General features: G+C 42.1%; 4 protein-coding genes across 5 annotated transcripts; 3 read left to right on the top strand and 1 right to left on the bottom strand.

Moving 5' to 3' along the window:
* The first annotated feature begins 9,428 nt into the window (after positions 1-9,428).
* On the top strand, positions 9,429-10,427 carry LOC105707965 (olfactory receptor 13D1). The gene has a single exon (XM_012439026.3). The coding sequence runs from the start codon at positions 9,483-9,485 to the stop codon at positions 10,425-10,427; it is 945 nt and encodes a 314-aa protein (XP_012294449.2). The 5' UTR covers positions 9,429-9,482.
* Positions 10,428-35,322: 24,895 nt separating this feature from the next.
* NIPSNAP3A (nipsnap homolog 3A) lies at positions 35,323-46,816 on the top strand. Its single transcript, XM_064379413.1, has 6 exons — positions 35,323-35,496; positions 37,790-38,000; positions 39,500-39,658; positions 41,124-41,273; positions 45,800-45,886; positions 45,977-46,816. Exons 1-6 carry the CDS (start codon positions 35,437-35,439, stop codon positions 46,051-46,053), a joined length of 744 nt encoding a protein of 247 aa, XP_064235483.1. The 5' UTR covers positions 35,323-35,436; the 3' UTR covers positions 46,054-46,816.
* A 27,915-nt stretch (positions 46,817-74,731) lies between these two features.
* On the bottom strand, positions 74,732-230,580 carry ABCA1 (ATP binding cassette subfamily A member 1). Of its 2 annotated transcripts, none has more exons than XM_064379401.1 (50): positions 230,462-230,580; positions 205,737-205,894; positions 191,548-191,641; positions 186,880-187,021; positions 184,980-185,098; positions 165,347-165,468; positions 162,283-162,459; positions 148,088-148,180; positions 142,912-143,152; positions 140,014-140,153; positions 139,556-139,672; positions 126,265-126,462; positions 125,326-125,531; positions 124,231-124,407; positions 122,210-122,432; positions 120,000-120,221; positions 118,718-118,922; positions 117,507-117,620; positions 115,288-115,459; positions 114,187-114,318; positions 113,126-113,268; positions 112,809-112,946; positions 111,956-112,176; positions 110,642-110,714; positions 109,393-109,595; positions 107,415-107,463; positions 107,113-107,226; positions 105,599-105,747; positions 103,900-104,024; positions 102,552-102,650; positions 99,082-99,271; positions 97,762-97,856; positions 96,414-96,446; positions 95,194-95,299; positions 93,942-94,016; positions 93,251-93,420; positions 91,864-92,041; positions 89,447-89,562; positions 89,191-89,335; positions 87,532-87,655; positions 86,311-86,440; positions 85,919-86,039; positions 85,068-85,130; positions 84,359-84,465; positions 81,876-82,017; positions 81,373-81,507; positions 80,316-80,419; positions 79,652-79,744; positions 78,758-79,001; positions 74,732-78,144 (listed from the first exon to the last, which is right to left on the bottom strand). In XM_064379401.1, exons 2-50 carry the CDS (start codon positions 205,800-205,802, stop codon positions 78,004-78,006), a joined length of 6,786 nt encoding a protein of 2,261 aa, XP_064235471.1. In that variant the 5' UTR covers positions 205,803-205,894; positions 230,462-230,580; the 3' UTR covers positions 74,732-78,003. The 2 variants fall into 2 exon arrangements, with proteins under 2 accessions (XP_064235471.1, XP_064235461.1); XM_064379391.1 differs by lacking the exon at positions 110,642-110,714 and adding an exon at positions 110,536-110,614.
* Positions 132,900-134,052, top strand: LOC105707993 (ribosomal protein S6 kinase beta-2-like). Its single transcript, XM_064375914.1, has one exon. It carries the CDS (start codon positions 132,900-132,902, stop codon positions 133,974-133,976), a length of 1,077 nt encoding a protein of 358 aa, XP_064231984.1. The 3' UTR covers positions 133,977-134,052.
* Positions 230,581-288,358: the final 57,778 nt, after the last annotated feature.

The following is a 288,358-nucleotide window of genomic DNA, read 5'->3' as shown; positions in this document are numbered from 1 at the left end:
GTCTGAGCCACGAGACTGCTGAGCACTGGCCCTCCACACCTGAACGTCCTTTACATTAACTTATTGGTCCTGTATAACACCTGGTGCCGTTGCCAAGTGGCTGTGTCCTCGGCTACAGGGCTGGAACTGTGTGGGGTTTAGTGCCCAATACTTCAATAAAGTTGTTTTTTTTGTGGAAAAAAAAAAAATAGATGGTTAGAAAATGTGGTAAAATTCTCCAAGGGGAGAAGAGACAAACTGTCCCCGCCAAGTATGGCACAAATGCAAGGTTTAACAAAATAAATGTTGTCCTTGTTTTAATCCACTAAATTTTATGGGGCTTTTTACATAATAACAAATACCCAAAACAACATCCTTCAGAGAAAAATAACAGAATTCAGAATTTCTAGAATGTATGATTCATAATTTTCTAGCTAAAACACAAAATTATAGATATACTCAAGCAAAAAGCAATAAATTGATAGATTGACCATTTTGTTATTTCAAGAAATAACAAAGAATATTTCAAGTAGCTATGCTCAATAATTTTTTAAATATTCATATGAATAAACAAATAGGAAATCTTAACAAAGAAAAACTAAACTACAAAAAAGGACCAACTGAAAATTCTAGAACTAAAAAGAATAATATCTACTATTTTAAAAAATACTGGAGAGTTTAACAACAGAATAAAGATGGCATAAGAAAAAAAATCAGTAAAAGTAAAGAAAGATCAACAGTAGTTACCCAATTTAAATACAGAGGAATGAAAAGACTTTATTATCTATTTCCTGCCAGAATTGCCTACACAACAGTAATCTCCTTTCTGCCTTAAAAACCTGGATTTTTTTTTTTAACTATCAGGCAGCAGCATGTTCAGGAATGGTGTAACCAGATAAGCATGACTATTTTGGGCTAATATGGTAACATAATCTCCTTTGTAACTGATGTTTTAGAGGTAGGCATATGACCTAGTTCTGGAAAACAAGAATGAATGAGCTGGGGCTTCTAGGAATGTTTCTCGCCCTGAAAAAGAGCAATAAAAGGGACATGACCTATGTTCCTGCCTCTTGAAGTGAAAGGATTTGATTTCTGGAGCTGTAGGCATACCAACAAGAGCCAGGAAAAATGAGAAAAATAAAAACAGCAAAAGCCTTGTGTCCTCGATGACTTTTCTGAACCTTGAAACCTCCAAACTATGGACTTCTTCTTATGTGAGATAATAAATACTTCACTATACAATACACTTTAAGGTTGCATTTTCTCTAAATTGTATCCAAAGGAATCCTTGCTGACAGCAAAAGTTACTCAAGGCCTACTTCTTCCCTAAGAGTTCACTGGTCCCATGATCAGATAAGGTAACATCTTCTTCCTTTGAGCCAGGACTTACTTTTTCTTTTGAACACATGTCCTACTTTGTCTTGAATAGTCATGGTTTGCTCTTTTCCAGCATGATTATTAATAGCATTCCCATTTACTCTCAAAAAAACCGCATTTGGAGGAAACTTTTAAAATCGCCATATCTATTTTATTTTGACCCTTCTAATAGTTTCATTTTAGATTATCTTCTGCTTATTTATGTTCACGCATTGTTGTGGGGCTATACAACAATAAAAAATAAACCTATATTTAATTTTAAAAAAACTTATATTTTGTGCTGTTGTGCATCCCCACAACGAGTGAACATATTTGGCATCAAAATTTAGCAAAAGGTCTGTTACATAGGTGAATATTAAAGGATAAATAGAATTGAAACAGAAATGATACATATTCCATATAATTCTTGAACTCCCGACCTTAGGTGATCCGCCCGCCTTGGCCTCCAAAGTACTTGGATTACAGGCGTAAACCACCACGCCCGGCCCATATTCCATATAATTCAACCGCAATTGTTACTCTTTCAAATTATAGGTTCCATCCCCTTATTTCAGTGTATTTACTATAGATGCGCTGACATTATCACAAAAGTGAATGTTCTCCTAACTAAAATTGAGAACTTCCTAAAATTGCAGAAGTACCGGAAAAACATAAATGGGATGGAATTAAAACACTAAAACCTGGAGTTGGCACAGCAGGATCAGGGGCCAGAAGATGACAGAAGATAAGTGGAGTTAGAAGAGCCGACTGGGAAACCATGGCAGGAGTGCTTTGTCCATTGCCTTGAGGCTGGGCAGCCACAGCTTTTGTTATTACACCCTATGTCCGCTTCATCCCACTAAGAAAAAAATGTACATCACACTCATTTTCCATTCTCTAAAAAGGGCATTATGAGAATTTCTGACAATGAGAATTGGCTTTTATTCATAGAGAATTAGAATAAATGAAATCTCTGATTCTAGTCTTCACATAGTGTCATTATCTTCGAAAAACCAAAGAAAAGTATAAAAGAATTCTCAAATTCTGATAATGCAATAGAAAACTGTTTCACTTCCACTTGTTAGGTGCTTTTACTCTATTTTCCATTTTTAAATATTATAACATTTATTAAAATTTCTTCATAAAATAACATGAGAAAACACACACAACATACTGTTAATTTTAGCAGCAGGTTATAAAACAGAAAATGCGGATGCTTTTTTTTTTTTTTTGAGACAAAGAGTCTTGCTCTGTTGCCAGGCTGGAGTGTGCAGTAGCGTGATCTCAGATCACTGCAACCTTCAGCTCCTTGGTTCAAGCAATTCTCCTGCCTCAGCCTTCCAAGCAACTGGAACTACAGGCATGCACCACCACCCCCAGCTAATTTTTATATTTTTAGTAGAGACAGGGTTTCACCACGCTGGCCAGGATGGTCTCGATTGCCTGACCTCTTGATCCACCCGCCTTGGCATCCCAACGTGCTGGGATTACAGGCGTTTGAGCCACTGCGCCTGGCCTAAGTTTTTATTGTAGGTAATGTACGCATAAAAATATGTCAAAATATCAATAGTTATATCTGAAATTATGGGCGACTTTCATTTCCTCCTTTGGGCTTTTCTGGATGTCCCAAATTTTCTGCAATGAATATGTTATTTCTATAATCAGGAAAAAAATGAATTCAAAGTTAAAGAAAAATTGCTATTTAATAAGTAAGATGCCCTTAGGTCTTTGAGACATTATTCCTAATATATCTAAAAGTTGCCACCTTCATCATGACTTAATGATTCAACTTTAAATCACCTGTGGGATTACACAGTCTCTTAGTAGAAAACAAAGGAGGACTTAAATTGGCTACCAGAGCCACTGGCAGGTCCTCTGGAAAAGCTTAGGGCCCAGAGGTTGGAGAGTTCTTAGGTTGATGCAGATTGATTTACTATTGATTCAAACTTACAACATGAATTTCTACTGCAGATGAAAGCTCTATGTTCAGTCTGCCCCCTCACTGCTACTAACAGTCATCTGGAACTGAGGGATACTTGCCTACGGTTTCTACTGCAAGACTAGTACAAAGAGAAGGTCGCTATGATTCAAACAAACCTGAAGAGGAACAACCACAGTGACTTCTGTATATAGACAGAAAGAGACACACAAGAGAAAAGGAATACTGAGGAGAAATATCTGTGCTCATGTCTACAATGGCTTTGTTGTTTTGAAGACTGAAGTTGCAATAAGCCATCTTATTTATTGTATGTGGCAAATTTGAGGATTCTACACTGATGCTTTTAAAAGAGGATAATTAAAGCAGAGTTTATTTTCAGAAAGGAGAGGGAATATGTGAACTAGGAATTAGAAATGATTGTTGTATTTGAAAAGTTTGGAATACAACAGTGAAAAAAGCATGGGAAATAAGGTATTACTGGTTGAAGAAAATACTTGGATACTTAGGCAGGTCACTTTAAATTAGTAGTTTTTCCTCACCATGGAAAATGAAAGAATAGCAGCCTTAGGAGTTCGGATTAAACTAACATTACATATTTGCACTCCCTCTGTGCCGAGACCTTTCTGGTATGTTATGTTAATCCTCACAACAACTCTACAAAGTAGACACCATTACCTCATTGAACATCATTCTCACTTCCAAGAAGACTGCTCTTTCCATTAAAACATAGTACTTCTCCATAAAGATGCTTTACTAGCAGGAAGAACAAAGGGGTAAGAGAACTGGATCACAGCAGGCTTCCGTGGTGCAGCCCTAGAAATGATTAGAACAAAATATCCTGTATACGCTAATAAATCTCAGAGGCATTGCCACTGCTCAGATAGAGACTCCTACAACATAAGAGCTTAAAGCTTTGGCTGTATTCCTAGTAACGTTAGTGAAAAAACACGGAATAGTTTTAAGGCTGTACAGAGAAAGGAAAAGAAGACTCTAACTCACCCAGTATTGCTTATTATCAACTCCTTTTAGGGCTCCTAGAGGGTCATTTATTTGGAGAAGCATTGGGGATCTCCTTGTTCTTCTCATATTGTGATGAGCAAAGGTGTTTTATAAATGGTAGGAAAAATCTGGATGAAGCAGGATATAGGATGTAATATTTAGTGCTGAAATTCCCTCCTAAAGAAACCTTTCCTGGTGGGTATAACATATCCTGCTTCAAAAGGTTCCTTGGGTTGAAATCAGGCAAACTGGGTGAGTGCTCATGTGTTACAATTATTCTCTCCTGCTAGTAAACATGGAGAGAAGGGTGAATGATTCAGAATCCATAGTTATCAACTGAATTTTGCTTTCTTCCCATAGGCGATGCCCAATACTGAGGACAGATCTATGATGGAGCCTTTGGGGAGAGATGAATGAAACCTAGAGAATCAAGGAACTGAAATTCTACATTTTTATAACAAAGAAAAAAGCAGAGGTAACAGAAGCCCCTGCTGTTTCCCTGGGCTCCCTCCCACCCACCAGGCATCACTTCTGTCTTTCTTTTTCTTGTGTGATATTGCCAGATGCTCTGCAGTGCTTCCTATCTGCACTGCTAAGCTTGATCACATTCTAAATGGTGCGTTCTAGAATCCTTTTGCAATAACTGAGGCTGTGTCAGTATGTCTACTAATAATGGATATAAGTGTGAGATTGATTGGTGGACATAAGAACACTAAATGGCATTTAATTAATCTACGTAATATAATGTAACATAAAGCCCCTCTCAATTTCCTGTCCATTGTCTGTTTTATTCCCTACTTGGTTTTTAGAGAAAACTGTCCATTCTACACATTCTTGCCACTATTACCTTCCAAGAAAAATGTGAAAATACTATTTCTAATATATATAATAATAAAATGTAGGTTAATTAAGGATTATTTGGAAAATATGGAGAAGATAAAATTATTGGTGCCCTAAGTCTCACATTCCAGAGAAAACCATAGTTAACATTTTGGTGTCATTTCTTCAGACACATAAGTACAAAATTGTAATCATTTATATTATTAGAAACTTCCTTTTTAAAAATATTATATATGTGAATTGTCCCTTGTCCTTACTCTTCTCCAAGACTACAATTTGCAATGGTGGTAGTCCCTGACAGATTAAATAGTCTCACATGTATATCATGCCCATCACATACCAGAATGTCAGCATTCTAGAAAAAAAACTTATAGCAACTGTTAAAGCATGATTGAACTTGAAATATGATAGTACATGAAATGATATTTTTTCAATTGTTGAATCATTTAGGGGCAGATGTTAAATAATAATGCGTTTTTGAATGACTTTTAGGAAAATGTCTCCAGTGTCTCACCATTTGGAGTTATGCTGACCAATTGTTAGACAGAAATAATCTTCATTATCTTAGCGAATTATCCTCCGAAGCTTAGATTACTGAGACATTTTACTAAGAGTGAATATTGTAGTCTATCAAACGGCTTTTGGCATCTAGTTAGATGACAATGTATTTTACATTTGTTACCTATTTGCTTCATATATTGATAGATTTCTAATTTAGAATTCCATGTGTTAATAAAAACAAATAACATTATTTTCGTATACAGTTTGGATATACTCTGTATTTCTGTACATATATTAATTGGATTGATCATAGTTTTATTCTTTTGAGAGTTTTCAGTAAAAGGCTATTTTAGGTTGATAAAATAATTTGCAAAGTAAGCAATAACTTTTTTACATGAGAATAAGTTACATAGCACATAAATTGTTTCTTAAAAGTATAAAATAATTATCAAAAACATTCTTCGCCCAGTGTCCATTTTAGAAGCCTAGTACTCACAATGGGATCCCTACTGGGTATCACAGTATATATGGCATAGTATGTGTTCAATAAACGAGTAAGTAAAGGTTGCTGTGGGGGCAAAAGCACATAGTAGGGGCATCCTACTCAGACCAAGAGGTGAGAAAGTCTTCCAAGAAAATATCTAAGTTGAGAGGAGTCCTTCCGACTTACAAAAATAGCATGTAGAAATGAATGGAGGAAAAGGCAGTATTTGTGTGAGGTAATAAGAAACTCAGCATGTTCATTGCAGAGCATCGCAGGTATCAATAGGAGCTTTGGAATTTCTACATTGGAGGGAACTTGGGATGACAATGTGGTCGGAGGATGGGCTGGAGGGCTTTTCTTGAAGTTGTGTTGCACAGCAGGCACATTGTTTTTCCTCAGACTGTATTTCTCTACTTATGTGTCTTTTTTGGGGAGGCTGGTGAATATTGTTGAGAAGCAAACCCATTCAATAACACCTTCCTTGGCATTATCATGGGAGAAGAAATGGCTGAAGTGGGAAGAAAAAAGAGAACTGAGGGAGTTAAGATAGGTTTTGTGATAGGTTAATGTTTTTGTGTGAAGCTATTTTTGTTTCCTCTTATTTACCCTTAATTCTGGAAAAAAATATTCCCCCCTTACCTGGGACCTTTTTTGAACAGAGAAAATGACAGTCATTTCTTCTTCACCCCTTTCTCCTCACCAGTCTCACTCCAGGATAGAAATATTAAGTTTAGTATACTTTATTTAACAGTAAAAATTGACTCCTTTTCCTTCTTTTCTCCTTTTCTCCCTTCACAACAACTATCTTCCAACAAATTAAAACTGCTGCCTTAACTGATTTCTTTGTGGAAATAAGTCCATGTGCCAATGTGACTAGAAACAGGAACGGACATGTGGAAGAAGGAAATATTTTCTAATATACTAAGACTGTGGTACCATTATCTCTGTTTTCAACCTTACAAAATCACTGTTCAGATGATATTCTTTAAGAGGAAGATAAATGATATGGAAAAGGAATGAAAAGGAAATAACTTTCATGTCTTGTCCTTATAGGAAGACAGGAATGCTGTTGTCTATTACCAGGCAAGAAATAAGCCTCTCATCAATGTCTTCAAGCTCTTTGGATACAGAAAGGCCAGAGAAAATGTGTGGTTTGGGGGCAAGGATATGATCAGCAAGAAATATTTTCATTCACCACCAAAACCCAGGGAACTCTAGCTATGACAGAAATAGTATAACAAAGTTACACACATAGTATACAAAGTACCTTTATACAGTAAATCAGTACTTATGTTGGGCACTTAACAGAATATGAAGCAACTGCAGGATAGCTGAGTTTTTAATGACATGGGCTAAAGTTATAAGTAGGCAGAACTAGCAAAAGATGAGTGGGGATGGAAAAGGTAGAAAAGCCAGGTATTAGGAAAATTAAAGTTCCTGAAATGCATATTGATTTACAGAGTAAAAACAAAAGCTAGAGAATTCCAGGTATGTGGTTGGTAGAAGCAAATGTGACAGAATTCTCATGTCATTATTCTTGATTATGCAAATTCTCATGATTGTGAAATTGCCTGCTATGTGTAGACAACCAAAAAGACCACATTCCAAAGGTTACAAGAAATAAAAGGCTGTGATCCAACCTTCAGAGTTTACTAGCATATCATGTATAAGCAGAAATAAAACAGGCAAGATGTTAGCTCTATCAGTTTAACACAGCAGGAAACATTTTTGTAGTTGTCTCTCGCTTAGAATCAGTGTAAGAATCTGTGAGAAGTAGTGTGGTCTAGTGGGTAAAAGGGTTGACTCTGGAGCCAGGCAACTGAATATTGAATTTTGGCATTGGGATATATTATCTCTGTGACCTTGTAAAAGTTACTTAAACTTTTCTTTGTCTCTGTTTCCTCTCTGAAAAATGGGAGTTAAATATGTTATCTAGGTCACTGAGTTGCACTAAAGATAAAGTGATTAATACATTCAATGAGCTTATAGCAGTGAAATGTGCTTACAAAAATGTGCTCAGTAAAAAGTAGCCATTGTCAGTTCTGTTACACATGGAAGCTTCCTGGCCAAAATTTAAAATAGTATGGAAGACCTGGGGATGTGTTCCAATGCATTAAATACAGAAATTGAAAGAAAAGTATATATTCATAAGTACTTGTAAATGATACAAACTTGCCTGCAAAAGTATAAAATGTGCATCTAAAAGGTAGAGAAAAAGGAATAGGGAATTTAGACCAATTGGAAAATTAGAAAAGTGAAGAAGAAAGATAACACTTGGTGACTAATATTAAAGGGTGAATTCTAGGCCCCAAAGAAAACTGTGCATAATAGCAGTCCAATAACTTTAGTTCCTGGGAACTACATACCAGTGACTCCCAGACTCTTAACTGGTTATATGTTCCCTTTGGATCAGAAAATTGTTCTTGTTCCATCAATTATGCTCTCAGATTTCAATTCCCTTGCCCCAAAATTTAAAAAACAACAATTTTTTCCTTCTGACCCAGTCAAATAGACTTAAAGGCTACAATTTATAATATATATGAACATATAAACATATACTTACTGCTATTTTGATTCTATCATGATCTCTTACATATAATTTTAGATGACATGTTGGAACTACTTACTATACCTGTAACCTAATAGATGTTATCTAAGTTAATTTTCACAATAAACTACCAAACAGTTATAGCTTTCCCCCAATTTTCCTGGCTGAAACCAGTAGCTTAGCTAGCTTAGATTCAAAAATGTTAAGTAACTTGAGAGTCATAGTGAGGATGACTGGCATAGTTCTGAATCTCCATGATATTTTAAATTAGATATGTCTTTATAAAAATAAAAATTTCAAAGTATTCATCAATAGAGATTCATATGTACCCACCTTTGAAAGTACTTTGTCCCTAGATATATAATTTGAGGACTGGCGCTTCCCGGCATAGCCTCTGCTACTGTGTGATACTAGAAAGTATTGATCTCAGTGCCCCTTTTATCATTAGCAAAGTGAATATAATAGCCCTGCTCTTACTGATTCCAGAGGCTGTTCTAAGGATAAAACAAAATCATGGACATGAAAGTTATTTGATAACTCCACATCAAAATTTCAAAATTTCCTGAATCATATTCTTTTCTAAACTCTGCAGATGACATGAACACATAGAGACAAGAAATTACTCTGCCGTGACTGAATTCTTTCTGGCGGGGCTTTCCCATAGCTCCAGCTTTTTCTGTTCGTGCTCTGCATCATCAAGGACATGATAATCCTCCTGGGAAATAGCTTCCTCATTATCATCAGCATCCTGGATTCTCGCCTCCATACCCTTATGTATTTCACTTTACCTGAATCATGTCCTTTTCTATACCCAGCAGACAGGTGACCTAGAACATATGGAGACAAGAAATTACTCTGCCGTTACTGAATTCTTTCTGGTGGGGCTTTCCCAATATCCAGAGCTCCAGTTTTTTCTGTTCCTGCTCTGCCTCATCATGTATGTGATAATCCTCTTGGGAAATAGCCTCCTCATTATCATCAGCATCCTGGATTCTTGCCTCCATACCCCTATGTATTTCTTTCTTGGAAACCTCTCATTCTTGGACATCTGTTACACATCATCATCCATTCCTCCAATGCTTATTATATTTATGTCTGAGACAAAATCTATCTCCTTCATTGGCTGTGCTCTGCAGATGGTTGTGTCCCTTGGCTTGGGCTCCACTGAGTGTGTCCTCCTGGCTGTGATGGCCTATGACCGGTATGTGGCCATCTGCAACCCACTGAGGTACTCCGTCATCATGAACAAAGTGCTGTATGTGCAAATGGCTGCATGGTCCTGGATCATAGGCTGTCTGAACTCCTTAGTGCAGACAGTCCTGACAATGGTGTTGCCTTTCTGTGGAAATAATATCATTGATCATCTTACCTGTGAGATCTTGGCTCTTCTTAAAGTCATATGCTCAGATATCTCCATGAATGTGTTTATAATGACAGTGGCAAGTATTGTTTTATTGGTGATTCCTCTTCTGTTAATTTTTGTCTCCTATGTGTTTATTCTCTCTTCCATCTTGAGAATTAACTCTGCTGAGGGAAGAAAGAAAGCCTTTTCTACCTGTTCAGCGCACTTGACTGTGGTCATCTTATTCTATGGTTCAGCCCTTTTCATGTACATGAAGCCCAAATCAAAGTACACAAAAGCATCTGATGAAATCATTGGATTGTCTTATGGAGTGATCACCCCAATGTTGAACCCCATCATCTACAGCCTGAGGAATAAAGAGGTAAAAGAAGCTGTGAAGAAAATCCTTAGCAGACACTTGCATCTATGGAGTATATGAAAGGCCTTGAGGCATGTGATGTTCTAAACAAGGGATCAGATCAGGTGTTTTGTATTCACAGATAAAGTCACAGAATCTGATGCCAAGAGAGTGTGTATGTTTGTAAAGACAACTTGGGGATTCCCATTCTTTTCATCACAGAATGCTCATGTATGCCTTCTGAATAATATCTTGTCTGCAGAGTTTTAAGCTGTAGGTATCTATGTTCATTGATCCCATATAGGGATATGATTTTTCATCAAGATAAATCTTACTCTTCCCTACTCTTTTCTCTTTCTTACTCATTTTTCTTTCCCTCTTCTCCATCTCCTCCTCTTTCTTGGCCTTCCTCCCCTTCCCTTCTTCTTCTACTTCCTTTCTCTTTCTTCCTTCTGTCTTCTTGGTCTCCTTTATCTGTCATTTTGAATAGAACATCTATTGCTTTGTTGTACAGCATCCCCTCTTCTGGTAAAATAATATCTTTTATGTATATCAACATTCCCTTCCTCTGAGTCCATGTGGTCTGCATATGGCTAACTCAACTGTCTAAATATAGTGGTAGATGCTGGACAAAGGCCTAGCTAATAAAAAAGCAAATCCCTCTAGCTAAGTGATTCATTCAGAATAGCAAGTGAGCCAAGTCAGGCCAATCAAACTCAATAGTGCTGTTTGCTTAACTGGAGAAATGTGAGCCTGCAGCCAATCTTTGACAGTATGAGGAGAGAGCCTAACTGAGATGCAAAGGGGAGTTCAGAAGGAGAGAGAGGGTGTCTGATGCTGTTAATGCCTCGATTCAGCTCTGTCTAAAGTCATTTTCATATTATTTTTAGTTCATGAGTCAATAAATTATCTTTGAATGAAAAGCTAATTTTAACATGAGGGGGATCATGGCAGACGGGAGGCAAGACTAGATTGCAGCTCTAGACAGAGCAGTGTGCAGAGGCTTGCACTGTGAATTTTAGCTCCCGATGGACTGCAAGAACAAACCAGCAATTCCGAGAGGACCCACAGACCCTCTGAAGGAAGCAGACTCCTCCTGTAGGACCCGGGAGATGCCCCAAATACCGTGAGTGCCCCAACTGCAGAAATGGGGAGACTCTCCTCTCTCAAACACACACCCCTCACTGGAGAAGCTGAAGGTCTGTTAGCAGGAGAAGTTTCTGACTTTACCTAGAACTGACCCAAGTTAGAGAGCTGAGTGAAATACAGGGGTAGAGGAAGCAGCAGAAAGGTCCTAAGAGCTCACTGGGTCCCCAAGCAGCCCATTCTTGCCGGGTACCACAGGAATCCATCGGGAGGGTGGCCAGAGGAGCAGGAGGTAAAACTCCACAGGGAGAAGGAACTCTCTCTAACTGCAAGTATTCAAGCTCCTCTCACCCTCTGTCTGGACACAGATTCAAGGCTGTTGGTGGGGGCACTGTGGGAGTGGGACAAGACCTTCAATTTTCATGGGAGTTGGGTGAGGCCTGTGACTGCCAGCCTTACTCACTTACCTGACAACCTGCATGACTCAGCAGAGGCAGCCATAATCCTCACAGGTACACAACTCCAGTGACCTGGAAATCTCACCCATATCCCCGATAGCAGCTGCAGCAAGACCCACCCAAGGATAGTCTGAGCTCAGATACTCCTTACCCGACCCCCACCTGATGGTCCTTCCCTATTCACCCTGGTAGTGGAAGACAAAGGGCATATAGTCTTGGGAGTTCTAAAGCCCCACCCACCACTGGTCCCTCTCCACACTACTACAGCTGATGCTTTCTGGAAAATGCCAACTCCTGGCAGGAGGCTAACCAGCACAAAAATAGAGCATTAAACCACCAAAGCTAAGGACCATCGCGGAGTCCATTGCACCCTCTGCCACCTCCACTGGAACAGGCGCTGGCATCCATGGCTGAGAGACCCATAGACAGTTCACATCAGGACTCTGTGAAGACAACCCCCAGTATCAGCCCTGATCCCAGTAGACTCACTGGGTGGCTAGACCCAGAAGAGAGACAACAATCACTGCAGGTCGGCTCACAGGAAGCCACATCCATAGGCAAAGGGAGAGAGTACTACCTCAAGGCAACACCCTATGGGACAAAAAAATGTGAACAACAGCCTTCAGCCCTACACTTTCCCTCTGACAGAGCCTACCCAAATGAGAAGGAACCAAAAACCAACCCTGGTAATATGACAAAACAAGGCTCCTCAACACAACCCAAAAAATCACTAGTTCACCAGCAATGGACCTAAAACAGGAATAAATCCCTGATTTACCTGAAAAAGAATTCAGGAGGTTAGTTATTAAGCTAATCAGGGAGGCACGAGAGAACAGTGACACCTAATGCAAGGAAATCCAAAAAAAAATGACACAAGAGGTGAAGGGAAATATATTCATGGAAATAGACAGCTTAAAGAAAAAACAATAAAAAATTCGGGAACCTTTGGACATACTTTTAGAAATGTGAAATGCTCCAGAAAGTCTCAGCAACAGAACTGAACAAGTAGAAGACAGAAATTCAGAGCTCGAAGACAAGGTCTTCAAATTAACTCAATCCAACAAAGACAAAGAAAAAGGTGTAAGAAATATGAACAAAGCTTCCAAGAAGTCTGAGATTATGTTTAATGACCAAACCTAGGAAAAATTGTTGTACCCGAGGCAGAAGAGAATTCTAAAAGCCTGGAAAACATATTTGGGGGAATAATCAAGGAAAACTTCCCCAGCCTTGCGAGAAACCTAGACATCCAAATACAAGAAGTACAAAGAACACCTGGGAAATTCATTGCACAAAGATCTGCCTAAGCACAATGTCATCAGGTTATCCAAAGTTAAGATGAAGGAAAGAATCTTAAGAGCTGTGAGACAGAAATGCCAGGTAACCTATAAAAGAAAATCTACCACATTATCAGCAGATTTCTCAGCAGAAACCCTACAAAGTAGAAAAGATTGGGGACCTATCTTCAGCCTCCTCAAACCAAACCATTATCAGCCTAGAATTTTGTATCCAGCAAAACTAAGCATCATACATGAAGGAAAGATAAAGTCATTTTCAGATAAACAAATGCTGAGAGAATTTACCATTACCAAACCACCACTACAAGAACTGCTAAAAGGAGCTCTAAATCTTGAAACAAATCCTGGAAACACATCAAAACAGAACCTTTTTAAAGCATAAACCACATTAGACCTATAAAACAAAAATACAAGTTGGAAAGCAAAAACAAAACCAAAGTACACAGGCAACAAAGTACACAGGCGAAAAAAAAAATGCAGTGGTACCTCACATTTCAATACTAACATTGAATATAAATAGCCTAAATGCTACACCAACCATCTGCTGCCTTCAGGAGACTCACCTAACACATAAGGGCTAACATAAACTTAAAAAGGGTAGAAAAAGGAATTTCATGCAAATGGACACCAAAAGCAAGCAGAGGTAGTATTCTTACATCAGACAAAACAAACTTTCAAGCAACAGTGGTTAAAAGAGACAGAAAAGGAAAGTATATGATGGTAAAAGGCCTCATCCAAAAGGAAAATGTCACAATCCTAAACATATATGCACCTAACACTGGAGCTCTGAAATTTAAAAATTACTAGGCCAGGTGCGGTGGCTCACGCCTGTAATCCCACCACTTTGGGAGGCCGAGGTGGGTGGATCATGAGGTCAGGAGATTGAGACCATCCTGGCCAACATGGTGAAACCCCATCTCTACTAAAATACAAAAAATTAGCCGGGCATGGTGGCACATGCCTTTAATCCTAGCTACTTGATAGGCTGAGGCAGGGGAATAGCTTGAACCCAGGAGGCAGAGGTTTCAGTGAGCTGAGATCATGCCACTGCACTCCAGCCTGGCAACAGAATGAGACTCCATCTAAAGAACAAAAAAATAATTACTAATAGACCTAAGAAATGAGATAGCAACACAATAATAGTGGAGTACTTCAATACTCCACTGACAGCACTAGACAGGTTGTCAGGACAGAAAGTCTACAAAGAAACAGTGGATTTAAACTATACCTTGGAACAAATGAACCTAACAGATATATACAGAACATTTCATCCAACAAGAAATTTCTTTCTTCTACTTGTTCAGTTCTATTGCTGAGACTCTCCAGAGCATTTCACATTTCTAAAAGTATGTCCAAAGTTTCCTGAATTTTTTATTGTTTTTTCTTTAAGCTATCTATTTCCATGAATATTTCTCCCTTCATCTCTCGTATCATTTTTTTTTATTTCCTTGCATACACATTCTATTCAGCAGCATACGGAACTTTCTCCAAGATGGACCATATGATAGGCCATAAATCAAGCCTCAATAAATTTAAGAAAATCGAAATTATATCAAGCACTCTCTCAGACCACTGTGGAATAAAACTGAAAATCAACTACAAAATGAACCTTCAAAACCATGCAACTACATGGAAATTAAATAACCTGCTCCTGAATGAGCATTGGGTCAAAAATGAAATCAAAATGGAATTTAAAAAATTCTTCTAACTGAATGACAACAATGACAAAACCTATAAAAACCTCTGGGATACAGCAAAGGTGGTGTTAAGAGGAAAGTTCATAGCCCTAAACACCTACATCAGAAAGTCTGAAAGAGCACGAACAGACAATCTAAGGTCACACCTTAAGCAACTAGAGAAACTAGAACAAACCAAACCCAAACCCAGCAGAAGAAAGGAAATAACCAAGATCAGAGCAGAACTAAATGACCTTGAAACAAATAAAAATAAATACAAAAGATAAATGAAACAAAAACCTGCTTCTTCGAAAAGATAAATAAAATTAATGGATCATTAGCAAGATTACCCAAAAAAAGAAGAGAGAAAAACCAGGTAACCTCACTGAGAAACAAAATAGTAGATACTACAACTGACACCAATGAAATTCAAAAAAATCATTCAAGGCTACTATGAACACCTTTATGCACATAAACTAGAAAACCGACAAGAAATGGATAAATTCCTGGAAAAATACAACCCTCCTAGCTTAAATCAAGAAGAATTATATACCCTGAACAGACCAATAACAAGCAATGAGATTGAAATCATAATTTTAAAATTACCAATAAAAAAAGAAGTCCAGGACCAGACAGATTCACAGCAGAATTCTGTCAGACATTTAGAGGAATGCCACAAGATAGAGAAAGAAGAAACCCTCCCTAATTCATCCTTGAGGAACACAATGCTAAAATCCTTAATAACATACTAGCTAACCAAATCCAACAACATATCAAAAAGATAATCCACCATAATCAAGTGGGTTTCATACCAGGGATGCAGGGATGGTTTAACATACTTAAGTCAACACAACATAAACAGAATTTAAAACAAAAATCACATGATCACCTCAATAGATGCAGAATATGCATTCAACAAAATCCAACATCCTTTATGATTAAAACTCTCAGCAAAATTGGCATACAAGGGATATACCTCAATGTAATAAAAGCCACCTATGACAAACCCACAGCTAACATAATACTGAATGGGGAAAAGTTGAAAGCACTCCCTCTGAGACCTGGAACAAGACAAGGATTCCCACTCTAACCACTCCTCTTCAAAATAGTACTGGAAGTTCTAACAAGAGCAATCAGACAAGAAAAAGAAATAAAGGGCATCTAAATTGGTAAAGAGGAAGTCAAACTCTCACTTGTTCACTTATGATATCATTTTTTACCTTGAAAACCCTAAGAACTCCTCTAGAAATCTCCTAGAACTGATAAAATAATTCAGCAAAATTTCTGAATACAAAATTAATGTACACAAATCAGTAGCTCTTCTATACATCAAAAGCAAGCAAGCAGAGAATCAAATCAAGAACTCAATCCCTTTTACAATAGCTGCAAAACAAAATAAAATGCTTAGGAATATACCTAACAAAGGAGTCGAAAGACCTCTACAAGGAAAACTGCAAAACACTGCTGAAAGAAATCACGGGTGACACAAACAAATGGAAACACATCCCATGCTCATGGATGGGTAGAATCAACATTGTGAAAATGACCATACTGCCAAAAGCAATCTACAAATTCAGTGCAGTCCCCATCAGAATACCATCATTATTCTGTACAGTTAGAAAAAACAATTCTAAAATTCATATGGAACCAAAAAAGAACCCACATAGCCAAAGCAAGACTAAGCAAAAACAACATTTTACAATGTGACTTTATTAAATGTTTTGTTATATGGTATTGTATTTATTCAACGTGGCATAATTTTTTAAAAGTAAGAGATGGGTACAAATAACACCGTAGTTTACTAGGATTATAAGCTTTAACTTTTGAGTCTCCATTTCCATAAAATGTGGCATTTAGTCCCTAGCTTAGGGGGTCTTATGGGAATTGAATAAGAAAAAAAAAATGCAAAATGCCTTGTTCAGTGCTTGACTAAATGTCAGGCAACAAAAAAATACATTCCCTTTACATCTCTCCATATATAACTATCTTGCCTAATAGACTGAGGGGGTTCCCTGAGCGAAAGATATGAAAGTATTATGTACTTAGGCTGGGCGTGGTGGCTCAAGCCTGTAATTCTAGGACTTTGGGAGGCTGAGGCGGGTGGATCACGAGGTCAGGAGTTCAAGACCAGGCTGACCAACATGGTGAAACCTCGTCTCTACCAAAAATACAAAAATTAGCTGCGAGTGGTGGAACACGCCTATAATCTCAGCTACTCAGGAGGTTGAGGAAAGAGAATCGCTTGAACCTGGGAGGCAGAGGTTGCAGTGAGCTGAGTACCACTGCACTCCAGCCTACTCGAAGAGTGAGACTCTGTCTCAGAAAAAAAAAAGAAAGTAGTATGTACTTAAGAGTCCTTGGTACCCAGAACAAAGTTAAGCATTTACTGTAAATGTGTGTTGAATGAGTGAATGGGTGACTGTCTTTCTTATGCTGAAGTTAAATCATTTTATTTAACATTGCCTGAATAATCCTTATGATTGATGCATCTGCATTTTTGCTAGTACCATTCTCTCCACCTAAAATTGCCATCCCATAACCTATTATAAAAAATCAAGGTTCTCCTCAAAAAATCTCCTCTGGCTTTAAAGCCTTTTTTAATCATCCTAACAAGACTCTACCTTGTCTTCTTGTAAGTTTATACAATCTACGTAGGCTTTGGTGTGTTTATTATATTTTAACTATATTTATTATGTGTTTTTTATTATCCTCTTCAATTATATATATACGATATGTCTGTTATTTTATTCAAAGGTCATCAGACACAGAGGCTGTGAGTTATCTGTTCTTCTAATACCACAAATGTTAACAGTGGGCTTCAATGAATAGATTCTTTGGATCATTGCATTTTGCTTTATTGTATAAAGTCTATTTGTTTATTAAGATAATTTTCTTTTCATAGAATATGAGCAATGTGACTGTGATGTATGTAATACATACAGCTAGCAATAATCCTGCTTAAAATAATATTTCCTTTGTTGTATATATGGTTTTGTCTATTCTGGGCATCAGAGGTTTGACTGTAACAAAGTCCATCTAACCTAGTTATACATAGATATAATCTGTGAACTACTTTATTATGCTTATAACTAGACAATGACCAAAATAAAATATTAACTTATAGAACACTGACTCCCATATATGCATCTCTAGCCCTGAGATATACTCTAGTAGGCATTTTAAATATGACATATCCAAAATAGAAACCTTGATTTTCCCATACCCAAACTACTTCTCTTCAAGTCTTCCCCATCGCAGGTAGTGGGATCAACATACACTCACATCCAGCCTCCCCAGGGATACTATCAATTCTATATTCAAAATTTTACTCTAAGTCTGACCACTTCGTCTGCTACCACCCCAGTCCAAGCCATCATCATCTCACATAGGCTACTGCCATGGCTTCCCAAATCACGGCCCTGACCCCCTTTCGTTCTCCTACAATTCCTTCTCAGCACAGCAGCCAACATGTTTTTAGAAGAGTATATACTGAAGTTATAAAACAGGTAAAAATGAATTAATGGTACTTTTAAAATCAGAACACTGGCTGCCCATGTGGAGAAAGTATTACAGCAGGTATCAATTGGAATGGAGAATGAAGACACTTTTCTGAGGTCCTGTTAATGTTCTATATCTCACCAGGAATTTGTCAAAACTGAATAAGTAAGATTGATGAATTTAATGTATATAAATTTTAAAAGACAAAACTGTAAATAAATATTAAACTCAAGTTGATACACATGCTAAAGTACATAGGAAAAAATGTACAATATTGGCAGTGTGCTTTAAAAGCATGCAAAAATGGCATGGATTTAACAGGAGGATAGAGAGATGAATAGAAACATAGATATGAGGCCGGGTGCAGTGGCTCACACCTATAATCCCAGCACTTTGGGAGGCCTGAGGCAAGCAGATCACCTGAGGTCATTCCTGGCCAACATGGTGAAACCTCATCTCTACTAAAAACACAAAATCAGCTGGGTGTGGTGGTGCACACCTGTAATCCTAGCTACTCCAGAGGCTGAGGCAGGAGAATTGCTTGAACCTGGAAGGTAGAGGTTGCAGTGAGCCGGGATTGTGCCATTGCACTCCGGCCTGGGTGACAAGATGGGAAAAAATGAAAGAGCGAGGGAGAGAAGGAGGGAAAGAAGGATGGAGGGAGGGAGGGAGGAATAAAAGAAGGAAGGAAGGAAGGAAGAAAGGATGGAAGGAGACAAGCAAATCCTCTAAAATGTTAGTGGTAAAAGTAGTTGGTTGGTATATGATGTTCAATGCAAAATTCTTTCCGTTTTGCTTTGTGTTTGAAATCTTTCATAATACAGTGTTGAAAAAACTGCATAAAACCTGTCAGGAATACAGCTCTTGAATGAATGTTGTATGAGTGAATGAGGCAAGGGTAGAAATTGGATTAAAAACTGTATAACAAATTATCTTAAACATACATCAGGAAAAAGTTCTTTTTTAAAAGAGCAAAACTTTTTAATAGGTTATTTACAACTCAGAAATCAAAAATAAATTTTAATGGTCCCTGTGAAACTTAATTTCCTATACTGAATGATTTTCAGGGTTTTCATTGCTATTCCTGGGGGATGGGTGCAAGGGAGGAGGAGGAAAGGGGAAAAACTGAAATACATCAGAAGATTTACTAGAATCAGGTTGTAATGTAATAAGAAAAAAAGAAAACAGCAATTTTTGGCATAATGTTCTGTTTGTGATATTCCTTCATAGAAGGCTATTTCTGAGGGAATTACTGATTCCTCAGGCGTATCAGATTGTACAGACCTTAGCAAAAAGAAATGTATTTTCTCCTAAACATTTATTCTGCAATTTCACCTTTTCAATGCAATGAAAACAATGAAGTTTTTGATAATGCCATTTCTATATATCCACATGATAATCTCTTATAAATCTTGTAACATTGCGGCAAGACTGGTATACAATAACAAAGGATAAATGAGAGGATGGATACCCCATCTTCTATGACGTGATTATTAAACAACGCATGCCTGTATCAAAACATCTTATGCACCCCATTAATATATACTATGGTACTAACAAAAATTAAAAATTAAAAACAAATTTAGACACAGGTATACAATCATTCACATTTCCCAGGGCCTCTTCTAATCTGGAAACTTAATTAAAAAGTTGAAGTTCAATTCAAGTAATCCCTAAATTGGCTGAACTGTTTCCTATGCTACTCATATTCTCATACCAGATACGGGACAAAAAATTATTTAAGATGTGAGGCAATACTGGTTAAGGACAATGTAAGTAAACAGTATTTGTATTATAATAATGATGCAGGTAGTTACAGAATGCAAATGTTAATATGCATGTTGTAATGCATAAGGTTATTTTAAAATGGGAAGTGAGACTTTACTCAATATAGTGAGCACCTCTGGTATTAGTGATGAAAGGACTACTAAGAATGAAATTTGCACTTCTGATCAAATACTTTAAATTTCAAAGCATTTTTATAGCAAAAATGCATAATTCAGTTACTGAGTAATGAACAAGAAAAATTATTGAAGTAGATCAATCAAGATAATTAGATGGCAAAGACTATAAATCATATTTATCTTGGTTCAGAAGGAAAATACGTCTTCATGAGAAAAACATGCAGATTTAGATATCTCTGTGTTTAAAGTCTTTAATTTTCTCACATGGTAAACTGAAATTCTGGAAAATAAGCCAACTTTAAAAAAATAGTGCAAGTAGAGACAAATAAAATAATTTCATATAAAAGGCAAAAGGCAAACTCTGTATTTCTTAGCTTTGGTCTAGGCTGGAAATTTTTACTACATTTTGAAACCAGTTGTCTTATCGTAACAGTGAAATCATTAAAAGTCCTAAGAATGATTGAGTAGACACATACAATGTATGCAAAACTGCATTATGTTTCAACATGTGTGTATATTATAACATTAGTATTTGCTTTAAATCTCTTCTCTAAGATACTGAATTATGAAAGACAGAATTTATTTTTACTTTTATTTATTTATTTATTTATTTGAAGATAGAGTTTCGTTCTTGTTGCCCAGGCTGGAGTGCAATGGCACAATCTCAGCTCATCACAACCTCTGCCTCCCAGATTCAAGCAATTCTTCTGCCTCAACCTCCCGAGTAGCCGAGATCATAGGCATGCACCACCACACCTGGCTAATTTTGTATTTTTAGTAGGGATGGGGTTTCTTCATGTTGGTCAGGCTGGTCTTGAACTCCCAACCTCAGGTGATCCACCCGCCTAGGTCTCCCAAAGTGCTGGGATTACAGGCATGAGTCACCACGCCCGGGCTCTTTTTATTTTTATAATATAAAAAGAAAAATGATAATCTTCAGTATAAACTTCTCTATATAGATTATTGTAGAAGATAACTTCATTTTTGTTCATGTCTGTCATTCAGTCTAGATTTGGCAGGCATACTTAAATTTCAAAATCTAAAACTTATAAAAAGTGGTTTTCAATAAATATTTTAAAATATTTTAAAATGTTTACAATATATCACCTTTTAAAATTAGTATATAAGTATATATGCATATTTATAAATAAGCCAAATATAATGGTAAAATCAGTACCTAAAAGGAAATATGGAAGTTGGTCTAAGAATGTCATAATGCTTCCCACACAGAATATTGATTACAGTTTTTAAAAAATGAAGCGCAGTCTGCTCTTCATAATGAATAATCTTATCACATTTTAATATCACATAATAGCATATAGTGTTTATTTTCTAAAATGCTTTTCACAGAGTAAAAATGCCATCAACTAAAACAGAGGGCAAAAGTCAGTGGAATACTTTCTTAGATTGTTTAAGCAAAAGCAATGAAAACTAGAATTCTATATAAAACCAAATTATCTTTCAAGAAAGAAAGCAAAAGAAAGACATTTTTGGAAAAAAAATTTTTTTTAACACTCAGAAAACCCTCAAAAGAAAGAAACTGTCCCTTAATAAAATAAATGGAATAGAAATCACTTTTCATAGAAAATAAAGAAAAATTGGTAAATATAAGGGTAAATCCAAACTGTTACTGACTTTGAAAAAAGAGAGAGAGCAATTAGGGGACTTAAAAACAAGATAAAAATGAAATCTAAGCTATAAATAACATGGAATATGACGAGAGGGGTTAGAAATCAGAGATAAACATTTTGAAGTCCTTCTACTATTCAGGAGAATTACAAATATATTAAGCAGAGAGGGCATTAAGTTAAACACCCAACTTAAAAATTGCAGCACTCTGTGTGTGTGTGTGTGTGTGTGTGTGTGTGTGTGTGTGTAACTTTGTGCTCAAATAGCTGAAACTGTTTTAAAATCCAATGAAATGTTTATAAAACTGAGGATCCATTGGGTCTCATTGAACACCAAAGAATCAATATCATTCAAATCACAACCTATGTCCAAAATAAACATATTAGAAATTCATATTGAAAAGAGAAACTTCAAAAATGTCTTTTTTTTTTTTTTTTTTGAGATGGAGTCTTGCTCTGTCTCCAGGCTGGAGTGCAGTGGCGCAATCTTGGCTTACTGCAACCTCCGCCTCCTGGGTTCAAGCAATTCTCCTGCCTCCTGAGTAGCTGAGACTACAGGCGTATACCACCATGCCCAGCTAATTTTTGTATTTTTAGTAGAGATTGGGTTTCACCATGTTGGCCAGGATGGTCTCAATCTCTTGATCTTGTTATCTGCCCACCTTGGCCTCCCAAAGTGCTGGGATTACAGGCATGAGCCACTGTGCCCAGTCCAAAAATATCTTTTAAATGTGGAAATTAAAGACATACTTTTAAATAATTTACAAGTAAAAAAGATCATGATAGACATTTCAAAATATGTGTAACTTGATGATAATATAATTACCATAAAATATGTGAGATAAATATTACAGTCAAACACATACGTTAGAAAATGTATAAGAGAGATTAAATAAGAGAGATTAAAAGTTAATACACTAAGAATCTGACTCAGAAAAAGAAGAAATGGCCTACATTCACAACATCTATTCAACATGGTACTGGAAGTCCTAGCCAGAACAATCAGATGAGAGAAATCAGAAAGGAATCCAAATCAGTAAAGAGAAGGTCAAACTGCTGCTGTTCACTAATGTGACTGTATACCTAGAAAACCCTAAAGACTCATCCAAAAAGCTCACAGATCTGATAAATGAATTCAGAAAAGTTTCAGGATACAAAATAAATGTATACAAAACAGTAGCACTGCTATACACCAATAGCAACCAAGCCGAGAAACAAATCAAGAACTCCATACATTTTATAACAGTTGCAAAAAAAATGAAATAAAATACTTAGGAATATACCTAACCAAGGAGGTGAAAGAGCTCTACAAGGAAAACTATAAAACACTGCTAAAAGAAATCAACAATGTAAACAAATTGAAACACATCCCATGCTCATGGATAGGTAGAATCAATATTGTGAAAATGACCATACTACCAAAAGCAATCTACAGGTTCAACACAATTCCCATCAAATTACCATCGTCATTCTTCATAGACCTAGAAAAAGCAATCCTCAAATTCATACAGAACCAAAAAAAAACTAAACCCCATAGAGCCAAAGCAAGAGTAAACAAAAAGAACAAACCTGGAGGCATCACATTATCCAATTTCAAACTATGCTATTATACAAGGCTATAGTTACCAAAACAGCATGGTACTGGTATCAAAATGGGCATGTAGGCCAATGGAACATAACAGAGAACCCAGAAATAAAGCCAATTATTTATAGTTAACTGATATTTAACAAAGCAAACAAAAACATAAAGTGGGGAAAGGACACCCTATTCAACAAATGGCACTGGGATAATTGGCAAACCACATGTAGAAGAATAAAATGGGATCCTCATCTCTCACCTTCTATAAAAACCAACTCAAGCTGGATCAAAGACTTAAATCTAAGACCTGAAACGATAGAAATTCTAGAAGATAACATTGGTAAAACTCTTCTAGACACTGGCTTAGGCAAAGAGCTCATGACCAAGAACCCAAAAGCAATTGCAACAAAAACAAAAATAAATAGATGGGACCTAATTAAACTAAAAAGCTTCTGCACAGCAAAAGAAATAATCAGCAGAGTAAACAGACAACCTACAGAATGGGAGAAAATATTCATGAACAATGCATCCAACAAAGGACTAATATCCAGAATCTACAAAGAACTCAAATCTGCAAGATAAAAACAAATAATTCCATCAAAAAGTGGGCAAAGGACATGAATAGACAATTCTCAGAAGAAGATATACAAGTGGAGTTGCAATTCTCATCTCTGATAAAATAGACTTTAAATCAACAAAGATCAAAAGAGTCAAAGAAGGACATTACATAATGGTAAAAGGATCAATGCAACAAGAAGAGCTAACGATCCTAAATATATACGCACCCAATACAGGAGCACCCAGATACATAAGGCAAGTTCTTAATGACTTACAAAGAGACTTAGAATCCCACACAACAATAGTGGGAGACTTTAACACCCCATTGTCAATATTAGACAGATCAACAAGACAGAAAATTAACAAGGATATCCAGGACTTGAACTTAGACCTGGAACAAGCAAACCTAATAGACATTTACAGAACTCTCCACCTCAAATCCACAGAATATACATTCTCCTCAGTGCCACATTGCACCTACTCTAAAATTGACCACATAATTGGAAGTAAATCACTCCTCAGCAAATGCAAAAGAACGTAAATCATAACAGTCTTCAGACCACAGTGCAATCAAGTTAGAACTCAGAATTCAGAAACTAACTCAGAACTGCAATTCAGAAACTAACTCAGAACCACACAGCTTCATGGAAACTGAGCAACTGGCTCTTGAATGTTGACTGGATAAACAATAAAATGAAGATGTTCTTCGAAACCAACGAGAATGAAGACACAACATACCAGAATCTCTGGGACACATTTAAAGCAGTGTCTAGAAGAAAATATATAGCAATAAAGGCCCACATGAGAAGTAAGGAGAGATCTAAAATTGACACTCTATCATCAAAATTGAAAGAGCTAGAGGAGCAAGATCAAAAAAACTCAAAACCTAGCAGAAGACAAGAAATAACTAAGATCAGAGCAGAACAGAAGGAGATAGAGACACAAAAAACCCTTCAAAAAATCAATAAATCCAGGAGCTGGTTTTTCGAAAAGATCAACAAAATAGACAGACCACTAGCCAGATTAATAAAAAAGAAAAGAGAGAATAATCAAATAGATGCAATAAAAAACGATAAAGGAGATATCAGCACAGATTCCACAGAAATCCAATCTATCATCAGAGATTATTACAAACAACTCTATGCACATAAACTAGTAAACCCGGAAGAAATGGATACATTCCTGGACACTTGCATCCTCCCAAGCCTAAACCAGGAAGAAGTCAAAACCCTGAATAGACCAATAACAAGGTCTGAAGTCGAGGCAGCAATTAAGAGCCTACCACCCAAAAAAAGCCCAGGTCCAGATGGGTTCACAGCCGAATTCTACCAGACATACAAAGAGGAACTGGTATCATTCCTTCTGAAACTATTCCAAATAATCCAAAAAGAGGGAATCCTTCCCAAATCATTTTATGAGATCAACATCATCCTGATACCAAAACCTGGCAGAGACTCAGCAAGAAAAGAAAACTTCAGGCCAATATCCATGATGAACATAGATGCAAAAATCTTCAATAAATTACTGGCAAGCCGATTGCAACAGCACATCAAAAAGCTTATCCATCATGATCAAGTAGGATTCATCCCGGGGATGCAAGGCTGGTTCAACATACGCAAGTCTATAAATGTAATTCATCACATAAACAGAACCAAAGACAAAAACCACATGATTATCTCAACTGATGCAGAGAAGGCCTTTGACAAAATTCAACAGCCCTTTATGCTAAAAACCCTCAATAAACTAGGTATTGACGGAATGTATCTCAAAATAATAAAAGCTATTTACGACAAACCAACAGCCAATATCATACTGAATGGGCAAAAACTGGAAGCATTCCCTTTGAAATCTGGCACTAGACAAGGATGCCCTCTCTCACCACTTCTATTCAATATAGTACTGGAAGTTCTAGCCACAATCAGGCAAGAAAAAGAAATAAAGGGTATTCAAATAAGAAAGGAGGAAGTCAAATTGTCTCTATTTGCTGACGACATGATTGTGTATCTAGAAGACCCCATCATCTCAGCCCAAAATCTCCTGAAACTGATAAGCAACTTCAGCAAAGTCTCAGGATACAAAATCAATGTGCAAAAATCACAAGCATTCCTATACACCTATAACAGATTTAAAGAGACCCAAATCAAGAATGAACTGCCATTCACGATTGCTACAAAGAGAATAAAATACCTAGAAATAGAACTAACAAGGAACGTAAAGGACCTCTTCAAGGAGAACTACAAACCACTGCTCAACCAAATAAGAGAGGACACAAACAGATGGAGAAACATTCCATGTTCATGGTTAGGAAGAATCAATATCGTGAAAATGGCCATACTGCCCAAAGTAATTTACAGATTCAACACTATCCCCATCAAGCTACCAATGACCTTCTTCACAGAACTGGAAAAAAACACCTTAAACTTCATATGGAACCAAAAGAGAGCCTGCATAGCCAAGTCAATTCTAAGCAAAAAGAACAAAGCAGGAGGCATCACACTACCGGACTTCAAACTCTACTACAAGGCTACAGTAATCAAAACAGCATGCAATTGGTACCAAAACAGAGATATAGACCAATGGAACAGAATAGAGGCCTCAGAGGTAACATAACATATCTACAACCATCCGATCTTCGACAAACCTTACAAAAACAAGCAATGGGGAAAGGATTCCCTGTTTAATAAATGGTGTTGGGAAAACTCCCTAGCCATGTGCAGAAAGCAGAAACTGGACCCCTTCCTGACACCTTACACCAAAATTAGCTCCAGATGGATTAAAGACTTAAACATAAGACCTAACACCATAAAAACCCTAGAAGAAAATCTAGGCAAAACCATTCAGGACATAGGTGTAGGCAAGGACTTCATGACCAAAACACCAAAAGCATTGGCAACAAAAGCCAAAATAGACAAATGGGACCTAATCAAACTCCACAGCTTCTGCACAGCAAAAGAAACAGTCATTAGAGTGAATCGGCAACCAACAGAATGGGGAAAAAATTTTTGCAGTCTACCCATCTGACAAAGGGCTGATATCCAGAATTTACAAACAACTAAAACAGATTTACAAGAAAAAAACAAACAAGCCCATTCAAAAGTGGGCAAAGGATATGAACAGACACTTTACAAACGAAGACATACATGAGGCCAACAAACATATGAAAAAATGCTCATCATCACTGGTCATTAGAGAAATGCAAATCAAAACTACACTGAGATACCATCTCACGCCAGTTAGAATAGCAATCATTAAAAAATCGAGAGACAACAGATGCTGGAGAGGATGTGGAGAAATAGGAACACTTTTACACTGTTGGTGGGAGTGTAAATTAGTTCAACCATTGTGGAAGACAGTGTGGCGATTCCTCAAGGACATAGAAATAGAAATTCCATTTGTAAATAGTAATAGTAATTGTAATTGTAATAATAAATTCCATATTACTGGGTATATATCCAAAGGATTATAAATCGTTCTACTATAAGGACACATGCACACGAATGTTCACTGCAGTACAGTTTACAATAGCAAAGACCTGGAACCAACCCAAATGCCCATTGATGATAGACTGGACAGGGAAAATGTGGCACATACACACCATGGAATATTATGCAGCCATCAAAAACAATGAGTTCATGTCCTTTGTGGGGACATGGATGAACCTGGAAACCAGCATTCTCAGCAAACTCACACAAGAACAGAAAATCAAACACCGCATGTTCTCACTCATAGGTAGGTGTTGAACAATGAGAACACATGGACACAGGGAGGGAAGCATCACACACTGGGGTCTGTTGAGGGGAAATAGGGGAGGGGACAGTGGGGGGTGGGGAGTTGGGGAGAGATAGCATGGGGAGAAATGCCAGATATAGGTGAAGAGGAGGAAGGCAGCAAATCAAACTGCCATGTATGTACCTATGCAACAATCTTGCATGTTTTTCACATGTACCCCAAAACCTAAAATGCAATTAAAAAAAAAGAAGATATACAAGTGGCCAATAAGCAACAGCTAAAACATGGAGCTACTCAAGTGTCTGTTGATGAATGAATAGATATGCAAAATGTGGTATATACATAAATATTACTTAGCCTTAAAAAGGAAGGAAATTCTAACACATGCTACAATATGGTAAAGCACTGAGGACATCATGTTGAGTAAGCCAGTCACAAAAAGATAAATATCTTACGATTCTGCTAATATGAGGTAAGTAGAGTTATCAAAATCATAGAGACAGGAAATAGAAGGGTGGTTTCCAGGGGCATTGGGAAGGGGAGAATGGGGAGTTATTTAATGGGCACAGAGTTTCAGTTTTGCCAGATGAAAAGAGTTATGGAGGCCGGGCACAATGGCTCACGCCTCTAATCCCAGCACTTTGGGAGGCCAAGGTGGGTGGATCACCTGAGGTCAGGAGTTTAAGAACAGCCTGGCCAATATGGTGAAACCCTGTCTATATAAAAATACAAAAATTAGCCAGAAATGATGATGGGTGCCTGTAATCCCAGCTACTCAGGAGGCTGAGGTGGGAGAATAGCTTGAACTTGGGAGGTAGTGGTTGCAGTGAGCCAAGATTGCACCATTGCACTCCAGTCTGGGTGACAGCTCAAAACAAAAGAGTTATGGAGATGGATGGTGGTGATGCTTGCACAACAGTATGAATACATTTAATACCACTGAACTGTACACTTAAAAATGGTTAAGATGGTAAATTGTATGTTATCTGTATTTTACCATAATTTTAAAAATATTAATTTTTTTAAATTTACCAGGCACAAATAATTTCCCTGGATAATTCTAACACATTTTCTAAGAACAGTTAACCCCTCTGATATATGAACTGGTTCATAAAATACTTAAAAAGGGAATGGAAAGCTCCCCCAACTCTTTTGGTAAGGCTGGTATAGCCCTGAAACAAAAACTGAACAGGGGTAATATGAGCAAGGAAAACTTATGAGCCAATCTCACTTTTAAACACGGACAGGAAAATATAACATAAAATACTAGCAAACAGAATCTAGCAAAGTACGAAATAATAACAACAACAACAAAAAAGACACGAAACAAAACGAAGAGGCAAAGGACCAACTGTAGTTCTGTTTGTTTTTGAGACTTTGTCACCCAGGCTAAAGTGCAGTGGTGCAATCTTGGGTCACTGCAACCTTCCACCTCCTGGGTTCAAGCAATTCTCCTGCCTCAGCCTCCCAAGTAGCTGGGATTACAGGTGCCCACCACCATGCCTGGCTAAGTTTTGTATTTTTAGTGGAGATGGCGTTTTACCATGTTGGCCAGCCTGGTCTTGCACTCCTGGCCTCAAGTGATCTACCTGTCTCTGCCTCCCAAAGTGCTGAGATAATAGGTGTGAGCCATTGCACCTGGCCAGACCAACTGATTTTTAATAAATAATACTATGAAACAGGACTTATACTCAGGTACCCTCTAAAGTTATGACTTTTATTAACTTTCTTCTCAGTTTTTATTATGTGCTAAGTGGAATCTTCAGATGACTCCAAAGGAGTAAGAAAATTGGGAAATATATTTTTTAAATAGTCTCTTCATATGAGAAAAAAATAATTTTGGATATGAAGGCAACTTCTAATAGCACTATTAAGCTATCTTGAAAAGACAACTTAGAATGTTTTTCAGAATGAATTTTAATCTGAGAAGTTCTAATTTCCCATAAACTATACCTGTCAACCTTCAAAAGAGATAGCGAGGCATTTGAACTTAGAGCATAAAGAATGTGTGGGAAAATCCTAGGCAGTATCCCGAAACACCTAACAAGGAGCAAAAGAGACAATAGCCCCTTTTTGGTTGGACATAGCCTGCTTGCCCCTTGCATTAAAGTTCTAGTTCTCAATATAACATTCAGAATAAATAAAATACAACAAACTTAAAGATGCTATAAAAACAATCAATGAGAGCCAAGTAAATCTAAATCGGATTAGAAAGTGAATCCATTACCCAGCTAGTAGGTACCTGGGACAACTTGTGGAGGTAAAGAATACACTGGAGAGCATTGAATAATGAGTGTTCATTTGGAAGAAGAACTTAGTGAAAAAAATATGTATAAACAAGGTGTATAAGTGCTTAAAGCTAGAAGATGTCTCGACTTACACCTAGAAAAAAAAAGCCATATTTAATAAGAAAAATCTCAAACAAATAGCAAAACGTTCAGAAACATTTGTCCAATAAAATTTCTCCTCAACTCCAATTGTGAGGCACAGAGATTATTCAAAGCAAAAGATGTGCAAAGTCTATTTTAGGAAATAATTCTATTCACTGATGTCAGGTTTTAAAATGTCATTGGCACCAAAATTCATTTTCCAATGGAAAATGTAAAGTCAATTTTTATATCTAAAAAGATGTAATGGATATATATTAAACATGTTTATGTGTTTTAGAAATAAAAATATTTTATTAATAGCAAAATTTTAAATATCTACTGTATTTAAATATTTAGCTATTCACAAGTCTTTACTTCTATTTACTCTAAGAACTCTATCTGAAAAGAGACTAATACAAAAATATCAAGACATCCTGACCACCTCAGAAAGAAACATGCAGTGGTGTTTTTTTCTTTTTCCTTCATTAAGGCATTTAATTCAATGTTAAACATACAACAAATGCTTAAAAAATATTCGGTGAGCCAGGCGCGGTGGCTCACGCCTGTAATCCCAGCACTTTGGGAGGCCGAGGCGGGTGGATCACGAGGTCAAGAGATCGAGACCATCCCGGTCAACATGGTGAAACCCCGTCTTTACTAAAAACACAAAAAATTAGCTGGGCATGGTGGCGCGTGTCTGTAATCCCAGCTACTCAGGAGGCTGAGGCAGGAGAATTGCCTGAACCCAGGAGGCGGAGGTTGCGGTGAGCCGAGATCGCACCATTGCACTCCAGCCTGGGTAACAAGAGCGAAACTCCGTCTCACACACACACACACACAAAAAAAAAAAAAAAAAAAAAAAAAAAAATCGGTGATATGAGTAGATCTCTTTTTAAAGAAAATTGAATAAAAATTGATTTTTTATTACCATTTTTAAAATTATTAACCTGCCTTATTATTAGTAGTAACCTGCCTTTACAGTTTTTCTTCCATACATAATCCAGAATCACAAACAATAAACTGTAAGTTAACTCCACTCTATAAATATGTATAACTTACATTTACAGGAACTCAAAAATAACAACAGAAATAGACATATGCATACAGACACCTAATGAAGAAAAAGTGAGTCTATGCCACCATCTAGTGGCTGCAGAAAAACAAAGCACCAAAACAAGTACCCAGGGATGTAGTACCAAAATATAAGCATCTAGCGTTTACATGCAGAGGTACTGCCCTCCTATTCAGTTGGGCCAGCAGTGGCACTACCTGGCCTATTCTGTTGGACAAGAATTGGGTCTACCTGCTTGCTTCTGCATGAGTCTGACCTTTGAAAAAAAAAAAAAACAAGCAGGAGCACCATCAAGTAGATTGTTTCTTTTGCTCATTTCATACAATTTCTACCGCCGTTCAGTGGATACCTATTTGTTATTAAAGGTATAAAAATGCATCTTCACACTCATCAGACCAGATGGGCAATAATAAAAAAATGGTCAGGAAAACCTCATACACTGCTATGAAACAGTCTGGCACTATTTAGTAAAGATGAATATGTATATAACTTATGACCTAGAAATTCCACTCCTGGGTATGTAATCCAGAGTAGTGGTTTGTAACCTCCAGTAAACAGATTTTGAATGAATCTATGGATAGAATTCAGAGGGTCTGAGGAGTTGGGTGAATAACAGTTGCATCTTTATTGGCACCAACATCTAACTGAAATTAATCATTTTGTTTGTTTATGAAGGTAGGCAACAAACCACAGTATTAGCAGGACCTGTGACTTTGTAACCAATAAATATTATAGATAATGTCAAATTCTATTTATGGTTGTTGCAAATACATAAAAATTTCTTCCACACTTATCACTGCTTCAAAATTACATCTTTTGCACCCATCATTAGATACTGTTATTTAGGGCCCTAATAAAGAAGCACGTCTATTTCTTTTTTAAAAAGTTTTTTTATATTTCATTATTCTAGTTCAATTTTTTCATAGTTGTTTTTTGTATTTTGATGATTCTAGTTCAATTTTTTCTCTGTATTTGTTTTCTTTGCAACCCTATGTATTTGTTATACATTTTAAAAGGATTTTAAGACACACAAAAAAGGTTAGTAATACCTGCCCTAGAGAAATTCTTCTAGCAGAACCAGGAGACATCTACAAATAAATTCAAACAGCTTTGTTGATAATAGTCAGATGGACCAAAAAAATCAAAGTGTTTTCATGTAATAAAATAGCATACAAAAGGGAATTAACATGCAGTTCTCACACAACTGCATTAATGTGGGTGATTTTCAAAAGCCTAAAGTAATAACTAACAATTATGTAACAAAATAATGAAATTAGTGAACAAACAATCTAAGACAAATCAAAGCAATATACTGTTTAGAGTTATATACAAATGTAGTTGAATTTTTTCTGAAAAAATAATGTAATAACACAAAATTTGGGATCATGGTTACTTAAGGGAACTGGGGGAGAGGATGGTAAGAATAATGTGACCAGGAATGAACATGTATTAGGCTTGTGAACTGCTGGCAATACCCTTTTTCTTAAGCCTGGTGGCAAGAGCACAGACATTCACTTCATTCTTCTTCTTTAAAGTGTACACTTCCGTATCTATGATAAATGTTTGATGTTACCTTCTTTCATAGGTCATCTCCATCTATCCAATCCAAAATAACTACCCAGTTACTCTATATCATACAAGCCTATTTTGATAATCTAGGGGTTTTTTTGGTATGATTTTTCTAGCTTTGATCTATCTATCCTTTGGACTATTTGTCAGAATTTCAAGATATGCAACATTAATTTTCAAGATGTTTATCCTATACATTTTCCAGGCAGTTTAGGGATATGTTTTTAAAAACAGCCACAGAAATATATTACATTTTAAATTCTGTCTAAAAGCTATTTTCCACTACAAATCTAAAATTATCTTAATAATCGCCTTTTAAAAATAAATGGTAAACTGAACTGGTTTTAAATCGGTCTTCAAAGTCTGTGCCACTTTGTAGCAATGAACTTGAGAAAACTCTCTCTCCAGACTTCACCTTTCCCACTTACAAACTGGAGATAAAGCTTAACTCACAGCATTTTGAGGATATTTAAAACCTGTGAGAAAGCAAATAGGAGAATATTTTAGCTACTTAGTAGCACTTAACAATGTTTAGCCATCTCTAAATTGCAGCCATGAATTTTGCCCCATCCGTATTTTCCTCTTGGAAATTCCTCTTGGAAGTTCCCTGTTATCTTTCTGTTGGATGAATGCAGTTAATGATGAGACTGGGAATGGCAAAGCCACAGGGTATAAGTGTGGGTCCCTAATTCACTATGTATAGAAGAGCTACCTCCCAACTAGAAAAACCCACTTTGGATTCTTATAAAAAATAAAATCCTATAGTGTTTGAGTAATAATACGCTTTTTTGTGTGATTTGTAAGAGCTATTTAATCTACCCTAATTAATATATTATTGAAAGATACTACCAAATGCTGAGTGTTCTGGCCTTCTTCCCTCCTTAGCCTCAGGAAATTGACAGTAAGGCTTTTCCCACACAGATAGAATACTTGTAAGTTTCCCCTCCCTAACACTGATACACAGAGAAATAACTTGCAGATAAGAGTTTGGGGGAGGGGATATAGTCTTCAATGAAATATCCAGGTCAGATCACCTTACAGTGAGGCCTGCTACTTGAAGAGATCCACCCATACTTACAGTGATTTTAACATTTTTTTCTTACTCCAAAACATATTTTTAATGTAAACATCAATAGATGCAGGAAGGAAAGTGTATTTTGAGAGAGTGGTATGAAGAAACCTAAGTCCTAAATATCTAAGTCAATAGCTAGAATCCTGAGCACTTTTAGAATTCCACTAGCACTTTTATTCTTTGCATCTTACTGTATTTTTCTTTATATTATTGGGCAATCCTGATATATTTACTCTTCATTTGCTTATCTGTTTCCTCCAATCTGTATGTCCCGAGAGAACAGGATCTTTGACTTTTGCTCAGTTCTGTACCCTACTTTCTGGAAAAGTGCCTGGAACACGGAAGGAATTCAGTAAATATCTGTTGAATAAGTAAATGGATTGGCAATTACAGGCTTAAAAAAAGGTCTAAGAAAATAATTTACTCATATAGGTCCAGTCCTGATGCAAAGAATTTCTTTAGTCTTGCACAGTTACAAATGGACTTCTCTCTTCGAGAAAAACTGAGGCAACTCTTCCAAAATAATTTTTAAAAGCTTTCCTTCCTGTGAACAGACAATTCCAAAGCCCTTCCACAAGGCACAACCAATACAACCACAGTTCATAGTCTTGTAATAACTCCCTAGTCCTCATGTTGTAAGCAATATTACATTCATGTGTATAATAATATAATTATTAGCAAGAATAATGCAAAGATTAATATGTAGATTACTGTAAATAATGTAATAAATTACTGTAAATTAATTAACATAAGCATTAATAGATGCAGGAAGACAAGTGAATTTGGGGACAGTGGCATCTATGAGACATAAATCTTCATCTGCCACAGAAGGGAGTCAGCACATACTATCCAAAACTGAAAATGCAAGAAACAGCAGAAAATACTTCTTACTTTAAAACCTGGAAACAAGCATTAGAAAAAACAGCTTAAAATGTTGAAGGTGGTTACTCTGGGAACCAATACTCCCGGACTGGGAGGACTAGACTAGGGTATGTTTAACTTAGACTTTTTCTTTTCAGGCTCGGTGCTGCCATTTCTCTGAGCTCGTGGAAAATTTAACCAGGAGCCTTCTAAGATCACACTGGGGTGGCCATAGGAATGGAGAACACATTCGTTGCAGAGAGGTCAGGCTCAAATACACGTCTATCACATCTAAAACTTAAAAGCTCCACGATTTTAAATGCAAAGCTCTGCACATGCACGCACTCGACACCTCTCCTTCCTTCGCCATGGACAACACACGCACAACCCCTGCACATTTACGAATGTACACAACCGCGCACTGGAGCGAGAGAATTGAGTGAGGGCTCAGAAAGGTGAAGCAGGAATGATCCCAGCGTTCAGTTAATTCTAACGTCATCTCTAATGTTTGAGTAAAGAACTTTCCAGGAAACCACAGGGACCAAGCTTAAGAGAAAGACACCAAGCTACGCGACCCGCCGCGCCTCCAGCGCCGGGGTGGAGCTGACCCCGCCGAGCCCCGCCCCAGCCTGCGTCCGCGAATGGTCCAGGAGCTGCTACTTTCCACTCGAAAAATCTTCAGAGGAGTCTCAGAAAGGACACGGCTGGCTGCTTCTCTCAACGCCGAAGCCGCGCCATGCTGGTCCTCAGAAGCGGCCTGACTAGGGCGCTGGCCTCACGGACGCTCACGCCTCAGGTACCGGCCGCGAGGGGGCCCAAGCCCTCGCCCGAGGGAAGGGGAGGGGCGGGGAGTGTTCCGGTAACGTACGAGCCGCGCGCATGCGCTCTCCGCCATGCGCACCCACAGTGGGCCAGGCGCCGCGCCGCCGCCGAGGTTTTAGCCTGAACCCCGGAACCCCAAGATTGGGGTCCCGGGACGCGAGTAAAAAGGCCACTGCTAAGATAATACCCCCAGCCGGGGTCGTCTTGCGGGCAGTCGCCGTCAGAGTTTTATAGCCTGGATGCTACACCCGCCAGGACACACCCGAGGCCCTAGCTATTGTGTTTTTACCGCCCGGCTACATCGCGGCTGCGGCCCGGGGAACTCTCCCGCGTTATCACCTGGCGCTGTCGGGCCGCCTGTGGGTTTGGGGCTTTCCAAGCCACCGCCCTCTCTAGACATCAGGTTGAAGGAGGAAATGGCCAACCAGCCGCTCGCAACGGAACCGGCCTCCCGCTTTTAAATGAAACACACAACTTCGAGCATTTCGGGGAGATCCTTCAAGAGGAGGCCCAGGGTTCCGGTGGGGCTGGACCCTGCCCGCCACCCGCGCTTCGGTGGTCGCTCCCCCAGCCAGGCGGGGACCGGAGTCTCCTAGCAAACAGGACGACGACAGAGTCTTCTAACCTTAGATGAGAAATGGACAAAAATGGAGCTTGTGATTCTGCCCTAACTTTCGGGAGTGGCCTATCCTGTGCATCAAACCCAGACATTTCTTTTCTTTTTTATGTTAGGACTTTACTCCTTTCTTAAGGGGCAGGATAGGAAGGGGATTCACCTATCCTAGAGACAGGCTGAAAAACACCAAAGAAGAGCAGCTAATGTCCGTTCACCCCAGATTAACAATCCAGCCTTTACCCTAATGATTCTCCTTTGAATTTTTAAAAATGTCCATCAATTCTTCTAAGTGGAGTGGAGGTCGTTGCTGGTGGGAATGAGCCCTATCTTGGAGATAAGGGAGCATGGACGACTTGTGATTTCTACCCCTGCAGTTAAAAGTCATCCCTGCAGCAAAATTCCCCTCACCTCCCATCCGCCTCCCCCACAAACCCTGCTCCCCTGCGGTCTTCCTTCTCTAGTACCACCTGTCCACACCTCTGCCTCCCTGTAGGTTCCCTACTATATTTTAATACTGCAAAAAATTGTAAAAATGTGTACCTTTGATCAACTATTTTATCCCCCAAATACAAATTCCCCGAATCAACCTGAAATCCAGTTGTTAAAATGCCCCATTGACCTATCTCCTGATATATTTTATTATAATAATTTTGAAATTATGGATCCTAGGCACTTGCTTATTATGTTAACATTCTGTTTACTAGAGTTTTGTTTAAAAGCACAAAAATAGTGTCCACGAAATACAGGGGCAGCTGTTGTTTTTGTTGGTAGGCTTAGTCATTTGAGCAGTAAGCATATAACTCAGACATCAATAGAATTAACTCTAGATAATTATCATTAAGCCTTATACATAATTTTGTATTTTGTATACGCATAACTATAACACATATGCTCTTGACTAAAGATGCAATATTGACTAATAGGAAAACTTCTGTAAGTTTGTTAGAATCCTAACTGTAGTTCTTGGATAAAGGTGTATCATTAATATCTCAGTGCCTTCTTATGAGCAATTTCTGAAAAAGTGGCTAAAGGTGACAGTAAACCCCCGCTAGGATACAGTAACTGGATACTAGGCATATTTAATAGTTGTCTTTATAGACGTGTCTATGTAAACCAATGTATATGTGAGGCAGAACAGAGCCTGGAGGCAGGGAACCTAAGGACTTCCTAGAACTAAATCAAACACCTCAGCTCTGACAAGAAATATCCTCTTCATTTACATAGGGCGTGCACAGAGTAAATGATTTTGTAACTTTACTTCATCCTCTTCATTTGCATAGGGCTTACCAAGTAACCAATGGGAAGCCTCTAGGGGGTATTGAAATCCCAGAAAATGCTGTAACCAGGACCCTTGAGCCGCTGGCTTAGGCCCTTTCCTACCCTATGGAGTGTGCTTTCATTTTCAGTAAATCTCTGCTTTTGTTACTTCCATTATTTCCTTGCTTTGTTTGTGCATTTGGTCCAACTCTTTGTTCGAAACACCAAGAACCTGGACACCGTCCACCACTAACATACTGAGAATTGACAACAGAAGTACAAACATGAGTAATGAGTCTACGAATGTTCCTTGTACCAGACTCAGATTTGGTTGTAACATAGTATAATGAATCCTGTCTTACCAAGATATTTACATTTGTCTTATCTTCTTCAGGTGTGCTCATCTTTTGCTACAGGACCCAGACAATATGATGGAACATTCTATGAATTTCGTACTTATTACCTTAAACCCTCAAAGATGAATGAGTTCCTGGAAAATTTTAAGAAAAATGTTCATCTTCGGACAGCTCACTCTGAATTGGTTGGATACTGGAGTGCAGAATTTGGAGGCAGAATGAATAAAGTGTTTCATATTTGGAAGTATGGTAAAGAGTCATCCAGTTTTAGCATTCAGTATAGATTTTCATTCTGTTAAATGTAACATAAGACCTAGTTCTTGGCTCTATATTACTATATATACCCACAGGTTAACTAAGACTTTTGAAAAGCAATACCAAAAAAACAAATTCAGTTCTTATTCTTCCCAGTGGTATACCTCTAACCCCTTGCTGAAACTCTTACATTATAAATTGGAAAACATGGTGTCTCATATATCAAGACATAAAATTGGGAACTACACTTTAATCCTCAGAAAAATGTTAAAATGGTTTGCTATAAAGATAGTTTATGAAAAATTTAAAGCAGCAATTGTAAAAGTCCAAGTGGGTTAACAAAAGGAAAGGAGAAATATCTCTTTTTTTGAAGCTAGGAGGCTGGATATCAGTATTTTAGCAGAAAGAATTCAACCATTTAAGGGACTTCATGAATATGGAGTTTCACAGGGGATGATGGTTAACTTTTTATCCTCACTGAAATCTAGGATTTAATAATTGTTATGTTTAGAGACAACGTTTGTTTAGTATCTGTACCCCAGAGTTTCAAGGAATTCACTGTCATACTACTTGAGGGAGGTATAAGAATAAAAGAGAGTTCGTCCCATGTTGAAACTAACCTACACCTGGTTGAGTAGAGGAAGGAGAACAAGTTACAAGAATCCCCAGAATGCTTGTTATTCCAGTGCCTCTCTACATCAGACTTGATGATACCTAAAGAATTTTTAATAATTTAGTGTTTGGTTTAGGGTTTTTCCCTGTTATAATAGAAAAAGCCCCATTAAAATACAATTTATGCTTTAGATGTGGTACAAGTTTTATCACAGCCCATTTTTAAAAACTAAGTTCTAATACACCTCACTTAAGTTGTAAGATAGGTATTCTTCCTTATCCCAATGTAAACCATATGAAACTCTCTTACCATTAGTCTTATGAAGTCCTAACAGTAAATATAGTACTAGGCCTGTATGTTGGCAAATGTATATAACTGTTTGGGTAACTTTAATAGAAGAGAAATTAAGTGCTGGGGAGAAAGAATGGGTGCCAATAAGTAGGAGAATCAGCAATATTTCTTTGAAATCTTTTTTTGTTCAAAGAAAAAGCTTAAAAAGTCCAAAGACTATTCTAAACTCTTTTCATGTGTTAATCCTCATACAACCCTGGAGGTAGATGTCTTATTATCTCAATTTCACAGAAACTGAGGCACAGAAAGATTCAATAACTTACCTAATTCACAGAACTGCCTACTACATGGTAGAACCTATAAAGCCTGTTACACGACATTACAATTAGTTGCATTTCTACTGCCTTTTTTGTCCTTGAGCAACTTCAGGACAGATGGTCACATCTGTCTATGTTGGGGTCTCCAAAGGCCTAACACAGGGTTCTTATATGGCATCAATGAACTTTTGCTGATTTGAATGAAACCCAGAAAAGTACAGGTGATTTAAAATTAAAACTTTTTATTTATCGTAATTCTTTTCTTCCCACAGATAATTTTGCTCATCGAACTGAAGTTCGGAAAGCCTTGGCCAAAGATGAGGAATGGCAAGAACAATTCCTCATTCCAAATTTGGCTCTCATTGATAAACAAGAGAGTGAGATTACTTACTTGGTACCATGGTGCAAATTAGAAAAACCTTCAAAAGAAGGCAAGTCCTTCCTTAGTCACTTTGAGTTTTGATGAATAAAATACTAAAGAACTGAAGTGATAAAAACTGAAGTTCCTTTGGAAAAAAATTAATCCTTTGTTTTATATAGGAATATACAGTGATTGTGGAGGTAAAAATAAATGAGGGCTCTTACCCTGTCCTTTAAAAAAATGAGCATAAAATCATGAGTTTTTTTTCAAATTGAGATCTTACAGATTTGTAAAGCTTAACTGTGTTATAGAAAAAGTTGACATGGTCAGTAGAAGTTGAGAATTTGTGTACTCGGAGCAGGGAACGTGTTGATACGTAAGCGATAGCATAAGAAGTTTTGCCATAATTTTAAAATAATATAATCTTTAAAATGTAAAAGCATTTCCATACATTATAACTAATCTTGAATCATTAAATACAGCTTTGCTTATAAAATTAACTATTTGGGGGAAACAGATTAACTGAAACTGACAAGCTATATTACTTTAGTCTAACTTTTGTGTCTTCTTTCTTGTTTCTCAGTTTGAAAGTAATGCTTAAGATTTGTCTTCTTGCTGATTTCACTTCTTCCTGACTTAAAGAAACTATTACCTCAATCCAGTTTTAAACAAAGGTCAGATTAGAAAACATAAACTAATTTAAATGTTATTTTACTTCCCCCATTATTCCCAACTTTGTAGTGTATTTAGGTTACAAAAAATTAGCAGTGTTCTTTGGATCTTTACCTACTTAGGTGTCCTCTCAGCTCTCAGCACTATGTAAATAAAACAGTTCACTTCTCTGACAGTGACAAATCTTGGTTCTCCTCCTCTGTGTTCATCATTGCTTAGAAACTTTTGCATGCCTTTCCTACTAGTCCTGTAGTTTCTTTCTCTCCACCAGCCCTATACTTCTGTCCAAAGTATACAATACTTTTCAAGTATTTACTTGGATATTTAGGAAAAATAAAACCATCTCTTTAGGGTTTTTTCCCCCCAAAATTCAGAGACATCACTTCAGGTCCACTCTTTGCTTTGCTGTTCCTATTAAAAATGGAAACTTATAGGGAGAAATTATATGAAGAAAAACATAGTGGAAATTGGAAAGAATGAAAATATAGATTGGAAAATTCTTCTTTTATTCTCTAAAAGTATAGCCTCATGCAGCTCAAAATTCTATTTCATCATAAATTCTCAAGTTTTTTGACAAATTTTATAGATTAAAAATATTTCAGATAATAGTTGATAATAGCTTCCAGTTATTTTTCTTTGTCGTCTGTATGATTAAGCATAACAACTCATTTTCTTAAACATAGGCAAGGACTTTCTAAACATAAAAGCAAAGAAAGAGAATGCAAATATAATAACCATGTCTACATAATATGTATGCGTGTCTGATCCTCCCAATCTGTGTGTATAGATAGTGAAAGGACTGAGAAACGTGATTAGATATTGCTTGAATATCTTCTAAAAAATTCTTTTTCTCCCTATTTCAGGAGTCTATGAACTGGCCACTTTTCAGATGAAACCTGGTGGGCCAGCTCTGTGGGGTGATGCATTTAAAAGGGCAGTTCATGCTCACGTCAATCTAGGCTACACAAAACTAGTTGGAGTGTTCCACACAGAATACGGAGCACTCAACAGAGGTACAATTGTCCATTTCTTCTTATATGAAACTGTAATATATATTGTGACTTAAGTTCCTTGGGTTACTAGGTTCCTTGGGCCTCTCTTTCTCATTATAGAGTATATTTTATTATTTATTGCCAAATGTTTAGTTTTTTAAAATTTAAAAATTGAGAAAATCTGTTTTACATCTTATTTATTTAGAATGTTAACAACTTATGAAACCTTTTTCAAATGCTGAATAGCTGTTTTCCCTGACACATCAAAATGATTAAATTTATTTTTATTTATTTAAGTTTTTTATTATACTTTCAGTTCTGGGGAAGCTCGGCCGGGCACAGTGGCTCATGCTGTAATCCCAGCACTTTGGGAGGCCAAGGGGGGCAGATCACCTGAGGTCAGGAGTTTGAGACCAGCCTGGCAAACATGGTGAAACCCATCTCTACTAAAAGTAGAAAAAGTTAGCCAGGCCTGTAATTTGTGGTGGGTACCTGTAACCCAGCTACTCTGGAGGCTGAGGCAGGAGAACCACTTGAACCAGGGAAGTAGCAATTGCAATGAGCCAAAAACGCACCATTGCACTTCAGCCTGGGCGACAAGAGCAAAATTCCACCTCAAAACAAACAAACAAACAAACTGAAGGAACCTCAAGAAATAATCTGTTACGTTCATCATTTCTTTTCCTCTGAATGTACTTTTATTGATTTTTTAAAAAAAATATTTCTTGGGGTAGGAAGATTATCTCTAAGTAAAAAAGTAATATATATTTTGTATAAATATTAAAGCCCTCCCCATAAAAATGTACCCATTTTCCACCATAGTTTTATATATATCTATATAGACAATAAATATACATATATATTAAGGCAAATTTATATATGGATATAAATTTATTTAAGAAAACACATATTTGGGATATTTAACTTTTAAAGTTGAAAAACATTTAATCAGAATTTCAAGGTATTTTGTGGCAAATTAAAAACATTTGTAAATTTTATCTGAAAGGATAAAGGAGCCAATGAGGTAACTAACACCTGTAATTCCAGCGCTTTTAGGAGGCTGAGGTGGGAGGATTGCTTGAGCCCAGGAGTTCGAGATTAGCCTGGACAACACAGCTTGTCTCTACAAAAAAATATTTTAACAATTAGTTGGGGATGGTGGTGAACACTTGTAGTCCTACCTACTTGGGAGGCTGAGGTGGGAGGATCACTTGAGCCAGGAGTTCAAGGCTGCAGTGAGCTATGATTGCACCACTTCACTTTAGCCCCTGAATGACATAGTAAGACCTGTCTCTTAAAAAAAAAAAAAAAAAAAAGGAACAAAGGATAAATGTCTAAGAATAGCTAACAGATATTTGAAAGACTCATCATAATATCCAGTTGCCTTCCTATTATCTCTTTATGTTCAATGGACATCTCAAACCTAATATACCCATCTTTATGCAGAAATTCAACTTCTTGTAATAATCTATCATAAGAAAATAGAATATATAAAAATAAAGGTATAGTCAGGTTGGAAAGTACATGGGGGAGAAACTGTTATGAAAATTTTTAGATGCCTATCTCACACCATATGCTAAAATAAAGTCAAGATGGATTATACATTTAATGAAAAAAATTTAATTCATAAAATTGGTAAAACAAAATGTAGATGAATTTATTTAGTAATGTGGATTGGGACCATATTTGTAAGCCAAAAGCAAATGAAGAAATGATGAAGAAAAAAAAATCAACTGGTGATTTTATTATACAAAGGCTCAAACTTTCTGGATGCCTGAAAATCACCACAAATGAAATTCAAAAGCAAAAATAAAAATTTATGCAAAAGTAGACATGCACATAGCTACCAAATATATACTAAATAAAATGCAGATTAAAACAATAATGAGATGCCATTTTGTTACCTAATTAAAGGCATACTTATATGGATATCCTATTAGGTCAGGAAAAAAATAAGTATTCAAATACTGTGTAGTGTTCATAAAGCCTTATTTTTATTGTCTTTGCCAGTATTACTTCTAGAAAATATGCATGGGTGTGTATGTGTATAGGTGTGCTAAATTATACAGAAAAGAAATTTGAAAGTATATAACATACGTAGTGATCATATTTCAATAGGAGAAATGGTTATTTTAAGTCTCTGTCTTTTTTTTTTTTTTGAGATGGAGTCATACTCTGGAGTGCAGTGGCATGATCTCAGCTCCCTGCAACCTTCACCTCACTAGTTTACGCGATTCTTCTGCCTCAGCCTCCAGAGTAGCTGGGATTACAGACATGCGCCACCACGCCCAGCTAAGTTTTGTATTTTTAGTAGAGACAGGGTTTCTCCATGTTGGCCGGGTTTCACCATGTTGGCCAGGCTGGTCTCAAAACTCCTGACCTCGGGTGATTCGCCCGCCTCGGCCTCCCAAAGTGTTGGGATTAGAGGCGTGAGCCACCACACCCAGCCTCTATCTTAACTTTCTATACTGCACATACATAACTTTTACTTTTTTAAAAAAACTACTGAAAATTTGTGTTCATACACTTTTTCATTTAAATTCATTCTCAGTGTTAGAATTGGTCATCAGGGCTGGGCGCTGTGGCTCACGCCTGTAATCCTAGCACTTTGGGAGGCCGAGGCAGGCGGATCACGAGGTCAGGATATGGAGACCATCCTGGCCATGGTGAAACCTGTCTCTACTAAAATACAAAAAATTAGCCGGGCGTGATGGTGCGCGCCTGTAGTCCCAGCTACTCAGGATGCTGAGGCAGGAGAATCGCTTGAATCCAGGAGACAGAGGTTGCAGTGAGCTGAGATTGTGCCACTGCACTCCAGCCTGGCGAAAGAGCAAGACTCTGTCTTAAAAAAAAAAAGGTAATCAATACAGACATCATTTCTGGAGGACGGTGTATACTATATACGCTATATGTAAGTGTATATATATAAGACATGCTCTAGTTCTCTCAAATTCTACTTTATATTAAGGAAGTAATCAGAATCAGACTGCCTGGGTTTGAATCCCAGGTACACTACTTACCTTTTGACTTTGGGTAAGTAAACCTCACCATACCTTAGTTTTTTCATCCGTAAAATGATAGACCATTATGAGGACCTAGATTATATGAGGATTAAATGAGTTAGTTAATACATTAAAATGCTTAAAACAAGGCGTGACACATAGTTATCGTTCAATAAATATCAGTAGTCTTCGAAATTATTATAAACATATAGCTGTGCTCAAGTGAAGTTTGTTAATATTGTTTACATTAAAGAAACATTGGAAATGTATGACCTTTATGTAATACATATGAAATACAGAAATCAATACACATGTACATCATATCATGTATTTATGTAAGCATAGGCAAATATGCGGTAAATGTTTATTTGTATAAATATACAACTGCATATAAAAATGCAGGCCAGGCATGGTGGCTCATACCTGGAATCTCAACACTTTGGGATGCCGAGGTAGTAGGATTGCTTGAGGCCAGGAGTTCAAGACCAGCCTAGGCCATGAAGTGGGACCCTGTCTCTACAAAAATAAAATTAAAAAATCAAAATACATATATACACAAATATGGAAAGAGATGCACCAAATATAAAAGTGGTTATTTCTAGGTAATATAGAAATAATTACAATTTGTTTTTTTAATTTATCTGCATTTTCCTATACGTCTAAAATTTATATATTACAACTATATAAAAACTTCATAATTTTGTATAAGAAGAACATTTATTCCAGTATTTTATAGAATACTGAACTACTGGAAATAGTCTAATCAATAACAATAGGGGGTTGGCATAATAAGTTGCTGTATCTGTAAGGAGGAATTTATATAGCCATTAAAAATTAATATTGCCATAGAAAATACTGTTGATTTTTAAAAATCTGTTACTAAGCTAAATCTGTTATTATAACATATAAGACCCTGATTTGGTTTTACTCATTTTCTAAAGGAAATACAATACATTTCCATAGAGATTTTCTCTATACTGTTAACATTATACCACTTTTAATTTTCTTTTTTATATAATATATTTTTAATAGTAAACACAATTTGCTCATAATTTTGCTTTTTTTTTTTGAGACGGAGTTTCGCTCTTGTTACCCAGGCTGGAGTGCAATGGCACGATCTCGGCTCACCGCAACCTCCGCCTCCTGGGTTCAGGCAATTCTCCTGCCTCAGCCTCCTGAGTAGCTGGGAGTACAGGCAAGCGCCACCATGCCCAGCTAATTTTTTGTATTTTTAGTAGAGATGGGTGCTTTTTAAAAAAATAAAGTAAAATGTAGTAGGAAATCTTAAATTTTGGGTCTTGTCTTATGCCTCTAGCTGTTTTACTTTAGTACTTCCATTTTCCAGCCTTCTATTTCATCTATAAAACCAACTTAATTAGTTTATCAATTTCTCTAGTAAGTCTCTGACCCCTCTGAAATCTTACACTAACATATTTAGTTTTACCTTTTTGATATCACTATTTTGATTTAAAGAATAGGATGGTTTTGATTCATTATTTCTTATGAAGGCCATATTTTTTAGATATTTGTCATTTATTTCTGCAGTTCACGTTCTTTGGTGGAATGAGAGTGCAGATAGTCGTGCAGCTGGGAGACATAAGGCCCATGAGGACCCCAGAGTTGTGGCGGCTGGTAAGCTGTCTGACTAGGCATGAATTATTTTTAGAACAAATGTGATTCAGTCAGTAACTCTATATGCCTTTTTATGAAATGTTTTTCCAGTTCGGGAAAGTGTCAACTACCTAGTGTCTCAGCAGAATATGCTTCTGATTCCTACATCATTTTCACCATTGAAATAGTTTTCTACTGAAATACAAAACATTTCATTAACCGCTATGAGATCTGTCTGCTAATGGTGCTTAAATTCTCCCAAGAGGTTCTCACTTTTATTTGAAGGAGGTGGTAAGTTAATCTGCTATGTTTCTTGCATTTTGAAGGCTATATGTGGTACTACCACTTCAAAAATTAGTTCTGTTTACTTTCTTCATGATATTTCAGTATCTGTCATACATTAAAAAATACTTGTCATTGTTTTAAGATCTTGACTTCATTTGCTTCAGAATATCTCTTCTACTGTATTTTGACAACTCTTTGTTTTATAGCATTTTCTTATGTTCAAATGATAATGGTAACATTTCCATGCTTGTAACAGCATTTTAAAATTATTAATATATTTTTTCAACCTTTCCATGTCTGTTTTCCTGGGGTTTTTTGGGTTTTGTCTAGTGAATTTTATTTTGTAATACCAAATAGGATTCATGAAAATTAACGTATTTCTTTACTATAAAAAACCACATTGTCATTTGTGACATCTATATTAACTACAGTTTTCACATTAGTTATTTGACACTTACTTGGAAAATGATGGTGTTAGGTCCTGGTATTAAAAATCTAGAAAAAACTTTTGGTGTATGTGCTGAAATGTCTTTATTTATAATTAATTTTAACTACTACTTACTTCATTTTTTATCTTTGTTTAACAAAGATACTTGAGACATCCGTTTGTTTTAATGTAATCTTTATGGATATGGAAATGTTTTCCCTAATAAAAGCCTACATATACATTCTGGTCCTTTTTATTGAGTTTTATGTATTTATCATCTCTGAAGCTATTGGTGTGTTGCTGTAAGGTAATGAGACAGTACCAATTTACTATCTTTACTGTAAGTATTAAGTTACCTCAAGAAAATTACATGCTACTAACCCCAGAATCAGAGTTTTCTTTAGTACTGTCACAGATGTGGTAGGGTTTTCCTACAAACAACTTTAATTTTTGTTTTAATTGAGTGCTTCTTATTAAAGTAGATTTGGTACTTCCAAGACTATGAAATCTATATTTATAGCTATGTTATTTTTACATTTTTATGTTATTTTATATTATTTCTGTTTTACACTGCTCTTACATATGGCAAAGATAGTAAATTATGAATTAGCTATTTGAGGGAAATAGAAAAACAGAAAGTATAGTCACCCCTCATTTATGTAGCTCCCAGAGATTCAAAGGACAGATGAGTTTCCTACTAAGGCAAAGAATACCCACGACTAGAGGTAAGAACCTATCACAGAAGTTAGAGGCATTTGCTCTGAGTTTTGTCTAAGAGTCTTCCATCTCATATTTATTTGGAAAGTTTTCAGTCAGGAAATTTCAGCATCTAGAGTTTACATGTACAACTGCTGTCTTCCTATCCAGTTAAGCCAGCATTGGATCCACCTCTCCTGCTTTTGCATGAGCAAAAAAACTAAGCAAGAACACCATCAAGTACATTGTTCCCTTTGCCCACTTCCTATAATTCCCACCATCCTTTAACACCTATTTGTTATGAGAGGTGTAAAAATGCATCTTCACACTCATCATATCAGATGGGCAATAATAATAAATTGGTCAGGAAAACCTTATACACTGCTATTAAGAATATATATTTATAGAACAGTTTGGCACTATTTAGAAAAGATGACTATGAACATAACTTATGATCCAGCAATTCCATTCCTAGTTATATACTCTAGAATAGTGGTTTGTAACCTCTAGTCTACACAGATCCTGAAGGAGTTCTATGTATAGAATTTAGAGTCTGATAACTTGGATGGGTAAAAGTCCGCATGTTCTCACTCATAAGTGGGTGTTGAACAGTGAGAACACATGGACACAGGGAGAAGAACATCACACACTGGGATCTGTTGGGAGGTGGGGGGTTAGGGGAGGGATAGCAGGGGGTGGGGAGATTGGGGAGATATAACATTGGGAAAAATACCTAATGTAGGTGACAGGGGTATAGAGGCATCAAACCATCATGGCATGTGTATACCTATATAACAATCCTGCAAAATCTGTACATGTACCCCAGAACTTAAATTATAATTTTAAAAAAGTTCCATCTTTATTGGCACCAACTTCGAAGCATTTCCTTTGTCTGTGAAGGTAGGTAACAAACCACAATATTATTAGCAGGACCTGCGACTCTTTAGTCAGGAAAAATCACATATTGTCAAATTCTACTTATAATTGTTACAAATACAGAAAATTTCTTTTACCTTCATCGCTACTTCAAAATTATAATACCTCTTACACCTACCATTAGATATTGTTATTTAATATCTTACAAAGAATAAGTATTTCTTTATCAAGAATTTGCTTTTAGCAATCCTAAGCAAAAAGAACAAAGCTGGAGGCATCACACTACCAGACTTCAAAATACAGTACAAGCTATAGTAACCAAAACAACATGGTACTGGCACAGAAACATAAACAGACCAATGGAACAGAATATAGAACCCAGAAATTAATCCATACATCTACAGCCAACTGGTTTTTGACAAAGGTGCCAAGAACATACATTGGGGAAAAGACAGTCTTTTCAATAACAAGTGCTAGGAAAACAGTATATCCACATGCAGAAGAGTGAAACCAGACCCCCACCTCTCAGTCTATACAAAAATTCAGCTCAGTGGGTCAAAGACTTAAGTGTAAGACCTGAAACTATAAAAGTAATAGAAGAAAATGTAAGAGAAATGCTTCTGGACATTGTCTGGGAAAAGATTTTACAAATAAGACCTCAAAACCACAGACAACAAAAGAAAAATAAACAAATGAGATTATGTCAAACTAAAAAACTTCTCCACAGCAAATCAAACAATCAACAGAGTGAAAAAAACAACCTATAGAATGGGAAAAAATACTTTCAAACTATTCATCTGACAGGGATTCATATCCAGAATATACAAGGAACTCAAACATTTCATCAACAATAAAAACCAAATGATCCAATTTAAGAATGGGCAAATGATCTGAACTAACATTTCTCTAAAGGAGACATACAAATACCTAACAAATATATATTTAAAAAAATTCAACATAAGTCTTCATCAGGGAAGTGGATTATCTCACCCCAGTTAGACTGCTATTACCAAAAAGTCAAAAAACAAAGCTGGTGAGGAAGCAGAGAAAAGGAAAATCTTATACATTGTTGGGAATTTAAACTCTTAGAACTACTATGGAGAACACTAAGGAGTTTCCTCAAGGTACTACAAATAGAATAACCCACTACTGAGCATTTATCCAAAGGAAAAGAAATCAGTGTATCAAAAAGACATCTGCCCTCCCCCATGTTTACTGCAGCAATATTCACAACAGCCAAGATACAGAATAAGCCGAGGTGTCCATCAAGATTAATGGCTAAAGAAAATATGATATATATACACAATGGACTACTATTCAGCAGTAAAAAAGAATGAAATCCCGTCATTTACAGCAACATGGCTGGAATCGGTGGATATTATGTTAAGTCAAATATGCCAACAAGAGAAAGTTGCACACCACATGTTCTCACTAATGTGTAAGCTTTAAAAAAAAAAAAAAAAGTTGATTTCAGAAATACAAAGTAGGACAGAGGATACTATAGAATGGGAAGGATTAGGAAGAAGAGAAGCATAGGAGAGATTTGTTAAACAAAATTATAGCTAGATAGGAGGAATAAGTTCTAGTGCTCTATACCACTTTAGGATAACTATAGTTAACAATAATATATAGTTTTTCAAATTGCTAGGAGGATACTGAATGTTCTCAACACAAATGATAAATGTTTGAGATGATGTATATTTTAATTGCCCTGATCTGATTACTATACTATGTATTACAACATCACCACATACCCCATAAATATGTACAATTATTATGTCAATTAAATAATCTCATCCCAGTTCTAAAACAGGCAAGCCAAAACAATATACAGTTGGCTCTCTGTGTCTGTGGATTCTGCATTCCTGGGTTCAATCAACCACTAATGGAAGATATTGAGGGAAAAAAAATGGATGGTTGTATGAGGACTGAACATATACAGACTTTTTTTCTTGTCACGATTCCCTTAACAATGCACATGCTGTTGGAAAATGGTACCAACAGACTTTATTGGCAAGGGTTATCATCAGAAACTTTCTGAAAACTTATTATTTTGTAAAATTGCAATAAAGCAAAGCACAATAAAACAAGGTGTGCCTGTATACACTTTTGTACCTATGATAAATGCTTCACGTTACCTAAGATGTTACCTCTTAGTCTGTCTAATCTAAAACAACTACCCAGTTACTCTATATCATGTTAGCCTATGTTAATAATCCAATTTTTGTGTATGATTTATTTAGTTTTGGATTATTTGTCCTTTGGACTTCTTGTCAGAGGTTCAGTATATGCAATAATAATTTTCAAAATACTTAATTCTGTATATCTATGAGATTTTTAGGGATTTATGCCAAAAAAAAGTCAGAGAAAAACATTATTCTTCAATGCTGTTTAAAAGCTTTCTTCCACCACAAATCTAATACTGCCTTAAATATCACATATCTTTTAAAAATAAGTGGTAAACTGTTTTTACAATCTTGCTTCAAACCCTGACTGTGCCACTTAGCAGACATGAACCTGAGAAAATTATTTCTCTCTCAGAACTTCAATTTTCTCTTTTATAAAATGGAGACAAAGCTTAATTCAGAGAGCCCTGAGGATAATTAAAACCTTTGAGGAAATGAATAGAAGATTGGCTTAGGCACCTAGCAACACTTAGCAATATTTCCCATCTCTGTTTACCCATGAATTTTATTCTTACTACTTACAAGCATTTTTCTCTTGGATTGTCCCTCTACCTTTATATATGTGTGTGTGTGTGTGTGTGTGTGTGTGTATATATATATGTAGAACTATATGTAGACAATATATACTTCTACAGTCATCCCTTGGTATCCATGAGTGATTGGTTCTAGGACCTTACAGATACCAAAATCCATGAATGTTAAAGTGCCTTACATAAATGATGTGGTATTTTCATATAACCTAAGCATATCTTCCCATCAACTAAATTATAATAATAGATTACTTATAATACGATGAAAGTGCCATGAAAGTAACTGTTATACTGTATTTTTATTTGTATTAGTTTTTATTTTTTTTCCAATTCTTTTCTATTGCAGTTGATTTAATCTATGGATGCAAAACCTATGGATACAGAGTGTCAACTATATGTTACAGCAATTTAGTTTATTCTAATTAATAGGATATGGAGAGTCAACTATATATGTTACAGCAGTTTAGCCTATCCTAATTAATAGGATATGGAGTGTCAACTGTATATGTTACAACAGTTTAGCCTACCCTAATTAAGAGAGTCTTGAAAAGCTGAACCACAAGGAAGAATACCACAGGAAACTGAAACAAGGCTTATACCCCACACACGGGACACTGGAAGCTTCCACAAAGGATAACAGACTAGACTAGGAGAAATGACAGATAATAATGGAGTGGGAGAGTCACCTCAAAAAGAGATCACTCAGGAAACTCTACAGTGGAGCCCTAACAGGTGCCACTAATGCACAAAGAACTTTCAAATTTTATTATTGTCTCACTCCAAAAAAAGCTGATTCCCAATGATAACAAATACAAAAATATCTTAAGAAAAACTTTAGTACCAAAGGCAGAACATAAATAGAAAACATGACACAACCTGAACAAAACAGAAACAAAGCTGGAAGAAGACCTAAAACAAAAACTATTTTAGAAATAAAACACCTGTAATTCATTTCCTCAGAGATAGAAATACTGATTCCACAAAGCAAAAAGAGGAATACTGTTTAAGAAAACAGGGAGGAAAATACATGATCTTCTGGGAAAGAAGTACAAAAGAAGCTCTTGGAAATGAATACAGTGAAGGCAGAAGTTTAAATTTTCAATAGTTAGAAGATAAAACTGGTATTTTCCTCCAAAAAACTAGACAGGAAATACAGAGGAAAAAAAAGTAGAAAAAAGAAAATTAAGAGAATCAAGTGGAGGCACAACATTTGAACAACTTAAGTTGAGCTCAACAATGAAAGAAAAAAATCCAATAAATACAATATATTTTCCAGTACTAAGGAGTGTCCAGATGTCATCAATGAGGCATGATAGAAGAAACACCTTCTCCAAGGCACATCATTGTGAAATTTCAGGATACCAGGACAAGGACAAAAACACAAAGGCTTCCAATGAGAGTAAAACACAAGTCACATTACAAAGAATCAGCACTCAGAATGGTATGAATTTTTCACTAGAAACTGTAATATAATGGAGCATTGCCTTAAAAAAATGAGAAAAAAAAAATTCCAACACAGAATTTTATACCCAACCAAACTGGGAATCAAGAGGAAATGGGATCCAACAAGAGGTGAATGAGATTCCCAGCGTATCAGTGAAAGGAGATCCCAGAATTACTGCCATGACATCTTAGAGAACTAGTCCATTCTGAAGAGAACTAAGACTTTGGAAAGGTTAACTCCAGAAGAAGAAACTGAAACTGATTAACAGGTTTAATCACAGAGAAAATTTACACTTTTGGCAAATAATTTGGTAATTAGCAAGTGATAGCTATAAGGAAAACAATATAAACAATTGAGAGTGAGAGAGAGAGAAGAAATTCACCCTTGTATTGACTAAAATTTTAGGTTTAAGCCATATAACAATGGGTTAAACTAGAAGGTGATTTCACATGTAAAAGAAGTCCAGAGAAAAGCAGCCCAGTGTTCCCAGTGTGGTGTTCCACGGTGTCAAAAACCAAGCCTGCTTCTCTCTTTGTTCCACCATCTTCAACATATACCTTCTATCTCATAGTCCAAGAACTCAAGGCATTACATCCATATTCCAGCAAGCAGAAATTAGAAACAAACAAGGTAACAACCCCTCCAGCACCCCTTTAAGATCACTTACAGGTCATTAATGTGCCGCCATTTTTTCACTGTTCAGGATTTATTACCGGGTCACACCAAACTGCAAAGATTCTACTATTAATTTTTAAAAAGGGCAGGGGTTGGGCTAGGGGAGAGTAGATACTGAGAAACAGCCAGGGGTCTGTGCTACTTCCCTCCACCACTTTCTATTCTCCATATCTTACTGTATTTTACTTCATACTATTTGTTAATCACTGATATATTTTCTCTCCATTTATTCATCTCTTTCCCCCAACCTGTACATTCCAAGAGAACAGGAACTTTGTCACTTATTCATTTCTGTACCCCAGCTTCAGGAAAAGAGCATAGAGGGAATTTAGTAAATGCTAGTTAAATGACTGAATGTATTAATTCCAGGGATTTAAAAAGTCCAAGAAAATAGGTCAGGCACCGTGGCTCACGCCTGTAAATCTTAGCACTTTGGGAGGCAGGCAGATCACTTGAGGTCAGGAGTTCACGACCAGCTTAGCCAACATGGTGAAACTCCTTCTCTACTAAAAATACAAAAAATTAGCCGGCATGATGGCACGTGCCTGTAATCCCAGCTACTCAGGAGGCTAAGGCAGGAGAATCACTTGAACCCGGGAGGTGGAGGCCGCAGTGAGCCAAAAGCACACTATTGCACTCCAGCCTGGGTAACAGAGTGAGACTTCACCTCAAAGAAAAAACAAAAAGAGTCCAGCAAAATAAATGATATAGAGCTAATGCTGACACAAATGACATTTTGTTTAGTCTTACTTGGTTAGAAATGGGTATCACTCAGCTAGAAAAATTAAGGCATCTCCTCTGGAATTACTAATTTAAAAAACCCTTCCTTCCTTCGAACTGATTATTCCAAAGTCCTTCCACAAAGCACAACCAGTATAACCACAGGTCATAGACCTCTAACAATTCCCTAGTCCTCATGATGGAAGCATTACGTTACATTAATGTATGAAATAATGGAATTATTAGAAAAAATAATGCAAACATTAACATAATGGAGATTACTGTGAAATTAATAATATAATCAATTACTGCAAATTAACTAATTCAAGTATTATTAGAAGAGGATTCATATCTCATAGAAGCCACTGCCCCCAAATTAACCCCGCCAAGCCCCGCCCCAGCCTGCGTCTGCCAGTGGTCCAAAGTCACTTTGGGGGGGCAGTGGTTTCTATAAGACAAAAATCCTCATCTGCCACAGAAGGAAGTCAACACATACTATCCATAAGTGAAAATGCAAGAAATAGCAGAAAATGCCTATCTTTTAAAAATACAGGCTGCGCACGGTGGCTCACACCTGTAATCCCAGCACTTTGGAAGCCCGAGGCAGGTGGATCACTTGAGGTCAGGAGTTTGAGACCAGCCTGACCAACATGGTGAAACCCCATCTCACTAAAAATACAAAAACTGACCAGGCTTGGTGGCTAGCGCCTGTAAGCCCAGCTACTCCGGAGGCTGAGGCAAAAGAATCGCTTGAACCCGGAAGGCAGAGATTGCAGTGAGCCGAGATCGCGCCACTGCACTCCAACCTGGGCCAAAGAGCGAGACTCCGTCTCTAGAAAAAAAAAAAAACAAAAAAAAAAAACCAGAAACAGGTATTAGAAGAAACAGCTTTAAATGTTGAAGGTGGTTAGTCTGGGGACCAGTAGGGACCAGGAGGACTAGACCAGAGGTCGGCTGTTTTGCCATTAAGGCTTACAGAACAATCTAGTTTCAAAGTATCTATGTTTAACTTGGACTTTTTGGTAATCAGGCTCGGTGCTGCCATTCCTCTGAGCTCATGGAAAATCAAATCTTTATTAAGAGCCTTCCAAGATCACGCTGGGGTGTCAATGGGGACAGAGAACACAATGCAGAAAAGCGAAGCCTCACTGGTGTACAAATACACGTCTGTCACAACGTATAAAAGTTAACCCTGTCAACACCTCGACTTTAAATGCAGAGCACTGCACATGCACGCGGCTCAACAGCTCTCCTTCCTTCTCGCACATTTACGAATCTACACAACAGCACATGAGGTCAGGGCCCAGAAAGGTGGAGCAGGAACGATCCCAGCCTTCAGCTAATTCTAATGTCACCTCTAATGTGTGGGGCAAGAACGCTTTAGGAAACCAAGGGGGACCAAGGCTAAGCGCCGAAGAGAAAGACGCCAAGCTACGAGACTGGTCGCGCCTCCCGCGCCGGAGTGGAGCTGACCCCACCGAGCCCCCACCGAGCCCCGACCCAGCCTGCGTCTGCCAGTGGTCCAGGAGTCGCTTTTTTCCACTCGGGAAGCCTTCAGAGAAGTCTCACAAAGTACGCAGCTGGCTGCCTTTCTCAGCGCCGAAGCCGCGCCATGCTAGTCTTCAGAAGCGGCCTGACCAAGGCGGGGGCCTCTCGGACTTTCGCGCCTCGGGTTCTGGCCGCCGGAGCTCGCCCGAGCCCTGGCCCGAGGAGAGGGGAGGAGCGGGCGCGTGGGGGCGTGGTTTCAGGAGCGTGCAAGCCATGCGCATGCGCTCCCAGACTTGGGGCCTCGCGCCGCCGTCAAAATTCCGGCGGGTCTTCGTATCCCTCTGGCGCGTGAGGAGGAGGCTGCTGGGAGAATACTCGCTAGCCGGGGTCGTCTCGCTGGCAGTCGTGGTCAGAGGGCTTTTCTAGCCTGGACGCCACAGCCACTGGGACACCCCCGTGGCGCCGGCTGTTGGGTTTTTGTCGCCCAGCTACAACGCGGCTGCGGTCCGGGGAGCGCTCCCGCGTTGTCACCTGGCGCTGTCGGGCCGCCTGTGGGTTTGGGGCTTTCCAAGCCACCGCCCTCTCTAGACATCAGGTTGAAGGAGGAAATGGCCAACCAGCCGCTCGCAACGGAACCGGCCTCCCGCTTTTAAATGAAACACACAACTTCGAGCATTTCGGGGAGATCCTTCAAGAGGAGGCCCAGGGTTCCGGTGGGGCTGGACCCTGCCCGCCACCCGCGCTTCGGTGGTCGCTCCCCCAGCCAGGCGGGGACCGGAGTCTCCTAGCAAACAGGACGACGACAGAATCTTCTAACCTTAGATGAGAAATGGACAAAATGGAGCTTGTGATTCTGCCCTAACTTGCGGGAGCGGCCTATCCTGTGGCTCCAACCCAGAAATTTCTTTTCCTTTTCATATTTAGGACTTTACTCTTTTCTGAAGGGGCAGGCTAGGAAGGGGATTCACTATCCTAGAGACAGACTTTCTGAGGAACACTAAAGAAGAGCAGCTAATGTCCATTCACCCCAGATTATCAATCCAGCCTTTACCCTAAATATTCTTTCTTTAGTGGCGCAGAGCCAAGAATTATTTCTTTATGGGGCTTTATTCTGAACTTTGTTGAGTTTTTAAAAATGTCTACCAGTTGTTCTCTTATCAGTGAAGTGGAGATCGTTGCTGGTGGGAATGAACCCTAACTTGGAGATAAGGGAGCATGGAGGACTTCTCTGCCTCCAGTAGGTAGTTTGCTCTGCAAGAAAAGTCTCACCACCTCCACACATATCCCTCTCTCCCTGCAGTTAGCCTTTCCTGAGCTTCTCTATTGTATATTTCTCCTGAGAAAGATAATTAAAATGTGTCTATTTGACTACCTATTTGCTTTCTGTGAAAGTTGCAGATACCCAGATGAAATCACTTTTGTCAGATCCAGCCAGAATAAAGCTGGGAAGGCAGGAGGAGAAGAGGCTCCTGCTTAGATAACTGAGTTAAGAGCTGTTTCCAAGGACTTTAATTTTTATATTTTGAGACAGAGGCTTGCTCTGTCGCCCAGGCTGGAGTAAAGTGGTGCGATCTCGGCTCACTGCAACCTCTGCTTCCCAGGTTCAAGCGATTCTCCTGCCTCAGCTTCTGGAGTAGCTGGGATTACAGGAGCCTGCCAACATACCTGGCAAATTTTCATATTTTTAGTAGGGTTAGGGTTTCACCATGTTGGCCAGGATGGTCTCGAACTTCTGACCTCAGGGGATCTGCTCCCTTCGGCCTCCCAAAGTGCTGGGATTACAGGCGTGAGCACAGCTCCCAGCCCAAGGACTTTAAAACCCCCACAGGAAACCCTTTCACATCCTACAGACATCTCCTGCTTTGACAAAGTTTATCATTAAACAATCTTTAGAACTGTAGTAATTCAGATAAGATGTTCTTGAAAGACGGCTCGCCCAGTAAAAGCATCTCTACCACTGAACTGACAACTCTGGTTTTAAGTCTCTGGAACCAATCAACTCTGCAGGGAGCCTACTTGAATCTCCCACTTCATACTGATAAAAGTTTCCCTTTACCTTCCCTGATGGGATGCACTGATGGCTTGCCATTCCATACATTTGTAGCTATAATCCTCATTTTTCATTCCCAAGTAAACACAACAGGTTTGTAGATAATTTTTTCTAATTATCTTTTCTTACGTTAACGTCTCCAGATACAAATCTCCAAAAATCAACCTTAAAAGCAGTTGTTACAAGTACCTCATTGGCCCATTTTTTGAGTTACTTATATTTTACATTTTTAAACTTATAGATACTAAGCAGATTTTTATTTTCAGAATTTGGTTAAATTGACTCAAAAAGAATAGCCATCAAAAGGAGGGATAGCTGCAGTTATTTTTGATAGGAAGAAGGGTTTTCCAAGGAAACTAAGACATGGGCAATAAGGGCATAACTCATACTGTTGGGGTTCAGGGGAGCCCTCAGTTCCCCTGAGAGGACGTTTCTCCAGGTTCTTGGTCTATCACTCCCCAAGAATGGGAGAGGAGACCACGGTGCAGTGCGCTCGTAAAAGTACATGCCGGACTCAGAAGTGTTTGTAGAAAGTGATTTATTTAGGCAGAGAGAGAAAAAGGAGAAGAAGAGAGAAAACTTCCATGAAGCGCGTGTGGAAGCGGGACCCCAGAGGGGACATCCGGTAGGGGAAAGAGAGCTCCCACTATGTGGAAGGGGATTCCAGAGAGCTGGAAATCAGGTGTGGGTGAAGGAGCAGGGGAATTTATCCTGGGAGAAATTCCCACCTCCCCAAGTTCCTCTGGCCTATGGAAAGAGTTCCTTTAAACTTCTGCTAGGGTGATAGACTCTTAGTTTCTTCCCGTGCCTGCGAAATTTAAACAAACCATTTAACTTCCCAGATGGAGAGAGATCAGAGTGGGGCATGGTGCTGGAAAGTTCTTGTCCTTAATACTACGCCCCCTTGTGGACCTGGAAAGAGAACACATTCCCTCAATACTGGAGATGAATGAACTCAAGATAGACAATTATAATTAAGACGTGGTCACAAATAAACTACATAAGCATTTGTATGCTGTAACCAAAAATATGTCAGTGTAAGACGCCCACTGAAACTGTTGTGATAGATTATTCTGGCTAGTGAGCCTCAGGAAGTTGTCACATGCTAACATACCTAAATGAATGGATTTGTAAACTGGAATGCCACAGGAGTGGTCTGTGTATACATGTGTATTTTTACATAAATATTTTCATGTACATACACACAGACTCAGTGGATAATTTCTGACAGGGCATTTGCTACTGAACGTTAAGTTCACTTAGGCTCAGCGGGCCAAATTAGGACAGAAAGTTTACCTATTGGGCATATGAATATTACAAAGGGTGGTGGTTCTTAAAAGATAGTTTCCTAAACTTGGTATACTTGGATGCATTAAACATACATACTTCTTGATGTTGCATCTGTAATTAGAAACAATGATGCAGACAATTCTGCTTTGAGTTTTCCTTTTCAGCCTTTATGCAGTATACACCCATATTACAATACAATTGGAGAAGTCATAGCTTCCTTTTGTATTAATTACATTCCAGTCCTGTTTTTGACCAGTAGTCTTCATCAGTGGATTCAGGAAATACTTTGACCTGAATAACCCTTCCCTTTATTTTAGGAACCTAAAAAAGGGGTTTTTTTTTTTGTTTGTTTTTTGTTTGTTTGCTTTTTTGCTAGTAAACATATTATTGGGCCTGCCAAAAGACATGTGTACTTAATAAAATGTTTTTCAATATGTAACTAACACATATGGTATTGAGTAAGATGGAATATTGGCTAAACAGAAGCAAACCCTTTGTAAATTAATGAGACTAAGTTTTCAATGTAGTTCTTGGGTAAAGGAGTGTCACTACAATCCCACAGCTTTCTTATAAGCAAATTCCCATGAAAAAATGGCTAGAAGTAGACCCTTGCTAGGAAACAGTCGCTATATGTTCATCAGAATTAAGAGTAGCTATCTTTATTGACATTTCTATGTCAATATGGATATGGAGAATTCACAATAAGAGTAAACAATGGATAATGAGTCTACAAGTGTCCCTGGTACCAGACTCAGATTTGGTTGTAACCAAATCTGTAATTCTACTTTCCCAAGATATTTACATTTGTCTTATCCTCTTCAGGTGTGCTCATCTTTTGCTACAGGCCCCAGACAATACAACGGAACATTCTATGAATTTTGCACTTACTACTTTAAACCTTCAAAAATGAATACATTCATGGAAAATCTTAAGGAAAACATTCATATTTGGACAGCTCACTCTGAATTGGTTGGATTCTGGTGTGTAGAATTTGGAGGCGGAATTAATAAAGTGTTTCATATTTGAAAATATAGTAAAGAGTTCTCCACTTAGTGTTCAGTATAGGTTTTCATTCTGTTAAATGTAACACAAGGTTTAGTTCTTGGATCTATATACAGGTTAAGTAAGTACCTTTTAAAAGCAGTACCAAAAAAATAAATTTAGCGGGTATTCTTCCCAGTGGTACACCTCTAACCACTTCTTGCATAAACTCTTATGTTACCATAAATGAGAAAACATGGAGTCTCAAATATCAAATCATAAATTGTGAACTAGACTTTAATCCTCAGAAAAATATTAAAATGGTTTGCTATAAAGATAGTTCATGATGGCCAGGCGCAGTGGCTTTCACCTGCAATCCTAACACTTTGGGAGGCCAAGGTGGGCAGATCACCTGAGGTCATGAGTTCGAGACCAGCCTGACCAACATGAAGAAACCCCATCTCTACTAAAAATACAAAATTAGCCAAGCGTGGCGGTGCATGCTTGTAATCCCAGCTACTCAGGAGGCTGAGGCAGGAGAATTACTTGAACTCGAGAGGCGCAAGTTGTGGTGAGCGGTGAGCTGAGATCACGCCATTGCACTCCAGCCTGGGCAACAAGAGTACAACTCTGTCTCAAAAAAAAAAAAAAAAAGTTCATGAAAAATTTAAAGTAGTAATTGTAAATGTTCAAGTGAGTAAAGATCACAGTTGGGCCTTCCAGCACACACACACACACACACACACACACACATATATATTTAATAAAAATTTTTAAATGTGTAACTAATAATATATATGGTATTGACTAAGATGGAATGTTGGCTAAATAAGGGAGAATCCTTTGTAAATTTATGAGACTTCTAATTCCAGTTCTTGGTTAAAGGAATATCATTAGGATAAGAGAAGTTTTTTTTCTTATTATTACAGCTAGGGCTGGATATTAGCACTTTTGCAGAAATAATTCACCCATTTGGGAGCTTTATAAAAATGGAGGTTTTTAAAGGATGATAGTTAACTTTTAAGCCTCACCCAACTCCGAGATTTAATAATTCTATTATATTTGGAGACCACTTTTTTTCATTTCTATACCCCAGAGTTTCAAGGAATTTACTTTCATACTACCCTAGGGAGGTAAGGAAAAAAAATGAGAGAGAGTTCTTCCCACGTGGAAGCTGACCTACCCCTGGTTTAGTAGAAGAAGGAGAACAAGTAACAAGAATCCGCAGAATGTTTGTTACTCCCATGTCTGTTCTTAACAGTCCACATCAGGACTTGATGGTACCTAGAGAACTTTTAATAATTTCATTCAGTGACCAAAGTTTAGATCAGTGTCCAAAGTTAATAGACATAAAGTAATTCAATATGAAAAATATGTAGTTTTTCTGTTATAACAAAACAGACCCTATTAAAACATAATTTACCCATTAGATAAACCACAAGGTGAAACATGTTCCATTAAAAAAACTGCTAATTAAGTCTTTATAATTCATTTATATGCTTTAGATAAACCACATATATAATTCACTAATATGCTTTAGATAAGCCACATGTTTAATCGTGTCTGATTAAACTGCTCATAAAGTCTTTATAATTCACTTAAGGTGTTAGATAGGTGTTATTACTTGTCCTCAGCACAAATCATATAACTCATTTACTATCAGTCTTAGGAAGCCCTAAACATAAATATACTATAGTTGTCCCTCTGTATTTGCAAGAAGTTGGTACCAGGACCCCCTGTAGATACTAAAACCAGCTCAAATCCCTTATATGAAACAGCATATTATTTCCATCAAACCCACACACATCCTCCCATATACTTTAAGTTATCTCTAGATTACTTTTAATACCTAACGCAATGTATATGCTATGTAAATAATTGTTATACTAAATTCTTTCTTTCTTTTTTTTTTTTTAGAGACAGGGTTTCACCATGTTGGCCAGGCTGATCTCGAACTCCTGACCTCAAGTGATCCACCTGCCTCGGCCTCCCAAAGTGCTGGGATTACAGGTGTGAGCCACCGCGCCTGACCCTATTCTTTCACTTGTAGTTTTTTAAATACTTTTAATCTGAGTTGGCTGAATCCACAGATGTAGAACCTGGGGAGAGGGAGAGCTGACTATACCAGGGCCATATCGTGGTAAATGTATATACCTGTTTGGGCAACTTAGAAAGAAGAGAAATATGTTGTACAGAAAAAGAATTACTGACAATAAATAAAAGAATCAGTACCATTTCATTGGCAGCTGTTGTTCAAAGAAGAGGCTTAAAAAGTGCATCTTAATTTCATTAATGTTAAATTTGATTCAAAGTATACATTGACCTAATCACCAACCACCAAGGAACAACAGTCTTTCTCTATAAATCAAATGCTTATATTAATGAATAAGAATCGTTAACATATCTACTGAGTACTAAGGCGCCAAACACCATTCTAAGCTCTTTTCAAGTATTAATTCATTTAATCCTCACAACAACCCTGGAGGTAGATGTTATACTATTTTCTTCACTTCATAGAATAAGAAACTGAGGCACAGAAAGATTGAATAACCTAATTCACACAACTTCCTATGAAAGTCTTAGAGCCTATAAAGCCCATTCTGTGTCATTAAAATTAGGTCTTCACATTTCAACTCCCCTTTCAGACCATGAGTAACTTGAGAGCAGTTGTCACATATATTTATGTTGGCATCTGCAGTGACATAATAACATGGGGTTCCCATATGGCCTTCAACATTTGCTGAACTGAGTAAAATCCAAGTAAAAATATAGGTGATTTTAAGTCAAAAATTTTTCTTACTTATTTTCCTCCCACAGATAATTTTGCTCATCGAGCTGAAGTTCGGAAAGCCTTGGCCAACTGTAAGGAATGGCAAGAACAAGCTCTCATTCCAAATTTGGCTCATGTTGATAAACAGGAGTCTGAAATTACTTACCTGACACCATGGTCCAAATTAGAAAAGCCTCCAAAAGAAGGTGAGTTCTTCCCTCTTAGACTCTGAGTTTTAATGAGTAAAATACTAAAGATCTAAAGTTATGAATAGTAAAGTTCTAAAGGAAAAAAAATACATAATCCTTTGTTTTATATAATAATATATGGTGAGTCTGGAGATAAAAGTGAATTAGAGGCAGGGCGTGGTGGCTCAGGCCTGTAATCCCACCACTTTTGGAGGCTGAGGCGGGCAGATCACCTGAGGTCAGGAATTGAAGATCAACCTGGTCAACATAGTGAAATGCCATCTCTACTCAAAATACAAACATTAGCTGGGTGTAGTGGTGCACACCTGTAGTCCCAGCTACTAAGGAGGCTGAGACAGGAGAATTGCTTGAACCTGGGAGGTGGAGGTTGCAGTGAGCCAAGATCATGCCACTGTACTTCAGCCTGGGTGACAGAGACAGACTCACTCTCAAAAAGAAAAAAAAAAGAATTAGAGCTCTAGCGCTCTTTGCTTATCCTTAAAACACTGAGCACCAAATAATGAAGTATTTTTCCAACTTGGCATCTAATTGATGCCTAACAAAAGTTGACATGGTCAATACAGGTGGAAAAGTGGGGCTTATGAGCTAGGAAAACAGGTGTAGGTAGATGAGTGGTAGTTTATGAAATTTTGTCACTGTTTTAAAATGTATAAACTTTTAAATATAAAAGTATTTTTTCCACAAATTCAGCTAATCTTAAATTATTAAGTACATCTTTGCTTGTAAACTGTTTTGGGGGAATGAATTAAACTGTTAAGCTACATTATTGTACTTAACTTGTGTGTCTTCCTCTTTCTTCTCAGTTTGAAAAGATTTGTCTTCCTCCAGATTTCACTTCTTATTCACTAAAGGGAATAATTACCTCAATCTAATTTTAAACAGAGGTCAAATTCAAAAAGCATAAACTAATTTAAATTTTATGTCTCCCATAAACTCAACTTTGCATTTTATTTTAGATTATAAGAGATTTGAAAATCCTTGTTTGGATCCTAACGTACTTAAAACTCTTTTAGCTTTCAGCACTAAGTAAAACAGTTGGCTTCTCAGTGTCAGGTCTTATTAATAGTTCCCTTCCTCTATGTTGTTCATAAATTTTTCTTTAGTAACTTTGTATTTCTTTTCTTTTTCTTGTCTAATCTACCTTGTCCTCTATTTTTTTTTCTCTCCACCCATCTTATATTTCTGGCCAGAAGGTAGAATGCTTTCTAGGTCTTTACCTGGATATTTAGGAAGAATAAAACCGTCTCCTTGAGGGTTTACTTTTTTTCCTTAAAAGCTCAGACATGACTTCAGGTCAACTATAAATAGAATCCTATAGGAGGAAATTATACAAAGGAAAAAGTTATTTCCTCTCAAAATTGAAAAGGAGAAGGAAATGTAGGATATCAGGAAGTACTTCTCTTATTCATTTCTTTTTTAAAAGTGTAGACTTGGGCAGCTTGAAAATTCTGCTTCATTATAAATTCTCAATATCTGTTTTTTTGACAATTTTTATAGATTAAAAATATTTCAGATAGTATTTTATATATAGCTTTCAGTCCTTTTTCTTTATTTTCTTTATGATTAATTAAGGTCACTTTATGACCCTTAAATATGGACAAAGATTTTCTAAACATAAAAGCAAAGAAATAATGCAGAGAATTAATAATATGACTACGTATATATATATATATACACATACATACATGGATTATCCTTTAAATTCATTGGTTAGCCTTCTAATGGAATCAAGAAAACCTGGTTAGAAATTGAATGTCTTCTGTAATATAACTATTTTTCTTCCCTATTCTAGGAGTCTGTGAACTAGCTGTTTTTCAAATGAAACCTGGTGGGCCAGCTCTGTGGGGTGATGCATTTAAAAGAGCAATTAATGCCCATATCAATCTAGGCTACACAAAAGTAGTTGGTGTTTTCTGCACAGAATACAGAGAACTCAACAGAGGTACAGTTGTCCATTTGTTTTATGAAGTTGCCATGTATATTAGATTAGTTTGTCTTTTTCATTATGGCGCCTATTTTAATTTTTATGACCAAATTTTTAGAGTTTGTTGTCTATAGGATTGAAAAAACCTGGTTTACATCTTATTTTTTTATAATGTTAATACTTTCGGGGCCTTTTTCAAATGCTGACCTTTTTTTTTTTTTAAACTTTTTAAACTTTTATTTTAGGTTCACGGGGTACATGTAAAGGTTTGTTATGTAGGTAAATTCATGTCATGGGGGTTTGTTGTACAGATTATTTCATCTCTCAGGTATTAAGCCCCGTACCCAGTTGCTATCTTTTCTAATCCTCTCCCTCCTCCCATCTTCCATTCTCAAGTAGACCTCAGTGTCTGTTGTTTCCTTCTGCGTTCATGAATTCTCATCATTTAGCTCCCACTTATAAGTGAGAACATGTGGTATCTGGTTTTCTTTTTCTCTGTTATTTTGCTAAGGATAATAGCCTCTAGCTCCATCCATGTTTTCACAAAAGATATAATCTGGTTCTTTTTTATGGCTGCATAGCATTCCCTGGTGTGTATGTACCACATTTTCTTTATCCACTCTGTTGTTCATGGGCATGTAGGTTTTCATGAAAAGATTCTACGTCTTTGCTATTGTGAATAGTGCTGCAGTCAACATTCACATGCATGTGTCTTATGGTAGAATGATTTATATTCCTCTGGGTATATATCCAGTAATGGGATTGCTGGGTCAAATGGCAGTTCTGCTTTTAGCTCTTTCAGGAATTGCCATACTGCTTTCCACAATGGTTGAACTAACTTACACTCCCACCAACAGGGTATAGTGTTCTCTTTTTTTTACAACCTCATCAGCATCTGTTATTTTTTGACTTTTTGATAATAGCCATTCTGACTGGTGTGAGATGGTATCTAATTGTGGTTTATATTTGCATTTCTCTAATGATCAGTGATATTGAGCATTTTTTTATAAGTTTGTTAGCCACATGTATGTATTCTTTTGAAAAGTGACTGTTCATGCCCTTTAGCCACTTTTTAATGGGGTTCTTTGTTTTTCTCTTGTAAATTTGTTTAAGTTCCTCATAGATGCTGGATATTAGACCTTGGTGAGATGCATAGTTTGCAAAAATATTCTCCCATTCTGTAGGTTGTCTGTTTATTCTGTTTTAGTTTCTTTTACTGTGCAGAAGCTCTTACATTTAATTAGATACCATTTGTCGATTTTTGTTCTTGTTGAGATTGGTTTTGGTGTCTTTGTCATTAAAAATTACTGCCATTCATATAGAAAATTCTCATATTATTGCAACATTAAAAATATCTGTTAATAAGTATAACATACAGTAAGACCCTAATTTGGTTTGCTTATTTTTTAAAAGGAAACACACCATATATTAATAAAGGTTTATCTGGGCAGTTAAGATTATGCTAATTTTTATTTTTTCTTTGTATCACCTAAATTTTCTACAGTGAACAATTTTTTTATAATCTGCTTTTTTAAGAAAATAAAACATAGTACAAAGTCATGAGACTCCGGTCAAGTCTTAATGTGCCTTAAGCTGGGTTACTTTGCTTTCTCTCATCTGCTTATATTTCCAGTTTGATTAACTTATAAATTTATTTCCCAAATTTCTGACCCCTCTGAAATCTTATCACTAACATATTTAGTTTTACCTTTTTGATATCACTGTTTTGATTTAAAGAATAAGACAACATTTCTGATTCATTTTTTCAATATTTCTTATTTGTTACTGCCATATATTTCAGAAACTATTTGTGATTTATTTCTGCAGTTCATGTTCTTTGGTGGAATGAGAGTGCAGATAGTCATGCAGCTGGGAGACATAAGTCCCATGAGGACCCCAGAGTTGTGGCAGCTGGTAAGCTGTTTCACTAAGCATGAATTATTTTTAGAACAAATTCGATTCAGTCAATAACTGTATGCCTTCTTATGAAATGTTTTTCCAGTTCAGGAAAGTGTCAACTACCTAGTGTCTCAGCAGAATATGCTTCTGATTCCTACAGCATTTTCACCTTTGAAATAGTTTTCTACTGAAATACAAAACATTTCATTAACTGCTATGAGATCTGTCTGCTAATGGTGCTTAAATTCTCCCAAGAGGTTCTCATTTTTATTTGAAGGAGGTGGTAAGTTAATTAGATAATTTGCTATGCTGTTTGCATTTCTGAAAGTTACATCTTCTCCACTACTTTAGGAAATAGTTCAGTTCACTTTCACCTTGGCATTTCAGTGTCTGTTACACATTATAAAAAGCTGTCACTCTTTCATGATCTTGGTTTTTTATTTGTTTTAGAATATCTCTTCTGTATTTTAATAACTCTTTGCTTTGTAGCATTTTCTTATATTCAAATAAGGATTTTACATTCCCTTGCCTGACAGCATTTTTGAATTGTTTATATAAAATATCTATCTTTTCATTGTATTTTTTCTGAGATTTTTTAAAAAAATTGCTTAGTAAAGTTTATTTTGTGATATCAAATGGGATGATAAAAATGTTAGATCAAGTATATTTCTTTTGTGGAAAAGCACAATGTCCTCTATTAATTATTGCTTTTACATTAATTATTAGTCATTCTAACTTGGAAAATAATGTAATTGGGTCACAGTGTCAAAATCTAGAAAAGACTTGTTGGTTTATATGCTGAAATAGTTCATTTGTAATTAATTTTACTAATTTCTACTTTGGATCACTATTTAACTGAGATCTTGGGACGTTTATTTGTTTTATAGAAATATTTATGGTTATGGAAATGCTTGCACTAATAAAAATCCAACATATTCATTCTGTTTTTTTAAATTCACATTTTATACTTAGATTATCTCTAGAGCTCTTACTATGTTGCTATAAGATAGAAATATAGTGATAATTTACCAACTTTATTGAAAATGTTAAGTTACATCAGTAAAATGACATGCTGGGAACCTGAGAAGGGTTTCTTTAGTACTGCCACAGATGTCCTGGAGTTTTCCTTGAAACATCTTTCATTTCCACTTTACTTGATGCCTCTATGTTCTAAAACTAGGTTTGGTACTCCTGATAGTGTATATTTACAGCTGTATTATTTTTACATTTTTACAGACTATCTCTTGATAGTCTATATTTACAGATATATTATTTTTATATTTTTAAAATCTTATAGCTATAAAATAGTAAATGGTGAATTAGCTGTTCAAGGGAAATTTGGAAAACAGAATGTACAGTTTCCTTTCATTTATTAGGCTCTAAGCAGTCTGCAGTTTATCTGACTATTAGGCAATGTAAGATATTATTTATGACAGGCAGGCAGTGGCAGCTTAAACAGACATGCCTCCTCAGCATTCTTCTCCATGCAGAGTTCAAAGAGGCATTCTTCCCCATGCAGGGTTCAAAGAGGCCTAAGACATCTCACATTTATGTCAAAGCTCAGTATGTGCTTAGTTACACATAAATTACCAATTAAAATTTAATTAAAATTTAAAAGTTAACTAAAATACTATGGAAGACATTTAATATTTTGCTTCAGAATGTTATAGTACCTTAGGGTTATGAGCATCAATTACCTTTGATCCATACTATATTTAAAGGGAGGGGAAAGCTGACATTTTTATCTTTTTTAATGGATACACTCTAAGTTATCTTACTGGCTTTCCTGGCTTAAGCAAAAATAGGATTATTTGGTTTAAATCATATACCTTATTCTTCATACTTAGCTCCAAGTGGATTTTGACTTTTTCTAAAACTTAACATGACAGAGATTTGCCTTCCAGGAGGACTAATTTGAAGAAGAAAGTAATTTACATGTACAGGTGTATATCATAGCATTATATTTTTCTCTAGTCTATTCATTTTTATTCTCTTCAATGACTCCCAGCACCTGCTCTTCTATCTTCATTCTTAGCCGATGACCTTTCGTTTTACTTCATAGCGAAAATAACAATCAGAAGTCTGCATAAGTTCCCACCGCAACGTCTTCCTGCTTTCTACTGCCAAGCCAACATGCCCTGCCTTCTCTCCTCTTACTGTGAATGAATGGCCCGTGCCCCAAGCAAAGACAAACCCTCTACTTGGACACTCACTTGCTGAAGGATGTAGCTCAGGCAGTTTCTCTCTTTTGTCTCCTGAAGCTACAGTTTCACCCCTCAACTGGATTCTGCTCCTCAGCATACAAATATACTATTATTTTTCTCATCTTTAAAAAAAAACTCACCCCATTTTTTTTCTTTGCAACGTGACTCAGAAGAGTAGTTCATACTTCCTGCCTCCATTTTCTTCCCTCACATTATCTCTTAAACATTCTCTGATCACACCAGCCAAATTGTTCTTGTCAGCTTATTTCCCAGTTCTCATTTTACTTGACTTGTTAGCAGTTGACCTCTCCCTTCTTCTGGAAACAGTTTCTTCATTTCTCCGAAACACTCACTGCACAAGCCTTCACATCTCCTAGTCTCCACCTTGTCACCTTGACCTCTGATGTAAGGACTGAGTCCTTGGACCACTTCTCTTTTTTATTTATGCTCCCTCCCTCTGTCATCACCCCCAGTTTTGTGGCTTCAAATGTTATCTGTATGGGGATAGCTCCTCCAGTCCACACCTCCTTTCTAAGACTTTTTTCAAACTCACACATGTGAATTTAAATTCCAGGCTCATCACATCCAGGTGTGTTTCCCTGGATGTCTATTAGAAATCTCACACCCCCATTGTCCAAAACTTAGCTCTTGCTCTTTGCCCAGAAACCTTATCGCAGTTAGTGGCAACTCCAGCTTTCTATTTTGCTCAGGCCACAGACCTCAGAGTCACACTGCCTTTCCTTTTCTCTCACATACCATTATGTACCTGTCAGCAGATCCCAAATATCTAGAATTTGATTGCTTTACATCCCTATTGCAACTACCCTGGTTCAAGCCAATCATCATTTGGATTTTTGGGAAGTGCTTAACTGGTCTCCTGCCCTCCCGCTCTGCCCTCAACCCTGTTTTCAACATAGTAGCCAGAATAATCTAAAATATAAGCCAGATTGTGTCACTCCTCTGCTCAATACCCTCTCCCAATACCTTCTTCTCTTCCTCAGAGTAATTGTCCAAGCCCCTAACTGGCATACAAGTCTTCACATGATCTCTCCTATTATCTTTGACCACCCTCAGCTCCAGACCTGGCCTAAGAGGCTTTTCTTTGAACCTGCTAAACACACTGTTACCTGAGGATCTATTCCCTCTGCCTCTGCCTGGAATGGTCTTCGCTAGACATGTATTTGCATGGATTTCCATGCCTCCTTCAGGTCCTTACCATCATAAAGCCTTCTCTGACAACCCTATTTAAGATTGTAATCCCCTCCCATAGTGGCTGCTATCTGCTAGAGACTGAATATTTTTGTCCCCACCACCCCGCACCCTGCAAATTCATATGTTGAAGACTTGATCTCTACATAGGAGACTGGGCCTTTGGGAATTAGTTTTAGATGAGGTTATGTGAGTACTAGAATTGGTGCATTAATAAGGGCATGAAGAGTCCTTATTGTGAGGAAACCAGAATGTAGGCCTTCACCAGAACTTAATCATCCTGGCACCCTGGTCTCAGCCTTCCCAGCCACTAGATCCGTGAGAAGTAAATGTTTGTTGTTTAAGCCACCCAGTCTATGGTACTCTTGTTACAGCAACCTGAACTAAGACACTACGCTCTCCCCAGCTTTATTTTTCTGTTATCACCATAATTAATATTTTATATATATATGATTTGTTAATGTTTGTCTCTTCCCACTAGAAACCAAATTCTATGACAGCAAGGGTGCCTGTTTTCATTATTGTCATATTACCCATGCCTGGCATGTGGTAAGCCCTCACTAGATACTTGTTGACTGAATTCACATATGAGATGTGTGAGTTTGAAAAAAGACATACATCATTTCTCCACATCTCATTTTGAGCCACCATTAACAATAGATTACACAGCTGATATTGGAGGTGCCTCACTACTCCACTTGGAAAGTACTCCTGGAAGACACAGTGAATGACTCAGTAGAAGTTCTGGCTAGGGGTGCCATCAATAAATAAAAATAATACCATTGCCTGTTGGTTGTTGTCACAGACTATGAAAGTACTTGAATTGTATTTCCAGGTAGAGAAACAGATATGTAACCAATCTGATTCAATTCCACCCCCTGCCCCAGAATTCCCAAAGGATAAGCAAATGCCACTTGTGGACTCAAACTCTGGACTTCGTCCTCTGCAACAGCTCTTAACTTGCTGCGTAAATCCTATGAACCTGCCTAGTGTGGCAACTGAAGTTGCACACTAGTTCTGTCATTGAAGGAGTGTGAATCTGGAGTATGTTGGAAGAAGTGTTAGGTTCATTAGAGAGACCTCTTTCATAACTGCTGTCACCTACAACGTCTGTTCTCTAAGCATCTTCTTGAAAGAACATTTCCTCCCCCAGGAGGAGGAAATGGTTTTCCTTAGTGATAGATAGTTGGCCCAGAACCCTAAGGTAAAGGAGTATGGGCATTAGACAAAATGAGTTTTATCATAGTTGACTGGAAGAAAAAGAAGTTTTTGATTCTACCTGGAAAGGGCAAATCCGCAGTGGTCTTGAACCAGCCAGAGTGTGTACAAGGCTCCTGCCAGAAGAAATGCCTATAGGATTAAAAGCAGAACAACAAAATCAAAAAGGGAAGGCAAGATGATGCCCAGGTGCAGCCTATATTATTAACAGACAAGGAAAGAATCCCAACACAAGTTCTATAAACCAGCTGTTGTCCTGTTTTCTGCTTCCCTTCAAAGAAAAAATATTGATTTGTGTATATTTGCAGTCTCCCCTTTTTTGCCTCTCATTCTTCCCTGAAAATCTATTCCAGTTAGGTCTGCATCCTTGTCATGCTGAAATGACTCTGATGAAGGTCATCAAGGACCTCTGTCTTATCAAATTCAATAGCCATTCCTGCCTTTACTCATTTACATTCCTTACTCATCTTCTCAGCAATGTTGGATATAATTGACAACTTCAGCCTTCCTGAAACAATAATTCTCTGAGCTTCAGCGTATGGCGTTATACTCTTCAGATTTTCTTCATCACTGGCCAGTCCCTCTCAGTTTCCCTTGCTGGCTTTTCTTCTGAACGTTACAAGATCTCAGGCTCAAGAATGTTCCCTATCTTCATTCTTTCTAGGTAAGCTCATTCCGTCCCAAGGCTTAAATATATACATACCAATAATTTGCACATTTTTTTTAGATGGAGTTTCATTCTCGTTGCCCAGGCTGGAGTGCAATGGTGTGATCTGAGCTCACTGCAACCTCTGCCTCCCAGGTACAAGTAATTCTCCTGCCTCAGCCTCCCAAGTAGCTAGGATTACAGGCATGCACCACTGTGCCCAGCTAATTTTTTTGTATTTAGTAGATATGGGGTTTCACCATGTTAGGCTGGTCGCAACTCCTGACCTCAGGTGATCCACCTGCCTCGGCCTCCCAAAGTGCTGGGATTATAGGCATGCACCACCATGCCCGGCCAACTTTCACATTTTTATCTTATTTTCCATCATTGCCTCTGAGCTTCAGACTGAAATACCAACTGTATTTTTAACACAACTATCTACCTAGTTCAGGTCACAAACTAGAAGTCATTTTCCTACCTCTCTTTCCCTCAGCCCCCACATGCAGTCTGTCAGCTAGTCCTGCTGGCTCTATCTCCAAAGTAGATACTGAACATTACCATAGCTCTCTATTTGTTCCTACCATCCTAGTCCAATTCATCATTATCTCTTACTCTTCCTCCTGTCCTTTCCTCCCATAGTAGCCAGTGTTCTTTCTGAAACACAGTAGGTCACACCACTACTGTTTAAAACTCTCCAGTGGCCCTTGTTGCACTAACAATAAAATCCAAATACCTTAAAAATGCTGGCAAGACCCTGTGTGATGTGATCCCTGCTGTCTCTCCAATTCCACCCCTGCCACTCTCTTCCTTGCTAACTCAGTGCAAGAGACATTAGTACAGATCTCTCTTTTACCCTCTAAGTTCGCCAAGCTTTTTCCCACTGGGGCTTTTGCAACAGTTATTCTTTCTTCCAGGAATATTATTCACACGCACCTTGAAAGGCTGCTCCTGCTTGTGTTATTTGGTTCTGAGCGTATCACTCTTCCGAAAAGCCCGTCTCTGACTTCTCTCCATTGTTACCCAATTACCACGTCTTATTTTCTTCTTAGCACCTATTTCTGTCAAAATATATTAGATGTGTTTGTCCACACATCATTTTCACCACTGAAATAGAAATTCGTTAGAGCAGGAATTCTATTTTCTTCAACATTGTAGCCCCAATACCTAGAGAAGTATCTGATACACAATAAAGTTCAGTAAATATTTGTTAATGTATATTGATGCTGAGGTGATTTTACGAGGTCTATTTTAACTGATACCTAACTTCAATAAAAAGAACACTTTGCCGCTGGACTGTCCCTGCACCTTTGGACGAGTTTCTTATCCAATGAGCTGCAATTTACTCATATGCAAAATGATACTTTTTACCTTATAGGGCAAGTATTGAGGATTAAATGAAGTGCGCCTGACAACACAGTAAACGCTTGAAAACATTAGCTAATATTTTTTCATACTTAATGTAGACATTACCATTACAAGGGGACGAGTTTTTGAATCTGGAAAAGTTCTTTTAGGCTTTTCTCCAGATAGGAGAATGTTTTGGTCAAGACTCATGGGTAGGGCCAGGGGAGGTAGCGCACGCCTGTAATCCCAGCACTTTGGGAGGCCAAGGAGGGTGGATCACCTGAGGTCAGGAGTTCGAGACCAGCCTGGCCAACATATAGTGAAACCCCATTCTCTACTAAAAGTACAAAAATTAGCTGGGTGTGGTGGTGCACCCCTGTAGTCCCAGCTACTTGGGAAGCTGAGGCAGGAAAATCGCTTGAACCCAGAAGGCAGAGGTTGCAGTGAGCTGAGATTGTGCCACTGTACTCCAGCCTGAGCAACAGAGCGAGATTGTTTCTAAAAAAAAAAGACTCATGGGTAACATATTTTCATCTAAATTACTGCCTTTTAATTTTTTAATAAAGTTTTTTTCTCTCCCTTGTCATTTTTCACAAAGAAACAGTGATCTATGATTTCATTAAAGTCACTAATAATGTGAACTTCAAGTAGGAGGATGAAGTTGTGATACTGATGTTCAGGGGGCATCTTGGCTCACTTGAAGCCAAGATTTTTCTGTACACAACATTCAGATCTGTGCCACAGAAAAAGGACTGCTCACAACACTTTGTCATAGCCGTTCTCAAGAGGTCATAAATAGAGCCTGACTCAAAAGGACTGTTTGACAGGGATTCTTCAAGTAGCAAAATAGACATCTTTTGAAATCTTTTTCTGAAACTCTAATTTTTCCCTTTTTTCTTTTTTTTTTTTTTTGAGACAGTCTCGCTTCTTCACCCAGGCTGGAGTCCAATGGCACAATCTTGGCTCACTGCAACCTCCACCTCCCAGGTTCAAGCGATTCCCCTGCCTCAGCCTCCCCAGTAGCTGGGATTACAGGCATGTGCCACCACACCTGGCTAATTTTTGTATTTTTAGTAGAGACGAGGTTTCACCATGTTAGCCAGGCTGGTCTTGAATTCCTGACCTCAAGACCTCAAGTGATCCGCCCACCTTGGCCTTCCAAAGTGCTGGGATTACAGACATGAGGCATCACTCCCGGCCTAAACTCTGATTCTTAATGAGCTATGAAAAATATATCCACATCGTCTCAGCATTACACATATATTGTCTGCATAGCACTCATTACAGGAGAAAAGGAAGGAATCACCAATATTAGTATCATTTCTGTTCCCACATCTACTTTTCCTTCCTGCTCACCCTTGCCACCACCTCTAGCACCTTGCCAGTATAATTGCCACATTGTGTCCTTATATTTTTGGTTGCATAAAGAAAAGGGCACTGAAGTCTGCCTTTGTAGCTTCCCCTGTACCAGGTGAACTTTTATTAAATAAGCTCGGCTACAGAGCATTTTCAGAGATCACAGTGCAGCTTCATAATCATTAAGGAGAATATTTATCTGAAAACCTCTAACAATACCAGTTACTCAGCATCTTAACCAACGTGAAAATACAAAACACCCTTTTATTTCCAAGTAGTCCCCTCAGTTCTCTTTTATGATTAAGGGAACATTTGAATCTTTTCTCAAGTTTTTCCTTTTGATCCAAATCACTTCCCCTCTACTTTTCTAATGGCTTTATAACACTTCAACAGTAGGTGGTGCCACAAATGCATGAAAGTAAATTTCTACACACCAACAGAACTGTCACAGCTTTATTTTGTGACTCATATTACAACATAGAAATATGCATTTTAATACTTCATATAAAGTTATTGACATACAAATATTTTTTTCTTTTTTCCTTTTAATGAAAATGATTTAACTTAGAAATCTGTTGTGAAACTTCTGTCTAGTTTTGCAAGTCTCAGATATTCCAGTGCAAAAATAGATCCCATTACAGACAATGTAAAGTGCTTGGAATGAGGGCCAATGATGAACAAAGAGCACAAAAACAGCTTCATCTGAGGGTATAAGAAAGGATAATAGCATACCTAAACCTTATAGAAATAGAAACGTTCTATAAAAAGGGATGCAACAATTTGAAAAAGAATTAGAGCAAAATTTCTATAGTATTACATTATTACTAGTAGATAATAACAAGGGTACAAATTAATGTCTCAATATCAAAGTGGTTCGGTATTACATGACACATGGCTCTTTGGAAAACATTTTACCTGATATATACAACCACAAGAAGAAAACACAGACAAATCCCTTTAGTCAATGATTACTATACAGTGAATGAATGATGTGCAACATTTAATAGTCACAAAGCATTTGCTTTCAGTACAGATAATGAAATATAGTAGTGTGAGGTTTGGTTGTTTTTTAACAATGAATTGTGCTGGGCATTTATGTATAGAGGGCTTATTATTTTCTTCTGTTTTTTTTTTTCATATTCACAGTTGTTACTAAGTTTTCTGAGGTGTCCAAAAGATGCAAAAGCAGAAATCTTTGAACACGTATTTCGAGAATTTCTGAAACTCACATAGTTACATTCCACAGGGAATATATAGAAATTTTACTTGATTGAGTATAGAGTTGGTAAAAATTTCTACCACAATTAGGTTTTACACAGAAAATGTAAAAGATTACTATCTTAAAAGGTAACACAATATTAATGAAGATGTATAATTGTAGATTGCTTCTAGTTCAGAAGAGATCTTTTTCAATCTGTATTAAAATGTTGTATTTTCTTCAAAATAGTTCACAGTGCCTTTTGATTTTCAAAATATGGCCTTGAAGTCAGAGAAATTGAAGCAAGGAGTTGCTCATGGATTTACTATAATGAAGAATTAGAATACTTTTTTAGTAAAATGAGAAAACCAACAGAAGTTTGATTTTGAAAAATATTAAATGAGGAGAAATTATTTTATGAATTCTATATTTTTGAAGGTACTATAAAATGCAACAATCCCGTATCATTAGCTATTGGAAATATGCCTTCATTATTTATGTTTAAAATCAATATTGACTTTAACTTCTGCTTAGTCATTTATTCCTTTTTAGCAGTGGGTTATGTAACATTCTGTAAATTTTAAAATTATAAGTAATTTGAAATCTGAAGTCTTACACCTTAAGAGTTAATACTTAAATTTTGGAAAAAGTGGAAGAAATTACTAATGATATTGAAAGAGCACTTGAATTTCACCAAACAATAGTTCTCGTATTTTTCTTTTGTCTCAAGACAGATAACATTAAGCATTCGTGAAACAGTATTTTTTAAAAATGTTTACTGACTAGAAAAATAAGACTGGGTTAGAAAATTCTGGAAAATACTCCACATGGAAGTATTTATTGTTTTTATTTTTTTCTTGATTAGTGACTGAGAAACGAAAAGTTTGAGACTGTCGGATTTAATGAGGGGTCCAACATCTGCAAAGCCAGTTATTTGAAGGTACTAAATGCCATAAACACGAGTGGTATTTTTCAGCAAGTTTTCAAGCTAGCTGTTTCCTCTGTTGAAGAATTCATTGTTTAGAATTGTGACCCTTATACTTTCTTGGCTTTTGCATTGTTGCAATTAAAAAAAAAGAAAGGCTGCCCAATATTGTCACAGTGGGCTCCTACAAGCACAAGACAACCTGTATCTGTAAACCAGTGAGCTGGATAAATGGCATACCCTTATACACAGGGAACATACTCTTTCAGCTACAGCACACACTCAAAAAATACTTGATTGATGAATTAAGAGTATCCTAAACGATCTGAAAGAAACTCAAATATAATGTCATGAGATCTTGACCATAGATCTTGACCATTGCTTTCTAGGCATCAGCCATAACTGATATGCAAATTTATATAAGAAAATAAAAATAGTGAGGCAGTGGCCATACTCCTTCATACCACAGGGTTCTACAAAGAGGCCATTCTAAGGATTCAGAAGTCACTGTTAGAACTTACAATTCCAAACAACATTTAAAAGTACAGAGATTTTTGTCAAAATACAACTCCATCTTTTCATTTTCTAGATTAATTCAAAAGGCCAGAAATAATAATATACTTGTGTCAAATAAACATCTTGAGATGCAGTGTACCATGTTTGTTAGTAAACAGTCAGGACAAATGGGCACTGACTTCCCTAGGTTTGAATGCGCAATCTCTTTAATCCCAAGCCCTGGCCTTAGCAGCTTGGAGCCCCAGCAGTCTGGCTGTTGATTCTTCGCCTCTTACCAGGATCTAAGTATATTTAAGAGTCTCAGAAGGACGACCCTATAGACCCATGGCTCAAAGCACAGGACAGTATAACAATGGAACCAAGTTCCCTGTGTCTAGAAACACCCACATTTTTGTTGTGTGTTACTGCCACCAGAATAGCTCATCAAAGTGGGGATCAAAGCAGGATGTTAGCCACACATGGCATCATTTTGTCAACTGATATTTAATGATGTTGATAGACTCTGAGCAGAGCAGCTTTCACAAAAGCATGTAGGACACACCATGGTGCTTCAAACTTTCTGAAAAACTTGGCACTAATAATTCTGGCACACTCATTGCCAGCAATGGATGTGTCACCAGGAAACCAGTCTCCTGGCATGGCATGGCTTAATGAATGAGGATGTGCATGCCTTTTGATTTTGATAAATAATCACTGACCATGATTACTTGATGAATTATTGTTGCAACCCTAGTGAGAATACACAGGAACAAACAAACAAAAAAAAGTAGGATTTCAAACCCCTATGTCCCTTGGGTTCCATAATAGAGTTTCACGTAGGTATAGGTAAAAAAACTAAATTCAAGTCTTTCACTTGAGAGCCATATAAGATATAGGCGACAAAGGCACTGCCCCTGTAATGGAATTTTGTTTTCATTGCATTGAATTGCATTGCATTGAATAGTATCAGTACAGTATCCAGTTTGCTTCTTCCCACAGTAACTTCTGGCTCTTTTCTCTGGAACACTTCACATGGTGCAAAGGAAAGTCTAGTTCCTCTTTACTTTCAGCGACCCCATATGAACAAGATTCTTCATACATAACTTTCTTTCACTTTCTCATCCTGTAGAAAAGATGTGAGAACTGCAACATCTACTACTGTCTGGTTTTTGTGTAATGAGAGGTCCTTTAAGTGGTCATCATCACTTTGGTCCTTGGCAAAGTTCACAAATACCTGTTAAAAGATTAAGATGGACCTTTATACATACCACTCAACTTGCTCATTCTTTATTCTGGTTCTGTTTTTCCAGATGTTGAAATTAAGTCAAGTAGGAGCATATAGAATTGCATAGATAGATTAACTAGAAAACTATGTGTAAAGGAGGGAAGAATACTTGAAAAAAGCAATAACAACTTAAAAATGGACTCTCTCTGTTGCCCCCCACATCACCAACTGCTCAGTCATCCGTTTACTTTGGCACATAGAGTCTTGATTACAGGGAAGAGGGAAGAAAATTTTACTGAATACCTATTAAGTGTCAGGAGCCGTTTGGTACTTTTTAATCTAATTTAAATAGGATAAGGCACCAAGTAAAATACCTGGCCCATGGTAGGTACTCACTAAACAGTAGTTATTATGGTTATTATTACAATAAATTCTCACAATAATCCTGTAGAGTACATAGCATCATCTCCCTTTTCAGGTTCAGAGAGGTTTAGTAAAAAGCATTAGCTAGTAATAGATCAGGAACTCAAGCACACAAACTGCTCTTGGGCCCATGGACACGGGTAGGTGGGCAGGAATCCACACCCTGAGAAGTAAATCTGTTTTGACACTCAAAGCTTACTTGGTCAAGTGTTGTCTGAGAAACAGAGTAGTCTTCTATGTGGAGTCGCTTTTTGCTCTGGGAGAGGATGCTGAATATCCTGGCCAGAGAAGATAACGAAGATGGAAGCTGGTATTGTAGCATGTTCCGGTGTTTCTCTTTTAGAACACTTCCAGGAAAGGCAAGTCCAAAGAAATCCTGGACAGGCTTCAGGTCAGGGTTGGACCCTGCTATTCGTACAACTATTGTATAACCATCTCCAAACCTGAAAGCAAGAAAAAAGTATCCAAATGGAGGCTCTCCAGAAAACTATTCAAAAGAATATTTAACCCTGAGAACCCAATTTGTGCCATGAAAACAGGTGCCCCCTGACAGGCCCAGAAATAAGTTCTGAGAGAAGGAACCAGTTATCATTTACTAAACGTGAAGCGCCGTGCCACGTGCTGTAAATACATGATCTACTTGAATCCTCACCTGGACCCATGAAGTCTGACAGACATTTACAGAGAAACTCCCTGAGGCCCAGGGAGTTAGTCACTTGCCCATGGCTCAGAGCTCATAATTGGTAGGGCCAGGATGAAAACCCATTTGTGTTTGACTCTAAAGCCTGTACTCTCACCAGTACTGGCACATATAAATTTTTTTCATTTCGTCTATGGAACAAAGCTAGGAGGTAGATCTTCCAGAGAAACTGACTCTCAGAGAAGTTACATAACATGCCCAAGAGTCACAGAACTAGTAAATGGTAGACAGAATTTGAATGTAGCTCTGACTTCAAAGCCCTCCTTCTTTCCACTATACCATTTTGCTCAGTTTTATTTCCCTTTATTTTAGAGCCATCAAGTATATACTCAAAAAGAATGAAATCTCAAGCCTTTTCACTAGGCACTATCCCTAAGAAATTATCTTTGTTACCTATTTTTCAGATGTTGGACACTGCCAAGGCACCTGAACCTTCCATTGACCATAATTGCCATCCTAGTGCAAAGAGCTTCACATTCTTCCATACTGCAGTGAAACAGAAAGAGGTTTTAGTTTTCGAGATTCTCTATAACCATCAGAACATCACCACAGCTTCCAGCATTCCCACTTCCCAGGGAATCGTATCCTGTTACTAGTACATGTGGATATAGGGATGATGCTGTTCACTGTAGTGCTGTTTATAATCGTGAACAAGTTGGAAATAATCCAAATGTCTACAAAAAGGGAAATAGCTAAATAAATGAGAGCATATCCTAATAGAATGCTATCCAGCTATAAGAAATGACATCTAAATATAATGACTTGGAATAATGTTTACAGTATATTAAGTGAAAAACAGCAGTATTTATACTGGGCTTGCACATTTGTAAGAATACACATGTACACACATACACACATACACAGATTTGCCTAGGAAAATTCTGCAAACATAGACAGCCCAGTGAAGACAGTAGTTGTCTCTAAGTCGTATGATTTCAGGTAATAATCGTTTTACTCTTTGCTTTTCTGTATTTTCTGATTTTTACAAAATGAACGCGTATACTACTTGGAAAGTTAAAACATCCCACAGTGTAGAAGCCAAGACTTTGCTACGGACCTATGAGATGTAAGCACTACTGATCTCCCCTCCTTGACAACACTTAGGGCGCAATTCCACAAGAATCGCCGGGCTTTGGGATCCATGCCTGTGGTGGGTTCATCCTGTAATTAGAATAAAGTAAGTCTTACTTTCTGGGGGGAAAAAAATCAAAGATAGATTTGTTTTTACATGCAGAAGCATCTCTGAAACAGCTTAAATTTTAACTTACCATTCTAGTTATTTCTTGATGGACCAAAGAATTAAAATAAGTTTCAAATTCATTTGTAAACAAGGTCACTACTATAAATGTCTTATTGATGCAAGAAACTCAAATATTCTGTACTTTTTTTATAGAATTAAACGAATTCCTCCGAATAAATAGGGAAGGAAAAAGGCCATTTAGTTTAAATTATCTTTTCATGACTGATAAGAATATACTAAAACTACCTTTTGTCTGAAACCTCTATTTAAGTCAGTATAAGATTTGGGTAGAATTCCTTTTCTTTTTTATTCCAGCTGACTCCAGATTACCCTAGTATACTACAATTGTTAGCCTTATAGAAGCAAATTCCAGACCCATATGGTCAGGAATACATAAAAGCCTCAACCCAAGGCTTCTTCCTGTAATAACATCAATGCTCTTGTCTACCGAAGAAACAGGGTCAAGGGCCGCTGCCCAGTCTCATCTATTTTCCATCTATCCATGTGTAAAGAACTATGACCTAGTTGCTACCTTGGGGATTTTAAAGCTGTGTCCACACTCTCCATTTTCAGGGAATGAACACAAAGATGATTAGAAAGAATGTTCCAGAGAAAGATCAAATCACATATCCAGCCTCAATCATACTCAGAAACAAGATGCTTGTAGTGTCTCTATCTGGGAGCATCTGCAGGCATGGTACAGCCACCCCAGTATGTGCCAAGGGAGAAGCTTCCCTCTGCTTCTTTAGGGTGGCTCTGGTATCCCTGGTGGGAGACAAGCCAATCATACGACAGCCCTGGACATACAGGACTTTTGAAAAGTCCTGTTTTCCACTCAGGCCAGAACAACAGTTCCATCCACAGTTACACTCACCAGAAACACCACAGGAGGCCCGCCAATCAAAGCCATGGCTGTAGAGAGCTTGCGCTTGTTGCCTCCGCTATAGTTTCCAGCGTATTTTTCTCCATACTTCACGAGGCCCAGTTTCCGGATTGCCCACTCACCAACCTACAGTGATGAAAAGCACCTTGACTTTTGTCTGGATTGGGAATTGTATCATGCTCTCCTACCCATATATGTATGAAAGTTCTTTCACTGAGTAGGACTAGATTCTAGAATCATAACCTGACAACTGGTGAGGAGCCAAAGCAGGGAGAAGGGACTCACGTGGTGGAAGCAGCACTCCCCTTCTGCCCACCCAGCCCCGCCCCACGACTACAGGTTCCCACCCTGAACACAGATGCAAAGAACCAGCATTTGATGCTGCTGCATTCATGAGCAAAAACAGGCTGAAGTCAATGTGTGTGGAAAAGCCATAAGGTATATATTGTCAGGATGCCAAAGGAGACAGGCTGGCTTTCAGGTGCCCACAGTACCTTGCCAACTTCTTTCTCTGGTACTCCTCTCAAAAGGGCAAAGAACTCCACGTGCTCTCTCCCAGTCAGCAGCTCTGTGATGGCATCAAACTGAGGGCAGTAGCCCATGTTCTGATGTACTTCGTGGATGTCTGATAAGATACTGCAAAGGACAGGAAAACTAGTTAGATTTTAAGCAAGTAGAGATACTCTGGTCAGACAGTCTGGCCTCAAGTTCCTGTAAAGTATGCTTCTCCATTACAAAGATACCAATACATCTGCTGCTACTTGAAAGGACAGCCTTCCTGCCCCCAGGATGCCAGCTGTTCCTGGCAGGCAGGGTCCCTGCCTCTACCCTGCGCAGTCCTTGCACCTACCTGGCTCTCTCAACACTTCAGTCTGCAGGTGTAGTCCCATTTCAGAATTCCTGAGGCCATGCCAACCACTGCACATTCTTTACCAACAATCTCCATCACACTACCCTGGGGCTTTCATGCTAAGGCCCCATCCTACACTTCACTCTGTTACCCATTCATGTGCACCAATTGAGAAGGCCCAGAAACTTTGGGTGTGAGCAACACAGAACCTAGTGACACAATTTATGTTGGTGGGGTGGCTTTTGGGTTCTATGAAGCCAATAAAGTGAATATATCAGATATGAGAGAAGTTCAGCATCCACATTCCAGACTGATGACTGCACCTCGGCCACAGAATAGCCATGACCTTGGCCTTTCAGCAGCACTCATTCCTCTCTGTATATCTAATTAGAGTCCCCAGGGTCAGCCTTTTTCTGAATTAGGATTGAGGCACACGTGGACACTGTGCCAGGCCCTCACAGCTATACCAACCAAATCAGTTATTATAACCAGTCCCTGTGACAAACCTTACTATGGGCCGGTTACTGCTGCCATTGCTATATGCGTCAGGAGCTTGGTACTAGGAACAAGCCCAGGAAAGCAGTGGTGCAGTGCTAGGCCTGCTATTCCCAGAATGCCTGTTCTCTTAGGACTCCTTTACGTTGCTACTGCAAAAATGTAAGAGACACAAGAGGAGATCATGAATACATTAAGTCCCTTGCTGTTTTCAATTTTATTGGCTATCCCCCATCCAGTGTGTTCAAATTCTGAGTCATTGTTCATTAGTGGTTTGGGAAATATGTTCAGTGGGTCATGACCAGCACATTTTTAATGACATGGTATACAGCAGAATAAGAAATAGCAAAGTGTGTTACAATTAGTAACAGTAGGTACTGTTTTATGAAACCTTAGGTTATACACGTGAGTGTCTATGTGTCTGTGTGTACATACTGCGTTGAGAAATAAAATTTATTTCCCACAAGGGTCTTGGTCAGAAAAATGTGAAAGCCACTGCCTTGTACTATCTCTCCATATAATAAGCCCAGAGAAGCCCCACAGATTTAAAGTACTTAGAGTAACATTATCTAAGAGGCCTGTAAAATGTAGCTGTATTCCCAAGATCAGATTGCTTTGTGACCTGTGCAGTCTCAGAATGTGGCCTAATGGTGGCTCTGTCAATTCGTACACTCTTTAGAGAGGGCAATTTACTTTGTAAAGGAATTGTTCCTGAGGAAATAATAAAAGATTTTTTTTTCGAGACAAAGTCTCGCTCTGTCGCCAGACTGGACTGCAGTGGCGCAATCTCAGCTCACTGCAACCTCTGCCTCTTGGGTTCAAATGATTCTCCTGCCTCAGCCTCCTGAGTAGTTGGGACTATAGGCACATGCCACCACACCCAGCTAATTTTTTGTATTTTTAGTAGAGACAGGGTTTCACCATGTTGGCCAGGATGGTCTCAATCTCTTGACCTTGTGATACGCCCGCCTCAGCCTCCCAAAGTGCTGGGATTACAGGTGTGAGCCACCATGCCTGGCCAATGAAAGATGTATACATGGACATATTTACATAGTGAAAATGGAAATTAATATGTGTCCGACATTTATAAGGTATTAAATAAATTATAAGTACATGTACATAGGGGAATTTTATGTAGCAATGTAAAATTCCGCATCTTAGGAAATGCAACCCACTAGGAAATATTCATAATACACTCATTAACAGTAAAAACTAATTTTATCTCTATATACAATGTGATCTCAATTTTATGGCACATTTGTATGTGTATATAAGATAGATTTGGGGTGAAGGAAAAGGTCTAAAACTGGATTGTGATGATGGTTGCAAAGCTCTCAATTTACCAAAAATCACTGAATTATACTCTTAAAACAAGTAAATTATATACTTTGTAAATTATACCTGAATAAAGCTGTTAAAAGAAAAGAATGAGACTGAAAGGAAATATAAGTTGTGGTTATCTCTAGATATTGAAATCACTGATGATTTTTATGAGTTTCTTTACCTTTTACTATATTTCAATATTTTTATGAACTCTAAAAGTACCACTGTAATCAAAAACAGCAATATGTTTCTTTAAATAAACTAAAAACAAAGACTTCGCAGCAAAATACAGGCCACTTCATTTCTCACCTATTTTTGTTGAGGAAAGCATCTCCTTTGGTAACAGTGGTATCTCCTGTTAACATCTTGAAAGTTGTTGATTTTCCAGCCCCATTAACTCCCAGGAGTCCAAAGCACTGAAAAAGAAAGATTAACCTGTATAAGCAAACTCTAAAAACGTGAATATAAATGATCCAACAGGTAGCCACCTCAAACCATTATTCTTAGATATCAGCGAAGAATCAAATATTTTCTTGGTTTTAAGACATTGTATAGGTATTTAAACATGTATTTCATAATGGGACTATTTTAAGTGTGGCTGTATTTGTAAGTATTATTTGAATTGTCAGGTTGAGGCCAAAGTTAATGTGTGAAAAACAGTAATGAAAACCAGCTAGCCAAATTGCATCAGCTACTCTGGCAAAGGGCATACGAGAACACAAACAGAAACCAGAAAGGACAAAATCTATTTTTAAAAATCTATTTGAATTTCATCACCATCCCAAATAGATCACAAAAGCATGTTTTAGATGTTCGTGCTTTTTTTTAAACTGCCTTTTATTATTTAAAATCATTCTCTTGATATACCCCATCTTCTCGATGACTGATTGCTCCATACTAGTGTAAATAGAGAAGCCTCTAAAATCCACTTTTACCCCTTAACAAGCATTATTGTTTGATTGGGTAGAGATAGTCTGACTTAATAGGGACAAACACAATACAGACAAAGTGTCTTTACCTCACCAGGAGGAATGCCCACGCAAATCCTGTCAACAGCAGGCTTCCGCTTCCTTCTGTATATCTGCAGAAAAACAAAATGCAACCATTCATGAGCCTCAGTGACTCATAGCTCTCCCAAGCAACTGTGGAAGGCAGGACTGTAAACTATATAAACCACAACATAAGACATGTCAATCGGTCTAAGCCAGAGGCATATTTGATGTGCTAAGGGCCTTGGTGTGCGTTTGTGACAATTGGCTTCTGAATGAATCTGAAGCTCAAAATAAAAGTGAATTTACTTTTTAACCTGTCTTTTTAGAACCATATTGTTCATCAATATCTACATAATTTTTCACTTATTCTATATATATATATATGTATTGTAGATATTTTAAAAATTAAATTCCACAGAGCATAAATTTGTAATAAAAATATTGCAAATACTGCACAGATTACAAAAAAAGTAAAACTTGGGGATGCTGGCGTCTAGAGGGCTAATATAGACCCTCCTAAGCACTGGAAATTTATCTGCTTTTTGGACGAGGAAACTAAAAATCAACCATTTATTCTCCCTACCTCAGTTTTGACTAGATATACAATACTAGTATGTTTTAATAACTTAAACATAAATGTAAGCATACAAAGCCAATACATTCCAGAATGGGAATTCATATTACAAAAGTATTCTCAGTAGGAATTCTTTAATTAAGAAGTCTCCATGGTGTTTTCAAAATAAAATTGACAGAACCTTGGTATAGATGTACATTTTTGGAACACATGCCATTTTATTAAGCAAGTCAGCAAAGTGGTTTACAGCACATAAAACTGAAAAAAACTGAAAATAAGCTCTTGCAACCTGTACTCTCTCACCTTCGTCAGCTCCTTGATTTCTAAGATGTCATTCTGGCCTCCACCATCAAGAATTCTCTGTCTTTCCCGCCTCACATCTTCATCTTCATCATTCAGGGGAGGAAGCTTTGCATTTACAGGTCTTAGGGGAAAAAAAATAAGGAAAATAAACCTTTCAAACTATTTTTTAGGACAAAGATTCAGTCTCTAATGGAGTATTATAAAACCTGCTCGCCACAGTTTCCAGGATGAGCAGGGAGGGGGCTGTGGGATGCCCGCATCAGGAGAATCAGTTTTATCATATCATATATTTTGAGTTCAGTTCAATTCAACCACCACTGGTGAGTGTTTCCCTGTGCGCCTCCTCTGTGACCCTCAACCAGGTGCGGCATGGGTCCTAAGAAAAAGCTCACCTGGGCCTGATGAAGAATCTGTACTGGATCAGAACAGTAATGAGGAAGAACACCACCCCTTCCACGGCCATGGCAAAGAGGTTTCGTCCCACCAAGTCCCAAGATAATGGTGACACAAAGCGATTCTCTCCTAGTAGACACAAGGCAGAGACCTGGTCAGAATAGAGGGACCAAAAACCATGGCCCTTCCTCAAAGTTGGGCCTATGTTCCTAGGAATTCATTGATCTTCCAACAAACACCAGTCGCTATCACCCATGGCAAGGAGAAAAAAGTAACAAGTGAGTGATCAATTTGCAAGTCTGATTTGAGAAAACTTTTTATGACTCAGTATCAGTTGGAATTTCAGAGCCAATGTGTATTAGATTTGTAAAATCACTGAAGATATCTTGTATTTCTTTTTTTAACGGGACATGCCAAAAATCCTTTTAAAAAGGCAGACAACCCAAGTAATTTTTATAGTCAGTATTTTTAATAAATTCTTAGTTTTAGTAGTAAGATATATTAGAAAGCACTGTAACCAGATGCCTCTTTCAGTAGCATATAATATAACCTAGTGAATCAATTAAATCACGAGATTCAATTAAATATAGCTCCGTGTAAATATTCTCGAAATTCCTTATATATCTCCTTTGTACCCCAAGTTGGGAAAAAAGCCCTTCTTTTATGCCCACTAAATAACATGGCCCATTTGACTATACTAGCTAGTGGATGAATAATAATCATATGGCTATAGGAGAAATATTTTTAACCATTCTAAAGGTAGAAAAAGATGTAATACATTATCATTTATAGACTGTGTAAAAGATAATATATGACCTCATTTGCAAGCACATGATTCGCCTAATAGAGCCAAAGTCTCCATCTTTCCTTCCAATTCTCTGCCTTCTGATTCTCAAAGTGGTGGTTTGACTTTTCTAGTGCCTCTGACAAACCCAGTCAGTGGCATGAGCCAATGGAGCCAAGCAAATGCAAGTATTTTCCTTACCTACAAAACTGCCCCTTCACTTTTCTCAATGGTATCAGAGGCACAGACAAATGGCTGCGTCACAAAACCCATGCCACAACCAGCTGTGCTGGCACAAGCCCTGTCAGTGGGCACGGGGGTGGGGGGATATCCTGTGCTTAGTCATCAGCTTCTTTCCAAAGCAAAGGTCAGGGTTCCAAGGCCTATGCAAAGTGCCGTCTCCATTAAAGCAACCTACAGCCACTGCTTCACTCACCAAACCTTTCCAGGGCATCAGCCATTGCCTGGTTTTTCACCATGTCAATGAGCCCTCGTCCCAGGCAAAAATGTGGGAAGATCAAGAACACGGACTTCAGGATATCATTGATATTATTCAGCTTCTGAAAAAAAGATGGGAGGGGAGGGAGGGAGAAGGACTGGATGTCATTCATGGTTTATCCTAAAAATGTATCAAATTCTGAAATATGGGAATAAAGAATAAATTTGATTCTCTAGGGACAAATTGGGCCTTTTAATTCAGATACCAATTCAATAGCAGCAGGCACAGGTGATGATATGTAGCAATAAAATTCTATTCTTTAGAAAATGTGGAGAAATGCTATGAGTATGGAGAAATAATGAATAAAGCTTAGAGACAAGGCTGCATCTCATCAGAAGCAAATCCATTAAAAAATTCCTTAGCAGTTTAAAAGCAAATTCCTCATGTCTGGGTCAATATTTGAGTTTCAGGATTTTGTTAGAATTTTAGAAATTCTTCTCAAATACGTCAGAACTTATGACCCCACAAGGCAACAGTAACCAAATATCTAGCAACTGAGTAAGGTGCTATAAGCTGGATGCACTGTGCTATGGGAGAGGCAAAAGTTAGTAAGAAACAGACTCGACGCCAAGGAAGAAAAGCATGTAAATGGGAAATCACCATGTAAGTGGATGTGTGTTGTACTAGAGGCATGGACTGAGGACTCTGAGAACACAGAGAGAAAAGAGAGAACATCTCCCAGCAGGTAAGGAAAGCTTCACATTTGAGCTAAATCTTGAAGGGCAAGGGAGATACTACCAGACCCTGTGATAGAAGAAGTGCATTTCAAGCCAGGCCTACAGGAGCATGGTGGTTGGGGAGAACTCATCTGAAGCTTACAGCTGGGAAAGGGTGTGACGGTTATGGACAGGAAGAGCTGTGCAACTGTAAAAGGCCTTGTGTGCTGTGTTTGGACAAAGGCAATGGCAACCGGAATGGAGAGGAAGTCTTATTTTAGAGGCCTATACCTGGAAGAACTGACAACATAACCAGTTGAATGGGGGAAATATACAGCAGCAAAGCAAGCATCTAGGATGACTCTAAGAGCCAGCTTGGGCAACCAAACGGATGGTAACGCCACTGATGTCTTGACGGGGATGGCAAGAAAAGCATTAAGTTCTGAGGGGAAGGAAAATCAGGGCATGTCCACTTTGGCGTATCTATGTACTGTCTAAATGAAGCAATCCACTAGGCAAGTGAGAGTGTGAGATTAGAGTTCAAGGTTATGGTCAAAGCTAAATGCACAAGATCTTAGATATAACAATAAAAGACACCAAGAGAGGTGATGGTAAAAGCCTTGGGATTGAATGGCATCGCCCAGCTCTACTGCGGAAAGTGGAGGGCAGAGGAGCTAGTCTTGGTAAGAGCAACATTGAAAAAGAAAGAAATAAAAAAGAACCTATCAAAAGAAACGGCAAGGCTTGACCAGCAAAATGTAAGGCACAGCAAGAAAGAAAGATGCTTTGCTTTCTCGGGGAAGACAGACTCTGAAGAAAGGACAGAGCAGTCAGCAGTGTCAATGCCACTGACGAGTGGACTAAGATCACAATGAAACACTGTCCTCTGGCTCCCAGAGATGCTCATCCCAGCAGGAGGTGTTCCCTCTGCACAACTCACATTGTCGGTGAAGAGCTCCAGCACAAAGGTGGCCACACTGCCATTGATGCCGATGAAGAGGTTCACGCTGGTGAGCACCACATAGGCTGTGCTGGGGATCTTGAACACGAAGGAGGCTGGGTACATGAGAGGTGTGATCGACCACCTGGTGAGACACAAAAAGGTAAGTGTCCACTGAGAGTCCCCTGCCCTCCTTTTGACACTGGGCACCAAATGCCTTATCCATCATGCAGTTCCCTCACTAGAGGTGACTTACCCATACAGCAAAAGTAGAAGGGCTAACACAGGCAGATTGGTGGAGGACACATAGGACTTCTGCTGGAAGCAGATGAAGATGATAATGACCAGTGTGGCAGGGACAACGTAATTGCACTAGAAGTGAAAACAAAGACATACAGTTTACCCCTCAATCAAATATACAACACATCACACAAGGCTTCACCATCATCAGACAAGAAAGGGCAGATAAACATATTGGAGAGTAACTCTGAATTAATGAAGCCACATAAACTATTAATCAAAATACTGAACAATACATTTTGACAAGCATTTTACCCTTGGCTGATTTTATAAACTACATGCCCTTTCTGTCTTTCCAACAGCCAAGCCAAGGTGTCATGCTCAGTAAACTTACTGAACAATGGATTCCCAGTCAGGGTAATTTCAATTTCACAGGCAGCAAATAAGCTTCCATTCTTCTTCCCAAAGATGATTGTGTCTGTTTCATCATTAATGCTATATTATAGTCTCCCCAAGTTCAATCTCACATGTAATCTATTTATGAGGTAACTGCTCATAATATGAATGTCAGAATTGTTTCATCGCACTGAGAATAATTTTAAAGTCTGTCCTGACAGTGTATCAAGCCGTAAAATGCAGAAATAAAGACTTGATGATAGGACAATTATGAGAATTCATAGCCGGCAGAGCAAAGCACAGGCAGGGAAGTGATAGTGGGTTTGTCAGCTGCTAAAAGAATTGCAGCTTCAGACTACAGGGCTCTGCCTCAGTCTAATCCTACTTGATGTGTTTATCAACAACTTAGATGAAGACAGGCTTCTAGCAAATTTCAGGGGCTCTAAAGCAGGGAGGGACAGACAATACCCAGGAAGATAAGTGATGGGTTTAAGGACTTGATCTTTCATCTCTGAATCACCTGTGCCTGGCATAAGTCAGATACATAGTGAGCACTCAGTCTGTGTTGACTGACTGGAGAAATTACTGAATCAAGATAATACAAAAATGGGCCGGGTGCGGTGGCTCACGCCTGTAATCCCAGCACTTTGGGAGGCTGAGGCGGGTGGATCACGAGGTCAAGAGATCGAGACCATCCCGGTCAACATGGTGAAACCCCGTCTCTACTAAAAATACAAAAAATTAGCTGGGCATGGTGGTGCGTGCCTGTAATCCCAGCTACTCAGGAGGCTGAGGCAGGAGAATTGCCTGAACCCAGGAGGCGGAGGTTGAGGTGAGCCAAGATCGCGCCATTGCACTCCAGCCTGGGTAACAAGAGCAAAACTCCGTCTCAAAAAAAAAAAAAGATAATACAAAAACAAGACATATGTAATTTAATATGGATAAATATCAAGTTTAGGTTCAAAAAAAATCAAATGAATTGGTATAGAATGAAGGAGACCTGAATTTCACAATCATTTGTGTGAAATGGAGGTTTTGGTTTACCACGAGTTGCCAATAAGATAGTGCTCCTTCCAAAATGCACAATCTTTGTGCTGCAGTAACAGAAGTATGGGCTAAAGATTAACTCCCTCTAGACTCATAACCATTCAGACCACAGCCTGAACACAAGGTTAATTCTTGGCTTTGCTTTTGAAAAGGGACATTAACAGTATAGAGCATGGCCATACAAGGACAATCGGATCAGAAGAGTGACAAAGTCTAAGAGACTTGGTATAAAGAGCAAAGATCTCGTCATCACTTCCACCATCAGTGCTCACATTTGTACAGTGTTTTAGAGGTTACAAGCTGTGTTCTCATGTATCATCTTATCTGGGGAATACTCAGGTTAAATGAGAGTATAAGAGTTGTCTTTAAATATCCAGAGACTGGTTCAGCAGGAGAAGAATCACATTTGCTCCATGTAGCTTACAATTAATGGAAGTTACAGGGAGATACATTTCAACTGTACTTAACAATAATTAGAACTTCAGAATTCCTTGAGTCCTCCATATTGGTCCAAATAGAAGCAATATATTGCAGCTGGCACAAAAACAGATTTGCAATGGATGGATGAGCTGCTGATAAAACGTATAGAATTTTCAAATGACAGATGGCTTTCCTAGTAAGGCAAAGAATATTCTGACTCTGGAGGTTAAAATCCATCAGAGAAGTTAGAGGCACTGACTTGGAGTTTTGACTAAGGTCCTTGCATCTCTCTGATTCTTGGGAAAGTTCTCACTTAGGAACTTCAGTGGTAGTAGTATTAATTTTCATCATTGTATACAGATTTCTTCCTCTGATATGACATGAACTCTGGTACCCAGCGCTGTGTTTGGTGTCATGAAAGTGATCAACTGCCTCTGCCTTTTCCTTTTTTATACATCTTTAGAGTAGCTGGAATGTTTCCCAACAATAGCCAGGGCTCTTTCTTTCTTATCCCCATCAATCCATGGCCCTGACAGACATTACAAAGAGACAGCAGGCCTGTGTCCTTACCATATCCCAGACAAAATTAGACAGCCAGTAAATGACAGGCTTCACTCCACTGATGAACTGCAGGTGTTTTGCTTTGCTGACCCGCTCCTGGATCAGGAATACGACAAAGCTAGCTGGGACGAAGGACATCGCAAAGATGACGCAGATGGACACAAGGACATCCACTGATGTGGTCATCCTGGAAAGAAAAAGGCTGTGACAATCTGAGGGGTCTTTGATGCAGTTGGGGCTCAATCAGCAAGGCCATGGACACTCAGACGCATATATGCACACAGATATTTGAGGCACACCCAAGGAAAAACATCTGTTCACCAGACATTTTATTCAGGGTTAAGATGATCATTTTTAAGTCAAAAAATATGACCATGTAAATGCCAAACTGATTTTACTGAGGTCAGAAAGAGTCCACTGCCACAATAAAACTAATGAAGGAAGCCAGAGTGGCTAATAGTATTCACTTTGGTCCACTGTTCATGACCTTGTAAGAGCAGTAAGCTGTAAATTTTCACACATGAAGGACTAGTGTGGCTTGAAAACTAAATAAGAGCAGAAATATTACTGTGCAACTACTCAAATAAGTTAATTTTTTTTCTGGCTATAAATCAGCTTGAAAATAATAGTATGTAGCCTATTAATGTAACACATACAAAAATTCTATCAGATTCTTATAAGAAAAATGGTCTTACGAGCCCATTACACGGGGTCTTGGTATAAAGATCCTCGTGTCCTATATTAATATTCTGTAGGAGTTAAGCAGAAACAGTAATTGCCATGCTCTATATACACGAAAGGTATCTAATGTGTGCTAAATATCAACTCTGTGCTGGGTGCTGGGCTTGGCAATTTACATGAATTGTCTCATTTAATATCATACAACTAGAAAGTTGTGAGACCAGATTCAAACCCAGATCTGTATGACTCCAAAGGCTGCATACTTTAAACTAGCTCATGTGGCTTTAAATTTTACACACACACACACACATACACACACACACACACACAGAGCTTAACAATTAAAGATACAAGCCAATAAAAACATATTTCACCAAATTTAAAACAGTGGTTTTTAAACAAATCAAACTAGTTTATTTTATAATTATTTATAAATATTTTATAATTTAATTAACAATTTTTGAACTCGCTTTATATGAATTCACTAAATGTTGTCATTTTTATGTATCAGCGTCATTTCCCTTCTGCAGTTCAAGAAGCTCAACCAGCCTCTTCGTAAACTTATCACTTCTTCCCAGAGCCTGGATCAACCCAGCTTTATCATCATGTAACGGTCTCTGCAGCTGCTCCCCTACAATGAGCTTCATCTTTTTCTCCCCTCCTCCATGACCCTCTCCTTGCCCCACTCCATCCATTCGGACACAGCTGCACTTACAGAGCCACCTCTGAGAGCTGCTGCTTGGTGAGATTCAGGGGATGATTGAAAGCAGTAATCCCATAATGGCTAGGATTCTCTCCCTTTTGCAGGTTGGCCCGGAGAATAGCATTGTTGATGACATTCAGGAAAGAGCTGATTGCATGCCAGCCCTTGTTATTGAACCACACCTGAAAGAAAGCATACACAGTACAAGGTAATGCTCTCAAACCCTGTTCCTGCAGGCAGATGCACACACACAAACCATGCACATAAACCTCAGAAAGAAATTCTAGTCATGTACCAAGGCAAAACACTATTATCAAAGAACATGAAGTAATAATAGCATACAGGACATAGTGAACACTGACTCTGTGAGCAGGCACTGTGGTGAGGACCTTATACCTTTAACTTGTTGAATTCTCACAACAGTTTGGAGACAGCCATGATTATTGTCTCCATTTCACAGATGAAGGAACTGAGGCTTAGACAGGTTAAGTAACTTAGTCAAGGTTACCTGGTATGTCTGGACAAAGCAAATTCTCTGAATCATTTCATTATACTATACGGCCTCGCTGGTAAAGTTAACAGTGGGTAAAGCTCTTTTCTGTTATGAATGCCCCTGCCAACTTTACTATGAGTCGAAAGTACTCCAGGAAACATAAAGATCATTGTTCATCAAAAAGCTACTAGAACAAAGACAGTGATTTACCTTGACATTATTTTTGGTGTCCAGTCCTGTCATAAACCTTCCCAAGCTGTTGAGAAATCGATCTGCAGAACTGTCCTGTAAACAACAGAAACCTGCCTCAGTTGTGACTGTTCACATAGATAAGGGGCAACAGTCAACCTGGAATCTGTGGACAACAGGATGGCCCTGTGAAGAGCAATTCCACTAGTACCTTGTTCACCAAAATGAAACGTAAAGCCATTAAGTAAATGGCTCCTGAGAACCATGTGACCAGAAAGCTACAGCAGTGATGCTGCCATAATGCCACAAGTCTAAAGGAATCACAGAGAAATCCTGGGACGCAAAGTCCCAGGATTTTCATGGCTGGTTATCACGGTGGGGTGAGGATTCCTCAAAGTGCTCCACTGCCCTCAACTGAAGAGCCAGAACACGCTCAGCCTGCAATGCGCCAGATACATGGGCCCATCACTCAAAAGCAGAGCTGCGGATTCTAGGGCTATCACTGCTATCCGCAATCCTTGGGTCTATGTTATCACAGCCCCTAGATTCTCACTTAAAAATGGGAAATTTGAGACACAGAGAAATGAAGTGAGTACTTATCAGGTTCTGCAGACCAGCCTGGCAGCTTCAAAAAGAAAATGATTCTTTTCCTATTTAGTCAGTGATTGTTTCAGCAAAGTATGTTTGAAACCCAGTTTGTTTACTAACTGGCCAAATTTGTAAACTTAGTTGTTCTGAGAGCTTTTAAATCTCTGGATTTGCGGGTTTTTTTTTTTGGAGTCAGAGTTTCGCTCTTGTTGCCCAGGCTGAAGTGCAATAGTGCGATCTCAGCTCACTGCAATCTCTGCCTCCCAGGTTCAAGCGATTCTCCAGCCTCGGCCCCCAAGTAGCTGGGATTACAGGTATGTGCCACCAAGCCTGGCTAATGTTTTTGTATTTTTAGTAGAGTCAAGGTTTCACCATGTTGGTCAGGCTGGTCTCTAACTCCTGACCTCAAGTGATCCACTTACTTTGGCCTCCCAAAGTGCTGGGATTACAGGCATGAACCACCACGGACCTGGCCTCTGGATTTGTTTTTGACCTACACTTTTAAATATACAACTAAGTAGTTCAGCTTTGTCTGGCTCAAATCACTAAATGCCAACGAAGGCTCTGTATTCCAACATATTCAGAACAATGAGCTGCCAGGTGATCAGTTTAACCTGCCGACTACTCCTACATCCCAGCAGCTACACACACACTTTTCTGATATGTCTCATGACAGATACTGTACCTTGGTCAGCTTTAGGTGTTTCTTCATTTGTTTGATGGCATCATTAACTTCTCCACTCGGAGGAAGTGCATGAGAATTACTGACACCCAGGGAAAACCCGCCATACCTAAAAGAACAGCTTGGCATTAAAACCCAGACAGTGGGGTGCGCAGTACCACTAAGCAGCAGACTCAGTGCAGGTGTGTACAAGGTTCACTGAGGCAAATTTCTATTGAAAGGAGGGCTGAATTTTGCCTCGGAGTGGTTATACGTCAGCCTCCCCCAATGAATTTGGCAATCTCTTAACTCCCATGGTTTCTGCCCCGGAGGGAGGACCTGGCCTGATTACACACACAGTTAGATAGTTGAGACATCGAGGAAAGAATGGTGATTCATCTCATAGATGCTGCTCTGACCCAGGGGCTTGGGCGTGAACGTGGGTCTGGAGGCAAGCAGATGGGGAGTGGAAACCCTGCGCTGTCCAGAATAGGTCACAGTGGACTTATACACAGGCCTTGGCTCCTTTCTAGCATGAGGGCTATTATGCGGGGCCTGTGTCTGCTCTGCCCAGAGATCCAGGGGTTCTGGCCCTTGGGGAAAAGGCAGAGAGGAAAGGTGGAAATCAGTAACAAGGAACCTTTGGGGCCCCCGAGGCAGCCACATCAGCTATCTCATTTTCCACGATGTACAAACTGGCTTCAAGAATTCTTCCATCCCCAGTCCTACCTGTTCCTTCAAAACCCAGATGGACAAATGGGTTGAAATACACTGCAAATAGATGGTTTTGGCACTTCTTATTTCCTCCAAGACCTACTTAGTCCCCTACTAAATGGCTACAAATTGTCTCTGAGTCCTTAAGAGGCCCTGGGATTCTGGTTTGGGGGAAAAGTGCAAGTAGGCATTTCCCTCACGACACTGCTTACTTGAAATCCCGAGAGACCTGCAGGAGATGTCTGATTCTCCTCAAGGAAATCAGTACATTGAATATTTCAGAGGCCTCTAGAGGGGCCGCTAGGCACTGAGCCACGATGCTCTAGTCAGAAACTCTATAAAGCAAGCCTAATCTAAATCTGTCTGTGCCCCTGTGTGCACCATGTGTTCACAGGGCTTTTGTCCTCCTCGAGGTGGATGGCACCACAAGTGTGTGAGTGATAAACAATCTCCAAGGCTGTCTTCAATCCAAGACACCTACAGCACCATCCTCCTCCTGAGCTAAAGGTGCCAGAGAGAGAGCAACTTACCTAAACTCATTCACCCAGATCTTGTTCTTTAAGCTGCAGACAGAGACAAAGAAAACAAAAATCAGTTCAAAGAAAGCATTGATCCTGTTCCTGATGCTGCAAAAGGAGTAAGTATCTACCTGGGGATACATGGGAGGGACAGAAATAACCTTAGAATCAGGCTGGCCTTGCAGGGTTGTGCCAGAGAAAAGAAGCCCGTGCTCAGGCCTCTTGCAGTCTTCTCTCTATCTTAAAAACCCCATTACTTCCATCAGAATCATGCCTTGGGTTAAAGCAATTTACAAACCCCCTTATAGACCGAGATGTGACCGAACTAGAAGATTTTTCTTTTCCTTATTTTTCTGGAGGGAGACAAAGTTTCCTTCTTGTTATCCAGCCTGGAGTGCAATGGTGCAACCTCAGCTCACTGCAACCTCTGCCTCCCAGGTTCAAGCAATTCTCCTGCCTCAGCCTCCCAAGTAGCTGGTATTACAGACACATGCCACCATGCCCGACTTATTTTGTATTTTTAGTAGAGACGGAGTTTCACCATGTTGGCCAGGCTGGTCTCGAACTCCTGGCCTCAAGTGATCTACCCACCTCAGCCTCCCAAAGTGCTGGGGTTACAGGCATGAGCCACTGTGCCTGACCTAGCAGCTTTTTCAATTAACAGTAATATTTCAATTGTGGATGACATCTGGAGAAGTTATACTTCTTTCTTGGAAACTCATGGTCACTATCATAACAGCATGTCTGTGCTGTTTAAAGTCACTGAGAAACTCCTAAGTGAAAGACCCCAACTGACCAAGTAGATGGGAAGGACACCAGAACAAACATTTGCTGAGCTAAGCATTCAACACTAGGTTGCCATGTCCTGGGAAGCTAGAAGGCTCTCCCACGGCTCCACAGCCAAGGCAGGCTGCTAAACCTTCCCAGGGCTTCCTCCATGAGACCACACGTTATCACGGAGTCCCCCATCAGAGAGTAACCAAGGCGTTCTACATACATCATTTAATTCGGTCCTCATGACAAACTTATAAGAGCAACATTAATATCACAATTTAGATAAACTAAGGTTTTAAAAGGATAACCAGTTACCTGGTCAAGTAGCTACTAAGTGGCAGAATTTGACTTTGAATCCGTATCTGTTTTCACTCTCGACCTGGCTGCCTCAGCCTTGAAGCTGACAACTGAATGTTCACAGTCCGCTTGTCACCTTTTCTAGCTTGGAATAATATCCTAAACTTCCAATGGACAGAATCAGGCCATAATCTGGCATCTCCCCCACTGTCCCAGTATGTTATTTGTAGGTCTTTAATTCCTCTAATTAGTCATAATAAGGCAGGGGCCAAGTTTAGTAGAAAGTCACCTTTTGGCTATGATCTGCACATACGTCTTCACCAGATAATCCGAAATGTTTCTTCCCGTCAGGTCCTGAAGGATGTCTGCGGTGTTTTGTTTTCTCTGTCATCACATGAAAACCAAGCATATGGGTCTTTATAGACAAGAATTGAAACAGAAAGCAAATCAAGGACAACGGTGACCATGTCCACAGTGTGACCGGAACCCTGACTACAGGCCCCAGACACTGCCCTCAGCCAACCAGCAACGCGACCTGGTCCATCCCGCCCTTGGCACTGGTGATTCACTTACATCAAGCCAAGGTCTTTCTCAAAAATGTATTTTGAACAGCTCAACAATAAACATTGAAATGAGATTCTTTGTAGTCAAGAGATTTTTAAGGAGCACCATCATTAACTATACCTAATGAATCTTTTGCTCACTTTTATACTGATGACTATTTTATTATATTGTATTATATTATACTATCTTTATTATTATTATTTTATTTTTTTGAGACAGAGTCTCACTGTGTTGCCCAGGTTGGAGTACAGTGGTGCAATTTTAGCTCACTGCCACCTCCACCTCACAGATTCAAGCGATTTCTCCTGCCTCAGCCTCCCAAGTAACTGGGATTATAGGTACGTGCCACTGTGCCTGGCTAATCTTTGTATGTTTAGTACAGAGTTTTGCCACATTGACCACACTGGTTTCGAACTCCTGATCTCAGATGATTCATCTGCCTCAGCCTCCCCAAATACTGGGATTACAGGAGGGAGCCACCTTGCACCTGGCCTAGCTGTTATTTTAAAGAGTGGTAACCAAGACTTCTTTTAGTTCTTGTACTTATTTAGAACTGCTTGCCCTTACCCTGCAATTTGGATGCTGATAAAACGGCAGAGAGTTATCAAAGCACTCCTCTTCCTGAAATTCTCAGAAAAAAAAAAAGGCTCAAGACTCCTTCCCAAATAGAGTCTCCAAGAATGCCAGAGTTGACAAGGTCCACAGGAGTTTTCTGGTCCAGCCTCCCTAACTCAGGTGAAGAAACAGGCCCAGGGAGTGAAAGAGGCCCGTCAAAGGCTACCAGCTCATTTGTTACAGAGCCAAGATTGGAAGCCAGGCCTGTCACAGTCCATCCTGTGACTTTTCTGCTGTGGGACAAGCATGGGCACAATGTGGTCCCAACCCCCTCCACTCAAAATTCACATGCTTTTTCCTATGACCAGAAGCAAGTTAAAGACTGAAGTGGACCCTCACGACATCATATCTCACTCCTTCCTGCTTCCAAGTGGAAGCTACCAGCCTACCCTGCACCCCATCTGCTCAGTCGCACCCTGAAAGCACTCACCTGTGGAGGAGGCAGCCCCCCTGCCCCTGGGGGACACACAGGCAGCATCTTCTTGATTTTGTCGCTGCTACACTGGCACGTAGGTGAAGGGTTCTGCATCGTCCAGTTCCCGTTCTGGAAGAGGTCCGTGATGGTCTGGGGAACCGGTGCAGTGGTCCACTCTTCCTCCCCTACCAGGCAGGGCATGTCTCTGCAAAAGGAAGACAGCAAGGTAGGATTACCCGAGAGGGCCTGGCCTTTCTGTTGCCTCAGGAGCACAGGATCATTTCATAACAACCACAAACATGCATCTATTCGCTCACCATCTGGAAAAGACAAGCATGATCTCATTTGATTGCTTGATCCCACAACAGCCTTGTACACAGTGACATCATTTTATACATAAGTAAAATAGAACACAAAGAGGCCCTAAATGTTTATATACTGAGCTCAGTTCAATCCAATCAGTCAACCATTTTCTTATACAACAAATCTTCACTGAGCATCTACTACGTGCCAGATGCTGTCTGGTCTATTTGAGGATCTAAAGTGAAAATACCTGCCTTCCTAGAGGTGTATGCCCATGGAGGAATGGAACAACAAGTAAACTATTAAGACAATCTTAGATGGCCAAAAATAAAGCAAAATAAAAGGAGAGCGACTGGAGAGAATGGACCTACTGCAGAGAAGACATTTCAGCCAAAACATAAACATTATGATGGTGAACGAGCTGGGCAAAGATTTGGCAAAAAGAACATTCTGAGCAAAAGCAATGGCAAGGGCAGGTACAAAGGCCCTGGGAAGAAATGCGTTTCTATTTTTGAGGAGTAACAGGAAGACAGCATGGCTATAATAGGATACGCTATGAAGAAGAGTAATGATAAATGAGGAGGGGAGGAGCAGATGACAGAGGCCTCGGGAAGAGTCTGGATCTTACGCTCAATGTGCTGACAAATGGAGAGTTGTAACATCCAATTTATGTTCTCAAATGAGTAGAGAATGGGTGGGGGGGTGGTGACTGGGGTGAGAGTGCTCGGTACATAAAGACGTAGGTTTCTGCAAATATTCCCTGGAGGAAAGACACAAAGCCTTTAACCTTGTCTCCAGCTTTGAATTACTGTGGGACATCAGCAGGTGTCTTTTGGGGGCTTATTTTTCCCACTGGTAAAATAAAAGTTTCAAATGAGTTGATTCAACAAGTCACTTCCAGTTCCCTCCCAGTTTCAAAATTCCACAATTTAAAGTAAAGCTACCATCATTATTTCCTTACTATTAAATATTAAATATAATTGCCAGGCATGGTGGATCACGCCTGTAATCCCAGAACTTTGGGGGTCTGAGGTGGGTGGATCACTTGAGGTCAGGAGTTCAAGACCATCCTGGCCAACATGGTGAAATCCCGCCCCTGACCCTGGGGGACACACAGAGGACTACTAAGAATACAAAAATTAGCTGGTGTGGTGGCACCTGCTTGTAATCTGAGCTACTTGGGAGGCTGAGGCAGGAGAATCGCTTGAACCCAGGAGGCAGAGGTGGCAGTGAGTGAGCCAAGATTGCACCACTGCACTCCAGCCTGGGCGACAGAGCGAGAATAAACCTCAAAAAAAAAAAAAATCATATATATATTTAACTATTTCTTATTGTTTTCTTATGTCCTAAACATTCAAATGAACAGTTTTTCAGATTGATCTCTAATTGTCTCCTTAAACCACCTGAGCTAACTGGAAAAGACAGACTAAGACACATTGCCCTCCTGAAGCTCACACCCTGAACATTCAAAAGAGGACTGGCTGAGACAAATTTAAATACTGCTGAGACAGGCTCCTGTCAAATTTCCTTCAGTTCTACCATTTTTTGCAAAACCTAAAATTTGAATTTCAGTAAGAGTTGCCAGGGTAAAGGCTCTTCCTTCAGGCCACCTCCGACAGACTGTAGGTGGGTCTCAGACATAATGTCTGAACCCTCTGATGTCAGGCCATGCCTCTTTTGTCTCTATGGGCTCTCAGCCCAGTTCTCACTCCTACAGAGCCTTCCTAGGCTGGCATCAATCCATGAGTTCATATGGTTCCGGGGCCAGTGATGAATCCAGATGACTATATTATCATCTCATCTCACGCTCTATCTTCCCTACACAACCTTCATGTGGGAAATCAAAGGTACCATGAAATCCACATAAGCCATATCTGTGTCCTTCTCCATCTTTGTCATCTGGTTCTAAAATATTGGCTGCTAAGATTTACCACCCATTACGTACTAAGTATTAACAAATATTTAGTAACTATCCAGTACTAATTAAGAACAAACAAGCTCGCAGCAGCTATCCATTTAGAAATCTGGTCTAGAACCTAGTATAAACAGGTATCATAAACACTGCTCTGTGGTGTGCAGAGACAGCCATCTTCCCATGAACACTTGAATTTGCCCCTCTCTCCAATTCTCCAGGACCTTCCCAACTTGCCATAATTCCTCAGAGATCACTGTTGTTTCATGACCTCAGCTGAGATTCTGCCTAAGTTTGGAAACACTAACCCACCTCTACCAGCCTTGAGCTCAACCTCGTAAGATCCTCACCTTTCCACCATCTTTACTCACAGTGATCTGGTGACCTCCCAACCCCTGCACACACTTAAGAGTCATATGGATGCTTTGCTGGATTTATTCATCCACTGCCTACTTTTTAAAAGGGGGTTTTGAAGGAAAGTACAATACAAATACACAATTTAAAAAGAAGAGGCCAGGTGCAGTGGCTCACGCCTGTAATCCCAGTACTTTAAGAGGCCGAGGTGGGCGGATCACAAGGTCAGGAGTTCGAGGTCAGCCTGGCCAACATGGTGAAACCCTGTCTCTACTAAAGACACAAAAAATTAGCCAGGCGTAGTGGCACATGCCTATAATCCCAGCTACTTGGGAGGCTAAGGCAGGAGAATCACTTGAACCTGGGAGGTGGAAGTTGCAGAGAGCCGAGATTGTGCCCCATTTCACTCCAGCCTGGGTGACAGGGTGAGACTCTGACTCAAAAAAAAAAAGAAAAGAAAAGAAAAGGAGAAAGTGTCCATTTTTATAAAAATTCATCATATGCCATCTTGTCAGATTATGAAAGTGAAGAAGCTGATAAACAAAAGCTGAAAATCATATACAATGTCAGCCTATTAAAGCACTTAAGTACAGTGACTGGGAGAGAAAGGAAGGAAAAGCATTTGATCAGTAAGTGTAAAGTGCTATTTAAATTAAATATTAATGTTCTAAATCAGTAAACAAATGTCTGTAATGATGTGCTCTGCATGGTGTTAGAAGACTACAAACGTTTGTTCCTAGATAATTTGGTTAGCTTACTACATTGGCTTTTTGTAATTAAAACATAATAATGATAATGATTCAAAGGGCAAATGCTGGTGGTCACAATGTGACATGCAGCTGATAAATGCAGCATAGTCGAAATTAAGTCAGGTGACCAGCACAAGAAGCCAGCTTATGGCTACAGTGACACTCACGGGATTGGGTTTCCTTCCATACAGCGGGTCCCGAAGCCAGGGTCTTTTGTGAGGGCATTTAAGAGTTCCAGGGTGCCCATGTCCTCAGGAGCATCGTTACTGTGGGTACGTGAGAGGCAGCCAGCTTAGCAATTCATTAAAACCAGTAATCAGGAGTTTAAAATGATTTTATAAATTAAACATTTTAGGAAGCATTTCTACAAGATAGGCTCTAAAAACAGAAATGAGCAAAACACAGAAACCACCCAGGAGGATCTCGGACCCTGGCCCTATATTCGGCATCAAGGTGACATAGAGCACTCCAAGGTAGAGCTTGTATAAATAGGCTATATGTATAAAGGTGCCTATGCGTACACACATGTACATATACATACGCATTTATATATATTTTTTTAATTTGAAGTAAAGCAACTCATTAAGTATTTCAAAAGTGCTTTTACTGTTATCCCGTTGGCACAGACAAGCAGGATTTTCCAAGAAAGGGCAAGACAACTGTACTCTTTGCAAGCACAACTAAAAAGCACAAAAATAACAGACACAGGTCACAAACACATGCTATGTTCTACAACTATGGGCAATACAGGGTCAGCCGCTGGGAAGGAAAGAATAAAGTAAACCTGAACTACATAAGAAGAAAACATGGCTTAGAGAAAAACAGGCCAATTCTCACACACACACACACACACACACACACACACACACACATACATTTGTAATGCTTCCCTTTTGTATCACTGATACACTTCCCCCATCTACAGGTCTACAAATCCTTCAGGACTGAAGAAAGCTCCTGCTAATTAAGACCCAGAAAAACCCTTTGTCCTTTTCTTTGATGTAATGTTATGGAGTAGAGGATATTTTTGCCTAAAGAACAAGCACTGTTATATTTGGGATATTCTGTTATATCCCAAATATAACTGAATAGATAATTACATAAATTATACTTCGCAGAAAACAAGTCTTTGGAGGTTCTGTGCTTTGACAGTGTGCCCTGTGACTCAATTACAGAATCAAAACACAGCTCCCCAAATCCAAATATTTTATAACTTAATCATGGATTTTGGCAAGGGTAGATTATTTTACCTAAAACATATGTGGCTGTTCCTGACAACAGAAGGATAAAGAGGAGAGAGGCTGAAAGGCTCAACAGAAGACCGGCCTATTTATTACTTCAGGGTTAGTTCATTGCTGTTCTATGCATGCAATATTAGCTTATACAGAGGCCTGATTCACAGCAATAAAATCCATTCCACCGTGTAATTCTTAAGTCCGTTCCCTTGGCCCTTGTAAACATCTTTGGTCTGCTTGAATCTTCCCCACTGCTGGGGCACAGAAGACAAACACATACCTGACAAATGTGTACTGTTCATTGTACATCCAGGGCTGAAGTTCCAGGCTGGGGTACTTGCCAAAGGGTGGCACGATCAGGCTGAACACAAGGGCAATGCAGACAAACACAGCTGGCAAGACAATCTTTACCCAGGCAGTGGAGGGGGCAGGGAGATGGCAGGAAAATGGTGAGTGTTAGAAACAAGGCCAACGGGCAAATCCCCACGAGTCCAGCCAGCCTCCCCGACCAACCAGCATGAGGAGTACACGGCCCATGACTGCGCTGCACCAAGGCATTCTTGACAGCTGGGAAGCAATGGAGCCTGAAAACTAACCTTTTCCCTGGTAGCACGAGGCCAGCGGCTATGGCCACCTGGCAGAGGCACTAAGCTGAGAAGTTCACAAGTAAACAGTGATCACGTTCAGGGTGACTCAGAACACTGGGTCCTGCCCTTCTTCCTCCTGAAGACTGAGAAAGACCACACTGGGCCATGAACCCGGGACCAGGAACCAGAAGTCCTGAGTCCTGGTTCTGTCTCTAATACAAGTGCACCCATGTGAAGTCCTCTCCTCTCTGGCCTCAGTCTTCTCATTTTAATCTGAGGTCTGAGAACACATGCCCTATTCAAATCCTCCACTGTAATAAAACCAACTCTACAGCAATGGCTCCAATCACGGACAACCATAATCACTAAGAATAAATATCCAAATCCTTCTTCAGTCTCCTAAGACTTTCTACCATATCTTCTCTGAAAAAAAAAAAAAAAAATGACTTGGGCATACTTTCCATTTATTGCTGAGAAATGTATCCCTTATAACCTTAATGATTCAAATAATGCCCCTGATTCTAATGTTCTGGGATTTCAATGTACAAAATTAACACAGTGAATAATTCTGTACTACCAGTACTATAGTGAGAATTATCTCTATGTTGTCATTATTTATGGTTGTGTAACTGAGGATCAGAGAGACTAAGCATCTTGCCCAAGGTCATACAGCCAAAAAGTAGCAAAGTCAGGATCCAACTCCAGCTTTGTATGCTCCAAACTCCTGCTCTTAACAGTACCCACATCATCAGCACGGAAGACTCTCTGCAGACCTTTTCTGTACATTTCTTGATTTTATAGAGTGAAAAAATTTAACCCTTCTAACTAGGCAAGTTAGCAGGAAAATACTGACATGTAGATAATAGCATAATGAGTCTTCTCTGTTGGCCAACTATATTCTGACCTCTCTTTTCTTTCAGTTTGAGTTAAACATCAACTTAGAGAACAATCATGTTTCTAATAATTTCACAGGTCAAGTGCATCTGGGCATAACATGCCTCATGTTATGACAGCTGAATACACTCAACCAGTTTTTCTACACTTTGCCCTCTTTATGTTCTCCTCCAAAATAAAAATAACATATACACACACAAACCTAAGCACTTACTCACGTCAGACTCCATTCTAAGTACTTATTCATTTTTATTTTTGTAACAACCCTGTATCGCAGGTAATATTATTATCCCCATTTGACAGAGGAGGAGACTGAGGCATAGAGAAGTACTTGCCAGCAGATACACAACTGGCAAGGAATAGAACTATGATTAAAATACAAATAAATCTAGCTCCGGCATCCATATCTTGACCAGGATGTTATCCTGCCTTCACTGGTCACAGAGCCTGCAGCCCACCCATGAAGCCAGAGTCTCTGGCCAAAACAGCACATCTCACCTGAGCAAAAAATCCTTTCCGACTCCGTCTGGCAATTAGCAGTCTCTTCCACAAAAGGGCTACAAACTGTTGCTGTGTGAGTTTCCAGCCCTTCACCTGGTAGGAGCCTTTGCCATCCATCCCACTGAGCAAGTCTGTCTCTCTGGATTCTGCAAGAAGCCAACACTGAAGGTCACCTACTATCTTAGATATTTTTGACATTGCCATGCTCCTTCTTCTGGTGTCTTCAACAACTATCTTGGAGGCGTGTGTTTGAAGCTAAAAGTTTCTCAGAAGTAAAGGGCTTTCATGACAAAGCTATGTCCAAGGAAAAGTTATGACTCAAAATGTCTAACAGTGGCGGTCTCTGCTTTTCTGTCCTTGTCTGATAAGTGCAGAAAACAAAGGTGTCGAGACAACAGAAAAAATGTGTTCACGCATAATCAGGTGTTAAAGCTGACCATTTGGACATATCAAGTCATCAATTTCTTATAGAATATTCTGTGAAACAGGCCATGTACGTAGCTTGACATATTTGAGAACACAGTGGTAGTCAGCTTCTCACCTGTTATATTTTGGTAAAATGTGAACACATTTGAAATGCACTGATACTATGAAGTTAGGCAGTTACACATAATGTAAGAGCCACACACTCTTGTGAGCAGAGGTGAGAGAACTGGAAAGTTTTCTGTTCCTAAAACTTTTCTAGAAATTCTTGTCCTAAACTAATGATATCTAACTGATGTGCTTTTACATCTTAACAATATTTGTTTGATGTCCTCTCCTCTCCATCTCAGTTAAACACACAAGGACACACTCATCCAAAATAGCTAAGTCTTTTTTTTTTTGAGATGGAATTTTCACTCTTGTTGCCCAGGCTAGTGTGTAATGGGGCAATCTTGGCTCACTGTAACCTCCGCCTCCCAAATTCAAGTAATTCTCCTGCCTCGGCCTCCCGAGTAGGTGGGATTTACAGGCCTGTGCCACCATACCGGGCTAATTTTTTGTATTTAGTAGAGACAGGGTTTCACTATGTTGGTCAAGCTGGTCTCAAACTACTGACCTCAGGTGATTCACCCGCCTTGGCCTCCCAAAGTGCTGGGATTACACGCATGAGCCACTGTGCCCGGCCTCAAAATATCTAAGTCAGGGTACAATTAACTCTAACGGCAAATTCCCCTTTCTGACTCTTTCAAAATCATTCATCTACTTGATTGAATATTTGTTCAACAATTAAGCACCTAATATATACAAGAAATTGGGACCCTGCAGATAAGATAAGAAACACATAAGTTCAGAGGATTGAGGCACCATCTTTATGTCTTTAAAGGAAGTGATATGGATGGGCTTTTTCAGGTTTGACCACAGCATGATGCTGCAAAGAGTAAGTGGCTTTTTATCATTTTCTCACATCCCTTTGGACTCTGTAGGGATCTATCACCTTGGCTAAAGGTCATCCAAAGAAAACAGCTGACAGCATGAAAGAGAAATTCACATTCCAACAGTGGAACATGGTGGATCTTTCCCAAACCGACCTGGGTCTATGTCAGAATCATTTGGATCAACAGCATCGTCTTCAGTGAATGGGCGAAGACAGCTCTGCTTGTCCCCAAAGGCCCGCCTGTTTCGTCTTGCTGGCAAGGTACCATCTGAAGGCACAAGGAAAGAATCCCATTGTTTATTTTATTTACAACAAAGCAAACCTTCCCCCTCTGTAACAAATCTACACTCTACAAATGAGAATGCAATAGAACAACTCAAAGGGAAAGGTACAATACTGGCGTGCGGAGAAAGCCTGCAGGAGGCACTATCTTAAGGGTGCCATCAAGGCAGTTACCTGAGGTCTCAGCATCCACCCCACTCTCTTCGGCCACCTTGAGGAATATCTGAAAAATGAGAGCAGGTGAGAACATTATAAGCGCCAACATTTCAAGAGTAGTCAGCATAGCCATGATTATTACATTATTGAGTGGCATGTTAGCCCCTTAAGACATTTCTTAATAACACTTTGTCAGATTCACTTGGGAGAGAAGCCATTTTTGCCAGAAAACATTTCCTCAGTGGTGAGAGCTATCAATCTAGACAATCATTTTCAAATTAAAGCTACGGCCGGGTACAGTGGCTCATGCCTGTAATCACAGCACTTTGGGAGGCCAAGGTAGGGGGATCATCTGAGGTCAAGAGTTCAAGATCAGCCTGACCAACATGGAGAAAACCCCGTCTCTACTGAAAATACAAGATTAGCCAGGCGTGGTGGCACATGCCTATAATCCCAGCTACTGAGGAGGCTGAGACAGGAGAATCACCCGAACTCGGGAGGTGGAGGTTGCAGTGAGCCGAGATCATGCCACTGCACTCCCTGGGCGACAAGAGTGAAACTCCATTTCAAAGAAAAAAAAAGCTATGACAGTAGGACACTGCAAAGAAATTTGTTCTGAGCCTACAGGGAATGAGGGAATGAGTCAAGTGGCTTCTTTCATTTACTGTGGCTCTAAATCTTTGAGTAGACTAGCACTATGATAAGTTATCCAAGATAGAATGAGCAGGAGGAAATAGATCACTATAAATATAATGGCAGAGATTCAACATTAGAGGAGAATCTGAATGAGAGCAGTCATTTCCAAACTCTAGTCTATAGACCACTGCGGCCAAAGCATGCAATAGAATACAGACTTCAAGGCCTTACCTTCAGAAATTCTGATTCACAGGCCCTGAAGCCAAGCCTCAGAATGTTTATCTTTAGTAATATCCCCAGGTGATTGTGCTGCACTGTCAAGCTTGGGGACACTGGGCCAGACAGCTTTTATATCCCCTTCAGCCCTCAAGGTCTCTGGTGTTGTATCTCTAAGGGGAGGCATTACACGGATAAAGAGCATGGGCTTTGAAGCCCCAAACCCCTGATTCTGAATCCCACATCAGCATTCCTGAGTGTTCATTTTTGCATCTTTTTATGAAAATTAAATGAAAGAAAAAAAACAAAACAAGCTCAGCAACTGACACAAGTAGACTATCCATCCATAAATGTTGGTCATTTCCTATGTATGAGAATCCAGTTGATACCTGGCTGTGACACAGTCACACCAGGGAATTGCTTCTGATTCTGACTCAGTAGGTCTGAGCTGGGCTCAAGTTGCTGCATTTCTAACAAGTTCCCAAGTGATCCTGATGCCGCTGGTCCTCACATTGCACTTGAGTGAAGAGGCTCATTAAAAGGTAAATAAGTGGACAAGGAGTTTAAGGTTTGGATGTAAATGCATTAGGTACCACCAGTTTCAATACACAAATAAATCTCAGGCATGTACTGTGGTAAAGAGAAAAACACTTCTTTCCTGCTATCTTCCACTACCATCTTTTTTTTTTTTTTAAGATGGAGTTTCGCTCTTGTTACCCAGGCTGGAGCGCAATGGCGCGATCTCGGCTCACCGCAACCTCCACCTCCTGGTTTCAGGCAATTCTCCTGCCTCAGCCTCCGAGTAGCTGGGATTACAGGCACGCGCCACCATGCCCAGCTAATTTTTTGTATTTTTAGTAGAGACGGGCTTTCACCATGTTGACCAGGATGGTCTCGATCTCTTGACCTCGTGATCCACCCGCCTCAGCCTCCCAAAGTGCTGGGATTACAGGCGTGAGCCACCGTGCCCGGCCCTCCCACTACCATCTTAAATGGCTAACTGGGGCCAACATTACTCAGATGTCAATGACCTAAAAACTCAATGACTAACTCCATGATAATCCCGCTCCCAATGCAGGCTACTTGTCTGGCTTTAGAACATTTGGCCTAGCTATATATTCCGACACTCAGCCACTTAACTTACTTCTTCCAGGGTCGTCTCTGAGATGCCATAACTAGAAATGCCCAGGTCTGAGAGCCGGTCATCAATCTCATGGAAGAGTTCCACAAAAGCCCCCTCCTTAGCAGCTTCATACGGCAGCACGTAGGTCAGCTCATGCCCTATGTCTTCCACCAGCCGGGCTTCAGACACATGCTTCCTGATGAGGTTGGAGATAGCAGAGACATCTGTGGGGACCAGAATGCAAAGACGGCTCAGTCAACTTGAAGGGGCTCCAGAGGGAGGGCTGGCCATCCCCCACCCTCTCCTCAGATGTCTACTGGTCATACACCACACCTGATCGAGGTGTTTTAGTCATTCCACATGTTCATCTCTGGTCTAAGGGTTGGGGGCAAAGGAAAGGACTGTCTTATTCACCGTTGTATCACCAAAGCCAGGCACATTGTAGGTATTCAGTGTAGGATGGATGGATGGATGGATGGATGGATGGATGGATGGATAAATGGATGGATGGATAGATGGACAGATGGACGGATGGATGAATGGATGGATGGATGGATGGATGAATGGATGGATGGATGGATGGGAGGATGGGAGGATGAGTGAATGGATAACTGAGGCTCAAAGTCTGGTGTCTATTACCTACTCTCTGGAATTCCTCAATAGAAAACTCAAGTAAAGGAATCTTAAAAGATTCTTCACCCTTCCCTACACTTGTAAAGGAGGCTCCCTCATTTACCTCAATAGAGGGTTAATCTAACAGTTCATGGAAGCAGAAGTCTTCCTGGGAAAGGCTAGCCATTAAGACTGGGCAGAGATGGCAAGGGTCAAGACTTCCATACTACATAAGCTGCTGGTAACACTGGCTTCCTATACACACACTACCCAAGAAAAACCTGGAAGGCTGTTCCTGGTCTCCTGGGTTCTCACTCTTCTTATCTGCTAGGCTCAAATCCCACCCCACTGGCTTGGCCCTCAGCTCCTTATCCCTGGTGTTCAATGTTCACTCCCCTAAGGGATTCTCCAAACCCCAATCATCTCAGCTCTCTGGGACACTGCCCTGACAGCTCCCAGATCAAGCCCCAGGCACCCCTGCAAGCATTAGGCCAACCCGCCGCCAAGCTGCACCCACCCCCGCAGCCACCCAGCCCCAGCCCAGCAGCAAACCTTGAGTCAGCGCCACCAGCCTCTGCACCTCTCCTCCTCTGCCTCCACTCTGCCCAGCTGGGGGAAGCTCAGGCACCACCTGAATAAGAAACCCCAGAGTCCTTACCGATGGTCAGCGTGTCACTCTCATGGTCACTGCCCAGGCCAGCATCAGAACTGCTCTGAGAAACACTGTCCTCCTGATGGCAAAGAAGGAGGTGAGAACGGGTCAGGGACCGAGCAAGGCAGAGCCACTATCGCTTTCGCCAGGGTGGGCTTCCAAGAAGCTCTGTTGCGTGAGAACTAAAGCAAAAAGCTTTCCCTGGGACACATGCAACTGGCAGCCGTGGCTTCAGAGGACACTGCCTGGCATGTGTGTGCCGTGTGAACAGCCTCACTTCCTGGGGGCGAGAGGTCGGGAAGCAGAGTGGCCAAAAGAACTGTGGGCTGCCAATGAATGCTACCATGAGGCCTTTACCAACTTGCTCAGGCAAGGCCTTCACCTGGCTACTTGTCTAGTTCAGTGCTTCTCAAGCTTTAATGTGTGTTCAACCATTCGAAGACCTTGTTCAAATGCGCAGATTCTGACTCAGTAGGTCTGAGCTGGGCTCAAGATGCTGCATTTCTAACAAGTTCCCAAGTGATCCTGATGCTGCTGGTCCTCACACTGAACTTGAGTCAAAAGGCTCATTAAAAGGTAAGTAAGTGGATAGGAGTTTAAGGTTGGGATGTAAATGCATTAGGTACCACTAGCTTCAACATACAAATAAATCTCAGGCATGTGCTGCGGTACAGAGGAAAACATACCTAGTTACTGGGTCTGGTCCCACCTCTGTTATTTACCTGCTGGGTGACCTTGAATAAGCTACCAAATCCCTACAAGCCTCACTTCCCTCATCTGGGATAATAAATAGAGTTATCTTCTTCCAGGGTTTCTCTGCACTTTAATTGAGATGATAGAGGTTTTAAAATAAAGGTTGTAAATGGTAACAGTGCTATATAAAAATAACTATTATCATTATTTTCTTTTATGCCCAGAATCTCTCAGGCATGAAATCAGTGCCTAATAAAGTGGCTGTTTTGTAGTTTAAAAGTTAAAGTCAATGAGACTGAAAAGTAATGAGCAGGAACAGCAGGTCATTTGCAGCCAAGGCTCTTACCTCTTGACAAGTCTCTTTTCTTTGACACAATAATGTCCTCTAAGGACCTTCCCCATCACTCACCGTGCCTCACAGGAAAAGGAAAATGGGATTCAACAGAACCAGCACAATGGGAACAGAGGGCTCCTTAGCTCTCCATGCCTGAGGTATGATATGATTCCAAAGAGGCAGCAGAGCGGGGCCATGGTGGCTTCAACATGGCAAAAGTGGTGGAGGCGGGGAAGCCATTCACAGCCAGCAAGGCCTGACCGCCCAGACCCAGCACCAAGACTGCAGCTCACCTTTTTCAGGTATGACACCGTGCTACTACTGTTTCTGCAGGAACTGAGGGAGGATTCCACGTCTTTCTTGACCAGGGTCAGGTAGTAGCCTGTTCCCAGCTGGTTCTTCAGAAACAGGGAGGAGCCCACACAGCACAGCTTCCCATGGGAGATGATGGCAATCCTGTCCCCCAGGATGTCTGCTTCATCCATGTGGTGTGTGGAGAGAATAATGGTGCGGCCTGCCAGGTACAAACACAAGGAAGTGGGACAGGTGAGGCCTCTCAGGTCTCACTGGTCACAGTGGCAGAGACAAGCAGGGCAGAGAGACCCAGAAGCCACCTTTAACCCTGTATGGCTGTGACCCCTAAAATGTCAAAGCTTTGGATATATAGGTACCACATCCTCACAGAAGTAAGAACAATAGCATTTATTTGAGAACTTGCTATAAGCCAGGCATTGTGCTAGGTGGTTTGTGTACATTCTCATTTAATTTAATCCTCTATGAGGTAAGCACCACCAGTATTATAGGCAAGGAAAGTGAGGCAAGTTGTGACTTTCCCAATGTCTCAGGGCCAACCAGGGTTGGCTCCAAGACTGCCTATGCTCCTCACACTGTACCACATCAGATCTCTAACCAGAGAGCCCAATCGCCTTCCTGCCCCTCTCCCATCCCAGTCATTTATGCATCCATTCTTCCAACAGACACAGCATCTCCTCTCAGGAATCTCAGTCTAAATGCCCTTTATCTCTTCTGTGATAACAGAAGAGTATCCCTTGGTAAACAGACGAGTAGCCATGGGATCCAGCCATACTTCTCAAAAGCTCCTCCCGTCCCCCGTCCATTTACTCTGTATAAATATACATCAGTCACCTTGTCGGTATTTCAGCAGCAGCTCCCATATTCCCCTGCGGGAGTAAGGGTCCACACCAGCTGTGGGTTCATCCAGAATGACAACTTTGGATCCCCCAACAAAGGCCAAGGCCACAGACAGTTTTCTCTGCATTCCACCTACAAAAACCAGAGCGAGACAAACTCTAGGACCAGCTTGACAGTGAGTGAAGGCAGAGGACCTGGGAACACAGCCAGAGAGAAGTTTCTGTTACCCACTGGCAGTGCTGATTTTTGTCTGCGTGTGTGTAGCTGGAGGAGGAGGGGAGGGAGGTAGAGAAGGTAGCTCTGGGCCGCACCTGACAGCTGGCTTGTTTTGCTTTTCAGCTTGCTTGATGGCAAACCAACATCCAGGGCCATCTGCTCCATCTCCGCCTTCACGTGCTTCTCTGAGAGCCCTTTCAGGCGGGCATAGAACCAGATGTGTTCTTCTACAGTCAACCTGGGGACAGAGAGGCAGGTCAGCTCTGGGCCCTACCGGATGCCCCAGAATAGTGTCTCCTGGCCCAGAACAGAAGAGAACGGGCTTATTTTTCTCTCCTTTTTTAAAATCAATTTTTGAAAAATAATCTTCAAGATTCAAGGTAGAACAACAGTGAGCAACTACATGAGCTGCTCAGGAAATCAAAGTGAAAGGTGATAGATCACTTCCAACCTATTTCCAGCAGGCCTGGCCGCCATGCATGAGGAAGTTACAACTTTCAATTTCAGGGCCCCAGGATGTGCCTTAAATGGGCTGTTCCCACAGCACATCCACCAAGAAGTCAGCTCAGCTCTAACCTGGAGCAGCCCTCCTGAACCTCAAAGGACCTCAGGCTCAGAAAGCAGGGAGGACCCTGGGGAGCACATGAGCCCCAGTTGTTCACTTTGGATAGGAGGAAACATAAGGGAAAAGCCTTGCCTGAGGTTGCAGAGCTTAGGTCTTTCTTTGCTCCATCACACGGGCTCCCTGGGAGGCTTTGTGCTGATGGGACAACCTGAGTGGCAGCAAATGTCTTGAGCAGCAAAGACAGGCGCATCATACCAGGGCCCTGAAGCACTACCAGGTCTGTGAAGTCTGCTCCAGGCCTCAGGAAGGAGTGTGGCCGGGGAGAGGATGGGTCAAAGGGCCCTCCAGTTTGACAGTAATGGAAAGCAATGTTTCCCAAGCCTCCATCCACTGACTGGGCTGATGTCACCTCTCCCACTCAACAATTCACCTCCTATTTCTCCTAAAATCAAAGAACAACTAGGTCCGAAGGTGTTCAGGGAGGTGAGCCTGCCACATTCAAGAGTAAAATGCTTAAGTCCCACTCCTCCCCTGATGGCAAGACACACACATCCAGAAAGGGCCTATTCCTAATGCGCTGCTGGTACTCACATGTCAAACAGCACGTTATGCTGGGGACAGACCCCCAGGTTCTGCCGGATGGTGCTCATCTCAGAGCGAATGTCTTGTCCCAGGATGTAGGCAGTGCCGGAGGTCGGGGGGAACAACCCAGTCAGGATTGACCTGAGGACAAAAATTTGGAAGTACAGGAGTCAGTGCTGACCTACCCTTAACTCTAGATGCTCCACTGAGGCTGCAGAGAGAACAGAGAGAACACCAACCCTCCCACTGCCCCCATTCCTTTCTAATGAACCCTACCAGACACGCACAAAGCAAAGCAGTCTTTTGCTTTAGTAAATAACTACAAGTGGGCCTATGTGTCCGAAATGCCAATTTTAGTATGAGCATTTTTTAAATGAAGTTTCCAATGTGTAATGAAGGTATACTTTAAAACACAGATTTTGTATGCCTAACATCACATACATGGAAAATGGACAAACAAGAACGTATTATTCAAAGATAAAAATAATTTCTATGTTAGTAGGATTTCTGATTGCCTTTTAAACATCTTCTGAAAAGCTCAAAATATTCATGATATATTAATTTTATGTTTTAAAAAAAGATTAAAAGAAAACAGGAAAAGAATGTCACCCCCCCACAAAATAACCCTTTGGAATGGTTGAGGAATCATGCTGGAAGCAACTGAGGCTAACGCTGGTGCTTTACGGCCCTGCTGCCTCCTGACACTACCCACTGTAAGGTCCTAGAGGTCCCAGGGAAGGCAATCAAGCCAGCTGCCCAGCTGCTTCTCATATCTTCTTGGAGACAGAGTTCCTGGGAATTACCAACTCCCTCCAACATATGTAATCTATCTTTCCGTGGCTGCAGGTTCCAAGACCACTGCAAAATTCTGTGAACTACATGGGAAAGGTCAACTGAGGCCCCAGCCTGTTTTAGGCTGAAGAAATAACACCTAGCAAACTAGCTTGTGGAAAGACACTCATGATTACGAAACATTTTCATACTCGGCAACTCCTCATGTGCTCCTGCCCTTGTCCCAAGGACCAGCATGGTTTCCTAAGGTGTAAATTTCGAACTCTACTGCAGAACCCTCCTGTGGCTGACTCTGCAGGAGTCACACCCTCTTCTTACATGGTGGTGGTCTTCCCCGCTCCATTGTGACCCAGGAAGGAGGTGATCTGGCCCTCATAAAAATTCAGCGCCAGGCCATCGACAGCCACCTTCATGCCATCTCGGTAGACTTTTACCAGGTTCTGAATGGACACGCCCAGCTTCAGGTGAGTGGGTTCCTCCTCCATGCAGACTGTGACAGGAGAGAAGACAGGAATGAACCCACAGAAAGCACTGAAGAGTGTAAGAACACAGGGCACTGTGATTGTGCTTTCAGAAATGCCTTCTCTCCAAGGCCACCCTGGTTTCAGAGGCAGGCAGGAGGCTATTAACGTTTATTTGGGCACTGATATTGGTGATGGGAATACAATGATAAACCAGTATTCACAGTCTATTGGGGAAAAGGATTTGATAAACAATTAAAAACAGGTTGCTGAAAGCTGTTTAAATAAATACATCTGGTCAGGCACGGTGGCTCACGCCTGTAATCCCAACATTTTGGGAGGCAGAGGTAGGCAGATCACGAGGTCAGGAGATGTAGACCATGCTGGCTAACATGGTGATACCCCATCTCTACTAAATATACAAAAAAATTAGCCAGGCATGGTGGAACATGCCTGTAGTCCCAGCTACTTGGGGGGCTGAGGCAGGAGAATCACTTGAACCCAGGAGGCAGAAGTTGTAGTGAGCCGAGATTGCACCACTGCACTCCAGCCTAGGAAACAGAGCAAGACTCCATCTCAGAAAAAAACAATAACAAAAACAAAAACAAAAACAAAAAATGAAAAAAACACACATCTAAAAATGCCATGGAACTGTGATATATCCCTACCAGGGAATACTACTTAGCAATGAAGAGGAATGAACTGTTGACACACACAACTAGGATAGATCTCAAGGGAATTCTGCTGAGTGAAAAAAGCCAAGATCACAAGGATTCCTACTGTATGGTTCCATTTACGTAAAGTTCTGGAAATAATAAAACTGTAAAAATGAGGAATGCATTAGTGGTTGACAGGTGTTAGCAACTGAGGAAGAAGGGAGGTGGCTGTGGATATTAAGGGGTAGCCTGAAGGAGCTTTGTGACAATGAGACATTTCTGCAGCTTGATTGAGCTAGTAATTACATGAATTCACACATGATAAAACTGCACAGAACTAAATACGCACACATACAAATGAGTGCACATAAAGCTAGTGAAATCTGAAGAAGCTTTGTGAATTGTACCAATGTCAATTTCATGGTTTTGATATTATTCTGCAGTTACACATGGTGCTACCATTGGGGGAAACTGGGTGAAGGGTTTAAGAAAATCCCCTCATGCAATTTTTATTACTTCTTATGGTTCTATGATCGTTTTAAAATAAAAAGATTTTCTTTCACGTGCCATGGAAGTTCAGGGCAGAGAGTGACTGACTACCTGAGAACCGAGGAGGCCTGCTCAGGGGAGGGGATCCTGAGCCAGATCTTGAAGAGAAAGGAGGAGGTGAGAAGACAGACAAGTTAGAGAGAAGGTTCTCCTGTGAGAACAAACAGAACATACAAAGCAAACAGTACACACAAAGGCCTGTGTGGAAGAACAGGACATATTCTAGCAACTGTGAGCATTTCTAAGGTGACTGAAACCAGAGCTAGGTATAGAGAGGAGGTAGAAGAAGAAGATGCACTAGGGAGCATCATACTTTTACCACAGGCAATCAGGGGATGGGCACAGAAGAGACTGGCAGAAAAGGGACCCATTAAATACTTAGGAAGCCACTTGAAGCATAAAGAACCCGGATGGCAGAGCCTTTGATGAGCTGTGGCTGTATCTGCCTGCAGCCAAGCACCAAGAGAGGATTAGGGGTCTGGGTAATGAAGGGTGATGACATTACAGAGTATACGCTGAGCTCTGCGGTAGCCACTTGGTCTCAGCCCACACAGGCTCATATACAGGTCACCGTGACAAGGCATGCAGCGAGGCTACGGTTCCACAATCACACTCGTCTTTACCTCTTTCTCCTAGCTTGTTAGGAAAGCATGAAATGTGTGTTTGGGAGGGGATCCCTGAACTCCCGATAGGTCAACAGCACTGGACACAAACGGCACGGGAGGATTTGGCAGGGACAGCGCGTGTGTTTTCTCTGTCCCTACAGTGGTTTCAGGGTCTTTTAGAAAGGCGGGAGACACTGCTTGCCCCAACAGTCAGCAGGGGCAGCAGCACTAGGTTTAAGAAAGAACAGGCGGTCAGCAGCACTTACTTTCTGACATTCTCTTCGGGCTAGAACCAGGGTGGCTCTTCTCATCACTATCTTCGCCAAACCAGTAGGACTTGGTGCAAGGAAAATACCAGGGCCTGGGAATTCCATACTGGCCTAAAAGCAAAGCACAGGTATGAGCCAAGCTCAGCACCATCCCAGTATTCTGAGGGTTTCCCAACCAGGTCCATTTCCTCCCTGCCACATGTTTTGGGGAAGGAACAGAGTGGAATGGATGTGGGGAAAGAGGAGGCTAACATCTGCTGAAAGCTACTACGTACAACGTACATTCTGCACCTCTATAAGTCCCTCCAACAACCCATGAGGCAGGTGCCACCCCCATTTTAGAGACGAGGAAACTGAGGGATAAGGAGCCTGTCCAAGGTCCTTCAGCCAGTAAATTAAGGCCTTAAGAATCTGAATCCAGAATCTGTATGCTGCAAAATCGCATATTCAATGAATGAAGTTCAGGCAGAAGTAACAAATATTTCATGTATACCTCCTTAGGGGAGGATCAGAAGGTGACTCAAAAAGGGTTAATCTTGCTCTCTCAGAATTTGATCTCATATGAAAGTTTGTCCCAAGTCAGGTTCATCTTGGACTTGGTCAAGAAGATGTATTAAGAAAGAAGTATTAAAGAAAAATTCAACATGAATTTTTATTGAATGCTAAAATTAAATCGTGGGCAGGTCTTAGAGCTAGTATTTAATTATTAGCAACCTGTACTCAGGAAACAGAACGTCTTTTAGCTGTACCCCCTCTGGGGACATAGAAATACAGAACTGGGTGAGCACTGGGAGGATTCTCCTGGGCTTAGTGACCCAGTGTGACCGAACTGGATTCACCTCCATGTACCAACACTTAACACTTGTGTGACCACAGCTGGTTACTTCACATCTTTGAGTCACAGTTCTGTCATTTGAAAAATGCTGGTTATTACAATAACAACCTCAGAGTAGCATTGTGAGAATTAAACGAAGGAATGTGTATAAAACAGTTTGCATGCTGCCTGGCACACAGTTTTCAAGAAACAAGTGCTATACAAGTAGTGACAATTGTACTTTAAGCATCAGCTGCCTGTCCCTGGATATCTGTTTGCCATCGATCTAAAGGCCAAGCCACTTCCCAGGGAGCCCCATGCTCTGTAGAGATTCTAGCTCTTGGGAAATCAGCTAGAAGTCCTACTTTCCTAACAGATGCCCAAAGCAGTGTACCTGGAAAGACAGCCTCGATGTACCAAGTCATCACCCCATAGAGGAAGGTGTCAAACAGCATCATGGAGACCGAAGTGGTGAGATTGAAGCCATCTCCCTCCACAGGACTCTCAAACAGGTTGTCCCACTGCACTCCAATGCCCTGCTCCTCAAAAAGGGCAAAGTACTCACAGCCGAACCCAAAAGCCACGGGAGACAGCAGGCTCTGTGAGAAACAGGCAAAGTCACTTATCCATTTCCTGGTCTCTCTCATCTTTCTATCTCTTCTAGTGTAAATTACACCTGGAGGAATTTGAATTTGCAAAATGGATCAATCACAAGGTGCAGAAGTAGCATTTACCTACAGAGTCCCTTTAGGGGAGTCATAGGCTACCACGTAACATACAAAATGATTCCATTTGTAACCATCCAATATGAACAAACATTTCGGAAATGTATATAACAATAAAGTATAAAACTTTTAAAACTTTATGTTTCCAAAGATGCCCCAGGGCTCAGCAACCCTGTTTCCCCCACACATGTGCGCACACCCACAGTCCTCTCAGGCTCCCTGCTCAGCCAAGGATGGCTCAGGATCAGAGGAGCCCGTCTGGGACTGCTGATACCTATGGAGCCCAGACTGAGGCATCAGGAACATCCTATGCGTGACTCTTAGCTTTCTTTCTAAGTGACCTGGGGACATCTGACAACTCGCACTTGTAGGGGCTCACACACTATCCAAGATTTCCCCCTGCTCTGTACAAGGGAAGGAAGTGTCCAAGTCAGGAATTTATGGGAAGATGAGGCACCCGCTCTTCAGTCGTGCTCAGTTCAGAAAATATTACTCAAGCAAAACGCCATACTAGACACAAGGAAGACAAGAGGGGCCATCTCTGACCTCAAGAGTTTTCGGTTCTATTTGTGGCCTTGACTTTGTCACGAGCTTGACATGGCCAACAGAGCTGGAGCTGGGAGATAAAGGGCAGAGATGGCACCCGTTGCCTGAAGCCATTCCTCAGTGCCATTTATCCCCAGCCCAGTTCAAGATGCAGTCTGATCTCTGAAAAAATCCATTCAATTCAATTCAACCAGGATTCACTGAGAATACTAAAGGCAAACAATTAAATAAAACACAATCCTTGCCCTTAACCCTTAAAGAGCTTAGAATCTAGAGCTAAAGTTCATGTCCCATTGGAAACAGACTATCATCTTCTGTTCTCGACTTGCTGCTTTTATTCAGGGACTCCAAAGGGGAGGTCAAAGGTGGCTGTAGAGCCACTGAAGAAGGGCCAGAGGCACTCACAGCGAAGATCTTGAGTGTGAAGCCCACGTAGTCTTGCCACGCCACGCAGAGGACGTAGGGCAGGTACAGTGTGAAGTAGATGATGCCCCCACAGGCTGCCGCCAGGTTGGCTCTGGAGAAGAGTGTGCTAATCAGGAAGCACTGCAGGATGGTCACCACGGCAAACACAGACAGGAAGACAAACACCACGCTGGGGTCACTGTAGGGCAGCAGGTTTCCTAACTGGGAAGGAAGAGACACATTAAATGTGCTGCCTCAACAATCCCAAGCACTCACTTGTATGATCTACAGAAAAAAGGCAGGGTTTATTCCTACTCCTCTTAGAGATAATGCAGAAGGGTAATGCTGTTCATCTTTCTGGTGAGGAAACTGATCATTATCATCCTAAAGAAGATAAGTGAGGCCTGTAATCCCACCACTTTGGGAGGCCAAGGCGGGCGGATCACTTGAGGTTGGGAGTTCGAGACCAGACCAGCCTGACTAACATGGAGAAATCCCGTCTCTACTATAAAGTACAAAATTAGCCAGGAGTGGTGGCGCATGCCTGTAATCCCAGCTACTTGGGAGGCTGAGGCAGGAGAATCGCTTGAACCCAGGAAGCGGAGGCTGCAGTGAGCTGAGATCATGCCATTGCACTCCAACCTGGGCAACAAGAGCAAAACTTCATCTCAAAAAAAAAAGAAGAAGAAGATAGTGATTTACCCAAGACTACACAGAAAAATAATGGCAGACTTATGAAGAGAAGAGAAGCCAAGGCTTTCTATGCCATCTCAGTGGGTGAGTTTGCTCTTTGTTTCTTCAATAGGTAATTTAACTGGTTTCTCCTTATATAAGGACTATGACTGGTGGCACCACGGAAGAGCTGTGGAAGATAATGTCCCAAGAAAAACGGCCAGGCAACTTGTCTTTCCCCCTTGATCACCATGGATTCTGCATTCCCAGAATCATCCAAACTCCTGTGGATATTTTGAGCTTGTCTCAGGTGATGGATACATGGCTGCAGGACCCACCAGCATGCAGTTGTCTCAGACCATGGGACCACCACCCCTGCCACTGACCTTGCCCTTGCAGTTAGATGTCAGAACATGAGGACAGGGTTGCTTTTAGCAAGTACTGTATCCTACTGCGGAACCTCAATAGAGTCCTTGACCTTCCTGAGCCTCATTTCCTTGTCTGTTAAAAGGGTTAGTGAGGATAGAGTAATACAGCCCATGTGATGCGTTTAAACAGTGCTTGGCAATCAGTAGGAACTATTTGTAACAGATGGTAGCTAGTATTAAATGTTAGTTCTTACCTCTTTGCACTCCTTCGGCTTCAAAAAAACATTTATTTTTACCTGATGCATCTTTATATGAAACACTTGCAGAGAAAGGAAATTAGGATATAAATATATTAATGTATGGTGCAGACACAAAACTGCACTGCCCAGAGTTCCCATCCAGAGAAGGCTTGTTACCCCGCTGTCAGTAGACAGCCTCCAGGTGTCAGCAACTCTGGGTTTGTCACAGCAGCAGAGAGCAACATGGCCCTGGGGCATGACCTTCCCAGGGCAGACCACATCCAACGATTGATTGAGAGGGCTGAGGTAGGTGGTGTCAGGAGGGAGTCTTTGGGGGAGCACAAAGGGCTGACGTTTCAGCTCGATGAAGAACAACTCCAACAAGCAGCATAGATTGTCTACAGTGACCCACGGGGTTGGCCCTGCATCAGGTTCAACTCCTCCCTCTGACCTTCCATATCCCTTCCACAGGTATTGAGCCCTCATAAATACCCATACATCAAACTCTATTTCAGCCTCTGCTTCCAGACAGTCTAACCTACCACAATATACACCCTTCTGATTATTGTTCTTAGAAACTTGGGAAGAATCGCCACCCAATATATCTAAGAAAATAAATAGTTCTAAGATGCTGCCATGAACCACTGCCAACTAGACAGCATGGCACAATGGAGTGTGTGCTTATCTGGAATGCATGAACCCTGCACTCTAGTCCTGTTTAGCGGCTAACCAGCTGGGTTGACCCTGGGCAAGTCACTGCCCCTCTCTGGGCCTCTCTTTCTCCAAATATAAATTGACTAAATTGCAAGAAATGACAGGTAAGACCCATTCTCTACCAGAGGCTTGGATGTCTTTCTTCTTCTCCTCCCTTACCCCGTGTCGAGCTATTTCGGAGTTCCCTGGCAGGGAAGAGCGGGTGAGGCTGCCTTACCTTCAGGATGACCACCAGCAGGCCAGCGCTCACAAGAAGAGGAACGAGGCTACTGATGAACCAGCTAAACCAGAGGATGCCATTGTCCAGGCCCATGATCCGCATGGTCTCTTTCAGCCGCGCCTCCTTCTCGTACACAATGCCCTTGATGATCACGGCCACTGAGTAAATCCAGGCCAGAGTCATGAAGAGGGGCATTGAGCGGCTCATCACCCGCAGAAAGCTGGAGGCCCCAAGGAAGGACATGGGGAGAAAGAAAGACACACATGAGACAGGTGATGGGCCAAGGCCGCTAGGCCTGCATGCTAGAGAGAGCACCACATCTGGGCCACAGAAGGAAAGGCCCTCCGGACTCTGAAATGTAAGTATGACCCAATGCTTCATGAGCAATGCAATGTAGAGACAAAAACCAGGCTAACAAAATATTGCCAAACAAAATTTCTTTGGGGGTTTGCTTCAGTAACCCTAGTTAGGTAACTATGAGCCATACTTAAACTAAAGGTAGATTAGTTTAAAGTACTAAAAACCAAAACCAAAAAACCAACTCATTATCTCACAAAAGCTCAACATCTCCAAGGCCATCTCACTATTGACTTGCTTATCGTAACTCTAATCACAGCACAGACATACACTTCAGGCAGCTCTTATCAGGAATGTTTCAGATTCCAAACTAGAAAAGAAAACGCAGATCTGTAAAGTAAAAGGGACACAGATTTTGAACCCTGAACTTGAGGTTCAGATCAAAGCTTTAGCATGCAGGCACACACTCACTACATGACAACAGGCAGTGGCTCTTAATGCCCCTGAACTCCCCTGCTTCCATCTTAAGACATCCTTTCTAGAGTAAACCTTGGCTTAGGGGTCTTTGTAAAAGTCTTCCTTTGAAAAATTCCAGCTAATTGTTTAGAAGGTAAAAAACAGGATAATTTCTGGTGACCTGGAAAAGCTATAGATAGCCATACATGGAAACAGGCTATTCAATGCACAACAGAGAGCAAATACAAGGAGAAGAACGCTCCTCCTTCTGCATCCAGGTCCCCACACACCCACACACACACGCGCACAAGCACACACACACACACACCACCACCACCACCAAGAGAGAATAAGAGAATTTCCAGAATCTGGAAGAGACATTACATAGTTTAGATGTTTGCAATAACTACACCTCTGCCCATTGTCTTAGAAGAAATCATTATATCCAAAGGCATAGTTCCCACAATGAGAACTTGGCAGCTGAGTGACTCAGCACTGAAAGATTTTCTAAAAAGTCTAAGATGAAGAGGCTTTGTTTAGTTTTATTTGGATTGTTTTGAAATGTGGTTTACCACCTAGGGAGAAGTGCACACATTTAGATAAAGTGTGCTTTTACAAGTTGAGATGCTGTTTCTGTGGCTGGGGTTATACGTGAGTATGTGCTTGCATGTGTTTGTCATGACATATGTTAAACTTGCAGATTGAGCAAAGTTTGACCAAAAGGGTAGAGTGTAAAAAATTAAAGTGACAGGCTCATGCCTGTAATCCCAGCACTTTGGGAGGCTGAGGCGGGCGGATTTCCTGAGCTCAGAAGTTCAAGACCAGCATGGGCAACAAGGTGAAACCCCATCTCTACTAAAATACAAAAACTTAGCCAGGCGTGGCAGCATGCACCTGTAGTTCCAGCTACTCTGGAGGCTGAGGCAGGAGAATTGCTTGAACCCGGGGGGCGGAGGTTGCAGTGAGCTGAGATTGCGCTGCTGCACTCCAGCCTGGGTCACAGGGAGAGACTCTGTCTCCAAAAATTTTTAAAAAGTGACAACCATGGATAAGAAAGAGGTTTACCAGTGTGTACACATGTATGTATGTCTGTCATGTGGCTGAAACTGTTGACAACTTACATCTGGCAACTTATTTCCAGATCATTCACACACACACACACACACATACACACACGCACACACACACACGCACATACACATACAAACACACACCATCTGGCACAATATAAATGGGTTAAATACAGTGGCTTGCAGGTAACTTACATGTCATCGACGTAACAGGGATAGGGCATCTGTTGCACATAGACACCAGTTTTCTTCTCAGTGCCTGTCAGTACCCTGATGATTCCTTGCTCCACCACATCCTGCAAGTAGGCGAAGCCTCCCCAGATGTATCGCATATCCTCAAAGGGGTCAGCTCGAGGACCAGGGTCCCAGTACCTAAAACCAAACCACAGATAATCAAGCATTCCTTTAGAACCATATAATGAAAATAATCCAATCACCCAAAACCCCACTACCCTTACCAAGCCCCTGTTTCTATTTTTGATTCTCTCTCTCTTTTTTTTTTTTGAGATGGAGTTTCGCTCTTGTTGCTCAGGCTGGAGTGCAATGACACCATCTCGGCTCACTGCAACCTCCGCCTCCTGGGTTCAAGTGATTCTCCTGCCTCAGCCTCCCGAGTAGCTGGGATTACAGGCTCCCACCACCATGCCCAGCTAATTTTCTTACTTTTAGTAGAGACAGGGTTTCAACACGTTGGCCAAGCTAGCCTCGAACTCCTGATCTCAAGTAATCCATCCACCCGCCTCAGCCTCCCAAAGTACTGGGATTACAGGCATGAGCCACCGCACCCGGCTATTTTTGTATTTTACTTTTAGTGTCAGTTGATATGTACACATATTCTTAAATAAATATAATCAGAATGAACACATTGCTTGTTGATTTCCTTTTTTCCCCCTCTACTGGCTGCCAAACATTGCATCAATTTGATCATACCAAAATTTACCTAACCATTCCCTTTTTATTGGTCGTTTGCCCTTTTACACAGAAATAATTAACATCAGCACAGAGAACCAAAAGTCTATTTTTTTCTTTGTTTTTCCTTGTTGATTTAATTCCCTGGAATTAATTCCTTTGAGAGGAAGTGCCAAATCAAAAGATACTGATATTTTATAACTTTTGAAAAACCTTCTAGCAAGGCATGTACCAATTTCACCAAAATCATGCCACCAAGTGGAGTTTTGTTGTTGCCGTTGAAATTTCTACCAAATTCTTAGTTAAAATAAAGTACCTCTTGTCCTAATGGGCACTCTTGACCTCCCGAAGACCAGGCTGGTGTGATGGGATTTCACTTACCCATCCTTGATTTTATTTGTCCTCTCCACATTGTCAATGTCCATTCGAATCTTGTACTTGACATGATGGGGCAGCTCAATGCTGCCTGGAGTAATTCCAGTGAACACAATGCCAGCCCAGAACTTCCTCTCATCCAGCAGCTCCATGGACTTGTTGATGAGCCGGACCTCTGTTGCTATGGGTTCCAGCTTGTTCAGGTTGACACACTGATAGAAGAACAGGCTATGTGACAACATTTGGCAGCCAGGACAAAAGGCAGTGACTGCGACAAATCCTAGCCTCATCCTCGCTCTACACAATTGCTCATCCTCACTCTCTAATCCTCTCTAATGCCGTTTTCCAATCTTCAACCAAGAATGGAGGATTTGGGTTTTTCACTGTAATTTAAGAGAAATTCTGAGAGTAATTTAGGGATATGTTATTTATTGATTTTGTGGCAGAAAAGAGGTTAAACGAACAATGATCTTATTGTACTTTTCTGTTTCCTTAGTAATTCTGGGTCACAACAACTAACCAACCAATCAAACAGACCAAAAAACCTTTTACTCATTCCTACTGATATATTTTTAATATTAAATTTTAAAAATGTAATTGGTCCTGAATTATATTTCAGATAAGTTTCACAAGTAATGCCTGTTTAAGGAAATGATTTGCTGCCATTAGTCACTAAGATAGGAAAACCTTGAAGAAAATGGGTAGAAATATTCTCTTGAGCCTATATAGAATAACTAAAGCTAGAGTTTATTTACTCATTCAACCATTCAACTAATGTTTATTGAGTGCCTTTTGTTACCAAATCGTTTGTTAGGCCTGAGGGATACTTTTGTAAATGAGACTATACATTATTTCTAAACTTGCCTCCTGCCTGAACTTTATTGTAACGTCTTAGTGAAAGAAGCCATAAGTTTTTTCTAAACGATCCAAGCAACAGAGTCTTACCTCCATGAAGCGAGATATGGTCCGGATTGCCTGGTTAGTCTCATTGAAAGCTTCTCTCCAGGTGTACACAGAACCATTACTGGACTGGACATCCTCTGGGTGCTTGGCCAAAAATGCCACAATGTCTTGGGCCGTCCAGTCTAAGCCATGCAACTGCTGTTCCCAAAAGTGGTCATTGCCCCTGCTGTCCAACAGCATCTGCCATTCCAAAGAGAAAGTATTAATAGTAAACACCAACTAAATCTTTTTTTTTTCTTTTTGCTAATTTGCTCTGTGCTCCCAGTTGTGTTATCTAAATGACTTTCTTCTAAACCAAATCCCAAATATCTGTGTTATGGGAAGTAGACTTGTGAGAGTCAATAGCATGCATTTATATTATTGAGGCTATTTGGTGATGTGTGACAATATGACTTAAATCTTGATGTGCATTACGTAATTTATCTAAATCTTGATGTGCATTATGTAATTTACAAAACCCTTGTATATACACTGCCATTGTTTTATCCTCACAGACAACTGTGAGGTTGATGACAGTGTCCCTATTTTATAGGTGAGAAGACTGAGGCTGAAGAAAAAAGAATATGATTTTAACCAGGGCTTTGTTGTACTATTACTAGACGTGGAGCTGGGACTCAAAGTCAGACCAGTCTGAATTCAGAGTCCACCTGCTTTTCACTGTACCACACCTCTCATTTAACAGTATTAACTACAGTAACAACCACAATAATATGTCCTCTATCTAGTTCCTATGTTGAGAAACACATACGATTTACCTCACACAAGTCCATGAAGAGGGTACTTTTATTTTTTTGCCTTATGTTGTCGTTGTTTTGAGACAGCGTCTCACTCCGTTGCCCAGGCTGGAGTGCAGTGGTGGAATCACAGCTCACTGCAGCCTCGACCTCCCAACTGCAAGCGATCCTCCCATCTCAGCCTACCAAGTAGCTAAGACTACAGGTGTGCACCACCATACCTGGCTAATTTCTAAATTTTTCATACAGACATAGTCTTGCCCTGTTGCCTGGGCTGGTCTTGAATACCTGGGGTCAAGTGATCCTCCCACCTCAGCCTCCCAAACTGCTGGGATTAGAGACACAAGTCACCAACCTGATGAGTAACCTTTTAATATTCCCCATTTTACAGATGAGAAAATTGAAGTTCAGAGAGGTTAAGTCGCTAAGATTAGGACACACAGCTATTAAGTAGCAAAGCCAGAATGAAAGCAGAGGCCCTCTGTTTCTAGTGCACCTCTCCACTGCGTTCTATCACCTTCCTCTTTTGAGACATAGTCTGTTGATCCCACATAAAAACCCTAACCCTAGACTGAATTCCTTCTTACTGCTTAGTGGGGAAAAACAATGCTGCTAGTTAAACCAACTAAAGTACAATGTTTTCCAATTGCAGGACGTAGAGGTCATGGTGCAAAGGAGGCCTGTTTCCATTTCTCGTTCCGTTGCTGGTTAGTTCCTCACATGGGTCAACGTGAAAGGGAAGGACAGATCAATCTGCTGCTCAATCAGCAGATCCAGACGGACTGAGGCAGAGGCCTGCACAGATGTGCTGCCAGAAAAGTGGCAGCTGCAAACTCAGCAAAAAGGAGACACGTTTGCAACTCCTGTCATAGCCTCGAGAGAGAAGATGAAACCCTGGCTCTGCCCAACTGGAGTCTCCAAGGGTTTGAAAACTGCCGCTTTTTTAAAAAATCGGTCTTATTCTCACTAACATTATAAGCTTTTTCCCCCTTGTGGCTTGGTATTTATTATTTTAATGGGAGCATAATGATTTTATAGAGTATATGTAATTTCATTAATTATTCCTATAATGTTGAACATCTAGTCTATTTCCAGTTTTTCACAATAACAATTAATATAGCAATAACATTTTCTCTCATCTGGTGACTTCTTTAAAATTATTTCAGTAGGCAACATCCCTGGGGGTGGGTGGAATGGAGGTACACAGGATCGCACATTTTTAAATGGTTCCTGAAATTTTCATTCCAAATTGCTTTCCAATGGACAATAGCAATTTATACCATCAACAGGAAGGTATGTATTTTTGTTGACCTAACAGACATAAAATTATACCTCATTAAAGTTCACAGAGGCCAGGGTTAGCGATTCTGAAGCCAATTTATTTGGAACAAGCAAAAGTAGAGTGAAGAGACGCAGCCTCTGGGGTAAAGTCGGCCCTTCCCAATATGGCTTCTGAACAACATGGCCAAAAGGAACAACAAGACGAGAAAAACGTGCCAGTTGAGACTGCCGAGCACGTGGCCCCTCTGGGGTGCTTGCGAGGGGCAGGAGACCTAAGACCGCCCTTGGGAGTGGAGGCAGAGAGGAACCAGAGCCCTAGGATGAGGAGTTAAAGCAGCTCAGAAAACAGACCAAATCAGTGTCAGAGGATTCCATGACTCGCCCGCGAGAGGTGCCCTGGAACAGATGGGGTGAGACAACAGGTGTAGACAGTTCCAGAGACAGCAGAAGCCTCAGCCACCACCTCGTGTAGGAGATGCCAGGCCGTAGGAGGTGACATGCTTATCTTTGTGGAATTAAATAAATACTCTTTAAGAGAGGAAAGAAAGGCCAGGAGTGGTAGCTCATGCCTGTAATCCCAACACTTTGGGAGCCCAAGGAGGGCAGATCACCTGAGGTCAGGAGTTCAAGACCAGCCCAGCCAACATGGAGAAACCACATCTCCATTAAAAATACAAAAATTAGCTGGGCACAGTGACACGCGCCTATAATCCCAGCTTACTCTGGAGGCTGAGACAGAAGAATCACTTGAACCCGGGAGGCAGAGGCTGTGGTGAGCCAAGATCACACCACTGCATTTCAGCCTGGGCAACAGAGCAAGATTCTTAAAAAAAAAAAAAAAAAAAAGAGAGAGAGAGAGAAAGAGAAAAGAAAGCAGTTGGAGGAGGTTCCCTTTTCTTCCACCCACAGGCTGACGACTCCCTCATCTATCTCCAGCCCAACCACCCTTCTCCACTGCAGACCCCAGTAGCCACTGGCCTACTGGACATCCCGCCAGAAGGCAAGACTCGCTTTGATGCCCCTCTCTTGCACTGTTCCACAACTAAGTAGTCACCAGGCCTCACTTCTTGCTTTATGCCTTGGCCACTGGGATAACCTCCTCCCTGGTCTCTGCCTTCATTCTTCCCTCGTTCCTCTTTGATTCATCCACCCCATCAGAGTAATGCATCTATATCTCCCCTTGCCTGGTCCCCTAGAACTTAAATTAAAGGTCCTCAGCTTGACACACAAGTCCCTCCAAGGCATGCCCATGTCTTTCTCTCTAGCCACAGCTCCCTCCTTTCCAAGCGTGCACACTGGATCTTCCCTACTAGATTCCTCATGAATGCCACTGCCATGTTAACAAGGGTCTTGTTCCTCTGAGAACTGGGAGCTTATGAACAGTTGGAGCATCAAGACAAACTTTCAATTTCAGACTACAGAAGCATCAATTTGTTCACAAATAAAAACTCACTGAGTCACTTTACAGGGCCTCCTATCCTCCTCTGAGAGCCAGACAAAGAGAAAAAGTCCAATTAGTAGAAATACGGATTCCAAGGAGAAGACCAGGAAGAAAAGGCCTGAAACCACACTTAGGTCTATAAAACTCTCTTTTAGAGGAGAGACCCACACTTGAATGGCATGAGCTATTATTATTAGTCAGTTTGAATCCATACAAATCACTGTTTATGCTTTACTCAGTATAAAGTCCTTTGTTTTTAAAGGGACTTCCTCAGTAACCTGCCTCCCAGGGGACCAGGGAATAGTCCTAAACTTTGGAAGTGTTCCCTCCACGTAGGCACAGCCTCTAAAACCCAGTCACCCTTAAAGTCAGTAAGGTTCAAAACTAGAAACCTGGAAAAGTCCTCCCCTGCTTCTTAAGAGGAACAGAGACAAAAGGAAGAGGCCTCCCTCACCATGGAAATAGGAAACAGTCTAATGATTCTCTGACTCAGCCCAAGGCGGGGAAGATGTGATTAAATAGCACTCAGGCTCAGGCAAAGGAGACATTCTGTTCTTGCTCAGCCTGCTCCACATTTGAATCCAATTGTCTCTAGAGCACTTACCCCTTCAAGTGGCTCAGAAGCATTAAGTGCATTTCCCCTTCACACAGTAACAGCAGCTCATCACTCACACAGTGCCCTGAGAATGAGTATCTCACGTATACATGGAACATGATGCTTTTGCTCCCACACCTCTTTCTGGAACCTACTAAGACATAGGGAGGCTAAAGAAGATGCTGTGGCTGGCTGAGAGGCAGCAGCCAAAAATGAAAATAGGTCCTGGAGTTACCCAACTCTACTTCCAAACAGCAGCTCTCACTAAGTTTTGCACAAAACTGCTATTTAACCATCAGAGGCGTGGATGCTGATATGCACAGTGTTATCTCTGCACCATGGCCTGTACTTCTGGAGAGCTGATGTCCTGTGGCTTTAGCTATGCTCACTACATCCCAACTAGATAAACTGAAAGACTTCTCACCTCAGTCACATGTGGGAAAGTGACCAGAAACTTACCTCTCCAGTATGAAGCAGGTACTGAGGAAGGAGACCCAGGCATCTGGGATCACCTCCCCCTTGACCTCCACACTGCATTTCAATAGAAGAAAAGGCTGGCCGACTGGCAGCACCTCATCAATCACCTTCCTATAAGATAGCACGCGTGGTATGGGGGAATCTCTCCAGATGACATTGTTTTTACTTAAAGAAGATCAAATCCCCACCCCACTCCTCCATCTGGAGACCAGAACCCTTTCATATGTGATTTCGAAAGCTGTAAACCCAAGACCCTTTCACATGTAATTCCTAAAACTATAAACCTAAGACCTTTTCCTATGTGATTTTAAAGCTGTAAACCCAAGACCCTTTCACTTGTAATTCTAAGGCTGTAAACCTGAGATCCTTTCACGTGTAATATCTAGAGTGTAAGCCTATATAAAGGCAGAGCTTCTCTTTGTTAGGGGAGCTTGGCCGTTTGGACAAAACATAAAGCCTTGCTCCCAGGCCGTAATAATAAAACCCCTTCCTTTCTAGTTCAGTGTCCGAGAGGTCTGTTTCTCACAGCCGCTCCTGCTTCATTTGGTTCCCTGACCAGGAAATGAGTTCTGGTTGGCAGACGGCAGCAGAAGACTCTCAGGCGGTTTGCCTAGCCCTTCGGAGAATCCCTGTGGGGGGCTCCCGCCACTGGGGTGACACAGTTCCTGAGAGTGCTCCCGGGCAGGTATTTGCCCAGTGGAAAGCCTCGCCAGAGCAGAGCAGGAAAGGCCCCGCAGTGTGGATCCACCCAGTGGCTGAACACCGAGAAGGAACGGGTACTTGGAACGTCCTGACAACAGAAACATGGTAGGATTGGTACCGGGAAACTTGCCCACATCCTTTAGGTGGAAGTGTGGCCTGATCACCCACGGGTGTCAGAGTTGGCACTTTTGAACGTGTCTCTCTCTCTCTCTCTCCTTTTTGTAACTAATCTTGGAAGCTTTTGCTTATGGTATCAATTTGGGTGGAGGGAGGAGAGTGATTTTGTGTGTGTGTGTATGTGTGTGTAGGGGTCCAACTGGACTCATCAGCTGTGAAATGTGGAAGTATCAGGCCCATTAGAAAGGGCCTCATACTTCGAGCAATTTGTAGGGCTAGTTGGTATTAGAGACGGCCACATAAGACTGAGTGGAGGAGCCTTTGCCATCTAGGCGTTGTAAAAGGATTGAAGAGGATGTAAATCGGAGAGTGTGTACTGCGTCTCACTGGGCGGGAACTGCTGTGAGTAGAGTAACACGCTCTTAACAGTGGGAATTGTTTTTTTGGCACGTAGGCATGGGTCACATGCATAGCAAAATCGCTCCTTTAGAGACCATGCTGAAAAATTTCAAGAAGGGATTTAGTGGAAATTATACAGTAGCTATGACACCAGAGAAATTAAGGACTTTATGTGAGGTAGATTGGCCAGCATTTGGGGTAGGTTGGCCCCCAGAGGGAACCCTCGACAGGTCTCTTGTCTCCAAAGTAAGGCATGAGGTTATATGCGGTGAGCTAGAACATCTTGATCAATTTCCGTACATAGACTCGTGGTTGCAGTTAGTTTTGAACCCTCCGAAGTGGTTAAGAGGACAGGCAGTGACTGTTTTAGTGGCCAAGGGACAGAATGCTAGAAAAAGTCTCCCCCCACCGAAAGACGCAGACTCCCAACGTCTGGCGCCTGGGTGGGGCAGAGTCAGTGGCAGAGACACGGACCCCAAGTTTCAGGCAGACCCAGCGGCAGAAGAGTTTTTTATACCAAGAAGCCACAGGCTCTCATTGACCTACTGCAAATGATTATTCAGACTCATAACCCCACTCCTGCTGACTCCCACCAGCTGCTTATGTATCTTTTTAACACACACAAGAGACTCGGTGAAGTGCTTCACATGTATACTCCTTTTGATCCTGAAAGCCCTGAAAACCAACGCATGATATTAGTCAGTCAGTCAGCGGGCAGAAGACGTTAGATGAAAATTGCAGAAATAGGCAGGATTTGCGGTCATGAATACCTCACAGTTACTGGAGATAGCTAACCAGGTGTTTGTGAACCGAGAAGCAGTGAGCTGTAAAGAAAGTCATAGAGATGGGGGCCTGTGGGGCCAGCGCCGCCATGGCGGCCGTGTTTGATCTGGATTTGGAGACCGAGGAAGGCAGCAACTGGGAGGGAGAGCCAGAGCTCAGCCCCGCGGACGTGTGTCCCCTGGCCGAGTTGAGGGCAGCTGGCCTGGAGCCTGTGGGGCACTATGAAGAGGTGGAGCTGACTGAGAGCAGCGTGAACCTTGGCCCGGAGTGCATCAGGCCCCACTGTTTTGAGCTGCTGCGTGTGCTAGGCAAGGGAGGCTATGGCAAGGTGTTCCAGGTTCGAAAGGTGCAAGGCACCAACTTGGGCAAAATATACGCCATGAAAGTCCTAAGGAAGGCCAAAATTGTGCGCAACGCCAAGGACACAGCACACACTCGGGCTGAGCGGAACATTCTGGAGTCAGTGAAGCACCCCTTTATTGTGGAACTGGCCTATGCCTTCCAGACTTGTGGCAAACTCTACCTCATCCTCGAGTGTCTCAGTGGTGGCGAGCTCTTCACGCATCTGGAGCGAGGGGGCATCTTCCTGGAAGATACGGCCTGCTTCTACCTGGCCGAGATCACTCTGGCCCTGGGCCATCTCCACTCCCTGGGCATCATCTACCGGGACCTCAAACCCGAGAACATCATGCTCAGCAGCCAGGGCTACATCAAACTGACTGACTTTGGACTCGGCAAGGAGTCGATCTATGAGGGCACTGTCACTCACACCTTCTGCGGCACCATTGAGTACATGGCCCCTGAGATTCTGGCGCGCAGTGGCCACAACCGGGCTGTGGACCGGTGGAGCCTGGGGACCCTGATGTACGACATGCTCACTGGATCGCTACCCTTCACCGCAGAGAACCAGAAGAAAACCATGGATAAGATCATCAAGGGCAAGCTGGCGCTGCCCCCCTACCTCACCCCAGATGCCTGGGACCTTGTCAAAAAGTTTCTGAAACAGAATCCCAGCCAGCGGATTGGGGGTGGGCCAGGGGATGCCGCTGATGTGCAGAAGCACCCCTTTTTCCGGCACATGAATTGGGACGACCTTCTGGCCCGCCGCGTGGACCGCCCCTTTCAGGCCCTGTCTGCAGTCAGAGGAGGATGTGAGCCAGTTTGACACCCGCTTCACGCGACAGACACCAGTGGACAGTCCCGATGACACAGCCCTCAGCGAGTGCCAACCAGGCCTTCCTGGGCTTCACGTACGTGGCGCCGTCTGTCCTGGACAGCATCAAGGAGGGCTTCTCCTTCCAGCCCAAGCTGCGCTCACCCAGGCACTTCAACAGCAGCCCCCGGGCCCCCATCAGCCCCCTCAAGTTCTCCCCCTTTGAGGGGTTTCGGCCTAGCCCCAGCCTGCCAGAGCCCATGGAGCCACCTCTACCTCCACTCCTGCCACCGCCGCCGCCACCCTCCATCACTGCCCCTCACCCCATCCGTCCCCCCTCAGGGACCAAGAAGTCCAAGAGGGGCCTTGGGTGTCCAGGGCACTAAGAGGCTGGGCGGGGGAGGGCCACCCTTGAGCCCTGTCCCTGCAGCTGTGAGGGCAGCAGGATCCTGGGCCAGTTCCAGAGATCTGGGGGTGGGTGTGAGTGCCTGTGAGAGTGTGTGTTTGCTGGGGCGGCTGGGCCCCTGAAACGTGAGCACGGAGGGCTCCAGGCTATGACTGCTGGGGCCAGGGCCCTGCCGCCCACTGCCCCCGCACTCAGCTGTTCCTGTGGAAGATTAAAGGGCTGAATCGTGGAAAAAAAAAAAAAAAGAAAGTCGCAGAGATAACCAGCGTCAGGCTCGAAGAAATGCCGACTTGATAGCTGCCGCTATTAGAGGAGCATCCCCAAGAGTGTGGGAAAAGGGGCGTTCCTGGAAAGCCCTACAGTCTGCCCACCCACGCCTGCAACGTGATCAGTGCGCATACTGTAGAGAAGTGAGGCACTGGAAGGACAGGTGTCCCCAGCTAACAGGAAAACAGAAGACCCTAAGTGCAAGGCTTCAGACAAAAGTGAAGGAACTCTGTTCAGTCTAATGGAAGGGCCACTGGACTAAAGGAGGAGGGGCTGGGTTCATACGCCCCCAAAGAGCCCATGGTCTAGACGACAGCCCTGTAACCCCCCCATCGAAGAAAACAAAACCAATATTATTAGAGCTACTAAGGTGTTAGAAAAACAGACTTTCTTGTACTTGCTGGACTGCCCCTACCCCCTTTCTCCAGCAAAACTTGTTGTGCAAATTAAGGGCTACAACTATCCCATTCAATAATGAGGACTCCCTGCAGCTAAGATTGCCTCAGGCATTGGTTATCCAGGCTCTCACTGTCCCTCGGGAAGGAGGGTGGAGACCTTCCCTAACCAGGGACTGAAGACTGGTATTTCCACCCAGGCCAGGCAGGGCTTGCATTTGGTTAATCAGACTACAGTGACTTTGCACCCAACTTGTGCACACAGTTGGAATTATTGCCAGCAGAGGACAGTTGGTCAACTTGATTGGATTTAAAGAATACTTCTTTAGCATTGGACTGGCCTCCGAGGGTCAAAAACTATTTGTGTTTCAATGGGAAAAATCCAGAAACAGGTGTAACCACCTGGTACACCTGGACCCGGCTTCCCAAGGCTCAGAAACACTCTCACCATCCTTGGGGAGGCACTAGCCCATGACCGCCCCCCACAAGTTTCTTGCTAAGGACTTAGGCTGCATGCTGCCCCTATATGCTGATGACCTTTTATTGGGACACCCCACGGCAGTTGGGTGTGCAAAAGGAACAGATGCCTTACTTTGGCACCTGGAGGACCGTGGGTATAAAGTGTTTAAAAAGAAAGCCCAGATTTGACGACAGCAAGTGTGATATCTGGGGTTCACCGTCTGGAAGGGGGAACACAGCCTAGGAGCAGAAAGGAAGCAAATCATTTGCAACCTGCCAGAACCCAAGACTAGAAGGTAGGTGAGAGAGTTCCTGGGAGCTGCAGGTTTTGTGAATTGTGGATTCCAAACTTTGCAGTACTGGCCAAACCCTTACACAAAGTGACAAAGCCAGGAGGGGAGAAGACAAGAAATCCTTTAAACTAAAAGTGAAACTTTCGTCAGCCCTGGCTTTGGGGCTATCTGATTTAAGAAAGCCTCTTATGCTGTATGTGTCAGAAATAATAATAATAATAAAAGGAATGGCAATTGAAGTTCTAGCATCAACTCCAGAAGAATTTAAATATCAAAGCACCCCACACAGTAGTGACTCTAATGAATACCGAAGGACATCATCGGCTAACAAATACTAGGCCTGCCAAATACCTACGGCTGCTAAAGTGAAAATCTCCGCATCACCATTGGGGTTGTGCAATACCCTAAGCTCTGCCACTTTGTCCCTGGTGCCAGGAAGTCCATGAAATAACCTGTGTGCTGCTTCAAGATCTCATCCCTAGGTTTGGACTGCCACTGCGCACTGGATCAGGCAACAGACCAGCATTTGTGGCGAATTTGGCCCAAAAGACAGCAATGGCCTTGGGGTATTACTCTGGAAACTGCACGCTGCCTATTGCCCTCAGAATTCGGGAAAAGTGAAAAGAATGAACTGGACCATCAAAAACAGCTTAGGGAATGTGTCAGGAAACAGGATCAAAGTGGGTGCAGGCACTTCCCTTAGTGTTATTCAAAATTAGATGCACTCCCTCTATGAGGACAGCATATTCCCCCTATGAAGTTTTACATATAGGCCCCCTCCCACACTCCGGGCACTCCTGGGAACTCCTCCGGAGTGGGGAAAGATTGAGTTAGGATGCCAGTTACCAGCTCTAGGGAGAATTGCTCAGGATATTTCAACCTGGATAAATGAAAGATGTCCTGCACGCTTATTCTCCTCAGTTCACCCTTTCTCACCAGGTGATCGTGTGTGGATAAAGGACTAGAATTCAGCCCCTCTAAAGCCACGGTGGAAAGGACCCCAGACCATGATCCGGACCACTCCTACACCCGTAAAAGTAGAGGGAATCCCAGCGTGGATCCACCACAGCCATGTGAAAACCAGCAGCAGCTGAGACTTGGGAAGCTACACCAGACCCAGACAACAACTGCAGAATCACCTTAAGAAGGACAACAAGCCCTGCTCCAGCCACATCCCGCAAGCTGGCTGGTCCACGCACAACTGAAGCATGAGGAAATTCATCGTGGGACTTGTTCTTCTTAATATTTGGACTTGTACAGTAGGGACATTAACTAATTTTGAAGGATACTCTCAGTGTGTACACTAGGTTACTGAGGTAGGACGTAAAGTTACTGCCATTCTTCTGTTCTACAGTTATTATGAATGTACAGGGACACAGAAGGGAACCTGTTTATATAATGGTACTTGGTATAAGGTGTGTAATCCAGGGGATGGACAGCTCGATGTATGCTACGACCCATCACAGCCCCTACACATACGACTTTTGAAATTAGACTCCTAACAGGGCGATGGAATAGCCCTACTAAATTAATAGCTAAAACAGAGGAGAATGGAAGGCCAAAACAGGTTACACTAAGGTTTGATGCCTGTGCAGCCATCGGTGCCTATCATTCCAGCTGGGGGGGCTGTGGTCCCCTCGGATAGGAACAAAGTTAGGCAAAAGAGCATAAGTATATCTGCCAGAGAACCTATTGGTGCAATAATTGCATTTTTGGGTCATGCGTCATCTGGGCCACTTGGAAAAATCATACAAATAATCCCATTCGTCTTATAAAAGGGAGAGACACCATTCCAGGGAGTAATGTCTTTTGTGTCTCAGGACATTGTAACCCAGTAGAATTAATAATCACAAACCCCCAAAACCCTAAATGGGAAAAAGGGGCGAGTGTAATGCTAGGAACTGATGGGAAAGGGCTTGACCCCAGAGTAGTATCCAGATTCAGGGAAAAATCCAAAAACACTCAGCCCAGCCAGTGTACCAGCACTTTTACGGTATATTAAATAAGCCAGTGCCAGAACTTCTGAAAAAAACAAAGATTTGTTCCTCCAATTTGCTGAAAATGTGGCCCATTCCCTCAATGTCACTTCTTGCTATGTATGTGGAGGGATGACTATGGGTGGCAGGTGGCCATGGGAAGCCTGTGAGTTATTACCCTCTGACCCTGTCCCTGACCTGACCTCAGTTCAAAGGGTTCAAACCAACAGTTTCTGGGTTTTAAAGGTTTCAATTATTGGACAATATTGTTTGGCCAGAGAAGGAGCAGACTTCACTGTTCCAGTTGGAAAGCTTAGCTGCATCGGGCAGTGACTGTATAATGGAACAGTGGGCACTGTAACCTGGCAGAGCTCAAACTATACTGAAAAGAACCTCCTCATAGAACTTCCAAAATTACAGGATGCTTGGAATCACCCTGGGTCCCGGAGAGACTGGACAGCCCCTCCTGGGTTGTACTGGATATGCGGACATAGAGCATACGTACAGCTGCCCGAAAGATGGACAGGTAGCTGTGTCATAGGCATCATTAAGCCTTCTTTTTTCCTATTATCTGTTAAGACGGGTGAGCTGTTAGGACATCCAGTCTACTCCGCCCGAAGAAAAGAAGTCTGAAAATAGGTAAATGGGAAAATAATAAGTGGCCACCGGAAAGATTTATTGCGTACTATAGGCTGGCCACAGGGACAGAGAATGGCTCATGGGGACACCGGACTCCTATCTATATGCTAAATCAGATCATTCAGTTGCAGGCTGCCTTGGAAATACTTGTTAATGAAACGGACAAAGCTCTGGCCATTTTGGCCAGACAAGAAACTCAAATGAGAAATGCCATTTATCAGAACCGGTTGGCCTTAGATTATTTGCTGGCAGCTGAAGGAGGAGTCTGTAAAAAATTCAAACTAACCAACTGCTGCCTGCACATAAACAACCAGTGTCATGCAGTTAAGAATACAACCAAACTAGCACACATGCCTGTGCGGGTATGGCATAAATTCAACCCTGAGCTCTCGTTTAAAGGTTGGTCCTCAGCCTTGGGAGGATTAAAAACCCTCATCATAAGTGTGATAACAATCGTGGGTGTTTGTTTACTACTCCCTTGTTTACTCCCCCTGTTCCTTCAGATGATTAGGGGATTCATCACTACTGTAGTTAGCCAAAAAATGACATCACAAGTATGTTATATGAATCATTATCAATCAGTCTCTTCAGAGGATCTGGGAAATGAAAACGAGAGTGAGACCTCTCACTGATACTACAGGGTGGTGAGGGTCTCAAAGCGGGGGTGAGGAAGGAGACCCAGGCATCTGGGATCACCTCCCCCTTGACCTCCACACTGCATTTCAATAGAAGAAAAGGCTGGCTGACTGGCGGTGCCTCTTCATTCACCTTCCTATAAGATAGCACGCATGGTATGGGGCAATCTCTCTAGAAGACATTGTTTTTACTCGAACAAAATCAAACCTCCACCCCACTCCTCCATCTGGAGACCAGAACCCTTTCATATGTGATTTCTAAAGCTGTAAACCCAAGACCCTTTCACATGTAATTTCTAAGGCTGTAAACCTAAGATCCTTTCACATGTAATATCTAGAGTGTAAGCCTATATAAAGGCAGAGCTTCTCTTTGTTAGGGGAGCTTGACCATTTGGACAAAACACAAAGCCTTGCTCCCGGGCCGTAATAATAAAACCCCTTCCTTTTTAGTTTGGTGTCTGAGAGGTCCGTTTCTCGCGGCCGCTCCTGCTTCAGTACATGGTCATGGGAGGGACACTCACCCGGACAAGGTCCATTTCTTGGCTATTCTCCATGAAAGTCCAGATCTTGGGGCTGAGTTCTTCCCACATGCCTTCCAGATCGTGGAATACAGCCAGTTCCTGGAAGGTCTTGTTCACCTGGAGTCAAGTGGGGAGCCAGGGACCGCAGAAAGAGGAGGAGAGGCAGAAACAATGAGCACTTCAGCTCCTTCGTGAAAAGATACCCCATCACAGCAGCCCTGTGCCAGTCCTCCCCATCCCCAAGAAATGCCTGCTGGTAACTATGATTCTATACCCAGGACCAGGGAGCTGGCCCTTAACACTCAACTCTGGTCTGCATCAGACTAGAGATTTTCACTCTGGGAATTCCAGAAGAGCCATGAGTATACCTAGCACACATCTCTGAAGCTACCTTGAGTTTTTTGTCCCCAGTTCTGGGAAGATTCTGGGGAGGGAGTCTTGGGCTGGGGGCAGCTTACCTCAGCCATAACCTGCCTCGTGGCTGGAGTGTCAGGTGTATACAGGATCTTCCCCACAAGCAGAGGCTTCAGAGCTTTCCAAATAATGCGGGAAAGAGGACTAGACTCCAAATTCTTCATCAAATCATTGCAGTAAGGAGCTATAAAGAAGAGGGGAGACAAACGTTCGTATGCATGGTCATATACTGATAGAAACTTACAAGGGCTTTGGAGCCAGGCAGTTCTGAGTTCAAATCCCAGCTCTGCCACTAATAGTCATATAGTAAGTAACTTATCTGAGTCTCAGTTGGCTCCTCTGTAAAAGTAAAATTCATAACATCTATTTGGCAGAGATGTGGAGAATATTATCTCAGATTAACTGAGACATTATCTATAAAGCCTCTAGAATGATGCTTGATAAATAATCAGAGCTTATTATAACATCAGTGATGGATAACTCACAACTGAGCTGATCTGGAAAAACGTTTTCACTAAGCACAGCCCCTCCTAACTCCAGATTCACACTCTCATGCCAGCCTCACTGCTGTTTTCACTGTTAACAGGACTAACATTTAAACTAACTCTTGAGGGGCAACCAGAAGGCTGAATTCAGATATCAGTTTTCAAGCAAAAACCAAAATTTTCTTTTTAATTAACACAAACCAGTATATATCCACCTAACAAAAACCCAAATACGAAAGCTGTAACAGACAAATGATTTTGGTTATCCAGCAAGATTCCTGATTTTTAAGAATGTCATTGTAAGTTTTTCAGGGATTTTTAGATACTAATTATCCTTTACATGCTGCAAAGATAATAGAATTTTTTTTTTTTTTTAATGAGGATGTCCTCACAATTATGTCTGTCGTGGAAATAAAGCCTCCCTTGGGTAGACTTGCAAGCTTGGGGAGAGGAGGAGATGGGATTTCATTAAGCCTGCCTACAATACCATCCTCTTCAGGCTTGTAAAGCAACTTGCAAATGTCTGGAGTGCTTTACTCCAGGGAAGAATAGAAGGTTCTTGTGTTACAATAAAGTACAAAACCTGCCTCACTCAGTGTCTGAAAGACACACCTGTGGTTGGAAGTGGAGAAAGGTTCACCTGCATCAAGTTTTCAAGGAAAAGGATGTCATTCCTAAAACTGTAACACTGGATCCCCGCTGCCACCAGGCATATGGCACACATGCCCACTAAAGTGCTTAAGTGTGGGAAGTGGATATGGAGATACAAGCTTCTTTAACACTGCCTCACAGCTAAGAATGGGAAACAAAGGGCAGATCAAATGTCCGAGTGTGAGGACACACACGCCACCAATAATTATTTTAGAGAGCATAGGTCCAGGCAGATTTGAGCTTAAGTGCTGGCTCTTGTGGATTAACTCTGATGTGGCTCTAACCAAGGCACTTAACCTCTCTGAATCTATGAAATGTGGGGTTAAAGAATCTTCCCGGCTGGGCATGGTGGCTCACACCCATAATCCCAGCACTTTGGGAAGCCGAGGAGAGTGGATCACAAGGTCAGGAGTTCGAGACTAGCCTGGGCAACACGCTGAAACCTCATCTTTACTAGAAATACAAAAAAAAATAGCTGGGTGCAGTGGCACGTGCCTGTAATCCCAGCTACTCAGGAAGCTGAGGCAGAAGAATCGCTTGAACCCGGGAGGCAGAGGCTGCAGTGAGCCGAGATCGCGCCACTGCACTCCAGCCTCAGTGACAGAGGGAGACTCTGTCTCAAAAAAAAAAAAAAACAAATAAAGGAAAAAAGAAAAAACTCTTCTATGCAGAGTTGTCATGAGGGTAAAACAAGATAACTTAAACAGAATGCGTAGTGCATAAGAAATTCTACTTAAATGTTAGGGTTTTTTTGTTGCTGTTATCATCATTACTGGTACTTCTTTGTATGTTATTATAAAGCTTACCTCATTGGTAATATTAAGACTGGTTATATTATCCTTTTTAAAAGTGTTTTTCTAGCTTTTCTGAATTATAACTGACAAATAAAAATTGTACATATTTAAGGTATACAATATGTTTTAATATATGTATATATTGTGAAAGGATCACCACAATCAAGCTGTTAATATATCCATCACCTCATGGCTACCTTTTTTGTTTTTTTTTTTTTTTGAGACGGAGTCTCACCCTGTCGCCCAGGCCAGTGTGCAATGGGGCGGTCTCAGCTCACTACAACCTCCACCTCCCGGGTTCAAGCAATTCTGATGCCTCAACCTCCCAAGTAGCTGGGATTACAGGTGCACGCCACCACGTCCAGCTCATTTTTTGTATCTTTAGTAGAGATGGGGTTTCACCATGTTGGCCAGGCTGGTCTCGAACTCTTGACTTCGTGATCTGCCCAACTTGGCCTCCCAAAGTGCTAGGATTAGAGGGGTAAGCCACCTTGCCAGGCTCATAGTTACCTTTTTTGTGTACTGTGAACACTTAAGATCTACTCTTAGCAAATTTCAAGTATATCAAACAGTCTTACTAACTATAGTCATCGTGATGTACATCAGATCTCAGGAACTTATTCATCATGTGAAACCGACACTTTGTACCTTATATATATTCCATATATAAGTGAGATCATGCAGGATTTGTCCTTCTGCCATTATCTCATTCTTGATTACTCTGGAAGCCACCTCCCTACACTCCCCAGAAAACCAGGAGGCTGGCTGTCAATCATTCATTCCATCGATAAACACTACTGTGCACCTGAGATGTGCCAGGCTGCATTCAAAGAACTGGGGACAACTAGCAAATCAAGAGAAGCCTCTCTCCTCCAGGAGGAGCTCAGTCTAGTGGGCAAATGGGCATGTAGACATCTAACGCTGCTCAGAGGGAGGAGATGACACAGGCCAAGGCCAGAACTAAGGCAGGGATGGGGACGGGGACAGGGCTGGGGTCTGCACAGACACTCACTTGTAGAGTTGTCGTAGAAGGTTTCAGCATCTTCCTCAGTGCCATTGCCGCCAAAGAGCGCTTTGTAGTTGTTGTCCTCATACCAGTTGAGAGACTTGATCTTCAGCCCCCCTCCCTCGGGATGCCCACAGACAATACGAGACACAGCCTGGTAGATTTGCGTGGAGGAGCTGGAGCTGTTCACATTGGTCAGAAACATCACCTCCTGTCTCATGTCACTCCAGCTCCTCATGCTGAACAGCTGGTGTCAGGGATGGGGAGGAAAAAGAAGGTAGGGGAAGGGCAGTGCAAGGGTTGGGGATGAGAAGAGAAAGAAACATCTTATTTTCTTGACCTCTCAAGAGCGATGTCCCAGAACACATTTTGTCTGATGTCATTTCAAAGTCTTGGGATGAGCTTGCCAGAACCTGGCTACCCAGTCTGTGACCCAGGGACGAGCAGCATCAGCATTACTGCGGACATTGTTGGAAAAGCAGATTCTGAGACCCCTCTGCGACCTGTAGATTTCAAATCTTCAGCTTCACAAGATGACCAGGTGATTCCTATGCTCACTAAAGCTTGAGAAGCACAGTCTAGAGTTAGTGAAGCCCCTGGAGCTGGGCTTTGTTTCACTGGGATTATCTTCGAGTTTATAGATCAGAATGCTTTCTCTGAACAGCTACATCTGACTGTGGTTGAGCCTATCAGGAACTGTTCTCATCCTCGATAACTGACTCACTTCTAAAACTCCTCAAGCTCCAGTGTGGAAATTGAGGACCCCCTCCCCCTTGGGAAAAGGGTACTGTATGTGAAGTTCTCTGTCTTCATCTCAATAAAGCGTCAGGCAATGAAAAAAGCTTAAGGTGAAAAACTCAAGTATGGGCTGGGTGCATGGTGGCTCACATCTGTAATCCCAGTACATTGGGAGGCTGAGGCAGGTGGGTCACCTGACATCAGGAGTTTGAGACCAGCCTGGCCAACATGGTGAAACCCTGTCTCTACTAAAAAAATAAATAAATAAGTTGATCGGGCGTGGTGGCGGGTGCCTATAAGCCCAGCTACTCGGGTGGCTGAGGCAGAAGAATCGCTTGAACCCAGGAGGTGGAGATTGCAGTGAGCCAAGTGCCATTACACTCCAGCCTGCGTGACAAGAGCAAGACTCTGTCTCAAAAAAACAAAAACAAAGAAAAACTCAAGTCTGAACCCAGCTATGTCCCTCGTCAGCTTATAGCCTTAGAAAAGTCACATCATGTCTCTGAGGACTCAACTTCTCCATGCTTCACGGAGCTTGCTGAGACACAACTTTCACTTGGCTTGGTTTTGGTAACCCCGGGGGGGCAGTAGATGCTTATGCCGTGGTCTGAACCCTGCCCTCTAGTCATGAAGAATAGGGAAGCTAAAACAGTGTGTGCTGAGGGGTAAATCCATGCCACACAGGAGGGTGCCCTGCACAGAACAGCCCCAACAGGGTGAGTCAGAAAGCCCAGGCAGCCAGGCGTGTGTCTGTGACTGCCACTCAACAAGCATCCATCACCCAGGCAGTGCTCTGTCTTACATACAAATGTATTCCAGCACTTTGTGGAGTTCTCAGTCCCAGTGCTATTATTAAATATTTATAGAGCACTTTGTATTTCCAAACATTTCACCATAAATCATTAATAAATCCCTGCATTCCTTGAAATGTCACTGCATGGTCACACTTCCTGGGAAGACTGAGCTCTAGAGCACAGAGGGGAGGGGCCACAAGGCCCAGCACCCAGCCTGGAAAGCTCCGTGTGCATCGCTTTCAGCCTCACAGCCTGCTGGTTCCTGTGAACGGTGCAGTCCAGCACTGTCTAGGTCCTAAGCTTTGCCTTCCGCCTCCAGATGGAAACTAGGTTCTCCAGAGGTGGGTCAGAGGCCACAAGCTTTTTTTTTTTTTTTTTTTTCAGGGAGAGGGCATCTAGCACACTCCACAAAAACACAATTAGGTGAGGCAGACAGCTTTTCCTAACTTCATCTTTTCATAACCTGTATGGGGCATACAGACAGAAAGGGGACAGATAGCCAGGCCATTTTGTCTTTTATTGGTTATTGGAACAGCCTGAGAGATTTTTAAACAATAGTGAGTAAAAGCCACTCACTCTTCTTTCCATAGGAAAGCCTCACCACCATCCCACCACTCCCCAATCAAAAAAAAAAAAAAAAAAAAAAATTCCCTCCCACATAAAGCCAGTAAATTTTTCTAAAGAAGCACCATAAATTATCCATAACTGAGTTATTCCAAACCATTGACTCTTTTCTCAGCACCTGTTTTAGGGGACAACTCTTACTTTTTCTCCTGCACCTCAGCTCACACTCCAGACTTTACCTATGAGGTGCTCCCTGACTGTCAGGGAGGGGCGGCTCTTCATCCTTTAGCCCATGGATGACGGTGGTATTTGAACATCATCGGTTGAATGAATGAATGAATGAAACCGACTTACTGCTTTCTCAATCCAGCACAGTGTCCTTTGTCTTCCCTTTCCCCCATCCCAATCTCTTCTCAACCCAACAACCAGAGTGTAAACGGTCTAAACTCTAGATCTCATCACGTCCCCTCCCTCCAAACCCTCCACTGGATTCCCGTCTCACCCAGCATGAATCCAAAGTCTTGCCAGGCCTGTATAGCACTCCCCGCTCCTGCTCTAGCTCCTCCCCTCCCCCTCACCACTTGCTCAGCTTCCCTGGTCCTTAAACACATTCCTTAGGCATGCCCTAGCATCAGTGTCTCTGTATCTGTCATTCTTCCTGCTTGGAGTTTCCTTCCCTCTCCACAGACACGCTGTCATTTCCTTCAGGTTCAACTGTCACCCTAGAGAGGGCTTCCCTAATCACCCCCTTTAAAACAGTACCTTCTCATGCTCTATCCCCCTTACCCTGCTTTTTCTTCCCTGCATATATCCCTCCTGTGGCATTAAACACTGACCTGTTTATTTCTGTCTCTCGCCCTACACGTGCCCCAAGAGAACAGAGAAGTCAGTGTGTTCACTGCTGAGTCTCCAAACCTAGCAATGCCAGGCAGCTGGTCAGTGCTAGATGGGCATCTGAGATGCTGCCTCCCTGTCCTCCCTTCCCATCACCCAGATGTGAAACTTATGTCAGCTTTCATTCATCTTACTCCTCAAGTCCTCATTTCCTCCCAATTTCCAGGTTCTGCCAGTGCATATTTTCTTCCTTGGAAGAGTCTCCTTTCTATTCCAGTTGCTACTGGAGTTTTTCCACGAAGCAGGCAAAAACACAGGCTTTGGAAACCCACAGTTCTGGGTTCGAATCCCAGTTTTGTCAATTAATTCACTGGATGACCAGAAAAGTTGCCTAACTTTCTGAGCCTTGGTGCCATCTGCAAAATGGACACAATGAGACCCACCCACTCAGGTTTGTCACGGGGATCATAGAAGGAAATGGGTGGCACTGTCTGAACCAAGGCAGCTCCTCAGAAGACATTTGCTCCCTTTTTCTTTTTCTTTCAAAGGTTGTGCTTTGGTCAAAAATTATCAACTTTCTTTCCACACAGTGACCGGAAAAACAACTGCATTTATTGGTCTTCTCTCATTTAGCTCATAGAAATAACGAGTTAGACAATGAGTAACTTGTGATCAAAGGGACCTGGACGTGTTCTATTGAAAGAAGCAGATGGTCTTTGCTTGTCCTGGACCAGGAGCAAGCAGGGCACAAGAAGCAGCTGCCAAGAAAAATATATATGTTCACTTGGAGGGTTTCCACCACATCCGCAATGGGAACATCACATGCTTCCAATTTTTTTTAATGCCAGACAAAAAACAGGGCCAGTGATGTAAGTGAAAACAGCTGTAACCAAACCCTGAGTTTAGAAGCAGCTTCCCCTGTTCCAGCCACTGCTCTGCTTTCTCTAAGGCCAGAAATGAACAAGGGGACTGAGGCTGGGAGAGGAGCTGCAGAGCAATGCAAGGCATGTCAATGTCAGCTAACAGGGCCCTAGAGAAATAGCTATGGACTTGCAAAACAGCTTCTTTCCCATTCTCCCCCTGAAAGAACCCCAGTTGGTCCAGCTTCTCTACTTAGTAAAAGGTCACCAGCCTTCATAACCCGGGTAACAAATGGCAGGCTGAAAGAGGGCTTTTCCTCTGGAAAGGGAACCCAGAAGTCAAACCTCATCAATTAGAAACACGTGAGCAGAATTCGAAGAAAGAAAATGGAACAGGACAGGAAGAAATACACTAAAGTGCCAATAGTGTTTAATCTCAGCATTTCTGCTATTTTCCAAATGGTCTGCATTTTCCACCATGAACATGTAATACTTTTATTGTTAAAAAACATAAAGTTCATTTTGATCTTTGAAAAAATAATGCAAGCACCAAAAAAATGGGTAAGTTAGATACAAGCACCGGAAAAAGAAAAATGATTAGAGAAGCAGCTAAAAATAAGGGTGGACCAAGTCTGAAACAATTTCACCACAAATTACTATTTTCCAGTGTCCTATACATTAGTCTGCATTGTCTGTGACCCCTGTCCCCTGGCTCAGCTTCTTATGCAGAGGGACACCAGACAGTTCCTGGCTTCCAACGTCTAATTTGAAACAAGGCTGGGAGTCAGAAAGTGGACGTGTACACCGGCTGGGAATCAGAGCTAACTACTTTCTTCAGGGCCTACAGGCCCTCGGATTCTAGGACAGAGATTACTCTGATACATTTGTCAACATGTGGACCTAAAAGGCAAACTCAGCTTAATGTTCATTTAAGAGACCATATTCTCATAGCTGAACCTCAGAAGCCAGATGCTTACAAGGAGTACCACGTTATTCCTGTTAGTTAGCGAGCATATGTTTTGGTAAAACGATTGTCTGGCCTTGCTACCGAAGAAGGAATACAGAGAAGTGCATGGGTGGTGACAGATAGAATTCTCCTCTTTATAAATGTATGACTACCTAAGGGCAAAGAGAAAAAAATGGAGAAGGTCCTAAACTAGATATCCAGCTGTTGGCCACTAATTAATTAGCTCTGAGACATCTAAGAATTTTGGTTTCTTCATTTCTAAAATAAGGAAATCAAAACATTATTTTTTAGATCTCTTATGCTTCAAAAATTGATATTACATCTCATGTGATATTAAAATTACAAGGGCCTCTTGGCAAACTCAGAATTGAAAAAACTGATACAGTGGACAGTCTGCTTTCTGGTACTGGAAAGACACAACTTACCTCCTGGGCCAGGGTCCCCAGACTATGCAGCAATGTTTTTGTGGCTTCAGCCAGCTCCTTGCCCGGGAGGGGAGATGTAGAGTTTAGTTCTTTCTGTAATGAGAGAGAAAACTTTGTTTCTGAGCCCAAATGTAAACCTGAACTCTCTATTGGAAATAAACAAGTGAATTAAAACTGTTCATAATCTTGAGTTTAACAAACAAGAAACAGATTCCTAACCAAAACTAAAGATACTACAATTATTTCTAACTGTAAGTTTACATTTTGTTTTTTAAAAACTCATTCTTTGATTAATGGTTTTAAATGATGTAGGAATATTTTACTTAAAACTAGTTCATACGCAATAGATAAAAAGGATCTCATGTGGGCTGTGGGGATGTGTCCAATACAACTCTGCAAATTTCCAAATCTGTCTGAGTCTGCAAGATGGGTAATATGGGAATGGCTTTGAGAAACAAGTTAATGATGGCTCAAAGAAAGGAGGAAAATATCAAGTTTAAAGCTGTCAAAAGTAGGGAAAGATGGAATTCTGTCACTTTTCTAACACTGGAAATTTAATGTACAACACTTATTTTTATGTATAGTTTTAGTCAAATCTTTGTATGTATCAATTCATATATTTAATTCATATATTTAATTTAGTTATATGTCACCTAACTGCACAGCAGATATAAGACAATAATTCATTAGAACAGGGAAAGATAAATCAGGGTAGAAAGCATAAGCTAAAGAAAAAAGAGAACAGTAATTTACAGACTATGAAGTCAGAATTGCTATAGCTGAGGAGCCTCAAGTTGGGTTCTGAGTGTTCAGGCTTCCAAAGAGAAAAAGACATGGGGTCAGTTTCATCACTCTTATTTGTCAAGTAGGAAAAAAGTCTCCAGGGAAAATCTACCTTTCCTGATGTTTCTATGGGTATTGTTTTATTCAATATCATGTCAGACATCTCTGAAATCTAGACAAGGTTGGGCTATTTTGACATTTGTCGCATCAGAGACTGCTGTGAAATTATAATGTAGACAACACAAGAAAATGCCTAGAAGTGGCTGGGACTTTCTCTGAGAAATAGCGGCCTGGGATTTTTTTTTTTTTTTTTCAAGAGAACTCCAAATGCAGAAGAGATTGAGTATCATTCTGATCATTACAATATCCAAGCATAATCCTGAATGGGCATTTCTGAGAAACCCTGCCTAAAGGTTCTATGAAAGAACTTGTCCAGCTGATTCATCTCTTCTGGAATGTATTCTTCATCAGAGTCCCAGTCTTCCCACATTCACAGTCCTTAGAAGGACCCACATGGTCTCCCTTAAACGCTGGACTCAGGTAGGCCTCTGTGATACAACACGCAGATGGTGTTCATGATCTTTCCTTCCATAGAGAGTAACTCACGAGCAACAACAGGTGAGGTGTTTTGTTCCTACTTTCTCTCTTTGGGTTTGCCTTATAACTAAAGGTTAACTAACACACTGGAAGCCGAACTGACAGAGAACTTGCCGTCTGGAAAACTATTACAAACTGAGAGACCTTAATTGAAAGCTATAGGAGGTAAAGTGTTTTTGTGTTTAACATTAGGCCTACAAGATGACAGATGTTCAAGATTGTTTAGCAAAACAAAACAAAACAACAAACCAGGACGAAACCAGAAATGCCAGATTGATGTAAAGTAAATTTAAGTAAAAACTTAAAATGTGGTAGTTAATCCACTTCTTTTATAAAGACTGAATGGAAATAAGATTCTTAGGATTCTTGTGACTCACTCTCCCCCACCACCCTGTGCCCCAATTCTGCAGACATGGGAACCTGAGGTAGCTACAGAACCCTGAGCAAATGACCCAAATTCCCCATCCTTCCATTTTCTCCACGATACAGCAAAATTTAAAATGCTATGCACAGATCACAGAGTTTTTATGAGCACTAAAACTAGAAGATATGTACAAAGCCCCTCGCGCAGTGCCTGGCACATGGTAAGTCCTCACAACTGTCAATAATGCCATCCCCTGCCTTTTTCTTCCCTTACCTGAAAGTTTACTGCCAAAACTGGAGGGCTCTTGTCTACAAACAGGGTTTTCAAGTTCTTAAAAAGACAAACATCCTTTCTCTGTTTCTTGGCAAGGTCTTGAACTTTTTTGCCTATCGGAATGTCCATCCTCTGCTAGGCAGAGAGCTACAGCTATCATCACACAGCACGTCAGCCACATTCCGCCATGCTATTTCTTTTCTATTTTTTTTTTCAGACAGATTCTCACTTTTTCACCCAGGCTGGAGTGCAGTGGTGCAATCTCGGCTCACTGCAACCTCCATCTCCCTGGCTCAAGCAATTCTCCTGCCTCAGCCTTCCAAGTAGCTGAACTACAGGCGCCTGCCACCACGCCCAGCTAATTTTCGTGCTTTTTTTTTTTTTTTGAAAGAAAGAAAGAAAAAGAATAAAGAGGAGGAAAAAGGAAGAGAAAGAGAGAGAGAGAATGGGAGTATTGCTTTCTTGCCCAGGCTAGAATGCAGTTTAGTAATGGGTATTGAAAACCTCTTTTATACCAATAATTATACTTGATGTAAACAGGGAGGAACAGCCAACCAATATTTCATTTAAACCTATGAAATGCTATGCGATTACTGAGTAGTGATTTACTTCCAATTATGTAGTCACTTATGGAATAGGTGTGAGGTGGTAATGTATGTTTTATGTATTTGAAGTGGAGAGTTCTATAAATGTTTATTAAGTTTACTTGTTCCGGGTCTGAGTTCAAGTCCTGGATGTCCTTGTTAATTTTCTGTCTCGTTGATCTATAAAATCGTTAGCTCTTCTTGTTACATTGATCCTTACATCATCCAAAAGAACTGACTTTATTTCAAGAAAATATTAACTAAAAATGGTACCAGCTGCACTGAATATGACCAAAATCATGGCAGAGTTGTGAATGACCAGGACTCACCAACACAGTGAGATCTGGGGAGCTACTGTATCAGAACCACCTGTGGTGCTTGTTAAATATGCAGATTCAGGCCCAGCGCAGTGACTGATGCCTGTAATCCCAGCACTTTAGGAGGCTGAATCAGGTGAATCACCTGAGGTCAGGCAAGACTAGCCTGGCCAACATGGCAAAACCCCCTCTCTACTAAAAATACAGAAATTACCCAGGTGTGGTGGCACATGCTTGTAATCTCAGTTACTAGGGAGGCTGAGGCAGAAAAATTGCTTGAACCTGGGAGGTGAAGTCTGCAATGAGCCAAGATTGTGCCAATGCACTCCAGCCTGGGCAACAGGTGAGACTAGGTCTCAGGGAAAAAAACAACAAAACAAAACGCAGATTCTCAGCCACCTGAGACCTACTGAATGAGAAGTTTAAGAGTGTGATACCCTCAGCAGATTCTTTTACACACTGATGTTTGAGAACCAGCACTATGTTCACAAAGCCTCCCTTCCCAGTATGCTTTGCGCCACTGTTTTTGGTGGTGCATTCCATGTCTGGTCCACATCCTCCTATCTGCTTCAGACTCTGAAGCAGTGAAGAGGCCACTCAGTTCACCTGGCTTTGAGTAGGATCCAAGATGGTGCCAAACACATGGGGAGCCAGGTTTGTCACAGCAATTAGGTACAGCAGTCACCAAGTGCAGATGTTTCTAAAAACCTGACCCAACGTTCACCCATTATCACCATGACCAGTCGTCTGTCCCCTGAAGGATACAAATCAGTGAATGGGTCTGTTGTTTTTATAATATGTCTTCTCCATCTGAATAAATTTACATCTTCATGGGCAACAGTTTTTCCTTTAGGATTTTTAGTTTAAATGTCTTAACTCTGCAGCAAGCTTATTCTTGTTGTTTTAAAAGCTCCACACTTCAGCAAAACTCCAGGCACACAGCTGAGCCAACAGCATGACGGTTTAACCCAGGAATGCAGTTGACCACAGATGTAAACATAGGTCCATGTTAAATTTGCTGTGGCCAACAGACCTTTACATTAGCAGACACCAATTCGATGCCGTATCTTATGAAATGACCTCTTATCACTAGTCTGTCCTTTGGGTTTGTTTGCTTGTTTAATTTGACTGTTTTTGGATTTGGTCTCTAGCAGAAACATTGGCTGAACCCATCCATAAGCAGTAAGGTAGAACAGCCAATGCCATTGTTAGAATCCTTTTTAAACTAGTTCCTTATTTGAGATTAAGTGCTCTGTATTCACCAACAATATTGGAAACCTGTAGTCGATACAAACAAATTTCTATTTTCAAAAGAATACTGGCTGGAGTTACACAGCAAGCGTGGGTCGACATCACAGGGTTAGCAAAACACACATGATGCAAATTCCGCATCAAGTTTAAGGCCTGGATTAGTCCAGATATTCTGCTTATGACTTAATTTTACTTTTCTGTGCATCCAAACATCCCATAACCTGAAAAAATAAGCCAAAGACTAGAAGCATGGGTTTTTAAAAGTTCAGTATAAAAATAGAATACTATGGCTAAAATTAACCAGATGCCACAGGTATCAACATTGATAAATCTCAAAAACATAATCCCCGAATGAAGTGGCAGGCCAATATGCACCCTTACACAATGTGCGCACACTCAGGCCAGTACCAAATATTGTTATTCACAGGATGTAAGTATACATGATATAGAGGATAAAACCATCCAACTGTAAGACAGGAGTTATCTCTGAAAAAAGAGCTAGGGAAACAGAGGCGGCATCAGCTGTACCTGTAATGTTTTATTTCTTAAAAGGAACCAGAAGTCAGCATGGCAAAATGATGGATGATGGTACAGCAGTGTTCTTTTTTTTTTTTTTTTTTTGAGACAGGATCTCACTCTGTCACTGGAGTGCAGTGGTGCGATCTCGGCTCACTGCAACCTCTGCCTCTAGGGTTCAAGCAGTTCTTCTGCCTCTCCCAAATAGCTGGAATTACAGACGCACACCACCATGCCTGGCTAGTTTTGGATTTTCAGTAGAGATGGGGGATTTCACCATGTTGGCCAGGCTGGTCTCCAACTCCTGATCTCAAGTGATCCACCCACCTTGGACTCCCAAAGTGCTGGGACTGCAGGCGTGGGCCACTACACCCAGCCAGGAGTGTTCTTTCTGTTATTCTCTGTACCTATTTTCACGTTGAAACTATTCCATAACTTTCTTTTTAATTCAGTGAAAAGATAAAAGAGGAAGGACAGTTGGGCAGGAACAAAGGAAGGGTAAAGAATCTATGTTGGCCTGAGCACATATAAGATCTAACAGACAGATAACGTCCATGAATAAAATTAACCCCAGAAAAGAATTCATGCCTTGAAGCTAGATCACAAAATATGGTCCAAGAATCATGTGTCTACACCAACTATTAACTGTGCTCTTCTGCTCGTGCTTACTTGACGAAGGCAGACAAAGCTTGCCAAATCCTATTTCCAAGAGCTTCAGTAAACAATTCACAGCTTGGAATTCCTACGATTATTTTTCTAACCAAAAACATTCTCTTGGCTATGATCTCATATAGGTCTCCACTGCACACAGGAGGCAAGCGACTTTCTTATATGAAGTAAAGGAAATAGGAAAAAGAAAAAAAATACAACCTTTAGTGAGGGACTAAGCTTTCTGAGTTAAGCTAACAGGAATTCATGTATGAGTCAATATTTTTAGGTCATAACTTAATACTGTAATGTCATTAGAGGAAGAATGCGCAAATGCTTACTGTGTTACTCAAGAGCTCCTACCCACTTCTGCAAAATGTGTTAATCAAAACATACAACGTTTCCTAAAAGCATGACATTCTGCAACACTGGCCCCAGAAAGACAAAGGTTGTTGTGCCACATTCTTTCAGGGTCTAAGAGATGGAGATGGCTTTATTATATTCTTTCCATCCTCATGAGCTTATGACTTAAGTCAAGAAGGGCTGAAAAAAAACTTTAAAGGCTGTAAGCTTTGGCTTTAATCTTTGAGATGGTGTCTTATTTCATCTCAGTATATCTAGCACAGTTCTGGGCATGTAACAATTAGCCACCCAGTAAGTGTTTCTAGAAGAAAAACGAAAAGGAAGGGAGAAGCGCATGCATAGGATGAGAGATGGACTAATGTGAGTTCCGCTCCAAAGGTCATTCACGTTCACAGAAATGCTGTTTTGCATTCACCTCATCAAGTCACTCAGTCTGTGGAGCCTTTAATGGCTTCCCTTGCTCTGAGAATGAGGCCCTATATCCTCACATGGCTCATGAAGACAGACCTGCCTCAGCCGACCTTTGCCCACCTCTGCAGCGTCATATCTTATTGTTCCTTCTCCCATCAAACTCCCCACAGCTATATCTGCTCCATGCTGAACTATCTCCATCAGATACAGTTCCCCTAAATGCCACCTTCTCTTCCCTCTCCTCTCTGGACCAATGCACATACTATGTCCTCTACCTGGAACATTCTACTCCCTGTTCTTTACCTGGCTGACATCCATTCTTTAGGTCCTTCCTTAGAGGATGCTTCTTTCCTGACTGGAAAGACAGCGGTAGGAGGCCCCATCAGGGCCTGCATCGCACCCCGCAGAGCGTCTCCTGCTCTACACAGCAGCTGCTCCTTTCCTGGTCTGTCCCACCCATTCCCCAACCAGGACAGAAACAGAGAGGGCTGGACCTTGCACATGACTGCCTCCCTGGCCCAGAGCATGGCACTGATTAGGGCTCAATAAATGTTTACTAAATGAATGAATGTGTTTGTTAATCCATTATCACTACATAAAATAAAGACTAGAAGATAACGTGCATTACTAGTGCATTACTAGTGACTAGGAGTCACAGCTAAACAGAAGTAGAAAAGGCATCTGTGCAATTAAAATGCAACTGAAAATATTTTCAATTACTAAAAACCTCATCTACATCAAATTTTTCAGGAATTCTATGACTAAATAAAACGAGATGTGGGTATACATATATTGGAATGGTATTTTCAACACAATACATGATTTTCTTTTCCTCCTGGGAATGCATGTTGCAATGTGTTCACTGAAACACTTCAAATGTCTCTTAAATATCTTCATAAAGTAGACATAAATCTCTACTTCACTTTACCCATATGCAAAATTCAACTCAGGCTGGAATTAGTATGTTTTAGTTCAAACCGAAAACAAGTAAACCACAAATAAAAGACTATCACCACCCAGAAGTAATCACTAACTCTTTCCAATGATTTATTTGACAGTAAAGATTTCTTCTGGGAAACATTTTAATATCTTTTATTGAAGTAGGAAATTATAAAACTAAATTTCTAAGGAACGTTCTAATCTTTTAAAAAGTAATTCAACAATTATTAGCTTTTAAATTAGACGTGTTTAATGCATTCCACCACTTTACTTTTTGCTGTTTCTAAATATAGTTAAATACATCTACTACCACATAATTCAGGGGAAAGAAATTAAACCTGTATCTTAGGTATGGCAATAATTTTCAAGGAAGAAACAGTATAGTTAAGGTGAAACTATCTGTACAGATGGAGTTGAGTAGTCGTATTAACACACTGCCATATCTACCAGCTAGTGTTCTTTTCCCGTTAAGAATTAGGTGAACAGAGAGTCTGAAGCATAAATCTACACAGTGTGTCATTCCACTGAATACCAAACCATGAGGACTGCGGCTGCTTGCTGGGAGAAAGCAAGTAAACCGGTGGGCAGTAAAATCACACAAAGCCAAACAAAATCCGATACTTTCTAACAAAAGTCTGGGTTCCAGACAGGAAAACACAAAGACCAAGTGTTCTCTCCTGCAAAAACCCACACAGACACTTTAAGGACAGCATGAAACAAGTTGCAGAATCTTGCCCTAAAAAGCCATGAGGCAGAAGATAACAAGCCCCATCTGTATTCTGGGTCCTTGTAAGCTAAATAAAGATCCCTCAAGACAAGCATGACTTTGTTCACTCCTTATCCATCTGCTCCTTCTATCTATAGACAGCCCAGCTGTGAGATGACTTGTCCGCTGGGAGCCTCGGGGCACCCTCACGTTACCTTCTTTCTCTCATGAACCAAGTTCCACCTTGGTGGGAATGTGCTGGGCGCACTGGAAGACATGTGAACAGTTTCTGTGAAACCACTGGCTCCACAAAAATAACTTCCTTTTGTCTCCACGCTATTGAGGCGGAGATAAATCTGCACGCCTGGCCTTCCAACCTCAAGGATCAGACACCATTTTCACATCACTGAGGAAATGGTGAGCCAGGGATAGAGCCCATTCAACTCATTTAATCCCACATTCCTCCCACTACAGTCCACAGTGTCTGTGTTGGCAAAGGCTGCTGTCAGGGAGCTAGTGGAGAGGTCATCAGTGGAATTGGGACGAGGGGACACTCTCACTCTGCAGACCCAGACCCTACAAAGAATTCCTCAAAGTCCCAGTCTCAGCCTTAAGGCTGGTTCTCAATGCCCACTAGAATGAAAGCTCCAAATGCATCACATCTGTCTTGTTCGCGGTTGAACTTCAGTGCCTAGAACAGTGCTGGTATAAAGCAGACATACAATAAACATTTGATGAATTTTCTTTTATGAATGTCTCATACCTTGTTCAGAGATGCTCTGCTCGCAAAGTCATCTCTGTATAGCTTGTACATTAAAAACCCTAATAGGTAATGCTTATCATGCTTTAGAGTCACTTTCAGAATATGTGCAAGAAAAAGCAGAGAGCTGCAGAAGAGGGGTCAATAAAAGCCAAGGGCACTGTGGGAACACTTCAAATACATGATCAATTATTCCTTCCAATCAAGAGAGCTGTGGCAGGCTGAATGCCGCCCTTCACCCCAAGATGTCCACACCCCAATCCTGGAGTCTGTGAATATGCACATTTCATGGCAAATGCACTGTGTAGACGTAAGTAAAGTTATGAACCTAGATTATCCTGGATTATGTGAATAGGCCCAAACTAATCACCTGAGCCCTTAAAAGTGAAGAACTTTCTCTGACTAGAGACAGAGAGATGTGACAGAAGGAGGCAACAGAGATTTAAAGTGTGAGAGATACTCAACCTACTTGCAGGAGAGAGGCCACACGAAAAGCATAAGAAGGAATGATGGCAAGATGCTGGAGAGGATGTGGAGAAACAGAAACACTTTCACAGCATTGGTGGGAGTGTAAATTAGTGCAACCACTGTGGAAGACAGTGTGGCGATTCCTCAAGGATCTAGAACTAGAAATACCATTTGACCCAGCAATCCCCTTACTGGGTATACACCCAAAGGATTATAAGTCATTCTATTATAAAGACACATGTACATATATGTTTACTGCAGCACTGTTCATAATAGCAAAGACTTGGAACCAACCCAAATGCCCATCAATGATAGACTGGATAAAGAAAATGCAATACACATACACCATGGAATACTATGCAGCCATAAAAAACAATGAATTCATGTCCTTTGCAGGTACATGGATGAAGCCGGAAACCATCATTCTCAGCAAACTAATATAAGAACAGAAAACCAAACATCACATGTTCTCATTCATAAGTGGGAGTTAAACAATGAGAACACATGGACACAGGGAGGGGAACATCACACACCAGGGCCTGTGGGGGGATGGGGGCTAGGGGGAATAGCATTAGGAGAAATACCTAATGTACACGAGGGGGCAGAAGCAGAGGGGCAGGATGCAGCAAACCACCATGGTACGTGTATATCTATGTATCAAACATGCACGTCCTGCACATGTACCCCAGAACTTAAAATATAACAGTAATAATAAAAAGAAGGAATGATGGCAACCTTTAGGAACAAAGACCAGCCCCTGCTGACAGCCAGCAAGGAAACTTCAGTCCTACAACTGCAAGGAACTGAATTCAGCTGATATCCTGGATGAGCTCCAAGGCAGATTCATCTTCAGAGCCCACCAAAAAGAACCCCCCCCAAAAAGACACACAGCCCACACAAACACCTCAATATCAGCCCTGTGAGACTTTAAGAGTAGACCTAGGTAAGCTCTATTGTATCCAGACTTCTGGCCTTATGAAATAATAAATTTATGTGGTTTTAAACTGCTAAGTATATGGTGACTCGTTATAGTAGCAATAAAAACGCCAATACAATCAGCGAGGACCTTGACAACAGAAGCAAATCAATCTCTCTGGCCAAAATTTGCTGGTCCACTATGATGGCTCCTTCCTACAGTCCAAAACAGATCGGAGGTTTCTGTGAGACAGGAGAGTGGCCCTGTGCTCGCTCCAAGGGAAAGTTAGGAAAAGTTCATCTGCCCAGCACACCCTATAGCCAAATGCACCTTGCTGAGCTGCAAGACAAGAGAAGCCCCTGCCAGGTGGCCCTGAGCTCCTCCTAGAAGTTGTTATCTCAACAGTACAAATACAATGAGCATTCCCTAACAAGTCTCCCTCATGACTAAGTGCATTTATCCCACAGATAATATTTCATCTATCCACCCACTTTTGCACGCATCAAAAGGCCATCTTTTGAGTTCAGTCCAGCGCCTAGAAAGTATCTGACACTATTAAGCACTCAATAAATATTGCTCAGTGCATAGGTTTTTAAGTAAAAGACAACACCTAATGGAAACTGCTCTTAATCCCAGGGAACTTTAAAAACACAACAGCATTCTGACATCCAGTATTAATTTTTAAACAAGGCATAGACTAAGGCATAAAAGAGAATCTTTGGGTGAAAGGCCTTGACGGTATCGGAACAAGAATTCAGTCTTTCATTGAAATATTTGCCAGGACCACTTAGCTTGGTCTGAGTTCTAACAGTGATCTACAGAAGAAAACTTGTATTTTTTCATTTTTTTAACTTATTATTTTATTTTATTTATTTATTTACTTTTTTGAGACAGAGTCTCGCTCTGTCGCCAGGGGCCAGACTGGAGTGCAGTGGCACAATCTCAGCTCACTGCAAACCTCCATCTCCCAGGTTCAGGTGATTCTCATGCCTCAGCCTCTTGAGTAGCTGGGTTTACAGGTGTGCACCACCACACCCAGCAGATTTTTGTATTTTTAGTAGAGAGGGGGTTTTGCCATGTTGGCCAGGCTGGTCTTGAACTCCTGTCCTCAAGTGATCCACACCCCTGCCCCCTAAAGTGCTGTGATTACAAGCATGAGCCACTGTGCCTGGCTGAAAACTTCTATCGTGACAGCAATTGTTTTCAAGGACATAATTTCTATTACTTATGTCAATTAAATTATCAACCTGTATTTATTGAGTACCTATTATGTGCCAGGCTGCAGCCAGGCTCTTCGTATGTATAACCAATAATCACAACAAAGAGTCGAACAAATTATACGTTGAAGAGGAGAAAACTGAGGCTTACGGGGACCAAATAATCTATCCAACATCAATGCTGGTAAAATACTCAAATGCAGTATTCAAACCCAGATCCAGCCGGCCCTCCACACTGCCACATTTTCCCCATGTTGCCACAACACTGCTTTCCAGAGATCACCCAGATTCTGAAAGGGGCCCAGGAGAAAGTCACAATACCCTTGGCTGGAAACAGGGAAACACCCACACACAAAAGAAGGAGAAATGTTTCAAAATATGTGTGTCATGCAATTCCACTTTGGGTACAGAAGCACATATTGAAAGAACAGTTTTTCTCCCCGTGATGTTGGGCCTGGCATCTGGCTGCTGCTACTGCTGCAGTTCTTCGTGCCGTTAAGTGCCCATGTGCAATGTCATCACACGTCACATCCACCTACCATCACAAATCTTGAAATTTCAACCAAGCAGCAATAGAAAAAGGCTGCTTAATGCAAATCGAATATCAGTCCCAACACTCCAATTAAGGCCCTGCTTCATTCAATAAGTAAGAGTCACATTTCAAAATGTTTGGAAGTCATTTCATCCCAAAGGCTTCCTCAAATATCATCTTCATACAAAACAGTCCTGATCATTCATTACATTCTAATTTAAGAGCCCCATTTTGAAGACAGATCTCTTGGTAACAGCAGAGGGGCAGGAGCAGAACCCAGATGCTCCACAAACCAAAGAGATGTGCAGAAAGCACCTGGTAGAAGCCAACTTAAACCACAAAATATTCCGCGGAAATTTTTTGGTGGGGAGAAGAGATAAAGATTTATTTCATTGTGGGGAAAAAAAAAAAAGAAGCTAACTTAATCAACACCTGGTCATAGACCAATGGATCCACAAGGGACAACCACAACACAGCAGGAGGGGATGCAGCGTGGCTGACAGTTCTGAAGGTGCATTTCCCTGCACTCCCTCATGCTGCCAATCCTGAGATACTGTCAAGCTGAAACCTGAGCTGTTAATTGTCAGATGATGAGGGCTAACCCCTCATTCTACTTGGAGTGTAATTCAGACATTATGTGAGTAGAGGGATTTTACCGGGTTGTGTACACAGTAAGTGTTTAATGAGTAAACCGAAATGAAATGGAATGAATGGGCACAGCACCAGAATAAATTACTATGTCCTCTAAAAACACCCATTTTTTTCCCCAAAATTTCAATCATTCTAACTGAAAGGGGGAGCATTTCTGTCTTGTAAAGCAGCCCAAAACAGTCCAAGGAAATGGTTTTGTAATAAATTTTTGTGCCATTTATAATAACCTTTCACCCTCTACGTCTCATATCACAAAAAAAGACCAACAGGCTGCAAATGTCTGCAAAAGTCAGCTTCTCTAACTTTTTAAGCCAGTTACTTCGGGTTGTAAAGATCTCCATAGAGAAATATATCTTACTTTAAATTACAACATGGGGCCAGGCACAGTGACTCAAGCCTTTAATTCCCAGCACTCTGAAGGCCAATTTGGGCGGATCACTTGAGCTCAGCAGTTCCAGACCAGCTAGGCAACATGGTAAAACCCCATATCTACTAAAAATAGAAAAGGTAACTGGGCATGGTGGCAGGCGCCTGTAGTCCCAGCTACTCGGGAGGCTGAGGCATGAGAATCGCTTGAGCCCAAGAGGCGAAGGTTGCAATAAGCTGAGATCCCGCCACTTCATTCCAGCCTGGGCAACAGAGTGAGATGGATCTCAGCTCACTGTAACCTCTGCCTCCTGGGCTCATTCAATTCTCCTGCCTCAGCCTCCCAAGTAGCTGGAATTACAGACACCCACCATCATGCCTGATTAATTTTTGTATTTTTGTAGAGATGAGGTTTCACCATGTTGGCCAGGCTGATCTTGAACTCCTGACCTCAGGTGATCCACCCACCTCAGCCTCCCAAAGTTCTGGGATTACAGGTGACATGCCTGGCCAATGCAAGAACTTTTTGATAGGTATGAACCTTGAGGTGTGTTTCTAAGGTCACATTCTAGGGTATAATCTGGGTACAGGGTCCAGAAACTGAATATTCCTAGTTTCCAACTCTCTATAAAGAATTCATGCCCCACAAAGTCCAAGAGTATTACAATTCCATTTTATTATAAAAAGGAACATCTCTTTCCAGATACATCCTTCCTCCAGGGATCTTTCCCTGGTTTTAAGAGTATCTACTGCCAAATCAGAATACTATCTGGTGAGTAGAAAACCAGAATCCTGGATATTAAATGATGATATTTGGAGTAGAGAGAGGAATTTCACCAGAGGTCTCAGAAAACCTAGAGACATAGTTGTTTTGGAACTCTACACAACACTCTAATAACCAAATTGCTCAGGCTCACCCGCATTCTTTGGTTAAGAATGTATGGGAATTCTCATAGACCGCTTCTCTGAACTATTGATTCCGAGGCTGAAAAAACTTTGTCGAAATTTTACTTTGCAGTTTTGTTAGTAATTAAGCTAATTAGTGCAGTCTCATCTAATTCCAGGGCCTCCCAACTGTGACAGCTCACAATGTCATCTTTATGATGGATTTTTAAACATGAATAGATATCCATGTTCCTATCAATGGTTTCAAGACTTTTTTTAAATCTGAAGAACTCTTTATTCTTGCTTAGTATTATAATATTAGTATTATAGTGTTGATGAACTCTTGCTTAGTATTATAATATTAAAAACATGAAAAAGTAGGTCTTCTCTGATTGAAATAAGCACAAAAAAAACATTTGGCTTAAACTCAGCCACACCCAGCTTATTCTTCCCATTCATGCTTTGGGAGATGGCCCGAAAATCTGAAAGAACACTAGGAACACTTAGAATACCACTGAACTAAACAATATCACAAACTCCCAGCCAGCCGTACTTTTCTACAAAAACAAAGTCATGTTGTCCAAGGAAAAACCTCACATTCCGAAAGCCTGAGTGCTTGAAGTTTCTCCCCTGAGCAAGTCTACTCACCAGGATCGGCTTCAGGATGTCCATGTTGGAACGAAGTACTCGCTCTGCGGCAGCCAGCTTCTCCCTTGGCAGGCCACAAAGCTCGGCAGCTTCTTGGTCACCAAGGTGAATCATCTCTTGTAATTTTGACCCATTGCACAGACTGGTCAAATGTAACTGGTAGCCTTGCAAAAATACCTGGAAGCATTTCATGCAAAGAGAGACAAGCACAACAGGATTACAAAGATCGGAAGCTGGGTCCTTGAAGTCTTCTGGAGAACTTCACATCAATACAGCTTTGAAGATCTTAAAACAGGTCCCAGTACAAATAGTCAAGGCATCAGGTCTCTTTACCGAACCTCAGAATGTATCAAAGCACAAGGCACATTGACAGGACATTGAGAACGTGCAGGTTGCATTAACTCAATGTCTCCCACACACTTGTCCCTCTTGCAAAAAAAAAAAAAAAAAAAAAATCCAGAGTCCAGCTCGTTTTCTCAAGAGTAGGACACATGATTTGGCAAACAGGAATCCAGAATCTGAATTCCTGGAACCAATTTTATTAGAGGAACAACATCCTCACTATTTTGCAATTTATGTTGTCTTTAAGTAGGATTGGGCTAAAATATGGGGGGAAAGCATTTATGCTACTTATCTGTAAGTATCGATATTTAACTAAGACACAGAACTATGTTCTTATAATTTCAGATTTTGGAATTCTCTATTTTACTTGCCTTAGAGCAGAGTGCCAGTAAGCCAGGCTTTCTTACTGATAGTCCAGTTCTAAGTCAGTCTTATCTTTTCTTTATACCAAACCCACTAGAGAGCCTCTTCTTGGTCATATTTTACTTAATTGCATTTCTGGGCTGAAACTATTCTTCTTCATATGTGGTCCAGTGGACCACAAGCTTTGAAAGAAGGGGAGCCTTTCTTTATGGTGCTCACTTTGCATTCACAGTGTTGAAACATGACAGCCAGTATTTGCTGAATGAATGAATGATGCAGGCTCTTTAGTAAACCATTACTAACTGCCCTGTTAGTTTAAACTGCTGCAGGTTGACACGCTTGTAGAACAACCTAAGGTGAGTGATGGACCAAAAACCTCTCAAAACCCATGCAGCTTTTGAAATATTGCGGAGCATTTGGCTGACCACGATTCCCATTAAGTTTTCACGGACTGCCATAGATACTCAAGCACATTTCAGTTCTACTCCTTCCTTTAGTCCTTGCTGCGAGGCTGTCGACGTACAGTTAGTGTCTGTGTTTAAGAATACTGACAACAGGCCAGGTGCAGTGGCTCATGCCTGTAATCCCAACACTTTGGTAGGCCAACGGGGGCAAATCACCTGAGGTCAGGAGTTCAAGACCCGCCTGGCCAACCAACATGATGAAACCCCATCTCTACCAAAAATACGAAAATTAGCCGGGTGTGGTGGCACATGCCTGTAATCCCAGCTACTCAGGAAGCTGAGGCGGGAGAACCACTTGAACCCAGGAAGCAGAGGTTAAGGTGAGCCAAGATTGTGCCACTGCATTCCAGCCTGGGTGATGGAGTGAGATTCCTTCTCAAAATTAAAAAAAAAACTAGTGACAACAGAGGGCCTTTGTTGAAGTCATCTTCTGCCTCTGCTCAATCATGCTTTGTTCCCTTCCCTTTCCTTACACAAGTATTGATCCCAAGGCTTTTTCAATAAATTTCTTGTATGCTCAAAAAATAAAAAAAGAATACTGACAACACAGAAACTCTAATTACCATCCAAGGACCACCTCCAGGCTTAGGATGCCCCTTATTTTAAACTGATTAGATGTAACAGATATGAAATTGGCAGGGGGCAATGGAAATTATGCTAAATGCAACTATTTTCAAAAGCCTGCTGCCCTTGGCCCATCTCCCAACCACATAACTGGTAAACACAAGGCATATTTTCCTAGTTTCAGAAGGGCAAGCAGTAAGCACATTTTTCTAATTTTGAAAATTCTAGATCATGTGAAGCAAAAAGCTTATTTTCAAGCATAAACATTTCTACTACTTCTGCTTATTGTAAAGACAAGCTAGTATGCAGACATGAGACAGGGGAGGAAGCAGTTCCCCTTTCTGCCACAGAATAAACTCAAAAAGTGTCTCTGAAAAATCAATAACCATGCAATCTGGGTCTGCTACCCACTGCACAAGAGCTGTCTAATAATGATGCCAGAGAAAGTTTTCTATGGATTTGAAGTTAAAATTCAACATAATCACTATTATTTCCTAATTTTATAAAATTAAGTTAAAATTCAACATAATCACTATTATTTCCTAATTTTATAAAATTATTTTTTCTTTCTTTCTTTTTTTTTGAGAAGGAGTCTCACTCTGTTGCCTAGGCTTGAGCGCAGTGGCACAATCTTGGCTTACTGCAACCTCCACCTCCCAGGTTCAAATGATTCTCACTGCAACCTCCACCTCCCAGGTTCAAATGATTCTCCTGTCTTAGCCTCATGAGTAGCTGGGATTACAGGTGCCCACCACCACAACCAGCTAATTTTTATATTTTTAGTAGAGACGGGGTTTCACCATGTTGGCCAGGGTATCTGGACTCCTAACCTCAGGTGGTCTACCCGCCTTGGCCTCACAAAGTGCTGGGATTATTATAGATGTGAGCCACTGCGTTCGGCCCTGAGTTTATGAAATTCTTAAAAGTCTCTTAATATACCCTGTCTGAAATCTGTCTTCAATTTTATAGACAGAGCACCTCCACATCAATAATCCTCAACCATGGCTACTGTCTCAGAACTGTGAATATTTTTTAAGTCTAACTCAAAATGTATCCCTTGTAGGAGGAAGTCGTCACAAATGCCAAGTGACAAGCCAGAAATCAATTTTATTTCAACCAACTGGCCCATGACACCGGGTTGCATATTCTACTCCGGGATAGTTTGGCAATTCCTGCCTGAATAGGGAAGTAAAATTAGATGAAGTTGAATTTGAACTACCTCTCTCCCCTTCACCACCATTACGAGGACAGGGGTCTAGTCATTTCTTTCCAGTAGCTGAACAATGTAATTGCCATCAGCCCCACTGAGGAAGCTGGAGGCAACAGCTTACCTTGTGGAGAGTGACATCAGCCCTCAGCATCTTGTCCACAGTAGACCTCGGGAGAGAGAGGTTGTGATACAGGAACTCAGAGAAGGTTTCATTGTCCACCAGGAAATCCTGAAGCTTTAAGTCTATCGAGAAATAGTGTTTTATTTTTATTTAGTAAGCAATTTATAAAAAAAATGGGCACAATGAGGCAGTGGAGAAATGTATCAGAATATTGATGATCGGAAGTCTCCTGGCTAAGCACACATGGGAATGAGATAGGGGAGCATTGCCGTATCAGGCGAGGCGTAAGATAATGAAAATATTGCTTTCTGGTAACACGTTGAGCCACATCCAGCATGTGCTCCTCAATTCAGTGCGATGGTGGTGTTAACACACACAAACACAAACACAGCCTTTTCTTGCTCTTCAAAAAAGAAATCAAACCTTTGAAATGAGCTCACCCACCCCGCCTGAGCTTTGTGACACTAGTCCATTCCGGCTTCCTCAGCACCAACTCACAGAGCTAAAACTGGAGAGATTTAAAGCCTTGTTCCCACAAGCTGCAGGGACTGAAGCTCCTATTTAATGCAAAGCAAGCAATGGTTCTCAAACTTAAGTATGCACCAGAATCACCTGGAGGGCTTGTTAAAATGCTGCCTGCTGGTCCCTACCCCCAGAATTTCTGATATAACGGGGCTGGGATGGGACTGGAGAATAACTTCCAGGTGATGCTGATGCTGGGACCTGGAACACGTTTTGACAAACACTGGCAGAGTGCATTATGCATCTCAAAGTGCTTTCACAGACATGGTCTCATTTTAATTCCAAACATAAACATGTGGCCAGGCATGGGGGCTCATGCCTGTAATCCCAGTACTTTGGGAGGCTGAGGTGGGCAGATCACCTGAGGTCAGGAGTTCGAGACCAGCCTGACCAACTCGAAGAAACCCTTGTCTCTAATAAAAATACAAAATTAGCCAGGTGTGGTGGCACATGCCTGTAATCCCTGCTGCTCGGGAGGCTGAGGCAGGAGAATCGCTTGAACCCTGGAGGCGGATGTTGTGGTGAACCAAGATCACCCCTTTGCACTCCAGACTGGGCAAGAAGAGCGAAACTCCATCTCAAAACAAACAAACAAACAATCAACAACAAAAACGTGTGATACAAAGCCCTAAAACCCAGGTCCGCCAGGTTTTAGGAAAACACATAAACATATATTTAAACCATCAGTCCTATTAAATTATTTGATTGCTAAAGGGTTTCATACAGAATCTCTCTAAATAATAGGACCTCTGGGTACATTTAGAAAAGGCTTCAATCCAGTGCAGCAAAACAGAAAAAGCACCGCTAAGAATCCAGAATGTTAGTCCCTAGAGTTGGAGGCTGTGTCTGGTGGTGTCACTGCGTACTTCATATCATCTTTCTGAACCTCAGTTTCTTGATCTCCAAAATGAGAGGTTTCTGAGCAGATGCTAGGTAGGAGCCCTCTGACTCTAAAACAGTATGGTTCTCCCTGACTCATTTCATTTGACTGTCTACCTCTTCTTCCAACCCACTCTCCTAACAGCCAAACTTCTTTGTAATAAAGATAAAACCAGCTCATCAGGACCACATGAACTGAGTCCCCAGGGCCAGGCGCTAACCAACCTCTAGAGGGCAAACGTTGCAAACTCAAATCATTTATCAGAAGAGAAACAGGTGTGATCTGAAAATGGGGCTACAGTGCGAGGCTTAATGAGGACAGGAGTTAATCCACAGAGCTAAAAGGGTCACATGTGGAGATAAAGTAGCAGGAGGGCCTGACAGCCCAGCCAGTCTCTCATCAATGCTGCACGATCCAGGTGTATTCTGCTTTAGACAAACTTCAGTAATATTGAGTTACATAGAATAAAGTGAGCAAGATTCATATCGCTAGAGAAATGATTCTCTGCTACCCTTCTATGGCTAGCTCCTAGTTACTCCTCATGACAGCCAGTAGCTGTTCCAAGGCCCAGTTAGTGTCCCTCAGAATCGGTGCTCCTGCAAATGGCTACCTACCTGATGCTTCCCATCGCATATGACTTCTACACTGTTACCATCAGGGTCTCTAATGCAGTTGTCAAACCTCAGGGCACCTAAGCTTCATTTACGGAGCACGTTAAAATGCAGTTTCTTGGACCCAGTCCCTAGAGATTCTGAAATAGTGGGTCTAAAATGCAGAATGCAGAGCCTACAAATCTACATTTGAATAAGCATCTCTTGTACTTCTTTTTGTTTTGTTTTGTTTTTTTGAGACAGTCTCGCTCTGTCACCCAGGCGGAGTGCAGTGGCTCGATCTCAGCTCATTGCAACCTCCAACTCCCGGGTTCAAGCAATTCTCTCACCTCAGCCTTCTGAGTAGCTGGGATTACAGGCACCCACCACCACACCTAGTTATTTTTTTTTGTATTTTTAGTAGAGGGGTTTCACCATGTTGGTCAGACTGGTCTCGAACTCCTGACCTCATGATCCACCCACCTCGGCCTCCCAAAGTGCTGGGATTGCAGGCGTGAGCCACCGCGCCTGGCTGCATCCCTTGTACTTCCAATGTTGGGGGAAGGAGGTGTGGAACCATAGTTTAAGGAACATTGTTTTACTTACATGCTGTCTCCACCAGACTATGCCTACAGGATAGGGAATATGTGTTCTTAGTACCACCAATGCCCAGATCAGGCCTGGCACAGAATTACTGCCCAATGAAGGGTAGCTGAATACCAAATACTAGGAGATGGAATTAGGAATGAGAAGATTCCAAAAGAATCTTCTAAGCACCATCCTAGATTTCCTTTTAGCTGATCAGGTCCAGGAAGAATCCAAGGGATGTCAGGACCATCCCCAGGCCACACCCCAGGAGTGAACAGGACTGCTAACCACTAGAACTGCCTTCCCATGAACAGAAAGTGACATCTGGGGTCACTTTCTGTTCTTGGGAGAAACAGGAAGGAAGGTGGGTAAGCTGGTGGCTTTAGCTGAGGACTAGTGTAAAAAGGTAGACACTGATTATTGTACAACGGTGGGAAAAGCACCACCTGGGAGTCTGAACCTGAGTTCTATATCCATTTATTTGTCAGATCATTTCATGTAGTTGTACCTCTACTGCCTTACCTATAAAATGAAGGGTCAAAAAGGCCTCTGTGAAACCTCAACAGAGACAGAATACACCTATTAGCTAACCTCACTGACCAGGTGGGCCACAGATTCCGCCTGAGCAGAGTCAGAGCAATATATCACATTGCACCAGGGAACTTCAAAACAGCTCCCTCCTTCCCAAGCATGGCGGCAGATGTGTGGGGTGGGTGACCCAGGCCACCCCTGCAATGGGCCTAGGTCATCCAGCAACACTCTCCAGACCAATGAGTGTGCTCAGCATGTTTATAAGACTATTCTGTTATGTCAACAGGCTCTGAAGATGAGAACATCTGGATGTGATTAAGCTCCAACCTCCTATCGGCGAATGCCCCAGATGAGACACAAGAAGAACCCAGAGGCTGATTAAACAGTCAACAGCCCTTGGCTGTGCACGTGCATAATGTGGTAGGTTGGCTGGGTGGGGAAGCAGCAGGGAGGGCCAAAGATCCTTGGCTACAAAGAACTTGCAGCCTGATCAGGTGGATATCCACCCATGTGGGCTTAGATTAGACTCACACACTAGCACCAACCGGTGTGAAAACAGGAAGGCAACGTGGTGTAGCACACTGATTCTCAAACATGACTGCCCGTTAGACTCAGCTGGGGGCTTCACAAAAATCCCAAAGCCCAGGCCACACCATGGAGCAACTAATGAGAACTGCTAGGGTGAGACCCAGGCAACAGAATTTAATAAAACTTGGCTGGGCTTGGTGGCTCATGCCTGTAATTCCAGCACTTTTGGAGTGAGGTGGGAGGATCACGTGAGGTCAGGAGTTTGAGATCAGCGTGGCCAACATGGTGAAACCCTGCCTCTACTAAAAATATCAAAATGAGCTGAGCATGGTAGTGGGTGCCTATAATCCCAGCTACTTGGGAGGCTGAGGTAGGAGAATCTTGGAGGCGGAGGTTGCACTGAGCCAAGATTGCACCTGGATGCATTCTGGCCTGGGTGACAGAGTGAGACTCTGTCTCAAAAAAAAAAAAAAAAAAGAAAGAAAGAAGAATTTAATAAAACTTCCCAGTGAGTCCAGCCAAGTCTGAGAAACAATGGTGTGGAGAAAACATCAGGGTTTAGGACTAGAAAAACCTAAATTTGATACTGCACTCTACTGTGAAATAGCTGTGTGATTGTGAGAAAGTGACTTTGCCTCCCTGAGCACAATTTTTCTTACCAATGAAGTGAAGGTAATAGTATCCACATTTCAAAGATATGAAGACTAGAGATATTCATCATGGTAGGTGCTCAATATATGATAATAATTTGTGATTACTCAAAAGGGTTTTTTGTTTGTTTGTTTGTTTTTCTGAGACAGAGTCTCCCTCTGTCGCCAGGCATCAGGCTGGAGTACCATGGCACAATCTTGGCTCACTGCAACCTCTGCCTCCCCGGTTCAAGCAATTCTCTTGCCTCAGCCTCCTGAATAGCTGGGACTACAGGCGCACGCCACCAGGCCCAGCTAATTTTTGTGTTTTCAGTAGAGACGGGGTTTCACCATGTTGGCCAGGATGGTCTTGATCTCTTGACCTCGTGATCCGCCCGCCTCGGCCTCCCAAAGTGCTGGGATTGCAGGCTTGAGCCACCGCGCCCGGCCGGAAAAGGTTTTTTCACTCAACTTTGCCACTGTACAACGCCATTTATACGAAAGATGGGGGCACAGTCCCTGCCCTCAAGGAACTTCCAAGCCTGAAGGGAGAGATAAAGAGGCAAATCAATTCAAGAAGGCAGAAGGAAGGTTTATCTGTAAGGGCTTCATGGGGAGAAATCAGACTGGAGCCAAGTTCTAGAAAAGGACAGACTTGAAAATCCCAGGAAGCTGTGGCTGAAGAGGAAGGGGTAAGCCCTCTCATGATGACAATGACCAGGATATTTTGTGGTCATAATGCTATGCACATAGTAGGTTCTCAACAAATGAATGAACAAGCAGATAATTAGAGAGGAGATTTCTAAAAACCTCAGATTTGGGAAGTAGGAAGGCAGGGGGAAAGAAGTGGGTCAGGACAGAGTACAGTGGCTTTATACCTGCTGGTCTCTGTCTTCTCCACTATGTTGCTGGCAGGAAAATGGGTGGAAAGCCAAGAATATCAAGAAAGCCAGATGTCTGAAACATACTTTCTCCTCTTACCCCATCCTCATGATATGGCCTGTGAGTCACCTCCTCCAGGAAGCCTGCCCCTACCTTCCCACCCTCAAGCTGCGTTACGTGGCCAGCCCTTTCTTGTGACTTTTTTTTTTTTTTTTTTTGAGACAGAGACAGAGTTTCACTCTTTCACCTAGGCTGGAGTGAAGTGACCCGATCTTGGCTCACTACAACCTCTACCTCCCCGGGTTCAAGCGATTCTCTGGCCTCAACTTCCTGAGTAGCTGGCATTATAGGGGCCCGCCCCCATGCCCAGGTAATTTTTTTTCTTTCTATGTTTAGTAGAGATGGGGTTTTGCCATGTTAGCCAAGCTGGTCTTGAATTCCTGACCTCAGATGATCCACCAGTCTTGGCCTCCCAAAGAACTAAGATTACAGGTATGAGCCACTGCACCCAGCCTTTTATGACTCTTCGTGCCCAACATCCTATGTTGCCCGCTAGTATCACACAGATGAAGCTGCAGTCACCTGTGTATATATCCTGCTCCCACAAGAACAGAAATTCCTTGAGGGCCAGTAATTCTAAAGCCAGCGGTGCCTGGCACAGAGGAGGCACTCAGTAAATTGGATGAATGAATGAATGAACTAATAAATGAATGAATACAAATCAGTGAATAAATTAATGACCCGATGTGATTGTAATAAATTAATGACCCAATGCAACTGCAACTTGCCAATTGCAGAGAAGTAAATTCACCTTGCAGTGAGTTAGGGAAAGAATGAAGCAGGACATGAACTTGAAACAAACCAAGTGGAGAGGACACAAAAGTTCTACTAAGCCCACTCAGCCACATCAGCCCAGGTCAAGAGGAGAGTCAGGTGAGCAGCAGTTGGGAGCAGAGTGGGGAATGGGACAGAGGATGGCTGAGTTGATTAATTGGTAAAATGGAGATGACAATGGCACCTGTCTCATTGGGCTGAGCTAGGTGTTAAATGAAAAAATGTACCTGCAGACCTAGTATAATGCCTGGCACTGAGGAAGGTGCTTGGTAAAGGATGGCTAATACCATCATCACTTTCAGGAATGACTGATCTGATCAGATTCATGGCTAATTTAACCTTAAAGCATATTCAGAATAGACAGGACACAGAAGTGGTTTTGGCAGCAAAGTTGAGATGTTGACTTTGTGATCTAAGGTATGCACATTTGTATATGTGTGTGCATATGTATGTGTGTATTATGATACATATTAGCCTGACTGAGTTCCTAAGACAAAATTATTGAGTTCTTTCTGCTGATACTATCTATAAAGTAAAGGAAAGGTTGAAGCTGACTGATTTGTCTATTCATAACTTTATAAAAGAATAAATAAATCTAGTATTTTACAGGGAATCAAGAGGAATGATCCTGTCTGCCAGTCACTGCAAGGATAGATGTAGGTGGAAGATGACCTGGAAGAAAGACCAATCATTCCACACAAGACAGGGAATACTTCATGAACAGGACAGTCATTTAGCCATTTAACTTTGGGCACTGAGTTAACGTGGACCTGGATTTTATAATCAGTAAAATGTGTGGGTTGGAGAAGATGATCTCTGAGGTCTTACCTATGAAATTGAAAGGAACACAGGGCAAAACAAAATCAGCACCGGATAGAGCATCAGAGGGTCTGGATTCAAGGTCAGCTCTGCCATTTCCTGACTGTGTAATCATGAAGCTTACTTGCCCCCCTTTTTAAATCTCTCTAAGCCTCAGTTTCCTTGGATATAAAATGGGGCCAATAACATTCACAGATTATTGTGCAAACCGAAGATCAAGAACGTGAAAGTGCTCTTTCAGGGGAAAGAGCTGATTCGGGTAACTGGAAGGTATGACCTCTGTCACAGGATGCGGAGCTGGGCTACTGCTGCCGGCAGAAGAGAGAGTCACTATCCAGCAAAAGATCAAGAGAGTTCTCCCACCACAGTCTTGTCAATACACACCAAAACACTTGATCTGCTGAGCTCAGCCTCCTTGATTTTGCCTGGAGGAGCAAACAGTGACCTACCAATTAGCCTAGAGTTTCGCTGTGCGTACTGTGAAACAGAGCAAAGGAAAGCGAAAAAGAACAAAAGCAGGTGAAATGTGTGTTTGTGGGCCGGGGAAGAAAGGAGGCAGAATCCTCAGCTTCTTGCCACATATCCTCTGGGACTAGCTGAAGAATGCACTTGCACGTGCAGGCGGAGGGCTGCGACACGGGTTGGGGTGAGGTCCTACTTTCCCGGCCATTCGGTGTTCCTTCACTTCTCTGAGCACAGAAGATAGGGAAGGTGGGAGGAGGGAGGAGAGGGAGGAGAGGAGTGGAGGAGCTAGGCGGGGGAGGGAGAAGAAGGGGGAGAGGAGAGGAGGGACGGCAGCTCGCTCGGGCAGGCAGAGGAGGGAAGCCCTTGACTGAGCTGAGCTGAGCCAGACGGGGTTACTCTCGGTCAGTGCCCTCCAGTCCCCGGCTCGGGTTTCAAGATCTCCGTCTTCTCTTTTGCTCAACATGAAAAGGAACCAGAGCAATCAGCTGCTTCAGAAGTGGGTGGAGGAGGCAAATGAAAAAAAAAAGAGAAGTAGGGAAAATCACATCAACATTCCAGGCCCAGATGGTCTTCTTCAATGAACCCCTGGGGTGGGATGGGGGTGGGGGGTCTCCCAGACTGCTAGGAGCTGTCAACTGGGCAGGATCTAGGAGGGGGAGGCAAATTCCAACTCATGGTTTTAATCAGCCTGAGCTTGTCCAGCCTTATAAATAAGACCTTGAAACACTTCTCTGCCATAAAAGGGCTGGTAACAAATACACTCCAGTGTCTTTAGGGTACTTTTTGGTGTTTTGGTTTGTTTTCTTGATGCTCTGCTGTCTTCTTGAAGGACAGATGCTGCCTGCTTCACCAATGGCTGAGTGCTCTCTGTGAAGACCTGGTCGTTTGGTGCTCAGGAGAAGGGCTCTGAGGCAGCATGAAGCAGCTGCCTCCTCCCGTGACTCCTCAGGGCAGGGGAGAGCAGGCTGGGGGTGTGCCGTGTACACAGCCTAAGGACACCCCTGCTGTTGATCCCGGCCCGCGCTTTCCAACCCAGGAGATGCTTCCTTCTCTACAGAGAAGGCTCACCCAGGGATACCAAGACATACTGGAAAAAACTCAGTTCCAGAATTTTCCAGTTATGTGGCCTTGGGAAAGTCAATTAGGCTCTCTGAGCCTCCATTTTTCTGTACATGGACGTCTAGCTTCCTACATGTGTGGGCTAAGTAATCACTAATGACACTAAGTGTGTTAAGTACTCTGAATGCTGACTCACACATAATCCATGAGAAAATACAAGCTGAAAATTAAACACGTTCAAAATTAATGTGGATAAAGTCACGAATGATCATTTGTAAAGAATTCCCAGGAGAAACCAGGATATTTAGGGTCATGCTCCCTGAACCTTCCGAGGCAGGCATTAGGGAAGCCAGAATCTTCTCTTTCAACCAATGGGAAGACCACAACTTTAGGAAACACATATTCTTTCTAGTATTTTATACATCATATAAACTTGTATTAGTTCAACAAACTTTTATGATGGCTACAGTACCCAAAATGCTCGTGCTGTGCTTCAAAGGAATAATATTTTTCTCAGTGCTCCTTGAAGGCAGGAACCAGCCTATAACAAAAGAAGTGCTGTGTAAAGACTCAGTCCCTGCCCTTGCATTCTAAGAGGAGATGGCCAGAGGGCCGGGTAAGCAGAGGGTGAGCCTCCAACCCTCTCTGCCACTCCAGAATCAGTCAGCACTGAAATCAGGGGTGAAAAGAGACATGACTCATCTTCCCCCAGATTACTCAGGCAATAGCACAGCTGCTATGATTTGAATGTGTCCCCCCTCAAAGTTCATACATTGAAACTTCATCACCAATGTGATAGTATTAAGAGTCAGGGCCTTTAAGGGTGATTAAGTTATGTGAGCAGCGCCCTCACCGATAGCATTAGGGCTCCTTACAGATGGCATTAGGGCCCCTATAAAAGGGCTTGAGTGGCTTCAGTCCCTTCTGCCAGTTGAGGAGATGGTGTTTGTCCCCTCCTAAGGATGCAGCAACAAGGCACCATCTTGGAAGCAGAGAGCAGCCCTCACCAGACACCAAACCTGCCAACACCTTGATTTTGGGATTTCCCAGCCTCCAGAACTGTGAGAAATAAATTTCTGTTGTGTATCAATTACCCAGTCTCAAGAATTCCCTTCTAACAGCACAAAGACAGTAAGACAATACCCATGGACTTACTGGGAAGAGAGAAGGTGGGAGAGGTTACTGGAAGCCCCTAGAATGAGTATTGAAGACCCTGAATGGTAACAAGTCACCCGAGGAGCCAGTGCAGCCCCAGAGGGAAAGGATGACCAGGGCATGGAAGGGCACAGTCTGGCTGGCTTTGAAGCTCAGAAGGAAATGGAAGGTAACGCTATGACGTAACACTGACCCAGATGAATTTTGGACCTGAACAGAAAGAGAAGAAGAAACAAAGAACTGACATCACGAAAAGCAAGAAGACAGCTGAGAAGAAAACTCTGCCTGAAGACCAGAGAGGCAGAAAGATGAGAGAGGATGCCTGGAGGACAAACGGAGTGAAGACAAACAGGAAAGACTTCTTCGAACAGAAGGAGCAGAGAGAAGAAGAAAAGAGAGCTTGAGGCATTCAGTTCTCGAGCAGGTCTCTGACTGAAAAAAGGGACCGGACACTTCAAACACCACACAAAATGGGACTAAGGTCTAAGGAAGAATCTATGTTAACATGCACAATGCATAAATAGTTAAATTTTTTTTCTAACTTTTAAAATTAACAAGATGGATTAAGGGACATGGTAGTGCTTTGTGGGCAGAGAAAAGTGACTCATTTATCAAGCATTAGGCACACTGTCAGTATTGTTTTCCAGAATCTTTAAAAACAGCTTATAAGGGCGGGGTGCAGGGGCTCACACCTGTAATCCCAGCCCTGTAGGAGGTCAAGGAGGGCGGATCAGGAGTTCGAGACCAACTTGGCCAAGATGGGGAAACCCCATCTCTACTAAAAATATAAAAATCAGCCACATGTGATGGCAGGCGCCTGTAATCTCAGCTACTTGGGAGGCTGAGGAAGGAGAATCGCTTGAGCCTGGGAGGTGGAGGTTACAGTGAGCCGAGATCACGCCACTGCACTTCAGCCTGGGCAGTAGCACGGGACTCCATCTCAAAAAACAGCTTATAAGGAAAGGTATTATTATTGTTATTCCCATTTTTCAAATGAGGAAACAGATCTGGAGAATATCTTACTCAGGGTCATAGGACAAACAAGTGGTAAATTTGAACCCAAACAGCTTTGACTGCAAAGCTTTGGTTCTTTCCACTATATCAGCAATTTAATATTTTAAAAATGCTTCATCACGATTTTGGCCTCAAAAGCTGGGGAAGGCACCTATGCTTCCTAATGTTGGAATAAGCAACATGGCAGCATGGTGTGGGGAGAAAATGCTGAGCCTGGGAGTCAGACAGATCCCCATTCAATTTACAGCTTTACTCTGTAACCTTGGGCAAGAGACATTTTCCCTTTGAGCTTCAGTTTCCTCATCAATGAAATAGAGATAATAATACCAATCTGCCCCTAGTAGTGCTGTTTACAGCCTTCAACGTAACAATATATTAGAAACGCAAAATGTCATCATTATCTGGTGCAACTTAGTCTGTTGAACAGTGTCACTCTGAGATTGCTTTTGGTACCTCAACACAACAGTGACCAGAGGACCAGAAATGGGAAAGCTTTCAATGAGAAGCAAACTGGACTCCCAAATTCCCCTTTGCCACCCACAGGCTATATAAACCTTACGTGGGAAAAGCAGGAGACACGCAACACAGTTCTTGATGTTAACAATTCAAAACTTTTCAAGGCAGTCTGATATTTGTGGGGGTACATGCTGTTCTGTAATCGAATGCAATTGTGTTTTCTATTCTTGTCTGAGTAAAGCTGACCTTTGATCTGATTTAGTTCAAGCAATATTTCAACACTGCAGTGGAGCACTGCACCCCACCTCCACCTGCTTACAGTCCATCTGGGGCCAGGCTCTGGCCCCGATGGAAATCAAGAACCTGGGTTCTGGGATGCAGCCTGGCTTTGACAGGTCTGGGAAAACTCATGGCATGTGGAAAGGTTTCAAAATATAAAATTCTAAGGCCTCAAATCAAAACTTTTGACAAGTGCATACATACAGAACGTAAATTGCAATCACCTAAAGATTTCAAAGAATTTCCATTTTGATGACATAATGTTGACATGTGTCACCAGATCGCCCAACAAGATGACACACTGGGGGCCCACAAGGACAGAAAATATAGTCTGAGGCTGCAACCTCAACTGTAGTGGCTGCCTGAATGGGTGAGGGGGTTCGGGCGGAAAATGGGAAGTGGCTGTGAGTCACAGGATGTTCTTTCTAGACGGGCCTTGGGAAACATTCCATCCGTGCCTGAAGCCAGGAAATGGAGGAAATCTGGCCTTTCTTTCGGAAGGCCTCTTGTCTCCTTTCTCATCCCTGCCAGCCCATGCCCCATGTCCTGTGACTTTAAGGAAGCTTCTGGCTACCCAGAGCTGCTCTCTTTAGGATATAAACAACAACAGAGCATGAGAAACTGGAATTCTGGTCCTAGTACTGCCCCTTGCCAGCTGTGCTTCCTTAGGTAAGTTACTTGGCCTCTCTGAACTTCAGCTCCTTCATGTGTGTAGCCCCTACATTTTATGATGATTGTAAAAATGCAGTGAGTAAAGAACAAACCTGGCATCTGTGATGGGCCAGGCACTGTTCTGAGTGCTTCCTCTTATTAGTCCATAATTTGCCACAACAGTCCTGAGAGAGGTACTATCGTTATCCCATTTTGGGGAAACTAAGGCACAGAGATGTTAGGGTATTATCCAAGTTTACACAGCTGATAGGCAGCAAGCCAGGATTTGAACCCAGGCAATCCGGCTGTCAAGTCTGTTCTTTTAACACCAAATTGTACTTCCCAGGGAATATTTACAAGACGTTTGTTTTCTACCCACTTCCCTCAACTCCCTGCCACAGTCAACTATCTTGCCATGTCACCAAAGCGCCCCTGCTCCCTGGAACTCATGTCTTTTTGATTTTCAAAAATCAAAGCAGAATCAAAGGTCCACTCCAATGAGTCCTTATTATTACCAGTAAATCCAACAGCCTTTGGGCATGACCCTTTTTCCCTAAGTAAACATAACCTTTCTGACTAATTTCCAAAAAGTATTTGTCAGAGCCATTATCAGAAAGGCCAAACAGGCTATAATCCCAGCACTTTGGGAGGCTGAGGCACCTGAGTTCAGGAGTTCAAGACTAGCATGGCCAATGTGGCGAAACCCTGTTTCTACTAAAAAATACAAAAATTAGCCAGGTGCGGTGGCGAGCGCCTGTAATCCTAGCTACTCGAGAGGCTGTGGAGGAACCCAGGAGGCAGAGGTTGCTGTGAGCTGAGATCGCACCACTGCACTCACTGCAGCCTGGACAATAGAGTGAGACTCCATCTCAAAAAAATAAAAAATAAAAGGCCAGACAAGCCAGATCCATGCCATGAACATATGAGAAGTGGCAGCTGAGCCACTGACTCCACACAAAAGTCCAGCTGAAGGGAGAGAGAAACTCCAGACCCAAGTCAGGATGGCAGGCTGCTGCCCTGGATCTCTCTGCCAGTCCTGTCCCTTTCTGCCCCTTGACCTCAGCAAGGTGACAGGTCCTCCAAAGAGGTCATCTCCAGCCCAGTGACAAAATGCCCAAATCTGTGTAAGCTTCAGAGAGCTCCACATCCTGAAAAAAAAAGGGCATTTCAGAAGCCTCCAAATCGGGAGCCACAGCAGGCCAGCTGCAGCCCTAGTCCTCACTGGAGGTGACCAAGATAAGGAACTCCAGGTTATGGCAGAGAACCATGAAGGTTGTGCGCTATTCAACTCAAATCAGAACAGTTCTCATGGAGAATGCCATTCACATGGACTGCGGTGTATATGGACCCCCAGAAACATGTGACTTGTCAGCCCTAGGTACAGCTCGAAAGCCATCCCTATCTGTTCTAGCCAAACTCAGCAGGTCTAGAAGATGATCTTTGCAGTCCCACAAAACACTCACTGGGCTTCTGGAGTTACAAGGCACTGGTGCAGCCATAACTTCAGACAGGGCAAGACACCTGCAGAGCTAAGATTTTGACTCAGAAGTTGCTGAGTTCCATGTACAGTGGAGAGAGGCTACCTGGCTTCCAGCCAAACCACAGAATCCACAGCCCTGCCCACACCACTTGGGTCAAACCAGCTAAAAAAAAAGATGGAGAATTTCCGTAGGATGCCCTATAAGTATAGAAATTGTTTCTAGACCAGCATGAGCAGCGGCAAGGCTGAGGGAATAGCTATGGGGGATGCAGCAGTGGACAAGGGCCTCACTAAGTATGGAAACAGGGAACAGAGGGGAGCTGGGGAACTTCTCAGAGGAGATGTGAGGACCCCAGGAGGGCAAGAGACTTCAGCACATGCACTTCCCGACTACAAGCCAAGTAGCAAGTCCCAACCACCACAAGGAGACACCTGCTCAAGAGAGGACTGCGTCCACAGTGCAACCTGGAGTTGAATGAGAGTCTGTAGTCAACATTTCAGGATATGGGAGAGGAGCAGGCCTTGGGACCAAGTGAATGTCTGAGCGGAAATGTTCAGTAGGAAGCAGACTAATGAATCCATTAGGTATCACTAAGCAACACATTTTAAGTAGCTGAAAAGGAAATACACAGTAAAAATAAGACAGCAAAAGGTCACCTTCTCCAGCCCAGCCTTGATTCTCAGCAGCAACAACCCATCAGAAAGGCCTTAGCTTGGGCCAGTCTGCTGCTCACCCCACCCGAAAATGCTAGATTCACCGGAGAGGGGGCACAGTAATGGCAGGTGGCTTGGAGCGGGGAGTGAGGATGACTCCAGGGGAAGGGAGGAAGTTTTGGAAGGGGAGCAGTTCTTCTTGCCCCACCATGCCCTGGCAGGAGCAGATGCAGGTGGGGTCCTGAGGCTGACATAATTTGGTAGGGGGCTCTTTTTAAAAAAAAAAAAAAAAGAATATTTTTTTTTAAATCCTACTTTTGCAAACTTTACAAAAACATACCAGTGTGTAAACATATTGCTAAGACCCCCAGAGAGAACCTTGAAAGGGGCTATGATAAATTAAGTATTTTTAGCTTCCCAGTAAATCTACTTTAGGCCTCTGGGCTGATGGCTGCCCTTCTAGTAAAGTTCTGGGAGGCAATTTTGTGAAAGAAAGAAGGCCAAGACTTTTTGAAGAACTTCTGTCATCATTATTATTCGTGGGCTCTGTTGACCTGGCTTCACACAAGGGAATAAACTATATAATACATTTTTTTTAAGCACTTTTATTTGACCCTCACAATACCCTGTGAAGGACAGATATTTTATTTTCTCCCACCTTCATCCCACAAAGAGTCGCTAATGACTTACCATGCCTCCACTACTGTGCTGAGGCTTGGGACAGAATCATGAACAAGGCCCCCAACCTGCCCTCAAGGGGCTACAGTCTAGTGGACAGCTGACATCCTGGGTAGTCCTAGGTGATCCCCCATCCAAATACTAACCAAGTTTCTGGGCTGAAGCATTTTCTGGTTGTTTCACCAAAGTTCCAATCTCGAGGCAAAGAAACTTGAGGCCAGAAAGGCTGAACAAATGGCAAAGGCCAGTCAGCCAGCCAGGAACAGAAGGGGAAATAAAGCAACTTGAATTTATTACGTGTCAACTGTGGGCTATGAGCTTCGCTATCAGTCATCCACAGACATCATCTAATTTAATGCTCAGTGACCCTCAGGGCAGCTAATCTTTAGGTAAACTCTGGGCCAGAAAGAATCAACACATGACCACAATTCACACGTAATGAGGGATGGAGCATGGATTTCTTCCCAAAATGAACCTTAATACAAAACCCCAAACTCTTACTCTTATACCAGTGTTTTCCAGTCTTCAATCATTTACAAACTACTCTTACAAGTTTTACCATATTCACATAAAATGATGTTTCTTTTGAATTAACTTTAATTATTTTATTCCTGTTGAACATCCTCCTAAGCAATCATTTCCATGAAATTGCAATTTTATGTGAGTTAAAATCAAAAGTCCTCATCTGCATACTACCTAAAATCATGCCAGATGCCATACAAAACTCACCCATAGAAACACTCATATCTGCCAGTCTGCAAAAATGCAGACATGTCACTTTCCCTAGGGTTTCCGAGAATTCACCCAATTTTTACACCTGAGTTGCAGTCATCATAGGAATTTAAGATGAATGAATGCTTCTCACACTGCCTTGAAAACATTAATTTAGCCACCACTCAACTTGTGTGCCTGTACTCTGGTTTAGGCAGAAAATGCTAAAATGTCTAAAAGGTTCCAGTGATGAGAAAAGTGCGTGAGGCACCTCTGTAAGACTTCCTCCTTGGATTTCTTATTAGCAAGATTTCAAGGATAATTAAAAGATTTGTCCACGGTTTAATTCCTGAAACGGGAGTTATTCCCAGTTGGAGGATTATTAAAACAGCGCAATAGAGCACTGCGGATGGAGAACTGCCTGAAGCAGCAGGGGGTTTAGCCATGATTTATTCCCAGAATATCCCTTCTGTGGTTGTGTAGACTTGGGTCAGTCACTTCCCTCTTCTGGCTCAGATTCTTCTCTAGGATAAAAATCCCATATGGAGGGGGCCATATTTGTTTTGTACACCTCTGTGTCTCGGCACTTAGAATAGTGATTGGCATATAGGAGACGCTCAATAAATACTGGTTGAAAGACTGAATCAACTCATTTATCTATAAATGAACTAACAGGTCTCTAAGGTCTCCTCCATTAAGTGGAAATAAAATAATGCTCTACCCAAGGAAATCATGAGAGTATTTGAGTAGAGATCCCCATATCTACAAATCATCTGTGGATAGTCCAGTGAATTTAGCAGATGCAAACTGAAGGAAAGAACAAGACAAACTTTCCAACTGGATCACAGAAGCAGGATCCCCGTGGCCTAGCACTGATTACAACACAGGCCTGAGTGGTAGCGTCTACGGGGGATGTTAGTCTCCACTGGACCGATCCAAGCTTCAAGTCTTTGTCCCACAGTTATCGATGACTTGAATGAGGCCCAAGAGTTTTCATCCCATTTCTAGATGACAAGAAAGGAGTAGCAGATATAATACATGGCAAAATCAGAATCTAAAATGGTTTTGGGAGGATGAGATGGTATAGGGAATCTAAACATGTAAAATAGAAAAAAAGACATTTTCCCTTTAGTTCAAAAAGCCAGTAATACAACAAAGAAATGAGAACAAGTAACTTGCAATTCTGCATATTTAAAATAATTGCGATTTTGTTTGCGTGCACGTGGAATATGAGTCAACAAGGTGACGTAAATGCCAAAATGCCTAATGCAATCTCAGATTGCATTAACAGAAATGTAGCACTCAGAACAAGGAAGGCAAAAATCCCTTTCTCTTCTGTGCCAGATACTTTTGTAATTTCCAGTAAACTTCAAGAAGCACACAGACACACTAAAACATAACCAGAGGAGACGCAGAAATGGGAAGGAAAAGCATTCCACAAGAGGAAAGGAGGCCGTTGCACCTAAAAAATCATGGACTTTGGGGAAATAGGGGGGAAAAAAAGAACACGAGAGCTGTCTTCAAATATTTAAGAAAAATAGAATTAGACTTGTTCTCTAGAAAGCATAACAGGGTAGTGAATATTTTCTAACAATTAGAGCTGTCAACACCCAGAATGAGCTACATAGTGAGAGGTAGGTCCCCGCCCTAGGAAGGTGGGTGTGTGGTAAAGGAGGTGAATGAGGACAAAGCTCCAAACCAGATCAGCTTCAAGAATCCTCCCAGCCCTGAGAGAGGCAGGAGGGCTAAGCTCATCACGCTGTGATGGGGTGTCAGCGCAGATAAACACAGGCCTCTAAGTCGGGTTCCAGACTAACATACCCCAGTCTCAGCTTCTCTCTGAAATCGACAGAGTGCTATTCACAATAGCAAAAAGTTGGCCAAGGGCAACGGCTCATGCCTGTAATCCCAGGCCTTCGGGAGGCTGAGGCAGGAAGGTTACTTGAGCCCAGGAATTCACAGCCGCAGTGAGCTATAAGTGCACCACTGCACTCTAGCCTGGGTAACAGAAAGAGACCTTGTCTCTAAAAAAATTAAATTAAAAATAAAAATAAATTTAAACAAATAAATAAAATAATTAAATAAAAACAAAATTAGTTAGAAGTTACTGATTTCCTGTAGGAAAAGGCAGCGTTTCTGTGCATTTCCCCCTATACTGAAGCCTGTTTTGTGCTGAAAGACAAGCAAAGAAAGAAGGAATTTCAGAAACAGCTGCAGGGCAGAAGAGGGGACATACAGAGTGAACAATGAGATATGAAGCAAGCACCCACATAATAATACACTCAAAATCTAAGGGACCTTCTCTCCTCAGAGCTGCGCACGCAACTGTAGGGTTTTTGGATACAGATTTGGCTTCTCTTCTCCACCTAACTCATGTCTCCAGTTTCTCAAAGAAGAAAACTAGTAGTGTCTTAAGGCAGTCTCCTCCACCAAGATCAGCAAGTGTGCTTGACAGCTCACCCCCGTCAGCCAGTCTATTTCAACTGCCGCACAAACTGAAAGGCAGAAGAACAAGGCCAGGTGCTCAGAAATGCATCGCTGTCTTACAAGAACACTGGCTCTCATTTATTGGAAATCTCCTATGTGTCAGACACTGCCTTAGGTTTTATATTTTACATTTCAAGTTAGCTGTTATTTTATAGTTGAGGAAATTAAGGCTGAAGGGTTAAATGGCTTGGTTGAGATGTCACCACTCCAAAAAAATCGTAATTCATATTCACTAAGTGCTTCCTAGGTGCCAAATGCTGTTTTTAAGCAATTACATGTTTTATTTCATTAACAGATAAGAAGAGGTGGCTGAAAGGGTGCTAACTAACCTATTCACAAAGTCATGCAGCTACAAGGTAATGTATGCCAGCCCTCTTTCCATACTGTCTGTTGGTACAGAGGTAAAGGAACTACCCCCAGCTCTGCCTCTGCTCAACCAGCAGGGGCTCTCCAGTAAATAAGGAAGGACTGAGGCTTGGAGACAGCTACCTGTCTGTCTCCTACATCAGATGAAACACGCATGTGCAAAACCAGGACCCGCAGGTCAAGGAAACAGCATCCAGATGGCCTGGCTTGCAGCCAGGAGTGGTCTAAGTAGAAGCTCCAAGCATGGCCATATCTCTCTCTGCTGTGAAGCACCGCCTCCTCCATGCCACCCCCAAGACAGCTTTGCTTCTCTTTGTCATCAGGTCCCATATCGCCCATTACCTCTTTTCCTGCCTGAGGAAAGCACAGTTCTGCATGCCCTTAAAAAAAAAAAAAAGCTCAAATCTGAGTCTGGTTCAAACTCTAGAACTTTACCATTTCTCCTTTTGCCAAATGGAAAACAAACTGGTTTCAGCAAAGGCCAGTCAACTCCATCCCTCCCAAAACACCAAACGGAATAAAAAGCACTTCCCTGGAGCAGCGGCAGTCACTGGCCCATGATGGGGAGGAGTAATTTATCACTGACATTGTTTAGAACTACCGGCACATGGTAATAATAAAATCCAGACCAACTTTTATCGGCTTCGTTATTGCTTCTCCATTCTCTACAGACCATGCATGGGCCGTTAATGGCCGCACTCAGCCAATTGCTTCCACCAGCCTTTGTCCTCCTGTCAGGACACTGCCTGAAGGCTGCTCTGATGCTATGGCAGCCAATGCCTCAGTCGGCAAATGCCCACTCCTCAGACACTTTCTAGATGGCATGCAATAATTTGCCTGGATACTTACCAGATCAGAGGTAAAGATTCCACTTTTTAAAGACAACAAGTTCATATGCCCATCAGACTAATTGAAATGACTAGGGGAAAATGAATTGCATTCTCTTTTTAGAAATAAGTGCTTAACTTTCACTTATCCATATCAAGTTGCAACTTCAATTGCTCTTATATGCACAGAAATACTCTGTCTATAAATCTGTCCATTCACTGCAACCATATGACCAACTCCAAAAAAATGCAGTTGGCAGCAATCTGCACCCCTACCTGTCCCTAAGGCCAAGTCTGTGATATTCTTCTCTGGAGACTTTTCTTCTGTCTTCCCAGAGGAGATTAATACATCACTGTCTGTGGCAACTAGCTCTTCCAGTTTTTTCACCAATGTCTCCTGCAGAGGCGCCCTACAAGCCAGCCACCAAGGAGAAAAACCCCATAGGGAAAGATCTAATATGAGCAAGCCCCAGACACCTGGGCTACTCTCTTTCCCTGGTGCAGGTCAATTTCCAATTATAAACTGATGCAGAGAGATTTTTGCTTACTTGAGCTGGAATTCTTGATCTGCTGTAATGTTCTCAGGACTTTGCGCATATCCTTCATGCTGGTATCTTTCTGGCTATATAAAAGAAGTCTCCGAGCATCTGAGAACAGGCGAGACACACTGTGAAGGGTGCAAGAAAAGGAAAAAGGCTCTAGTTAAGCCAACGGCCTCTGTTGCTTTATAAAAGTGACTGCCAACGTGCACAAGACTCAGCCTGGCTTCCAGGTCCTCCACAGGCTGGTTCCGGCCCACTCCCACAGCTCCCCACACCCAGCTCCGTTCATCACTGTGTTCCCTCCCCCACCCGTCATCACTGCCCCAAATGCCCTTCTCCACTGCTCTACACACCCAATCTTACCACCCTTCAAGGCCCAGCTCATCATGCGTGTGCACACACACGCATGCACACACATGCCCCCAGGGCCGCCTTCTCCATGAGGCACAGGAGGCTCAGTGCCTGGGCCTGGAATACTCTTAAAAGCATACTCAAATGTTTTAATTTATTTTAAAAGCAGAATTGAAAGTTAATATACTAAAAATGTACACATAATAATGAATCTGGCCTGGATTATATTCATCTTTATACCAATGCAGTCCTGAAACACAATTTTCATATTTTTGTACGAAAGGGGCCCATGAAGGCTACAAAGCCAGTCTAGGGTCCCTGAACATGACAGTGTGGCCCTGTCTGCCCTAGCTGCAGCTTCCTCAGGATTGTCTTCAGCCACATCCCAAAGTCCTTAGTCCATCCTAACTCACATCCTCAATGTCTCATTTGGGAGACACTTATTATGCCCATACTTATGTCCGGGCCCTAAAGCCAAGAGCCAGGAATACAAAGGCAAGGAGGCAGCATCCTGCTTTGCTCAGGGAGCTCACGCTCAGGGAAGAAAGACCTGTAGACATTGTAGTCTGATGGGGCAGAGACAGAGGTGAGAGAGGTGATTGATGCAGAGAAGACAGACCTCCCTTAGCCTTGGCTGTCAGCTCCTTATGGGCAAGAACCCTTCCAATGTGCATCTCTGTGCCAGCCCCTCCCCCTTAGCTCCTAGAACCAGACCATTCAGATGCACAGTAAACATCTGCTGAATGATATCATTAACAATGTACAGTATATTCCAAAATAATTAGCCGACAGGACTTCAAATGTTCCCAATATACAGAAATGATAAATACTCAGTCAGGTACGGTGGCTCACGCCTGTAATCCCAGCACTTTGGGAGGTGCAGATAATAAACACAGGCCTCTAAGTTGGGTTCCAGACTGACATACCCCAATCTCAGCTTCTCTCTGAAATCAACATAGTGCTATTCACAATAGTAAAAAGTTGGCCAAGTGCAATGGCTTATGCCTGTAATCCCAGGCCTTTGGGAGGCTGAGGCAGGAAGATCACTTGAGCCCAGGAATTCACAGCCGCAGTGAACTGTAAGTGCACCACTGCACTCTATCTAGCGCAGATCACCTGAGGTCAGGAATTCAAGACCAGCCTCGCCAACATGGTGAAACCCTGTCTCTACTAAAAATACAAAAAGTAGCCTGACGTGGTGGCACGTGCCTATAATCCCAGCTACTCGGGAGGCTGAGGCAGGAGAATTGCTTGAACCCGGGAGGTGGAGGTTGCAGTGAGCTGAGATCGTGCCATTGCACTCCAGCTTGGGCAACAAGAGCGAAACTCCATTTCAAAAAAAAAAGGAAATGATAAATACTCGAGGTGATGGATACTCCAAATACCCCAAATTCTCCCAAATTCTCCCTTCCCTCATTCTGCAGACTGTATCACACAAGCATTTACAAAAGCAACTTCACTTAAATCCAGCCATTCAAAATTCTCCAGAGGACATGAAGAGAAGGAAAAGGATTAGCTGACAAGTTTGGGAAAGAAAACCTGATCTGATACTTACATGGATTTGTTAAAGTTTCCAACAACTCCGGGAGCCTCCCCAGGAGTCGGGTAACGGAAACAGGGATTGTTGGCATTACAGATAATCCCCTGAACCCAAGGAAGTGTTCCTGCAGAGGGCATGGCTTTGTTTGGAAAGTGGCCTGTTGAAATTGAGGAGCAGAAAAACACAGGGAGATACATTAGTTCTCAGAAGCAATTTTGAGACTCCACTTACACAATGCTTCATGCCAAGTCTGTCCATCCCATTCCCCACATCCCAGAGACCTGTCTTTTCTGAATAAATCTGACTCTCAATTGGAAACTTGGCCTCGGATGCCATTCTTAATCTAGTGGACATCATCTATAGAACAGGGTTCATGACACCAGCGTTGGAGAAGTGATGAGAGGGATCCGAAACAGAAAGTCCCTGGCGTCCTTAGTTCCTCTTCGACAGCCACCCTCAGCTCAAACACAGAGGGACCTTGGGGATGCCTGCCTTAAGCCTATTTTTTCATACTTTAAGGAGGAAACTATGGTAATATAAAGTGGGCAGGATGCAGTGGCTTACACCTGTAATTCCAGCACTTTGGGAGGCCAAGGTGGGCGGATCACCTGAGGTCAGGAGTTCGAGATCATCATGGCCAACATGGCAAAACCCCATCTCTACTAAGCATACAAAAATTAGACAAGCTTGGTGGTGGCACCTGTAATCCCAGCTACTCAGGAGGCTGAGGCAGGAAAATCGCTTGAACTCAGGAGGTGGAGGTTGCAGTGAGCCGAGATTGTACTGCTTCACTCCAGCCTGGGCGACAAGAGTGAAACTCCATCTCAAAAAAAATAAATGTGACTGACAAAGAACACTGACAGAGTCAGCTGGCACGACTGGGAGTAGAACCCCAACTCCAAGGTCCTAATCTAAGCCCCTTCCTTTCACCTGTGGATAGACTGGAATCTAGCCCTTCTCAAACCCCTCTGGTACTCTCCTCAGTTGGCCAAAGACTTGCCAGTTTCACCTCCTCTGCTAGCTCTAAAGTGCCACAAGGGCACCTGAAAAACACGTGGGCTTGGGGTCTGATGACATCCGTGAAGCTTCGGGTGTTCTGTTGTTGTAATTGTTGTTTTTCACTCATCAAAACAATGAGGCCCCGAGCACTAGGTCATCTTCTTGCTCTCCTCTTTCTTTCTTTCTTACAACAACCTTCTTACCAAAAAGATGACGGGACATATTTGGGCTTGGTTCTAGGATTCAGTTTGGCACAGTTTGGTCTGTGGCTCTAATACATGGATGCTGCTTAGGAGGATTAAGATTAATGGGCCCTGGACCAGGGGCTCCTAACCCAAGGACCTGTTAATGTGTGGAAAGAAACGCCAGAGCTCCAGCTTTCATCATATTCTCAGGGCTATCGGTGACCCTCAGAGAGTTCACAGTTATCAAGAACCACAGCCCTAGGTGGTGAAGAACAAGCAGCTTCACAGGCTTTGGGGTCAAACCAATTGGAATTCACATCCAGTCCCTACAGCTTGCTAAGCAGCAACTTCAGCCAAGTCACTGACCCCATACCCTCAGTTTTCTCATCTGTAAAATGGTGAAAAAAATACAATTAACTTCACAGAGTTGTGGTGAGCATCCCAAGAGGTCTTGCAGGCAAAGCATTTTTGCAGAGCGTCTGGTGCAGGACAAAGGATCAACAAATGGGCTGTGAGAATTTTCCAGGTACTGTGGGAGTGAATCTACCATAGCACTTACTCTGCTGTTGCCCAGCAGGAACACTCCTTCTATCTCACAGCTACCACCTCCCTCCCAAGTGGGAACCTTTTTATTTTCACGCAAATGGGCTGAGTCTCCCCAGAAGTTAACCCGAAGTCAGGACTTGCTGCACTTTGCATTTCAATATAGGGTCTTTCTTTCTCTTCTATCCATATTCCAACCAGAGAGGTAACATCCAAAGCAAGGATGTGACAAGATCGGATGACTGTGGCCACCCTCTGCAGGGACTCTGGCCTATTGAACATTTACTCAGTTAATCTTCCTATCTTCCTGTTCATGGTTCAAGGAAAACCAAACAAGGTCCCTTGCCTAAGTCGGCTGCTCTTCATTCAGGGAGATTTATGTAACCCAACCAAATACTGGAAGGACCAAAAGATTCTCCCCTTTCAACACCAGGAGATAGTGGCACTGTAGACAGAGTGGCATAGGTGAAAAGCAGCACAGGGCAGTGATGGTGAAGGTATTTCAGGTCATCCCTTAGTAGGGGTGGCAAAGGCCTTTCCTTGTACGTTGTGCCCCACCCCATTTGCAAACAACAGCAGGATCAGGACTACGCAGTGGTACACAGGAAGACAAGTACATAGCATAATGGACTCCCAGGACCCAGGGAACTTTTTAAGACCTTGATAACTCTGGTTTGAACTGAAAAAGATTTACAGAGAAGAATTTTACATCAGTCCTTTGTTCCTAGGGACAAGACACCTCTTCAAGTTTCACCTTAACTTTTAACTCTGCTCTTCCAACTAGGTCCCTAGAGGGTGACGAGAACAGAAGGTACGGTTGCAAGAAGTGCATGGATGTGGCCAGGAAGGGTGACACATGCCTGTAGTCTCAGCCACTTGGGAGGCTGAGGCAGGAGGATCACCTGAACCTGGGGGGGCGGAGGTTGTAGTGAGCTGAGATCACGCCACTGCACTGCAGCCTGAGTGACAGAGTAAGACTGTCTCAAAAAAATAAATAAATAAATAAAGACGTGCATAGATGTAAGGAAAAGTCTCATTTACTCATTTACCATCTATATATATAAGAATTTCATAACATTTCTGAAAATTTGTGATCTGGAGTCAGAGGAATCCAGGTTAAAAGTCAAGATTACAACCTCGGTGAACGGCAGAAGTAGGATAAAAACACACCCCAAGTTGTCTGATGCCAAAGACATTTGCTATTTCCACTGCACCATCCTGCCTGCTTGTAATCATTCCAGAAAGAAAAGCCTAGTAGATGAAAAAACTGACTTTGCCCTTGAAACATGTACTTCAGTGGGGCTTGGTATAATGCCTAAATAAAATCTAATATGTATTTGCTCATCAATCAAAAAAATCTCTTTGGGGTTCCAAAAGAGAAAACAGAATTATCTGACAGGCATATAAATTTGAGTATAAATTTGTTTATGCTCTCTTTTTTTTTTTTTTTTTTTGAGATAGAGTCTCATTCTGTCACCCAGGTTAGAGTGCAATGCCATGATCTCGGCTCACTGTAACCTCCACCTCCCAGGTTCAAGCGATTCTCCTGCCTCAGCCTCCCCAGTAGTTGGGATTACAGGCATGCGCCACCACGCATGCCTAATTTTTGTATTTTTAGTAGAGACTAGGCTTCACCATGTTGGCCAGGCTGGTCTCGAACTCCTGACCTCAACTGATCCACCCACGTCAGCCTCCCAAAGTGCTGGGATTACAGGCATGAGCCATTGCACCTGGCCCGCTCTTTCCTTTTTTGGTGAAATCAGGAAATCATGTCTAAGAAAATGTTTCTTGAGGGTGTGTGTGTGTGTGTGTGTGTGTGTGTGTGTGTGTGTGTGTTTTTAATATGACTATGTGTGATGTGCATTAGAAAATTTGCAAGTATATAACTGTTGCTATGTATTGTAAGAAAGATGGGACCAGGCCAAGAAACACAATTAGAAGGTGACCCAGGCCCAGTTGCTTTCCTGGAAGAACAGTATCTCATAAGGCTGTGGGTCTCCTAGGGGTATGGACAGAACTGCTTAGCAGTAGGAAAAATCACCGGGCAGTGAAACTGAAGTCCCAGCTAAACCCTCCCACATAAATGTTGATCCTTTAGATTTGGCCATTTCTGCAGTGTCAATCCACCCACTGAGCCCAGCCCTAAGAGAAAGACTGTGATTGTAAGAGGAGACACTAACAATAATAATATGAGGTAGGTATTACTATTCCCTTTTTAAAAGAAGCTTAAATCACTTGTCCAAGGTCATATGCTTAGTGAATGCTGATACCAGAATTCATGCCCAGATAACGTGACATCTGGAGCTTGTGTTCTTAGCCACTACTGTATTTTCTATGCTCACTGTAAAGGCTGTCATCAAATTACATGATTGACAGTCAGATGATCTGAGATATACTTCATCTCTATCTCTTATTAGATGTGCGAGCTTGGGCAAGTCCTGCCCTTTCCAAGCCCCAATGTATCATAAAACTAAGGCAATTTAATAATCATAATAAAGACTACTATTCAAGGTTGTTATGAGAATAAAATAAAAAAAATAGTAAAACTGAGAAGTTCTATACAAATCCTGCTTAAAATTATGTGTTCCATGATTTGCAACTGTGTGATTAAGACATCATGCATATGGAAAAGACTAGGTGTTAAGGCATTATCTTAAATGTGCTTTTAATCACCACTTTCTAAAATTATCTGTAAGGTTATTTTATTTTCATGATTTAAAATGTGTAAAAGAGATGTTGGCTATTGTTATAATTACAACGATCACCATTCACTAGGACTGAAAATAGTCTCCTGAGTTCATGCCTTATCAAAAAATTAGAAGGCCAGGTTTTCTGATCCCAACCACGTGTGATGTTTCCCAAAGACAGCATCTTTGGAAAAGTCCAATTTAGCCCGCATTCATTGCCTGGATTTCCCCTGTCAATGGTGAGTCTCAGGCAACATCCAGTTACTCACATTCATGTTGTTCATAGGGAGGATAGCTCAGCCGAACAGAGATCAGGATCAGGAAGATAAACAGAGGCCAGGCCACTTCCAGCAGCAGCTGACACTGAGTGGGAAATAAGACAGAACACTGTAAATTTAAAAATACCATGGATGTCCAATACCACTGGGATTTGGGAAATCCACAGAAAACTTCATTTAATAATTAATCAACTTCTCCAGTCTCTCCCACAACTCTCTAAGCTTTAAGAGCACTACTCGGAGTTCCCACCTTGTAACACACCATTCCACATACCCGTATCTTCCCTTAGGTAAGCAAAGATGCCTCCTATCCTGATTTATCTGGTTCACCTCTACTCATTCTTCAAGATTCAACCTGGCATAATTTCCTTTACTAAAATCTCAGCCTGAGCTAGAAGCCCTTCTGCTGTGCTACTCCAGTAACTCATGCCCACTCCTCCTGTAGCATTTTTTCTTTATAATATTGAGACTATGCAGCACATATACTTTTGTGTTCTACTTTTTCATTTAACATCATACTGAGAGAGCATTTTCCATGACATAAAATATGCTCTTAAAACATGGCTTTTACTGTCTACTTGGCATTCCACTCTATGAATAGATCATAATTTGACCTTTCTGCTATTGCTGGTGCTTCAGATTGTTTTGGGGTTTTGTTTGTTTGTTGTTTTATTTCTGATATTTAAAAAAACCAGTTTTTGATTTCCAAAGAACTCTGATATGGTTCTATATTAAACTCTTTAAAAAACCTTTTTGGGGATGGATGCAGTGGCTCATGCCTGTAATCACTTGGGAGGCTGAGGTGGGTGGATCACCTGAGGTCAGGAGTTGGAGACCAGCCTGGCCAACATGGCGAAACCCTGTCTCCACTAAAAATGCAAAAATTAGATGGGTGTGATGGAACATGCCTGTAATCCCAGCTACTCAGGAGGCTGAGGCAGGAGAATCACTTGAACCCAGGAGGCAGAGGTTGCAATGAGTCAAGATCACACCACAGCGTGATCAGAGTGAGACTGGGCAGAAGAAAATACAGCAAGATAATGACAGCGGATGTACTAGGATTATAAGAACATGGGTGTGGCCAGGTGTAATGGTTCATGCCTGTAATCCCAGCACTTAGGGAGGCCAAGGCAGGCAGATTACCTGAGGTCAGGAGTTTGAGACCAGCCTGGGCAACATGGTGAAACCCTGTCTCTACTAAGAATACAAGATTAGCTGGGCATGGTGGCATGCTCCTGTAATCCCAGCTACTTGGGAGGCTGAGTCAGGAGAATCGATTAAACCTGGGAGACGGAGGTTGCATGATCTAGGTTGTGCCACTGCACTCCAGCCTGGGAGACAGAGCAAGACTCTGTCTCTCAAAAAAAAAGAAAGAAAAAGAAAAAGAACATAGGTGATGTTTTTAATACTTTCCTGTCTTTTCTAAATTTTCCACAATGAGCATGTATAAATTATCTCATGGAACAAAAAAACAATGTTACCATAAAACTATCAAGGACAGTTTGCATAGATAGTACATCAGAATGAAAAATAAAGGCAAAAGGATCCCTCTCTGGAAGCAAGCAAGTTGACAGTAGAGTACTCAAGACAAAAGATGGGGCTGGTCTTGCTACTGTTTCTGTAAATAATCCCAAAGAGGCAACATACTCAAATACTCAAATCTGCAAGCTTGGGAATGACATTCAGCCTTTTCTTTTCTTTCTTCCTTTTTATTTTTTCATAGCAAACACCTTTTTTCTATAGCTTCCTTTTTAAGTTGAGAGAGAGATATATATCACATTGTATATCTTAAAGATATACAATTTTTATTTGTCAATTATACCTCAATAAAGCTGGGTGGGGTGGAGGTGGGGAAGAAAGCAATTTTCTTTCTGCCAAAGAACAAAACCATGACTCTGTGAAAATAAACTTTTCTCCCAGCTGGGCCAGGACTCCCTTATTCCAGTTTCCCCAGGTACTCTGTGTCTGTGTCAGCACTTGGTATAGCAGGGACCCTATTTATATATGAGCTTCTCCTTTAGGGTCACTTTCTTCTCACTAAGCCTACCACATCATAACAGCTTTAAAAATGTTTGGTGAGTAAGTAAATGAGCTAAAGTTTATAAAATAATGAACATGGAAATATAAATCAGTTGAGCCCTTTGGGAAAGCAATGTAACAATATGTATTCAAGAGTCATGTTTATCTGGTTTGGCTAATTGCTATTCCTGGAAATTGATCTAGGAAACTGAACTTAAGATATCAAAAAGCTATATGCATAAAGTTATTCATTCATTGAAACATTATAATTGCAAAATATTGAAAATAACTTAATTGTACAGCAATAGGGAAATGATTAAATTATGATACATCTACTTGGCAATATCATCCCATCATCACAACAATGTTTATGAAATACGCAAATCATTAACCATATAATATTAAGTGAAAAAAGCAGAACACAAATTTATATGCCATTCCAAGCTTGTAGTTAAATAAAATCACTTACAAATATTAACAAAGACAGAAATACAACTTTTTTTTAATGGCATGACTGTAAATAAATTTAGAAAGTATTAATGAGGCTGGGTACAGTGGCTCACGCCTGTAATCCCAATACTTTGGGAGGTCAAGGCGAGCAGATCATGAGGTCAGGAGTTCGAGACCAGCCTGGCCAACATGGTCAAACCTTGTCTCTACTGAAATACAAAAAATAGCTGGGCGTCATGGTGGGTACCCGTAATCTTAGCTACTTGGGAGGCTGTGGCAGGAGAATGGGTTGAACCCAGGAGGTGGAGGTTGCAGTGAGTCTAGATTGCACCACTGCACGCCAGCCTGGGCAACAGGGCAAGACTCTGTCTCAAAAAAAAAAAAAAAAAAGAAAGAAAATACTAATGAAATTAGTGTAAAAAAAATGAAATTAACAAAGAGTATGAGTAAGATAAGTCGTCATTAACCTTGAGGCTCTGAAACTACCATTTGTACTTTTAAGATAAATAATAGCTACTATTTATTTAGGGCCCAATATGTACAAGGCACATTTTATATGAATTAATTAATTTAATCCTCAGGACAACTCTGTGAGATAGGAAATACTGTCTTCATTTTATATGTAACAAGTCTAAGGTTGGCGGAGGGGTAAATCACAGAGCTAGTCAGTAGCAGGGTTGAGATGAGCAGCCAATTCTACCCAACTCGGGAGACTACATGACATTCTATTTGACATCATAGGTGACTCAGGTAGGAAATGGCCCCACTAGGTAGCATGGTCTAGAAATATCAACAGCATCCACAGAGGTAAGACGAATTCACAGCTTGCAGATCTGTAATATTGACAGCCAATACTGGGCACCTATTGCGTACTCAGGACTTTTTATATATCTCATCTCCAGTATTTAATTCACAATAACCCTGTAAGGTAGGTTGTATCATCACCACATTAGAAGTGAAGAAACTGAGGTCTGAACAAGTTATGAGCCATAAGAAACTGCACCAAGGCTGGGCGCGGTGGCTCACGCCTATAATCCCAGCATTTTGGGAGGCCGAGGCGGGTGGATCATCTGAGGTTGGGAGTTCAAGACCAGCCTGACCAACATGGAGAAACCCCATCTCTAAAAAAAAAGAAACTGCACCAATGTTTGAACCCAGATCTACTGACCCTCAAGTGTGTGCTTTTGTACCCATCATGCTGCCATCACAAAGCTATGTTTGGGACATACACCTTTTAAGATATGCCACTTAAAAGAAACCTAGCATTTGCCAGCCCTGCTGAGCACTGATCTGACCCAATGAATCAAGGCCTATGTTCCTGGATATCTCTGCAGCCCTCATATCTAGGATCCTGTAGGGCAGCAGATGCTCAAAATATGTTGGTTAACTGAAAAATATGAATGGGTCTTCCCCATGGCAATTGACAGCAAAGGGCACACAAAAAATCTAACAAATCACTTTCAGTAGCTGAAGCTGGTGAGTATCAGCTGATCAGGGAAAGGGGTTAAAAAAATTGATGATAATAATAATGGCTAACACTTAAAAAGGTCTTACATGCACCAGGGTTGTAAATGCTTTACATACATTAACTCACTTAATCATCAAATAATCCAATCAGTACACATTTTACAGAAGAGGAAACTGAGACTCAGAGTCAATACACTGCCTAATGGTCCAAGATTGGCAAATGGCAGAGCCAAGATTCAAAGCCACTCTGACTGAAGGACTCTTTCTCTTACACATTATATACCCCAACCTCCTTATCCACTCTGCCCTCACTTACCAGAGCATACAGACTCCTGCTCTCCCAAAGCCTTTGCTGATCTGAGACACTAGCATGTATGAATGAATGAATGAAGAGACTGTCTCCAAAGTTCACACCACCTAAGCCAGAGAACTCATGAGAGATAAAATTTAATCTATGCCCTTTTACCCTGCACCTCTAAAATTCTTTCCATCCATGAACCTAGAAATCACCTTCCAAACCCAGGAGAATGTTCTAGGTATTTATTTTCATAATAGCCTCCTTCTAGAAACCAAACTTGACTTCTGTCAGGATATGCCATTATGGCTACATTCATTAATAAAATCAGACTTCTCCTCCGTCTCTGAGCTTAGCACTTTTCCCTAAACATAAACCCTCATAAATAGCTTGGAAATGAAGTTGATCCTTTACCATTATAAACTCCTACAGAAAACTCTTCTAAATCTTGCTTTGGTGCCTAACCCACCCAACCCCACACCTCCCCATGGGGTGGGAAGATGGGGAGGAACATTGTTTTTTGTTTTTTTTGGGGGGGATGGAGTTTCGCTTTTGTTACCCAGACTGGAGTGCAATGGCGCGATCTCGGCTCACCGCAACCTCTGCCTCCTGGGTTCAAGCAATTCTCCTGCCTCAGCCTCCCAAGTAGCTGGGACTACAGGTGTGCACCACCATGCCTAGCTAATTTTTGTACTTTTAGTAGAGATGGGGTTTCACCATGTTGACCAGGATGGTCTCGATCTCTTGACCTTGTGATCCACCCGCCTCGGCCTCCCAAAGTACTGGGATTATAGGCGTGAACCACCACACCCCACCGGAACATTGTTTTTAAAAGGCGTTTCTCATCAAAGTCAAAGCTGCTCCGGAAAGTACCAAAGCACCACCTTGCATTTACCATCTTGTTATTCTCACCTATAATATGGGGATAATATGAGCAGACACCTCTAGAACAGATTTTCTTGATAGTGACCCTACTGACATTTGGGACCAGATAGTTGTTGGGAGAGACTCCCCTATGAATTCTAGGAAATTTAGCAGCATCCCTGACTTCAACCTCTAAATACCAGCACATACACTCCCAGGACTGTGGAGGGGTGAGGGTGGGGTGAGGTGGGGGGAATAACTGCCCCCAGTTGAGAACCACTGCTCTAGAGTTATTATGAGAATTATATGTATCTCATATTGAAGGCTAATCACCGAGTCTAGGACTTACCATCATCATGTTATTCAATATGCATCAAACCACTCTTGAATCATCATTCATAGCTATGCCAACATCTCACACACTACAGATGTTCGCTGTCCCCTTGATTATTCATGCCCCACTGCTGGCTGCAGAAGTTCATAGACCACAATCCAGTCACTCTGTGAACTCATTTCACTACCCAGCCTGAGGACACGGTTACAGTGCTCTTAAATTCTTGAGATTTATCCACGTTAATTCAAGGCTGGGGCAGCACAAAGGCCATGCACAAAGAACAGAGGAAACTAACAGAATAAAATTGGGCCTTGGGCAAGAGTCTTCCAAATCACGGTAGCCAAAGTAATGCACTCCCTGCTGAAAAACAAAGTCGCTATTTCTTAGTATTGAGATTCTTGAGAATACAACGGGGTATTAAAAAGGAAACAAGAAGAATAAACATCAGAAAGGAAGAGCTGAAGATATCCTTTCTTATAGCACATCACAAATCTAAGAAAACTCACAAAGTTAACTAAAAAGCTGCAAATGATTTGCAAATATGGGTAAATTAATCAGAACCAAGGTAAATTCTCCTAAACAATAGCATTGCTATAAGCCTGTGAAAACCAGTTAAATTAATATAATGTTGGGAAAAGAGAATACTATTCACAGTAAGAACAGACACATAAACAAAAAATCCAGGTATTAACTTAACCAAATATGTGCTGCTTATATAAAAGAAAACCACAGAACTTTGGTAGGATAAATAAAGGAAGATGAGAATTAAGGAGAGCTAAACTCTGCTTCATGATGAACTCATTTAATATCCAAATTTCCCAAGCTAATTTACAGATTTAACACAATTGCACTTAAAATAGTGATAGGGGGCCGGGCGCAGTGGCTTACGCCTGTAATCCCAGCACTTTGCGAGGCCAAAGCAGGCAGATCATGAGGTCAAGAGATCGAGACCATCCTGACTAACATAGTGAAACCCCATCTCTACTAAAAACCACAAAAATTAGCTGGGTATGGGGGCATGCATCTGTAGTTCCAGCTACTCGGGAGGCTGAGGCAGGAGATCGCTTGAACCCGGGAGGCAGAGGTTACAGTGAGCCGAGATCGTGCCACTGCACTCCAGCCTAGCACCTGGCAACAGAGCAAGACTCTGTCTCAAAAGAAAAAAAGAGAAAGAAAATGGTGATAGGGTTATTTTTTTCGAGCTTGATAAGGTAATAATATTCAACAGTAAAAAATACATGAAAATATCAAAAGATATTCTGAAAGGCAAAAAGGTAAGTGGGGGACAATGAGCTCCCCCAGATATCAGAATGTTCATCAGATTGAGGGCACATTCTGGGGTCTATCAGCACAAAAACAAAAACTGCCTATCAAATGACCAAATGAATTAACTCCAAAATTGCTCCCTACACAGATTTTTCTTTTTTTTTTTTTTTTTTTGAGACAGGGTTTTACCACTCTGTTGCCCAGGCTAGAGTACAGTGGTGTGATCATAGCTCACTGCAGCCCTGACCACCCAGACTCAAGCAATTCTCCCACCTTAGCCTTCCAAGTAGCTGGGACTCCAGGTAAGTACCACTGCGGCTGGCTAATTTCCTTATTTTTATAGAGATGGAGTTTTGCTATGCTGCCCAGACTGGTCTTGACCTCCTAGTCTCAAGCAGTCCTCCCACCTCAGCCTCCCAAAGTGCTGGGAATATAGGCATGAGCCACCATATCCAGGTTATAATAAATGTTTTAATAAATATCCCAAAAATAATTAGAAAAGGAATCACTATTTAATCACTAGTGACTATTTGTTAAATAATCACTGGGATGACACGATACAAATGTGAAGAAAAATTAATTTTAGACCCATTGCAAACAGCATACACATCAATGAGACCTGGGAACGCTAAAGTGAAATCTTAAGGATCACATCAGAAAATTGCTAGAGGGGGAAAACGATTTTTAAAACCAGGCCTGCCTTCCCTGAACCACAGTCTCAAGCATTGATGGTGGCTATTCGAATTGGCTGGATCCTCTGGAAAGACATCTTATCATACACTGCAAGGGCCATTTCCCTTCGACCTAGTAATCCTGCTCCTCAGATTTTAGCCTACATAAATAATAGAAAAATAATAAAAAATTAAATGTATAGAATCTTTACAGTAATTTATTTGCAACAGCACACATGGAATAACCTAAGTGTTGGCAACAGGGTTTAAACTTATAGAAACTGTGTTGATGGATTACTGCAAAGCTATCAGGAATGTCACAGGCATCATCCTACAGTAGATCTGGAGCCAAAGTTCCCAGCCCTCCTCTTAGCAACTTTTTTTTTTTTTTTTTGGAGACAGAGTCTCACTCTGTCACCCAGGCTGGAGTGCAGTGGTGCAATCTTTGCTCACTGCAACCTCTGCCTCCTGGGTTCAAGCGATTCTCCTGCCTCAGCCTCCCAAATAGCTGGGATTACAGGCAAGTGCTACCCTGCCTGACTAATTTTTGTATTTTTAGTAGAGACGAGGTTTCACCACGTTGAGCAGCCTGGTCTCAAACTCCTGGCTTCAAGTGATCCGCCCACCTCGGTCTCCCAAAGTGCTGGGATTATAGGCGTGAGCCACCAGGCCCAGCCAATAACTTATTAACAATACTTTCTTCATCTGTGAAACAGAAATTGTAATGCATATACCTCGGAATTGCTGTGAGAATCAAGAAAATAATGGGTATCAAAGTATTACTTTCAAAACTATAAAACACAGCCTACACACCCGAAATCATTTTTCTAAATAAGAAGATGATTTAGAAATATGTGAACATGCACACTAAATAGTGTTAAATGAAAAAAGAAACAGAGCATAAAATGGTCCGTGTATACATAATGATTACAATTGCTTTCTTGGGCCACTGTCACTCAAGTTCCCTCTCTCTCGAGTCACCAGACAATGTGGCCTGACCACTTCAGGGCATCCTTTTGCACATAAAATAAAATAAAATAAAATCCTCCTTCCCCAGTTTCAAGGCCCTGAATGATCCAGTCATGTCTATTACCAACTCATCCCCAGCCAGTCTCATTCACTCACTCCAACAGTGCCACTGGCTTCCTTCCGTTCCCTGACTCAGGGGACAGGCGCCCCGAGTCTTTCTGCCTGGAATGGATCCCCCTGATCTCTAGGCCTCTGATCATTTTTTTTTTTTTTTTTTTGAGATGGAGTCTCACTCTGTTGCCCAGGCTGGAGTGCAGTGGCGCAATCTTGGCTCACTGCAACCTCCGCCTCCTGGGTTCAAGCAATTCTCCTGCCTTAGCCTCCCGAGGAGCTGGGACAACAGGTGTGCATCACCATGCCTGGCTAATTTTTGTATTTTTTAGTAGAAACAGGATTTCACCTTATTGGACAGGCCGGTCTCAAACTCCTGACCTTTTGATCCACCCGCCTCAGCCTCCCAAAGTGCTGGGATTACAAGCATGAGCCACCACGCCCAGCCTAGGCCTCTGATCTTTGCCTGGCTGACCGCTGATTGAAATTCAGGGCTCCCAGCTTTAACGTCACAACCTGTCACTCTAACTGAACTCCCAAACCACATCTGACAGTACTATAGTTTGTTAGATTTTTTCTTCATAATCCTTATCACAGTTTATAGTTAAGTTTTCATTTGTGTGATGATGTGTGTCACATTTGCTGCCCTCACTGAACTGTAAGCTCTATGAAAGCAGTGATCACGCCTGGCTGGTTCCCAGCTAACCATCCCACACGTAATAGATGCTTAATTGATATTTATCCAAATCAAACAATAAATGTCTATTTGTTTTATTCCATAGAACAGAAAACTAAAGCTCTGGAGAAAGGAGTTTTCCTAGGCCACTGAAGCAGATGGTGGCCAAGCTGGGATTGGAATCATGACCACTGCTGCCTGTGCTGCTGTCCTTACTCCAGGAGTAAGGACAGGGAAGAAATGTGTCAGGTGAAACTAGAAATAGGGAAAGGATGCAGAGAGTTCCCGTCTATCCTATAAAATTCTCTAAAGGCTCATAAATGAGGAGTTTTAATTTTTTGATAGCTTATTCCTTTTCATTAAGAATGCCCAAATAGTGGTATTCTGGCCGGGCGCATTGACTCATGCCTGTAATCTCAGCACATTGGGAGGCCAAGGCGGGTGGATCACTTGAAGTCAGGAGTTCAAGACCAGCTTGGCCAACATGGTAAAACTCCGTCTCTACTGAAAATATAAAAATTAGCTGGCTGTGGTGATGTGTGCCTGTAATCCCATGTAATCCCAGCTACTCGGGAGGCTGAGGCATGAGAATTGCTTGAACCCAGGAGGCAGAGGTTGCAGTGAGCCAAGATCGCTTCACTGCACTCCAGCCTGGGTAATACAGTGAGACTCAGTTTAAAAAAAGAAAAATCACAATTAGCTATTTTCCCAGCCACATGAGTAGTCAGATCTATTGAGAAAATTAATAATAAAGGCAAAAGAAAACAGGCCATATGGCCACCCTCACTTTGTCCAGTTTGTTCCACGGGGACCTTGGCCTCTGGATCAGCCTAAAACCAGATGAGGATCTTGAAACCTCTGAAGTTCTCTTCCCCTTCCTGTCCGCAGCCCTGTTTGTACTGAATACCTGCCACCCACACAAGCTAACTGTTACTTTGGACCCAAACTGAGCTTTGTACCCAACTTTCACAACTCAATTCAATGTATTCTTTGCCTAGCAGAAACAACGGAAAAACTAACCCTGGCTGATGGTCCCCCATGAGTCTGCAGAATAGGGGCACAGGAGAGAAGAGGACCCAGGAGTTACCAGCAAACAATAACACAGAATGAAAAGGCAAGCACACTGCATTTCAACAGGGTTGCTCTGGGGTATACTGCTCAGCTCCAGCCTTTTCCATAGTCTTTCTTGTCTTCCTGGCAGCAGCACACAGGCTTTTATGTAGGGAGCCTCCTCAAGGCCTGCAAACTAATGGGCCTTAATACATTTCCCATTCATTTAGTAAATATTAAGCATGTCCCAAGTGCCAGGCTCTGTGCTGGGCTCTGAGGCCAAGCGTAAATACTCCAGGATCTCAGAAGACAGGAAATGCGCAATTAACTTCCAGACACTGCAGGCAACAGCTATCACGGGCTGCTAACTTCTTCCCCTACTATGTGAGCTAACAAAGTAGCCCCACAACCCTTAAGAGGTTCCAATGTCTAAACAATATAATCTAGAAATCCAAGCCAGGTGGATTGGGAAGTAGCTACCGGTCAGAACTTGAGATTCAGAGACATAAAAGCTTTAGTATACAGATAGAGCAAAGCAAAAAAGGGTCTGCAACTACAGGGCCACCGGGAGACTAGTTCTGGTGCTACTTTCTTGACTGACCAAGTCTGGACACCTGTGCCCCCCGAGCTCCAGTTCCATCCATTGTACAAGGTGCAAGCCAGATCTTCCCAACTCTAACCATCTAAGCATCAGTAACCTGAAATAAATCACTTTTCTTTCTGATTCAGCAAAATACACTTCCTTTAGAAATCAGGAAGGGAGGTAAGGAAAACAGGCTAGCAAGCAGTGATATAATATCTTAAGCCCGTTTGTGTCAGGGGGTTGCACCCCACTTCCTTTTTAACGAGAACTCTGCCACAAGGCTACAAACTGCCTTTGGCTAAGCCTGCCTATCTCTCTTATCCTAACACTTTAAACCCATCTGCAACACTGAACAACACGCAGCAAGACCAGTGGAGTCTGGCCTGATTTGAGTGACCCCACCCCACATCCTGTTGTAGGATTCCTTCCCTGGCTAAGCACAGGAAACCTCTTCCCTGCCCTTTCTTCTACCTTCAAGCTGCTATGCAGCTGCAAAAAAATAAAAAAAGAAAAATAGTTTGGAGGAGGGAAGAATAGTCACTGTGATGGGACAGAATGAGGCTTGGCCCTAGTCTTGGGGATCTCAGCTTCTGGTTGCAGCTCAGTGGCTGGCTGGGTGACCTTGCGGAAACACCTTCTCTACTATGTACCTTAGCTTTCTCATCTATAAAATAAGAGGTTCTGACTAGACTACCCCAGAGCCATAGCCCTCCTTTCATTGCCAAGATGACAGGATTCTCTCTACTACTCACTAATGGACACACACCATAGAGAAACCACGGCAGAGACAATTTCCCAGCAAGTGGGTCCCTTCCACCAGGATAAGAAGGGGCAGGGGACCTGGACCACACCACACTGTAGTGAAGGAACAAGAGCAAGGACAGACATACAGGATACCAAGACTTGGGGATAACCGTAGGAGGCAGGGAGAAAGGCAAGGAAGGAGTCAGAAACCAATATTCTCAGATGAAGGATAGGCAAAATAATGATACTACTGAAAAGCCATTTGGCACACTGAGTTAAGAGTGTAAACTTCAGAGTCAGATTATCTGGATTTGAACTCTACCTTGGCTATTTGTTAGGGTGTGGTCCTTAGACAAGTTACTTAACCTTTCTGAGTAGCAAGTTCCCTGGGTATATCATGTGAAAATAACAGTATATCATGTGGCCTTAAAAGGAATAAATCTGGCCGGACGCAGTGGCTCACGCCTGTAATCCCAGCACTTTGGGAGGCCGAGGAGGGTAGATCACGAGGTCAGGAGTTCAAGACCAGCCTGGCCAACATGGTGAAACTCCATCTCTACTAAAAATACAAAAATTAGCTGGGCATGGTGGCGTGTGCCTATAATCCCAGCTACTTTCAGGCGTGTGCCTAAAATCCCAGTTTTCTGACAGCAGGCTGGGAGCCAGTTGTTATGGTCCTGATCATTTTAGTTTCATGGATGTTATCATTTGGGAATGAAGAATCCACTTCTGAAAACAGACTTGAGTGAGGCTCTCTCCCAGCTACTCAGGAGGCTGAGGCAGGGGAATTGCTTGAATTGGGACCCAGGAGACAGAGGTTGCAGTGAGCCGAGATTGTGCTACTGCACTTCTGCTTGGGCTACAGAGTGAGACTCCATCTCAAAAAAAAAAAAAAAAAAAGGAATCAATCTAGTTAATAATGTCTAATCAGCTAGTGCCTCACCCATGGAAGTTCATTCTAAGTGTTTGCTTTTACTGTATTAATATAATATTATCTATTATATTTTACAATTCTTACTAAAAACAGATTGGATCCATAGATTCTAGTCCCTGTTCTCTCACTAATGACCTTGGAATTCAGGTTCCCCATTTGTAACATGAGAGGCTGAACGCAATCAGTTTTTCTTAAGTGAGGCTCTGTATACAGGGAGGGATTATGTTTAAGTTCTCTAGGAGGATTTTAAACACTTCGTTCTCATTTCAATAGTCAGCCAAACAAAGTCTAATAAACACATGGATTTTTTAAATGCTTACTTTAAAGACAAGTTCTGGCACAAGATTTCAAAGCCCAAATTTATATTTGTGTTTATGATGGTGTTGGCATCAGTATAATTGTAGCAAGCTAATGAGAATGGAACAGATGCAGATTCAACTTATGAAATATGAGACTGGACCCAATGAAAGCCAAATACCATCAAATTAAGGTCGTACAAGCAGAAAAATGGATGGAGAGTGCAATCTTTAGCACATGATAATACAGACCGGCCAAACTCCAAACGATCAGCGCTACAGCATTTACTGCCATCTTCACGTTGCAATTTATAATTTGGTTTTGGCTGAACAAGAGCAGCTGCCTCACCACATTTAAGGTGTTAATTTGAATGGTATTGATTATGCAATTTTGTTTGTACTTTATTTGTAAATATGTATGGGTCATATAGTTGTATAATGACAGCCTATAAGAAGTTTATATCTACTTTTACATACCTACATATTTAAGTAACGCTATAATAAAAAAGAAATTTGGTGAACAAAAGGGTGCCTTGATACTTTTGTTCTTTTACAGACAGTGCAAGCATTATTCTAGTTTGAGGAAAACTGAATTAAATTCTCTCCAAAGTCCCTTACGGCCCTTTGAATTTCAGAAAGATGATCATTTTGGTTGCAGACACGATGAGTTTCATTAAGACAGCCAAGTGGGGATACTGGCTTAGAATCCAGGAAAAAAATAACAGGAAAAAGAGACTTAGAAACCACCTACAGAGAAATGCATCCTAGAGATGGGATCTCTAAGGAAGGGTGTTCAGAGACTGAGCTTCCGGGAGTTCACCCTGCCCTACAGCCCTCACATCCCTCTGTGGAACCTTCCATCCACCTGTGCATTAAAGATGATCTCCGGATTACTCAAAGCATTATTGGCCCATCTGGAAAGTCAACGGCTTAGAACCCTCCGCAGAAATAAAACAAGTCTCAGTTACTATATCCCTCTAGGCCTGAGGAAAATCTGTAACGAAAGGGTCCAGATTGACACCAAGGGACCCAGCGTTGATCTCTAAGGGTGGAGCTGTTAACTCGCTTCACTCACAACTCCCAGAAACACAGGGGCCCGTTAGGGGCTTCTGGAGAGCCAGGTGGCCCCCAGGGCTGCAGCCAAAGGAAAAAGCAGGGTGGTCAGGGGCAATTCGGTGCCAGGTCCCAGGGATGAGAATTCATGCCTGGGACCTAGCACAAATCAAAGTTAATATTTCTGCCTGGCTACAAATCTGCCCCTATGATAAGCCACACACCATATCTGGACCACACAGTCCTGTGTCCATAAGAGCCAGATTCCATCAATCCCTGTGTGAAAACCAGCACAGCTTCCTTCCCTCCCTCCCTCCCTCCCTCCTCCAATCCCCAACTCAAAACCACAAAGAAAAGAATGAGAGACACCCCCTTCCTCCAGAAAAACCCAAGCTTACTGTTTGTCTTCTTCTGAAAGTGAGGTTCTTCCACAGCAGCAACCTCAGCTGAGGCCAGTAAGCCATGTTACCTCAGCCAGCACCCACAGCGTGTGGCTCAGGAGCCCTGGAAGGCAGCGGCCAGAGCTCACAGCAGGGACGCCGTGGCTGGTCATTAACTGAAAGATAAAGCAGGAGGGGAAACAGCCGTCAGTTATTACTGCAAAGTCATACACCAACAAGGACTGCTAATCCAGCCCTCTCAGCTGAGACCTCCAACACACAGCTCCACGTCATGACTGCTTCTCAATGGGTCATGAGACCCCAGCTCCCAACCTCTGGGTTCACCCACAAACAGCAATTTGGGAGGTTTTCCAACAGCAGTCTGGGAGCCAGTTGTTACGGTCCTAATCATTTTAGTTCCATGGATATTATCATTTGGGAATGAAGAATCCACTTCTGAAAATAGTCTTGAGTGAGGTTCTCTCAGGTGGCCAGAACACTGAGAACGTAAATGGCATATTGGAATCCCAGAGAGTCTCTCTAAGAAAGTGCCTCCCCTTACCTCAAAAGTCAGCAGCATTTGTAAATTTTGCCTCAAGCCTAAAGTGACATACTATTCTCTGAACTTCCTTACAGACTAAATTTACAATGGGTTACACAACTGGGTCCTTCACATCGTAAAAAAGCACCATCAATAAAGCAGTTTCCTAATCTGGAAAGCCACAACGTGCCTCAGATGACTGTGCATAAAACACCAAGAAAATGCCACCGACACCTGGCTCTCAGGTAATGAGGACAACCCTAGCGCTGTGTCTCTGTGGAAAGAAAGCAATATCCCATGGAGAAACAAGTCTGCTAAGGCAGGCTCAGGGCATCGACTGTGAAACTGACAAACAAGCTCCCACGGGCAGGACATATGCACACTTCTGGCCTCGCTCCACCCGCACCTGAATACACCGCCCCACTACTCCTCACAGGTGCCACCTTGGAGAACTGTTTGTCCTGCTAGGGCAAGAAGGCGTCCTCATGAACAGGGGATACTACATTCTGTGTGTCCCAGCCACCCACGCAGCAGCTGCCCTTAATTAATGCTGGAATAGTCCCAAGAAGTTAAAGTTAAAGCTGGGGCGGGGGCAGAAGATGAAAAATGGAAGAAGGGAAGACACACAGGTGAAAATTCGGCCCTGCTGGTACTTGATAACCATGAACTCTCCTAGCTTTGTTTATAAAATGGCTCAGTGAATGAATCACTGTGGCCTCTAGAGGATTGGGGCAAGGATAGGGTGGGACACTGGGCATGAGGAACAAGGAGCAGAAGGAATTAGGAATGCAGTAGCCAGGTAGGAATATAAAACCAAGTACAGGCTGGGTGCAGTGGCTGACATCTGTAATCCCAGCACTTTGGGTGGCTGAGACAGGCGGATCACGAGGTCAGGAGTTCGAGACCAGCCTGACCAACATAGTGAAACCCCATCTCTACTAAAGATACAAAAAATTAGCCAGGCATGGTGGTGCATGCCTGTAATCCCAGATACTCTGGAGGCTGAGGCAGAAGAATCGCTTGAACCCGGGAAAGGGAGGCTGTGGTGAGCGGAGACTGCACCATTGCACTCCTGGGCAACAGAGCAAGACTCCGTCTCAAAAAAAAAAATTTAAACATTCATTTTGTGAGACTTAGGAATTCTCTAAAATAATAATAATGATAAAACCAAGCACTAGACTGGAAATCTGTGAGTCCAAATGAAACCTCAATGCCAAAGTCAGTCTCTAGTAGAACATCATCCTTTTATCTCCCACCTCACAAGGACTTAGATTAAAACTTCTAGAAAAGTCAAGAGATTGGAGGAAATTAAAGTGTCTGAAAAGAGACAGCCTACCACTCTGTATTCTAATTCATTCATAGACAGTCCAATAAATCAAGAATCCCTCTGAAATAGTCAAGCCTTAGGACCTATTTATTTTCTTTTTTTTTTTTTTTTTTTTTTTTTGAGACGGAGTTTCGCTCTTGTTACCCAGGCTGGAGCGCAATGGCGCGATCTCGGCTCACCGCAATCTCCGCCTCCTGGGTTCAGGCAATTCTCCTGCCTCAGCCTCCTGAGTAGCTGGGATTACAGGCACGCGCCACCGTGCCCAGCTAATTTTTTGTATTAGTAGAGACGGGGTTTCACCATGTTGACCAGGATGGTCTCGATCCCTTGACCTCGTGATCCACCCGCCTCGGCCTCCCAAAGTGCTGGGATTACAGGCTTGAGCCACCGCGCCCGGCCAGGACCTATTTATTTTCTTTATCATTTGTTCAGTAAACTTTTAGAAGGACACAGACCCCCAAAATTTCTCGCTCCAAAAAGAGGAAGAGTTAAACCAGCACTGCATCAATTTGTTCAAAGATGACCACTGGCCCCAAAGCACTGGCAGCCCAAACAGCATTATGAGACCCATGCCTGTAATCCCAAATTGTTTTCTAAGTGGCTCAGGACAGAGCGTGCATTCCAGAAATATTAAATAAATAGATTTTTCTCATACAAAAGCTGCTCTCCAGGAATCACTTTGTTGATTTAGAAGCTACACGAATCTTGTCAGATCCCCCAGGTAACACTGAGGAGGGTACAGTTAAGAAAAGGAAAACTACCAGAAAAAGCCCAGACATCAAATAGACCCGGCTTCCCAACTATGTGCCCTTGGCCAAGGCTTTATGCTCTCTGAGCATCAATTTCCTCATTATAAAATGAGGATGACAATACTTACCTTGTATGGTGTTCTGTGGATTCAACAAGATAATATAAATAAGTTCCCAACACTGTACGTGGCTTACTGTAAGTGCCAAAGCAATATGAGTTCCCTCTCCCCATTTATCTTTCTTCATTCCACCAATATCCTCTAGCTGAGAAATGGTTATATCCTGTCTAAACAGGACATTCCATTATATTTCTAGCAAATCCATTGTGGGTTTCTAAAAAGGTAGGAGGGGCAAAGCAGGAAGGATGAAATCTTAATAGCCTAGCATTGGAGTACCCAGAGCCAAACCCAAATACAGAATATCACCTCCCCTAAACCCTGATTGGAGAAGCTCAAAGGAAGAGAAGACACACCTCTACACAACGTTCATGAGAAGAAGAGAAGGATGAGTTTTTCTGGACAGCATTTTCTTGGAAGTAAAGTGTCTGGATTTCCAAAAAAAGCTTCTGACTCCAGTGACTCTCCAGGAAGCACATGGAGAAGGTTGGTAAGAAGTAGCATAGAGCCGCAGTACAAAGTTCTACCTGGCTTTGCTGGGCACAAATAGGCAAGCTTCCTGCTCCAATTCCTCCCGTCCACCTTGGCACTGCCCTGGCCTCCTGCACAATTTGCTCCCCCATCTCAGAACACAAAGATCAATACTGGGAACATTTCTGTCCTAAGAGGAGGGTTTGGCAATGCCCGGGCCCTTCTGCTCAGGTAACTGAAGCCAAAGGGACATTTCCACATTGGTTTTCGAAGGAAGTGAACAAACAAATCAAAACCAAAAAAAAAGCTATAAAAGAGGCAGCACTATGTACTAGATTTCTCAATGTTTCAAACGCAGCACACTCACTTCTGCCCTCACACACATTTCCAGTTACTGGCTGGAAAGGATCCCACTGCACAGGCATCCCAGGCAATAGGCTACTCTGATCCGGCTCCTGGATGACCACAACCACCACCTCACTGGCCTCTCATCCATTTGCCACAGAGCACCCAGAGTTATTCCGCTAGACCAAGTATCTGAATATGCCTCTCCCCTGATTCGAACCTTTTGCCAGCTCCTCAGCACCTGAAGGTAGAGTCCAGTGCTCACCAAGGTTTACCTGGCCTCCCTTCTGGAACTCCAGCCTACTCTCTCACCGCTCCCCACCTGCTAAGCTATGCTCTGGAGACTTATGTACAGGCTCTGAATGTGCTGCACGTTCTCCTACCACTGGGACTTCACTGGTGGGTTCTCTTGTCCTAAGACACTTTCTCAAGCACTGTTAGCCTGGCTGACTCTTAGGTCTCAAACTTAGGTCTCCACTTCTTCAATGTCCTTTCCTGATCTCCTCCCCTGCAACTGATATGTGGGTTTGGAGCCCTTCCTACGTGCTCCCTAGGAAGGCTCTGCTGGGAAAGAGGATTTCTACCTTCTGAATGAGAGCAGAGACCATTCCTGTTTCCTTCATCCCTGTCTTCCTTAGTATACCAAAGGGTCCTGGCTTGTAGTAAGCACTCAGAAGATATCTGCTTAATTAATTAATTAAGAGATGTACAGGAGAATAGGGTGTCAGAATTCAAGGGTACTGGCACTCCTGGGCCTGTGGTAACTCATTTCTCAAGCTTGATTAAGTGATTTGGGCAAATTATCCCGAGAGAGGGAGCTCTGTGTTCAGCAGCTTCTACCATATGTTTGAGAGGGTCACAAAGGACTGCTGAGCTTCCCAGGTGACTCCTGAGGCATCCCGGTAAATGTAATGGAATCTAAGTCGGCTTCCCATAACCACCAGGTTTAGCTATAGGCTGGGCAGCCTCCCAAGGCCAGCAGGGCCACGCAATTGACTTTCGGCCAATCCTCATCCTCAAGCCCGAGACGCGCTCTCTTTGAGTTTCATCAGTCACGCAGGTGGATCACCCCTTGCCAAACTGTGACGAACTCCACACCTCAACCTTGTTTTGCACAGTTTGGGCATGGCAGAAGTCACTGCTGGAAACCTTTGACCACTTTTTTAAAGACATTTTCGCTGCAAATGTCGCTGATATTTTGAAGTTATTACTATCTACAGAATACAACAGACTACTAAATTAAAACCTCCTCAAATAAGCAAAAACACTCATCATTAGTTGCAGAGAAATACAAATTAAAACCACAATGAGATACCGTTACACACACACTAAATTAAAAATTAAAAGTGCTAGTGTGTGTATGGAGACACTGGGACTCAATACCCTGTGGAACTGTAAATGGAAGAGACACTTTGGAAGATAGTTGGACAGTTTCTGCTAAAGTTAGACATAGTATTAGGATATGACCCAGCCAGCCCATCCTAGGTATTTGTGAATATTTACAGCAGCCTTATATAGAATAGCCAAAAACTGGAAACAATTAGTTGTCACAATGTCCATCAACTGGTGAATAAATTAAACTGGAGCTGGGCGCAGTGGCTCGCACCTGTATTCTTAGCACTTTGGGAGCTGGAGGCGGGCGGATCATCTGAGGTCAGGAGGTCCAGACCAGCCTGGCCAACATGGCAAAACACCGTCTCTACTAAAAATACAAAAATTAGCCAGGCATGGTGGTGGCTACCTGTAATCCCAGCTACTCAGGAGGCAGGAGAAGTGCTTGAACCTGGAAGGCAGAGGTTGCAGTGAGCCAAAATTGTGCCACTGCATTCCACCCTAGGTGACATAGCGATACTCCTTCTGAAAAATAAATAGCCGGCACGGTGGCTCACGCCTGTAATCCCAGCATTTTGAGAGGCCCAGGCGGGCAGATCACCTGAGGTCAGGAGTTCTAAACCAGCCTGACCAACATGGAGAAACCCCATCTCTACTAAAAATACAAAATTAGCTGGGCATGATGATACATGCCTGTAATCCCAGCTACTCGGGAGGCTGAGGCAGGAGAATTGCTTGAACCCAGGAGGCAGAGGTTGCAGTGAGCCAAAATTGTGCCACTGCACTCCAGCCTGGGCAACGAGAGCAAAACTCTGTCTCAAAATATATAAATTAAATAAATAAATAAATAAAACTGGGACACTTACTCAGCAATAAGAAGGAACAAACTACTGATACATGCAACAACCTGGATGAATCCCAAAAGCCTAATGCTAAGAAAAACAAGCCAGACGCAAAAACCTATATATACTGCATGATTCCATTTATATCACATTCTTGAAAAGGTGAAACGAAGGAGATAGAAATTAGCGCAGTGGCGGTCAGTGCTCATGGGTAGAGGAGATGACAGACTACAAAGGAGCAAGGCAGAAGTAGATACACATGTGTATCCATTTGTCAAAACTCATCATACTTTTGTAATGGGGAAGTCTTGCTGTGTGTAAATTACACATCAATAAATCTGAACCAGATAAACTGCCTTCTATTATAATAATTAACATACCTCACAAGTCAAAACTCGGAAGACCTGAGAACTGGATAGCGTAAAGTCTGATTATTGTGTGATCTCCTTGGAAGAGGAATAGTAGATAAATATTCATTACACTTACGAATTCCACAAACAACTGCAGCCTTAACTCTGCAGGGCTCCCATTAGCCACAACAAATATTTATCGAGTGCCTATCACATGCCAGGTGCTGTTCCAGACCTTAGAGATTCAGTGAACAACAGAAGCAAAGTTCCTCCGTTTATGGGGCTTCTATTCTACCAGGGATGGGAAATAGACAAATAATAGCAGGTTGTTCGAGCAGCAGGTGGTAGGATTGATGAAGACAAATAAAGCAGAGTAAGGGGACAGAGAGTAATGGGGCGGAAGTCTTTCCTTTCTGATGCAGCATCTTTGGGACAATGAACTGAGAGGGTGAACCCTATGCTACCCACAAAAGGGTGGCTTAAATGACAGCAGGGATTATAAATTCTTTTCACTTTTCTCTAAAACAAAACCTGGAACACCAGACAGCAGACAGATTTCAGTGATGCTGGCAAAAGAAATATACACACACACACACACAAACACAAACACACTTATATATATCCATATATACACACATACTCATGTATACATACACATACACACACACTCATACATATATATATACACACACACATACACACATATATATTCACAGGAAGCTGGCTGGGAAGGGGGAAATGATGACCCTAGTAAGCACCTGGCACCTGCTCTCCCACCTCTTCCTCACCAAAACATTGTGCCCTTTTGAAACTGACATGTACATTTCCAAGAGAGATGAGAAATGAGAATTACAAAGAAGAAAGGGAGAGAGAGCAAGATATACCAAAAAGACAAGATGGGAGGATTTTCCCCTCATTTGGCACAGCCAAAAGGAAAACAGGAACTCCTTCCCGCGACTGCCCTCTACCCTCCTACAGCACTAAATCTATCTAAGGAAATACAGTGAGGAAAGAAAGTGCATGTGTCTGTACAGCTACCAGAAGCTGTTCGCTTGTGCAGTAACAAGAGGGCTGACTGGTCTTTCTCCTTCCCGCAAGAACACTGCCAGCCCGTGAGCTTTAGAGCTGGGCTCCCATCTAAGGGTGAGAGTCAGCCCTCCTGCCTGAGCCAGGGCAGGTTCCAGAAGAGAGAAATCTCCAAGCAGGGACCACACAAGTGTCACATCTCACTGGGACAGAAATTGGCCCCTCTGGGCAGAAGAAGAGAGCCTTCCACAAAGTCATGCTCCATTTGACTGTCGTGTGAGTAGATAAAATCTCATGGAATTTTGAAGGCCCACTCCCACTATACCCCTGCTGCAATCCTTATAGACAGAGAAGCTGAGGCCTCCCCAAAAGCAAGTGACTTGACTAGCATTAGAGCTAGTTTCTCAAAAAATAACTTTTTCAACAACTCTGTTGTTGTTGTTGTTGTTGTTGTTGTTGTTGGTTTTGAGATGGAGTCTCACTCTCTTGCCAGGCTGGAGTGGAGTGGAGTGACCTCTGCTTACTGCAACCTCTGCCTCCTGGGTTTAAGCGAGTCTCCTGCCGCAGCCTCCCGAGTAGCTGGGATTACAGGTGCCCACCACCACGCCCAGCTAATTTTTGTATTTTTATTAAAGACAGGTTTTACCATATTGGGCAGGATGGTCTCGATCTCCTGACCTTGTGATCCACCTGTCTCAGCCTCCCAAAGTGCTGGGATTACAGGCTTAAACCACTGTGCCTGGCCCTTTTTCAACAACTCTTACATGCCCCTTCCCACTAAGCGATTTCTCTTATGATTTTATTTGCTGTTCTGAATGCATTTCTCATGGTTCTATCCAAATAGTTCACATACCCAAAATGTATAGTCAGCAACTAATTTTCATCTTTCAAAAACAGTGGTTATATGATAGCTAATTCATTAAACCTTAAACAAATGAGTGTGTGTGTGTGTGTGTGTATTCTACTTTGTTCAACAAACTTTCAAAAAGTTACCACAAGTGAGATGGAAGCTGAAATTTCCAACAATAGCTATCAATCTCTCTTTTTTATTATTTATTTTATTTTTAAGACAGAGTCTCGCTCTGTTGCCCAGGATGGAGTGCGGTGGCATGATCTCCATTCACTGCAACCTCTGCCTCCCAGGTTCAAGTGATTCTCCTGCTTCAGCCTCCAGAGTTGCTGGGAGTACAGGTGCCCACCACCACACCCGGCTAACTTTTTCATATTTTTAGTAGAGACAGGGTTTCAACATGTTGGTCAGGCTGGTTTCGAACTCCTAACCTCAAGGGATCTTGTCTCAGCCTCCCAAAGTGCTGGGATTGCAGGCATGAGCCATGGTGCCCAGCCTCAGTATCTCTCTTGATGAGGTTGCTTCTAGATGTCTTTTTTCTTAATCGAGGTATAATAGACAAATAAAAATGTTATATATTTACAGTGTTCTAGATGTCTTATATCAATAACAACTTGCCAGTAAACTACAAAGCAGGAGGTGGATTTAACTGTATCAGATATGAACTGAAAATAGGTTGGTGCCAAAGCTCTGATTGCCTATTCATGAGATGCTGATGCAAAAGCAAGAATCACAGATGTGACTCATGTGCCTCATCTCCAGAGAGATGTACAGGGTCCTAGAATATTAGGACATGAAACTTCTAAGCTCAACAGAACATGCTTGCTTTGGAAAAGGTCTGTTCTCTAATTGCCTCTCTGATCATGTGCCTCTGAATCGGCAGCCACATTCAGGGACAAGCCTAGCAAGGTTACTGAAGGCCAGGAAACTCAGAAAAACAGGTTTACCGCACCCATGATTGAAGACAGAACGTGGCTGCCGTGTGGGTGGGAGGGGATTTTGAGTCACCCTACTATTTCTCCCAGGCTGACCCGTCAGCTTCATTGAGCTTCTCTGAAGCTAATTTGGCTGCTGCAGTTTAATTTTTCAGGCCTCCAGATGCTACTGCACCCTCTATTCTTAAGGGTATCCTTGCTAGGATAGCTTTAAATTACACCTCCTCACACTCCCGAAACCTTCTATAGACCACAATTCCAGGGAAACTGCCTTTAGTTAGGAGGCCTTGCAGAATGGTCATGGGCTGGTACTCACCTCCGAAATTGTGTTCCTACTTTTAACGGCAACATTTTAATAGTCAAATTTGAGAAGCCAAAAGGGATAAGAAATCCTCCAAGTTAAAAGTCAAAAATGAAATGAAGTTATCCAATCATTCCAGAGGAATTCTATCATTCTAAAAGAGGTTCTGCTATCAAATTGTCCATTTAAAAATATACAGATCCCAGGGCTGGGAGGCCGAGGCGGGTGTATCATGAGGTCAGGAGTTCTAGACCAGCCTGGCCAAGATGTTGAAACCCCGTCTCTACTAAAAATACAAAAATTAGCTGGGTGCGGTGGCATGCACCTGTAATCCCAGCTACTCAGGAGGCTGAGGCAAGAGAATCGCTTGAACCTGGGAGGCGGAGGTTGCAGTGAGCCGAGATAGCGCCATTGCACTCCAGCCTGGGTGATAGAGTGAGACTCTATCTCAAAAAAAAAATAGATAGATAGATAGATAGATAGATAGATAGATAGATAGATAGATCCAATGAATTTTATTAATTCCAACAATCTGTAACTTGGGTACAGTTTTTTTGAAGTAGCAAAAGCATCATACTTACTTGATTGTTAGTTACAATAAGATAATAGAGGCTGGGCACAGTGGCTCACGCCTGTCATCCCAGCACTTTGAGAGGCTGCGGTGGGTGGATCACCTGAGGTCAGGAGTTCGAGATCAGCCTGACCAACATGGTGAAACCTCGTCTCTACTAAAAATAAAAATACAAAAATTACCTGGGCGTGGTGGCAGGCACCTATAGTGTCAGCTACTTGGGAGGCTGAGGCAGGAAATCACTTGAACCCAAGAGGTGAAGGCTGCAGTGAGCTGAGATTGTGCCACTGCACTCCAGCCTGGGTGACAGAGCAAGACTTCATCTCAAAAAAAAAAAAAGATAATAGATAACTGCACTTCCTTATAATTCCATCTTTCACTTGAATACATATACAATTTCCTACACAAAATTATTTGCTAATAGCTAATTTTCAAAATGAGGGCTATGAAATGAATATGTAAAAACTGAAACCAGAAATCCATGAATATTGTACAAATCTATACTAACCTTTGAGAAACATAATCCTTCATGTTGTCAACAATACGATTTTACAAGAGCTCCTGACTGGATGTGGTGGGGAGAGGCTGAGGCAGGAGGATCACTTGAGCCCAGGAGTTTGAGGCTGCAATGAATTATGATCACACCACCGTACTCCAACCTGGGCAACAGTGCAAGACCGTGTCTCAAAAATAAACAAACAAATAAATAAGGAGCTCCTAAAGGTTTAACGCCATCTATATCATGTCACTGATACTTGGGCAACCAAAGATCCTATTTATCACCCTCAACATTCCCATTGCCACCTGCTAAATGGTCTCAGAACTTCTAAACCTCACAAGAGCCAGGATTTCTGAAAGCAGATCTGTCTTGTACTCCAGCCCTTGTTTCAACACTGTGGAACTACGAAGAAACTCTAACAAAATGTTGGAGATAGTCTCTCTTCCTCTACTGATTTCCGCTATGCAAACCCAGAGCAACCTTCAAAGGAAGACTTCAGCAAACAATACCACTATTTGCCTTTTCCCTGGTCGGGGGTATGTAGCAAATAGAAAAAAGAACCTTTCCTCTAAAAAAGCAATCAATCTGTCAACATTCTATGTCATAGAAAAAAAATCCATTTCTTCAACCACAATCATAATGCCAGAATAAAAGAGATCTGAAGGGAAGGGACTAGTTAATTCATAAACACCCCGAGGCTACACAGAAACACAAGCAAGCAAGCCCTTATTTGCAGAAAAAAACTTGGTTGGATAATGTTCCCTGCTGTTATAGGAGGGTTTTCCAAGAGAATTTTGGGAGAAATGGTTTAGTGACTTTATCAGCAAAAATCATTTTGTTTGGCTTACACCACTGAAGAATCAACATCTTCAGGTGTTCAACCTTCTCCCGGCCTGAAGGATTTATATTTATTTATGAAAGTGCTCAAAGCAGTTGGGGGGACAGACAAACCCAAATCTTAGTCACTGTCTTTATTTCTTTTCCTTTGGGTCTATTCAACGATGCAGAAAACTCCTCAAATCCTTAACTCCTTTGTTGTCTTGAGTTGTTTCAGCAGGAAGAAAGCAGGTTTTAGAGTCAGAGAAGGCTAGGTTTGAAGCCTGACTCTGCTACTCACTAGTTCTGGAACCCTAGGGACTCTGAGCCCCTGTATCTTCTCCAAAAAATAGAGCTGATAATATATGTAAAGCATCTATTCAGTTCCCGGAACAAAGTAAGTGTACAGTAGCTATTATAATGAGTAATGCTGCCAACTTCACAGAGTGAAGTGTTCATCAAGGGTGGGGCACAGAGTGGGTGGTATATTAAAGGAATCTCTTTTCTGTCTTCTTTGTCCACAGAAGACACTATGTCTCTTAAGGGCCTTTTCAGAGTAAACTGGAGTGTTCTCCAGGACCCAGTGCATTGGGAGAGGTGAAAGCATTACAGGGTATCCTGTTGCCACTTCTGACCATTGTTTTACCATAAATCCCCCTCTTGGGGGTCCTCGCCACTCACTTCTCTTATTTTCTCTACACTCTCATGGAGGTTGATCCTATTTTCCATGGCACATTGCCACCTTCCTACAAGTTTTTAGAACCCGACTCAGTTTTTCTCTCCACCCCATTTCCTCCAGTTTCTATGTCAATTAGAAATCTCTATTCAAAATCTGAGCCTTGGCCAAACGTGGTAGCTCATGCCTGTAATCCCTGCACTTTGGGAGACTGAGGTGGGTGGATCACCTGAGGTCAGGAGTTCGAGACCAGCCTGGCCAATATGGTAAAACCCCATCTCTCCTAAAAATACAAAAATGAGCCAGGCATGGTGGTGGGCGCCTGTAATTCCAGTTACTCAGGAGGCTGAGACAGGAGAATCACTTGAACCCAGGAGTCAGAGGTTGCAGTGAGCCAAGATCATGCCACTGCACTCCAGCCTGCGCAACAAGAGCAAACCTCCATCTCAAAAAAGAAAGAGAGAAAGAGAAAGAGGGAAGGAAGGAAAGAAATCTGAGCCTTATAATTCCATCTTTTCAGCTCTACCTACAATCTTCTCTAGTGTACCAACTTATCAGTGATCCCTGAAAAATAAAGCCATGTGCCACAAGCTAATGTGTCTCAGCATCTTCCTGCTCTCCACCACACTGAGCCCAAGATGACCCAGTGCTCCACAAACATATGTAGAATGCAAGTAAAACCCCGGGGATCAGAAAAGATAATTAAAGGGCCGGGCGCGGTGGCTCACGCCTGTAATCCCAGCACTTTGGGAGGCCGAAGTGGGTGGATCACGAGGTCAAGAGATCGAGACCATCCTGGTCAACATGGTGAAACCCCGTCTCTACTAAAAATACAAAAAAATTGCCCGGATGCGGTGGCTGAAGCCTGTAATCCCAGCACTTTGGGAGGCTGAGGCGGGTGGATCACGAGGTTAAGAGATCGAGACCACCCTGGTCAACATGGTGAAACCCCGTCTCTACTAATACAAAAAATTAGCTGGGCATGGTGGCGCATGCCTGTAATCCCAGCTACTCAGGAGGCTGAGGCAGGAGAATTGCCTGAACCCAGGAGGCGGAGGTTGCGGTGAGCCGAGATCACGCCATTGCACTCCAGCCTGGGTAACAAGAGCGAAACTCCGCCTCAAAAAAAAAAAAAAAAAAAAATACAAAAAAATTAGCTGGGCACGGTGGTGCGTGCCTGTAATCCCAGCTACTCAGGAGGCTGAGGCAAGAGAATTGCCTGAACCCAGGAGGCGGAGGTTGCGGTGAGCCGAGATCGTGCTATTGCACTCCAGCCTGGGTAACAAGAGTGAAACTCTGTCTAAAAAAAAAAAAAAAAAAAAAAAATACATATATACAACAATTAGCTGGGTGTAGCGGTGGGCGCCTGTAGTCACAGTTACTTGGGAGGCTGAAGCAGAGAATTGCTTGAACCTGGGAGGCAGAGGTTACAGTGAGCTGAGATCACGCCACTGCTGTCCAGCCTGGACAACAGAGTGAGACTCCATCTCAAAAAATAATAATAAAAAGAAAAGATAGTTAAAGCAGATTCACTACAGTAACAAACCAGCCAAGAAATTGCACCGAAAGTAAAGGTTTGGGTGACAAAATTTCCAACTGTGTTCAAAGAAACGTAAGTTCCAGCAGGAGTGTACGTAATCTGATTTTCTTCAAAGCCTCTCTAATTTGTAGGGAAGGACATTCATTTTCATTAACTTCATGTGAGCTAGAGAGAATCCATGACTGAAGCACTAGAACCCCTGGTAAACATGCCAGCAAGCAAGGGCACCTCCCCCAGAGGCTCAACCTAGAATATAAGACTGTCAGCATTGGTAAGGAACCTTGAACTCTAAACCCATAGGCTCAAGTCAAGAACTCAGGAAGCCTATCAACACCGGGATACAATTTTGCCACCTTAATACTTTATTCCCTTTACTTGTGCCACACTGAGTTATCCAATCTCCAGGCTCTTGTCCAGTTCTCGTTTATACAGTATCAGCAGGCTTCTCCAGAATGTCCTCTCACCAGCCAGCTCTTGAGGCAGTCATATGTCATGTGTGCAAGACGCTTCTATTTCTGCAGCCCAGCGAGGGCAAGCTAACTCGGTTAGTGAGAATTTAATCAAAGTTAAAGGACAAGCACAGAGACACAGAGTCTAAGTCTGGCTCTCCAAAACTTACAACCAAACTCCTTCTTTAGAATAACCAAAACAAACCTTTTTGCTGGCTGCCTCACTAAATTAAGAGAAGAAAGGGGAATAGGATCACAAGTTTAAATCCACATACTTGTGATTCTGAAAAACAAAAACTTAAGGGTGTTTTTCTTTAAATACTGACAACATGAACTCTATTATGTGAGGTCTGAGAGGCTCCTACGAAAGAACACAGATCTGCATCATTCCAATATTATCAAGATTCTGAGTGTTCCTTATAGAAATAACTACTGTTATTAAGTTTTTCACAAATCAAACATTCTGTGTGCCAAAGAAAAAAGTGGAAAAAAATGGAACTGTATTACTGGGTTGCATTTTTGCTAGTCTCCTCTTCTCAACCGTGGTTTTGAAAAATTCACACAATACAATCCCCTCAAGTAACAATGTGCTAAGTATTCACATCAGGTGAGAACTGGTGTTGGTCACATACTCTAAGAACTAGAATTGGACAATGTCCCAAAATGGAGTGCCATCTGGGGTCAGAGTGTCGTGCTCTTTTCTGCAGACTCCAGGGACACATGCCCTCTGCTTAATGGAAGCCGCTGGAACCAAACATCAGACAACCCTCTGTTTGCTCCACAGAGGAGAAAGCCATGCTCTGATCACGTGAAATGTGACTGAAACTATAAACTGGAAGATGGCACCAATTCCACTAAATTTGCAAATCCTGTAACAAGAATGACAACTGAATAAACAATACTTGACCAAAGGCTTTCTTTATCTTGAACTGAAGGCTTTTACTATAATTAACACAATCATTAAAGTAAAAAAATAAAACCCTCCCTTGAATCACAGTTAATATTAACCAGCCAACATCAACATTAGGTTTCATACTTTTGCATTAAAAAAAGTCTTTAGGAAACCCTCAACATTCAGGATTCCTGAAGAGATTTCCTTCTGATTTGAACTTACAAAGAACAATTTTTATTTGCAAGAAACAAAAAGTTCCAATTGAAAAACCCTTAAGATTCAAATTGGACCAATAGACAGGAGAAATAAATGAGGCCAGTCCAATATTTAACATTTCAGTGTCCATTTTAAGCTGAAAGGAACAGAAGTCTAGAGACACAATTTCTTTTTTCTCTCCTATAAAGGGCACTGTAATACTTATCCTAAATTCTGGTATAGTATGAAGAAGCCTGGATTAAAGAGGCAAAAGACTACGATTTTAATTTCCAGTTAATGGCAGATGGAGAACAAATTTAGCAAGCCTTTCTACCACTGTAGGTAACAGAACATAAAACAAGTCTTTTTTGAGCCGGAGTCTCGCTCTGTTACCCAGGCTGGAGGGCAGTGGCATGATCTCAGCTCATTGCAACTTCTGCCTCCTGGGTTCAAGCAACTCTCCTGCCTCCACCTCCCAAAGTGCTTGGATTACAGGCGTGAGCCACCGCGTCCAGCCAGAAAACAAGTCTTTTTGATGAAAAAGCTGCCCTTTTGAGTGGATGCCCTTCTGAGTCTAAGAAAACTGTCTGGGACTTTGGTATCCAGTAGCCATGGAATATACATCCCAAAGAGCATGAGAAACTATAACACTAGATCCCAACATCAAAAATATGTTGCTATTTTCTCCCATATTGCTGGTAGGGGTGCAAACTGGGGACACTTTGGCAACTTATATTAAAATGCTGTGAGAGAACAGGGAGAAGCATTCCTTAAAAGTTCTAGGAAAGGTGTTGTGGAGGAGGCAGCATGAGAAATTCAGTCAAGTGGGAAAAGCACAAACTCGGGACTCAGACAGACATGAGTTTAGATTCCTGACTCTGCCATTAGCCAAGTAGGGAACCATCAACAAGTTGTTTAACTTCTCTTTGTGTCAGGTGCATCATCTGAAGTATGGGGCTAACATAACAATAGGCAAGCTCAGGATTTCCTCAAATGTGGGAGATACTCAGAGGATTTTAGGAGATGAACAAGCACAGTATTAAACATTGAACCACATCATGAGAAAATATGGTTCTTTTCAGCACTTCTTCAGCCTATATAACATTTTTATTATATTAAGGAGAAAGTGGCCGGGCGCAATGGCTCAACCCTGTAATCCTAGCACTTTGGGAGGCCGAGGTGGGTGAATCACCTGAGGTCAGGAGTTCAAAACCAGCCTGGCCAACATAGTGAAACCCCATCTCTACTAAAAATACAAAAATTAGCCAGGCATGGTAGCACACGCCTATAATCCCAGCTACCCGAAAGACTGAGGCAGGAGAATCACTTGACCCCAAGAGGAAGAGGTTGCAGTGAGCCAAGATTGCACCACTGCACTCCAGCCTGGGCAACAGAGCAAGACATGCCTCAAAAAAAAAAAAAAAAAAGGAGAAAGCCTTTGTTTAGTCTTCTTTGTGATACCTCTTTAACACTTGCTCACAAAGTAAGATCTAGTCTCACAGTCAGCTGGGGCCTTTGAGAACCAATAGTTTATCTTATACATAGACTATAACAAAAATAATTTGTCTTCATCCTAATTATTTTTAAAATTACCTCCCATTTATAATAACTGATATTGTTTTTCCAATTACAGGTCAAATATGAAGTTATTTTTAAATATATTGATGATTACAAAAATGGAGTCAATTTCAGTAGCTTGCACAGGCTGAAATGGTACCTATCTCAGAGTTCTGGTGAAAATTAAATGAGATCAGGTAAAGGAAAAGCCCTAGCCCATGCTGTGTTCCTTCACTCATGGTCTGGTTGATGGGTAAAATTAAAGTAGGTGAAGAATATGAGGAAAGCATCTAATGTGAACCAAGGCAAATACAGGAAATAGATGTGAGATTCCAGAACAATGAGGAGCCAAACAATAGCAGGAAGGGGTTCTTAAAGTAGAAGATGAAAACCTGGAGAGAGAGATTCTAATGGGTACCAAACCATACTGTATGTTAATCAGTCTGGGGAGAAAACCAGGCATAGTTCCTTCAAGTATGTGTGTTATAATCCAGGACAAAGTTGTCAAAATAGGTCACAGTCTTATTTCAAAGAGCCTTGAATGCCAAGCAAAAAGAGATCCTTAAGGGTGGCAGATTCTTAAAAGTCTTTTGACCTCTGTCCAGCATCTAGTACTTTCCAAGGAACATGGTGTTTATTTGCTGAACAAATAAATTTCTGTTTAATAGCACTGTCTGTGTATTAGTGTATTTAATTTTGAAATATGTAATATGTGTGTTGTTGTTGTTGTTAATATCATATCTTCTTTCTCTCTTCCAGTACCAGAGAACAGCCTAACCCCAGCTAAGGTAAACTCTGACACCAACCCAAGGCCTGTGCCTGGAAGTGGAGAAGGGTCTGCAGTCAGTGTAAGCTCATCATTCTGGGCCTTCACTTTCTCTCTGCCTTTCCAAGGAAAGCTGCTGCTTGTATCAGTGTTGCCTTTATGTCAAAGGTGTTATCACCTAAATACCAGATCCAACAGATTTCAAGCCACCACCCTCCAAAGACTTGCTTCTTCAAGAAAACAAGCTTGGTTTGACTCTTGGCAAAAACAATTATTCCCAACCTGGCATCCTACAAGAATTTTGCAAAGCAAGGGTGAATAGGGGTATGATACCCAAACATCTTCCTAGCAACTTCTTCCCCCTCCCTGCCCCTGGCCAGAAACCTCTTTCTCCTTTTCCTCCTTTTTCTCCTTCTTCCTTCCACTCCTAATTTGTTATGATCTCTCAAACAACAACCTCTGGACAATGCTTTAGAAAGCTTTGTGTCTTACCCACCTACCCCCAATGAGAGTCTTCTGAGATACTTAAAACTGTCCTTAGGAGGTATAGTCCAATTCTCCTCCTAGGATGGGTACTAGCATTCTATTCTTGAAGGATGAATTAGCCTGCAGCGTTGATATGTTTTCCTTTGATCACCTATTGGCTTAACAGGACTCCAATATAAGAAGCAAAACTTATACTCAAAATGATGTTCGAGACAGAGAGTCTAATTTTATTTTACAGAGATTTTCCAAATGGTGAGTCAGAAGCAAGAACAGTGCCTCAACTAAATCATGTTTACTCAACTGAAATTTATTGAATTAAACCAACTCCTCCTTTGCATTTCAGATGAGAAACCCTTCTGGTTCTATGATTCAAGTCTTCATTCACTCAAAGCAAGTAAATAGGAAATTTCAACAGCTTTCTCTCCACCTTCTCATTCCTTTCTTCCGTCATCGATCTGATCAGGAATGCTCTGAGGCATTCCCTGGGTATTTCTTGTTTACCTCTCAAAATCCACATGGTATGTTACACTAATGCTCAGCACGTTCCTCAGATCTCTAGGTGGCTCTAATCAAAGGATCACTCCTTCTCCTAAATACAGATCTGGAGTTAGAGGACATAAGAGCTTGAAGGGCTCTTTAAAAGTCAAGTAGTATCATCTTATAGACCAAAAACCTAAATAACAGAAAAATAAAATGACTTGTCCAAGGTCACATGGCTTCTTAATAGGTTTGTGGGCATTCATGAACATCCTGTAATTACACATAAAAATTCGACTATATGGCCGGGCGCGGTGGCTCACGCCAGTAATCCCAGCACTTTGGGAGGCCGAGGCGGGTGGATCACAAGGTTAAGAGATCGAGACCATCCTGGTGAACGTGGTGAAACCCCGTCTCTACTAAAAATACAAAAAATTAGCTGGGCATGGTGGCGTGTGCCTGTAGTCCCAGTTCAGGAGAATTGCCTGAACCCAGGAGGCGGAGGTTGGGGTGAGCCGAGATCGTGCCATTGCACTCCAGCCTGGGTAACAAGAGCGAAACTCCGTCTCAAAAAACAAAAAAAAAAAATTCGACTCTATGAACCCATGTGTATTTTCTCTGAAGAGAGAATCCATATCTTTCTTCAAAGAAGTCAACAATCCCTTCCCCCAAATATGGTAACCACTGACAATTATATGCATCTTTGAAAAGAAATTTAACTAAAATCTAATTGTTCCAAGTCTGAATAGTAATATGAATTAGTGATCTAGAATAAAAGTGGAACCTAATTCAATAACTGTCATTGTCATATATATTCTTTTCACGTCTGGGATATCAATGCAAGTTACATTGGATAAACACAATTTGATGTGGAAGTAAACTATCAAGCAAGTTTTCTATGCTAGCTACTTATTCAGGCAACTGTTTTCAGGTGAAGATACTCAAATGAAAATACTCACCTTTCGCTTTTTGCTAATATTTCACTTGTCAAAACTTTGCTAGTCAGACAAAGTCTTTACCCCGAGATTAGTAAACTCACAGAAGCCAAACTGCCTGGAATGCAACTTCAGCTCCACTACTTACGAACTCCATAATCATCTACCTAGCTAGCCCATACCTCAGTTTCCCATCTATAAAGATAATAACAGCACCTATCTAATATGGTTCTCATGAGAATGAACTGAATTATTACGTGGAAAACTTAAAAACATATCCAACATACCATAAATGAACCGTAAATGCAACTATTTTTACCAAGAGGTGTTTTCAAAGAGTTTATTTCTAATTTGCTATACCAGTTAGTAAGAAAGGCACTTTCTCATCCTATTTCATTTATGAGCCAGACGTGGTCTTTTTTGAGACGGAGTCTCGCTCTGTCGCCCAGCTGGAGTGCAGTGGCATGATATCAGCTCAGTGCAACCTCTGCCTCCCAGTTTCAAGCAATTCTTCTGCCTCAGCATCCCGAGTAGCTGGGATTACAGGCACCCACGAGCATGCCCGGCTAATTTTTGTATTGTTAGTAGAGACAGGCTTTTACCATGTGGGCCAGGCTAGTCTCAAACTCCTAACCTCAAGTGATCTGCCTGCCTTGGCCTCACAAAGTGCTGGGATTATAGGAGTGAGCCACCGAGCCTAGCTAACAAGACCAACTTTGAAACTGTGTTTATTTTCCAAAAAAATGTATCTTAAGAAAAAAACTAAATTTGATTTCTAAACAGTAACAGCAGTAACAGAGAAATAGCTTATTTCAAAAAGTCCACAACATAATTAGGGATAGGACAAGCAGGAATCATATTGTATTATAACAAATTTTTAAACTTCACCAAAGTTAGGATTTACAACAAAATTAACAGTTTACTTCTCTTTTCCTTTGTTTCTTATGGCCTTACAGCCTGCTACTCTCTCATTCCATTTTCTAGAGATGACAGGTGGGAAGACATTTTGAGATCACACAGCTATTCACAAACATCTGACTGAAGCAATAGTATACTGTTCATTACGAACCAAGTAAAAAGTTAGAGTTGAGTAAATTTTATTCTATTCTTTCCAGGATGTTGCAATCCCGACTCAAGCAAGGTCTCAAGTTAAAGAGAATTTGGCTGACCCACTCACAGCAACAAGGAAAATCTGATACAGGCTGTAGAATCTGATAAGGATTATAGCAGATGAATGCAGAGAAGATGGTGAGCAACCTTGAAAAGTTCCCCGCTTGCAGCAGCTGAAATGTTTATGCAGGAGTTAAAGAACTCTGGAGCTTACTGGCTGGGTTCAAGTCTTAGCGCTGCCTCTTTCAAGGTATATGGCCAGAGATGAATTAGTTAGCCTCTCACTTACTTAATCTGGTAAACTAGGGACAATAAATGGTTTTGCTGTGAAAATTCAGTTAGCATTTAATGACCTGCACAGTGGCTTATGCCTGTAATCGCAGAACTTTGAGAGGCTGAGGTGGGAGGATTGCTTGAGTCCAGGAGTTCAAGACCAGTATGGGCAGCATAGTGAGATCTTGACTCTACAAAAAATTTTAAAAATTTAGCCAGGAGCAGTGGCACATCCCTGTGGCCCCAGCTCCTTAGGAGGCTGAAGTAAGAGGATCACATGAGCCTAGGAGGCTGAGATTGCAGTGAGCCTTGTCCATGCAACTGCATTCCAGCCCTGAGCAACAGCGTGAGACCCTGTCTCAAAATAAATACAATAAATAAATAAACATGTGAAAAACATTTCAAATAGTACTTGCCACACAGTGCTATATATGTGTCTATTAAACATTGCAATAACTTTGGCCATTCACAGTTACATCCACATGCAGATAAGAAGATGGTCTCATTTTTTAGAGTAGATCTTCTCCCAGCTCCCAGCATAGTTAAACAAGTGTTCAGAACGATCTTTTAAAACCTGATGCTTGCAGACTTGGTAAAAAAAAACAAAACAAAAAAACAAAACTTGATGCTAGAGTAAATGACCATAACGACTATCATAATCATATTATTTCTTTAATATCTGGATAGAAAAAAAATGTATTTGAGACTGGACGTGGTGGTTCATGCCTGTAATCCCAGCACTTTGGGAGGCTGAGGCTGGCAGATCACTTGAGGTCAGGAGTTTGAGACCAGCCTGTCCAATATGGTGAAACCCTTTCACTACTAAAAATACAAAAATTAGCCGGGCATCATGGTGCACACTTGTAATCTCCGCTGCTTGGGAGGCTGAGGCAGGAGAATCACCTGAACCTGAGAGGCGGAGGTTGCAGTGAGCCGAGATCCCACCACTGCACTGCAGCCTGGGCAAAAGAGCAAGACTTCATCTCAGGAAAAAAAAAATGTATTTGGTTTTAAACGTATTTTAGATATGCAAAAACCACATGCATTTTGATATTTTTCTGGATATCCAAAAGGTTCACAATTAGAAGAGTCTAAAGCAATGTTCATTTATTCTAGAAGCTCAAAATTAAAACAGTGAAGATCTTAATTTGTAGTCACTACAAATACAGCCAAAGTATCCTGGCTTATGAGAGAGAAGATCCCTTTTAAGAAAAAAGATTTAAATGGAAAAATTCCAAGCAACTCCTTCAAATAAGGTAGGTGCTACAGAAGGTAATAAAAAGCTAAGTCGCTGAACTTCCTTCAGTTTCATTCATTTTTAATGTTTACATTGGTACTCCTTGAGCAGAAGGAACCAACCCCTGAAAACAATCAAACCCTGATCACCCTATTTTCCAATCCTGCACTAATGCACCGTCTCACACAAACTGTAAATATGTTCTAAGTCAAAATGTGTCCAGGGGCCATTATAGGCCTGCACTTGTAGAAATACGAGGGTTGGCCAGGCACGGTGGCTCACACCTGTAATCCCAGCACTTTGGGAGGCCGAGGCGGGCGGATCATGAGGTAAGGAGTTTGAGACCAGCCTGCCAACATGGTGAAACCCTATCTCTACTAAAAATACAAAAATTAGATGGGTGTGGTGGCACGTGCCTGTAATCCCAGCTTCTCAGGAGGCTGAGGCAGGAGAATGGCTTGAACCTGGGAGGCGGAGGTTGCAGTGACCTGAGATCAAGCCACTGCACGCCAGCCTGGGAGAAAGAGTAAGACTCCATCTCAAAAAAAAAGAAAAGAAAAGAGAAAGAAAGAAAGAAAAAGAAAGAAAGAAAACAAAGAAAAAGAAGGAAGGAAAGAAGGAAAGAAAGGCAGACGGACAAGGGTTGAGATTTCAAATGCTTATCTGCAGGGGAAACAACGTATCACAGATGTGCAGGTTACAGTCAGATATGTCATTCTGGAACACTATGTGGGTGCTCAAATACAGACTCCTAAACTGCTCTGCCAACAGTAGCAATTCTAGTCCCTTAAACGGCTCGTAGTCATCATGAAGGCTGAAAACCCTCTTCCCTGGTCCTTCTGATTCTACTGTTGGTTCTAAGCACATACTGTGTATCCATGTTTCCCTAAAATTCCCTAGCATTAATTATTTTAATGGTTTGTGGAAGCACTTGGGAAACAGGCTGACAGTGGAACCTGTATTTGAAAAATATTATAATATCTGTAGAGGTTCTACTCAGGAACCTCTACATGTCTCCAAACTTTCTCTGGTTTAGGAGAAACTTTCTCAAGAGAATGATTTTCTTGACAAAAAGATGAAGTTTCTCAACAGAAAGCCTTCATTAATTTTGTGGTAGGTATGAGAAGAATAGGCTGAAATAAAACAGGAGATGAAAAATTAAGGACTTTTTCAGTTCAGTTTTGTTTGAAAAGAAGGTCAACATTTAGGTCTGGTTCTAAGCTACAGCTGTAAAAAAAAAAAAAAAAAAAAAAAATCAAGAAAATTCCAATCTTGAACTTGGGGAAAATTTTTGTCAGGTTCTCTTTGTGGGAAGCAGGAATTGGGCAATGGAGGGAAAGTGACTTGCTGATTTCAGTACCAAAAAAGCTTTTTTAATGAAATTTATCCACTATGATATGAATGTGTACATACTACCCATTCCCTTCTTGGGGTGCCACTGAAAAGTCGGATTTTAAAAACTAATAGTATCAATGCTGCACAGGCAGGCCAATTGCTGCTACCGCCAGACAACTTCTTTTTGTTTATTTTCTTAATTTTAATCTTATTTCTTTTCTTCTTTCTGAGAAAAATATACATAAAGAGGCACTTACACACAACCCTGGCACCATCCGCCGCCCCGAGAACCTTCCCGATTTACCAGCGGCCTGGGAGTTCAGAAGCACGCTAACAAAAAAACAACTAAATGGGCTTTTGCCTCAACCCTCATAGTTCCTCCCTGTCCGCAATCACCGGTCTTTACCAGATTCACAGAACCGCGAGCAAAGACACCTAGCAGAGCCGGCCGATTCCTAGATCCCCCGGCCAGGAGGCGCTGCGGGCCAGTCTCTGGGGGCCACCGCAGCCCGCGCCCAGCACCCCCACCCTCACGGCAGAGCCCAGCCCCGCCACGCCGCGGAGCTCCGAGTTCTGCGCCGCCGGCCGGGGTTACTCGCGGTCATTCCACGGCACCAACTTGCCCCAGCTTCCCCATCCGCACCCAGGGCGAAGCTGCCCCGAGAGACAAGCCGCAAGAGTCAGGGAGATGGGACGGCAGGGGACTTGGGGGAGAGGATTGGGCACCCCACCTCCGGGTTTCCGCAGGCTCTCCAAAGTCTTGTTTTTAAAAGAAACAAAACTCGGCCGGGAGCGGTGGCTCACGCCTGTAATCACAGCACTTTGGGAGGCCGAGGCGGGTGGATCACCTGAGGTGGGGAGTTCGAGACCAGTCTGGCCAACATGGTGAAACCCCCGTCTCTGCTAAAAATGCAAAAATTAGCTGGGCGTGGTGACGCACTTCTGTAATCCCAGCTACTTGGGAGGCTGAGGCAGAATTGCTTGAACCCGGGAGGCAGAGGTTGCAGTGAGCCGAGATCGCACCACTGCACTCCAGCCTGGGCGACAGAGCAAGATTCCTCAAAAAAAAAAAAAAAAAAAAAACTCGTCCCCGCTCTGCACCAGGGACACCAGCTCCGGTGAGCAAACGGAGACCGTAGCAGGACCCCCCACCCTGCCACCCCTCAGGTCAAACAAAGCCCCAAGGCCTCTAGTGAGCAATAACACCACGGACCCCCTGCACCACGGACACCCTTTGGGACACGTCCAACTCGAGTTCTTGGGGACCAAGGACGCGCCGCTCCAGCCCCAGGGCGCTTGAAGCCGATCCCCAGGTCAGAACAGACCAGCTTAAGAACCGAGTGAGGACTCAGTGCTGGCATTTGTCTCCGTAGGTTTCTAACCGGCTCAGGCGCCTCCGAACAAAGGGAAGCGCTCCGTGCCAGACCTGCAACTCTCCCCACTCGGCAGCAGGGCCCTCAGCACGCCCGGGAACCCCCGATCCCACTGAGCCCGGGGTACTGCGCCCAGGTCTCCACGCCCAGAGATGCTCCGGGTCTCCACTGCCTGACGAGCCCCGAGCGCAGCAGTGCCGATCCCTGGTCCTAGGACATTCCCCATTTACGCTGCCCCCGTCCCATTGGAGTTGCAAGTGGTGGGGATGTAGGGCTCCGGATCAAAGCCCCGAAACCGAGCGCTTTCCGAAGCCTCCTTGGCCTCGAAACAAAACAATAACGACCAAGTAAGTCACTGGAGAGGCTCTTACCTGTTTTCCACTTTTGTGTTGGCGTCTCTTCTCCCACCCCTTGACAAGCCTTCCGGAGAAGGGGAGAAAACAGAACCGGAGAAAAAACAAGAAGCAAAGCGTCCTGAGAACTGGCCCTGTTGGCGCGCGGCGCCCCCCACCCTGCCCTGCCCTGCGCTGCGCTGCGCTGCCGCAGCCCGGGAAAGAGGCGTCGGCTCGGCTCTGCGGGTCCCGGCCCCACTCACTCTCCCTCGGAATTACGGGGTTTTTGCCGAGACTAGTTCCTTTTATAGATTCGGCGGCACCGAGCGCAGAGGTTACTATCGGTCAAAGCCTGTTCTCTCCCTCCTCCCCCGCCCCCTTCCCGGCCTCTGTTTATGTAGTTCAGTCACTCAGCAGAAAGCACGTGGAGCCGCTGCCCGCCCCTTAAACGGGCGACGTTCGGCCGCTCGCGAGACGGCTGGAGGACTTGGGGGTGGTGGGTGGGATGAGGGTGGAGAGTGCAGCAGGAGTGTCGGGTTCGGCGGTCTGCACCCCCTGCCCCGCCGGGGCCCGCCGGCCTAGAGACGCGCGGGAATCTCTGGGCTCCGGGCTGCGCCGCAGACTCCCTAGTCCACGTTCCCGGCAGCCAAGGGCACCAGTGGAATTTGCTTCCTCTAAATCGTGCTTTCCACAATTTTGTTTTCCTTTGTTAGTTTCCTCAGCCGGAGGGAGGGATTGGGGGAGAGAGAGCTCCAGGCTGAATCCCCCTCAGGACGCTGGTCATTTTGTCTTTTGTTTCCTTTCAAAGACCTAGGCTGGGTGCGGGGACGGTGGACAGTGCTCTTGAGTACCGGGCTGCTTTGTTTCCCCCCCACTTGACTTTGGTTTTTGATAGGCGACCTACTGCCTCTGAGCTCCCCAGCCTGAGCTCCCCAGGTCCCTCAGACGACCTGAGAGGAACATCTTACTGCTCCTCTTCATAAATGGAGAGGAAGGAGGCCACAAAAACAAAAAGAGAAACAAACAAACAAACAAAAACACGGAACAATGTGGAGCAGCCCCCTTTTAATTTTCCTGGTATTGATCAGCCTCCCTGTGATCAAAACACAGGACTTGAATTTAGCTTGTATGAATTTGTAAAGTGCAGCTAGAGAATTGCAGTCGTGTAAAATTATGTAGCCACTCCAGATCTCCAGCTTCTCTGTTTGCCTTTGGCTGTAGGGAAGAAAAACCACCCAAAACATTTGAGGGGCAAAGGCAAGAGGAGGAATGCAGGCCTACGCATCATATGTCTAAATATTTGGGTCATCCGCCAAGCCAACACACTAAATGTCTCCTACCTTGACGAAGACACCTCTGTAGCCACCTTGTAGAGCAGGTTCACGTTTAGACTCCTCAGTTTGACCTGAGTTTTGGCTAGAATGAGGTGGCATGAGACAGCTGCCCCCAGCTTACCTCTCTTCCATCTCCAGCTCCATTGTATTCCAGAACTCCCAATACCTGCCTGTGGACACCCAGCTGCACAAGCCCCCTCAATGCTACAGTCAACAGGATCTCCCGGCCACAGCTCAAGCCCAAGTACCCACATCAGTGGTTCTGTCAACACTCAGGACAGACCCACAGAAGAGGCCCAAGCAGGCCCTGGAAGTGCATGTGGGGGCCACAAGGCAAGGAATTCTGGAGTGACAGCCACTCATAACTCTGGGTGGCATGGCCCCTTTGCACCATGGACTGCTTGCCCTTAGTAAGGGAAGAATCTGAGCCTGGCGCGGTGGCTCGTGCCTGTAATCCCAGCACTTGGTCAGGAGTTCGAAACCAACCTGGCCAATGTGGTGAAACCCCATCTCTACTAAAAATACAAAAATTAGCTGGACGTGGTGGCAGGCGCCTGTTATCCCAGCTACTTGGGAGGCTGAGGCAGGGAGAATCACTCAAACCCAGGAGATAGAGGTTATAGTGAGCAGAAATCACACCACTGCTCCAGCCTGGGTGGCAGAGCAAGACTCCATTTCAAGGAAAAAAAAAAAAAAAGAAAGAGATGGATCTGAGGAAGGCCAGAGATGAGCTTTGCCCAGGGCCCAGGAGAGGGGACCCTCTTGCCTCTGTCAAAGAATAACCTTGGTCCAGAAATTGGGTTTTGGGGTCAAACTTGACAACCACATGATGAGCAATTTAGGTAAAGTCTTTCTGTTTTTATTTTATTTTATTTTTTGAGACAGGGTCTTGCTATATCTGCCCAGGCTGGAGTGCAGTGGCCCAGTCATGGCTCACTGTAGCCTTGACTCCTGGACTCAAGTGATCCTCCCATCTTATCCTCCCAAGTAGCTGGGACCACAGGTGCCTGCCACCACACCCTTCTAATTTTTGTAATTTTTTTTTTGTAGAGACAGGGTTTTGCCATGTTGCCCAGGCTGGTCTCAAACTCTGGAGCTCAAGCCATCCTCCCACCTCTGCCTCCCAAAGTGCTAGGATTATAGACATAAGCCATTGTGCCTGGCCTGTTTCTTCATCTTTAAAAATGAAGAGAAGATTATGTTCTCTCTTCCTCACAGGGGTTTTCTGAAAGTGAACTTTGTTGAAACCTTTGCGCTCCTTGGCAGAATGGTATTATAAATGCAGAGAGTGTTATTAACTGACTATTCATGTGATTTTCAGGTGTTACCTACAGCCCATAAAGTCTTTGCCGTGCCAAACTTTCAAATCTCCAGGAATAGCACAGTTACAAATAATCACTGGCCCTCTCTATATAAAGGAAAGCTCCTGGAAAAGGTCCTTCCTCACCTGATTTTAGAGCGTATTTAGGTCTCCCTGACATCTCCTTTCTCCTTCTTCTACCTATTTGAAGTTGACCACCAAAATCATACTTTTTGGAATTTTGAAGCATATAGTTCCAAAAGGAACCCCTATGAAGGTAATCGCTTAGACTGCTCTAATAAGAGAATGGGCAACAGTTAAGTTCTATACATGCAAGACAAAGATAAAATACTACAGAAAGGGGATGAGCCCAAGAAAAAAAATCAAAGACCCAGAGAGAGAACAGCCATTGATTCTAAATGCGTAAGTCTATGGCCCCAAAGCCAAACTTGTTTCACTAAGAACAACCTGTGGTTTCAGGAATCTGGTCATCCCCCACAGTGAATACAGGAACACATTGCAGTGTTTGAAATATTTCTTTTCCTTGTAGATCTTTACTGTCAGACGGGCCCAAACCCCCAAAGTGGCTAAGTGATTCGGCCAGGTTGTACACAGGGATGTAAGTTTGCTGACACCAAGCTCATACTTTACAAGTGTAATATTTTCATAGGACAAAAATACTGAATCTCAAAAGCTAGAACCTAAGAGATGCCTCTTAAAAAAGAAACTTACTGCCAGGCGCAGTGGCTCATGCCTGTAATCCCAGCATTTTGGTAGGCCGAGGCAGGTGGATCACCTGAGGTTGGGAGTTCAAAACCAGCCTGACCAACAGGGAGAACCCCCATTGCTACTAAAAACACAAAATTAGCAGGGCATGCCTGTAATCCCAGCTACTTGGGAGGCTGAGGCAGGAGAATCACTTGAACCCAGGGGGCAGAGGTTGCAGTGAGCCAAGATCGCACCATTGCACGCCAGCCTGGGTAACAAGAGTGAAACTCCGTCTGAAAAACAGTAACAACAACAACAAAAAGGCCAGGCTTTTTTTCCTGTAATCCCAGCACTTTGGGAGGCCCAGGCAGCCAGATCATGAGGTCAGGAGATTGAGACCACCATGGCTAATATGGTGAAACCCCATCTCTACTAAAATACAAAAAATTAGTATCACAAGTTCAGGAGATCGAAACCATCATGGCCAATATGGTGAAACCCTGTCTCTACTAAAATACAAAAAATTAGCCGGGCGTGGTGGCGAATGCCTGTAGTCCCAGCAACTCAAGAGGCTGAGGCAGGGGAATCACTTGAACCCAGGCAGTGGAGGTTGCAGTGAGCCAAGATCGCACAAGTGCGTTCCAGCTTGGAGAAAAAGCAAGACTTGCCTCAAAAAAAAAAAAAAAAAAAAAAAAAAGATCAGATGAGTAAGTAGAAGAAGAAAAAGAAAAAGAAGCTTACAAGTTTGAATTATCTTCCTTCCAGCCCTTAGATTGGTTTGTCCCTGAGTATATTTCAATAAGCTTCCCCCTCCCTATCCCATCCCTTCCCCTTACACCAAGTCCTCCTCTAGGTGACTCATTCCAAATACATAGGAAGGCCCTTGTTTGTTGCTGTTTTTCCGGAGAGGCTGATTCTGTAAATGTAGCCTGAGTGGCTTGAGGTTCTATTCTGAGATGACCCTGGAATCTTCTACTTACAGAATCAACCTTCAGGCAGCTGTGGCCTTGGAGACTCTGCTGGAGGTCATGGAGCTACAGAAAAGCTCAATCTTTTCATTCTATTGAAGCTTTTAAATTGGAGTTTACCTAAATGGCATTTCTTGGAGGTTGCTTTGATATATCTGTTAACTCATCTGCATAAATGTAGATGTATACATTGTTTAAAATGATTTTCAAGGCGCCTGAGTTTTTTTTTTGGTTGATACCCATACTGGTTGCTAGAAACGCTGAAAAAAATAGAGCAATGCAGGAACTCAATGAAGAATTTTTAAAAGTATTCCAAAATGATGTTTTAAGATGAATTCGTTATGATTAAGAGGACCTGGCCAGGCACCATGGCTCATGCCTGTAATCCCAGCACTTTGGGAGGCTGAGGCAGGTGGATCACTTGAGGTTAGAAGTTCGAGACCAGCCTGGACAACACAGCAAAACCCCGTCTCTACTAAAAATACAAAAATTAGCCAGACGTGGTGGTGCACACCTAACGTCATAGCTACTCAGGAGTCTGAGGCAGGAGAATTGCTTGAACCAGAGAGGTGGAGGTTGTAGTGAGCCAAGATTACACTACTGCATTCTAGCCTGGGCTACACAGCGAGACTCCATCTCAAAAAAAAAAAAAAAAAAAAAAAAAGAAGAATACTTAATAGCTGAAGTCTTGGAGAATTTCTGGAGAATAAGAGATGCCTCAAAATAAAATAAATAAATAAATAATAGGTAAACCATCTTTCAAATAAAGAGAGGTAGAAAGACCTACAGTTCAAATTGACTCACCTTAATTCCAATACACGTATTAGACACAGAAACAAATCAAGCAATCAACGGTCAAATAAAAATGTACCAGGAACCATCATTATTTGTGCAGTAGACCATGTATTGCACAGGCTCTCTATCAATTCAATTTAATTGGACCAATGTGATCCTCTTCTGTCTTAATGTGGCTCCTGTTGACACGCAAGCAAGATTCAAAATCATTACTGCTTCTGGACTTGAGTGAGATGTTTATTCTGTTTGTCAGTGGGATCAAGAGGTTAACTTTGGCTGGGCACGGTGGCTCAGGCCTGTAATCCCAGCACTTTGGGAAGCCGAGGCAGGTGGATTACTTGAGGTCAGGAATTTGAGACCAGCCTGGCCAACATGGTGAAACCCTATGTCTACTAAAAATTCAAAAAAAATCAGCCATGCATGGTGGTGCACACCTGTAGTCTCAGCTACTTGGGAAGCTGAGGCAAGAGAATCGCTTGAACCAGGAGGCAGAGGTTGCAGGAAGCTAAGATCATACCACTGCATTCCAGTCTGGGTGACAGAGCGAGACTCCATCTCAAAAAATAAAAAAGAGGTTACCCTGGATTACATACAAATACTGTATATTCCACTGGATTTCTAGTTGATTAGTGAGTGATAATTCTTTTTAAAAGCCACCTTTTAAACCCTCTTTCCTTCAAGCTATCCCCTTAAGAGCCAAACTGCTGGAAAGATTTTATTTCTGCCCCCTTCCTTTCATTAACACCCCAGCTCTGTAGTCAAATTTTCACTCTCACAGCTCTGAATCTATTCTGTCCAACTTAATTAATGACAGAGAGAGAGAGGCTGGTACAGGGTTGGAGGTGGGGGTGCAAATGTGATCTCTTTTTCCTGTATAAAATATTTTTAACGTAGAAAAATAAAAAAGAATATCTTAGGCTCAGAAAGACCGCTTAATTGGTAGTGCTGTTGACCTCTTTTAAATCCTTAGGCTATTTGATCGTTGATATTTGACACTACTGACCACAATTTCCTTCCTGAAACTGATTCTTCTCTTTTATTTCATGAATCTGTTTCTCTTGATTCTTCTACCTCTCTAACCACTCTTTCTCTGACTCTTGTTTCTTTATAGAACTCCTAATACTGGTTTTCTCTCTTCATTTCTACTTGCTTTCCTAATCAATATTATTTACGCCCTTGGCTTCATTTCAGCCCTGTACTGCCAGCTCTTATCTCCTTGCCAGGTTCTCCCACTGTGCACCCTATGCTGCCTGGTAGAATATCCAGCAGGACCAGTGGTGTGCTGGAGCCGGCACACAAGCTCACAAGAGTTGCTTTTGCATCTCTCTCTCTCTCTCTTTTTTTTTTTTTTTTTTTTGCATATCTCTAGCAGCTAGCTTGAAATTGGCCAACGGCACGAATATTACACCATTGGAAATCAAATACAAATCAGTGTCTATGAAAAGAGTAAAACTCTGTAAAATATTTAAAGAGATTTATTCTGAGCCAAATATGAGTGATCTTGGCCCGTGACACAGCCCTCGGGAGACCCTAAGAACATGCACCCAAGGTGGTCGGGGTATAGCTTGGTTTTGTACATTTTAGGGAGACATGAGACTTCAGTCAAATAAGTTTAAGAAATACATTGGTTCGGTTCAAAAAGGCAGGACAACTTGAACTGGGGGGCTTCCAGGTTATAGATAGATTTAAAATGTTTCTGGTTGACAATTGGTTGAGTTTATCTAAAGACCAGAGATTAATAGAAAGGAAATGTCTGGGTTAAGATAAAGGATTATGGAGACCAACATTCTTAGTGCTCAGAGGAAGGCTTCAGGTAGCAGGCTTCAGAGAGAATAGATTGTAAATGCTTCTTATCAGACTTAAGGTCTGTGTTGACGTTCATGCCAGAGAGGCATAATGAGGCCTGTTTGACCCCCACTTCCCGTCAAGGCCTGAACCAGTCTTTCATGTTAAATTTTAAGAGTGCCCTCACCCAGAAGGAAGTCCATTCAGATGGCTAGGGGGGCCTTAGAATTTTATTTTTGGTTTACATCAGAGTTTTTTGTTTGATTTGGTTTTTGTATGGGAAGCCACTTGTTAACATTTATTAGGACAAAATTGAGCGGGTCATTCTACAAGTAAATTCAAAACAAACAAATTTCTTGTCTTTCCTTCCAATCTCCTTCCACCATCTGCCTTTGTAAAATTTTTTATTTAATGACATCATCATCCAAACATTCACTATGGAAAATCATGGTCATCCTTGCTTAATTTTTTCAACTGTCTTCACCTTTCTCTTCTCATTTGAAAAAGCACCAAGGTCAGGTCAGATATACCTCCCAAATATTTTTTTAATTCATCATTTATTTTTCATCCCCAGTGTCTAAGTCCAGGCCAAACATCTGGACTCCTACATTGCAGAGCCTCCAAACTGCTCTTTCTGTCTCTAGTTTTTTCCCCTTCCTATTCGTCTTCCCTACTGCAGTAAAGTGATTTTTTGCTTGGGGAAAAAAAAACAAACAAGCAAACCAACACAAAAACAATCTAATTACATCTTTTCTCTCTCAAAAACAAAAAAAAATTCTTTTTTGAGACAGAGTCTCACTCTGTCTCTCAGACTGTACAGTGGTATAATTTCTACTCATTGCAACCTCTGCCTCCTGGGTTCCAGCGACTCTCCTGCCTCAGCTGCCTGAGTAGCTGGGGTCACAGGTGCCCACCACCACGCCTGGCTGATTTTTGTATTTTTAGTAGAGACGGGGTTTCACCATGTTGGCCAGGCTGGTCTCAAACTCCTGACCTCAAATGATCCACCCAATTCGGCCTGCCAAAGTGCTGGGATTACAGGCGTGAGCCACTGCGCCCGGCCCATCCCTCAAAATTTACTATGGGTCTCCTTTGCTCACAAAGGAAAAATACCCTCAAAGTTTTGTAAGCAGACCTACAAAGGCTCTGAAAACACAACATTGGAATGCCTTTGAAGCCTAATCATATGACCTGCTTCCTCCTCCATCCTCTTCCATCCACACCTAACCCCTTACTCACCCTCATTCTACCAACTTACAGCTCTGTTCATCACACCTTCCCATTGCTTGGAAACCCTTCCTCTCATCTCCACTCCTGTCATCCTGTTATGCTTATATTCTAAAAGCAGGAGGAAACAGGGGCAGAAACAAGAAGAAATTCACTTCCCTCATTAAATGGAAAGTTGAGGGATAAAGGGTAGATGAAGAAAGAGAGAGATTTTTAAGTTTCTAAATTAATAGGCAAATATTACCCCCAACTCAGATCCATTATCAAGTGTAACAATAGATTCACAGAAGGCAGTCAGTACCCTTAAATTTGCCAAGAAAATAACTGAACTCAGGGGATTAAAAGAAATCAAGCATTTATTTTAATAGAAGTGGTGCATCCACATTTCTTTCCTTATTCAGGGTACTTTTTTGACACTTAAGAATCCATATTCTTGGCTGTAATTTCTGGGATAAGGGACTGTTTTATTTCTTAGCCGGGAGCTTTTTTCTTACTGACATATTAAGAGAGTAAGTCACACACACACACACACACACACACACACCCGCCCTAGGAAATGTTCCAGATACTCTTTCTCTTAGTCCTCTTGAAAGACCATCCTCTTTCTCTTTCAGCGTTTTGGGAATGATTTCTTCATGAGTGCATGGTTTTCCCTCTGTTGTCCTCAATAGTCTGTGTTGTTTTGACCTATCCTTGCCCAGTGTTCTTTATGACTTCTGAAATTGTCTAAACAGAAGAAATACTTTTGCCTTATCAAAGGCTAAATGTGGAGCTGTGCTATGACCCCACTGTGGGAGCAGGCCTTTATTTCCCTCCTTTATTTCCATTCTGGTGACTGATGTCCAGTGAAATCTGAGCAATTTCTTAGCTGGCTACTTGTCCCAGTATGTAAATTAGTGGGGAATGAGCTCTATTCAGAGAGGCCTGGGCTTGCCACAGAGCTCACCCCAAAGCTGGTTTCCTCTTGAATGGCTCAATCACCTAGCAGAGTCCAACAGGAAGCCCCCACATTTGCCTACTCACCACTGGGATTGGCAACCCTGGACACACTGCCTGAATGAGAAAAGAAAGCTAAATTGGGGGGTGTAGTCTCAAGGTCGTTAAGGAAAATAGAATAGGAGGTTGGGGAAAAGAAGGAAAATAATGTAATCATACTCACAAAAACTGAGGGTGTTAGTAGGCTGCAAAGTGGCCCAACATTCTAATAAGTCAGTTTAGCAACATGTATCAAGAGCCTTTGGCCCACTAATTTTACTTGGAGGAATTTATACTAAGGAAATATCCTATAATATAGTCAAAACCTTATGTTCAAGAATGTTGTCACTATATTATTGATGAGTGAACATTTAAAAAATACTTATCGGGCTGGGTGCGGTGGCTCAAGCCTGTAATCCCAGCACTTTGGGGGACCGAGGCGGGCAGATCACAAGGTCAGGAGTTTGAGACCAGCCTGACCAACATGGTGAAATCCCATCTCTACTTAAAATACAAAATTAGCCGGGTGTGATGGCATGCGCCTGTGATCCCAGCTACTCAGGAGTCTGAAGCAGGAGAATCGCTTGAACCTGGGAGGCAGAGGTTGCAGTGAGGTGAGATCGCGCTACTGCACTCCAGCCTGGGTAACAGAGTGAGACTCTGTCTCAAAAACAAACCAACAAACACTAATCTTCTAACTGATAACAATTCTAAAATACACATTGGTAAATTCACGATAGCATATTATATAGCCATGAAAGGTGAAAATAATGTTTTCAGAGTTGTGATAGAGGAAACAGCTCATGGTAAATGTTAATTGAAATAAAGCAAAGCTATATTTAGGTGTGTGTATGATTCACATTCAGTAACAAATAACTGTTACCGTGTCGATAATCTTTTTCACTGAATATATGTGTCTAGAAAAGACTACAAAAAAAAGCCTAGATAAAAAAGAAAAAATTTTTAAAAAAAAAGAAAAAGAAAAAAGAAAAAAAGAGAAAAATAAAGCCCAGATAGGTGCTAACAGCAATTACCTGAGGATGGTAGGATTATAGGGTTTTTTTTTTGTATATGTCTGTATTTCATAAAATTTCTAGGATAAACATATGCTATATATATTTCAAGACAGGGTCTCACTCTGTCACCCAGGCTGGAGTACAGTGGCCTCATCTCAGCTGTTTAAGTGATTCTCCTGCCTCAATCTCCCAAGTAGCTGGGACTACAGGCGCCTGCCATCATGCCCAGCTAATTTCTTTTTGGTAATTTTAGTAGAGACAGGGTTTCACCATGTTGGCCAGGCTGGTTTCAGACTTCTGACCTCAGGTGATCCTCCCACCTCGGCCTTCCAAGTGTTGGTATTACAGGTGTGAGCCACATCTGGCCTCATATGCTATTTTTTAACTAAGGAAAATGATATGAAAAATAGAGTTTGTTGATAATCAGTAGGAGAAAATATTTTATAAATGCAGAAGGGCAAACAAGAAATTACCACGTGGAAGCAAACAGTAAATCCTAACATATTTTAAAAGCATGTGTACATAGTAACAAAGAACAGAAGAGAATTTGGAGAGCCAAAAACAGTTAAGACAGATTTGGTGGGTAGGTAAAGTGTAAAGAAAATAGAATTTTAGACCAATCCTAAGAATTTACTTCTAAATAAAAGTCTTGTATGTTTAAACCTTCCTACTTACCTGATCTTCTGATTTATCCCTCTTATCTGCAGAACATAGCTGGGTGTCCATCAGCATGTTACTTCACATATCTGTGCCTCAGTTATTCATCTTTCAAATGGAAGCAATATATAGAAGTTGCCTTATAGGGCTGCTATGGGTGTTAGATGAGTAATACCTATGAATTGCTTGGTACTGTGTCTGGTATATGTGTGTGCTCAGTCAATGATAGTTGTTTTATTATTATCATTAATTATCATCATCATCATCATTAAATATTATCCCAAGTAACAATATGTGATCCTCATGGTCCAACAATAATTTAATAAATGTGACTATTTTCCAAAACGCCAATCTTAATTTTCATAATTTAAACTAATACTTTAAATTAAATTATTCAATATGTATAATTATTCAATAAAGTATAATTTAAATTAATACTTTAAATTATTCAATAGGAGTTATTCACCAGCCTCAAGTTCAAATATGGTCTCCTTCTCTCTTCTCTCTCTCTCAGATGTGGGAGTCTTGCTAGCGTAAAATGGCGCAATCATAGCTCACTGCAGCCTCTAACTCCTGGGCTCAAGGGATCCTCCTGCCTCAGCCTCCCAAGTAGCTGGGATTACAGGCATGCACCACCATGCTTAGCTAATTTTTTTAAATTTTATGTTTAGAGACGGAGTCTCACTAGGCTGCCCAGACTGATCTAAAACTCCTGGCCTCAAACAGTACTCCCAATTCAGTCTCCCAAGTCACTGGGATTACAGGCACAAGCCATTATGCCCATCTCCCATATTTCCTTATAATTTCCTATCTACTCACCCAAATACCCACCCATTTATTAGCAGAAAGTCAAGTATCTCTTTGATATGATACCTCTCCATCCTGTTTCTTTCTCTCTCTTTTTTTTTCTATCTCTCGCTCCCCTTCCATCTATAAAAATTGCCTAAAAACCCTGGAGTTCTAGAGATATGGAGAGAATCTGATCTGTCCACCATTGGGCTCCATATTTTTAGTGGTCAATTGTGATATCACCAGCACACGGTAGCATCACTGAAGACTCATTGCACTCCAGGGGCCCACTGGCCACATCCAGCTCTCTGACACATGGTTTGTGCTGAAGAGTGTTAGTATCTTATTTGAAATAGCCAGCAAGTTTGGAAGTGTCACACAGAAATCTTTGTTTCTCAGTTCTTTTGAAAAGGTGGAAGATCTGACCACATGAGGCCTATTTCCACATAGCAACAATCAGCTGGTACTGAAAAGCTCTCTTTAGATGAAGCATGCTGTTTGCACTTTGCAAAGTTTTCACTAATCCCTGTTTTTCTTCAACAGTCTGCCTTACTCCTTTACACTATATGCCTGACCTCTGGTGGCTCCCTGGCCTAGAAGGTCATGGGGAGTAGGGGAAATGACCCATGTTGATGCTAGTGTATCCAGCATCCTGAAAACGTGATGGGGTAAGTGGCTGAGAATGTGAGTGTCGCGGGCAGTGAATTATCTAAATCTTGGTTAGGTTAAACGTAGCTGATAGTCCTTTTATAATACTATATAACTAAATTTTCATTTCAGTGACAGTAATAAGAATTGCATTTTTTTTTTTTAACATGGAGTTTCACTCCTGTTGCCCAGGCCGGAGTGCAGTGGCACAATCTAGGCTCACTGCAACCTCCACCTCCCAGGTTCCAGCAATTCTCCTGCCTCAGCCTCCTGAGTAGCTGGGATCACAGGTGCCAGTCACCATGCCTAGCTACTTTTTGTTTTTTCAGTAGAGATGGGGTTTTACCACATTGGCCAGGCTGGTCTCCTGACCTCAGGTAATTCACCCACTTCGGCCTCCCAAAGTGCGAAGATTACAGGCATGAGCCACCTCGCCCAGCCCCAAGAATTGCATCTTTTCTTAAAGATTGTTACCCTGAGTTTCTACTTTCGCTAGTTTGCATGAGATTTTTTTAGGCACATGCTTTTGATTGAACACAACTTGAGTCACAAAGCAAAAAAAGTCATTACAACCTCTAACAAAAGCAACAGTACTCCTCAAAAATCTCATCCTTCACCAGTATCAAAGGCACAGTAAATTCAGCAGGGAAGAGTCAAAGAGGTCAGAAGCAACACTCTCTGTTGGTAACTAAAAATGAGACCAAAGATTACATCCAAACTCAGAAGAGCCTAAAGTTTGACCCAAGTCCCTTTGTTTATTGAACTGAACCCTGTAGATAAACAAAGGAAGCAAGATGAAAAACACCACCACTTCACTGGGAGTGCACAAGACAAAAGCATTCCCAAATGAATCTTCAATATGTGGGAGAGAAAGAATTTTGAGCAACATAAGATTCAATGAGATAATGGCACCTTATATTTCTGTGAAATATTTGTCACCTTATATTTCTAGGACGTGACCAGTGTGTCATTTTAAAAAATACAATATAATGAAAACAAAGTTTGAAGTTTCACATTATTCATTTCCTTAAAACGATGCAAAGGCAAACAGAAATGTGATACTATGAGATTTCCAGGAAACTGTAGAGTCATAGTAATTCAATTCTAAAAACAGATGCTTGACACGCAGTTATATTTAAATCAACCATCAATCTATCAGGACCTAATTCCTAAAGTTAGTAATAAATAACCTTTCCATATCATCCTCCCAACAACCACCATATGCATATAATTATGCTTTATACTAAGCAAGGTACATTATTTGATTTGTTTTTTTTTTTGAGATGGAGTCTCACTCTGTCACCCAGGCTGGAGTGCAGTGGTGGGATCTTGGCTCATTGCAACCTCTGCCACCCAGGTTCAAGCAATTCTCCTGCCTCAGTCTCCTGAGTAGCTGGAATTACAGGCACCTGCCCCCTTGTCTGACTAATTTCTGTAGTTTCAGTAGAAACAGGGTTTCACCATCTTGACCAGGCTGGTCTTGAACTCCTGACTTCATGTTCACATCCACCTCGGCTTCCTAAAGTGCTAGGATTACAGGCATGAACCACCGCGCCTGGCCACATTATTTGATTTTTAACCCGGTGCACACCTTGAGGTTACTTTTTGTCAGCCTAAGAATTTACTTTTTTTTTTTTTTTGAGATGGAGTCTCACTCTGTTGCCCAGGCTGGAGTGCAATGGTGTGATCTTGGCTCACTGCAACCTCCGCCTTCCAGGTTCAAGCTATTCTTCTGCCTCAGCCTCCTAAGTAGACAGGATTACAGGTGCCTGCCATCACACAGGGCTAATTTTTGTATTTTTAGTAGAGATGGGGTTTCACCATGTTGATCAGGCTGGTCTCAAACTCCCGACCTCAAGGGATCCACCCATCTCAGCCTCCCAAAGAGCTGGGATTACAGGCGTGAGCCACCTCGTCCTGCTGAAATTACATTTTAGATATCAAAGGCAATGCCTCAAAAATGTAAAAGAGTGTTTGTAACCCACACATACTGGAGGGTAAAAAGTTAAGTCATGTAAATAATATTGTTGGTCTCAGCAGTCCAAGAAATATGCAACTAAATGCTCTTTTTCTCTCTCTCTCTCTTTATTTTTTACTTTAAATAAAGACGGGTTTTCGCCATGTTGGACAGGCTGGTTTTGAACTCCTGACCTCAAGTGATCCACCCGCCTTGGCCTCCCAAAGTGTTGGGATTATAGGCGTGAGCCACTGCGCCCGGCTTTTTTTTTTTTTTTTTTTTTTGAGATGAAATCTCGCTTTGTTGCTCAGGCTGGAGTACAGTGGCATGATTTTGGCTCAGTGCAACCTCTGCCTCCTGGGTTCAAGTGATTCACCTGCCTCAGCATCCCGAGTAGCTGGAATTACAGGTGTGCACCAGCATGCCCAGCTACTTTTTGTACTTTTAGTAGAGACGGGGTTTCGCCATGTTGGCCAGGGTGGCTTCAAACTCCACCCACCTCGGCCTCCCAAAGTGCTGGGACTATAGGCCTGAGCCACCATGCCTGGCCTGAAGGCTCTCTTTTGTAGTGTATTTTGGAAGGAAACTTTGGAGGATGGGGTACAAAATATTTGAATAAATCTGTTTTGATTTGGGAAACCTTTAACATTGTCTAAAATGTGAACCTTCAAGCTTTGAGTTTTTATAAAAATTAAAATAAATTTTTAAAATACATCAGTAATACATGCTCAGAATCAAATGTCCAGCCATAACAAAAGTAGAAAGACTATGAAAAAGACACGAGGAAGAAAGTGAGAATCATTATAAACCCACTTCCCAGAGTTAATTCTGTCCATTGTACCTTCTTCCAGAAATTGTTTCTAAACAAGTTTATTCCACATATATTATTTGTAATCTATTATTTTCACTACATTATATAGTGGACATTTTTTCATGTAAACGAATATAGACTTTATCATCATTTTAAAGGAATGTATAATAAATACTTCATTGTGCATATGTATCACAACTTGAAAACAAATTCCTACAGATAGACATTTTGGTTTTCTGGTTTTTTTTTTTGAGACGGGTGTCTCACTGTGCTGCCCAGGTTGGCCTGAAACTCCTGGACTCAAGTATTCCTCTGACCTCATCTTTCTGAATAGCTGGAACTACAGGTGCACACCATTTTACCTGGCTGGTTGTACCTCTTTTTTCTTTTTTTGAGATGGAGTTTCACTTTTGTTGCCCAGGCTGGAGTGCAATGGTGTGATCTGGGCTCAACACAATCTCCACCTCCTGGGTTCAAGCGATTCTCCTGCCTCAGCCTCCCGAGTAGCTGGGATTACAGGCATGCACCACCACACCTGGCTAATTTTTTGTATTTTATTTTTAGTAGAGACAGGGTTTCTCCATTTTGGTCAGGCTGGTCTCAAACTCCTGACCTCAGGTGATTCGCCCACCTCAGCCTCCCAAAGTGCTGAGATTACAGGCCTGAGCCACTGCGCCTGGCCTTGTACCTCTTTTTTATAGTCATTTAAATATGCAGCCATGATCATCTTTGTACTCTCTTTGCACACATACCCAAAGATTTTTTTTTTTTTTTTTGAGACGGAGTCTCGCTCTGTTATCTAGGCTGGAGTGCAATGGCATGATCTTGGCTCACTACAACCTCTGCCTCCCGGGTTCAAGTGATTCTCCCGCCTCAGCCTCCCAAGTAGCTGGGGTGTGCACCACCATGCCCAGCTAATTTTTGTGTTTTTCATAGAGATGCGTTTGCCAATGTTGGACAGGCTGGTCTTGAACTCCTGACCTCAGGTGATCTGCTCACCTTGGCCTCCCAAAATGCTGAGATTACAGGCATGAACCAGTGTGCCCGACCCCCAAAGATTCTTTGGCATATTTTTGCAAAACTGGGACTGCTGAACAATAGAACAGATAAGCTTTACATGTTGATACATATAGCAAAATTGCCCACCATAAAAGTTGGCATCAATGCATACTCTCATAAACAAGACGTTAGAATGCCCAGGCTTTTTTTTTTTTTCATTTTCATAGAGTAAAATTGACTTTTTTTTCTTTTGGTATACAGTTCTATGAATTTTTTTTTCCAGACGGAGTCTCAGTCTGTTTCCTGGGCTAGAGTACAGTGGCGATCTCGCCTCACTGCAACCTCCACTTCCCAGGTTCAAGTGATTCTCCTGCTGGTCTCGAACTCCTGACCTCATGATTCACCTGCCTTGGCCACCCAAAGTGCTGGGATTACAATCTGAGCCATGACGCCAGGCCCAGTTCTATGAATCTTAACACGCGTATAGATTTGTGTTACCATGACCATAATCAGGATACAGATCCATTTCATCTCCCCAAAAAACTCCCTTATTTTCTCTTTATAGCCACACTCTCTCCACACACCTAAATCCCTAGCAACCACTGATCTATTCTATGTCCCCATAATTTTGTCTTTTCAATAGTGTTATATAAATGGAATCCTAGAATATGAAATCCTTGAGACTGGCTTCTTTTACTCAGCATGCGTCTGAGATTCATCCATATTTGTTGCATGCATCAATAGTTCTGGGTTATTATTATTATTATTATTAAGTAGTATTTCATTACATGAATGTTCCACAGTTGGTTTATCCATTCACACATTAAAGGACATTTTCCCTCGGTTTTTGGCAGTGATGAATAGAGCCGCTATAAAGATTCATTTACAATTTTTTTGTGTGCAAATATAAATTTTCCTTTTCTTAGCATAAATACCCAGGAGTGAGATTGCTGAATCATATGGTAAGCGTATGTTTAACTTTACAAGAAACCACGAAACTGTTCCCCAGGGTGGCCGTACCATTTTGTATTCTCATCAGCAATGTCTGAGGTTCCAATTGCTCCATATCCTTTTCAGCACTTGGTATTTTCTGTGTTTTTTACTTTAGCTGTCCTAATAGATATATATCGGTATGAGTAAGTCTAGTTTTTCATCTCTTTGTCAACAGTCTTATCCATCCTTAACTTATGCCCACTATAATTTATTAATGTTTCAATTCATATTTTCTTTGATTATACTAAAAAATAATCAATATAGATTAAATAAAAACAAAGATCGAACATCTTTTCATATTTATTGATGTTTAAAATCCAACGTTTATTCTTTTCTCATTTATTTGTTAAAAGCTATTGTTAAACCAAGTGTTTCAACTTTCTGACTGTTACATATGTTGCAAATATTTTTACCGGATTCCAATCTTATTTTTAATCTGTAAATCTTTTCCCTGAGGGCTTCTGGCTTTGCTGTTTACAGATTCCTTCTCCATTTCAAGATGATAGAAATATTAAACCTCAAATTTCTTCAAGCACTTGCATAAATTATTAAGCATTCAACTTTATTAGTACCAGTTCCCTCCACCCCAGTCCAATGAGGAGAGACTCAGAAATAGGGTAAAGGTCACAGCAGTCAACTGTACTTACCGTTTGATCATGAAAATTGTTTTCAAAAAGTGTTTTCTTTGTCAGCAGGGATCATTTTATACAACCACATCAAAACATTAAGTAAAATATTCTGCTGAGATTCGTCGGAGATACAGCAGGGGTATTAGGGACATTGTTCTGATTCCTTGTGGGAAGGATGGGGTGGGGATGAGGAGAGACGTCCTGGTGAAACTCTGCTAAGAATGAGATCTCTTTAGGCCGGGTGCAGTGGCTTATGCGTATAATCCCAGCACTTTGGGAGGCCAAGGCGGGTGAATCACCTGAGGTCAGGAGTTTGAGACCAGCCTGACCAACATGGTGAAACCCCATCTCTACTAAAAGTAAAAAAACAATTAGCTGGGTGTGGTGGCATATACCTGTAATCTCAGCTACTTGGGAGGCTGAGGCAGGAGAATCACTTGAACCTGGGAGGCAGAGGTTGAGGTGAGCGGAGATCATGCCATTGCACTCCAGCCTGGGCAACAAGAGCAAAACTCTGTCTCAAGACAACAACAACAATCAGCTGGGTGTGGTGGTGCACACCTGTACTCTCAGTTAGTTGGGAGGCTGAGGGAGGAGAATCTCTTGAACTCGGGAGTTGGAGGTTGCAGTGAGCCAAGATCATGCCACTGCACTCCAGCCTGGGTGACAGAGCGAGACTCTGTCTCAAAAAAAAAAAGGATTAGATCTGTTTCTTCCAAAGAACAGAAAATTGCCTTTCTTAAAAGTTAATTACTGGAGGTCCTGATACATCAGGACTGCATGCACTCCAAAGCACAGTTTTAGTGAGTAAATGATATTAATGCTAACTAAGTAGAGGCTGCCCTAAAAGCGATCTTCAGGATAAAGGCAGAGGAAGAGGCTCCGTGACTGGGACTAGTGTTAAGGAGAGCCAGGGAAGCAAGTTACAGAAAAGAGAAGAAATTAATATGCAATAGAGTAAATGGCACAAGGGAAAAGAAGCCAGTCAGGAAACACTACAAGTGAGAAAGGCATCTGGAAGGATGTTCTACAAAGCAAATGCTTGGATATTAATTCATTGCAACAGGAGGTGGTAAGGCCCATGACGAGGAAGGAGAAAAGATCAAAAGGTCGAGGGCTCTGAGGCACTGACACAGGTATCCCTGACTATGCCAGCAACTCTTTAGGGGGAGATTCAGGCTATACTTGTAGCAAAGGCAAAATCTGTAATTAGTTGTAACTCTTTAGTAAAATCAACTAATGGTTTTTCTATATGTTATAAATAAATTATTCCCAAAGGCATTTCATTTTTAAAGACTCTGTTTAAGAATCCCAGATGTTCATCATTTATGTAAAAAATTCCAAGTTCCTGTCATATCCAAAATGGAAACGAAAATCATATCCTCTTATGAATTCTACCTGCATACCTGCCTACCTAGTAGAAGGGAAAGAGAGGAATCCATGATTGGACCTGAAAATAAAGATGTTACCAGTGTCTGTGTTATCATCATCACTATCTTTAAAATGATTGCTTAATTCGTAGTTTAGTATCATCATTGCCGAATAGTGAAATGTTTATAAAATGTCAACAACTTATCCACAAGCCACAATAAGTGAAAGTAATGAGAAAATTATCAGGGTAACTAGAGCCAAAAATAAAGTTATTTATTTAAGACAGAATCTCTGAATACCCATAATTATCTATCTGATGATGTTAACAATTGCTTTAGGCATTTTTTTCAGTAAACATTTATGAGGTACCAGCTATGTCCCATACACTGTGATAGATTCTATCCATGCTTTGAAGTAGCTCACCGCTTAGAAGAGGGAGAAAGAAAGGAAGAATTAATATTATATGAAACAAGCTATGATAAAGGTAGAAGGCAGGAACTAAGGAAGCACAAGTGAGCGACTACTCAGCCTGAAAGTTTCAAAGAGGAGTTGACAACTGAGCTGAGGATTTTTTTTTTAGACGGAGTTCAGCTTCTATTGCCCAGGCTGGAGTGCAATGGTGCAACCTCAGCTCACCACAACGTCTGCCTCCAGGTTCAAGCAATTCTCCTGCCTCAGCCTCCCCAGCAGCTGGGATTACAGGCATGCACCACCACGACCGGCTAATTTTGTATTTTTAGTAGAGACAGGGATTCTCCATGTTGGTCAGGCTGGTCTTGTACTCCCGACATCAGGTGAGTCCTCGGCCTCGGCCTCCCAAAGTGTTGGGATTATAGGCATGAGCCACCAAGACTGGCCCTAAGCTGAGGATTCCTACACAGTGCCGTTACCCATCCAAAGCTTAGAAGAGCTTTCCACGGCGGATAGGTAAAGGCAAAAAAGCACAGGGAGTTGAGCAAAATAAGGTTAGTGCAGGCAAAGTTGCTTACTGGAGCTGGAGCCCAGGAAAGTCATTCAGTAGGAAGTGGTGACAGTGAAGTAGAAAGGGTGTCACAGGCCACCTCAAGAAGAGGGGAGGAGCCATGCCAGAGGCCCTGGATTCACTGTGTCCCCTTCCCTTCTATTTTGGCCTGAATTGGCTTATAATGAAAGAGGTCCCTATCTTCATTTGTCAAGTGAACCAAAACATCCTTGCTCTTGAGGCAGGAGAGTAGGTAAGTGTGAATACTCTGAAACCAAGTGATCTGATTTTAAATCCCAGCCTTGACCCTTGAGTAGCTGAACGACCCTTGACAAGTTATTTACCATCGCTGTGCCTCGGTTTTATCATTCATAAAATGAGGATAACAATAGTACTGCCCCAAAGGTTTGTGGTAAGGATTCATGAGTCAATAGAGCCATGCATTGCTTAACTACAAATATATTCAAAGAAATGAGTCCTTAGGTGACTCTGTCATCCTGCAAACATCATGAAATGAATGTATAAAAACCTAGATGGTATAGTCTATTACATACCTAGGCTGTACAATATAGCCTATTAACTGTATAGCATGTTACTGTACTGAATACAGTAGGCAATTGTAACACAATGGTATTTGTGTATCTAATCATAGAAAAGGTACAGTAAGAATACAGTATGAAAGATACTTTAAATGGCACACCTGTATAGGACACTTACCATGAATGGAGCTTGCAGGACTGGAAGTTGCTCTGGGTGAGTCAGTGAGTGAGTGGTGAGTGAATGTGAAGTCCTAGGACGTCAATGCGCACTGCTGTAAACTTCATAAACACTGTGCGGTTAGACTACACTGCATTTATAAAAAGCTCTTTAATACTAAATTAATCTTAGCTCACTATAACTTTTTAACTTTATAAACATTTTAATTTTTTAAACTTTTTTATTTTATTTATTTGGTTTTTGAGATGGAGTCTCGCTCTGTCACCCAGGCTGGAGTACAAGCAATTCTCCCACCTCAGCCTCCTGAGTAGCTGGGATTATAGGCGCATGCCATCACTCCCAGCTAATTTTTTGTGTTTTTAGTAGAGATGGGGGGTTTCACCATGTCGGCCAGGCTGGTCTCGAACTCCTGACCTCAAGTGATCCGCCCTCCTTGACCTCCTAACGTGCTGGGATTACAGGCGTGAGCCACCACGCCCAGCCTTTATTATTTTTTGAGGCAAGGTGACCGAGGCTGGAATGCAGTAGTGCAATTATAGCTCTCTGCAGCCTCAGCCTCTTAAGTTCAAGCAATCCTCCCACCTCAGTCTTCTGAGTAGCTAGGACTATAGGCATGTACCACTACGCATGGATAATTTTGTTTATTTTTTGTAGAGATGAGGTCTCACCATGTTGCTCAGGCTGGTCTCAAACTTTAGACTCAAGCTATCCTCCCTCCTCGGTCTCTCAAAGTTCTGGGATTACGGGCATGAGTCACTGCACCCCACCTGATTCATTCATAACATGTTATGTTTTAGCTTAAAACAAATACATTGTATAACTATACAAACATTTTCTTTCTGGCTGGGCACAGTGGCTCACACCTGTAATCCCAGCACTTTGGGAGGCTGAGGAAGGTGGATCACCTGAGATCAGGAGTTCAAGACCAGTTGGCCAACATGGTGGAAACCCCATCTCTACTAAAAATACAAAAATTAGCTGGGCATGGTGGTAGGTGCCTGTAATCCCAGCTACTTGGGAGGCTGAGGCACGAGAATCGCTTGAATCTGGGAGGCAGAGGTTGTACTGAGCCAAGATTGCGCCACTGCATTCCAGCCTGGGTGACAGAGAGACACAATCTCAAAAAATTCTTTATATCCTTATTCTATGAGATTTTTTCTATTAAAAAAATTGTTTTAACTGATTAAACTTTTTTGTTAAAAACCAAGATACACACACATTAGCACTAACAGGCATGGAGGCTTTCTCTCCTGTGATAACCATGCCCTTCTTCTGGAATACCTCCTGAAGGACCTGTCTAAGCCTATTTTACAGTCAACTTTCTTTTTAAATAAGTAGGAGTGTACTCTGGAAGAACAATAAAAGGTATAGTATAATAAATACCTAAACCAGTAACATACTTGTTTATCATTACCATGTATTCTATACTATATATAATTTTATTTGCTAGACTTTTTTTTTTTTTAAACAGTGTTTTACTCTGTCTCCAAGCTGGAGTGCAGTAGCACAATCATGGCTTACTGCAGTCTTGACCTCCTGGGCTTAAGTGATCCTCCTGACTCAGCCTCCTGAGTAGCTGGGACCAAAGGCACATGCCACCGCACCTGGTGAATTTGTTCTTGTATTTTTGTAGAGACAGGGTCTCACTATATTGCCCAGGTTGTTCTTGAACTCCTGGACTCAAGCGATCTGCCGGCCTCAGCGTCCCACACTACTGGGATTACAGGTGTAAGCCACTTTGCCCAGCCTGTAAGAAGCTAGACTTCTATAGGTGTGGCAGCACAGTAGGTTTTACACTAGCATCACATTACTTATTACACATGAGTAAGGCATTGTGCTAGAGCTGTCATTAGGCAATAGGAATTTTTGTAATCTTATGGAATCACCATCATCTATTCGGTCAGTGTTGACCTAAAACATCTTATGTGTCACATGACTACACATGTAGGAGTACTTGGAATGTAGCTGTTGAGTAATCAGCGTTCAATAAATATTAGATCTTATTGTGATTGGATGATATTAGCATGTTCAGAAATTAATAATGTGCTTTTAAGTTTCTTTTTCATCATGTATGTCCCTACTGGGATAGGATTAGGAAACATGTGATTTCTGTTTGCTTTTCACAGCCTTGTGCAATCCCCGACCCAGGACAATATCCTTCCTTAAAAATTTCTTCTGAAGCAGAGCAGCATGCTGCTATTGTCAGGCTGATCTCATGTCATCTTTGTCCAGCATGGCTGCTAATCAAAAATGAATACATAGTTCACAACCAGTTCAGCTGTGCCACCCAAAGCACAGCCTGGGGAAGTCTCAGCCCAGGGCACCTGGATTATGACACTGTGGAGACAGACTTTCCATTCTAGAAAACAGGATACTTCCACTGCAGGCATTCTGTTTAACTCTCTGAAACAGCAATCTGCCAAGTCTGTGGGGAATAAAAATAATTTTTAAAAGTGTCCGTTATTAAGCCTGGGAGAGAATTCAGTGCCCAGGCAGGGAATAAATGGACAGTTAAAAGGGGCACTTTCAAGTTCCTTCCAAACTAATCACAAACAGGTGCAGTTAGGTGCCAGTTTGGCAAACTCTGTTTTATGGTCAAATTTATGATCTAGAATGAATTCTGCAAAGGTATGGTGGTTCAAGGACGGTAGAACACCAATTTAAGAGTTGTGTTTTTTGGCCAGGTGCAGTGGCTCACGCCTGTAATCCTAGCACTTTGGGAAGCTGAGGCAAGTGAAGCACGAGGTCAGGTGTTCAAGACCAGCCTGGCCAAGATGGTGAAACCCCATCGCTACTAAAAATATAAAAAATTAGCCAGGTCAGGCACCTGTAATCCCAGCTACTCGGGAGGCTGAGGCAGAGAATTGCTTGAACCCAAGAGGTGGAGGTTGCAGTGAGCCGAGATTGTGCAACAAAGCAAGACTCCGTCTAAAAAAAAGGAGTTGTCTTCCCTGCAAACCTCGCCCCAGAAGGAGTCTTGCTCTGTTGCTCAGGCTGGAGGGCAGCATGATCTCAGCTCACCATGCCCGGCCAACAGTTGTCTCTTGTACATTTAAGATAAAGTCCCAATGTGGACATTCATGCAAAGGCTGTGACTACCACTCCTCCTTCAATCCATGTCAGGCCATAACCAGACATGTTATCCAGATATACCATAAGAAAAAAGTGATCCCAGCTTGGCACGGTGGCTCATGTCTGTAATCCCAGCACTTTGGGAGGCCGAGACAGGCGGACCACCAGAGGTCAGGAATTCAAGACCAGTCTGGCCAACATGGCGAAGCCCTGTTTCTACTAATAATACAAAAAAATTAGCCGGGCATGGTGGCTCACACCTGTAATCCCAGCTACTCGAGGGGCTGAGGTAGAAGAATCACTTGAACCTGCAGGCAGAGGTTGCAGGGAGCCAAGATCACACCATTGCACTCCAGCCTGGGCGAGAAGAGCAAAACTCCATCTCAAAGAAAAAGGTGATCCCAGATCCATAGGTCACTTCTGAACTCAAAGGGCAGGAGCCAAATAATGGGACATTCTCTAAGCCTCAGTGCATTCAGCAGCACCTTTTTGCTAAAAGAATTCTGGTTACCTTAATATTAAAAAGAACCTTAGGGCTGGGCACTGTGACTCACGCCTATAATTCTAACACTTTGGGAAGCCAAGGCGAGCAGATAACTTGAGGCCAGGAGTTCAAGACCCACCTGGCCAACATGGTGAGATGCCATCTATACTAAAAATATAAAAATTATTTGGGTGATGTTCTAGCCACTTGTGAAGCTGAGGCATGAGAATCACTTGAACCTGGGAGGTAGAGGTTTTGGTGAGCAGAGATCATGCCACTGCACTCCAGCCTGGGTGATAGAATGAGACTCTGTCTAAAAAAAAAAAAAGACCAGGTGTGGTCACTCATGCCTGTGATCCCAGCACTTTGGGAGGCCGAGGCGAGAGGATCGCCTGAGATCAGGAGTTCAAGACCAGCCTGGCCAACATGGCAAAACCTCATCTCTACTAAAAAATACAAAAATTAGCTGGGCACAGTGACAGGCACCTGTAATCTCAGCTACTTGGGAGGCTGAGGCAGGAGAAGCACTTGAACCTGGGAGGCAGAGGTTGCAGTAAGCTGAGATTGCACCATTGCACTGCAGCCTGGGAGATAGAGCAAGACTCTGTCTCAAAAAAAAACAAACAAAAAACCTTAGCTTCATATTGACCAGTGAGGATGTATTAGTCTGTTTTCACACTGCTGGTAAAGACATATCCAAGGCTGGGTAATTTATACAGAAAAAGAGGTTTAATGGACTCACAGTTCCACGTGGCTGGGAAGACCTCACAATCGTGGTGGAAGGCCAAAGGCACTTCCTACATGGTGGTGGCAAGAGAGAATGAGAACCAAGTGAAAGGGGTTTCCCCTTGGAAAACCAACAGATCTTGTGAGACTTAGTCACTACTACGAGAACAGTATGGGGGAAACTGCCCCATGGTTCAATTATCTCCCACTGGGTCCCTCCCACAACATGTGGGAATTATGGGAGCTACAGTTCAAGGTGGGATTTGGGTAGGGACACAGCCAAACCATATCAGAGGGCATATCAAAAATGAGGGAAACCGAGTCACAGAGCAGTCAAGTAACTTGCCCGAGGTTACTGTCAGTGACAGAGGTAGAGTCCAGGACATTGGACTTCCAGGCTGTCTGCAGACAGGATGATTAAGTCATGAGGATGCCAGCATATTTATAGCAAACACTGCATAGTGGAATAGCTCAGGTTTCACCTGCCTGTGACTACAAATTAGGTCATGTTATCAAAATCGCCTAAACTTTGTCAGCTCTGTAGCTTTCCCTGCTCATTTGGAATGTATCCCTCTCCTAAAGGCTTCCTACCCATGGTCTTCTGCTTTGTCCTACCCAGATACTGTCCGCAGGCCAACAGCCCCTTATGGGAGGTGCGGACTCTCTTAGCCCCGCTGTGCCCTGCAGGCAGTGCAGCTCCACTGAGTCTTCCCTGATGTGCACCGAGTTCTGCAGACATTTCTGCTGCCCAGTCTCTGAGCCAGAATGAGCACTATGACCTGGGGACTGAGGCTGGGGACAGAGTGGAAAGGAGGGCACTGGGCTTGCATCAGCTACCTGCCCTTGGCCATCTTGGTCCTGAAACAGGACTGTGTGTATCCCAAGCCCCCCCAGTTTCTCATGAACTCAGCTTCTCAGTTACTTATCCTGGTGCCGTTTCCACAGGGACTCACAACCAGACCCTCAGCCGTGAGACCTTGGCTTCCTGTCCTTCTATATTCTTTATCTCCCCATACTTCCCCAAAGGTCTCTGTAAACACACACACACACACACACACACACAGCAGAAACAACAACGCCTCCTTCCTCAGTCACTGAAAAGCAAAAAGTACACACGAATGTGTTTGAACTTGTACAAAGAGGCCTTTGGAAGAAAGTAGTTGCCTAACTTGAGCACCAGAAGTATCTGAGTCCCAGCTCTGTCTTCCAGAAGGTAAGTCCCCTATAGCTGTTGGAATCATATCATAAATTGATAAGAAGCTGAAGTAAATCATGTGCGTGTGTGTTGGGGCTGGGGTGGGGGGTAGGCATCATTTCTAAGCAATGCCTGCCTTAGCTTGGGTGTCCCCAGAAGCAGGAGCTGAGAAGGAATTGGGTATGGGAACTGTATTTGAAGGACGCACCGGCGAGGGAGCAGGGAGTGAGATAAGGAGAAGCACCTGAAAAGGATGTTGCTGTGGTCTGAATGTGTTCCCCAAGATTAATGTGTTGGCAGCTTAGACGCCAACGCAACTGTGTTGGGGTGTGGAGCCTTTTGGGAAGTGTTTAGGTCATGAAGGCTCTGCCCTCATGAATAGATTAATACTGTTACAAAAGGGCTTGACAGAGGGAGTTTGATCCTTTTTATCCTTCTATCTTCTGCCACGTGAGAACACAGTGTTCCTTCCCTCCCACGACTGCAGCATTCAAGGTTCCATCTTGGGAGCAGAGGGCAGCCCCCACCAGAAAACTAAACCTGTCAGCACCTTGATCTTGAACTTCCCAGCCTCCAGAACTATAAGAAATTTATTTCTGCAGTTTGTGAATTACCCAGTCTCCGGTATTTTATTAAAGCAGCCTGAATGGGCTATGACAGGCATGTTAATTAACTGTGGGCTCCTGGGGCTCAGCCCCACTCGGGACCCTCCACCCAGAAACTATGAGGAAATTACCTCAGAATCAGAGCCAGGACTGGGCTAGAGGGAGTGCAGTGCCTAAGGGGATAAATGTAAGGCAACACTCTCAGGGTCGGCCAAGTTCAAGTCATGCAAAAGCAAGGTTAGCCCTGCCCAGAATCATCCCATGAAAGAAGAGGAAGACTGAGGATTTATCCACTGATTTCCATCTCCCATTGGTTGTAAATGTCCCTCCAGGTGCTAATCCCCCTGCACTTCTGGACTGATCCTGTTTCAATACTTGTCAGCTCCTCATGGTGCTAATAAAGCCCCTAAGCAGAGAAAAACAGAGTTACCAGTGCTCAAGGTGGGAAGCTGCCCATGCTCTGGAAAAACTGCCTACAACCGCTGCCAGCGAGCATGGGTGGCAGAGGAGAGAGAAGCAGAGCTTTATCTGCATTGGCTATTACCTGCAAATACCAACGGTATCTTGAATACACATCAAAATTATGAAACGCATGTGCAAACCCCAATTTTGCTAAGTACTTAGGTCTCCTGTAACTCAGTCTCTCAAAACTCAAAGCAGGTTGAAGGCAAAGACATGCTACACTTGGAAGTGCAGAGTATAAACGATAATGCTGCGATTTCAGAAAAATAAACTAGAAAATTAAGAGTATTGGGTTCCTGATCATTTCCTTGGAAAAAAGAAGCCATATTTTATTCTGTTTTCTACTTTTCAAAGCTTTGGCACATTCCGTGAGTCCCACAATGCACATACTTGATGCAAAATTCAAAGAGAGAGAAATCCCTTTACCTACCTAGATTCTCTCTGTTCCTTTTTCAGATTAGACCTCGGCCTCTACTATTTCAGGGAAAAAGGAGGCTTAACATAAAAGCAAAGAGAAATAAGAGATAAGTTTTGTCTTTGAGCTTCTAAGAGCTTGGTTTTAAAGGTGATTTAAATGCTTTTCAACAGCAATTTGATTATACCTATTTTTTCTCATAGTTTCTGTGAAAATTCAGCTCAGTGAATGAGTGATTGAAAAAATTAATGAAAGAAATAATTGCAGATAATTATAATAGTGAGTTAGTGGTAGAAAGGATTTAGATGATAAGAGTTGAATAAAGTTACGGCCTTTTTTTTTTTGAGGCAGAGTTTCACTCTTGTTGCCCAGGCTGGAATGCAATGGCACAATCTTGGCCTACCACAACCTCTGCCTCCCAGGTTCAAGTGATTCTCCTGTCTCAGCCTCCTGAGTAGCTGGGATTACAGGCATGCACCACCATGCCCGGCTCATTTTGTATTTTTAGTAGAGACGGTGTTTCTCCATGTTGGTCAGGCTGAACTAGAACTCCTGACCTCAGGTGATTTGCCCACCTTGGCCTCCCAAAATGTTGGAATTACAGGTGTGAGCCACCACCCCCAGCCAAGTTTAGGGTCTCTAATTTGCAGTGCTAGAACTGGACAAGAGGTAGAGTTGGAAAAGAATTAGTGGTAGCAGATGGGGGTCTCTTATGCATCTTGTGGGTGAGTTGATTATTGGAGGCCTCTAATTACAGAGACTCAAGTCTCTCCTGTTGTGGGTCACTCCGTATCTCCTTGAAAACAACCTTAGTCTTTCTCGGTTTATTCTCTCTTTTCCGTGAGGTATATCCTCCAGTAGCTTTTTGAGAAAGGTAATATTGGAAGTAAATTTTTCAAGATCTTATATGTCTTTATTCCACTCTTGTATTTTATTGGTTGTTTGACTGAGCAGAACATTTAAGGCTGAAAGCATTTTCCCTAAGAATTTCAAAGATATTGCTTCATGGTCTTCTAATGTCTAGGGTTGTTATTGACATGTTAAGTGACATTCCTGTTCTAAATGCTTTGCACATGATCAGTTTCTTGTTATTTCTCCTTTCACTAGAAGATTTTAAAATCTTTTTAATTCAGTGTTTTGAAAGTTCACAACGGTGTACCTGGGTGTATGTAGCTCATTCTTCATTCACTGTGTTGGACACTCAGTGGACCCTTTTTGGAAACATGGACTTCAATTCTGGACCATTTTCTTCTACTATTTGATACTATCCCCCCTCTTTTCTTCTCCTTCATCTCCTTGTCCTTCTTCTTCTTCCTTTTCCCCTTCTTTTTTTTTTTTTCCTTGATTCTTATTCTGGATGTTGCTTTTAATCAGATTTGGACTCCTTGGATTGATCTTCCCATTTTCTTGCTCATTCTCTTTTCCTTTGAGTTGCTTTTGTGTTTTATTTGTCTATTTGTTTCTTTCAGAGGGTCAGTGTATGGTCTGGTGGGTTTTATTATATGATTGGACATAGCTCTAGGATTGCATGTGGGGGATCCCATATAATGGTATCTCTAGTTATTTTATTTGGGATAGACCGGTTTCTCTGAAAAACAATTCTTTCATCTCCTATCTGGGGAGATGGAAGCTTGGCTATTGCTGGGCGCTGTGGCTCACGCCTGTAATCCCAGCACTTTGGGAGGCTGAGGTGGGTGGATCACGAGGTCAAGGGATCGAGACCATCCTGGTCAACATGGTGAAACCCCGTCTCTACTAAAAATACAAAAAATTTGCTGGGCACGGTGGCGTGTGCCTGTAATCCCAGCTATTCAGGAGACTGAAGCAGGAGAATTGCCTGAACCTAGGAGGCGGAGGTTGCGGTGAGCCGAGATCGTGCCATTGCACTCCAGCCTGGGTAACAAGAGCGAAACTCCGTCTCAAAAAAAAAAAAAAAAAGCTTGGCTATTGACATTCTGAGAGCCTCTCATAAGGAGAGGGCTGCTGGTTACTAGGAACTAGGGAAGTCATTCTTACCAGTTTATATACTTGCAGTTAATCCCCCTCTCCCTGTGCCTGGTGTTCCCAAGATGGACACCTCTGCCTTTTTAGAGGGTATTGGGAGAGCTAATTCCTTTGGATTTTTGTAGTGAAGGGAGAAACTGGGTGACTTATTGCTCTTCACACAGACTTTTTAACCAATCTTCCTCCTATGTTCAGCTGCTCACTGGGGCTTGCTGTCTCTAATTCTTGAGTGTTTTGGAGATTCTGCCACTCAAATCAGCTTCCTTCTTGTTGGCTAGGCCCTCTTGCCAGCTCCTAGGTTGCACCTTTCTTTTCTCCAGGTCTGTTATCCACCAACTTTTCATCTTCCAGAATTTTGTTGACATGTCTCCCTTGCTGTCATCTTCTCTTTTTCCTTATGAGTTTATGCCTTTTTAATTGTTCTGTCAGGTTAGTTTGAGTCCTTTGAAAAGCAGATGCTGGTCAGGTGTGGTGGCTCATGCCTATAATCCTAGCACTTTGAGAGACCCAGGTGGGTGGATCACCTGAGGTCAAGAGTTCGAGACCAGCCTGACCAACATGGAGAAACTCTGTCTCTACTAAAAATACAAAATTAGCCAGGCGTGGTGGCACATGCCTATAATCCCAGCTACTCAGGTGGCTGAGGCAGGGGAATTGCCTGAACCTGGGAGGTGGAGGTTGAGGTGAGCCGAGATTGTGCCATGGCACTCCAGCCTGGGCAATAAGAGTGAAACTCTGAAAGAAAGGAAGAAAGAAAGAAAGAAAGAGAGGGAGAGGAAGGAAGGAAGGAAGGAAGGAAGGATTATGCAGCCAACAAACATATGAAAAAAATTCATCATTACTGGTCATTAGAGAAATGCAAATCAAAACCACATTGATATACCATCTCATGCCAGTTAGAATGGCAACCATTAAAAAATCTGAAGACAACAGATGCTGGAGAGGATGTGGAGAAATAGGAACACTTTTATACTGTTGGTGGGAGTGTAAATTATTTCATCCATTGTGGAAGACAGTGTGGTGATTCCTCAAGGATCTAGAAATAGAAATGCCATTTGACCCAGCAATCCCTTTACTGGGTATATACCCAAAGGATTATTAATCATTCTATTATAAAGATACATGCACACATATGTTCACTGCGGCACTGTTTACAATAGCAAAGACTTGGAACCAACCCAAATGCCCATCAATGATAGATTGCTTAAAGAAAATGTGGCACATATACACCATGGAATATTATGCAGCCATAAAAAAGGATGAGTTCACATCCTTTGCAGGGACATGGATGAAGCCAGAAACCATCATTCTCAGCAAACTGACACAAGAACAGAAAACAAAACACTGCATGTTCTCACTCATAAGTGGGTGTTGAACAATGACAGCACATAGACACAGGTAGGGGAACATCACACACTGGGGCCTGTTGTAGGGTGGAGGGAATAGGGGAGGGATAGCAGGGGATGGGGGATTGGGGAGGGATAGCATTAGGAGAAACACCTAATGTAGATGAGGGGTGATGGTGCAGCAAACCACCATGGCATGTGTATACCTATGTGACAATCCTGTACAATCTGCACATGTACCCCAGAACTTAAATTATAATAAAAAAATTAGTGTTCCAAAAAAAGAAAGAAAGAAAGAAAGAAAGGAAGGAAGGAAAAGAAAGAAAGAAAGAAAAGAAAGAAAGAAAGAAGAAAGAAAGAGAAAGAAAGAAAGAGAAAGAGAGAAAGAGAGAGAAAAGCAGATGCCATGATTGGATTAAATATATGAGAAATTTACCGGGGGAAGGGAGAGGAGGACAGCCTCTGACTGCAATGCAGCTCAGATGCCTGCAGAAGGAAGAAAGGAAGAAATCAGGATTGGGTAGGAAGATCCAGAACTATCTTGCAGTTCCACGGAAGGGTTGACAGGCAAATGGGAAGATTTCAGGCCAACATCACTCACTGGAGGAATCCTGTATCTCACAGTCATGGGCTTGCATTAGTAGTCCCACCATGCACCATCAGAAACAGCCTACAGAAAGCTTTGCTTCACACAAGCATGGTGGTTGATCTACAGAGGCAGCAGCTAAAGCCACTGGTGACCTGTGCTCCTTAGAGCAGGAGTTCTGAGAAGCGCATTTCCATGAAAGCCACCATTATCATTTGAAGAGGGAATGAAGATAAATGTTTAAGGCAACATGTTTAATAAGAAGTCTAGTTTATTCTCATGGGGTGCGGTGGTTCACGGCTGTAATCCCAGCACTTTGGGAGGCTGAGGTGGGCAGATCACCTGAGGTCAGCAGTTCGAAACCACCCTGGCCAACATGGTAAAACCCCGTCCCTACCAAAAATACAAAAATTAGTTGGGCGTGGTGGCATGCTCCTGTAGTCCCAGATACTCAGGAGGCTGAGGCAGGAGAATCGCTTGAACCTGGGAGGCAGAGGTTGCAGTGAGCCGAGATCGTGCCACTGCACTCCAGTCTGGGTGACAAGAGTGAAACTATGTCTCAAAAAAAAAAAAGAAGTCTAGTTTATTTCCAACAACTATAACCTGCCCTCCACCCTTACTACTACATTAAAATTGTTGTTGGTCTAGTTAGTGATGAACTTCTGGTTTACTAAATATAATTGTTATTGTTAATAAATAAAACTATTAATTATTAGTGACCCCTCAGAGAGAAGTGCAAAGGAGAGAGAGGACAAAATAAGAAAAGAGATAAAAGATTGGGAGGTGGTGGTATTGAGGAAGCTGGAGAAAGGGGCATATGCATATACAAGAGGCAGAAAGGAGATAAAGGAAGAGAAATTTTGGAGAAAGAACAGAGACGGGTAAAAAAAGATTTCTATCAACTTTTGCTCAGTAGTATGCAATTGCCCCTTCATCTCTCCCACAGAATCCACAGTAAAATTCCGTGTTATTCATTGATAATATTGGAGTTGATTTTGACAGTTATTTGGGACACCCATTGCCCGGGGATTCACTGCATAGAGAGTATAAGGGAGAATAGAGAATGTCAGGAGTCCAATTGCCTCAGTTACGCATGAGCCTCATCAATTTTCTACAGCCTGTATTACTGGTCGCCTTTCTCCTCTACTTGAAACAGTCTTCCCTTGCTTCTATGATGCCACACTTCTTGATATTCTCAAGAGTTTTGCAACTTATGTGATCACTCATTTTGTCCTCTTCTTTTTCATCATTCTTCAAATACTGGTGAACGTCAGCGTTTCTTCATGTCTTTCATTTTCCTCTGTCCACCCAATTCTTCTGTTGCTATCTATAAATTCAATATGCTGAGGACTCCTAGATCTTTTTTCGAAGGCCAGGCTTCCTATATGAGTTCTAAACACTGTATCCAATAGCCTATTGGGCAGTTCCACCTGAATGTCCCATAAACATTACAAACTCAAAACAGGACCCATCAGCATCCCATTAACCCATGTCCCAAAACCATTCCCCTTCTTGTGTCCCCTATGAATCACTGCACAGTCACTCAAGGCAGAAACCTTGTTCCTATCCTTGACTCCTTTCTCCCTCTCCCTCCAATCAGTAGTTAATCACCAAGTCCAGTCAACCTTAACTCTTCAGATCTCCTGACTTTGCCATTTCCTTCCACCCACCTCGCCAGTACCTTAATCCACTTCATTATCACCTTTCACAGGATTACTCTGACAGCCTTTAAACTGGTCATTTACTACTAGTCTTACCTCCAACCCTCCTCCATACTAAGTTGTTTAGATTACAGCAATAGTGTTTTATTATTTGTTTGTTTGCTTGTTTGTTTTAAGATGGAGTGTTGCTCTGTCATCAGGCTGGAGTGCAGTGATGCGATCTTGGCTCACTGCAAACTCCACTTCCCAGGTTCAAGTGAGTCCCCTGTCTCAGCCTCCCAAGTAGCTGGGACTACAGGCACATGCCACCATGCCCGGCTAGTTTTTTGTATTTTAGTAGAGACGGAGTTTCACCGTGTTGGCCAGGATGGTCTTGATCTCCTGACCTTGTGATCCACCCACCTCAGCCTCCCAAAGTGCTGAGATTACAGGCATGAGCCACTGCGCCCAGCCCAGCAATAGTGTTTTTTATAAAAAGTAAATATTTCCATGGAGATTCCTCCATGGCCTGGAAGGTAAAGTCCAAATCTCTACAGTGGTATGCAAAGGCTTTCATAACCGCTCTCCAGCATCATACCTTGTCATCCATTCTCATAATCTACATCTGGTGCTACCAGATTTACTCTCCTTCTATAAACTTGCTCAGTTCTTTCTTACTTTCTTTTCTTTTCTTTTCTTTTCTTTTTTTTTAGATGGAGTTGCCTCTGTCACCCAGGCTGGAGTGCAATGGCGCTATCTCCACTCACGGCAACCTCCACCTCTCGGGTTCAAGCAATTCTCCTGCCTCAGCCCCTTAGTAGCTGGGATTACAGGTGCACACCACCACACCTGGCTAATTTTTGTATTTTTAGTAGAAACGGGGTTTCACCACATTGGTCAGACTGGTCTTGAACTCCTGACCTCCTGATCTGTCTGCCTCGTCCTCCCAAAGTGCTGGGATTACAGATGTGAGCCACCACGCCCGGCCTCTTTCTTACTTTCTTCCAAAAGTATGGCTCTTCTCATGGTGCTGTCCCCATTCTCCTGGCTAATTCCAACTCACCAATCAGGGATTCGATTAGATATGATTTCTTTTAGGAGGCTTTTTCTGATCCCTACCATTGAGTTAGGTGTTAATCTTAGGTTCTACCCACACCCCATTGCTTACGCTTTCTACTTGACACTTTTCCCACTGCATGATAATTGTCTATTTCCTTGTGGTGGTTTTAAAACATGTCGGCATATGGACACTTGTCCAGTGAAGAGGTGGAATCTAACTTTATTCTCCTTGAATATGACTGGGATTTTGTCACTGTCACGAGAAATGGCATGCAGCAGGAGCAATACTATGTGGCTTTTGAAGCAAGGTCAGAGGAAGCCACGCAATTTCTGCTGGTTTATCTTGGAACCTGATCAGGCTGCAGTGAAGAAGTGGAAAGGCTGCAGACAGACGACATTTCTGTCTTGTGGCCACAGCACCAGTCAGGTCTCAGCTGACAGCCAGCATCAACCTCCAGGCAGGCCTTCAGGTGACCCCAGCCCTCCACCTTTAAACTCCCCCAGAAGACATGGAGCAGGGATGAGTTGATGGGCTGAGCCCTGCCCAAATTAGAGATTTGTGAGCAAAACAAATTATTATTATTTTTGTTTTCAGTATTCAGCTTGGGTGTCTTTTTATGTAGCCATACATGCCAGAAGCACTTGCCCATTTTTCTAGTATATTTTTGAAGGTAAGAACAGTGGCTAGTTAACTAATGTATATCCAGCATCTGGCATGTAATAGGTTCTCATAATGTGAATAGAATATGGATGAGAGAATAAAACAATGGTTTCAGCTTTTGAAAAGTAAGTTCAGATTGGGCGAGGTGGCTCATGCCTTTAATACCAGCACATTGGGAGGCTGAGGCGGGTGTATCACCTGAGATCAGGAGTTTGAGATCAGCCTGGCTAAGATGGTGAAACCCTGTCACTACTAAACATACAAAAATTAGCTAGGTGTGGTGGCAGATGTCTGCAATCCCAGCTACTTGGGAGGCTGAAGAACGAGAATCCCTTGAACTCAGGAGGTGAGATTGGAGTGAGCTTAGATAGTGCCACTGTACTCCAGCCTGGGTGACAGAGTGAGACTCCATCTCAAAAAAAACAGAAAACAAAACAAAAAGTAACTTCAGGCCAGGCATGGTGGCTCATGCTTGTAATCCTAGCACTTTGGGAGGCCAAGGTGGGCAGATCACCTGAGGTCAGGAGTTCAAGACCAGCCTGGCCAACGTGGTGAAACCCTGTCTTTACTAAAAACACAAAAATTAGCTGGGCATGGGGCACGCACCTGTAATCCCAGCTACTCAGGAGGCTGAGGCAGGAGAATTGCTTGAACCCAGGAGGTGGAGGTTGCAGTGAGCCGAGACTGTACCACTGCACTCCAGCCTGGGTGACAGAGCGAGACTCCATCTCAATAAAGAAAAACAAGAAAAGAAAAGTAAGTTCAGAGGAAGAATGAGCTTCCCTGAAAATCTGGAGACCATTATTTTGAGATTTGGGGAAGGAATTTGAAGAAAACAGATGTTACTGACATAGGTCTCATAGCTGAAAGTGGGCTTTTGCTTCCTGGACCATTCGATGCTTATGGGAGAAGAAACAATGTGCCAATCTTTATTCCAATAAAAGTTTGTCTCCGTGTCTTTAGCTGTAGAACTTAGTTGCCCAGAATGAGGAAAATCGCATCCTCCTATAACTCATGGTCCCAGAATGTACAGATACGAATCTGAGGAACAATTTACAAAATAATTCCATTTATTCTATATGAAGAGGGGAGCATTAAAGACTGTATAAAATTTAAGAGCTATGAATTGCTAATAAAAAGCAGATTCTCTAATCTCTCCATTAGCTCTTTGGGGACTTTCTTTGCTTTCTTGAGTTAACTTACAGCTATTGCCTGTCAACTCCCTTCCAAGAACATTACCCATCACCTTCTGTGGTCTATATGTAAAATCTTGGCTTCCATTCTTTCTTAAGACAATTTCCCATGAGGATATCTGTGGTTAATTGCGTATGTGTGCTGGTAGCAGCTTTACAGACGAACACTTTTGGTAAAACTAGAAAAACACCCTCACCATGCACCTTCTAGTCATGTTGTCTTCATCTCACTTCCAAAAGGCACCTTCTCTGGGGAGAACCACAATGTCAAGATTTCAAGCTGGCCAAGCCCAAGCCAGACAGTCATGGATCAGTTGGTTATCAGGTACCTCTGGGAATATCTGAATGCTTCCTGTCCACACCTATAAATGGCTATAGGAATCCTGAAGACTAGATTTGTCTGAAAGTTGGACCAGAAATAGCAAGAAATATTGCTAATTAGAATTCACAAGGGGAGCTGCTTAGTGAGTCAGTGCATCACAGAAAAGGGAGTTATGTATCACTCCTCTGAGAAATACCTTTGGCAGAATTCTATCATTATTTATGACTTAGATTCCAGGATACACGAAGAAGAGATGGGGGACAGAGTGTTTGCAGATGGAAGAAATAACACTGCTTCAGAGCCAAATGTTCAATTCTTCTCCGACACCAATCAATATGTAATTTGATTTCTATAGTTAGTGCTAATGCTTATTCAGTGACAATCTAGGAGAGATTTCCACTTGAAGAAAGAAAAAAAAAAAAATATATATATATATATATATATATACTTTCACACTTTTACAAAAAAGTATGTAAATACACACCACACACACATACACACACACACACACATACACACATATATATGAATATGTACTTATTCACCTTATTAGATAATTCAGATTCCTTCGTTGTCCATAATCAACTGGAAAATCTGTCCTTCTGGGTCCAATTAGTACATTATTTTAAGTTATTTTTATTTTTTGAGATGGAGTCTTGCTCTGCCACCCAGGCTGGAGTGCAACGGCCTGATCTTAGCTCACTACAACCTCCGCCTCCTGAGTTCAAGTTATTCTCCTGCTTCAGCCTCCCGAGTAGCTAGGATTACAGGTGCCTGCCACCATACCTGGCTAATTTTTGTATTCTTAGTAGAGACAGGGTTTCACCATGTTGGCCAGGCTGGTCTCAAAATCCTGACCTCAGGATTGTGATCTGCCCACCTTGGCCTCCCAAAGTACTGGGATCAGAGGCCTGAGCCACTGTGCACGGCAGTACATTATTATAATTCCTTCCTCACGCATTCAGCAAACGTTTGGAGATCCTGTATGTGTCAGGCACAGCGTGACACGTGGGAAACACAAATGAGTAGGGCAAAGTTCTCACCCTCAGAAAATGTGAGAAAGCCGAACATCTGAGGAAAAATCTTAGCACGATATTAGAATCTTTAGCACATAGGATCTTCGCTTATTTGGTATTCTAGCAAATCACCAAATAAACAGATTTCATAGTCTTTATAGGCACATCATAGATATAAGACAAAAATATGTCCTTAATGACATGAGTCTAATCACAGTATCTTTTGGCCACTATTCACTATAGGCATGGGGTGTGGTTAAATACTTAAAAATAGTAACAGTAAATTTTCTTCAAGTTAATTCATGTCATGATAATGAATAAATAATAAAGATAGAGGTGGAGCTGCTCTGCTTGAAGTGTGAGTAGAGAATGGCCCCAGACACCTCCTGATTCAATCTTCTCTCTCACACACAGCATTCACTAAGAAATGCCCTGGGGTTTCACAAGGCACCCTAACTACATGCTGAGCAGGTATCCAAAATTCCCTCCAGTTCTGAAGGTCTGTGAGGATGATATTTAGTCACTTGTCTGATAACTGAGTAATCCTGGATTCATAACTTCACTTCTTAGGCTCTCAGTGGGCCAACTTGCAGGCACAAGGCCCATTTCCCCTTCTGGACTATGAGCTCCTTTTCTTTACTGACTGGATTTATCCAACCCTGTGTCCCCAATTCTTAACACAAAACCTGGAAAGAAGTAAGTAACAAGAGTGAACATGGAATAAATAAACAAACGTGCCTGTGAAGAAATAGGATTCCCCTAGGGGAAGTCACTCTGAGAATTGTGGCCCCAGGAGTGTATGCTCTCATCACCTCCTAGCTGCCCACTTTCCTGGACACGCACACACACTTCACCCTTATACTGGGAGAGAGAGCAGCAGCTCTACTGTAGAGTGCTCTGTCTGCATCTCTATTATTGGTAATTGTGTTCTGGGGCTCCTTTCTATAACATGTACTTACTATTTTAAGTCTAAGGAAGATTCTTCTTTTTTTTTTTTTTTTTTTGAGACAGAGTCTTACTCTGTTGCCCAGGCTGGAATGCAGTGGTGCAATCTTGGCTCGCTGCAACCTCCACCTCCCAGGTTTGAGCTGTTCTCCTGCCTCAGTCTCCCAAGTAGCTGGGAATACAGGCATGTGCCACCACGCCCAGGTAATTTTTGTATTTTTAGTAGAGACAGGGTTTCACCATGTTAGCCAGGACGTCTTGATTTCCTGACTTTGCGGTCCACCGCCTCAGGCTCCCAGAGGGCTGGGATTACAGGTGTGAGCCACCCCCTGGCCAGAAGATTACCTATGCTTATGCCATCCTCCCTTTATTCCCTGCCTTTTCTCCTTCTCCCTTATGCTCAAAGTAGACACTCAATACATGGTGGTGCCTTCCCCTATTCTCCTTGTGATAAGCTCTTTAGACCCTCCCCAAGTGGGTCAGGCTCCTCTGGGTTGGTTTCAGTTGGGTAACATCTTTCCTGAAGTCGGATATGTGTTTCCATAAACAGTGCTACTGATGGGTGTGACCATTAGAAGCTACAGTGGAATGGGCATTTCCATCTGATAAGGATACTTAAACTCATCAGGATAAGGAACATATTTTGTACAATTGACTCATATTGTGTTGGAAATTGACTAAAATTTTCTCCTCTTAAGGAAGTCAATTTTCCCCTATCCTATACTTGTGGATTTTCAAAAACACAGGCTTAACAGTTTATATTTCACAGGGTGGCTCAAACCTGTAATCCCAGCACTTTGGGAGGCCAAAGCAGGAGGATCACGTGAGGTCAAGAGTTTGACATCAGCCTGGCCAACATGATGAAACCCCATGGTGAAATATAAAAATTAGTCAGGCATGGTGGCATGCACCTGTAATCCCAGCTGCTTGGGAGGCTGAGGCAGGAGAATCATCTGAACCTGGGAGGTGGAGGCTGTAGTGAGCAGAGGTTGAGCCACTGGGCTCCCATCTAGGTGACAGAGCAAGACTCCATCTCCAAATACATATATATAGCCGGGCATGGTTGCTCACACCTGTAATCCCAGCATTTTGGGAGACTGAAGTGGGTGGATCACCTGAGGTCAGGAGTTCGAGACCAGCCTGATCAACATGGTGAAACCCTGTCTCTACTAAAAAAATACAAAATTAGCCGGGCGTGGTGGCACATGCCTGTAATCCCAGCTACGTAGGAGGCTGAGGCGGGAAAATTGCTTGTACCTGGGAGGCAAAGGTTGCAGTGAGCCAAGATCATGCAAGATCAATATGTATATATTTTTTTATCTTGATATTCATTGTATTTGTTGTGTCTCAAAATGCCGTGTAACGGCATGTATACATTTCAGTTGAGTTATTGATAAAACTGCAAAGTCCTGTGGCATGCCATTATAGACCTCCTTTGAAGTTGCCTTTGGCCCATTATGTTTAATCAGCAATAGATCCGTCATCTTATCATTCAGTTTGAGTTCGCTCCATCTTATCTCAAGGAAACATTTTATCCTGACTGAAATCAAGATCCACTATTTTTTAAAATTTCTCTTCTCAGCGTCATGAAAGGAAACAAGATTAGCTCGGCATGGCTTGCTCTTAGTAAACCCATGCTGTTTCCTGTGCTCTGTGGTTACAAACCATCTGTTCACCATCTGATGCCAGAGATTGAACATCAAATGCACCAGTTTTATGATATTTCCCTATCTTAAAAGTTAGATTTATTGCATGCAGAGTTAAATTTAGTTTTATTTTTATTAATAAAGCATAATAGATTTGGGCAGGACTACGAATATCATGCATTTGCAGATAAACATATATGTTTATGGCTTGTGAGGACCCTGATTGTGTCACAGCTTGAAAGTTGAGAAAACATGGGGCTCTCACGCGTAGGTTTCACCCCCGGGTCGCTATGCCACTGTATCCATCACTGTCATTACGTGGTGTTTCATTTGGTGCCCTTGGCTGCTCCTATGTTTAATACTGGTGATAAACACAGAGGCAGAGCCCAAACCAACAGACATACATAAGGGTTTGATGCAAATGATTTAATAATTGGCAGGGAAAGCAGGGTGACATACTAGAAAGAAAGTAATCACACCAAGATAGCAGCAGCCAAACAGCAGCTATCCTATTCCAGTGTGGATGCACAATACATACTACCTAGTAAGATGGGAAAGGCCAGCGGCAGCCTATATTATATTATTATATTATACCTCACCCTGACCCCCAATGAGTAATGTCAATTCCATAGTTTATGGAGTAAAATCAAATAAGCCCACATTCCCAACCGCCACCACATCCTTTTTAAAATTAGAAGCAATAATTGTGAAGGCAAAGGAAAGGTAAAATTTTGCTCTTGTAACATTCTTTTTTTTTTTTTTTTTGAGATGGAGTTTCGCTCTTGTTGCCCAGGCTGTAGTGCAGTGGCACAATCTTGGCTCACTGCAATCTCTGCCTCCTGGGTTCAAGCGATTCTCCTGCCTCAGCCTCCTGAGTAGCTGGGATTCCAGGCACCTGTCACCACACCCAACTAATTTTTGTATTTTTAGTAGGGACAAAGTTTCACTATGTTGGCCAGGCTGGTCTCAAACTCCTCACCTCAGATGATCCACCCATCTTGGCCTCCCAAAGTGCTAGGATTATAAGTGTGAGCCACAAAGCCTGGCCTTCATCTTTATATTTAATGTGTTCTAGATCATGAAGATAAGAGCAGAAAGAATGATGGAAAGTGAAACAACTAACTCCTGCTGCACTTTGAGCTGGTCTGCCTGCCTCACTGAAGCGGGCAGTTGAATTTGTGTGTGCATCCAAACAAATCCACAGGCACTGGTTTTTCCTTGCGTGCCTTGCAATTTCATGTTTCAGGAATTTTATATTCCTTTATGTAAGAAGCCGACACTCACAAATGAGAGTCCTTAGAGTTTTTTTTCTAATTTTTATGTGCCTAACTATGCTTCGTTTCACACCCTTTTTATCTCTTTCAGAAAAATTTCAATTGGACACTATGGAGTTTTCCTTTCTAGTTCAGATTCTATTTACAAAATTGCTAGAAAAACACCAACAATGCCTCTCTCCCAGACAGAATATTACAGAGCAAGTCTCCTCTGTACAGCCAAATTACTGTCACCGTCACACAGGAAACAAATGCAAAGTTACCCTCCCTTCTTCCCAAATTCTTAAGCAATTGAGGGCAAGGACCAAGAGAAAGAAAAACAACAGTTGCTTTGATCGGGAAAAGTATTGAGACGCATTCGGAAGACATGAGCTGTCTGACATAGTAAATTTTACTTAACCAGAATATTCAGGGACTGGGGCTCTAGTTTTTGTTCTTCTTGTTGCTACTTGTTTGCTTGCTTTTGTTTTAAATTCCCTAATTTAAAAGATGCTGTTACTATATGATTCCATTTTCACGCTATTCTGGAAAAGGCAAAGCTAAAGTGTCAGAGAATAGATGAGTGGTTTCCACGGCTTAAAGGTGAGAGGAAGTGTAGACTACAAAGCGACAGCATGACGGTGCTTTTTGGAGTGTGGAGCAATTCCTCATTTTGATTTTGGTGGTGATTCCATGACTGCATGTGTATTTCAAAACACGTGGAAACATACACTAAAAAGAGTGGATTTTTATATTATAAAATTAAAAATAAACAAATGAAGTAGAATTTTAAGTTGCTGTGTGATGAAGAAGGAAGACTACTGAATTGGGATTCAAGTGACCTAAGGTGACTCCTGCTAGCTCCATCCCCCTTTCTTTCTAGCACTATACAGACAAACTTGCTTTTGCTTTTGTTCTTTTTTTTTTTTTTTTAAGACGGAGTCTTGCTCTGTTGCCCAGGCTGGAGTGCAGTGGTGTGATTTCGGCTCACTGCAGCCTCTGCCTCCTGGGTTCAAGTGATTCTCCTGCCTCAGCCTCATGAGGAGAATGGACTACAGGGGCATGCCACCACGCCCAGCTAATTTTTATATTTTTAGTAGAGTTGGGGTTTCACCATGTTGGCCAGGCTGGTCTCAAACTCCTGACCTCATGATCCACCTGACCTCAGCCTCCCAAAGTACTGGGATTACAGGTGTGAGCCACTGCGCCCAGCCTGCTTTTATTCTTATTACTAGAACTCTTTCTAAAATTACTCTAGGATATGCACCTGCCTTAAGAAGTAGAATATTCAAGACAAAAACACCAACTGCCCTTGGTGTTTCAAAGTCTTTGGAATTTCTGTGTCACAGTCTGGGATACGGAAGGTAACTACCAGCATGGCATCTCCCCCATGAATGCTCTCCCTTCCCTGTCCTTCCCTGGTGCTTTACACCTCCACAAGCTATCATATTTTACCAAAGTCTTAATGCATTTAATTATTCATACATGTTATCGTAAGCAAAATTAACAATTACGTTCTTAGATGCATTTAATGAGTTCAATAATCAAGCACCTGAGAGAGCAATATATGGTTCTGTGATTGGATTCAGCAACACAGAGGCATCTATACTGAATTGCCCTCCTGCACATATTCTCCGCAACTCTCGGCTCTGCCTCTGCTTCCTGTAAACAGCTCTTATGCTAGAGCAGGCATCTTCAACAGTGGATCGAGAGAAATCCTCCTGTTAGACAGTCATGCGTTGTTAACTATCATGCATTGAGGTGTTGTTATAAAAAATATTTCTTGTATGCTTTTACAGGTTTATTAATGATACATCCTCAGTGTTTCTATAGGATTGGTCCCGGGGTATTTTTACTTATCTCATTTCCGATTCATTTTCTATTTCATCAGTGTTCTCTGTCTTTAGACTTGGTCTCCTGGACTCTTTGTTCTGTTTCACTAGCTTGTCTTGTATGATTTTTTAGGGTTCGCTTATACAGTTAAACCATTTACACTTCTTATAACTTTGGATTATGTAAACTGGTATCACTGGATGACAGCATATTGATTGACAACAGTTATCAAGTGAAAGTTTTGCCCAGCAGAAGAACCTTGGTGCAGTGTGTCTAAGCATTTTAAATATAGACAGATAGATGACAGATAGACAGATAGATAATAGATAGATAGATAGATAGATAGATAGATAGCAAGCAATGTCTTTCACATTTCGTTTGTTTCTGGTGATACCCAAGTTCCAGAGTTTCTAGCAGCTACTGCAGACCTATACAGAATGGGAGGAAAAGGCTCCCAGTCAGAGGTTATCCCTGGCTCCTCTTTCTTCATCACCCTTCACCTCCTACTGGTTGCCATCTCTTGACAACTCCCTCACTTCTCTGCATCACTCTGTCCCTCCCCCGCTGGAATAGGCTTCAAACCTCTATATTCCTGGACCGAAGCCACTTGCCCAAGGAACTTGGTCATGGAAAGTACTAAGTAAATATTGGATGGATGAATGGATTGAGGGATGGATGGATGGATGCATGCATGCATGAATGGATGAAGGGAATGAAGGAAGGAAGGAAGGGAGGGAGGGACAGAGGGATGGATGTAGGGAGGGAGGGATGGAGGGAGGGATGGAGGAATGGAGGGAGGGAGAGACAGAGGGATGGAGGGAGGGAGGGAGGGAGAAAGGAAAAACAGAAATAAGAAAATTAGAAAAAGAAGTAGGTCTTTTTGATATCATGTGGATAGAGTAATTGGAAATCAGAAATGACCAGGCTATGAAGCATCTAATTTCCCAGCTCTCTGGATAGGAGAATGAGCCCAAAGAAATAATTTTTGCCCTCCCCAAGGGTTCCCATTATCTATGTGGATAGTCAGCATTTGGTGATTAACAATATTTCACATCCCACCAACAAAAAGTAGAGAAACAAATCAATTTCTCACATGGTCCTCTGGGAAGGGAGTGAGACATTGGTGCCTCTTACTGGCAGACTCCGCCCACCCCCATACTCACAGCTCTCTATATAGCCCTCATGCATATGGCTGTATGAGTCATCCTGACCCTTAGTAACCTTTGTTGCCTGATTTCCTGTTCATTCAAATGAGAAAGCTCTACCACATCATTTCTCAGAGAGACCTAAGTCCTTTTCACCTGCCTGTGAGTCTGAAACCTCTGCCCTGGAAAATCATGCTAGCCAAGAGATCAGCAGCTAGGGCTATACATTGATTAACTAAAGTAACAAGGCTTAAGACGGAAATGCACTCTTAAAACCATTGCTCTCTTTGTTGGTAGAAATGGAACCCCTCACATAAAACTATGTTGATCATAGTTCTGTTAACTAAGAATTTTTTTTCCTAAACTGCTGCTGTTTATTCCAGTGGTATGATACTAGAACTTGATCATGTTTATACAGGTCAATGTTTTTTGGCTTTACTTCATATGGGAGTAAGCCCTATAAAATGAATTCAAGTGTGTGGGGGCAGGTTTTATTAGCTGCAGACACTGCCTTGAAGATTTTCTGTTTGCTGCAACTCTATACCATGGTGTAAACATGGACCACGTTTCCCTTCCCTGGGCGCGAGGCAACTGAAATAGGCTGTATCCAGCTTTTTGCCTCACAGAGAACCTTGTGTTTAAACCAGCTGAGAAGGTGAAAAGTCAATTGCCCATGGCCAAAAGCTTAGCAGGCTTTCCCTAAAGACAGAGAAACTCTTTCGTACCATCTTCAGCCAAGGCATGAACAGGGTTATAGTCCTGGCCTCGAACAGTTCCAACAATTTAGAAGTTATAAAAGGATTAGCAAAGACAATATGGCCAAAGAAGAAGACTGAAAAGCTCATACAACTCATACTATAGGCTCCATCAAGTAAACACAGTGTCTTTTTAAAACATACTCATGGCTGGGCATGGTGGCTCATGCCTTTAATCCCCGGACTTTGGGAGGCCGAGGTCAGGGGGATCATCTGAGGTCAGGAGTTTGAGACCAGCCTGGCCAACATGGTGAAACCCCGTCTCTACTAAAAATAAAAAATTAGCCTGGTGTGGTGTCACATGCCTGTAGTACCAGCTACTCGGGAGGCTAAGGCAGGTGAAGCATTTGAACCCAGGAGGTGGAGGTTACAGTGAGCTGAGATCATGCCACTGCACTCCAGCCTGGGCGACAGAGTGAGACTCTGTCTCAAACAAACAAAACAAAAACATACTCATTAGGTGCTCAGTAGAGTACTATGCAAATGTGGGTTCCTAATTAATAAGCTTTGTTTGCTGATAAATGGAAAGGCATTCTCATACACATTACTTGAGAATCCAGGAGGACCTGTGATTCAAGGTATAAAGTTGAAGGTGGTAACCAGAAAACAAGTCCTATGTGTTCTTGTTAAGAAAAAAAAATCAGACACATTTTTGAATAACCAATTATGATAGTGACAGTGTGCTACCAAAATAAGAAAACAAGGGTTAAAACTTTTCAGCAGAATTGGATTTTCACAGTTAAATAGCCTTAATTTAGCAAAGTACAATACATTCTCTGCAGGTGGATCTCTTGCTGTTTCAATCCTTAAAAAAAAGGTGGCCAGGCGCAGTGGCTCACGCCTGTAATCCCAGCACTTCGGGAGACTGAGGTGGGCAGATCACCTGAGGTCAGGAGTTTGAGATCAGCCTGACCAAAATGGAGAAACTCTGTCTCTACTAAAAATACAAAATTAGCCAAGCGTGGTGACAGGTGCCTGTAATCCCAGCTACTCAGGAGGCTGAGGCAGGAGAATTGTTTGAACCCGGGAGGCGGAGGTTGCGGTGAGCCGAGATCGCACCATTGCACTCCAGCCTGGGCAACAAGAGTGAAACTCTGTCTCAAAAAAAAGGTACAAAAAGTATCTTTTCTAAAACTGATTGCAGGGGAGAGAAGACTCCTATGTAAGAATTTGGCTCAACTGGCCTGGCCCGGTGGCACACGCCTATAATCCCAGCATTTTGGGAGGCCGAGGTGAGCAGATCACGAGGTCAAGAGTTCAAGACCAGCCTGGACAACACGGTGAAACCCTGTCTCTACTAAAATACAAAAAAAATTAGCTGGGCCTGGTGGCAGGCACCTGTAATCCCAGCTACTTGGGAGGCTGAGACAGGAGAATTGCTTGAACCCAAGAGGCAGAGGTTGCAGTGAGCCAAGATTGTGCTGCTGTACTCCAGCTTGAGGGACAGAGCAAGACTTCATCTCCAAAACAAACAAACAAACAAACAAAAACAAAAGAATTTGGCTCAACTGCCAACTCCCTGGTATCTAGAATTCCAATAGATTAATCTGCCTGTTTTGATTCAAAGATGCCAATGGAGAGATGTGTTTAGTGCTTATGATTACACCTTCCATCTGCATTCACCATAGACTTGTAGTAGAAAGCTATGCTCTCAGCTGCAAGTGCGCCACTCATAGAATAAGGATTTTTTGGCCAAATGTAGATCCCTCAGTGTCAGTTAACCGTGTTGTCTCCACTAGTCCTACTGTGTTGCAGGAATGTGGAGATACAAAGCTGGGCAGATGGCCGTCAGCAAGAAATCCTGCCTGTCTTAGCTGTCAGTGCCAAGGAGATCCTGTAGTGAGTGATGGCTCATTGGAGTGAATTACAGGATAAACTCAGAAAGTTACTTGAAAATGTAAGCGTAACGTCAGTTCCCCAAACTGGTCAGTCTTTTCTTTCCTTTTTTTTTTTCTTTTTGATGGACAATATTAAGACATAAATAAAATGTTACAGACATGTTTGAAGTTCCTTCCAATTCTATTTCCTTCCTTACCCCTGAATTTAGTGTTTATTAATGCCATACAAGCTTTTTATATTTTCTTTATATATGTGTCCATAATCAATAACTTGTATTGTTTCGTATGTTCCAAACTTTGTATGTGGTATCATACTGACATTGTAGACGTCATTCTGTAACTTGCTCTTGCACAAATTATGTTTTTGAGATTTATACATGTTGATAATGCAGTTACTCATTTTCTCTATAATACTCATTTTCTTTTTTTGTTTGTTTGTTTGTTTTTTTGGCTTTTTTCAATTTTTCGCTTTTTTGTAATATTCATTTTCTTTGTAATTTCATTTGCAAGTAGCCAGGCGTGGTGGCTCACGCCTATAATCCCTACACTTTGGGAGGCCAAGGTGGGTGGATCACTTGAGGTCAGGAGTTCGAGACCAGCCTGGCCAACATGGTGAAACCCTGTCTCTACTAAAAATACAAAAAATTAGCTGGGCATGGCGTCAGGCACCTGTAATCCCAGCTACTTGGGAAGGTGAGGCAGGAGAATCCCTTGAACCTGAGAGGCGGAGGTTGCAGTGAGTTGAAATTGCACCACGGCTCTCCAGCCTAGGCGACAGAGTGAGACTCCATCTCAAAAAATAAAATAAATAATTTCATTTGCTTTGTAATATTCCAGCTAATGAATTAATCAAGTATCCATTCTTTGCTTGAGGGACATTTTTTATTGTTTTCTATTTTTAGCTCTCATCATCATGACTGTCATGAATATTTTTGACATGTCCTTCCATGCATATATACAAGAGTTTCTCTAGAATGTATGCCCAGAGTGAACTTGCTTTGTAATCTTGACTTTTACGATATTGCCAAACAGAATCAAGTTATACTAACATTAAGAGTAGATGAGATTTTCTTAGCTCAACATCTTTGACATTGCATATTTATAAATTTCTCTTTGTAGAGATGAGGTCTCACTATGTTGCCCAGGGTGTTCTGGAAATCCTAGCCTTAAGTTATTCTACCATCTCAGCCTCCCAAAGCTGGGACTCAGGCCTGAGCCACCACACCTGGCTGACAAAACTTGATATTATTGGTCTTTTAAATGTTTCCAATCAAATAAGTGTGAAACAACTTTTTGTTGTTTTAATTAGTATTTTTCGATGATTACCATTGAGGTTGAAAATCTTACGTCAGCCAGTCAATTTTCCTCTTCCAGAAATTGCCAGGTTATGTCGTTTCATTTTATACTGTATCATTAAAATGTATCATTTGTCTTTGTCTTATTGATTTATAATGTTAAATGTTCTGAACACTAATCCTTTGTCTCTCTTTGAGTTGTAAATATCTTTCTAGTCTGTGCCTTGTCTTTTCACTTTCATGTTTTCTATTGTTTATGTACAGAAGTTTTGTTTGTGTGCTTACTTTTTTTTTTTGAAATGTCCAGGAGTTTTGCTATGGTTGCCCAGGCTGGAGTGCAATGGTGAGATCTCAGCTCACCGCAATCTCTGCCTCCAGGGTTTAAGTGATTCTCCTCCCTCAGCCTCCCAAGTAGCTGAAATTACAAGCAAGTACCACCACGTCTGCTAATTTTGTATTTTAGTAAGATACGGGTTGCGGGGAATGCGGTTTCTCCATGTTGGTCCAGCTGATCTTGAACTCTCAACCTCAGGCGATCCAACTGCCTTAGCCTCCCAAAGTGCTGGGATTACAGGTGTGAGCCACCGCTCCAGGCCTAAGATTTTCAATAAAGTTTTGTACTTTGCTTTGAAGTTTTTGCATATCTTTTCTTTTTTAATCACTGTAAGTGGTATTTTTTTTTATTTATTTATTTATCTTGAGACGGCATTTCACTCTTGTTGCCCACACTGGAGTGCAATGGCACTATTTTGGCTCAATGCAACCTCCACTTCCCAGGTTCAAGCAGTTCTCCTGCCTCAGCCTCCTAAGTAGCTGGGATTACAGGCATGTGCCACCACTCCTGGCTAATTTTGTACTTTTAGTAGAGGCAGGGTTTCTCCATGTTGGTCAGGTTGGTCTTAAACTCCTGACCTCAGGTGATCCGCCTGCCTCGGCCTCCAAAAATGCTGGGATTAAGGGTGTTAGCCACCATGCCTGGTGCTGTAAGTGGTATCTTTTATCAAATTAATGTTGGTCCTTTGTTGATGGCGACAGAAATAAAAATGATTATTGTATAATTGCAGGTTTTTTCCCATCTGTTCTCACTTAAAAGGATTAATAATTTCTAAGACATATTGAAATTTTCTTGTACACAATAACATTGTCTTATATCTTATACCTTCTTGTGTCACTGCGGGGGCTAGGACTTGATAAATTAAGTGAATAATAGAAAAGCAAGTAGCCAGAAAACTTCTGTTCCTCATTGTAAAGAGAATATCTGGCCCAGCACAGTGGCTCATATCTAGAATTCCAGCACTTTGGGAGGCCGAGGTGGGCGGATCACTTGAGGCCAGGAGCTCAAAATCAGTTTGGCCAAAATAGTAAATCCTCAAAAATTAGCCTGACATGGTGGCCCATGCCTGTAATCCCAGCTATTTAGGAATCTAGGAGGCAGAGGTTGTAGTGAGCTGAGTCCTACCACTGCACTCCAGCCTGGGCAACAGAGTGAGACTCCATCTCAAAAAAAAAAAAGAACATTTGAGAATTTTGGAAAAACCTAAATATTACCAAATATCACGAGTATTGCTTCCTCCCTTTTAATGCTTCACAATGTATGAGGGGTTTGTTGAGAACGCAATAGCTGCTCGAGTGATCAAAATCACTATACATCAACTATTTCCATTTTTCAGTATGCTTTTTCTGGGCTACCCCACACAACGAACAAATTGAAAAGTATACATCTTCTTAACTTTTGACCAAGTTGGCCAATTTTATATTATCCATAAATGCCATGCTAAATAGAGTGAACACATACATAGTCATAAAACAGCAGGCTGAAGCTAACTTCAAAAACAAAGAAAAACTCCACCTCTAAACCATTCTGCATTCGAGTTCCCAACTGACTCCCTTTGAGGCCCTTAAATTGTATTTGTTTGCACAAAAAATAAAAACCCAAAAAAGAAAAAACAAATTTAACATACAGGCGATTTTTCAGGTTCTCATTTGCTAAACCAACAATGCAGAATTTGTGAAGTAGGGGCAACAAGTTGCTGAACCTGAGAGACGCCTCTAAACGCGCTCAGAGGTTGTTTATTTCAACTGTGCTGTTTGCTAGTTCAGGTACAACAGGCAAAGACCGAAAGATGCCACCGCTCTCTCAACCCTCCCAGCGCCAGCTCACAGGGCGCGGACTAGGCACTCATACATCCAGACACGTAGCGATCTCGCCGCTTTAAGCCGCTAGAGGCCTTCGGCCCGCCCATAAGTAGGCGGGGACGGCGCGGGGTCTGCTGGGAGTTGTAGTTTCAGGCTAGGCCCTAGCGCTGCTTGACTAGTTTCCTTCTGCCCCCACCGCTGCACAGCTGCTTGCGGACTCTGGAGTTGCTGTGTATTGAGCATGAGGAACAGCTGGGGATGAAAAGGGAGAAGGCTCCTTTAATCTCCGGATCGGGGTGCCGTTGAGGAGTGTTAGAAGGTGTTAGAACGCAGAGTAAGCGGTGCGCATGCGCGGCGGCTGGGGGCCGGGATGGTACTCCCGCGCTTCTCGTGTGCGGCTGCTTCCTTAGGGCTGGTTGGGCTCCTAGGTAGGGCCTGTGATGCAAGTTTGTGATAACATAGCTTGCAGGCTGCGGTTGTTAAGGCAGAGATTTGGAGGGGGTCGGTTGGTGGGGTGGGTAGTGTCAGTAACCAATCGCTACTCCATCCTGCCTTTCGGGAACCTCCCACCTCCTACCCTTTCCCAGTTTGCAGAATTGCAGCTTTCCCCATCCCCCACCCGATCCCTTCGTGGGAAGCCTTTCCATACTGTGTTGTGAAATCCGCTAGAGCTTCTCAGCCAAGGCCTTTTAGCCCGCCTGGAATTCAAGCTGCCCCCTCCTTGCCAAATCCAGGTCATGCGAGACAGCAAAAAGCTTGAGGCACAGGCCCTACAAGGCAGTGCCCCTGTAGTTTTTCTAAATTTATTGTTTACCCTGCCCTCTTCTTCCCCTACAAATTGAGGCAGACTGGCGATAGATTAGATAGATAGATTCCATGTCCTTACATTTGCAACAGGCTTTCATAGCTTTCTTTGCTCTGGAAGGTGGCATCATTATACAAAAGGACAAGTGAGAACACATGAATGTAATCAGCGGCAGACCCCAGGACTGAACCCTACAGAGTTCTAAGTCTTTTTGCATTTCCTGCCACTTCACAGATGTGTCAGAAAGAGCTGAAGGAGGTGACAAGCTGCACCTGATGCTAGCTGGCTTTCAGAATGCTCAGGCCCTGAGCTCCTGGCTCACCACAGCCACTCTTAAATTGACTAGCAATTGCCCCTTAGTGACCTCTCCAGCAAGCCCAGATGATTTTGCCTAGGGTAATGTTTCAGATTGAGCACATACATTGTGCTGGGCCCTGGAAAGATGTATATCAGATCTTAAATTAAAAGGTTTCTTTCCCCCAAAGAGACCAAGCTGTCCTATATTCTGTATTTCCCAAGAGGTAGGATTTTGTTATGTGATTGCTTGTTTGCCTGTTTTTTTTTTCTCTCTCTCTCTTATTTATTTATTTGAGACAGGGTCTCCCTCTGTCGCCCAGGCTGAAGTGCGGTGGTTCGATCATAGTTCACTGCAAGCTCAGACTCCTGGGCTCAAGCGATCCTCCTCCCATCTCAGCCTCTGGAGTAGCTGGGACTACCAGGCATGTACCACCATGCCCAGCTAATTAAAAAAAAAATTTTTAGTAGAGGAGGTCTCAGTATGTTACTCAGGCTGATCTCAAACTTCTGGGCTCAAATGATCTTCCTGCTTGAGCCTCCCACAGCATTGGATTTACAGGCATGAGCCACCACACCTGGCCTGCCTGCCTTGCTTGAGAAGCTGCAGTACTATTTTGTTCACCATTGTATTAGCAGTGCTAACATATGGTAGCCTCTTCATATACGTCAAATAGACATATAAATGATGAATGCATGAGTCCAGTCTCTGACCTTTATGCCTGTGCCCAGAGTCTGTTAAGAGAAGTAGAAATGAAAATAAAGGTAAATGTTTATACAAAGCTTGGGAATAGGAAGACAGATACACATAACTGCCTGGCGTGGTTCCAAAAGCCTGCATGGAGAAGGCTGCTAAAGGCGGGGGCGGGGGGGGGTCTCTGCTAAGCTTTGGAATTGTCCATTATTATATTAGCATATAAGAAGTTATCACACCAAAGGCTCCCCATGAGCTCTGCCTGGGAAAGGGACCGATTATTTAAGAACCGACCAGCACAGGCACGCAGATGCTAACCTCTGCCAGGTGCTCATCCGGAGAAGTTCTGCTTTCCAGGGACTCTGGATTTCTTCAAATATCCTTGGAATGCTCCTTGTGGAAGTGGCTTTTGAGTCTACAGCACATTCTTTTGGACCTCCTCAGCACGGGAACATTTCGTTCCTTTCGGGATTTGATAGTTGGGAAGAGCCAGAAGTCCTTTGGCTGCAGGTCTGGAGTATAAGGAAGATGATTATGCTGTGTAATAGCTGCTGTTGAAATTTGGAGGAAGGTGTTGTATGCTGACATAGGGCAAGAGTTCTCATCCTGGAGTGTGTGGAAGTTTTTAGTATATGTGTGTTTTTGTTTTTTTATTTAGTTAGTTTTGAGACAGGGTCTTTCTCTGTCACCCATGTTGGAGTGCAGTGGTGTTATCTTGGCTTATTGCAGCCTCTAAGTCCCAGGCTGAAGAGATAGATCCTCCCACCTCAGCCTCCTGTGTAGCTTGGACCACAGGTGCGTACCACCACGTCTGGCTAATTTTTTGTATTTTTGGTAGAGATCGGGTTTCACCATGTTGCCCAGGCTGGTCTTGAACTCCTGAGCTCAAGTGATCCACCTGCCTCGGCCTTTCAAAGTGCTGGGATTATAGGCGTGAGCCACCATGCCCGGCTATATGCGTTCTTTACTGAGGGATCCTGTTTTTAGCTTTAACAGATTTTCCCCAAAGACTCCCAATATTAAAAAAAGATGAACAACCTCTGCTATAGATTCAGGAGATCTTAGGAATTCTTAGGATTTCTTCTGTGGCTTGTAAATGGCGCTGAAGAAAAGTCATGTCTTAGGAAAGCAGATGATAGGTTTCAACTGTGCCTGGAATTGGACGTGTGGTCTCAGTGGCTTCCAAAGCTCCAGAACCTTGGTGTCCCCACATATGAAGTGAAGAGTAGAGCTGGGTTAATGGTGTCTATGAGTCTGACTGTGACCCCATGAAATTCCAACAAAGGAATTTCAGAAATGTTCTTCAAAGATAGCGGAATCCCTGGACTAGGCATATAATGCAAACTTCCCAGGTGACTCAAATGCAGCCCCAATTTGGATGCATGTTAGTGTGTTTGTTCGAAGCAGTCAGCCTCTTGGTGTCAGAACTTGAAATCCAACAGGTCAAATCGGAGAGGGAAAGCAGAGGCTCAACAACCAGCCAGACTTGCTCAGAACAGTACAGACTGTTGAGGAAGGTCTTGTCAAGAAGCAGGAGCCTGAAGAGGGAGGAGGGTGTTGGAGTATCACTGCCAGGGGTAGGAACAAGCCCAGATGCGCAGTACTGGAGGCCAGAAACAAGGATTCTTTCTTTTTTAGATGGAGTCTCGCTCTGTTTCCTAGGCTGGAGTGCAATGGTGTGATCTCGGCTCACTGCAGCCTCCATCTCTTGGGTTCAAGTGATTCTCCTGTCTCAGCCTCCTCAGTAGTTGTGATTACAGGTGTGTGCCACCATGCCCAGCTAATTTTTGTATTTTTAGTAGAGATGGGGTTTCACCATGTTGGTCAGGCTGGTCTCCAACTCCTGACCTCATGATCTGCCTGCCTTGGCCTCCCAAAGCGCTGGGATTACAGGCGTGAGCCTCTGTGCCTGGCCCAGAAACAAAGATTCTGCCTTAAGAGTGAAGGTTCTGGTAGAGGATTTCATCACCAAAAGGGCCAGTTGAAGTAAACTGAATTCACTGAATCCCAGGAGGCTGGAGCCCCATTCTAGGAACTAGAATACAGGGTGACCTGAGACTAAGCCAGAAGCCATAGTCCTCAGAATTGGTCCCAGAGCCTGCAGCCAAAAATTCTGACTCCAGCTGTGGGGGTAGGAAACCCTGGGAGCCATTTGAAGTCCGGGAAAAGCTGAGGAGGCCAGTCATTGAAAGTCACCACCGGTTCATTTTCCCCTCTTCCTTGGTTCCTTCTTTTCTTTCTTTCCTTCTCCCTTCCTAGTTTATGTCAGGGAAGGAGAGAGAGATTTTACAGATACAAAATGATGCTCTCCAACCTTAAGGAGCTTGCAAACTTGAGATGAATAAAATTTCCCACTTAAGGAAGTAAATGACCAAGTGCTTAGGTGCTAGAAAATTTAAATTCTACAAAAGAAAGAAAGTAAGTGTGTGTGTGTGTGTATGTGTGTGTGTGTTCAGTAGTTATTCCCTGTTTTTTGGGTTTCACAGAGAGAAGGAAATTTCCATATCATTGGCCTGAAAGGCAGCAGCATGAAGGAACTTCTGAGCTGCTCTCCACCCTAAAGGAAGGGGAGACTAGCCTGATTGGTAAATTGGCCCCGCCTCTTCTCTTTGTGCGTCCTTTATGTAGCTAGCCTGTCCGCAGGTGATTTTCATTCTGGTCTGCCCTGTGGTGAGCGTGGCCAGGCATGTTGTGTCCCACACAGGGAAGCTGGCAGTTGTTCAGGGTAAGCAAAGATTGGAAAGGTGTGTCAGAAAACTCATTTGGCTGCAGGTCAAACCGCACTGTCCAGGTCAGCTTTATCAACAAATCAAGCTGATACTTCAATCTCTGTTGGTCTGCCTCCTGGTCTCATTTCTCAGTCAATTCCAAACCCAGAAGGAAAAACCAGGAATGGTCCTTTTTGGCGTCCCCAGCCTCTAACATAGGGCAGAGGGCTTTGGTGTCAGTCAGTCTGGAAGGAAGAGCTTAGCCTGGTCATTTCTGCATTGGAGCCTAGAGCCCTTGTTTGCCACAGTACTCTTAAGCCTTTGCATTGTTGATCTGGAGGCCTTAAAAACAAGTTTGGGCCAGGCGCGGTAGCACACCCCTCTAATCCCATCAATTTGGGAGCCAGAGGTGAGCGGATCACCTGAGGTCAAGAGTTCGAGACCAGCCTGGCCAACATGGCGTGAAACCCCATCTCTACTAAAAATACAAAAATTAGCCTGGCATGGTGGCACACGCCTGAGATCCCAGCTACTCAGGACGCTGAGACATGAGAATCACTTGAACGTGGGAGGCAGAGGTTACAGTGAGCCAAGAATGCACCACTGCACTCCAGCCTCGGTGACAGAGTAAGACTCCGTCTCAAAAAAAAAAAACAAAAAACAAATTTGGTCTCCTAATTTCTGAAAACTCTGAGTACCCAAGAGTCACCCCTGAAGAGGAAAAAGGGATGGAAAGGGGACCCGCTCCCCCATGTTAATTTGTACAATGAGCAGAGTCAGGACAGAAACATCAGTGTCACTGAGATTAGAGACACAGGAAGAGCCGCCTTCACAGGCTCTCACCTCTCCCTGATTATACATACATGGGCTCTTTGCTTCCTTGCTTTCGCTCAAGCTGTTGACTCTTTCTGAAATTTCTTCTCTCCATTATTTTTACCTATAAAATCCATTCTGAGGAATGCTGTTTCTTCTTAACAAGTTCCTGCACATTACTTAAAACTCTCAGATACCTCCTCCACCATGAACCTTTCCGTGACATTCCATCCACACCCTGCACTCAGTTGTTTACCTGCTCCTCTGAGTGGTCATTGTACCTTGACCTTCCATTCTTCCCGCTGCAGGGCTCTAAAGCCCTGGCCATTTGGCCACCCTCTGTCTCTGGTATATCTCTACTCTTCTTATTCCAGCCACATTGGTACCAACTGCCTGAGATACTCTTCCTCATCCCTCTCTACAATCACCGGAAAACCTCCTTCATCCTGTAATACCCACTCCATTGTGTTCTCTGCAGAAGGTTTGTCTGACCCCAGAAAGAGTTCATTGCCCCTTCACCCTCCATCTTGAGACTCTGTGATTTTTTTTTAAACATACCTATCACAGCACCAAACACACTACTGTACATAGAAATTTTTTGTTTATACATCTATCTTCTGAAATAGACTATGGGTTCCTTTACCACAGAGACCTTTCTTCTCACCGCCCTTGAGCGTGGGACTTAATAGGTACCCATTAACGTGTTGAATAAATGAATTAATTAATGAATATTTTTATTTGTCTACATGAGTGCCCCTCCTACTTTATTGTGAAGTCTTTGAGGTTAGGAACAATGGCTTATTTATATCTTATTCCTGATAGCTAGCTTAGTGCCTGGTATATAATAGGCACCCAATAAATATTTTCATTGAATGTATACATGGATGAATGAATAAAGTGTTTTGTTAGTATCTTCAACCTGATGTATCCTTTCCCTCCTTTGAAACCTCAAGCGCCTTGTTTGTTTCTCCTGTGGCACTTTCTATAGCTTGGACTTGTCTCATTGTCTAATCCCCGCTAGTTGATGGTCAGCTCTTTGAGGCAGGAGCTGGGCCTTACTTCCCTTGGTGTCCCCTGAGGGTCTGTCACAGCATGGGGGGATACAGCGAGTGCTCCAAGTTGAACTGTTCTGAGAAAAATGAAAGTATCTGTGATTCATAGCCCCCATTCCAGCAGTGAGATGCCCCACAGCTACACATAGTGAAGTTCTTAATAAGTTCACTTTGCTTCATGCACGCTTCATGTTGCCAGACTCTGGGTGATACAGGCAAGCAACACTGAAAAGGCCACATTATTATTATTATTATTATTATTATTATTATTATTTGAGACGGAGTTTCACTCTTTTTGCTGAGGCTGGAGTGCAATGGCACGATTTCGTCTGTGACCTCTACTTCCCTGGTTCAAGTGATTCTCCTGCCTCAGCCTCCCTAGTAGCTGGAATTACAAGCACACACTACCATGCCCGGCTAATTTTGTGTAGTTTTAGTAGAGACAGGGTTTCACCATGTTGGCCAGGCTGGTCTTGAACTCCTGATCTCAGGTGATCCACCCACCTTGGCCTCCCAAACTGCTGGGATACAGGCGTGAGCCACTGCACCTGGCCATGAAAAGACCATGTTATTTCATATTTGTTTTAGCTGTAATGCTCTGTATTCATTGGTGCCCAGTCAATATAATTTTCAAATAAATAAGGATATGAAGCCATCTAAGTATGGATGAGCCCCAAAATACAAAAGCACAGCAGAAAGATGAAATTCACATCAGCTATTAGCTGGGCGTGGTGGCACATGCCTGTAATCCCAGCTACTTGGGAGGCTGAGGCAGGAGAACTGCTTGAACCCAGTGGGCAGAGATTACAGTGAGCCAGAGATTACAGTGAGCTGAGATTGTGCCATTGCACTGCAGCCTGGGCAACAAGAGCAAAACGTTGTCTCAAAAAAAGAAAAAGAAAAAGAAAAAAGGCCGGGCATGGTGGCTCACACCTGTAATCCCAGCACTTTGGGAGGCCAAGGCAGGTAATCACGAGTTCAGGAGTTTGAGACCAACCTGGTCAACGTGGTGAAACCCCATGTCTACTAACAATACAAAAATTAGCCGGGTGTGGTGGTGTGTGCCTGTAATCCCAGCTACTCTACAGGCTCAGGCAGGATTGTTTGAACCCGGGAGGCAGAGGTTGCAGTGACCCAAGATCACACCATGGGAAGGAAAACAAAAAAAAGAAAATTTCATCAGCCCTTAAGGAGAAATGGAAGAGCAGCTCTGTGCATTCCCCTTCAGGGTAGCGGCTTTAAAAGAATTGAAAAACTTGTTTTTCTCCATAAACATAAAAATTGTTTTGAGTAAAAAC

This window comes from Aotus nancymaae, unplaced genomic scaffold (genome assembly GCF_030222135.1).
Source record: "Aotus nancymaae isolate 86718 unplaced genomic scaffold, 86718_ANA_hifiasm-v0.15.2.pri h1tg000003l, whole genome shotgun sequence".
NCBI lineage: Eukaryota > Metazoa > Chordata > Mammalia > Primates > Aotidae > Aotus > Aotus nancymaae.
The sequence above is the reverse complement of the archived record's forward strand: the minus strand, read 5'-3'. Positions and strand labels throughout refer to the sequence as shown.

Bases quoted from the DNA above. Each gene is read 5' to 3' on its own strand.
- LOC105707965 (XM_012439026.3), top strand. From the start codon at position 9,483: ATGGAGACAAGAAATTACTCTGCCGTTACTGAATTCTTTCTGGTGGGG.
- ABCA1 (XM_064379391.1), bottom strand. From the start codon at position 205,802: ATGGCTTACTGGCCTCAGCTGAGGTTGCTGCTGTGGAAGAACCTCACT. The intron at 89,336-89,446 runs GTAAGTCACCTC...GTGTCTCACCAG, and splicing joins CTTCTACTTTTGCTGTATGG to GTGGTCGATCACACCTCTCA. The intron at 80,420-81,372 runs GTGAGTGTAACT...TTCTAATTACAG, and splicing joins GGCCTCCTGTGGTGTTTCTG to GATGAACCCACCACAGGCAT.
- LOC105707993 (XM_064375914.1), top strand. From the start codon at position 132,900: ATGGCGGCCGTGTTTGATCTGGATTTGGAGACCGAGGAAGGCAGCAAC.
- NIPSNAP3A (XM_064379413.1), top strand. From the start codon at position 35,437: ATGCTGGTCCTCAGAAGCGGCCTGACTAGGGCGCTGGCCTCACGGACG. The intron at 35,497-37,789 runs GTACCGGCCGCG...TATCTTCTTCAG, and splicing joins CACGGACGCTCACGCCTCAG to GTGTGCTCATCTTTTGCTAC. The intron at 39,659-41,123 runs GCAAGTCCTTCC...TCCCTATTTCAG, and splicing joins AGAAAAACCTTCAAAAGAAG to GAGTCTATGAACTGGCCACT.